Here is a 230,867-nt window from a genome sequence, read left to right as displayed (position 1 = left end):
GGAGCCCACCAGCACAAAGCCAGCCTTGCCTGCTAATCCCCAGGAGGCACAGCATCCTTTAGGACCTACACATTTCCACTTACCCACAGCACATGTCAGCTTTAAGGAGAGTCACATCCGTCTGCTCAGCGGGAAAGAAACATTTCTGGGGGGTGCAGTTGTCCTGCTTGGCCAGGCTAAGCTGGGGACAAGCTCGAGCAATGCAACTTCTCTGCACCCAGCACACATGACCATCCTCCCCAGCTGGGAGAGAGGGCTGGAGGGCAGAATAGCAGAAGCTGCAAAGTGTCAGAGCTGCTTCTGCCTTGAAACTCTTAGTATTTACCATGCAACCCCATGGGACTGATCTGCTGAATAGGGTTGGCACCTCAAAGCTCTCCTTGCTCCAGCAAGCCCACAGGCCAGCCAGCAGAAGCAGAGGTGCCTGTTTTCAGCATGGGTTCACTGTGTACCAGGCAGGGCTGTTACAGCCCACCCAGAGTTTCAGCCTCCCTTGCTTCCCACCATCCTAGAGAGGAGTGCTTGCATGCTCCGCCACATCCCCAAGAAAAGTCACTGCCCTGTCCCTCTCCCACCCTGGGACCCCATTTCCTTCCTGACCTGGTGCAGGGGACACAGCTGCTCTTCTACCAGCCATGCCTGCTACCAAGCCAGGCACAGTACAGGAGGCACCAAGCACACACTGCAGCACACACCTGAGAGCAGGAGGCTGGTGGGTTCACAGGATAGCCCTGCCAGCATACCTGCTTCGAGGTCAGGGCTACCCAGGGCTGGAGCTCTTTGCCAGCATCTCTGGAGCAAACCCACAAGCCCAACACCAAGAGCCACCCTCCTCCACAGCCAGGGCTTAGAAGAAACTTTTGCAGATCAAAGCTGTATTTATTCACCCAAAGGGACCCCATAAACAGAGCTGAGCACCTTGTCACTCTGCCTGACCTTGTTTTATTCCTTCCTTGCTTGTTTTGGAGGAAGTATCTTTCAGCTGAAACACCTCCCTGCTAGCTGGGCAGACTGAGCTGTGCCCTGTCACACCATCGTGCTCCTCCAGCCCTGAGCTCAGGTGCTTTGTGTTGGGTGTCCCCCAGCTCTGCAGAGCCACCCCAGTGGGAGCCAGGCAATGAGGCATTTCCCCCGTTGAAGAGCTCTCTGCCAATTCCCTTAGTGGTGCTGGATGCTTGCAACCTGCCTCCATCACCATTTCCTACAACTCTTCCTCACAGCCTCTGATTTAATGTCACAGTGCCCTGGGGGCACCCTGCTCCCTCTTTAATTTCCCCCAGATTGACTGAATATGAAACTTTTTATTTCAAGAACAAGAGCATCAGGTGGAAAGAAAAGCCATGCTCTTATGCTTTTGGGAGAAAGATCCCACAAACCTTTAATCCTTTCCCCTTCCCCTCCCCAAAAGACATTTATCACTGGCAGTGGGGGAAGCATGAGTGCAAATGTAATCAGGCAGGGCTGCTAGCAAGCACATTAGCACCACGCTCAGGGAGTAACATGTCTGGAAAGCCCCATATTCACCATCTCACCTGGGCACAGCCAGTGGATTTGCCTGCAGAGGACAGGCCCTGCTGGACCCTTGTCCCCTCCACCCCTCCCTGGCAAGGGTAAGTGGCCCAGCATGCTGGGGCTCTGCCGCATCTGGGAGATGTGAGCTCCCAGCTCTGCTGACACAAATAATTTCTCCCCCTGTTCTTGGCACGGTGTGTTCTGCTCAAACACACTTCAAAGAGGCAGCTCTGCAGCAAGAATGTTTCAAAGAATATAATATTTCCATCTGTTATTCCAATAGTATATGCTGTGGGAGTCTCCTCATGGGCTATTTGCCTTTGCTCCTATTAGATGTACAAAATATTTGACTAGCAAGCCCTCAGGGGTGGCAGGCAATGCCCTAACCCTGCAGTGTCTTACAGCCAAGCCAGCAAGTCTGCCCCATACACCTTAATGCTTCTCCAGAGAGGAAGGTGCAGGCAGGGAAGCGGGTTTGGTTTATTTTTCATAAAGGCAGTAAAGTCCCCTTCATTTACTAACTCTATTTTCACCTTGAGAGCAAACAGCACCTGCATGCCGCTTACAGGAATGCCCCAGGCTGCATTTCACTCAAGGCAGAGCAGCCCAGCATCACTTCCCAGCTTCTAACAGCCAGTAGCACCAGGGGTTGAAACCACAGGGCAGTAGCTTCCAGGCTTTGGTGGTTCATAAACACCAAGTTTTCATGCCAGCCTGTCCTCAGTGGGGACATCCCCAGTGTCTATCTGCTCACCACCTCCTGTTTCTCACAAAGAACATGGAAACCTTAAACCTCTGCCTTGCGTCAGGTAGGTCAAATCTGGAAGCAAATTATGGTGTGGAAAAGGAAAAAACTGCTGTTTGCAAAAGATTTATTTTCTTAGGGAAGCGGACTGGAAACGCAGGATAGGTGCAGTAAACTATGAGTTTACAGCACTAGTATGCACACAAAGACCTGGGATTTTAATGCATCTTGGGTAGGTGAAACCTCTGAGGTAGCAGAGGCTGGATGTTTCTTCCCTGGGATGCGGGCATCCTAAGGACACTGCTGTGCTGGACCTATTCCCCTTTGTCATCATTCAGTTGGTCCAAGAGGTTTTCTTAAAGCTGCAGGCGATGCAGAGATGCCTTCCCATGACAGCAAGGGCTGCTCCTCCATTACCTCCTTGCTGTCCTGAGCTGCCTCTCCATGCAGCCCTTGCCCCCTGCAGCTGGCCAAGGACACCCAAAGCTGGTTAGCACAGCCACCTAAAGAAGCCAACCCTACAGGGAATGTCTTTGCTAGACAAGCGAGTCCTTAGTGCTCCAGGGTCAGGTGGCTTAACGGCACAGAAGCTCACTCCTTACTCTCTATATAGCTTTTGGGCAAGGTGTCCTAATGGACACGATGCTTGGATGGATGGTGCTTGCCTCAGTCCTCTGCTTTATCCCACAGCCAGGAAAACCACAGGGAGAAGTGGCTTTCCCAGGCTCCCCAGCAGAGCAGCCCTGTGCAGCTGCAGAAGTTGTGTCTGAGTTACCTGAAATGGCTGTCCCACCACAGGTCTCTGCGGGTGACTTCAGCAGTGCTCAGGAGACTCTTCCTCAAGACCCATCTTCCCCCAAGAGAGCCAGCAAGGGAGAAAGTTTTTCAAAACAGAGATTGAAGGCTTTCCAGCCCCGCTGTACAAGACCTGAACCCCTCTTGTTTCCCCTCCTGTGACCCAAAGTTTCATGCTGCTAAGACAGCAAAGGCTTCCCAGCCCCTTCAGAGAGCCGGAGAGATGATAACTTCCATTTGTGAGCCATTGCCAGAACAAAATGAGTCTTTATTTTTATATGGCCCATTATAAGTCATTATTTAGTGCTCCCAGGTGCCCTATATCATCAAAGGCACATTCCTTAATAAGCAGCCATCAGAGGCTGTGCTGCTGCCATCTGCATGCAGATGGAGCAGGAGAGATCCCGAGACCAGCTCCAGTCCTCGTATCTCATCTCCCTGTAAGCCTTCATGAGCACAGGAGAAGGTCATGCCCCATCTCTGCACAGACACGCCGGCACACACATCCAAATGAGAGGCACAAGATTATTTTTCCTCCCAGCTCTGCAACCTAAAGTGTAACCCAATCTACTCGGCTGGAAACAGAGCTTTTATTGCATCCTGAGTCATTTTAGAGTTCCCTTTTATAAAACCAATATTCTTCTCCCCTTCCCCAATTTAACAAGCTCCCAAATGTCTGCTCTCCTGACATACCAAACCTTTTCAGCTTCCCTGACCTCCCTCCCCATCAGACCCAATGGAAAGCAGCATCTCTTCAGGGCTGCTCCAGGGGAACCACCACAGAGAAGTACCACACCGCAGCAATCCCCACTTCCACACATTTCACCTCAAGGATTATCCCAACCTTAAAACAGTCCCATGGCAATGGCAGGATGAGGCCATCATGCTCCATGGCATTATCCCCTGTCCATGGCACGTCTCTCTGCCCCCTTGCCATACAGTGGAAAGCTGCCTTGAGAGCTGGACCCCCTTGAGACAGCATCTGCAGACTTGGGCAAAACAAAAGAAACGCCAAAACCACACAATATGGTTGAGTTCAGGCACTGTCAAAGATGTGTTGGCTACTGGGGTTTCTTGATGCTCAAGGTAAGGTGGAAAAAAGGTATTGAGCAGAGCCGACAACCTCGAGAGCACAGTCATTATTTTGAAATAAGAGCTCAGATTTTACAACACATGAATTCCATCGTGCCTTTAGCTACATAAATAGATCAAGGAGTCTGGATACTTGAAGTCCCTTTGCTCAGTTCAGTAAAAGAGAGACGTATTGCACAGTGGCATATATAGGGAGTTTGCAATTTAAAGTGGCCCTTATTCAATAATTATGTCAGCATTTGTTGTAATAGTAATCAGTAACAGTTAATATAACTTACAGTAAATACCAGATTGTCATTTAATAGTGTTAATATGCAACCTATAAAACATATGTTTGTGTAATTAAACTGATAAGTTTCCAATCAGCAATGAACAAAGATAAAATCTGTCCACAAGTCCTTACACAAAACTGAAAGGATCCCAGCAATCAAAACCAAAATTTGCATAGGGTCTCTGGGAGCAGAGAACAGCGTGACTCAGAAGGGAAGATGGTCACAAGCTGCAGAACAGGAGCAATAAGGACTCAACCTACATCCTACTGAACTATCCTTTGCCAGCCCTTACCTCCACTCCACATGCCTTATGCCGACCTCTTGAGTCCACACTCACCCACATAAGCAAAAAGGCAGGCATGATGCTTGGATGGGAAGAGCATCTTGACATGGGAGCTATTCCCACCCCTAGCCAGTGACCTCAGTGCACCTTTGTTCTCAAAGCACTTGCTCTCCTGGTACACACGGGGATCCAGATGGATTTCCCATAGGGCTGGGAAACTCCCCAGTCAAAGGATGGAGAAAGCTGTCTTACACCAAGACACATTTCCCCCAACTTAGTATTGAAATAAAATCACTGAAATACTGAAAATGCCCCACCAGCATTGTGTGCAAGCTTAGGGTGATTTTGGTTGAATACTTGGGGCCCGAAAATGGACAAAACATTTTCCTCAAGGAATTATTTTTATTTTGTTTTGAAATGGCTGTATTTTAAAGGGTAAGAGTTACTCAGAAGGGCCAGCCCTCTCCCTGGCAAGAGCTGAAGTTGCAATGAAATGAGGCAAGTTCACTGACCTACACCAACTGTGCTCAGACAGCAGCAGGTCCTGGACAGTCTGTTCCTGGGGCAAAGAGGGTGGTTAAAGAAGAGCAAACACCAGAAGCATCCTGCAGGACCACTACGGCTCGGAAAGGCTGGCATATCCCAGCATCCTCCTTCCTTTCCAGACAAACTCCCAACCATGTTTCTTCCCAACCATGGCAGACATGCATGGAGTAGCCAGTAAACAAACGGAGCAGAAACCAGCTAGCACTTACAGTCCAATAACCAGCTGCACACTGACACAACTGGAGTAATCTGTGAGTAATTAGAAAATATAAACACTCACAACAGAACTTGGGTTCCTCTACTCAGCAAGACCTTAATGGGCTTTTCTTCAGCCAGAAAATCCTTATTACAGTGGTAAATTATTAGCCTTTTTTCCTAAACCAGCAGGAAACATTACAATGGAAAAACGACAAAAGGAGAAACATGCCCATTTTTGGCAACGCTGGCAGGGAGGAGGATGGGGCAAGGGAGCAAGAGCCAGCTCAGCATGGTGCGGGGACAGGATGGAGCTTGCCCAAGCCTGACTCTTCCCCAGTGCACCTTCACTCATGGCTCCTCAGCCCTGGGCAGCTCACATCGCCCATGGGCACAGCAGGCAGCACGTGCCAGTGCGTGTCCAAGCCTACAGCCAGCCATGCTGCAGCTCAATCGGAGCCCAGCACATCTGTGTGGCTTCTCCACTGGCTAATATAACTGAGCTGGGCTCAGGAGCCCCCTTGCCCTGCACGAAGGCAGCCTCCCACCAGCCCAGAAATTCTCTGGCTCCCACATCTCTGCAAACTGCAGCCCTCTGCTATGGTCAGCTGAAATAAGCCTCAAAAAGCAGACAGCAATCCCATAGTCCTCGGTGTTCTAACCTCTGTTAGGTTAACAAAACTGAAGGCTGCTCTGGCTTAAAAATGTCCCCACTTTGTCATAGGACAGAGCAGGAGAGACTGCAGGTGGGTCTCTGAGCTGTCACAGCCTGGGCAGATGCAACCAGGAGGTGCTGGAGGCTGTTGATGGCTCCATACATATCCTTTCCTGGGCAAACTGGTGACCACCCTGGCATTGCCCCACACGTTTGTATAAGATTGCACATGCATGAGATCGATGGAAACTAGGAAGGAGCCGCTGTGGTTTGGCTCCCAGAGGCATCCAAAGAAGTGTGATTTTCCCTCACCCCAAAACAAGTCAAGGAAATTTATGAGAACAGCCTTTCTTGTGGTTATTCTGGCAGTGGTGGGGCTGGACAGGACCAGGAGTAAGACAACACAGGGTCATAAAACATGTCAGAGCAGCAGCCACACAATGTGAGTCTCTGCACTGGGCACTCAAGCCCAACCACAGCCTGAGTCAGCCCATCACTGCTGACCTGCCTCCAGCACACTCCTAGCTTTGGCCTGGGCAGCCCAGCACCATTAACCATCTCCAGCCTGAAGGAAGGCTCAGCTTCTTCCAGACCAAGCATTGGCACATATGCTGTTTTGAGGGGCACCTCCCTGGTTTGAGGTGCAGGCACCAGCCCTCCTGCCGAGCCACCCCTGGGCCAGCAGCTGGTCCCAGAGCCCACCCCAGCACCCAAAGCAGCAGAGATACAAGAAATCCCCTGCAGCCCAGCCAAACACCAGCCAGCCCCAAAAAAGCACTTGGCAAGCCAAACCTACCCCCTGCCCCATTCCTTTCAGCCTGAGCCCATCCTACAAACCGCTCTCCCACAGAGGCAAGTCTCACCCGGGGTCCGCAATTATCACTGGTCCCATGCGTTAAATGACAGAGCATTTAATGCCTCATCTTTAGGGCTTCACGCAAATGAAGAGAACAAATGACTGCCGGAGGAGATATGGTTTGCATCATTTAATCACCATTTCCAATAAAACGGTACAGCGGCTCTGCGGAGGGTAAGACAGCCGAGTTCAGCAGATTTTATCAATAACATCGCAGGATCCCTACTGTGTGGCTAAGAGAGTTGCCATGGTTATTATGACAGATTTACTATCATTGTAACTTAATGCACCATAATAAGTATCTGCATAGTTATTATTGTTTTACAATGATAACTATAATTCAACCGCAGCTTTATGACTAAATTTGTAGCATTACTACAATGTTCTGGGAAGAATTGGAAGCAGGATAATTCACATGCTTTCTCAGAATATAGAAAGAAGAAGAGATCCTGGTCGGTGCCTTTTTGTTTCCTTTTTGATTGCTTCTTTGAGAACAATTTTTGTGGTTTGGTTACTGTTGTTTTGGGAGAGGGTGCTCTGTCAGAGTCAAGGCACAGAGGTAGCTGAAAAATGGGATTTTTCCACTGCAAAATTGATCCTGGAAAAAAAAATCCCCAAAGTCTTTCAACAGAAAGCTGCTAAAAAATTCCCAAGTGTTGCCAGTTGGGAAGCAGGTACAAAGTGCTGGCAAGATGAACAAAAATGGTCAGGTTTTGTTCAAAAAGAATGACCAGATCATCAAAAAATGTCACTGAAAGTGACCCTAGTAATCACTGGAAACAAATCACTGCTGGGAAAAGTCTCTGGCAGCCCCAGGACAGAGCCAGCTTTGTCTCAGCTGCATACCCCTCCATGCCAGCAGCATGGAGAAGGCTTTCCACCACCTTGGAGCTGGCATGGGCAAATGCTGCAGAGCAAAGCCACACACCTTCTCCCAGCTCTGTGGATGCAGCCCCATAACCTGCCACGTTGCATAGCCCAACCCCAGCCCACCACAGGCTGTCCCATGGTGAGACAGTCCCTGTGCAACAACTTCGCAAGCACAACATAATGCCAAAAACTTTAAAACTGCATTTACTGGTGGATTAGCCTGCTCAAACATGGGATGATTTGAAGAACCAAAGCTTCAGATGAGGACTTTAGCAGTTCCCAGGGCATAGGGCCCACATCAGGGGTCCCCACACCTGCGTGCCTGGCTGTTCCTCCCCACGAGGGTGAACAAGTCCCACCTGGGCTGGAGCCACACAAGCAGCTAGTCCCCAGGAGAAAACAAAAGAGAATCTGAACCTGAAATACAACCAGGGTTTCCAACAGGCTCCCTTGCACCCTCCTCCCAGACCTCTCCCCTGTTTGAGGGCTTAGCTCCTTCTTGGGTTTCATAGCAAGTGCAATGCTGCCAATTACCCCACAAGTTTATAGGGAGGCCTGCGGGTTTACATCCCTCTTTCATTCTGCCCATGCAGCCCATTTCCCCTGGGGGCTCTGGGGATGGTTAATGCTCTCTGCATGCCAGAGGCACCTATGCTGCCTAGGCTGGGCAAATTAAAGCAAAGAAAGGGCATTTTTCCTGCCGCTTCTCATTATCCACTGGAGAAGGATACTGAGTTTTTTCCAAGGAAGGTAAACCAGCCTATGCCACCCATCTGGCTCCCATGGCAGGCCCCCAGCTCACACCTCCTGCAGACACCCCAGACTCAACACATCATCCCATCTTCCCACTATACTTCAGTCTTTTTAAAACCACACTACCACAGCATGGACAAGTCACACCACTTTTGCTGACCAGAAGCCAGCCCTGCTCAGAGAAGGCTTAGCTCAGCAATCTGTGCTCTGGGACTTGGACCCTTTTGGGTTCCCAACTCTATTGCTTTGAGTGATTTATGGTCTTTTCCTGTTTCTCATCCTGATTTGACCTGGGATGAAAGTTTCCGTAGTCCCTCATCCTGCAGGATGGGACACCAGAGAGGACAACCCTCACCCTGTACCATCAAGTGCCCCTTCCCAGGGCTCCTCAGGCAACAAGCTGCTTTTCCTCCACAGGGACTTCAGAAGTGTCTCCTCCTGCACTGGGAGCCCCAAAGCTTCCCTGCATCAGCAGAGAAGGTGGGACGACTGGCAGAGGCAGGGATGATGCTCACATCAAGGCCGGCTGCTCACATGCCCTCCCTTCCAGCAGTGATGTGTCAGAGCAGCCTTACGTCATGCTCCCCTGCTGCCACCACCTCCTGCTCCTGTGGCTGATATATGAGAGTAGATATAGGAAAATCTACTCATAAAATTAATGGAAGCTGCATGAACTCACAGATCATAAACTCAGAGGGGTTTGCAGCTTGCCTTTTGGGGAAGGGGAAAGGGGAGGGCTCAGGGGCAATTTAGCAGAGGGGACTAATTCACAGCAGCTGTCCCATCACATCCCACAGCCCCTCCCCACACTCAGGAGGATTTAGGGGAACACAGCACTGAAGTCTCACAAACACAGCACTAGAGCTGGCATCCGTCAGCTTGAGGTCAGACTCGGCATGGCTGAGACGCTCGGTCTGCTCCCAGCCGAGGGATCATGGCCAAGCAGAGCTCTCAGTGACAGGCCTCCTGCCCAGAGCATAAATCACAGGCACGGAAGGCCAAACCATGAGTAGATCCATCCTGTGCTCTGGGGGGCTGCAGACAACATGACACCTCTCTTGGCTGGGGTGTTGTAGGGCAGTAGGCAGAGAGGGCCTCCTCAGGATGAAGAGGAGGACTGTGGCATGTTACAGCAAGATGGACCCAAGTTCCCCAACACGCCAAGCAGCGGGTACCATGCTGGGGACAAGGCTCATGGTGCTCCTCTCCAGCCTAGTTTGGGAATCTCCATCTGAAGCCCTTTTGGTATAACCAGGGATATTCTGGGACCAACCTTCCACCACTGGCTTCCCAATACATCCTTAAAGCCCACGCAGATGTCCCAGTGCTGATGGCCACCAGGTCTCTCAGAGCAAACACCAGTCCCAGGAGCTGGTTTCTCCCTTCATCCCATCCACAACCAGACCCCAGCACAGAATATCTTTGCCCACTGCTTGGCCCTGAACCACCTTCACACACCTCCACAGCATCAGCCCTGGCACCAGCAAGGCCAGTCCCTGCTTTCAGGTACCATTGCTTTATGCTGGGTTATTCGGTGCATATTGTGTCTTGTGGAGTTACCTGGGCTTCCCACAGCACAGCAAAGAGCTTCAGGCACAGGGAAGAAAATAACCACTGTTGCTGGAAAATCTTCTCCCACATCTTATTTGTCTCCAAAACATTGGCTTACTCTGTCTGGGGAAGGGCCAGCCCCATGGATAGAGCAGGTCCCCATGCATCCATCTGCCCAAGGCAGCAGCTCAGTGGCGAAGAAGAGGAGGAAGCCCTTTCCCACACCAACACCATGCAGGTCAGAACTGTCCAGGCACCAAGACCTCCCTTGGTCATCAGCCTTCAGGGGCTGAACACAACTGTCCCCTCCCATCCCCTAAGCAGCCTCTTGGCCTGGCCAAGTTTTTGCTCTTTTCTGTCAAAAAAGCATCTTGGCGTAGAGCTGCTGCCAGCGGCTCCAGCAGTCATGACTCACAGGCTCTGCCCTAACCTCAAGGCTCCCGCTTGCCTCCTCCACTGACTCAGGCAACGATGAGCACCAGCTCTGGTGCCTTTCAAGTGGTTTGGCAATTCAGCCAAGGCACCAAAGCAAAGGGAATTAGGTATCATGCTTGCTGGAGCACCCAGCCAGCTGCCAGCCTCAGGCTCACCCCTGACTGGCTCGGCAGGCTCAGCTCTGGGGCACCATCCAGTCACCAGGCTGTGCCACAGCTGCTGGCATGGGGGGCAATCACCAAGCACATCACCCCATATACTTTCTGCCTCTAATGCAGCCAGTTGTCTGCTTCAGTGCACTCCCACTTCACATACCTGCATCCTCAAGGCATTGTTGGACCACCCCTGCCATGGGGTGCCCTTTCTGCATCCTCCACAGCTGGTGGAGGGGCACTTGAACAAGACCATCTCTAAACACCATATCCTCTTCCAGAAGGACAAAGCCAACAAGATGACACTGGAAACAATACATACACTCCCTAAATAGGGCGCTCCCCTCCCTGGGGAGGCTAGCTGCAGCCCTTCTCACCCCATCCTCCCACTACCACTGTACTTAAGGGAGGGTAAGCCCTTGCACCCCTCCTTCCCCTCCCTTTTATAGCATCCCTCAGTTGGCTTCATCAGCCTCTCCCTGGTGCCTGGCCCAGGGACCATCCTGCTGCCAACCCTGCCTGCTTCACAGGGAGTTGATTTACTCCCCAGGTGGACTTGATTCTCTGGTGAAGTCCCTGGGGCAAGGGCCTGCCGTGCTGCTGATGGGCTGTAGTCTCAAAAATCTGCGGGTAAAAAGGAACAGGAGAGCAGGGCTAGGTCTGAACCGACACTGGCTCTTGAACAGACAGGCAGACTTGCTCCTTCCCTAGACAGGATCCATAAAGCTCTGAGACATGTCCCCCAAACCCCCACCATCTCTGCTTGCAGGCATCCATGGGAAGGGGAGCCGTGCTGCCTCCCAGCTCTGGACAGCGGTGAAGTCGGTGGAGAGACATCTGTTCCCCATCCAGCGAGCGGTGTCTTCCTGATCTGCCTCTTAAAAATTACAAGGCAATTTGGAGTTTCTATTTTGTACTTTTGATTTGCCCAAACACCTGAAACATGAGCTCTCAATCCAGGATCAAAGTCTTTCTCTGGAGCAACACAGACGGCTATATCCACCGCCGTATTTATGCATGATTAGGAACGCCTGCATTGGAGAGGGGATTTGGCACGGGCGTGTGTGCTGCAAAGCCTGAAACTCCATCTCCTCCTGAGAGGGAGAAGGGAGGGAGCCAGGGTGTGATGTCCTGGCAGGTCAGGATTAGTGCCAGCCCCTTCGATGCAGGGCAGTGATGGAGCAATGCCTTGCAGAGGGGGTGGCTCGCCTGTATCACTTGTCCCCTGTCGCTCCTGCCCAGATCCCGTGTCTGCTTGTAGGACTGAGACCTCTCTGCCAGGTGCAGTCTCTTGTCCTTGCTTTGCTCTGACTCTGGGGGTGGCTGGGTGGGTGGATGCAAAGTATGCAATCCTGGACGCAAAGGGATGTTGCAATGTGGATGCAATGCTGGTGTGGTGGGATGAAAGGCACTGGGGATGCCAGGCCAAGCAAAGGGTTAATGGTAATTAACACAAGTCATTAATGAGCTGGAGGGGAGGGGCTTCCCAAGCTCCTTCTGTCCAACTTGTCCTACTTTGAAAGATCCCAGATCCTGGACCCCAGTGGGCTGGGATTTTACATCATCTAAACCGGAAGAGGTTCAAGCTTGTGAACTGATGTGGCCAAACCCCCGCTCCCATAAATGAGTGTGGCTGCGTTGCTGTCAATAACCAATTTTAACAGCAAAGAATCTGCCTCCTTGACTGATAGCACTGCGGTGAGGGCAGACCTGGTCCCTGGAGGGACCCCAGCTCTGGATCTGTGGCTCAGATGGGTTTTTGCTTCTCACCACTGTAAACTGCTTCAGAAGAGCAGGATGGGGTTCCCAGGGTAAGGCAATAGCAGGGAGGGTACGTTGTTTATGGAAAAGCCAGCAGTAAAATCAGGAGGATGTAAAGAAGCCTGCCCTTACACAGGTAGCAGGCCAGAAAACATCCACACATGTCAGGCAGAGGAGTGCCTTCCCCTTCTTCTCTTCTCCTTTCAAATCAATTCAAAACATAGAGAAATGCAATAAAATGCCAGATGCCTCTGTCTTATGGACACAGTAATTTTTAGAGAATGTGTAATGAATCAGCGTAAGACAAAGTTACCTTAGCCTAAGGCTAAGATACCCTTAACTCGGCCCTTTTAGGTGAAAACCACCCATCTGGGCTACTTACTGTTTCCAATGAGCTTACAGTCAACTTCCATTGTGCTGAGGTGTAAACCAGTGCTAATGAAGTGGGTAATGCATGACAGGGTCATCCTAGAGCCATATCCCCAAATATCATCCTCCCACAGGGATCTGCTCCCTGCTACCACAGGAGAGAGCAGCAAGTCACCCCATCACCCTTAAACATGAACCCCAGGATAGGCAGGGTCACTCAAGACAGCAACATCTCCATGAAGTCTTTAACTTTTAAGCAAGTCAGTCTGATGGAGACAAGTCCCACCTTCCCATTATACCACATCTCCATTTATAACAAATAAACTTGCATTAAATCAGTCTGAAAGTACATGTGACGCAACCCCAGCACTCCTTTATTAGGAAATTTGTTGGTTTGGGGTTTTTTTGCCACAGTTTCTTCACACGTTGAGGGATCTTCAGAGAAGTGCTGGGAAAAGGTGCCCGAGAGCTCTGCAAATCACTGTGTGTTCATGCCCTGTCAGTTCACAGGCATTTTGCACTGGGAATGAGCTGGGAAGAAAATTTGCCACAAATATTTTCAGCAAATTATGAAGTCTTGGAAAAAGCAGATTTTGGTTCTACTGAGAAGTTGCTGTTTTGACAGATGTTTTAAATATTTTTTTAAGAATTTTATTTTTTTTATTGAAACTGAAGGAGGTCCTGAAACCAAAGACTGGGCCAAGAAAAAAACCTCAGAAACATTCTGCTTTGAAAACATCTAAGCAAAAAGTTTCCCTTTTTCCCCTCTTTCCCAGTTCAACAATTTGGGGAATGGAGATGAATTCACAGAATTTCACCTCCTCTGAATCCATCTTTTTTGCCTGGAAAATGTTTTGACCAAGAAATGCCATTTGTGCTCCATTGAGCCTAAGTCCTTTGAGGGCCCTAGAGCAAATGGGTCTTCCGCCTCCATCATCCTGGTGTGGTTTCCGTTTACATAATCTGAAACCAGGAATCTCCAGAAGGACAGAGATTTTGTAAAACCTTCAGGCTACCAGCTTATCACATGCCGAGCAGCACGTGGGGCAATGGGTGCACCCACGCCTGCCATCCCTGGGACAAGGAACCGATGACACGATCCCCCCATGGCCCATCTCAGCCCTGGCTTGGGACTGGGTAGCTCACTGGCCGTATCCTGCACCCCCAGTTTGTCACAGGTTCTTATACACCAGTTCGGGGTTTCAGGGCCCAATAAAAATTCAGAAGTGTCAGGGCTGATGCCCAGCTCCTGAGCATCCTGTGGTGCTGTGGCACCTCCTGTGCTCGCTGCCTGCTCAGCAGTGTGGCACACGTGCTCACGAAAGGAAGTCTTTCCAATCTGCCACTGGAAACTGCGCGGTGTTATTCAGCGGGTAGCTGCTTTCCTTCAATGGGTCATAAAAATCCCATTTGGAAATGCAATTGCCTTACTCCCCTCCTGCATCACACTGCTATTTAAAGAGGGCGCGTCCAACACATTAAAACACATGCACACACGCAAAAAGGACCAGGATCTACTGAACCTTAAAACAATTATTATTCTTTGCAAGCTGTATGCCTTCCAACACTAACATTATTCTAAGATGCAGGTAACATGTGACACATTTTCTTTTTCTCTCCAAAGTACAACACCCTTCCCTTCTTCTATCCCTCCTTCCCAAATATCAATCATCAGCAAAGACAAGGCAAATGAACTTTTAATCAATAACAGCTACTGTTCCTTGTACCGGGACTGTTTATGATTTAAAAGGGGAAAAAAAATTTAAATCAATCCTGATGTGAACAGTTTCCCACTTGGAAAAACAGCCCAATCCTATATCAAAAGGTTGGGGTTTTTATGTGTTTTTAAAAGGTTTAAAAGCTAAATTAATTTTAAATTGTTTTTACATATCTTGCCTATAGACAGAACCACATCATATAATGAGGAAGGGTGGTCCATGGTTTATTAATGTTCCCAGTAAGTACTTTAGCACCAGTCTGTCTGCTTTACACAAATTTAATACCATTGCCATCTAAAAATCAAGACTACTCTAACCACAGTGTGTCTGTCCAGGCGCTCTAGCTGGCAGTCTGTCTCCTTTCCGCCCAGACCAGGTACAGCAGACTGCTTCTGGTATGTCTGCAGTCAAACTCCACTGTCTTCACACCAGCAGGCAGCACCCAGGGAGTACCTGAGACTAAATGATGTTTTTGTCAAGAAAGCACAGAGAAAGGTCCCAGTCCTGCCGGCTGGGTGTTCCCCGGTCAGGACAATGCTGAGTAAATGTCCTAAGCAAACAAAGAAAAGAGGAAGCTGGAGCTCATTCCAGGATCAAGCGAGTCCATAAAGGCTCCCACAGGAGACGGGCTTTAACATACCTTCGGGAGCTGGACCTTGGTACCTAAAAAAAGACTGATAGTTCATGATCATCTTCATATGCCACAGCTTTTGGAGTAGCTCAAATGGCAATGTGATGGCTCCAATCCAGATTGATCTGAACATGAGACACGAACCCAAATGGTATATGAAATGGCATCCACCAAGTTTTATATGAACCCCAGCTGGGTTCATTTTGGCCCCTTGAAGCAATAGATTATCCTGCTGGCCAGTTCCTCCAACCTATTTGTGCATCCATCAACAGAAGCCATGCCCTCTCTATTGCTCCACCTTCCCCAGTCCAGGCAGTTTTGGGGGTCCCATTGCTTCTTGTCTTTAAGTGTTGAGAGACCCCATGGCCACGTGCATATTGCTGTTTCTCCCTAGTCTTTTCCCATGACTGACCCTCCCAGGCCCAGGTTTGGGACAGAGAGAAGAGAAATCTCATTTCATCAGGGTGATGGAGGAGCCCAGCCATGACCAGATCTGTGCAGGACAAGCCAGGAGCTTCAGACACAGCCGTGGGGACAGCAAGCAGAGGGATGCCACATGTAGATGTGCCTGAAGCAGAGCTGCTGAGGTCCACTGATGATGGAGGAAGGGGCAGGCTTCGGCCTCACAAGGATGACTCGTGGAGAGAGGATGCTCCCCAGATGTCCAAGGGGAAGCAGCTCAGACACAGGCCTCTGAGTCACTGGCCGGGGATGTCCCAGATGGAGAAAGCAGGATGTGGCCAGGCTGGCCTGGGGCATGCAGGCAGTCCTGCCAGTGCCAACACTGCATGACTCGCAGCTCTCCTTGCTCACTGTGAGCACACAGCGATGCCCAGACAGAGACACCAGCAGGGGAAATTATTTGGTGCCTCCATCTCCCTGTAGACACCAAACATATTTCCTCCTGGCTTTACTAAGTAGATCCCCTCTGCCACTGCCCCTACACAGTATTTTGCCCCACCTTCCCTTCTTGACATGCTGGAGGACAAGGTGCATAGTCTGCATGGAGACACAGAGGCACATGGGGCTGTGGCCATGCTTGAAGCCCCCTCTTGCTCCAGCTGCCCACTGGCTCTGCAAATCAGCCCCAGGAAGGTAGGAAGGTCCTTTGCCTAGTTCATGCTCAAAGGACAATAAGGAGTGAAGACAGAACGGTGAATTCTGACGTTTCCCTTGGTACCATGGAATCTGTGGCTGAACCAGAGCCGTGACTTTGCGTTTCTTCATTTTCTGCTTCTTCCACAAGGCCTCCAACCCCTGGTGAACATGTCACACTCTTCTGTTCTCCAGGGCACTTGTATCATCATCCCCATGATGAATGAAAACACCTTCCAGTTGCGCACAGAGGTGAGCACCCACCATGTACCTACTCTTTTCTCATAGCAGAGAGGAGACATCAGGCAGCTTTTTAGGATCAGAATAGAACAGAAGAGAATAGAAGTTTCTCCACTTATAATTTTGCCAGACTTTAACCGAGCTCCAATTTTCCATGCTGGGTTTCTGCCTCAGGCTGTGTTTTGTTTTGTATTTTTCAAAAATTTCCATTACTCCATTTCCACCAGCCCTTTGAACAAGGTTTAGGGAGGTCTTTTCTGTCTTTATTTTTTCTTTTCTTTTGCCCATGTTAAAACATTATTACAACCATTTTACTGAGAAGCAGCAATGCCTCCAGGCTTGGCAAGAAGTGTCCCTTGAGTGAGAAGATGGGCCTTTCTCCATCCCCGTGACAGTGCCCGAGGTCGGTCAGATCACGAGCCTCCAAAATAGCAGAGGCTGGTTGGAGTTTGGCAGATGGATGAAGCACAATGCTGAGCGCTCTCCATCTTTTAATGGGCCTCAATCAATGGTTTCACAACAACACATTGGCCAACTGCGTAAACACAGGGTAGGGCTTAAATATAGTCCTTGCCTTGCCGAACAATCAGCACTGAAAGGGAAGAGCATCTTATGCAAATAAACAAAGGTCCCACGCAGCTCAAGTCTTTCGACCAAGGTCAAAGGAGGGAATTCATGATAGTGGAAATTATTGAACCTAAAAGCACATTCATGTTTTCAGGTATGGATTTTGTCTGCTGGAAAGCACTAATTCAAGTGGACTGGACTCCTCTGTGGCTTTGGGTTGAATCCAGCAGATCCTAAGTCCAAACAGTCACAACAGGAGAACGGAGGAGGACATGGCAAAGTGAGGAAGGCCAAACCAAAACGCTTCGTTTGGGGCAGATCGATTAACCTGAAACCTGTTTTTATTTGCTTGACCGGGAAGATGGATGTGTTCTGCGGACTTGGCAGGACCTTTTCGTCTTTAGGGCTTTGGCTCTGCTGGTAAAACAAAAAACCCCCGTGGTTATTCCAGTGGTTGAAGCTGAAGTGGATCCAGGTAGCCTTTATGCCTGCAGTAACTGCGGGGCCCTGGGGAACCATCAGCCAGGTCTCGTGCCTGCAGGTCCCTAAGCATCCTGTGGACCACCAGCAAGAGCCCCATGGGTCCATGGCAGGTCAGATCCCCCAGCATGGCTCCGAGGGGATCGAAAGCCCAGTTTTTGCTGCAGGAACAGGGTCCAAAATTAGACTGCCTGATGATGTGTAACAAAGAGGGAGAAAGAGACAAAAGCAGCAACAGCAGACAAACCAACCCCAAAAAAACCCAGCTTGGGGCTCCAGGAAAATTAAACGGGAAGAAATGTGCCTGCCTTGAGGAAGGCTGAGTGAGAGAGGGAGTGAGAGCTCTGAAAAAGCCAGACCTCTTCTGAGGGGCTTAGTGTTGAACAGAGTGGCTTTGGCGTACCTCTGTGATTGCTGGGCAGGAAAGCCTCAGCATTGGAGAGAGGGTCCTGCTCAGCAGAGACCAGCCAGGTCCCAAGAAGGGACGGCATCCTCTGGCAACAGCTCCCTCCTTGGGGCTGGGTTTCAGTCTGGACGGTCCTAGCTGAAATCCACGTTTGACAGTCGGTGCACAGAAAGGAATGCTTCTCTGCCCCACTGGAGAGGTTGCAAGGTGGCCAGAGAGTAGGAAAAGCCAATGGATAAAACAGCTGCAGCCTTACAGCGCACAGGAACAGGGTCGTGTCTTGCCTTTAGAGCAGATTAAATTTAAGACCTGTCAACCTCAATAGCGTCTAGGTCAGTTTTCTTCCTCTGCATTGATGGGGAACAAATTTGAAGCCCTGAGGTGTCATTTCTGCACGTCATGCTTTGAGTTGTTCCCTTCCTTTAGCATGATAGGCATGTTCCCTTCCTGAGGACGATCATTTTTCAGCCAAACATATGGTCATTCGCATTTCTGAGTTATGGAGCTCACAGCTCACCAAGAGAAAGGGAAATTGGTTTCATGTCCTGCTGACCCCACAAATGTGTCAGAGTTGGATGCTCATGGCCACTGGCCCCCACAAATGACACCACTCCAGACCAGGCCATTCCCTAGGGAAAGGGGGTCACCCACAGGGAGATGCTGTGCTGGACTAGTTGCCTTCTGCCCACCCAACATTCCACTTGCATTTGCTCCTCAGTGCGGACAGCCCAGTGTGAACACCCCAGCCATGCATGGAGCAGTGTTTCTACAATGTCAAACCACTGAAAGCTCCCAGGCTCAATGGTACTGTGTAAAACCTGAGCTGTTTCCTAGCCTGACCTACTCCATGCCCTGCAGGGTCAGAAATTCCCTTTTTAAACCAGGGGTTATGACCTGTGCCCCACCACCTAGTCAAGATAGTGCAAGCTACTCCTACAATGAATAAGGAATGAAAATTCCTATATTCTCAGCAATGATATATGGATTAGAAATTTCTAAAGGAGGTCTTTAACACTCAAGAAAAATATTTAGGACACCAAAAACCACAGCAGGTTGAAAGCAACGTAGCTGGAATAATTGGGCTCTCAGCTTCCATGAGTGTTCGTTCCGGCATTTCACCCTATACCCCTGGGTGCAAGCATTTGACTGTAAACACCGCTGTTGTGGAAACTTGGCTGGAGGGAATAGTCAGACTGTCACACACACTGAAATGGAGATGATCATTATCATGCCTTGAAAGAATAAATGGGTATGACTGGGAACAGCTGGTTTTGAACTGTGGGCAGCTCTGGGAAGGATGCACAGCGCTTGCTATCACATGCGCCTTTGCTCTGGCAGATAGATCCTGTTGCTCACGAGCCCAAAAGGCTGCAGGGAACTATTATGCTCTGAGGATCTGAACTGACTTGCTGGGGTGCCAAGTGGTCAAACCTTCAAGCTGCAGAAGAACCTGCATGCAGCTGGGTTTAGACACATACTCTTGAGGGGAGTCCTCCTGGCCAAGGGACCCAAGCTGTGTCTAGATGAGGTTATCCCAGAATGCCTCTCAAATCTTAGATCTGGAGGCATGCTTTGGCTGTGTCCCAGCTCCAGATTGGGTATGTACCAGCAACCCCAGAGCCTCAGTTTGCAGACAGAGGAAACCCAGATGGGAATGCTGGCGCATCGCAATAGCTCCCTACCCTGCAGGGGCTTGAGACCAAGACACAAGGACTGGTTAGCACAGACAGAGCTCGAGTGACCTGTCTGGCCACGCAGAGCTTTACCCCTCTCCTGACTGTCTGCCCATTTCTCCAGCAATGATAAATACCTCTTATTAACCTCTTATGGGACCCCTGCAAGGTCCCATAAGGAACAACCCCACCAGACAACATCTCCAAATTTCCAACCGACTTGGTTATAGAGCCATAAAACCAATCCCAACTGCACTGTTTTTGTACAGGGATGATTTTTTTCCCTTTTTTTATTGGGATACCATGCAGATGTAAGCCAAACACCACACGAAAACCTAAGTGGATGATGCTACCTTGTCAGTTAAGGTCGTTATCTCATCACAAAAAGTAAAAAGGCTGTTATTTTCTGCAAACTGCAGCTGACTGATGTTAATTATGCGACATACTGTGAGCCTGTATGGACTGTGTTCCATAATAGTTTTTCTTACAAACAGTCTTTCTGGAATCACTTCCTACCAAACACTGCTTGTTTTCATGGCCCATCTTATTTACTGCCATATTAGTTCAGTGTTAGATTTTTTTCCCCAGTCCTCTGGAACTTCCCCAGAGTTCCCAGATTTGTTTAAAAATCGACCCTAATGGTTCAGAGAGCTCTCAGGCCAATTTGTTTATCCTTTGATGCAAGTTATCTGATCCTGCAAAATGTCTAACTTTAATCACTGCTATTTAACGTTCGGCTTTGTCACTGGTAGAATACGAAGTGTTTCATTATCTCTGTAAAGTATGAATGTGTCATCCTACTTCTTTCCAAAGAGAAAAATAAATTTTGAACAAATAACTTTGTTTCTTCTACACACAGGCTGAATATTTTCCCATTATTATCTGGGATCTCATTATAGGATTTCATTTTTCTTGATATATTGAAACAATTTCTTATTATCATTAACCCTAGTGGCCAGAGACTTTTCACTCCTGCCTTTAGCTTCTCTTTCCAGGTGTCTGCATGTTCTCACTGATTTCTATTCACTGCTGTCAGATTCCTCCTTTCTTATTTACCGTTTACATCAACCGTTAAGATTCACGCATATTAGTGCCATATATTTATGCCCATAGTGCTATTTATCTAAGTATATATGTGTGTGTGTGCGTGTGTGTGTATATATATGTGTGTGTGTGTATATATATGCACTAAATCTACAATACTGCTGCTTCCACCTTCTCTCTTAGCTGGGCTTGCTTATGCAAAACAGTGTTGAGGCTTCCAGAATAGCAGTTATCTTACAGCATCTCGTAAAACAGCCTTAAACACTCCCTGATTATCATCCATTCAATTTTGTTTAAATAATTCCTTCCATTCCTTAATTTTACTCCTAATTATTTTCAGTCCAGTGAAGTTGTTCTTCTCCAGATCCAGGGGCCAGAGCTGGGCACCTCTGTGCTTTTAAAAATCCCATCCCTCATCACATATAAATAGCACTGGTCAGAGCTTTTCTGTGTTTGCACATGGTGTCATGCTCGCTGGCAGGGAGACAGCCTGGGAATAGATTATGGAGTCCTTGCCCATCATGAGACCGAAGAGTTGCATACCTAAAAGGCAGAGGAAGCTGGTTTTAGATTATTTGAAGGGGGAGGATGTATCCTTCCTCTGCTCCCAGGCTCAAGAAGAGGGGGAAAAACCACTGGGGACCAAAGACAGCTTTCATCAATTGAGATGTTTTATTTTGTGTTGGCTTTTTTTCTTAAACATCCTTTGTTTTCTAACAATAAATCATATCCCAAGGCAAAAAGCCTTTAAAAGGACTGGGCATGGTGTCTGCTTCCCTTCCCTGGCTGGTGAGGCAGGCCACCAGCTGACAGCAGTCATCAATCTGCAACTCAGCGATCAATCTATCTTTATCTGTCAGCACAGGGACCGGCGCAGGAGGACCCCGGCTGTGCCAGCCTGCCACCCCCCGCTGGCTCCGGCAGTACCCGGGGGGTTCACCAGCGCCGGACCCAATCTCCCTCACTGCCTGCTCCCCTGGAGCAGGCTCCCACTGCCTCCAGCATAGTCCCCTTGTGCTCCTCGGCACGCTTTGCATTCTGCAGGCTGAGCGCACAGCGGCTGGGCTGAGTCGCCCTCAGAGTCCCCTCCCGTGATCCATCAGAGAATGGGCACCCCACCTCCCACCCTTCAAAAAACCAGCAACACTAAAGAAGGCAAGAGCATCTTTTCCAAGCAGAGGGTACGGCCAACAGCCTACTCATGGGTAAACTCTCCCATGAGGTTTCAGAAATCCCAAGCTATTCTTTTTTTGCCTTCAGTGGCTCTTTCTACCTCCTGTCGTTTACTGCCTGGGCTTCTAGGTTTGCTTTTTAACATTTGTGCTGCCAGGAGTCAGCAGTTTATGGTGGCGCCTACGTCTTCTATTTACCCTCTTAATATTGTTCCCCAAAGATATTCCATTAAAGCCCTCTTAACTGCTCTACCTCGTTCGTTATCCAGAATATTCATTGCTCTCCCAGGGAGATGGAGGTGGTCCAGCTCATAGGCTCCCTCAGAAAGCAGACCCAATGCTCCATGAACTAAAACACCTCCATTTTACCTCCCCTTTACACCTTCTGCCCCTTGGTGGTCTCCCTCCCCTGTCTGCTTTTGCATCCAAGATGAGAGGAGGGATCTTGCCACCAATCGTATGAACTTTCCTCTCCTTCAATTCCCTCCAGAGATCCCTCAAGTTCTTGCTGATCTGAGAAGTATTTTATGAGGCGGTTTCGGTCATGCCAAATGTGTCATAACCAATGGAACCCTGCCTACAGTCATCAGAGCCCTGTTCTGCCTCTCGGTGATGTGTGTTGTGCTGGAGCCAAGGAGACCGCACACAGGCCCGCCGTCTTTCTGTCCCCTCTTCTGCATCTGTCTGGGCAGAAGATTTGTGTCTGCCTGTGTACATTTGCTCTGTTGGCCATCACTTGCTCATACTCCTCTTGAGTCTGTGGGGATTGTGCTCAAAAGGGGCCATCAGGGACTGTTTATGTCTTTCTGATCCTGGTTCAGGGTCAAGAGCCGCTTGTCAAGAGCCACACTTCAGTACCTCATGTCTCTTCACCAGCACAGGCAGTGCCTTGCCCTCTGCTCACAGGTTTCCGTGCAGCAAGCAGAACGTGGTGCTTTTTCCCTGGATCAGGGTCCCTGATCGGGCCCCTTCCAGCAGGAATGGCCTCAAAGCTTTGGGGCACATTCCCCTGCTCCTTTGTACTGCTGGCTGACAACATCTACCCAGCCACAGCGGCCAGGCCCATCAGTTGAGATGGGTTGTCCCCCATCTTGCTGCAGTGAGACTGCAAACATGGTGCCTGCACCTTGAGGCCCTGCAGGGGGAGGCAGGAGAGACTTACTTGCCCAACACGGATGGCCAACCTGGCCACCCCTGCTTCACAGCATGCTTTCTGCCCCTCTCCTTTCTTGGCCCGGAGAAAGCACAGCCCATGGGAAGCATCGATTGTTTTGGGAACTGAACATTGTAGCCACTGCTCTCTCCCTGGGTTTTGTGACTCTGCAGGTCCCTCATGCAACCATGAGGCTGGTGTCCTCTATAACAAGACAGGGACATGCCTTGTGGGATGGGCACGGACTTTTGTTCCCATGGCTGGAGGCCACTTACCTGCCTCACTGCAGAGCAATGACCTGTCAGGCATCACCTAACAAGCAGATATGACATGAAACTCCACCACGAGCACCCCCAACCAGGACTGCATATCCTGGCATGTCCTGGGTGACCAAGGGCAGATGCTGCCCCAGAGAGGGTTACAGCACAAGGCCCCCAGTGACTCTCTGATGCCACTGGTGATTGAGATCTGCCTTTGCCATCCTCAAGGCTTTTCCTCCTCATTGGAGCAGGACCATGTCCCAGAGCAGATGAGGCAAAGAGGTCTGCCCCATCTCACAGCCCAGGGAGAGGGATGGGGCCATGATGAGGTTTCCTCCAGCAATTGCTCCATGCTGGGGTTGTAGAGGATTTCAGTGTTGTAAAAGCACCCAGTCAGGGTGGACATTTCAGGGCTGGGGTGATGGAGCCGAGGCAGCACAGGGATGGGAGGAGGTGGGGGTTCCTCAAGGAAGGGGAGAAACCTCCAGCCTGGAAACCCTTTTGTTCCTCCTGGTGTAGTTTGGGGCAGGGGGAAAGCATGGTGGGGTCTTGACATGGAGCCACCTGGAGCTGATGGCCCAGCCTCTCTTAAAATGTCCTCAAGCACTTGGATTTGCCTCAGATTAAGTCCAGTTGCCTGGGCTGGTGCGTACCCTTACATGGGCTAAATGAGAACCACCCGTAACACCTCCTGTCCTCCCTCCTCCTCTCCCGCGCAGGTTCATTAAGGCCTTCCCCAGCGAAAACAGGCTGTGTTTCGGGGGAATGGCGAAGCTTTTGATATTTTCCACTCTGCGTGTCAAGGGCATTTACAGTCGGCGTCAGGCTGTTCCGTCAGTCTGAGGGAAGCACTTTGAAGTGTTTGTGGTAGAGGCCACATGTGCAGTCAAGATGTGCCGCTTCGCTGGGCTCCCCAGCCTCTCACTCCCTTTGCATTCCCAGCACCATGTGACAATCAACAACATGGCTTAACCCTTTCCCACCACTGGCTCGTCCTTCTCGGAGACGGGGGACGGTGTCCTCATCCCCTCGTGTGTTTTGGTGGCTGTGCCCAGGAAGCCTGCAGCACCCTGCTTTGTTTCAGAGGAGCAGCAGCACAGCTTGGACAAACACAGCCAATGAAGGTGATGGGACGGAGCTGGGAGGCCTTGAAGCTTCTGGTCCAAGCAGAGGATCTGACGCTAATCCCCACACATGCTGCCAGAGGTCCTGCTTTGATGATGAAAGTAGCATTGCTTACCATGAGCAGCTGCGGAGCTGGCTCCCACCCTCACCCATCCTGCAGCGGGACTTGAGAGCTGCATGGAAGGAGTCCCAGTGGCTGTGACACAACAGGGATGTCCACAAAGATGTTACTGCCCATCCCTCCAGCGTGACAGATGGCACGTGATGAAATGGGCAGCAGTTGGGCTGCGCAGCCGCTACCCTGGAACCTCTGGGCACAGAGTGAACAATTGCAGTTGCTTTGCCTCGGAGGCACTGGTGGGAGCCCAGCAATGTTTCAAGGACCTTTCTGCAAGGGCAGTGGTCAGGGATGAATCTAATTTGCGTAGGACTTGCACAGTAGTTGTGTAATGCTTTGCCATAACTACAGGCTTTAGGTTATTTTCACGTGCCCAGAGAGCGCCCTGGAGAGGAACTTGCTTTGAAATGAAGCATGGGGATCAGCAAGCACAGCTGCTCTTTGAGGGAAGGAGAGCAGCAGCCTCCCAGCCATACGCCTCTCCTCAGCTCCCTAAAAAGAGTGCCAGGACAGAGTGGAGAAAGTCAAGACGCAGTGTCACCAAGTGATGTTTCCCTGGTGCCTGAGAGGGACCTTATGTCCTGGCTCTCTGCAGCCCCTCAAGCAGGAGGAGAGTGGGCTTCTCCAGGGAGCCCTCTGCCAAGGCTTCCATCTTTGCGGGTGGATCTTGCACTTTTGGAAGTCCCATAAGATAGAAACTCGAACTTCACTGCTCCACAAGCCTGTCTTTGCTGGGGGCTGAGCTGCAGGCTCCATGGGGTGGTTTTAATTCTGAGCAGATTCCCAGTCTGATCTGTGCATCCTGGACCCACTGCAGTGATAAAAAGGACATGGAAGGCAACAGGGGAGGAAAGAGTGTGGTGGAAAAGGCAGAGGCCTTTCTGTGCAAGCTCAGAGCTCAACAGCTATGAGCTAAGGGGACAGGGATGTGAGCTGCAGAGAAGCAGCTCCCACCCATTGCTGCTGTCTCCAGCACAGCAGTGGTTTTTGGGGGCCAACACGTCATGGCCCTGTTCACTCAACCCTCCACCTCTGGAGCAGGGAGCAGAGCCGGGGCTGCAGGCACGTTCCCCACGATGCTTCTGGTCTGTTGTGGCAGCACGGATCCAGCATGGGAATGCTGCTCTGGCAGCTGCAGCATTAATGCGTGGCACAGAAAAAAAAAAAATCTTCCTTTTTCAATTATTGCATTACAGAGAGTGGAGGCCTGGGGGAAGGGTGTCATTGTACTGGCTTTTGCTTGGCAGGGAGAGGAAGTCTTCTGGGCCACAGCTTCCTTGAGAAGTTGAAGCCAAGGTATTATCCAGTGTAACTGACCTCTCCTCCTTCCATGAAAGCCCTCTCCCTGCAATTGCTTCAAGTCCTGGAAACGCCTGCCTTCCACCCCAATTTCCCAGTTCCCCACAAGGCACCTGACTCAACCCATATCTCTCTTGACACTGCTCTTCTCCTTTACTGAGATGATTGACTCTCACCCAGGGAAGACTGTGCTTTGCTCTCATCAAGAGGGTCGATCAGACAGCCCTGTCCTTTTATGTGTGTGTGTGCTTTTGTGCTTTTGTGCTGAGCTGGCCGCAGGAGGAGAGGTGGCCTGAAGTTACAGTCTGCTCTGATTCATCAGACCACTTCAAAATCCCAAATCCTCTAAATCTGAAAGGTCAAAATTAGACAAGTGACTCCTGGTGCTACCCCTGGGGAACCACCCGTACAAGCTGATGAAAGTGGGACCTGTCCACAGAACTTCAGCCATCCAAACATCACCCACTTAGCCCAAGTTCATCATTGGCTTGGTGGCGAGGGGGGGTGCAGGAAGGCTGCCTCAGGTCGGAATGGCTGCCTGAAACAGTCTTGCAAATGCTAGACAGCTGGAGCAAATGCCAGGCTGGCTGGAGCTAGCAGCCCCGTGCTGGGCTGCCCAGCAGCTCGCGATGGGTGTACACGGTGGAGCTGGTCTCTGCCACTCCTGGGAGCTGCTGCTCACCAAGGGGCTTCAATGCTGAGCCAAAACAAAGCTGAAATGGCATGGGTGGAAGCGGGCTGGATGGGTTTTCAGGCCAGTTTCCGAAGGAAACACCACTGATGCACTAACCCTCTACCTGGGTTTCCTAATCAGTTTTGAACTGGTTGGCAAGTTTTGAAACCCATTTGGTCAAAGGGCCAGACATCTCAGAAGCAGTAAATTAATGACAATAAAATACCCATATCAGAGAGAAACCAAACTGGGGGCCTAAGTGAAGTGAAGATGAATAACCTCACTTTTACTAGACATCAGGAGGTAGACATAGGAAAACTGGCTTCATCAATTTCATAGACCCACTTGCTTTTATAGCTCTGCTTCAGTGCAAGGGGGAGGCTGAGTTTCAAAACTTAACCAAATTAGTAGGTGCGGATTAGGCCTCTCATATAATTCTTATTCCAACCCTAAGCTTGTCAGGGCAGGAGTCAGAGCTTCCTATGGGCCTGCCAAGACTTCCCTGAGTCACGCAGACACGGGATCCTCTCCTGGGCTGCCCTGACAGCAACCCCAGAGCAGTCCGGGAGCAGATGCACAAGCCGCAGATGCACAAGCCACAGATGCAACTCTCCACTCTGGGCAGCTCTTGGTGCTGGGAGCCAGCAGTCCCCCACCCAGGGGTCTATGCTGCTTTCCAAGTTGATGTTGTTGAGTCAGTGAAAGCCTGATGAACTAAACCCAATAAATGGCAGAGACACCACGTGAGCAGGAGCCGGTTATGCCTGCAGTGCATTAGGTTTTTCGGTTTGAGGGATCTTTCTGATTAGAGTTGTTTTCCCTATCTGCTAGAATTGATACCTGGGGTAGAAATCAGTTTCTTTAGAGTTCTTCTTTTTCCTCCCCCATTCTCCAAAGGCCCCTCCGCTCTGCCATCAAACTCACGGCACCAAGGGCAGGCAGATTTCTTTCCACCTTGCAAACCCCAGTGAGACCAATTTCTTAAGACCTGAATGTGCCATGGACCCTAGCTGTTTGTCACCCACCCTGAGATTCATTCCCCTCGGCGTGCCAAGCCAAGCTTCAATGCTGAGGATATGTGAGATAATTCTGGTTTGGGTCATGGTTGGGGAATGAAGACAGCTTCCCCTTTCTGTGCTCATGACACATCATACCTGCTTACAGCCCAAAAGGCTCACACAGCTGCAGTCTGACCTGCTCGCCAGCACAAGGTCTGTTAAGGGCAACATTTCACCCTTGTATAAACCCTTTACTCAGAGGATCACAAAGCACTTTGCACATGCTTGCTTATTAATCCTCACTATGGCCCTGGGAAGAAATAAGACACATGAAGGAATCACCTCATTTGCTATGGAGAGGGGGCACTTTCTGGGGTGAAACAGAGGCATTTAACAGATGAGGACAGTGCTGCTCAACATAACACATCAGCCAGAATGAAATGAAAGGAATTAAAATCGTGGTGAATGAGGGGAACTTTAGGCAGGAATAGTGTGATTAATCACACTGAAAGTTGGCTAAGACAACAGCAAAAGGCGCCATGTGATTTTTATCAGGCTCTGTTAGCGCTCTGTTCGTATGCCAGTGTGACAGGTAACGCAGCATCCCAGGAGAACGACTGGCGTGGCATGGTCAGTACTCAGCTTGGAAAGGAAAGAGCTGGGCAAAACTTCCAAAAGCAACAGCGTGATTGGGGTTGTTGGACATGACCCACTGCTGCCCATCAGGCCTTGGCCAGATGCTTGAGTGCAGCACCTCTTTGGATTCACCAGCTGTGAAGTACTTGCTCCTTGTGACTGCAGGGACATGTGGCTCTCAGCCCATATCCCATGACACCGTTGTTACCTGCTGTTTGTGTTACACATGCACCTACCCCCTGCACCACCATTCCCACTGCTGAATCTGTGCTGTTTCAGGCAGACAAGACAAAGCCATGCCTGGTCTTTACCTGCAGCTTTATTTTCTCACGTAATCTCTGCACCTTGGACTGCCTACCTCTCTTCAAACCTACCATTCCTTTAGAAAGGTTCTCAGCTCAGCCATACCCTCCAATGAGCTGCACTTGCAGCTAATGTGCACAAAATCGGTGCAGGCACAGCTACATAATCCTCACTACTGATGAATCTCAAGGTGGTTTACAAATAATGCAGAAACTATACTCGTCAAAGTGTATTTTTTAATATTTCAGTTATTAGAGATTATCTGAAAAGCAAACTCTACGCAGTTGCAAGATGTACCCTGCCTGGTCCCCAAACCAGAAACATGTCAGATGACAATACTGGCAAGGAAGCAAAGGTCAGTCAGAGCTATTTTTCACTCCAAGATTTCACGAGACATGAATTTGCCAATCCTTCCATTCTAACAACTCATTTCAGAGTAGACTGCACAATGCTGAAGGATACTAACAGGGACAGGGGACACTGTGTAAATGCATTATCATTTTGCAAATGCTACCAAATCAGCTCTAGAGGATGGCAGGAGGTGGAGGATGAGATTGTATAACTTGAATCAAGCAAGCGCTTACAGTCTTTTTTTCTGGGCACTCTAGTAATTATCAGTGCCAGCTCTGCCAGCCCTGTGCCTCTGTCCAGGCCACATACCACTCTGAGGTGGCTTTTTGTATCCTAGTTGCAGTGCAGTATTTTATTCCACTAGGGTTTATTATTCTTTTATAGACTGAAGGGCTTCAGCCTAATCTTTCAACAAACAAAAGGAATCTTTCAACATTTCAATGCTGTTGTAATTGGCTCCAAAAATAGCACCCTCAGAGCCACATTTCTTAAACTTCTCAAGTCCAAGGATTAACCTTTTTTCAGAAAAACAATAATAACCCAAAGACCAACTTGTATATTTTTCATATATCAAATCAAATAAACAAAAGACTAGAATTTGAATGTTAATCTATAGTAGCTTTTATTTTCTCCCATTTTGTTTGTGTGCTTGCTTCTGTGGCTGTTGGAGGGGAGGAGAGAGGGTTTCCTATTGTTTCATGAGCCACCACTGGATGTTTTACAGACCACCAAAAGCCCATGGATCACAGTCTGAGAAACACTGCTTTGGAGATAAATAGGCTCATTACAGGAGGCCCTTGCTCTCTGCTCTGCTTTATGGGTCATGCTGCAGCAGACTGCCACATTTTGTCTTTAACTCCTTTACGTTGCTCACCGAAGGACACTGGTTGTCTCCCCTGGAAACCAGGTGCTCTGCATGGCTCAGTTCATGCCATCCTGTCCTTGCAATTACTGTGCACTTACTTTACACCCATGGATCCATGCCATGCTCCACATAGTCCACCCAGGTCAGCTCCATGGCAAAGTACTATTGCCCAAGGGATGCAGAATAATGCCAGCTTGTTCTGTATCTTAAAAAAGACAGTATGTGTCTTCCTGGAGAGGATGAGTTGTTTCCACTGTTCCTCCGTTATCATAAGTGGATTTTCCTACCAGGAAAACTGGCCTTGGTGCAGCCCTCTCTACAACCCCCATAGCCCTCTCCAAATTTTGCAAGCAGACACCTTGGCACCTCCAGTTGCCTTCAGACTCTGTTAGTGTTGGCTGGCTGGGACTGATTCCATCTTCTTTCTCCTTGTTTCATTAACTGTCACGTTGCGGGTTTTGATCTTCCCTGGAACCAAGCCCTGCCAAAAGATTTACTCTACTGCAGTGCTCTGTTTCACATAATTGCCAGAGAAAGCTGCGCAGTTGGTAACGACCAAGGTACGGAAACACACTAGATGCACTCAGGATATGGCGTTCACATATTGTACTTTCATAAAGGTATAGCAATGGAAACATTCCCTATTTTGATTGTCCTGAAGCCACAGGAAAAAGGGAATTAAGGGAATTGATATGTCTGGGATAGATGCCAGCTCTGATTTACTCACATTTTTACCCTAATCTTAAATACCTTGGTCAGAGATGGAAAACTTTTATAGAAGACATTAACCAAATCAGGCCCTGCAAGTGCTGGTATCCAGCTAAGAGCTATCTCAGCTGGCACAGTCCGAGAAATATAAAAACAAAGGAACTGGGAATCAAACGGGCAACAACAGCTCTGTAAGAAATTTCTTCTCTTCCTACAGAGGGTTTGGACATTCCAGCGTCTCTGCAGCTAATACCCGCATTTGCAGTCTGCCTTCTGACCACAAAGTGCCTAAGGTACCAGAACACCAGTGAGTTAGGATGTAGGGGTTGGCTTGGCTCCTGGAAAGAGGATGTGCTTTATCATCAAATCCCAGCATGATTTGGTATGGAGAGGCATAGAGCGGTCAAGGCAGAGTGGTAAGGCCAAAACAGGGTTGCCTTTGGAAGCAGTATAAAAAGAAAATATCCTTGCTAACATAACCTCACCTTCTAGTTTAACCTCCATGTTCCCTCAGAGAGTGCAAACATGCCTGCACATATTTTAGGCACAGCAACCAACTTAGGAAGACTCAGATGTAGTGTAAGTCCAATTAAAGCAAAATGGAATGAAAGTCCCAAATTATTTCAATGTGTCAGAGTGAGGAGTTTGCAAATCCACTGGTTATTGCAAAGTTGTTCTGGGAAAAATAATTTCTGTACAGATTCCATCCCACTTTGCTGAACTCCATGGGAGTTTTGTCATTAACTTCAATGGGAGAAGAACCAACACAGTTAAGCAAGCTTCAGCCATGCATTAATTAGTTGTGCTTCAGGCCAAATGCATTTGCTCTTATGTTCCAATGCTGCAATGAATTTTCTATAGGAAGATTTGTCCCTGCAGTGGTGTCCACTGAACTCGCACCAGCAAGGCCTAACTGCAACATCCCATCTGACTGTCCAGAAACCCAAAAGAACATATATCTGTATTAATCTTGCCGTGATTAATATGAGTTCAATCAGGATGAAAATATCTCATTGCATATCAAGCTGGAGGGTAGATCAAAGCTTTTTTTTTTTCAGCTCACTAATAAAACAATATAAAAATAGCACTGCAGAGGAAATAGCTTGCTTGTTTGTGATGGCTCCCTTCTTTCGGAAGGTGAGTACAGAAACCACAGAATTATTACTGCTAAAACAATCAAAACAAAACACAAAATTAGGCAAATCTTTAATGCAGGATATCATTCATAATTCTTTCTCTTGTTAAAATTCCCAAACACCAGGCAGTGGGGATGAAGTGTTCTGGCCACATCACTCACCTCCAACCTCTGTTCAGAACAAGGGAAAATAGTGAAGGTCCTTGCTTGATTTATGAGGCACAGGGGATTTTTGCATGTATTTGAATATTAACAGGACCTCAAAATTCTGGTGGCATAAACTAGATTTTCACCAACTCAGTCAGTGTGCCACCCCAAAGATGTGCCCATGGTTCCTCTAAGGTGGTGCTCTGCAGTTGAGCTCTCTGCTCTCTAAGGCTTTCTAATACAGAGTTACCAAAGGGCAGATACTGGCATGTTTTTTTTAAACTTGCTAGAAAGCCATTTGCTCCCTTAAATGTAATTTATGTCTTTCAGCTAGAAAGTTTGTTTTTCAGGACAAAATACTTTTTAATCACCTCTGTTAAGTCTTTCTACTTCATCTCATCTGGTTCCTATGGAAATTGCAAGTCTTCCAGAACTGCAAATTCTGTTTCCCAGCCAATGTTAGGAAAACTGATTTTTTCCACTACCTTCTGAGATAGTATTTGCATATAAATACTGTTCAGATCTCAGAAAATATATTTGAAATTATTCTTATTATTCATTATTCTGGAGACCTTCCATGTTTCCACAAGCAGCCATTTGATTTTTTTTCTCCCTTTCCACATAAGCAAAAAAAAGACCTCCTGTTTGCTTCTTCATTAATCCTCAGCTCCTTTTTACATGCAGTTCTTCATCACAAGAATTCTTGCTATATTCAAACAATCCAAGAGAAAATAATAAAAATTGGCAACTTTGGGGCCAAAACAGCACTTCCCACCCTTGATCCATGGATGGCTGGCGAGGTTATAAAAGTTTGTAGTTGGTCTGGAGAAACAACTATTCTTAAAAATTCTCTATTCAAAGTTGAACAATAAAAGTGTAAGTGCTCCAAAAGACATAAAGAAGGTTGACAGGGATCTTTGCCATGGTTTGGGAACCTCTGTGTTAAGGAAGAAAGAGCATGGAGTTGCATGTCTTTTCTACGTATGACGAACTACAGTGCGCTGAACAAAAAGTGACAGATTTCCTCGCCAGGGTGAACATCTCACATGTTAATGACAGGTAAGAGAGACCTACTGTTCAAGTCAGCCAGAACCAGTAAGGCTGCTTTCTGCTACATATTACACATTTCAAAAGCACTCACTAACTGCTTATGCATTCACTGAGCTCCCTGTTCTTGTTGCTGGTGCTTTTTTACACCTTTCCTTTATCCCTGCTGTCCCTGTCTCCCATGTTGGGGCTCCGCCTCACTGCTGTGTATGCCCTTAGGATAGCACTTTCAGGTGTAAAATGCTGAAACACAGGAAAGGGCAACACTATCCATTAGGCAGTACAACAGCAGGGCACGACTACAGATGGATAACAGAACCGTCAATGCAAGTGATATGCAAGCCTCTGCTTCCAAGTCTTGTGAAGAACCATCCTTCACCTGTACTTGGGAGGAGGACCCAGAAGAGGAGGTGCAGATGGAGCAATCTGTTTAGCCTGGGCAGGGGGAAAACCAGGAATATTCTTGCTCTCCCCTTTACAGATCACTTTTGAAAATCCCACTTGTTCTGAACAATGTCCCAGGCAAGGAGCAGGCAGAACACAGCACCAGATGAGAGCCACATGCTACAATCTAGTGGTGAAAATCTTTCCTGTGTCTCTGCATCTCTCCTGCAGGGCACCTGAATACCAGAGGTTCATGAGCATTTGCAAAGGATTTACTTTCTCAGCATGATCATTCCTGAGATTAGGACAGAAACGTAACAGTAACATAAATTTCGGCTGTCCCCTTGTTACCTCCTCATGCACCTCAGGATTCTTCAGGATCTTCTCAGTTGTTGACACAGAAGTTCTTCCCCTTTAAAAGGGCGGAAAAATATGGTTTGTTACTCTCTTCACCAGGTTGTGAGATATAAAGAACTCTTGAGAGGATCATCTCCTCTATCCCAATAAAGCAGCTATAGCACTAGCCAAGAGCCTGTGTCTTTTAATCTGCTTCATTAGCTGCATTTTGGAAATTTTCAGGGCTTTTGCAGCTGGGAGGTGGCTAAAACAGTGCATGGATTTTGCAGCCGCAGCACCCATGGAAAGAAGACTTGACATAGATGCTGGCAGTCATGGGTGAACCTTCTTTCAGAGGAAATGGAGATGTGCTGGGAAACTCCCAAGAGAGCAAAAGAATTCTTCCAGACAGTCAGGTGGAGCAGCCTGCTGGCTCCATCAACCTGACGGACTTGGCAGCCTCTCCTGCTCCAGCTGGCCAGGATCCTGAAGTCTGCAAAGCCAAAGGCAGAATTACTGAATTATTGGGAGAAAACAGCTGCATAAGCTTATACAGTGATACACACACACACACACACATATATCCACACTCATACATTTATATGTATCATGGAGTAAGAAGCACCTCCTTTAGTAAGCTTGCAGGATATATGAACTCCTAGCAGGACTTAAACCCGGTACCTTATCCTATAATGACTAAGATGGTCTCTGTGTTGGGCATGTTAGCTCTGCAGGAGAGCACCAACATCTTCCTGGAAGAGATTTAAAGATGTACTTTTATTAGCTTTTGTAGAAGCAGCACTGCCTAAAAGCTCCTTTCTGAAGCTTGCCCAACAGAGGAACCCAGGGAATGTGAGGCTAAGTCTGAGTAAAAGTCTTTCTGTAGCAGAGGCCAAATCCCACTTCCAGCTCCAGTCTGGGTGCCAGGCTTGCTTGCTAGGCTCTCGACTTCTTCAGCCCAGAGCAGAGTTCCTGCTTACGTCAGCAGTAGTTGGCCAAGAGGAAAAGAGAACAATACAGCCTTTATAGATTAACAATATTTCAATTTACTATAAATTATGCTGTATATAATATGGCTCAGAGGAGTAATTTGTCATTCTTTGGGATCCTCGCTTTCTTTCCCTTCCTTCTCCACCTTCCCCTTTTCACTTCTTTCCCCTTCCACTTCTATCTTGTTACCTCCTTCTCTCTCCTTTCTGCATTTCCTCCCTTCCAACAGATCCCACTATTGCTCTGATGGCTCCATTCCAATCCTTACCTCTGTATTATCTGCTAAAACCAATAAATCAATGACAGCAGAACATTTAAGTAGAGATGTATTCCAGTGTCCTGGAAAGGGATGCATAGAGCAAAGACAGCAGGACTTGAGGGGCAGGAGGACTGCGATATGCCAGAAGAGTTACAAACAGGAAAGGCCTGAGGTACAGGCGTTTTGAGGCCACACCTTGAATACTGTGTTCAGTTTTGGGCCTCTCGCTACAAGAAGGACATTGAGGTGCTGGAGCGTGTCCAGAGAAGGGCAATGAAGCTGGTGAAGGGTCTGGAGCTCAAGTCTCATGAGGAACAGTTGAGGGAACTGGGGTTGTTTAGACTGGAGAAGAGGAGGCTGAGGGGAGACCTTATCACTCTCTACAACTACCTGAAAGGAGGTTGTAGTGAGGTGGGTGTTGGTCTCTTCTCCCAAGTTACTAGTGATAGGATGAGAGGAAATGGCTGCAAGTTGTATCGGGGAGGCTTAGGTTGGATATTAGGAAAAATTTCTTCACCAAAAGGGTTTTCAAGCATTGTAATGGGCTGCCCAGGGAAGTGGTTGAGTCACTGTCCCTGGAAGTGTTTAAAAGATGTGTAGATGTGGTCCTTAGGGACATGGTTTAGTGGTGGACTTGGCATTGCTAGGTTAATGGTTGGACTCCATGATCTTAAAGGTCTTTTCCAACCCAAATGATTCTATGATTCTATACATACATTTGTACAGGCAAAGGAGAGAACTCACCCCCAGCACTGGCTGAAAGAATTCTCTACGCATTTCTGCTTGGAACTGTCAGTCCAAGAAAAATTATATTTCATAGTCAGAAGGAGAAAAATAGAAAAGTGTTTCATCTTCGGAGTGTTGGATATTTGCTCTTATCTGGAATGAGTGTGTGTGTGTACATGTGTATGTACGTCACTGTTGTTATTTTATTACAGAGTGCTGTTATGAAACTTCCCTTCCCATTTTGCATAAATCTTCCTTTTGAGACATGTGGTCACCAGTTTAGGGAATATTTACTGTTAAGTGCCTCAGTTTTTGCAGACCCAACTTTTCCTTTTCTTGGTTCCATTCTCATGACTACTTAGCATAACCAGAGCCTTTGCCACAGAGGTCCCAGACATTGCTCTTAAAAAAATTATCCTGACCAAAATTGGTGCTTTGGCATCTGTGAACTGCTAAACATCATCACAAAGCAGCAATTAGGCTGTAAGTTATTTGCAATCTTCGACTCTTCAAACCTTAATATTTAGGTCACGTGGAAGAGTGTAGTTATGGGCACAAAAACAGCACTCACAGGTTGTCATATTTGTTCCAACTCATCTTTGGTTCCCTTCCAAAAGCCAGCCTCCCAGCTGATATTGTGTGCTCCTCACCTTACATGGATGCCTGCTCAAGGAAGGAGAAAACCCTTCTCCACAACAAATAAAGGCCTTGCTCAATTCACTCCAGAACTTGAACCTCCAACACTCAGGAGTCAAACAATTCTAGCACTGAAAAGGCCCAAGTTCCCCATGGACTGGCCATATGTGACACCAAGGAGCTGCCTCTCCCAAGCCAGGGCCCAGAAGATACCAAGCAACCTAACTCACAAACCCAGTTACACTCCTGTCTAGGTACCACAAAGTAGCCCTTGTCTTGTTAAGTTCTTGTCAAGTTCTCATCCTTTCAGAAAACTCCCTTGAGCTCATCCCTTGTGTTCTTCTGATCCATGCCAGCCCACGTTCCCCTTTGCTCTTTCCCAGTCACTCAGGGCAATAGTTCTACACCCCTCATCATGCATAAGGACATGCTTCCAGGTCCCAGAGGAAAGCACAAAGACACACGGACTTCCTAGTATTAAAGGTATTCTGCAAAGCATGGGAAACCTTCAGGACAGTCAGAAGAGAGTACGACAGAGAAGATAAAACCCACAGTCTGTATTTCCAGGGCCACGAGTATACCAAAAGGCTCTTCAACATCTCTCCTTTCCTTGGGGTTTGGCCACCTGTGCTACAGGCCAGCTCTGATACAGTGCAACTGCAAGCTGGGATCAGACTGTTGTGAAAAACAATGTGAAATAACTGCAAGAAGCCTCTCCAGGGCATTTCCCCACTTCATGCAGGAGCTGTCTTTAAACTCTCGCCCTTGCCCTTGGTCTTTGCCTCAGATACTTTGTAGGTCTGCCTGTGCTCATACACCTTGTTGATCGTGATGCTGGATGTGGGGGTGAGAGGTGTTCCCTATTGACCCTGAAAGCAATCAGATCCGGGAGCTGGTGCCCAGGTCCTCCTTGCTGTGCACTTACCTTACTTGCTGAACACCAGGATGGGCAATTTAAGCAGCCACACTGGTTGCCATCACAAGTGGGTGAAGATCTTGTCCTTCAGGCCATATTCTCAGGTTGGAATTGACCCCAGACAGAACTGTTCACGACACAAGCCACCTTACAACTTCTCCAGGACAGGGGCAAGCTGAAGATCAGAATGCTGCCATTTAGAAGACAAAAACAGGGAACCAGGTCTAAATAAAATCAAAGGGAACTTAATTTCACCCTTATTCCTCCTAAAATTATTGGGCTTTTTGTGCCAATGTTAAATTTTGACATCATGTTTCCTTTCTTTACAATTTTTTGTTCAGCATAAAGTGATACAAGAGCACAGAAACCTACTATGAGGATTGGAGATAATAAAAGCCTTTCTCAATCATCTGTTTCAGAGCAGGTCTCTATCTATCCCCCAGTTTTCACTTGCTGGAAAGTTACCCAGCCATGTGTTTGCAATTAAAGTCTCAGTTCCTCACAGGCTCATGGCAAATAGTCTGCTTCACCTGGGTCACATCTCTAAAGGGAATTCCCCCAGAATGGATTTGCAGGACATATTCGGTGGCAGCTCTGACATAGGTATTAGCCATAATGGAATCCATGTCAATTATGAGTTCATCCATTCATTTTTCTGTCCAGGCCTCCCACTCAAATTTCAGAGATCTCCTTCTAAAATGCAATTTGACCCATTTTGGAATGGAGAGAGTTCCTTAGTCACTCCATTTGAGACCAATTAGGCTGTTTGATTTGGGATCCTTTATCCCTCAGCGCTCTTAGCCTGTCTGTTCCAATAAATGTTGCAAAAAATCCCAGTGTCTGAAATCCCTGCATGCTTCACGGACCCTGTTTCCTACCCAGTAACTGCACTCCCTTTACTCCTCTTTCACCGACCTGAGTCAATCACAGACTCTGGGTTACTTTGTGCGTACCAGCTCCATCTCCTTGAACTGCCCTTCAACTCTGTGCCTGCAGAGGCCATGAGGAATGAGGAGGCATGATTGACTTGTAATGCTTTCTCCTGGCTTAAAAGCTCGAAGCAATCTCTTTCACGGCTAACCCACAATGCGAACATGCTCTCAGAGTTCACTTTTAATTGACCTCCCTGATTTGCTTGAAATACTGATCAAATCATAACTGCTTCCTTTCCAACCATCCGATGGACAGTCCAGTCAGCCCATGAGTTTGGGGAGAATTCCAGCTTTCAAATCAAGGAGCAATCACAGATTTGCAGTGATTACTGGAGCTCAAGGCTTTTGGTTTATATGTTGTTTCCAGATGTTTCCAGCCCCTCACATCCCTGTAGAACAAGTCAGTGGTACGGATTCAAGGCTGATAACAGAAAGAAGGTCGCAGGTTATGAGAAGACATCTAACTGCTTTAATCCAACAGTTTTTAGAGTTCTCCACAACTCCAAACCAGAACAGCCTGCAAGGTTTGTGAAATAAGGGTGCACCCACAGTACAGAAATAATTTAAACCTAATATAATGTAAACTTTGATTGAGGAATGAGCCTGAGCACATATTTAACTGTCATCACAAAGAAGACGGCTTTCCTCATTAGGGGCCCAGATGAATTGTTACAGTAAGTCCAAGACCTATTAGAGGAGAAGAGCTGGAATTGGCTTTTCCCCCCCGAACCTCCAGGAATGATCCTGAACTTTCGGTGAGAGAGGTTTGTTTCAGAATTCAAACCTGAACCTGACTCTGCAGTTGGCTGCTCGCCCCTCTTCCACGCAGCAGACCTAGCCCAGCTGAAGGCCTCCACGGCCTTCTGCTATACAGGGAGTTCAAAACTCAGATCTGGATTTCGCAGCCTGGGATCATCTCTGACTTTCCCGGCTTCAGAACAGCAATTCCATTTGCTTTACATCACTTGCCTGTTTGCTTGGGGGAAAGAAAAAATACAAAAAAAACCCCCCCAAACAGTAACAATCCAAAAGACAGCAACACTGTCCCAGCAACATTCCTCCTCACAGAGCAAGGAAGAAGACAATTAAGCCCAGCAGTACCCACATCCTTAGCCCTTTGGGCCCCACAGCATTTTCTCTCTTTTTCCTCTGTCTTTGTTTTGGGGTTTTAATTTCAATTTTTATCACTTTGGCTGGTGCTGCCTGAGAGGCAGGGGACCTCGGTGCTGTCCTTGAAGTGTTTACTCAAGATTGGAGCACACCCAAGAGGTGGTTTTCAAGGCTCCTGCAAGCCTCTGAAACCCCACACTCCATGCATGTTTTGCAGAGGAGGGTGGCTGCAGTTGGCTCTGTAGAATTTGCCCTTGGGGACAGGTTTGCCTGCCAGCAATGGAGAGGTGCTGGGAGTAAAACACATCATCTTCATCTTATTCCTTTGTTGGACCCACTCTGGTATTTGGCTGTGGAGAAGTTGTTGTGCTGCAAGCTAGGCTCTGCTGCTATTCTGCATGATGTCCAGGCTCCCAGCAGCACACAGTAACAGCGCTCCTTAGGTTTCCTGAGCCTAAAGCATTGCCTCCTTCAGGGGCTCTCCCTGCACATCCGGAACCCAGGAGCTCTGATACACCCCATGGAAACCAGACCCCCAGGCCTCTGTCTCATGCTCATGCTACTAATCAAAGCACATATATCCCCACCCCTGAAGCCCTGTAGGAGCTCTAAGTTAGAGATCACCTCTGCAGTGACACCTGACAGTCAAAGCTTATGATGTGCAGGCTTTCCAAAACTTTTAGCACTGCTACTTTTCATGGTAGGTTGCATAAAACCTATAGATAGATCTAAATAAAGCAATACAGTGTTCAGCGCATCCCCATACTCCTTGCCATCACCATTCTTGCACAACCTCTTGAACTTGAGTCAAGGCCTGTGGACTATTCAGAGTTGTCCTCCTATGCAGGACTCCTTCACACCAGGGAATTTGTCCTGCAAACAGCTTCATCCTGCTTTTCTTCATTTTAACCTTGGTGGTTCTTCACTGAATGCCCTCTGTTTCCTTCCTAAAGCCTTCTCCTCAGTTTCTCTTCATTACCGCCTGCCTTCCTTTTTTTTCTGGTCCTCCATCTCATGAGATTTTTCCATGATTTTGAATTCCTCTGCTCTTCCAGAGTGTGTAGAAACATTTTATATTGGTGATAAGGTAATACATTGAAAATAAACTTCTCATAGTTAAGCTATATTGATAGATATATAAGCACACATGTTCCATTTTGACACTGATTTTCTGAAATATTAAAAAACATAACCAAATTCATTTCATATTGGAAAATATGAAATTTCAGAATACTAAAAAACTGTGGAAACAGAACTTTCTCGCATTATAAAAATATTTCATTTTTTGAAAGATGGGGTTTTCTTTGCTTTTCTTTTCTCCAGAAAAAATACTCAGAACAGGTACTTTATAATGTTTGCACAAAAAATAACATGTCTTGTTTAAAAATCTTCTAATGAAAAATGTCCAGTAGGTCCTGGAGCTGGGTTCATTCCATGGTCACAATCTCTATTGATGGTGGTGAGGTTAGTTATGCTTGGTAAGAGATACAATGAAGAACTAACAAACATCCTTTCTGTTCTGTGCTTGTCCCAGCTTTCCTCCACTGCAGGCACCCCTCTGCGCTCTGATCTCTTGGTAGGAGGGAACGCAGTATTTGTTATTGGTTTCGCACCGACCATGGAGCCTCATTTCTTACGCAGCCTCCCAGGGCAGAACCGGGTTCTTATGTGCAAATGAAATATGGCTCTGTTGGTGCATGCTGACGGGCCCTCTCCATGGGCAGCTTGCAAGGAAACTCACCCGTGGCATTCTGGCACCATTCTGAGCCCATTACCTCTGCTCCTGCTGCTTCTGCTTCCTCTGGCATTTTCAATGTTACCGTGGAATGAGGAGTGAGCCCCAGAAGAGGCGCATACCTAGAAACACGGCACTTGTCCCACTGCTGCTAATACTTACTGACACTTGGTTTTCCACACCTCCACATAGGTGAATTAAGCTTTCTTTGTTGGGCAGAAGGGCTCAAGCCCAACCATCAGAGTGAATGGAAACCGAATTCTGGTGATATTTGGATACGAGGCTGGAGCTGCACCTTTGATACTGCAGCTTAAACCCGTCTGCAGAACAATCTTGGATCTCTTCCCACTGCAGTTTTCTGTGCTGCCAAACGTCAGCATTAAATCAGGAGGCAGCACGAAAAGGAAGAGAAGAAAGGAAGAGAACAGAACAAGAAGTGTGTTTTTACTGGTTTTCTAGGTTTTGTTAGTCTTTCAGGTGCAGTTGTCTCATTGTGCTAGAAATTTTTCCGTAATCAGAAGGGAATATGATCTTGAAAAATAGAAAATCTGAGAGGCTTGAGTAATCACAATCAATGACTAGTGCCTCATGAATAGCCCCAAACCTGATAATCCATCTCTAGTTAGCAACATCAGGATCTGTAACATTTCCCCATCACATCAGTGAAAAATGTTTCCTGTTTGCAGAGCAAACTTGCATCCCTGAGGTAAGAAGCACATTGTAATGCAAGGGTTGTGAAACATTTGTCAGCAACCTCTCTTTTATATAGAAATCAGCACGTCGCAGCAAAGGTCACATCATCTTGCTGAAAAACAAAGTGATTAATGACACTGATAAGTAATAATTAAAAAATACTCATTGAAGAGGACTGAGAGCTGTTCTTGACTTGGGTAGGCTATTGCCCAGTTGGATCAAAATTATCTCGGATGTTCTTTGGGGATGCAGCAAGGTACAGGGGGGTCCTAGCCTTTGAATGAAGCTCTATGGCTCTATTGTAACAACAAAACATCACAGAAGTAATCATATCTCAGCAAGAGCTCCAGACCTCTGGCCAGAAACACTAAAAATCCTGAGCACCGAGGGTCAAATTTCCACAGTCACCTTGAATCAGCCTGACTCTGCTTCCACTGCAAAATCAGTCACTGGTGGTAGAAAGAACAGCCTGTGCTGAAAATCCCCTCTCTCAGATTTATTTCAGACTGCTATGAAATGCTTCTTCAACTTGCACATCAGCCTAAACATCCATCTTCAGAAATGGCTTTGTTCTCCATTCAAACTTTGCTTCCCAGCCATCAGAGACACAGGAGAAAAGTGGTCTTTGGTCACCCCAGCCAAGAGTTTGGCTCAAAACAGATTCCTTACTCTACCACGAGGCCCAAGAAATGTCAGCGAACGCACCATGCCTGAGTTCCTGATCTCACTTGCTGGTGCAAGTCATTGGGAGCCCACTGCTTTCTTTGGGCCAGGATTTCACACGTTGTATTTAGCTACCACTGACTTCAAAGGCCATTCCTCTCAATGTCAGGACTAAAGCTGTCCTAAAGAAGCCATGAGCAGCGCTTCGGAAACTCAGAAATCTCAGCCTTTGCAAGACTAGCAGAGAAATTTTCCCTCAGTAACAAACCCCTTAGCATCTTTTGTTTTGGAAAGTATGAAAATGTTTCCATATAAATTTTTCCGAAATGCAGCCCTCAGGATTCTCACTTTGCCCTGATGCTAAGAAATCCCTCTGCTCACCCCAGAAAGAGAAAAAAAAAGGATGGCTCATGGAGTATCTGAAAGATGGCAGCATCCTCAGGCATCCTTAGCCTTGGGGTAGAAAGCTAAGCCTTGTTATCCCTGTTTTGATCCCAGGTTCCCAGGGCTTCTTGCCAGGTTGCTGGGGGTCTGGCATCTCTGGGGGGTTTGTCTGGATTCTGGGGCAACACTCCAGGTGTCTGTGGGCTTCCCATCCCACAGCAGGATTGAACACAGCACAGGGGCCCCAAGCCCTGAAAAAGAATGCAGCCAGCTGGCAGGAGAGCAGGCCGCAGTCCCGCAGACTTGTGGCTGAGTCTGGGCTCACCAAAACAGAACCACTCTTCAGAAGGATTTCAGCAATGACGAAGGAAAGCTTTCCATTAGAAATATCCCAGACAGTCCCAACCTGGAGGCAGCATGGTGCTCTGGCAAGGTGGAAAAGTCCTCTGAGCAGCCCAGCAGCTACGCCGTGAAAGCACAAGGCTTTCAGGAGTAGCTCAGGAGCTCAGTGTTGCTGGGCAGATTGGGACCCTTTCCAACCAGCTTGCTGCCTACCAAAGCCCTGGGGTTAGCTATTGAGTTATTCTGGCTCCCTCCATACCTCTCTGCAGAGATGCTCCTGCTTAGGAAATGAGTCACACCTTACAGAGAGGCAGAGAAACCCTCCAGAGGTGCCTGTCTGTGTGTTGACTCAGAAGGAAGGAGATTGCATATGTCTGCCAACACTAAATGTCTTAACCAGGGCCTGCGTTGGGGCAGTGGGCTCACGCTGTGCTGACCCCAGGCGAGCATAGGGTGCCTGGCCCATCCAGCCCACAGCGTAACAGCTTTTTCTCCCTCCAGCGTTTTCACACCTCCCCGTTTGCCTGCACCTCAGCATGTGCTCACACATAAACAGCACGGATGGCGGGTGGGTCCCCCAATTACGAACAGGGACAGACTCACAGTTTGAGCTCATCACAGATGGCCTCCACGCTCTCTTAACAACAAGGAGAGCATGTGGGCGGCAGCCACCATGTAGGGAAGGGAGTTTGCTTCCCAAAACCCATAGCTATCCAACAAAAAATGACAGGCCAGGAACCCCTCCAGGCATCTCGGGTGGGTTTTTAATGCAACATTCGGGCAGAATCTTTGTTCCAGGTTTTGCTTTGAGTTGATTTCTTAAGCACATACACATCCAAGCCTGGGCCTCCAGCCCCCCAGCTTGTGCAAGAGCTCTTTTGTATGTAAAGCCGTAATATCTATGTCGCAGAACTCTTCTGTACCATACAGTGGACTCCGCACAACGCCTGACAGAAAGAAATAGTACAAAATCTGTTGATAGATCATCTGTGGAAGGCCTGAACTCCAGCCAAGACAGATAAAAATAAAAGAAATTAAAATAGTTGTGTGTGTGTGTCTGTGTGTGTGTGTGCGCGCACTTTATGAAGGGAACATTTATATTTTTAAACTAGGAGTAATTGTATTCTGTATCTGAAATGGCATCTGAAAGTGATTTAGTGGAACAATGTGGTTTCTGATTGGTGCTTGAACTAGTTCCAGAACATTTTTTATAATAAGCATCATAAAGATCCCAATTATCTGATCCTTTTTCCTAACACGGTCAGAGAGGATGTTTCCAAAGAAACGGCTTTTGGGTTGTTTTTTTTTTTTTCATTTGTGGCACTGATTCTGCAAACATTTACATACATGCTTAATCTTGTGAGTAGCCCCAGAGAAGTGAACCACGGCAGCCCTCAGCAGCAAAGCTAATCAGAGAGTAAACTACTAATGTACAGATTTGCTAATCAGGGCAATCCATAGACTTTTAGGGAAAGGTCTGCTTGTTATTCCGAGAGCTGTTCAGGATGCATTTACGATTCAATAAAGGAGGCCCCAGCATTACCAAAATAATTACTTACTCAAACAAGCCTGTAAAACTCAAGGACTGCCCCAAGTAAAAGGAGGCTTCCCCCCCTTCAGTTTAATAACATAAATCTAGTGAAATGCATCTTGCTGCCATAAAATCAGTTCTACATGCCTTAGAAACCATTGATTTACTAAGTGGGCAGGGAGGTCAGATCCTGCTAGGAACTCAGAGGCCTGCACATATGGAGAGAAGTTTTAAATCTGAAAGTTTTGTCCACCCACAGAAATGGAAAGCAGTTCATATCTTACTCTGTAACTCCGCTCGCCAAAATAAGACACATAAAAGCAACAGGCAATGCTACAGATTAAAATGGAGCCATTTTGATGATCACTCAGTAAAGGGGATAAATAACAACCCTAAAACCCACTGTCTGTTCCAGGGGAGCTTGTCCCTGCCTGCAAAACTGGCTTTACATTGGCAGCATCCCCCTCGTGCTGGGACCCTGCAGGAGGGCTGGCTGTCACATCCTGGCTGTTGCCTTTCCGAAGCAGCCCTCACCAGACTGCAGGCACAACTCCAGCACCACGCAGCACCCCAGACCTCCCGCCATGAGCGCTGCAGGGCAAGGCCAGGCATGGATCAGGATGGCCGCAGTTATGTAAGGGCAGCAGGCTGGTAGGAGCGGCAAGAGGGCCTGCTATAGGACAGATGATTTCTTCCTGACAGAGACAAGAGTCTCTCCCTTCTTAGAAACACCTTTCACCCTGCAAAAAAAAAGCCCTTCTTTCCTGAACTAATTGGCTTTGGCCAGGTCCTTCCTGCCACACACCACAACAGGGGAACCACAGGTCATCCTGGACACAGGTGACTCTCTCTCCTTTCAAACACCACCTCGATTTCCCTCTGTTTTGACCAACAGAGGGTTTCATGTGCTGCAGAGGACAGTTGGTTGCCACTCCAATACCCACATGTGTTAACTAAGAACCTGAAGAGGTTCTTGTGTTAAATAGGGCTGAGTATGACACCACCTTCAGGGTCCTCTTTCTCCACCTTGTGCTTGACTGGAAGAAGGAAACTGTCCTCTAGGTAGCAAAGAATAACTATCAAAGAAGAAATATCCAAGAAGAGAGGAAGGGAAACCGCTAGGCAGTTGTCCTTGTTCAGACTAGCTATAGTTATGGGAAGGTGTGAGGGATTAAGCAACCTGCTCAGCCTCATGCAGCAGGGCAGCCAGAGCTCCAGCAGTGGGTTTGCATTTGTAGTCAAGAGGAATAGGAAAACAGCTTTAAAAAATGCCAGCTGGCTGCTTGTGTGTATGAGCTGATAGAGACCATAAACCACTCCTCACAACACTGTCCCACACCTCACACTGAAGCCTACTGTGGTTTTGCAGTACTTCCCCCCTACCCTGCACCCACCTCACCTGTAAAATCTTGTCAGAGCAATCCTGGAAGGTGCTCAACCCATGTAGTCCCCAGCACTATGCAAGGGTAATCAGCCTGAGTGTTTGGGTGGACCTGGAAGTGTCACCTAACTGCAGCAGCCACCTCGCTATCAGGCTGCCCCTGGTTCCTTGGATCATATTCTGATGATGTGTGAACACAGAGGTGGCCAAAAATAAATAACAGAAGATGCCTTACTCCCCTGAGCACTGAGGCTCCCATGCCAAGAAACATTCTCTCTTCTTGCTGCCTCTTTTTGTGGTGGTTTTCCTGAGACTGAAAAGGCTCCTCCACTGCAGAAAATGCAAAAAAATTCCTGCTGACCTCAGCATTGAGTTTCATCTTTTTGAAGCTTTGTTGCGCCTCTAAGATAATTTATGAGGTGTCAGGATTTTCCGACCACAAATGTCTTGGACAAAAACCGTTTTTACACTACAGATGCCATGAAAGAGAAGCAATTTCAGCCTGTTTTTTTTACAGCACTGTCTGTGTCCACAAAGAAGCATGGGTTCAGAGCTCCTGGAGATTATTTGTGTAAGAGTTGTCCGGGCCAGCGCTCCACTGAGACTCAGGCTGGGTCTGATTCCCCACCTTTGCCTCATTGCCCTGATCTTCTCTGTTGGGAGGGGAACTCCCATTTCCTGGTGCTGTGCCATGAAAACACGAGCTTGCCAAGTTATTCTCTGTATGTTTGTATGTGTGCGTATGTGTCGAACAAGCCAGAAGTACCAGAAGTAAAAAGATCCATTAACAAACCACATTTTGCAACATCCACAAGGATCCCCAGATTTCTTGTCTGTGGATTTCTCTTCCCCGTGCTTTAGATTTTCGAGGGGAAAAAGGAAACCAACAAAAACCCTGAAGAACCCAGCTTAGCCGCTTCTAATCCAATATGCACCTCAGTCTCCATGAAAGCGTTCTTGGGACGAGAGCAGTATTTCCCTTGGCTGGGATGCCCAGCCTCCTGGCTCCTCCAGAGCTGCAGAGCTGTAGACATTCCGCTGAGTAGTTTGCAGCCCTGCCTGCCAGGAAAACCCAGTGTCTCCATGGAGAACTCTCAGCGGAGGAGTTTGATACTCAATCAGGGATGGAAAAGAAGGGAGTTTATGCCTCCTTGAGACCAATCCCTTCCCTAAACAAAAATTTAAAAGCAAGAGGAAAAAGAAGAAAAGGCATCATATTCTTACAGACATGGGCTCAGACACCCCAGTAGTATTGGTGTATGGTGTATTGCTTTGTGTCAGGATGGGCCCAAGTCACGGAGGCTTGGGCCAAATGTCTGTTTTGGTCAGTGGGAGTCTATCAGTTTTGGATCAGGCCTAATATTTGGATCTGGAGTTGAACTTCCAAAAGTCTGGGCATGCTTGCATCTTCTGGTGAGGGGGGCTCAGCTTGGCCCAGCTTTAAGATAGGAACCAGCTGCAAATGTAGGCCTCCAAACATGTTCTAGGAAAGAGGTTATAAAAGAGCCCCTTCTTGCTCAACACATTTATTCCCTGTGGGCCAGATTCCGACATCTTCATTAACATTGAGCAGAACCTCGCTCCAAGGGCAGTTACGTTGATTTGAATGGGGCTATTCAAGGAGTCAGCAAGTACCTAATGTCAGCAAGGGTAGCACCATCTAAGGGTCACATCTGTTTGCTTCATTGACATAAATGAGTTTTTTCTCCTTCCCGCTATTACCACACACTGCTATAGAAAAAGCACATTGGGTTCCTTTCTTCCTGGCACCTCTTCAGCAAAATGCTGGTTGCAGATTATTCCTTACTGGTAATATTGTGAGAAGCAAAAAGAGCAGGAGCTCAGCTTATAGCTTTGACAGTTAGAAAAACCCTCCTGTGATAAAAGGAAGCTGTGATGAGAAGGTCAGAGTTCCTTCCTGAGCATTGCTCTATTCTCCTTATGTCTGCTTTCCCTCCCAGAGTGAAAAATAGTGCCTGCATGTGAAGGCAGAAGGATGTTACTGCCTACCTATACCTTTTTGTAGCCATCCCTTCCTAGAGGTCATTCTGCTGTGAGCCACAGTCATACTTAGTCACTTCAAATACTAAGTCTGCTGTTTTGTATCACTTTGACAGAAACAGGTAAGGGACCACTCCTGTGATTGCTGATAGAGGCAACTAGCCTTCTAGCATAATGCCTGAGATGGGCAGGATGTATCTGCCTCATGAATTGCCTGTCTCGCTACCTTGAGTTCTGAGAGATCTCTGAAAACTAACTTTGAACTGGGCACTTGGGGTATTAGACAGCTGAATGAATCCCAGATTTAGACAATTAGGTGTACCTGATTCACACGACTTGGAAGTTATGCTCCTAACTCACATTCACACTTTTGAAAACCTCACTTCCAACACCCAACACCTGCACATTTTATTTTCTTCCTTCCAGGACAGTGACCACCTCTTGGCCCTACCTGTTTCAGAGATGACTAATTGCAGAAGTGCAAAGCAAAGCAAAATTTACCTCCTCTGGATTTTCACACCATTTTCTCCATAACCACATCAGGTCACCTCCCCATCACGTAACTAAGGTTTATCACTGGCAGATTTTCTTTTCCTTTTCCTTCCTCCAAGGAGGTAACAGTATTTGCACTGTGATGTTAATATGAATCAGCATAATCATTTGCATTACACTTCCTAAGAAACAAGGCTTCTTAAACAGAGTACCTGTGTCTGTAAGGACAGGCCAGCCAGTGTTAAGAGTCTCTTTCCAGTTATGAAGAATGCTAAATGTGCAGCTCCTGCAGGCTAGCATTTGCAGAATAAATGCACATCATTCTGCTAGTGTCAACAATAATCTGGTACGTGATAGTTGTGTGCAGTGCTGCAGTGAGCCCAAGCAATCCATGTTCTCCTTACTGAAAAGGAGGGGAAAAGCTTCCACACTTACAATAGTCAGCTTTCCTCACTACTTCCAGCAGTTAGCATGATTTTTTTAACTTGTTTTGTATAAAACTCCTCCTTTCCTGCCATTTTTCCTTGGACTTATTCTACACAGTGTTCTCAGATATTACAAACAGGTAACAGGTACAAGCAGGCACTTCAGGATTTTATGTGGACAGCAAATCCTCCATTCCCCTGGTTTCCCTCAGAAAACTAACTCGACAGTGTAATAAAAGTAAGTGATAGACTGTTGTTTGTCAAGAAAGACCTTCTAGGAGAGGTTAAGAAGAGGATAACCTCTGCTCTTTTAGGTTCTACTCTGAATGGTCAGATGAGCAGAAAACAGTTGCCAGTCCATGGAAGTACAAGGTCTGAAAGGGAACAGCTGAGTTCTGGAAAACTGCTGGCAGCAAAACTGGGATTATTGGTCATTTATAGGTGGGAGAGAAATAGTAGCAGGACACAGAAGTTGGTGAAATAGTTTGTTTGCATACATTTCACATGCAGGAATGATTTTTATATGAGCAAAACATCCTCAGGAGATGGCTCCTGCTTAAGACTTGAGATCTGTCCCCCCCTTTAGAGGATGTGGAGGGATGGGATTCTGGTATTAAGTCCTGGCCTGATGCTTCCAGAGCCCAAAGGCTTTGCAAGGCAAGTTCCAAGTGAGCTGGAGACTAATATATGTAAACACAGGCAGTACTGAAGCACTTTTTGGAGATGGAGAGCAGGTTAAGCTGTTTTGTAAGATACAGCTAATGAAAGACCATTGTTGCCCTGAGAAGAAAGGAAGGGAATTGTATTATTTATGTATTACAAATGTAGTCACTGAGGCATAAACAAAGCAAGTTGCACAAAACCAGACAAAGAAGGTTGCCGCAGAGTCAGCAGTTTCAACTAAGGTTTCCTGTGTCCCAAACTAGCACTTTAATCATCTTCCTTCTTTGCGAGAGAAACGAGTATCAGAGAACAGAGTGAGTCTCCGCATTTTTCTAGCCCACGACAGAACTGTGTCCATTGTTGGGACTAGCCCCCTAGGAGGAATTATTTCTATTCAATTTGTGTGTGTCACAGCCAGATAATGCACCGGGTGGTATTTCCCTCTCTTCCCCCAATCTTTCTCTTTTATGGCCACATGACTTCACCCCCTCGTGTGAGTGACAGTACCCATTAGACTAGACTCTGATGCAAAACAGCTGTGTGGAAAGAAGGGGAGGAAGGGAGTGGGGAACAGCAATTTAGAAAACAATTAAGAACATCAATTCCAATTCATTTGCTTGGCCAGGATAAGTAATTTCTAAGAGGTAACATGATCTGTAGCGGACTGAGATTAAAGGCGAACTCCATTATCTCTAGTTTACAGTCTGGAGGAATTTGTTTTAACTGGTTACCAAGGAGGCTGCATGAAAAAAAAGAAAAAAAGAAAAAAAAAGAACCTTTGCCTAAAAATGTCTAAAAAATCCTCCTGATTTATTCTTTTAAAGGGCACGCATGGATTTATTAACTCTCTGAGAGTATGGTTGCATTGCATTGCAGGAGGAACAGTTCAGGTTTTGAAAACAGAATCCCAGCCTGTGAGAGCTTAGGATACATTTTATCATAACCAACTATACCAGCTTTAAACTGCTGTTAAGATTTTGATGTAAAGATAGACTAGAAACATGAGACACGGGGTTCAGAAGCAGATTCAGCATTCCACAGAGGAGAACACAATGAACTGAGCACCAGGCAGCCCCAAGTTTTCTCCTATTGGCTTTGACACTGCCACACTCCCTGGTTGTGAAAGGTGATCCCACACACTGCTTTACCACTGCTATGAGCGAAATGGTGGTAAAGTACTCGGACACCTCTCAGAAGTGCTGTGAGGCTCCATGAGTAAATACCCCAACATCCCTTTGAATACTTAGAGTCTGAACTCTGGCATAGCATAGCAAGGGGTTGTGACCCAGCAGACACCAAATTTTCTCCTATATTCACGCTAGCTTGCGGGATGACACAAAAAAGTGAGTATGTGGTGGGAGAGCCACTGATTCTCTACCGTGGAAACTCCACACTCTAGGGCTCTCCCCTTCTACCTTCCCCAGCTCTCAGCACTTTGCCACAACCCTGTGTCTCAGTCATTGCCCCAACTCCTGCAGGCCTTGATCCCTCATCCTTGTTTTGCAAAATACAGTGCTGTCAAGAAGCCAAGATGCTCTGCAACTCCAGACCATCAAAATGCTCCTCAGAACACTGAAGTTATCACTTGGAAAGCCCTGGTACTCATCCTGGGCATTTCTCCCGGGAACCCAGAAACAGCAGCCGTTGTGTTTACAGAAACATAGAGGCCACATGTGTCTCTGGGTCTGATGTGAGGAGTTCAAGGGTGGGGTAAAAGCAGACATGGAAAAAACCATCCGTGAGCTGGCCTGAAGTTCAGAGTTGGCGTTGGATCTGCATTTCCCTGGCTGGATCCAGACTTCTACTTCTCCTGTGCAACTTTGTCTTAGGGACAAGCCACATCACTGCCATCATGAAATGGTCAGCCTGCGCTTTATACAGCTGCATCCCTGTTAGCTAGCTAAGACTCCAGGGTGATGTAATCGCCTCGGTGGAAATAGGAGCTGAAGAATGTGATGTGACGAATTTTCCCGGACCACCAAATAAATTAAAAAGTAGGCTCCCAGCCCAGAAAGGTTACCCTCCCAAATAAACATGTCCCAGCCTCCCTTCCTCACACACACTTACCTTCTTCCACACCAGGAAGCTGAGCTCCTCACAGACTCCATTACAGACCCAGAACGAACAGGTTCTTCCAGCCAGTTGGCATCTCCTGTACAGTAATTGCTTTGGTATGGGCATCTGAGAACAAGACAGAACTGTATATACTAGAAATATTCTCCTTGCATAAACTTCTCAGTAGACTTACTTTTTGTCTTGTTGCCAGGAAATATATTTGGGGCCTCTCGCTAACTTCACATTTCTTTGATTAGAGGGGCATGGGCAATTTGTTCCGATAGTTACAGGGAAAACAGTGATGAGAGGAACTGAGAAACTGTAAAGCCCTCTCTAAGAACATCAGCTCTGCAACAGTGCATGAGATCACCCTAGATCACCCTACTCCAACATCCTTCTTGTGACAGCCACACTTCCAAGGGATGGAAAGGAAGGGGAGGGAACTCATCTTGCAAACATGCTTCTCCAGAACAGGGAATGTCATGGTAGATAACCTTACAACCTGAGATCATTTATGCAACAGAATTCAGTGAGCTGCACTGCAGGGTGAAAGAGGGGCCATTCCACAACCAACAGCAACAAGCACTTGGGGGAATCAGCAAACAGTCAAAACCGGTTGGTTGGGTGGGGCAGGAATTTAAGAAAGCAAGGATATACTCAGCCAAATTGGAGTGTGGCCAGGAAACGTGAGTTAACACCTTTCCTCTGCCAAAGAACACCACTAGGTCTGTAGTGACAGTGAATGGCAGGGCCTCGGCCTCACAATCTGCTCAAAAACCTGCAAGGTGTGACATGGAGATTCTGTGCCTCTCTCGGCCCCAACTCATCTGTGTGCACAGCTCCCTGGGTACACTCACCTCCCTCCTGAGGCTCAGTAACAGCTTATTAAATACCTCATTCTCTTAAGAGGCAAGGTGATCCAGAGAGTGCAAAGGACTTTATTTTTTGTCCTGGAGAAACCAGCTTCCTTTGGAGTCTCACTCATTAAGACAGCAGCCGATATAATCCAAGCTCCTTTGATGGAAGGGGTAAGTGGGGAGATTGCCAAAGGGAGGATTAGCTGATGGATATCTTGAGCTGCAAGGGTGTCTCATATGGATTTGTGCAGGATTTTCACCTCAGCTGTCCTGGCTGGAACTCCTGTCCTACCATACCAAGACACTCTCCTTGCAGGCCCTGCTCTGTCTCTAGTAGCACTGAGGCCCTGGAAGAGGGCTGGTTGCTAGCTGTCATTCTCAGCTTGCTCGTGAAAGAAAGGTACATGGCATGCCAAAGGAAAACTAGCCCCAGCCTGTGAAAAACTTACCTGTTGTACTCATAGGTAAGTGGCAGCTTTGTCCAGAGACAGGATTGATTCAGGTGGGATTCCCAGCTTGGCTTCTCAGTGATATGATGCTCCAGGCCATTGTTTTCCCTTCTGTAGTAGGGATTACCATAGGCTACTCTCTGCACTGCACCCTTTGAGACCTATGAATAAAAGTGCTGTAAGTTGCTTTGTGCTTTTAGGTCTAACCTTAAGTAAAGACATTTAGAAGGCACAGTTCCAACACATACTCCTAGACTATGTGATAGGCAGCAAGTTTATTGCCATTCCCCAGTCAAAAGGAGTAGCACAATCCCTGTTTTTCCTCTGTCTGTGACTGCCTCCTCCTTATTCATCACCTTTGTCTTAATCTTTCATTTCTGCCACTGTGTTTCTATGGATACATTAGGCTGTTTGTGTGCACTCATTGTTATGGGACAGAAAAGGACACAATCTGCAAAGGCATGTTAGACCCACTTTTACATTCTCTAGTTATGTGAGAATTTTCATTTTGAAAGAACTTTCCAACCTTCACAGTGCAGTTAAGCCTTAAAGGGTGTTAACTACAATCACAAGATTATTATTTCCTAAAATGTCATTATCCGAAAGCCATTCTCACAATGGGGTGTTAGAGGATGAAAATACTCCAGCCCGTCAAGTCTCCTGCTTTCTATGTCAAACATTCTGCTCCTTTCCCGCCACCACCTTTGTACCTCACACATGCCCAGCATGAGGCCGCAGCTTCTTTCTGGCTACTGATCTCAAGTGCTAGATGCTGCTCTGTCCGCTTTTGTCTGACAAGCAAGGCACAAAGCTGGAGGGGAGTGAAGCACGCTATGCCGCTCGCTGTGTGCTGCCAGCTGCCCTAGCACTTCTTTATCACACAGGATTACAAACTCATCCATGGGTGGGTGTCCACTCTTCTGTCATAGGACCCAGTGGAGCAGGGTATAAGACTTGTAATGTTATTGTTAAGAGGTTCCCTTGGGTTGTTCTTAGCAGAAATTTGAGATGCTTGTTTTCCAACCGAGGATCAGTTACAAAAATAACACCAAGCAGAAAGGGTTTTTTGAAAGCCAGGACTCTGTCTACCATGTTAATTTCAGGGAAAGTTATTTGGGAGGAGGGAGGAAGTAGTTAAATCCTTGTTTACCATGCTGGAAACCTAAATCCCCTCAATTTACACAAGTAAGGGAGAATATGGCTCAGTGGTATGAGCATGTGGCTGTGACTGAGGAGAGCAGAGTTCTGTTCCGTGCTCTAATGCGTACAACTCTCTAAGGCCCTTCTTCCCTCAAGGTGAAATCCAACTCATTTAGCATTAGGTATGTGGTCCCAGATGAAGACATCATCACTAATTAGCACAGATAGACAGGATATTCCTAATGTCAGATTTATCCCCTAGCATCGGATGGACTGAAAAGTCTTGCAGAGGTACTGGCCTTGCTTCCCTGATTATTAGGCAGTTGTAATAACCAGTTGGACTAAACAGCTGAAGTAAAATAACATGAATGTAACTCTGCTTTCTGGGGTTCTCATACATGCAATAAAGCTAACTAGTCCTTCCCCACCTGACGGTGGGGTGGAAAAGATCAATGTACTAATTATTATAGCATGCTCTGATGTTGAGATCCTGGACGCCATAAAAGCCTGACTGTAAGTAGATCTGTCTATGTGAGAAGGCAGTGACGGAAAGTAGTCCACTGGTTCCTTTCTGTTTCGGGACGTGTACCTGTCCTACCTGTTGCATGGCTGGTATGGATCACCGCAATGATGTGCTCAGCCATCTTTTGTGAGGTGGTGTTTCTCTCCTTGCAGTCTGTTGGGGGAGACAGGACAAAGCTGCCCATTCTGAAAAAGCCCAGAAAAAGAGATCATTAGTTACTGATCTCAGCTATGTTAGGGCAAAGGCAGGGTTTGCTCTGCCCCTTGAAATCAGAATTACTGCATGCTGCAAACTGAAGATGCTATCAGACATCAGTTTGGGGATCTGCAAGATCTAGGAGAACTGAAAGACAGAGACTGAATCCTACCTGAGCAGTGAAATGACTTAGTGTAGGGTGAGAAAGTACCCCCTTGCTCTGGGTCCCTCTGCCTTGGCATCTAGACAGCTACAGATGATACATAGACTAATCATAGGCAGGAAGGAAGTCAGATAGCAGAGTGGCTCTGCAGACACTCTCTGAACAGGAGCCTCTTTGATGGCCTACATTTTGCCTTCAGTAGTGGTCAGGTCTGCCTCTCTCACCAAATCAAGGCAGCCCAAATATGGCTCCTCTGGGAACATTAATGTTTTACTGAATCACTTAGTTTCTCTTGATGACTGCTGCTTCAGAGTCTCAGCTGCTGGATCCCAGTGGGGACTTCCTTGATGGGGGTTTATTGACTTCTTGTTATCCTTGAAGTTACTGCAGTGGTGGGAGTCACAGGTAACTCCTGGAATCTGTTTATTTTATAGATTGGATTTTTAAGAGTTTGCCAACGGTACCCTGATTTTAGGAGAAGCCACTTGTTTATTTAGCAATGCACACATGTACTGATCCATAAATAAAACTAGTGTGTTATTTAATAAGACCCAACAGAGGGTCAGCCTGGCTTATTGGTAAACCAATCAATCCAGAGTGCAAAAAGCACCCCTCAGGAAAATCATCATGTCTACTTGGGTGAGGTACAAGCCAAACATCCATCTAATTTTGTACTCCGCTGAGTTTTCAGGAGTATCCATGCCCGTACCTTCTGAAAGGAAAATGCCATGGTATGGTCCAAGATGGAGTAATTTCTGACAACATTCACTTTGGTCCTCAGTAGAAGCTGTAAGATTCTACTGAGTTGTAAGAGTTTTACAGCTGGGGCTGCAGATCCAAGTTTCACATCTGTGGGAGAAGGAACAGTCTTGAATGTACTGAAGACTGGTCTCACAGTGGGGTCCATGAATTCATATACACTCAAGCTGAAATTCATCTCACGTCCCTTAAACACCCAAGAATGACACATATGAACCTAAGACAGTCCTGTAGGCTCCTTCTACAGTTGAGTATATGGCATAACCATTGCAGGAGGGAAGCAGCTTTCTGGTAGGAGCTTATCTCTCCCCAGTGACAATCATGTGAAGTCATGACAATTACCTTAACCTCAGACAAGCGTCTCTTAGATGTCCAAATTCGGTGAGGAGCATCTCATGCCTGGTGTGCTCTGTGATTACATGCAGCCATTGAGAAGGGAGCCACAAGGTCATTAGGTCATCCTAGCTGATCCTATGTACTGCATTACAAAATCCTCACATGACTGAGAGGCTTAAGATACAAACAACATAATTCAAAAAGGCTAGGGCAGATCTGAGTGGGTTTACAAGTGAGACATGCCAGGTGTCACCCAAGGGATCCTGCCATGAAGTACTGGGATGGAGCCAGGTTGAGCAGATGGCATCCAATGCTGATCCAGCAACAGTTGCCTTGGCAAATGATGCTAGACCACTTCTTTGTGTGGCTGGGGATCCACATTACATAGTGGCTCCTGTTCCACTGCAGCGGATGCCTTGTGAAAAGCCGGAAAGCCACACATACTCCAAGGACCACAGGTCACCTTGGCTAATACAAAATGTGTATATACCACATGTAGGCATATACATCTGTAAAATGGTTAACTGTGTGTGTACACACACAGAGAAATCTTCCAAACAAAGATTTCAAAGCTACATCTGTGATTTTTTCTTTCTGGAGTTGATGATGCTGTTTGTTATTCTGTAATTGGAGGAGTGTGGGAGGATTTCCACGCTCAAGTACTGGCCCAGCAGCAGTGGAAGAAGGAACTGAAGCTGCTCATAGCAGCATCAGGCTGCACGTGCACATAGAAGGCGGCTCAGAAAGTGTTGTGTACCGCTTTGTAGAGGGTCGACAGCACTTATGACACGTGTGCCACTGTTTGGGAATCTCTGCTGCAGATCTGGAAAAGACAGTCTCTGAATCAGGATTTTACATTTTTGGGACATTGTCAGCGTTTAGGGAGAGGGGAACAATCAGGCATAATGCACCTACAAATCAGTTCAAGTCACTGCAAAGAGGTACAGTTGAACGGAGCTGTCAGAAGGACTTTGCTATTGCTTGGATCTTTAATACATCTATCCAGAATGCGATGAATGCATGGGCCTGCCATGAATGTCTCCTGCATGGGCCAGTTTTTCTCCACGGACTGCAAAGAGAGTCTAGACATTTATCTTAGATGAGACATCTATATTTAGGTGTCTCAAATCAAGTGAGACTATTTGTACTTAAGATGCCTACACCTCCCTGAGATGTTTTCGAAGACATTCTGATGCTAAACTTTAATTGAATTGGCCAAACGCTTTAGAAATCCTTCTAGACACCTACCTCCAGTGATAGGTACTTAAACGCTTTCAAATCTGGTCTCCTAGATAATTCTGAAAATGTAGTCTTGTGTGAAGCTGAGGTTCCTACAAGCCAAATCTTCAGAGACTTACAGGCATTCAAAGACACCAATAGGTATCCTCTAAGCCATGGTGCACTTATAGGACTTCTGCATCTTCAAATGCCTCTAAAAACCTTAGTCTCAGGAGCCTGAAAATACCACAACAGGTTGAAATGCCTGCAAATTCAACACTTTTGAAAGAAAGATACAGGGAAGAGAGACTTTCCACCAATTTTCTGACTTTATTTTTGCTGCAGGCATACACCAGTTTGTTCTTCCAATGCTCTGAAAGGAACAGAAGCTTTTTATGTTCATGAGCACAATGTTCAGCCTGAGTCTTCTCTTTGCAAGACATATCAGGTTGGCCTAATAAGCAGGCTAACCACAACCATGCTGTTTCAATCTGCTCCAAGCACAACCAGAATAAGTTTATGTCTGCCTGCAAAAATACTCTGTAGTTCCTGTAGTGGCCTGATTTGTGCAGGTGTTAAATACTCACAGCTACCACTTAGGTAAAGCTGTAATGTGGCCCAGATCACCCTTCTGCGCCTCAGTTTCCTTATCCCAAGCACAATGATAATGCATGCTTCAAGGTCTAGGGGTGTATAGTGTCATACAAATATTGTTATTTATGGTGATGAGAACGTGAGCTTTGTTTTGTACAAAGGTCTGGGAGTGCCTACTTGACATCAATCGAAACAGACAGGTACTAACCTGTATGTTTGAAATACAGCGTGTTGTTATTGCTCTCAGATAAACAGAATTACCTCCTCTTAAAATCAAAGGCAATCTGTTTTACTTCAGTGAGATGTGCTGATGTCCATGGAGAACAAATCATTTTTGGCAAGTGGAGGAGGGATTTTCTTGGCAAGTTGGAAGAAGCATCAAAGGAAGAGAAGAGGGATGGGATGCAACACAACTGGTTTTAATCACACATAACAGTCAAGTTCCTCTGGACAGGCCTACTGTCTGATATGCCATTGTAAACACTCTGGGGAACCTGGATTAAGAGAATGGAAAAAACAAGTGAATGGCATAAAGGTACTCAGGGCACTCTGTGGAATAACTGGCAAAGCTTGTGTCAGCTGGCATTATGCAGTGATATATTGCTCCCATTAATGTAGTGCCCCAGTATTGTGACTTTGATTTTTAATGGGTATTTGGTTATCCAAGTCCATGCCTTTTTCTAGTTTTGACAGCTCCTCAGGTCACACAGCACTTCTGTTAGACATTAACAATGAAGATGCTGAATTGGTTATAACAAGGATGCACTTTCATTCCCACTGTACAACCACCAGGGAGAGGGGAGGCTCTCTTATTTCAAGTTGGTTCAGCTCTGAGGTGGTCTGAATTGCTCTGGATGTGCCAGTGTCTTCTTTTTGCCTGTCAAAAGAGCCTAGGGTGGCTGCTCCCTAGACCAGGCACACTGCAAGCTGCCTGAATCGATGGGATACATCTGGAGAAAAAGAGCCTGGGCAAATACTTCTTGACAGGACTGTTCCTCTTGAAATGGCTGTTTCCTCTGGAAGTTGCTGACTTGTTTCACTAAATCTGGGGGCAGGGAATGTACTGATTTTATTAGTGTATTATGTAGGGTACTAATGTTTCACTTTGACTATTACAGTACTACATAATGTATTATATTATCATCTCACATAACATGTCAGTTTAGACTAGATTATATAAACATCCAAACAAGAAAGTCAAACTAAAAATATTTGATATGATCATTTCAGTATTTCTGAAACAAAATATTTTAGAACATCCACTCAGTGGTATGTTTCAAAATGATGGCTCTCTCTTCCAATTAGGAATGAAAGGACATTTGTAATGTTTGAGTTGCCTTTGGAACATGAACAGCTTGATCTTTGATGGTTGCTGGAGCTGCACAGTTGGGATTGCTGTTCAGACTGCTGTAATAATTGCTTCCTTACATTTTCTTTGGGTTGCAGTAGCACTTGGGGGCTACTGTCAGGGCTTGAGGATCTTTTGCAAGGAACCTCACATTCATATAATAAAGATAATACTTGGCCTTCAGTCACACAGAATAGAAGCACTGGACCTGATATAGGGAAACCAAGCATCACCAAGAGTTTTGGTGGTGACATGGCAGAAGTGGGCTTTACTGCACTTTGGCTAAGCGTTTACCTGAGTAGGGGTCACCTGGGAGAAACATCTGATTCAAGGACTATTTGGGTATTTCACTAAGTACCCGTTGATGGTGAATGAGGGCTTGAGCTTGAAGGACCCTGAATGTTCCGTGAACCTTGCCTCAGCCAGGGTCTTGATCTTGGATTAAATTTCTGGTAATGTCAAGATCGGGAACAAGTCTTAAATGAGTAAGACACAGATGAAATATAAACTCCCACCGCAATCTGATGAGCTAAAGACTTCTTTAAATGCATGGTTTAAATAACCTTAAAGTTGAGGCAGAGAAACTGATTTGATTATCCAGTCTTTGAATACCAAAGAGCAACAGATACATAGATGATTTTTGAGCAAGATCTTCTGTTTGAAACTTGTGATTCATTGTTATTATTATATACTATGGTAAAGTCCAGAGTGCCCTGAATTTTTCAGCCAAGAATGGCCCTTACCTAAATTCATGAACATTTAAGGGTGGCGTACACTAACTGAGTGGGAGTTCTTGAATTAAAATATACCTTGGAAAGGAGGAAACCAAAACATTATTCAGTCTGCAGCAACCTCATGCATTTAAGCCCCTGGAGGGCTTGTGTTTCTTTATTATTGAGGTTCATTATGTCATCAGAAAAGCTTTAATATTTTACTGTGGAAGCAATATAGCCATGAAACATTAATTTCCAGGAATGTGGGAACCATGAAATATGGGGTTTTCTAATAAATTAAGATTTTTACTTGTCTCTGTTCTCACATAGTTAAGGGAATCAAGTTTCATTATATGTTTATGTATATGTATTCTGGACATTCAAACAGGAAAGATGTACAAAATATGGGGAGAACATTTTTACCTTGAAAAATGTATTTCACTGAAAACTATACCAGTCATTTATATTCTGCCTTTCATCCTAAACCCAACTATCATTCTACATCCATTTTGGAACTGCATCTCTCATTACGGAACTGCACCTGCTCTGGTGCGTAAATGAACAGCCGATACATTCTACCCTGTGAGATGTGGCAGCTGTTTGGACTTGTATAAAATTGTTTACTTCCCTATTTCCACAATGCTGTTCTCTCACCATTGTAGTGATCAATACCGTTCAGATATGCCTGGCACATACATGATTGTTCTAGGATCTCCAGCAGTTCCCAAGTATTCTGCACCATGGCAGACGTCTCTGGCTGGAAGAAAAAATGGTGAAGGACAAATTAATTTGTAATCATGTAAAGGCCTTTAAAATATTCTCCTGTTATTGCTGACCAGTGTTACTAACTATAGGACTGATGACTCTTTCCTGTAAAACAAATGACTGGGTTTCCTGCAGATACCTGCACATACTCGCACGCAAAGACCACACCACCTTTTAGCAGCCTTGGCAGAATGAAAGCATTGTAGAAGCTTAAAGACAATTTGAAGCACCTAGTTCTGGGGAGTTCCAGAATGTATGTGTTCACCTAGGGTTTTTAACAGTGTTATGTACTAAATTTACGTCCATTACCAGCTGATTAGAATGGAAGAATTAGCCAAAACATTCCAGCAGCATCTGTGTCATGGGAACTATAGGTTAATAGGTTAAATGACATGCCAGAGTATTCACCAAATCACGAGTGTTGTTTTCCTTATTGCTACAATTAGCGATGGCACATTAGGAGAACAATTACTTGATAAGATTTGATGGCAGGAAGCCCTCTGCCATAAATTGGAAATTCTCAACATACGCAACCATATTGCTAGAGAAGATGGCTTATGCAGTTAAAACCAAAACTGGAGATTTGTCATCAAAGAATGGCAAAGTATACTAAAATCCAGCTGAGAGGTTCCCTGATCTTGTTATTTTCAGGCTTCTATATGAGTTAATCTAACACAGATGACAATATTTGACACAGACAATTGTGCCTAAAGTCACATGGAGGGTGTTTTATAGAATTCCCTTCCATCAGAAGATGGAGGTTTGTCATAATGCAACTCTTTAAAAAGTCTGATGTGTTGCCAGAATTGCATTTCAGGGGAATAAAACATGGTAAAAATTCTGAAAGAATCAGAACAGTTCATTCTAATATTATCATTAATTTCTAAAATTTGGAACAAGTCATATTTAACTTGCTTTTTACTGCATGGGGTAATACTTTAAGTGCAAATTATTTTAAAAGTCGAATTCAAAAGAAACATTTGATTTTGTCTGAATGAGAAATTTTAATCAACTCGGAGAAGTCTGTGGTTGTGTGGTTTTCCTTCATAAAGAATTTCAAAATTCTCCCTTCTTGTCCTCATTCAGAATGAAGCAGAATTTCAAATTCTGAATTTTTTTGCAAAATGAGCTTCTGTCCTCTCACAGCACTTTCTGTGCCTATATGAAGAGGACAAGAAGCAAAATGTGTAATTTCTGTGAGCCTTAAGGAGAGGGTATGTGTGTTAGTATTTTCAAATCCAGGCTTATGCAGCTGCTGTTTGAATATAAATCATACATGCTTTTGGGTTACACTAACACCCTCTGCAGTTTAGTAGAGTTGTTAATTAATACAATACTGTATTAGTTCTTCTTACAGTCTTACTATTAACACCCCATGAAATCCCATTAGCTCTGCATATGGTGCCAGACTTGTTCTGAATGTGGGAAAGAAAGAAATTTACAGTGGTATGAATAATAAAGAGAAGCTTTCAAGTGGTTTCCACTGTGAACATTTTGAAAAAATATTTTCCAGAATGTAATTTGTGGGGCAATCTTTTAACAAAATTTCAATGCAAACATGCATATATTTGTCATCTAAGTATTGCCCTTGAGTGCGAAAACCCTTACACACCACTATTGTTCTATGGCAGAAACATCAGGAAGACAAAGCAGGTCCTAAAAATGGAAAATTAACCAGGTTGTCTTATTGTCCAAACTGACAGAATGCAAAAAAAAAAAAAAAAAAAGAAAACCAAAACCAACCAGACTTCACAGCTGATGCCAACAAATGGATAAAACTTTCCTTACATTTTTGGTTTAAATATTTTAAAGTACAGATAGTGATGACAGAATTTGGGTTAGGTTTTCCAGAAGTTATTTCAACTTCCTGCTTCAGTGATCTGACAGATCCTTTTTAAATTCCAAGAAGATTTAAGTGCCATAGTGAAAACTAGGCTTATTTGTTAACACCTCATACAGAACACTCCAAAAATGTCTTAACCACTACAGAAACTTCAGACCTAATTACTTTCTATTAATTAGTTTAGTTTTGTCCAGTATTGACTCCTTAATGAAAGAGAGATCTGACAAGGAGCTGTTAGAAAGCCTTTTAAAAATTGAGAGAATGATGAAGCAGGCAGGATTTAGAAGCAGACTATTCCCTGGAGAAGCCGAGTTAATTGTAGTTCTCCCCTGATCCTTTAGGAGTTGCTGCCCTAGAGTTGTAGTAGTAGCAGTGCATGGTTAGGAGGGTTCTAGCAGATGCTTCTCTCCTTCCCAGTCCTGCAGTTCATCCATAGTCCAGTCTCTGCAGTCTCAGTGTACAATCAGGAATGGCCAGGGCGTTTCTGCATGGCCAACATCCAGACAGGGACACACTGCTCAGGGAATCCCTCCTGCCTCTCCTCTCGTAGGATGGTGAGTCCACTCATTTCAATAAGGCTGTGGAGGATGTTCAGGTCTCGAATCACACTACTGTCCAGACAATCCAGGATACAGCCCTCCCTGGCTACATTGTCCTTGAGAATGATAACACCATTATCCTTCAAGCCATTCTGGCACCGGATGAGAAACTCCAGGAGGTCTTTATCTGTCAGATATCCTACAGATGAAGAGATGGAAAAGAGATCACTATTAACCATTCACACAGACTCACCCTGTACACATCAGAATGGTGCCTTGATCTGAGTCTCCATACCCTATTTATTGCAGGAGTTCTAGTCCTGCCAGATTTGATTATGAAATCTTGGGCAAATCAACAAGATCAACAGTTACAAACTCAAATCAATATTTAGGATCCATATTAGCAGTAGCAACAGATGTGGACACAAGTCAATGGGAATAGTGGAGAAAATACTGGGTGCTGAAGGGTTCTTTAATCTGGTGGTTAAAGTCATAATAAGAATCAGTGGCAGAAAGCTGGAGCCAAACAAATTCATATTGGAAGTAAGTGACAACTGTTTAACAGTGTAAGTAATTACCCATTGGAACTACCAACAGAAGTGGTGTTTACCACCTCTTGAAGTCCTCAAATCAAGCATGATTGAATTTCTCAAGATATGTTTTAATTGAATACAAACTACTGGCTCAGTACAAGGGTAAAGGAATTAATATAACAGCTTGTGATACAGAGTAGGTCAAACTAGATAATCTCAGCCTCTTCTGTATTTTAATCCTACAAATCTCTGCAATTTTGTGTAACTTTATGTATCCATCAAAGGAGTTCTGGATCAAAGATCCAGTGAGGAATGCAAGACGTTCCAAACTGCCAAATAAACTCTTTATATTACCCAATACTGTTGCGATTTCTGCATATACCATATACATTTAAAAATAGTACTTTTTTCAATATGCTATTGACAGTGTGTTTTTTATCCTTCCTTCTCAAAGATTAATACTTCAGTTACATTGAGATCAGTAGTGCAGGGCTCAGAGAAGAGCAAAATGATAACTCTCAAATGTGAAACATAAAAAAATTAGCAAGGACAGGTGGTCAGAAACGGAATGAAAAACTTGAAAAAAATAATCGCTTGTATTTTCTAGTCAAAATATTTAGTTTTCTTGATGGAAGATTTAAACTTTTATAAATGGAAGTTGTCATTTCAAAACCACATTTTGACAGAGCATGTCAGGTTTCTTTAACCACCCCCCCAAAAAAAAAAGAAAAAAGCCCCAAAGCCTAAACCTGAATACCTTTCAAGTTGAAAGAAAATGGTAATTTCTACATGAAATGTAAACTTGCATTTTTATTTTTTCATAAAATAACAGCGTGGGCTCATATACTTATGTATACATAAGACAAATCAAGATTGCATCAGCAAGATTCACTGAAGCTTTTGAACACCTAATCTGGAACATAATGTTCCCTTAACTTAGCTTTTAGCCTGGTTTCCTAAGAAAATGAGATCTACACGGTGTTGCTCTCTACCAGACAGTCCTGCTCTCGCTCCACCAAAAAGCATTGAGCTTGTTGGCATATATCAACCAAATTCAAGATAAGGGTAGAAGTTTGATTAATGCATAAGACCACTACATATGTCTTTGAAATTGATGGAAGGAGGAGATTCAGATCAGCGTCTATGCTAAAGAAAAGGCATATGCTCCCTTTGTTAGCAGCCACATAACTGATTGCCACAGCCTTAGAGTCTTAGCTCATTCAGTCTCATGTTGACTCAGCTTTGCCCAAAAGATGAGGCAAGAGCTACATTTACTGCAATGACTGGTTATTCAAGAAAAGCAAAAAATACAAAGGAAAATGATACTGTTCTGAAGGAATTCGCTTGTACAGCTATAAAGACCTGTTCTAAGAAGCACAGTTTCATTACTTTTTAAGGCTATCTGTAAAGGACAAATATGTGTTCCTGAATAAAACCATCTCTTGTGCTATTCTCTCAACCTTTATTTTTGCCTAGCAAGAAACTATCTCCAGGGTTTTGTAGAGAAGGTGTTGTTCAGGCCTCCTCTTGTGCTCTAGAATAATGACTTCTGCCAGCTGAAACTGCACCATGGACACTTAGGTTCACAGATTAGGAGACCTCCTTTCTGGAGGGACAGTTAGGCACTGCAGCAGGTTTTCTAGAAAAAATTTAAAACTTTTTTTTTGTGAGGAACACAGCCCACATGATCTGATTGCCAGACTCTTAATGCTGGAGGGCATTCATTGGGGTGGCTGCAGGAGAAGCAGATACTTCCTATATGAGGGGGCACTCTGGGACATAGCTAAGTGAACCTGTATGATAAGCATCAGTGCACATATAAGACTTGATAAGGTTTATGGGTATTGGTGATTTCACTATGGCTTTTTTCAGATTGTTTCCTGAAATACTCCCAAGTCTGGATGATCATCAGATTCAGAAATCCCTGCTCACAGGTGAGGCCAAACCTGTGTATCTCTCTGCAGTGCTGGCAACTAAGAAGGAGGATTCCTGCTAAAGAAAACTCATACATAAGGCCTACTCTTCAGCTGCACCTTAGCATGCAGACTACTCTCCAAGAACATGTACCTCCCTTCAGTAAGTGACCTGAAAAAACCCAACTTGATTTGTACCCATTGTGCATGTGGCTGGGGAGAACTCTCAGAAGTCTCTTGTGAGATTTTGGGAAGCAGTCCTAAGGATTTGAGAACCTCCTTTTACAGCTGCACCATTATTTTAACATAAACTTTAGCCCAGGCTGTATAGTTCTCAGATGCTGGGCTGGATAAATCATGCTCAACTAACCTGAAACCCACTGAATCCAGATGACATCATATCTTTGTGGGGCTGGAGTGAATTCCTGGAGGCTTTTGCAATAATACATCTCTACTCTGTCCTCCTTGTCCTGCAGATAGTTTGGGACCTCAGCCAGGAAATTCTCCATCATATCCACCAGTTCCACGCTCTTGAAAACTGGTAGCAGGACATGCTTGCTGATACGACCTATCCCAGAGCCGCAGTCCAGGGCACGGTTGGTGCCAGCTTTCCCCACCCCCTGTGGGATACAAGAAGATAATTTGAAATCTGAAAAATACCACCTGAAGATCATAGCAACTGTGTTACCCACTAGGGCCTTTAGTCTACCAAGCTGTGTCTTGTCTTCTTATCTGTGCAGGGCTGTTGCAAGACTGATAAGGACCTAGGACAGTATCAATACAGCTTTGGGTACTTATGCATGAGGTGAGCTGGGCTGCTATGTTGCCAGGCTGCTGTTGATGGGACTTCCTCATTGCGGCCCTGCATTTATTGCTGTACAATAAGTTTTTGCTTGGTGTAAGAAGAGACATAATCTTTTACAAGCTCTTAGCTTTCTCAGAAGATCCACTGGTCTTTGTAAAGTCCTTGCAACTTCATCTGTCAAATATTCATACCTCACAGCCAGCTATGTGGCTAGATAAGCCTCATTCTGAGCCCTGTAAAGGCCTAACAAAAAAGTAAGCATATGCCAAATACCGCATGCAAGAAGTAACTTCTGCGGCACAGAACCTCCAAGGAGGCCATGGACATCTCTGCAGATACACGGCACCCTTGGGATCAGAGTTCAGTTTTCAAAACAAGCCGTGTTTGAACGAAGATCGTGGAGTTGTAGGTAACTTACGACAGCTCAAAAAATTTGGACTGGAGGATATACAGAATTTCTTTTTTAGGCATAGAAACAAGAAAGATGATTAAGTAGATTTTGCTTAACTGTCCTTCTTTTCTCCATAAATATCATCAATGGACAGAGATCAGACATGAAAAAATGTGGCACAAAGGCTACGTCTATGAGAAACTAATGAGTCACTGTAAAAGGAGCTTTATAGTGAAAGCTGTATTTCACGCCAAAAGCTTCCATTCTAGCTATAAAAAGGCTCTTAAGAGCTTGCTGCTGTTCTGTAAAACAGAAATTTTAAGTCTGTACATGCCCTGGCTGTGGAACTGGAGCTCCCCTGGCCAAAGTTATCTGTTAAACAAAGATATTAAAAGCAAATGTAAACACCTTTTCCCTGTTTCCCTGTAACTGAGTGTTGAGGTGAAAGGTATAGGCCAAAGTCCCTGCTGCAACTTCACTGCTCTTCAGGGAGATAAGCCCAGGAAGAGTCTTGCTCTTCCTGCTTATTGGGAGACCCCCTTTGTAATGACCAAGCATAAATCACGTAACTCAACACTTTTTTGGCCTTGCTTCAGTAGGTAATTCAGTAGATTATTAAGGTCAAAGGACAGTACCGTCCATGACATGACTATGAATAGCCCGGCTGAGCATCTGGTTACATAGAGTAACTGTAGAAAGAGCACAAGGACCTCAAAGGCTCCCACCAGTCTCCAGGGATGCTGGTCCCAATTTGTATACCTAGGAAGATTAATCTCCCGATGTGAGCAAGAGTCCACAAGCCTTCAACCCTATTGGACTCTGGAGACTACCTGTCTGTAGTTAGCCAGAAAATGATAGCCATTCTTCATTCACAGGCTGCACTTAGAAGCATGTGGCTTTTACTGAAGACCAGACTAAGCTCTAACAAGGAGTCCATGAAAGGAGAAGGAGCTGCGTCTTGGATCTTTACAAGGTGGATTTCCATGTTGTTTGCTGGCAGATACATACAGGCCTACACTGATGTGATTAAGTAAAAATCTTTGAGAAAGTTGGTGAGAAAACTGGGATGATTTACCAAAACAACTAAGAGAACTTGACAAAAAGCCATGTAACTTAACTTCTTTGACATTTGTGTTTCAGAGAACCTATAGTCACAGTACCTCATTCAAAACAGGGAATTCATCTCCCATGATGCGTCATGGCAAGGACCTCTGATGACACATCTCCATTTGCCATTGAGAAGAAGAAAAGGTAACAATCATGGGAGATGAAGCTTGATCCCACACTTCGCTGAAAAGGTGCAAGAGCATCAGGCAGTCAGCTGAGAAGCCCTGTGAAGCCCCACGGCTCCATCTGTAATGAAAATGTTGACATAATTCCATGTTCAGCTAATATATTTTCAGTTTGGAAGTGCTCAGAGCTTTGACAGGGCATTAACATTTTCTTTGGAAGGCAATAATTTTCCCAAAAGCCTAATTGAGTTGAAAATCAGACTCCATATTTTAAAAAATACTGTAAGTGAAAATTTTAAGCCAGAACAGTCTTCAGAATTTAAGATTGAGTGCTCCTCTGACTACCTGCTTCCCATTACTCAGAATCACTATCATTTAGGACACATACATACCCAAAAATTCTTCTGTAAAGCTAAATAGGGCACTCACAAATTTCCTTAGGGATAAAGAGCTGTGGAACATGTTCCTGACGCTACTTCAGGTCTTGGAAGGGCAGGAAGGCAGCGTAGGTATGTAGGATGGAAAGAAAATCAGAGTTCAAGAAATAGATGAAAATCACAGTGGTTTTTTCTCTAAATTAAAAAAAAAATCAGGTTTTCAACAACATCTTTTCCATCCCCCTGATCAAACAGGAGAAAAATCACTTTCGAGAAGCTTTTCATTCAGCAATTAATTCACCAGGCAGGTGAACTGAGGGCAAGAAAGGGAGAAAGGGTTTAGGGCAGAAAGGGAGCTATAAAGTTAATATAGTCTCCATCTGTATTATTTCACACACCTAGAGCTCACAACTGTTCCTGAGTTAATGGTTTCTTTATTTTATTTCCTTTTTTACACATTACCTCTGGATTAGGCACTTCAAAACACAGTGTCTATGTGGACATCAAGACTTTAACTGGCATTAATACATTGCCATAAATGTGCAGTGCTATAGCACTACCAGTAACCCTTCAAGTATGACTGTACCTAGGACAGCCTATAGCTTGTCTGTACAGCACTGTTGGCTCAAGTAATGTTGCTCTTGGTTTGAGTTCTGCCCACACACACATAAAACCTCTTAACTTGAGCACAGTGGCACTTTTAACTCAGTTTGACTTGCCTGGGAAGGTGACAGGCTAAAATATAAGTGAAGTCCTTAGTCCCTTCTGTAATTCCTTCCATGTGCCCAGGCAAGATAAATTCTCCAATAGTAAAGAAATCTGTAGCTCAGCTTACAGTGGTGCTAAGAATCGTGCTAAGAATCATGCTAAGAAATGCCACACGTGAAGGTATGCAACATCAGTCATGTAAGGGAAATGTCATTGTGTGGCATTTCCACACCAGCCAAACTAACTCAGGAGGGGTAATTTGAGTGGAACTGGGCAAATGTTTTTTAAGGAGCACTGGTTTTGCCAGAAAATAAAGTTTTTGAAGAATAAAACCCCCTGTGAAATTGATATTTCAAAGCTAGAGAATAGTTATAGCCAAAAAACATGGGAAAGAATGTTGAAAATGTCAGGATACTACTTCTTCACGAATTTCAAGGGAAAAAAAAAAACTTGTCAACCTTACATTTCTAAACAGCATTTTTCATTTTGGAACTGATTTGTACCTTGAAAACAAAGGAAAAAGTTTTTCAGAGGATAAAACAACTAAAAAAATTAAGTTAAATATGTTAAGTTGATCTGAAACCAATTTTCCTGTTTTCTGATTTTGTTAAACTTCTCTTTAAAAAAGGAAGTATAGTTTATATTAGGGTGAAGCTTTTTTCTACCTTGATCACCTTATTGGACAAAAAAAGTATTCATAGACCCATAAACTTGGGAAGACATAACTCAAAATTAGCTTTACAATAAAGTCACTACTACAGAAAGCCAGTAAATATCTCTATCTGGTTAGGTAGGATTCAAATTGCAGTAGTAAGAAAGGGAAATAAACAATAAGTAACATAACCAATTGTCTGTATCTCAACAGAGGACAGGTTTTAACAAATTAAATCAGGACTAAGCAAAATGTACAGAGTCCTTTCTGTTCCTTTTTTTTTTTCTTGTTTGATCTTGGCCATTCAGAGTATCCTTTCTACCCCTGGCTAATCATAGGAGTAGGAACTCTGCTCTGGAGTATTCTGTATCTGTCATCACACCTGATGCATTGGGTATGATTTCTCTTTGGCATGTGAAACTCTGCTATGGAGTGTACTTCTTTCCTTTTTGGGTCTTGGAGATGAGAAAGCGTAATAGTGTGATATAAATGTGCCATTCAGGAAACTGGATCTATATGATGTCTAGGAAGTGTGAAATCTTTCCTTGAGTACACACTTATGCACCACTTGAATTCCACAAATGTCCTTAAAACAAGACTTAAGTAAAATTTAAGGAATATGCCTTGAGCTGGCTCTAGGCTTATAAATTGCATTTCATTTTTTCTGAAAATGCCATTTTACTGTCAGGTTCAGCTGCCTTGCTGATCTTCCTTTGTATTTTCTTATTTTGCCTTTGTAGAAAGCCTGATATGGTGAGACTTTGAAATGTTGTGAAGCCTTTTTGCATTAGCATTAATACAAATGACTGTTAATAAAAAAAGTGTAGCTGTTCACTTGTGTTTTGCTGGCTTGCTGCCCCAAAAGCCTCCCTCTGCCAGGCACAGCAAACTTTGCCATTGGTTGCCCTTCACTGCTATACAGGATTTCTATCTGTTATTATGCCACGTTCATTTTCCATCCCAATCCATTTAAACTGTGCCTTTTTTTAAACACAACATCTAGTTAACCTTTGGGGTTTTTTTTCCACAGTAGATCATTAAGACTAAAAAAAGGTCATCTGGCTATCCCAAATTTGTACATTTGAGCAGAAAATGAAAGATCTATGGTAGCATTATATAGAACTAGTAATTTTGTGAGCAGGAGAACTTAGAAAATTTGGTTTCCTGTAGCTTTGTGGATTCTTTAGCATCTAATACTGTTGTTGAGCTAATTTAGTGGGCTTCTCCCCTGAGAAGAGGGAAGGGCAGTCAGAAAACCATCAGGCCACTTTTAAAGATTTGCAGATTCCCAAAGACACTTTCAGGCACCAACAGGATTTTCAGAAACCTAAGTGCCAAAGTGATATTGCTATTGTAGGTGCTTTTAAAATCCCAGTCAGCATCTCTTTGCATCTCAGGTCAAAGCAGACCTTTGAAGATGTTTACAGACCTTTAGGAATCTGCCTGCAAAGGGCCCTAGTGACACTGGAATGTTCAAGAAAAAAAAAATTTCCTAATGGGTAGATTATTCTATACACTCCAAATGTTTGGGGGGGGCTGGGGGTGGTGGTGGTGGTTGGGGAAGTGGCCTGGGAAGGGCTGGGTTCTGTTGCAGCATTCTCAGAAATATCTATAAATAGGCAAAACAGAAACTTGGCATTTAGTCTCAGCTACTTTCCCAAATGGACTGCAGGAATTTGCACAGACAAATCTCCCACTGAAGCCAGCAAGGATTTTATCATGAAAGGTCCCAGTCCTGCACTGAGCATTAATCTCCCACCCAAACACAGCTATAAGAGCTCCTTGCACAATCCTCTTTGAAGCTCTGGAACATAACAAAAGGATGCAAACCAGCTAAATAATGACATATGTCCAGGCAAAATGTGTATTCATGATGATACATGACCTAGCAGAATACCTTACTAAACCCAGTGACAGTCAGTTATGACCTGTGACAGCATATCAAATGCAACATATGGTGCCATTTAAAATATATGTGACCGGGCACGGTGCATATCATCTATGACACATCACCCCTGTTTCTTGCAGAAGATGGGATTAAATGACTCACCCCAACAAACTTCCTGAGAAACTCCCTGGAGGATTCAATGTCTGTATTGGAGAGCTCAATGTAGTCTCCCATCATGCCCTCTTCTGTGGCTGGCACCTCCTGGTAGAAGTGTTTGGCCCTGGCGTAGAACTGCATCTCCCCATTGATAACTTGACTTGTCAAAGCGTAAAGTTTCACTGAAAGCAGATAAATCACTATTTTATTGTTTATGACAGATATTTCTGGTTTAGTTTATTCCTTTGGAGGCATGATGGCCAAGATCCATAAACCTAAGATGACCCTTCAAATCACCAAACCTGTTTCTAAAGCAAAGGTGGAAGGAAAGGTGTTGGATTTAATCCTGCAAGACCCTGAAGGACACAGCCCCCCTTGTGCAAATTCGGTGCCTCCCAGGCTCAGACATCGTTTTTGTCATCACATTATGTTCTCATGTCAGTGAAAAATCATTTCAAATTTGAAGTGAACATGCATGTCAAAGAGAGCAAGGGGCTTGATTTGCTCCCAGAAAAGCTATGGGTGGCATTTATTGCTATGCAGGGTCACAATTTCTGCTACCACAAACCTAACTGTTCTGCAGATTTCCATATATGCTTTCTAGACATCAACAGCTGCATGTGGAGTGCACCAAGAAGAGAGTGGATGAATGAGGCACTTGCTTTCGTTTATTTTTAGTGATACTGCACAGTCTGTGGCACTGCAAGTAAGCTGAACCAAAGAGCAGATGGTAGTCTCAGGCCTAAATGAATATACAGGGTGGGGAGAAAATTTAGAAGACAGTCCTAAATTTTCATGTGTGATCAAGGAGTGAGATAATCAGTGAGTGATATACCGGAAAGTTCCTGTGTGCCAGAGGCTTGGATGTTTCTTTTCGTTGCTTGGCTATTTCGCTGGTAATATAGAGCAATTGTAAGTTTGAAGCTGTTTTATTAAAACCTGTGAGCTTTGCTGGGTAAAGGGCTATATTTCCCTATTCTTTAAAAAAACGAGGTCTATCTTTGGCATACCGGGTTCTTCTATACTCGGATGTACATCGGCATATCAAAAGTAGTTATGTTTTGCAGCTCAAAAGTTTGGATTGAGGCATGCCATAAACCGTTGTCTCAGAAAACAGCACCTCTTACTATCCCATGCACACATACAGGTGTCCACGCATTTTCCTATGTGTACGACACACAGCTATTCCCAGCCAGACCTTTCAACGAAAACACAACTACAAGCCTATCTCTGAAAGCTAAGCAATAAGGAGGGATGGAGTCACACCGGGAACAAACCTTTGCAAACACCACCTTGCAGCGTGAGACCAGCTCTGCTGCAGATTCCCAGCATGCTTGAGGAACTGGAAATGATCCAGCAGCAAACACCTTTTGGGTTAATAACAGAAGGGGAGTGCTCCCTGCCAGCTGCGTGCACAGAAGGACCAGGGAGCAGTCCTTTGTCGCTGCATCTTTAAACTTCCATGGTAGCACTGCCAGTCACTGCTGGGAAGAGTCTGAACAGGCCATGGTTTGCTTACACCAGCTGGGGAACAGGAATCATGCCCTCCACGCACAAATGAGAGCTAGACCAGAGGCCCTGAATATAAGCCTGGAATGTATTTATTAAGGGCAAGCAAGCTCAGCAGGGAATGATAAGTGTGCGTCTGCCCATCCTCAGCAGGAGAATGACATTTTGGAGGCAAATGAGGGGGGGACAAAGGAAGTAGGATGGGGAATAATTACCACCAAGGACCACTCGGAATAGAATAGTGCTATTGGGTTACACATAAGCAGCATGCCCAGCATATCCTTCATCCAGCAAAAGCAGCATTACTAGCCCCTCCTGTCATCACCTGCTTAAGTCAACTGCTGAACGGATACTATTAAAGCTTTAATCCATTACACATTTATGTTATGCCTGAGAAATTTATACCACAAGAAGCACTGAGCCCAGAAAGGGTCAAACCTGGGAGTTTTACACACTCCACTGATTATATTCACATACTCAAAAAAAAATACATTTAGCTGAAGAAATTAATATGAAAGTGGCAGCAGCTAGTCCCCAGCACAACTTGGCCAGGGTGGCTCCCAGAGCCTGGGAAAAATTCTCCATCAGTGGCTGTGATTCCTCCAGTAAACAAACTCCATCTTCCCCTGGGAGTGGCACCATCTTCTTTTTCTCTGTGTCTCTTTTTTCTCCATTTCAGATGCCAGCCTGTCTGGTGAACAGAACTGAATCCCTGCATGTTGGCTTTGCAAGATCTTCCACTTAAGAGCCCAGTGATGATTTCTAGGGCTTGTTTAATGGGCCTATCAAGGGACAGTGATTTATTCCGTTCTGCTAGATTGAAGGGAAAGGCATTTAAAGGCTGTCTGCACACTAGAACAGGGTGTTGCAGGCAGCTGGCAGCATGAACAACAAATATTCAGAGTCCTATTCAAAACATGAGCCTGGCCCGAGGCAACACATGGGGACGATATGGTGTTCAGGATATCAGATCTGTAGTGTGTGCTCTCAGATTTCTCACTCAGAACCAGTATCAGGCTCACAGAATGCCTGCTGGGACTTGCATACATACACCAGCTGACTGGGCTCCTCCTGGACCAGCTGGGGCCCCAGTACCCCGCCTTACATGCTGGCATCTGAAACCAACTCTGGTCTCAATATCCATCGGATTTTCTCCACCCATCAGACTTTGCAAAGATCTTTTTACGCCAGTCCCCCAGCTGAGGCCATGCAAAGACACTGGCTTACTAAAGGTAAAGAGTGGGACTGTACCCTGAGTCTTCTGCGGACCCACAGAGTGTCACTCGTGCAGTGAGAGATGATTTCCACCTCTTGCTCCCTCAATGTTACTCCTCCCCCTCATGAATTTGCAACACTGCCAACTCTCCTGATCCACAACCCAATCTTCCAGACATAGCCAGTCAACCTCACCTCTGATCTGCCTCGCAGCTGTGCCTGGCATGCAGGCTCCAGCAGCAGGACCAGAGGGAGAGGGAGGTTTGCCAGCTTGCAGGAATCTACCCCAAAAAAGAAGTGCGAGGAGACACACAGGTCCTTGGTGGCAGTTAGTGTTGAGCTCTGCTTCAGCATGCCTTCCCGTCATCACAGGACTTGCCTAGCCAGAGGCATGTCTCTTTCCATGACCCATGTGGGACTATCTCATGCATCAGGAAATGAAATACTTGTGAGGTCTGTTACAGATATACAGCCTGATTTCAATGAACTTTGTAAAGTAGGGCATAGGCAGGATAGGATGATGGGGTTGCAAGTCTCTCAGAGATTGGGGTGCAGGGAACAGCTGTCTTTCACAGACAAGGTTTTCAGTGTTAAGGCAGGTGACTTGTAAGGTTTAAGGTCAGAAATGTGTTTCTATTAAAGTAAGAAAAAACTTTTTCCATGGCATACTTGGTCTCTCAGCTGAATCTGCTGGCAAGTGCCCCAAGTGTAGATGGCTAAAACAAACCCACTGCAAAAGCAGGCTGAGAACAGGAACTGGCTCCCTGAAGGTCACTCCACAGTCAGATGTTAATGATTTTCAGTTGCTGCAAACACAGCCGGGATGCAGAGTGGTGACCTACAGCTGAATGCCAACCCTTGGACTAGACAGAGTATCCACCTAAGCCCTTTTGCCCTGCAAAGTCCAAAACATTCTCTGTAATATTTTCTTATGGATCAGTTCAAAATTTTGTCTCCCAGTGCAGCTGATCTAAACCCCTAGAGATGGACCACTTTATACATAAGAGTGGGTGCAATCCCAGCCTGCAGTAGACTGTCTTACAGTTATTGGTTGCAGGGTTTACTCAGCTAAATTTCCCTGGCAGAAGTAAATGTTGCAAGTAATTTTTCTGAAGTTTTTATTTGTGAACATTATTTTGTGGCTCCAACTGCTCTCTGCAAAATATTGAACTAATTCCAGTTTGGCTGAGTATTCCCTTTTAAATGCAACATCTGCTTTGTGCATCACTGATGCACTGAAAAATAGTATTCTGGGTGCAGGGTAGAATTCACCTTTCTACTGTGGTCCGAGAACCATTTAAATTCTGTTTTATAGAGGATGAACATCAGCCCACCCCCAAAGCAGATTTTACTTACAAACACGTGCCTCACACACGGGAGTATTTGTCTCTATGGATCTATCATCTCAATTTTTGCACTGCAGATCTCACCCCACTGGCACCAAGTCCCACAGCCCATGTAAACACACGTGTAATTTCCAGCATCTGAATAGCTCCATTAAAGTCCACTGGGCTTAAGAGCATTCACACACATTTAAGTACATTGTTGGATCAGGGCCTAAAGTTACTCATGTGTTTTATTTATAAATGTTACCCTGGTCTGTAAAAGTGACATGTTTCTCTTAACAGGCTGTGATACCAGATATGCTCAGCTCATAGGTAAACATGCCTAAGTGCTCTACCACTGAACCTAGCAATGGACTGGGGGAGTGTGGAGTTAGCATAGCCTGAAGCAAACTTTCTACCTTGCTGACCCTGGGCTGCACTGCAAGTTTCAATGTGAGGTTTGATTTCAGTGTCATTATTCATGCTTAGGGTTAAGCACACGCTTAAACACCCTGCCAGGTCACAGTCTTAGTGTTGCTTTAGTTGTTGAATACTGTTTACACAGAGATATCTGGATCTGGTCTTGAAGCCTGAGAAGTTCAGTTCATTTCTGGTCAGTTCCACTCTGAACTGAACTGGAAAACATCATTCTGCAGAGATGTTCAGACCCGCCACATTCTGTCCTGTCCATCAGAGAGCACTGGATCATAAGACAATCCAGGTTGGAAGGGACCTAAGGAGGTCTCCAGTCCAAACTTCCACTCAAAGCAGGAACAGACATGAGGTAAGATGAGGTTCATCAGGAGTTTATTCAGTTTTGAAAGCCTGCAGTGATGGAGAATTGTACAACCTTGGCGGGCAACCTGTTCCAATGCCTGACTGTCCTCACGGGGAAAGAGTTTTTCTTTATAGCCAGTCTGAACTTCTTTTGTTTCCATTTATGGCCACTGTTTCTTGTCCTCCCACCTCACACAACTGTGCAGAGCTCAGCTCCATCTTCTTCATGATTTTCTTGTAGGTACTGGCAGGCTGATATTTGGTCTCCCTGAAGCTGTCTTTTCTGGCTGAACATGCCCCATTCCCTTAGTCTCTCTTCATAGGGCATGTGCTCCAGTTCCCTCACTACCTTGGAGGTCATCCAAATCACTCCATGTCATTTCTTGCATTGGGAGTTCAAGGCTCCATGCATATGCTCTACTGACTGCTGCATAAAAGGGGATAATCACTTCCCTCGATCAGCTAATAATGCTTTTATCAATACAGCCCAGGATACTGTTGGCCGTCTTTGCTTCCAGGACACACTGCTGGTTCATGTTCAGTTGCTTTCTACCAAAATCCTATCAGCAGGGCTGCTCCCTGGGCAGCCACTGCCCAACCCATGTTGTTGTTGCCAAATGTTCTTCCTTTCCAGGTACAAGACTTGGCATTTGCCTTTAAATTTCAGTGAATTTGAATTTCACTAGGTTTCCACTGTCTCCTTCTTCCAGCCTCTTTAGGTGTCTCTAGATGGCAGTCCAGACGAGTCCTGCCAGTTGGCCAAAATCTGCAAATGTGATGAGCAAGCAGTCCTTCACCTCCTCCAGGTCATTGATAAAGATGTTAAACAAGATAGGTTCCAGGACAGACGCCTGCAGTACTCCACTGACCTCGAAATTTGACTACGACTTTGAGCCCCATCACCCAACCACTTTTTACCCATCTAATGTTCCACCCATCCAGACCATGACATCCTAGCATGCTGTGAAGTTTCTTAGATGTGTATTCACAGCACATAAGCTACCCCTCAGCACCAGTCCTTACGCACACTTTTACTTTGTGACAATAACCATGGAGTAACAGACATACTGCATGTTCACATCAAGGCTGGACTCACAGTACCTTTTCTGTGGAGTCAAGCTAATTTGGATAGGCTGGCAATAAGCTTGTAAGCTCTTTTGCAAAGTTTTAATGACTCAGGTCATGAAAAGCCTGGCAGTGGGGATCTTTAATCTGATAGGAATGTTTTACAAAGCTTCTTGGCTGGGAATGAAAAGTCAAATAAAAATCAGACAAGAAATAAAATACAGTTTTACAAGAGAGAAGCAATTAGGCCTTGAAACAGCTTAATGATGGACTGATGGATTCTCAGTCATTTTCAGCCCATAAACCAAGATATTTTTGTCTTCATAAATATATACGGTGACCCAGTCATAAGTTGCAAGCATGATGCAGGAACTTTTATGTGAAATTCTACGCTAGATGTTCATAATGATACCTTCTTGCCCTAAAATGATCTATTAGTACTTACACTAACAGTTAACACTGTAGGAAATCCTGCTCAAAATCTAATATGTTGTGTTTATTTTCAAAACAAATGAAGTAACATTTTCATAGACTTCTTGAGATTCCATCCACGTATAACTGACTTCCCTTCTTTTCCATCTTCCCCTCTTTTCTACCGTTCCCAGCTACCTACCACTAGAGATAGGAGTATTTACCTTCCATGTTTCATTTTAAATAGCTGCAGATATTGCTGCATTTGAAAAGCCACATCAAAATACTAGGATAACATGGAAATGCTTTTCCTCTTTACAGGACTCTTGAATTCTACCATCTTGAGCAGAGTTCTCACTGAGTTCTGTATAGTTTCACACAATCAGGTAAGATAATGCACTCACCTAAATGGATCATTTGATTAAGAAAAGGCCCTTAAGAATTCATGGTGAAGAGTAGTTCAACAGGTTGCAGAGACACATCCTTTCCCTCTTAAATTCCTACAGTTCTAACATCGAGTGGAGGCTGAATAATTCCGCTTAAAAAGTGACATGCTAACATAATACAGGCCTAAGTCAAATCTACTTTTTTGCTATATTGTCCTGGGGAAATCTCTCTCTCATTCAGGGTCAAATTTTCATAAGAAATGAACATTAATTTCCTGCATCTAAAAAAAAATAATATATAAATTCTTGGCGCACTGTACCAGAGACTTTCACTGAAATTTGGCTATAAACAAATATCTTGGAAGCATTTTCTTCCTAGATAACAAACAGTAGGTTAGACAGCCTGCTGCAGAGATTGGGATTACAAAGACTCTTGAAAAAAAATTTTAAATCATTACCTTTCAAGCACCTGTCCAAAACAATACAAATGCCAAGGCTAAGGACACACTGAATTACAACAGAACAGGTATCAGGCACAGAAAGTAAGGCCTGTCAGCTCTGCTAGTTTACATTTGTCCTTCCAAGTTCTAAACAGGTCAATGCATGTTTTAAACTGTGACAAAAAAGGAACCAGCAGCCAGAAACCAAACTTCCTTTCACTCTTGTGGTGTTTCCCTTGCCCCCCTCTAGCAATCTGTGGAGTATTTAGGTAAAACAACAGGGTACTGAATTACAGGGAGCTAATACAGAGAGTACTGAAGAGTTTAGCTAGCACTCTAGTCTCTCTAGCCAGGCTTCTCAAAATTATTAATTATTGCCATTAATGAGTCTGCATTCTACCATCTAACATAATACATCTTTCCAGAGCACAGTCACACGCTTACATAGACACTCCTGCCCACCAGCTACTCACCCAGAGGAAGCTTTTCCAGCAGATAAAGGTAACTCTGAAAGAAGTCATTTCGGATTGCCTTATGCAAGATGAAGGACATACTGTGTCGACAGAGTTCTTCGTCTGTCTTGTGCCAGCGTGACTTAAAGGCCAAATGTGCTGCTTTATATGCCATAATGAAGACGTTTTGTGCAAGGGTGGACAGTTGCTGTGGCTGGTGCTCTCTGGAGGACCTGTCCTTCCAAAGAGGCAGAGGCAGTGTATTTAAATTGTGGCAATGTGCTGTCATTCTATATTGGGGTGTGTGTCTAGAGCAGTGCAGGGGGTGGAGGCGGGTGAGAGGGGAATGAGAAATACTGGCTGTTGGCACTGGCTCAGAGTAGTCTCTGGAGTGTCGCCCTCTGAAACAAGCAGGTGCTGGAAAGTGACTAAAAACTCAACCAGGAAATTGCTTAGCCAGTGTAAAAGTATATCTACTCCAAAAAAGAGTGGCTTAAATTCAATTACACTTTCCCTAATCTATACAGCCTTCACTTCAAAGGAACTCAGATATTATCCAGGATCTCCCATCTCCCTCTTTTATGTCTCACAGGGTGATTTTGGTTCTCTGTCTCTCCCTGGCTATTTATTTTTCAGTCCGGGGCACCCAAGAGGAAGGCCAGAAGACAGAACATGGACATACCTCTACACAGACTTGTGTGTCCTAATAAACTGTGATTATAGCAAGCAAAGAGAAAGCAACAGATTCAACTTCATGCTTTGCCACTGTGTCTGGCAGAGCAAGCCATTCTCTATGCACTACAGGCTGCCCGCGTTCATTCGATCTGTTTAAATGGTACAGACTATCTCATCAGCAAAGGCTATCTGGAAGAAATTGCTGCCTGGGAACACAGGAATGTTGAAGCCAGGGAGCTTTTTGCTTTAGCTAACAAAACACACAGAAGAACAAAAGGAGGTAAACTGCCCGTTAAAAAACTTAGACAAATATATTGGCTGGAAAAGAGAAGGAGGTTCAGGCCACTACAGCTGGGAGAATTCTAGAAGAGGGGGAGTAGGGTGAGAAGCTGAAGTCCTTCTGGTATGGAGAATGCTAAGCTGCTGAAGGGGACTGTAACTCATAAGTATGTCCCATCCCAGAGAAGGATCAGGCCCTCAAGGGACAGGTAGCGCTTCAAAACCTTGTCTGATCCTTGGTAGTTCAGGCACTTGGTGCGGTACAGCTTCAAGCCTCCTGAATTGCAAAGGTACCCAGCAAGGGGATGGGGCTTTGTACTGACTACACTGACCTCCACGCATTGTTGCCCATGAGCATTTCCCCTTTTCAAGCTGTTTATTCCAGCTTTCAGCAGAGTAAGCACACTATAACACAGCAACACACAGTCAGAAAGTAGAATGTTTTCAATACAAAAGGGCTGCCCTATGTCCTGAGCAGTACTGTGACTCCCGCCAAACATCTGATTAAGCTTCTGAGAGCAGAACAAAGAAGACATAGCCTCCACCAAGGAAAATTGCTAGTAATTCAGCTACAGATGATGCTAAGCAGCATTTAGCAATGCATCAATGTCATGGTCTAACCCCAGTTGTCAACTAAGTACCACACAGCTGCTCACTCACCCTCCCCCCACCCTGCTCAGTGGGATGGGGGGGAGAACTGTTAAAAAAAAAAAAAAAGTAGAACCCATGGGTTGAGATAAAGACGGTTTAATAGGACAGCAAAGGAAGAGATAATAATAATAATAACAATAATAATAGAATATACAAACCAAGTGATGCACAGTGCAATTGGCTCACCACCCGCCGACCGATGCCCAGTCCATCCCCAAGCAGCAATCGCTGCCCCCTGACCAACTGCTCCCAGTTTATATACTGAGCATGATGTCATATGATATGGAATATCCCTTTGGTCAGTTTGGGTCAGCTGTCCTGGCTGTGTCCCCTCCCAGCCTCTAGTGCACCTGGCAGAGCATGGGAAGCTGAAAAGTCCTTGACTAGTGTTAAGCACTACTTAGCAACAACTAAAACATCAGTGTATTATCAACATTATTCTCATACTAAATCGAAAGCACAGCACTATACCAGCTACTAGGAAGAAAATTAACTCTACCCCAGCTGAAACTATGACAATCAATTAAAGCATCTTTTCCAACATGACTTGCTTCTCCATCTTTATCCTTCAATATTACTTATTAAAAGTATTTACGGGCAAAATCATCCCTGGGTATTACTGCCTTTCTTGTTTCCCCAACTGCCATCCTGTACTACTCATTCTCACCTAACTGCATTGGCACGCTGTTCCCCCAGCTGTTCCAGTCTACATGATCATCCAAACATGTTGGTGAACAGAACAGTGAATAAATGTTATTCAGAAAAATATACTTATTTTTCTTTCAAGTGGGATCAGTTCCCCAGTCCAGCCCACAGCTGACACAACAGAATTTGTCATGTGCTATGATATGGGGGCTGGAACAGCCACTTGGGATGGCAGTGTAGAGGAGGTAGCCATACAGCCACAATACACAGCGGCCTTACCAATAATGCAGGCATACTCTTCCCTGTATCCTGTCAGAGAGGTGTGTTGGAGGTGGTTCCATATCCACCAAAGGTAATCTAAGTACTGGAAGATATGTTTCTATGCTCCCTCTCTGCTCATGCATTCCTTTTGTTGGGGTCTCTGGTGAGCCATTTCAGCTTGCTTCATCAGTTGGCTCTTTCTGTCTGGTCAGCACTGTGAACCAGCTCAGTGTAAAGCTTACAACTGCCAGAAAAGTGCAAGAAGGAAGGCAGAAGTCTGCAGTTGAGGATGGGGTAGGGAGGGTGGGATCATAGCAGTGGTTAGATCAGCTCTGATGCCACTGCACTAAAACCTGAGCCCTTCCTTGGGCAGAGGGCAATGTTCTTCACACAGCCTTAGAAATTTCTGCCATCCCTTGAAATAACTCAGTCTCAAATTTCTTCCTGGTTATGTATCTATCAGAGAAGCACCAGGCTCTCTCTGACTAATTTTGCAATATCTGGGCCCAGACACAATCCTGATGTATCTCTTTGTTTTCTCACAGCTCCGGCCCTTTCTCTTTGCTTATCTATTTTCAGCCACTTGCCAGTTAGTGCGCCAGGAACGGATGTGTCAAGACGGCATATTAATGCTTTGGAAAGATGATGCACATGCTCATTTTGTCACCGACAAAAGACACCCCGAGGAACGGAGCCCACCTGTTCCACATTTGACACCACATTTCACATTTGTCATGGCTGTACTTTTGGCAACGCCCATTGTGTAGCAAAGTGACCCCTCTGCTTTGAAACAGCAGTGACTCCAAACATGAAACCTAAGCCTTGATGTGTCCTAGTGGAGTCAGTCCCTGGGACAGCACTGTGGAAGGTGCTGGGACCACAGCCCCAGGGCTCCCCATAGCTTTGACACTCATGAGGTCCACAGGGGCCTGGGCTTTTACATTTGCTAGGAGGATGTGAAGAGCAAAGGCAGTAAAGGGCACTGTTTCTCTGGCCTTCTGTGCACAAGTGGGGCTTAACTCTCTCTTTGGAGCAGCACATTTGGGTTCCCCAGTGCCTGAACTGCCCCAGCGACTGTGACTCCAGTGAAGCTCTCTTGATTTACACCCTCTGAGAATCTTACCAATTACGTCAGTGAATACATACACATGGGAAACGGCATATTTCAGGGTCGCTCCCTATCATTTTAATGCCCTGCTAGTGATCTTCTCATAACATACTCCTAGCCCACTTTCCTTAGGACAAAAGATACATGCAATCATGTTGTGTATGTCTCTATGACTTTCATTACCTCATCACCAAACAACATTTAAACCTATCTCAAACAAATCTTAGAACTATTTCAAAGCTACCATCAAAATAGCAGATGGGGTAGAGAGTCAGATCTCATCTTGGTGTCACTCAGCACAGTGAGTTTTGCTCTCCTGAGATGCCACAAAACCTCTAAGCAGGGATGGGCACTGGCACATCTGCACCTCTCTTTCCAACCTACCATTCTCAACCATCCAACACAGCTCTGTCAGAAACAACAGTTCACAGGATTAGTTTTTCAGGCTGAATGCTGGTTGTAACTGTTTCTGATAAATTGGTGGTAGTTTTGACTCAGTACTCCTGCCCCACATAAAAAGAGTGAAGATCTGCAGAAGGCTGCATAAACACTGATTCTGTTTATTCTATTTGCATGGGATCAAGACTAACTCACTGTTCCAAACAGATCTATAATCTAAGAATTACTGTGAATGCACACTCAGTCCTCAGATCACAACAGCATCAAGCCTTTAAAAGCGCTTTCAAAGCACTTCCTATTGCTGTCAAAGGCTAGGGAGAAACACAGATATGTGCCCAGAAGTGCCTGAAAAAGGCCACAGAAAGTGCAGGGTTTTTTTCAAAATGTGCACGCTATATTATTCCCTGCCTATTTGTCAACAGCAGCATCACAATGTCACCTACTAAGAACAACTCACAACTCTGCTTCATGCTATCTCCTAAGCCCATGTTCTGAGCAGGATCTACCCAGAAGCTGCAAACAATTAATCCACTAATATACCCTATATCTCCATTAACAAGAAGAGCAGGACTTGAGTTTGGGCACTATGGCACCCATAGTACTTGTAGGGTCACTGCTGAAATGTGAGTAAACCCACTCTTCTCAACTTTAGTTTCCTTTCCCAAATGGCCATTTGACTCTTTCTGAAGATGAGGCAGAAAACCAGCCTTTTTGTTGCTAGAAGGACACTAGAGAATCTGGTACACTGGATAAACTGAAGCCCTACACTAAAGCAACAGTAGACACAGCTTTAATGTATGACAGTCATTGCTTTGAACAGCTTCTGGTCTAAAAGAAGAGTGTGTATTTCAGTGGGTAAACAAATAGTTCCTCCATCCGTCTTCTTCTTCCTCCCCATGAGATTAGGCAGTTCTAGGACACCGCATTTATCACAGATGAAAAGGAAGGATCAGCTAGGGTGGCTTCTTGTTAAAATACCTGCAGCTGATCTCTCCTTGAGTAAGCTGCAGGTTTAAAATAAGGTATCAGATGGCTTATGATGAGTCACTGCAAGATCCAAGGAAGATCTGTTTGTTGGAGCATCAGGGTATTTAAGGAGAAGTTGGACTTACTTTTATATTAGTAGGTAACTACCTGTCTCTGCAGATCTGAGCTGTACATGCTACTTCTGAAACACATCAGCTGCACAGAAGAGAAAAAGATAAACATGTGCACTAGCTCCACATATCGTGCAGGTCACAGAGGGTCAATTTTGCCTTTACATTACTGTGTTCTGCTTACAAAACACCTGGCATGCAATCTGATTTCCACACGGATAAGCCATCAGGATTGCTGTTAGATGTCTCTTTATCTTAAAAAGGCCTCTATATTAATTCTCCCTCATGCTCATGCCTGGCATACGCTGTCAGGAATAGATGTGGTTAAAGCAAGTAATTTTTGTTTTATCTTTGACAACAAGTTTTTTAAAATTCCTGAAAACCACAGGATCATGTTGATAGAAGAGGCCCAGGGAGAGACCACATGTGCAGTTATGAGGGCAGTGAAGAACAGCTGCAGGTTGGATGGCAGGTGGTAACCTTTACAACTGGCTTTGCTGCAGCCAGAAAAGCAACTGCTTGTATTGTTCTGACTGCAGCTTTGGTGGCTTATTCAGAGCAACAGTGTACACCAGCATCTGGGTGTCAAGCTGGGAAATAAGTAACATGACAATGGATGCACTAATTGTCCGACTTGTTGAAGTCCAGAACTCTTAGTCACAATCCTCAGCCACCTAAACTCCACTCATGGGTCCAATAAGACTCAGCAGTCTTCAGAAGTTTTACTGTGAAAATAATTTGGTTTTGAGTTTGTGGAATTGAGAAAAAACTGTGTTTCGGGTTGACAAGATACTGAAATATTTCTCTTTTCTCACCCAAAAAAATATCTCTGTGTCAGGCCAAACAAAATGTTTTGTTTTGTTTGCACAGTTATTCCCCTTCTTCCACTTCTTTATTTGTAATTAAATTTAGGTAAATTTGGTTTCAGTGTATCATTTACAAGTACAAACAATAATAATGTTGTCACCAGCAGACTAGTCAGTCTTGCAAAATCACTCTGTGGCAAAAGAACCCAAGGAAATGCAGAGCAAAACAGGTCCTTGGGCAAAGACCCAACCTTGGGATAGAACTTCTGATCTCTCATGAGAAACCCTCCCTTTGAACCACTTTTCCAAAGCAGAGTTCACTGCCTGTAGGTCAGAATGACTCACACCCTTTGGGGCATATCCTGCACAGTTCCTGTGCGCTTTCATGGGTGCAGCCACAGCAGCAATCTGTTATCATTTATACAATTGGAATTTAGCAATCTGGAATTCCATCTAAAGCAACAAAACACAGCATGTGAGCCCTATGGGTAAATACATTATAATTCATGTAAATGAAATTGGCCAGAGCTTTATCCCTATGGAGGGAATACACAGTTCTTTCCCTCTAATCTTTCTTGCTCTGGAGCCAACACTGAATTACATTTTTAAGGGAATGAGTGAAGCCACTCTTAGGTAGGAGTAAGAGCCTGTCTCATCATGTCTCAAGCACGGCGACAGTCACAGCGGGACCCTGATTTGGAAATCCATAAACAGTATGCTAACGTAAATAGCGATATTTGGGGAGGACTGCTGCATGCTTTGGCCGTGAGGATTTTATTTGATTCTGGTTAGGGACTCTCAGTAGTGCTGGGGCTGAAGGGAAGGAAGGGCAGGGTTCCTGATGAAACTGCAGCAGGGGCTGCTCTGTTGTTCTTGATAAGAAGCATGACAGCTGTGCCCACAACATCTGGTTTTCATTGAACCCTAGTGAGAGTTCCTTGCTGAGTCTCTTCCACCCCATATGTGGTGGTTTAATTGATGGAGCCTGAGAAGGTTTTAGGTCCAGCATGGAATGCTGCCTTTCACTGTGATATGTGACTCCAGATACAGTAAGGTCTGGGCTGCTTAGAGTCGTCTTTTAAAAGCATTTCTTCTCAATATTGAATTTTGTGTATATTGCCCTCTGTTGGCTCAAGTGCATGATAAAGCTCCTTTTCTAGGTGAAAGCTAACAAAAATCTCCTTCTGGCTGAGTGGCAGAGTTTGTGGGTTTTGGAAAATGCAAGATTAGGTTAGCTGTAGCCTTGTGTGTGCGTGTGTGCATAGTTCATATCCCCTCACAGCTTGGTGTTTAAGAATGCAGGCACAGTTCTTTAACCAAGGAGGAATGGGGTCTGGAGACTGGCTGTCTCAGCCATTGTGGACTGCATGTAAGAAGAGAGTTTTAAGGATTGACTGGAGGGGATAGTGGTTTGGTGAGCCACCATAAAGAGAATGCTGCACACTCAGGAAACAGCACAAAAAGCAATACAGAAAAGCCTGTGGGAGAACTGGGCAAGTGGGAGATAAGTTAGTCTTAATCTCTTTCAGCACTGGCATGCAACTGCCTGGTTACAATGCTTTGGTAAGAAGTCTCTCAAGGTTTTATTTTCAATTCCAAAGCAAAAGAAAGATGACAACCCACACCATCAAAGCTCATTCTGTACACAATACTGCCAGAAAAACATGCCTTTCCACTTCCTCTCAGCTGGATCCTTCCTACCTAAGGCATATGACTGAACCATCTGCTCAGACCAAAAAGCATCCAGCCCAGTTATCCTGTCTTTGACAGCAAACAGTAGCAATGCCTCGGGAAACAGTCTAAACCCATTAGCTAGGAAGTGTGCTTTGGCTGGTTCTTAGCATTTACATGCTGCTCCTACACAGAGCCAGAGCAGGTATTTTCCTGAACTCTTAGAAGGCCCAGGCATGAAGGCACCCATCCTGGGCATACCAGGGCACACACTAGGAATGTAATGGGACACAAGGGTGGTGATGCCAGGAAGGACAGCTTTCTCAGGAGCATGAGCATGATAAAACAGCAACTCCAACCTGAAGAAGCATAGAGTGCAATGGATAACAACATATCTGTAGAAAGAAGTGATGGGGGCAGACCATAGGTTAGAGAGATCATTTAACTTTCTCCAATATGCCTCTCTTGTTAGAGAAACTGAGATGCAAAGCTCCAGGCTTTCAGATCTGGAGCTCTGTGGACCCGTCCCTACTGTTGGCTACGACGGCAAACATCAGATCGGCATTTTCCTGATCTGGTACAGCAGCACACTTCACAGCAGTGGTGGAGAACATTTTTTTTAGTTCTTGTTTCTGCCCGTTTTGTTAGGGCAGTTAAAACTAGACTAGAAAATGTGTTGTTCTGTAAGCTATAGAGCAACATGACACTTAGTTTCTTTGAGATTTGTGTCTTACTGCTTCTACCTGAAATAACCGCCATGCCTCCTCTGGCTTGCCATCTGTCATAAAAGATCCAGCCTGGACAAGAAACTGCCTGTGCCGCAGCCAGTCTGGAGCTGCTCTAGGACAGCTTGGCCAGCCCATTCATCTGTACTGTCTGGCTGGCTGACTGGCTAGTGTGCACAGAGTGCTTGACCCCTCACTGCTGCCAAAGAGCTGAACTCTGCTTAACTCTCCCTCAGTGCAGTCCCTATCATGGGTCTCTCTCATTTACCTGGCAGCCAGAGTGCACGAATCTCTAGAAACTTAATTAACTTTCAAACTCTGCACATATGTTTCAATGGTGATTGCACTTGGCCAACGTGTCATGAAGTTATTAGAGGGAGGAAGAAGAGACCTGATGAATGCATGGATAGGTAAGGCAAGATAAAACTAATTTCCTGAGAAAGCCAAAGGAAAACAAGCTGAAAAGAATAAAGAAAAGCTGACTGTCGGGAACAAATCTGACAAGTGACCTTGGAAGGCCTCTTCTACCTTTAGCTCCTGAGAAAAAATGGTCTGGCAGAAGCTGGGGGAGGGGTTGCACACCAGGGAAATTAGAGGGGGTCAGGAGCTGTAACCAGGATTTTTGCTGGATCAGTAAAAGTATCACAAGTATACTACCCCTGCATTTCAGATATAGTGTATCTGTGACATCGCTGGCTTGGACAGCCTTCATCCTTAACTCATCTCAGAGTTGTGTGGAGTTTCACAATACCGGGAACTATGCAGTTAAATCCGGTGCATGCCTTGGAACATTAAAGCCAGTTTCTGAAAAACTAAGTGATAAGTATCAAGGGGCAAGAAAACTAGATTAAACTCAACTCCTGGACAGCATAAACACATGGGAACATGGACTGCAGAGACTATAAACACACCTCTTCTTGTGAAATCCTGCCCTTACACAGAGGAGTGGCTCAAATTTTGCAAAAAAGCCTTTGTTCAGAACTGAAAGTAGAAACCTAAATGATCAAAACTGGAAACTATTTGCTCTGCATGAACATTTTCTATCTGCGCTCTCAGACTAGAACCATTCAAACGCCAAAGGCATGTGTGTTGTCCTTTGGAACCAAAAAATAATCAAGACATGAAAAGTTCAAGATGGTTAAATGTTTCCTCCAGAGGCTGGGGATTAGAAGTCTGCGCAAGTAGCAGAGGATGAAAAAAAAAAAAAAAACCTAAAATAAAAGAAGAAACTCTTAAGTGACCTGACAAGGGAAACCTAAATCTTATTTTTAAGGGGTTAGGTTGTACTAAAGCTTGAAAAATTAAATCCACAGCTGTCTCCAGAGGACTATATCTCACTAAGAAAGCTTCAAGTAAGTTTATCATGTATCCAACACCTAGACATTGGACCTCAGGGACCACTAGGATAGTATTTCCTCTGGATTAGCAAGAAAGCTAGCAAGTGAAATCTGTATGAGACTAACTTTAAGGGGTTTTCTTATTATAAGATGATAAATGAAGAATGAGCATATTGGGAAGGAAAGTTCTTACAGTTTGTAAATCTAAAACATCCCCACTTTTTCTTTAAAAATGCACTGTTATCTCCTAAATTGGTTTTATTTGGTGACATCAGTAATTTGATGTTTTTATGAATATCATCCTCCCAGTGAGGATCAACATGTTCTTTATGAGCAATATTTTTAATATCATAATCCCCTTTATGAGGAATGCTTTTAATTTCAGAGATCATGAGCACTGGCATCGAGACAATATATATATATGAAAAAAATTCAAGAACGAAACTATAGGAAACACACAATGGATCTGGCACAATTACAGTGCTTTCCTCCTTCTGGGATTCTTCACTACTAGCCAATAAAGCCCAGGATATGTTGGAATGCTATTAATTAACTCACCTCGCTGTGCCTTGCCACGACAACTGATATGTCCCTGAGTTCCAGGGAAATCTTATGAATCATATGAGATGCAATACTTAGCCAGAGCTGGGTGAACTAAGGACAACTTTAATAGGTTAACTTTGAAATCTGAAATCCAACAGCAAATTGAGTTTTGTACAGAAGGCACAAAATAAAACTCAGACATCTATACAAATGCCGATGTTGGAGTTTTGTAGGATAAAGCACTTTTTAGTTATGTATGTCATGTTTTCTGTGTCTATCTAAATTACACTGGTGTGAGGAACAGACCACAAGACCCCACAGCAAAATGCCTACAGTCTGTGGATGGGCTACAGTAATCCAGTGTTATGCCATTCTGCCCACAAAGCACATCAGTGACAATGGGGTTTTCAAGTTCTACTGAAAATCCTGAGTTACACACCTATGTGCTACTCTGTGTCCATATAGATGTAGGAGGTGTAATGAAGAAAAGGCATACATAGCAAAATTAAATGGGGAAAGTTAAATGAGGGGAATTACCTAAACAGCTTACAGATGGTAACTAAATTAGTTGAAAGCTGAAGGATTGTTTTTTCAACACACAGCTCAACAGCATTGTAAAATTTCCATTATTGTAACCCAGAAGCTCACGAGAAATAGTAATTACCACAGCTGAACTCCTGGGCTCTCATATTTTCTTACTCACAGGCTGGCCAGACCAGCCCCCAATCCTTCCTTCCCACAGTCTGAGGTTTCCAGACTCCTGGAAAGTACAGCTGGGAGGGTGAAGAAATATTCTTCACCCCATGTTCCCTTCCACCTCTCAGGTCTCCTGTGCCCCTCATACACCTGGTTTTGAACACCACCACCTTCCTCTCCTGGCACAGTCTCTTCCAGGTGCCCCATACACCCTCCTGCAGTTCCTTCACTGTGTGTTTCACAGCCAGCAATCCCTTTGGCTGTTTCTGTGCTGAGCTGGCTAGGACAGCACCTGGAACACATGCTGCTTGCAAGTCACATTCACTCTTTCAGAGCCATTTTGGGAAGTTCCTCAGGAAAAGATACCTTGCCTGATATCATTCCACCCAGTACTGATGTCCTGGTGGAGTACGAGGTGGGGTCTAGGCAGCAAGCAGGTGCAGCCTTAAGACTCTCCTAACTGTGAAGGAAACGCAGCCACAGCCCCCACAATGAGCCTTTACGCTCTGCATCCTGCTTGTCATCGGCTCCCAGCTGACTGTCACATAACTTATATTTTTTCTCACAACTGTCTCTATTGTATACATTCTTCCAGTTTCCACCCCAGCCACACTGCCACGGATTGTTCTGAGAAGACCGAGTAGGGTGAAGGGGCAAATGTACTAAATCAAACAGAAGTACAGCATCTGCTTGCATTCCTGATGAGTCTCAAACTGACTCATCACACCCCCCACCCAGCAGGCTACTTTCTCTGTTATTATCAACCACAACATAGATTTAAAAATTACCATAAGAACAGAACCCGTGAAAGAATTTTACTGTACACTCATTATCCACATTCTCTTAGATTTAAAACCAGGAGGGACTTCCATGACCATCTAGTTGGTCCTTCAGTATAATACACACCAGAGATCCTCATCCATTGATCCCTGCATCAAGACCAGCCTTATCACTACCAAGTGGAAAGATTGCCTCATCCCCATAAACAGTATGAAGTCATCCTTCTTACCTACTGAGCACTGGAAAGACTTCAGCTGAAGTACTGTACCCAGGTTTGGGCATGGCTCTTCAAGAAAAACATGAGCTGAATGAGTAGCTTTGATACAAAAAAGAAATTGTTTTCTTGCAATAACAGCAGTTCAGTCCTGGATCAGATTCCCCAGGAAGGCTATAATGCACACCACTGAGGATTATATTAGTGATAGGAATAAGATGGATACAAATTACTTAGCTTGAGGCACAGGGATAGACTGAAAGATGTTGCTTCAGCACAATTTGCTATGAACCCATGAGTCTGTTTAAGTTGTAGCATTTGTTTCACAAAGGCATCTACTCCTGACATAAAGACTGGTAATAATGGGGAAGCATCCAGTCATAAATTCTAAGGGAAGTTATTCCACTGGTTAAGTGCTATCCCACTAAAATTTTACGCTTGATTTCAGGCCTGAATTTATCTAGCTTAAATGCCTCTCCTTGTGCTTCCACTCTGCTATGCTTCTCATGTGCTTTGGTTAAAATTAAGTGGAAGCAAGTACACAAATGCTGCTAGCTGCAGAAGGAGCAGGATTTGCCCTGATAAGAACAACAAGGCTAATTTTGTCCAGGATAGTTCAAAACTTAATGAAGAAGATTTTGGCTCTAAACTGTTGTGCAAAATCTTCCACTTTTTCTAAGGAAATAGCCATTGTCTGAGATATTTGTAATAAATGGTTGGAAACAGAAATTTCCCTTTTGAATCTGTTTGAAATTAGTAACTTTTTTAAAGTCAAATGTCACCTAAGTAACACCACTTCAGCTGAGGTACTCATTCCTTACTCTCCCTTTGCTTTTTTTTGACAAAAACTGAAAAAAAGGGCAATTATTTTTGAGCAAAGTAGAAAGAATTTGATGATGACACGCAGAATCCTTTTGTTTCGGAAAGGAGGGATGAGGAAGAGGGGGAATTCCTGATTTATGATCAAATATAGACTTGTTCAAGTGTAAAGGAGACCCCTTCTTGAAAACATTTATGCTGGCACTTTATTACTGTGGCAAAATTAAGCATGTGCTTGAGTGGTTGCAGAGTCAGAACCATAAAATGTCATAGCCTTTATAGCCATGAGTCTGCTTTCTGCCTGCTGCATCTAATAAACATTAAGAGGTGAAATTCTGTCCCCGTTGGGGTCAATGGTAAAACTCTCATTGACTTCAGGAGAACCAGGATTTTGCACAAGAAACCATCATTGTCACTGGGGCCCACAAGATGATACTAGCGGAGAGAGGCCATCTGCTCACTCTTGTATGGACACTTTTATATTTAATCTATGTCTTCCTTAGTCCAATTAAAATTAACCCACACTGAAAACACACCTTTGGCTCTTTGGATAGGGATACTGCATTTCAGGTTGTCTGTCACAAAATAAGCAGAAATGAAATACACAGATTCTAGCATACCATACATACTGAACATAAACACAGAAAACATACTGATGTATAGATGTGGTCCTTAGGGACATGTTTTAGTGGTGGACTTGGCATTGATAGGTTAATGGTTGGACTCGATGATCTTAAAGGTCTTTTCCAACCAAAATGATTCTACGAAAATACACAACATGCTGTTCTGCGTTACTCACAGCAAAATTTCATCTTGAAGGGTTCATCCCTTCAAGAAAAAAAAAGGTAGTGTAGCACCATTACAGTACATTTTATATCTTCCAACACTTCTTAGATCAGACTTGCTTAGGCCACGAGCAAACTGGTATTTTTCCCATAAGTAGCAACCCTCAAGTCAGGCGCTGGAAGTCTATGTAGATGGTTGCTTTGCCACATCACCAGCTGAAGCTGAGCTTGGGTACTGTATTCCTGCCTTGGAGGCTTGCGCAAGTCTGCACAAGCAGTTTGTAACACTCCAGCTGCTGAGGAGTACTGAGGCACAAGATGGCAGGGGTCAGTTTACCACCAGCTGGATATACTCACTCAGCCAAGTGAACGAGCGTACAAGGCCATCAAACAAGATCACTTTCATGGAAGTGAGCAATTTTGATCTGAATAAGCCAAGGGAGAAAACAGTATACCCTTTGCTCTATAATGTCTAGTTAAAAAAAGCTTGGCTTCTCTATGAAGAGGTCTGCTTCTTTGAAATTTTTCTTTCTACATCTGAAACAATGAAAACCTACAGCTAATTTTCTTCACTGGTTTAAATGAGCCTCAAATTGATGCATCTACTTAGGTCAATGTTGAATTAGGTACAGTATAAAATACAAATCAAGTTCTCCATAGAGACTCTTGTTTTCATTTTTGTGAAGTCTCATGTTTGAAGATAACAAGAGCACCTAGTATTTACCAGCATAATCATGTGTCATATTGAAAATTCCATTCTCTTGCACAGATGTCCCTGTCACTGCTGATCAGAAAGGTATTCAAGAATCACCTTGATCTGTGTCCCAAGATTAATTTCATTCAGAAGAGTTATGCCAGACTTTCCCTTTGCATATCAGATTTTGCTTTGCCTCGTCTCACTTCTTCCTTCCAATATAAACTTTTAAGCCCAGAGTTTATTATCTCCATACCTCAATCACTTACTATGTGACAGCACATCAGAACATCATCGTCACCATCCCCTGCTGAGCAGCCAGTCTAATCACTTAAAATGTTTCTCTGAAAGACATCCTTTCAGATTGATGTACTTTATTTTAGCTAATAAAAGGCCTTAAGGAGTTTTATACATAGAACTTGTAAAAATGAACTAGGAAAATATCTGGTAATCACTATTTTTCCCTTGAAATCCACCCATGTTCTTTTTTCCTGAGAGCAAGATGCAATCTCCAGTGGACAGATTACAAATCACAGGGTTGCTGTGGTGTTTTAATTCCACAAGAGAGAAATTAACCTATTACATTTTAACAATTCCATTTGCTATAGAAAAGCAGTGTTGGGGTTTTTTTTTTTTCACAATAATGTAAAAAAATCTCTGTAGGATTCAATGAAACTTGGAAGAAATCAGACCCCAAGGCATTTTCAACATGCAGTCTCATGATTATATACCAAAGGCCCAGATAAAGCTCACTGAAGCCAAAGAAAACATCTTTTTTGACTTCAAAATCAGGCTTAGCATCAGTACTTTTCAGTCGTAATGAATTTGTTTTATACTATGAGAAAAAATAGTAAGAAATAAAACTAAGTTACCATGAGACAGTATGGTGGGTCTTGCTCTGATATCACTAAGTGTATTCTCTCTACCTCGTTAAGAGCATCTGGCCACACCTTGAGAAAAAAAAAAGAGAATCTCAATATTTTGCATAAAAGTGTGCTTCTTCAATGACATGCAAACAAAGAAAATGTTAATTTCTTCATCTGCACTTACTCTACAAAAATGTTGCTATCCATTTCTTCTACACTTATTCTACCATATATTTGAGAACACTCCAGTTCTGCCTTTCCTCTTGTTCTGTTTACCCACCTGCTTCACTCCTCTCTCACTTCTTTCAATGCAACTTCCTCCACTGTTCTCTGGCTGTTCTGCTTTTCTCTGCAGCTCCTATGCTCTTTTCCACCCTTCTTTATATTCCCTCACTGAAAAAATCTTTTCTTCTACCTGACTGTAGAACAGTATCTTACAACTGCTCTAAGAAAAAAACCAAAACCCAAAACCACCCAACCAAAGCAAAAAGGAGAAACACAGAAATACTGCACATTCCAGCTTCTCTTCGCAACTCGACCACCCTTCTGCCTCAAGTACCACTCCCTCTTTCTCCTGCATATGCTTCTAACATGCAGGTGAAGGGAATCTCCAGGGTCCTGTGGTAATGCCATAAACCTTATCACATTACAACAAAAGGGATATAAAAAATTTTGTAAAGCCATGTCAACAGCTCAGGGAAAGGCTGCAGAACCAGACCTCAGCCGGCATTTGTTTTACAATTTAATTTTAAAGGAATCTACCATGCAATGCAAGGTTTTTAGCATTTGCCCCATGTGGTTTTCTAAACCCAGCATCAACTGGTTGTCACTGACACACAAAATTATCTGATCTTGGCGCTGCTTGTGGCTCAATTGCTACAAAGCTAAGGTATTTCAATTTGGATTTTGTCAGGCTGAGACAGGCTCTGCTGTCCTTTCAGGCCCTGACAAACAGCCAATTTTAGCCCAAACATCGTGGTACTCTTAACTGCAATAAATGTTCCTTTTCTCACATTTTTCAAGTCTCACGTTCTTTTGTATCATTCTCATCTTGTAATATTTGACCTACTTTTTCATAGGTGTCTACAACTGTTCTCCATTTGTAGGCATATGTGACCAGACTAAGAAAAGAAATTCTCAGCAAAATAGATGGAGATTCTCATGTCCTTAGTATTCAGGAAATATCAGACTATTTATTTATATGACTTCAGAGTTTAACATTTGGCTCATGCTTATCTGAGGAGCTGCTGAAATCCCTGAAGAACCGTTGCTCTGATCATATATACATTTTTCTTTATGACAGTCATTAACAGAAAATATTGCTGTGATAAAAAAAGGAATAAGGATAGTAACAAAAGTGTTAAGTTCTAGCAATGTTTTGTAAATTCATTGCTCTAAGGTAGCACTTGATATTTCACAGGGTACTTTATTTTTCCATTTTCTGTTAAAACAATGGCAGGGCACAGTATGGACACTGCAAAATATTTTTTGCTGCTCTGTTACAGATTATGAAAATATAAAAATTCTTGGCTTTCAATAGGATCAGTAGACATTAAGTATTTATTCTTAATATTTTGCTACAATAAAACCAGAAGCTTATCTACCTGACTATTATTTATTTCTGTATTACCCCTATAACTCTGGGTATACAGCCACTTCGGGTGTATGCAATGCAGCTGTAGTCCAGCAAAGACCACTCCAGAAAACAACACATGCATGATCTGCCCTGCATCTTACATGCAACTGCTATTAATTGCTACAGAGTGGTATTGTCCTTTTGTTCTGAAACTCAAACAACAATCCACGCTCCTCAAATAACTCTTGAAATAAATAATCTCTGCAAATCCCATGCAACATTTTTATTGAATTTTACCAAAACAAGCAGAAATGAAAAGCCTATTTTGAGAAAATACAGAGTTCAAAAAGCCAACAAGACACTGCTGCCTCTAGTTCTATGTGTTAGCCGTTTACTTTCTAACCAGACAAACAGCAAGACTCTTACGCAGCTGGGAATGGGCCTGGTTTACCTCTATTGTGGATATTAGAACAGAATGCTCAGAAGAGTCTCCATTCAGGACAGGACGCTGCTCTGATACAAACTTTAGTTAAACTCCAGCCCATTAAGATGGTTTTTTATACCTCTTGGATATGATGTCATTTGGTTGTTCTTTACAGTGGCTGGGAAACAAGGTAAAGTGACAGAGTATTCAGGTGCTGGCTGTGCGATATAACATATCCCAACACAATGGTGGCTTCCCAGACACCTGGCTGAGGCTGGAGCAACACCAGTATCACCCCCACGTCTCCTGCCAAGTCAGTGGATGAGCAACAATGCTGCTGACCCAAGAGGAAGATTATATTTGAAAACACCTTGCTGACTAAGGCTGCCTTAAGGCTGAGCTCAGCTAAGAGGTGGTGCTGAGGAAAAGTGACAGCTCAGATGGCCATAATGGGGCAGCGCACAACAGTCCCTCTTCAGTCCTTCCTTAAATACTGCAAGCAGAGACATCAAGTCTCTTTATTCCTGCTATTTGCAGCTTCCTGAAGAACCATGTATGAAACAGGTGGATCTCTCTGTAAGGGCAGGCCTGTTTCTTGACTCCCTCAGGGCTCAAGGACCTGTGGCCCTGCCCTACGTGGACCCCTGCTTTCCTCAGCACCATTAACTCTGCTGGAGGACCAGCCTCGACTGGCCTGCCCTGTGTGGGTCCTGCAGGCCGCCACGTCCCACTGGCCCTCCGGTGAAGGAGCAGGCAAACCCTGAGCCAGCAGGGGTCTGGCGACAGCCCCACGGTGGTGCTGAGGCTTGCAGGGCCTCGAGGGGGTTCAGCTACGCGCTGTGTTCTGCGACTGCCCTCACACCGGGGAGCTTACCTAGTGCGGCGGGCAGAGGCCGTTGCCCGTCATTGTGCCCAGAAGGGGCCCGGGCACAGTGCGGCTCCTCTATGGGTGTCAGCAGGGTTCGTGCCCCGGCCTCGGAGGAAGTGAGGAACGGGGCGGGGAGGCCGCCTCACGCCTCGGGCCGCGTCCGGCAGGGCAGCGCCTCCCCCATGCCTGCAGGGGGCGCCGCACCCGCCCCGCCGCACCCGGCCGGTACCCGGCGCAGGCGGGCTCGCCTGGGCGGACCAGCGCGCATGCGCGCTGCTCGCAGCAGAGCTGTGGCGGCGGCGCGTGCGCGCTGAGAACGGCGGGGCGGGGCGGGGTGGGGCCGGTGCTCACCCTGGTAACAGCAGCGCTGCGGGGCCGCGCCCAGTCGAGGCCTCTTCCCCCCCACCTCCCACCCATCTTTCCCTTCCCCGCCCGCCGCCATGCAGGGCGAGGATGCACGGTACCTCAAGAGGTAACCGGGGAGGCTGGCCAGGGCGTGAGGGGGTTGGGGGAGAGACGGCTGTTGTGGGGCCGAGGCGTGGTGGGGGCTGGGCGTGGGGCTGTGGGATTGAGGTGTGGCAGGTTGTCCTGAGGGGTGGGCGAGGCTGTGGGGTGGGAGACAGGTGTTGCGCGCTGTTGCTGGGGGGGGGAGGAAACGGAGATGGGGAGGTTATGGCTTGGGGGTGTACGAGGGAGCTGAGGCTGTGGGGCTGAGGTGTTTTGGTCTGTGGTGGGGGCTGAGTGGGAAGTTGTGGGGTAGGGGGGCCAGAAAGAGTTGTGGCGAGGTGGTGGGCGTGGGGCTGAGGTGCTGCAGGCTGTAGTGGGGACTGGCTTGGGATGGGTGGGAGGTTATGGGCGGAGAGATGAGAATGGAGAGTGTTTTGAGAGGGGAGGTCATGAGGTGGGTGGAGAGGTTGGGGTTAAGGAGTGACTGGTTTGGAAAATGGCTGGAGGTGGGGAGGTAGATGGGTGGGAGGTTTTGGGATGAGTGATTTGGGAATGGGAGATTTATCTGAGGCAGGCTGAGGGGTGGCTGTCTAGTCTGGTGGGCAGGAGCTTTGGGGACTGAGAGGCTGATTTAAGGTTGAGTGAGGGTGTTGAAGTGGGTTTAGGGTAGGCTGAGAGATGGGATGGTGGTATGCTGGTGGTAACTGGTTGGGGAAGGGTGGTAGTTTGGAGGGATGTGCTGTTTGGGGGATGGCTGTGGTGGCATTTTATGATGTGGATTTGGGATGAGGCACTGAGGTGGCAGCAAGGTCAGAGGAGAATAGATACTATTAGGAGATGAGTGGAGAGTGTTGTGTGGGTATTAGGGGTTGGGATGGGGCAGGTTGTTGCTTTGGGGAGCAGGCAGGTTTGGGGAGGGGATATTTGGCAGTAAGGGCAGGTTCAGGGTGCAGCTGTGAGAGATGAACTGATTTGGAGGAGGTGTTAGAGCATGGCATGGCAGATTGGGGGGTGGACAGGTGATGAGGTCAGATGAATGGAAGAGTTTGGGAGTTGGGATGGATCTGAGAGGTAACTGTGCTGTATGAAGTGCGAGATCTGGGTTTGATGTTAGGTATGTGATGAATGAATGGTGCCCTTATCTGTCTATTTGGCAGTGAGACCAGTCAGCCTAAGGAATAGGGTCTGAGTAGGGAACTACTGGAGCTTCATCAGTTGTTTCAGAACAAAAGTGTCACAAAAGATGTCAGGCCATCTAGGCCTCTCTTAAGATCTGATGTGTGAACAGTGTCGCTTTGTCTGACCATGCGGGTGACTTTATCTGTCAGGTCTTGAATCCTGTGGAGTTCCTGGTCTCTTTTTTTTTTTTTTTTTAACTTCCTTTCCAGTTATTAGCATTTGCAGAATTTGCTGTTTAGGCTGTCTGCGCTTTCCTTCTTTTGTTTCTTCGTCTCCTCATATGCCATGCATTAAGACCCATAATTAGAAACAGTGGGGGGGGGGAATTTTTGATAATGTTTGAACTGTTATCTGTATATAAATGTGATAACAGGTAAAAATCAAATGGGCACCTGTAATTAAAGAAACAGCTATTATTTTAGAGCAGTGCCTATTTTTAGCCTTGCATGTTCTGTTTGTACCATCTTATGTGATTTTTGGAGGAGTCTTCTTTATTTTGTAGTCACCCCTGCCACAAGTGTAGTTTTCTCTCATTAGGGAGCACAAACTGAAAAAAATATGCTGTGCTGTTCAACATGTCTAGGCTTGTGTGCAAGTCTGGTACTCCTCTGATCCCTATTTCCCTTTGTACTCCTACATGGACAGTCCCCCCTCCCATCAAGTCTGACTTGCTAGGATTTGTTATTGGATTTTCATGTTATCCACGTGGGCAATTTGTGCCACTTGTAGTTAGGATAGTTTGGTTTTGTGTTTTCCCCCTGAAGGAATTAGTTAATAAAGGGTATTCACACACCAGCTTTGGTTATGTGAGCTCAGCTAGCACAGCTTTTGTCTGTAGGAAAGGTCTTCCTTTTTAAACCTTTAATAGAGCAGGATTCTTGTCGACAAAGCAGGCTGTGAAATGAAAGGACAGGCTGATCTGTGTGAGAACTCCCCAGTGCATTGCTGCTTCCACCAGTTATAAGAACGTCTTATATGAACGTTTTATGAAGTAACTTACAAACTCAAGATGGATAGAAAATCAGTAAAGTAGATGTTTGTTGATTCGAGGGGGGATTGTTTCCTCTAAATAAAGGTGGTTGTTGTTGTTGATGTGGTTGGTTGGTGTTTTTTTGTGATGCTGGCAATCTGAATGCAGTGTTTTTCAAATGCAAAACAACTTTAGTGGTGGGGTAGTGCATTTTAGTGTAGGACCTTGTGAACTGCTTGAGGAAAGGGTTTTCAGGGAGGTAACTTGAATGTGAATTGATTGGTGATTCTGTTAGCTAGGAAATAGCTCAAGTAGTGAAGGTAGTTATCAGTGTGAGAGGGCAGAAAGTCTCTGCAGCTCTAAGTTCTTCAGCTTACCCATCTGTCCCTCTTGAGGAAAAAATTAAATATGGGAAATGCTAAAACTGTTTAAGCAGGCTTAGGCTGAGGTTCTGCTGGTTGCTAAGCTTGTCAGTGGTTTACTGCTGCCAAAAGGAGGAGGTCTCACTCCTTCATCACTGCTCATAGATAGGAAGTGTTATTCCCTTTCTATAGAGCACTTGAATTCACTTGCACCCTGAAAAACCTCCCTCTGCCCAAAACACGAAGAGCTTTCTGTTGGATTGCTGGAAGTGGCTGTTGAGAGGGTTTGATAAGCCCTCATGCTGAACCAAGGTGACTACCAGGAGCAGGGAAAACATGGGAATATTTAATCCTTTCGGCAATGATGAGCTGTTAGTTCAGCTTAGTTCTTGTAAAACCATACCAAATTCCTTCAAGCCCACTTGTTCTCTACCTATCCTTTTCTTTGTAACTGTAAATATTAGCAAGCTGTCGCTTAACAGAGGTTTGACTGTCAGGAGGAGTGTTTGCAGATGGGACCTCCTGGTAGGTCTGAATATGGGAGAAATATATTTGGGGGTGAGAAGTGAGAGACAGCTTTTTTTTTTTGAAATAGATTTGCCACAAGCTTTCTACCCTGCAGGGCTGGACCTTGTGAGAACAGAGAACAGGCTACTTTGAAGCAGATGCTTCATTACACTGCTAAAGAAAAAAAACATAATTCTCTTTTAAAAAAAAAATCTTAAGCAGTAATTGGAGTTCTGCTAGAGACTCACCAAGGAAGATGTTGCTCTTTGGCAGTGAGCTACATTTGTTTGCCCTATAGCTTTATGTCTTTGTAAGGCTGGTAGTTGAAATACACTCTTCCCACAGCAAACCTTTTTGTGGTTTCTGGGTGGTTTTGGGCAGCTGTATCTCAAGGAAAAGGTATTTTTTGCAGTTGTATTATATAGAAGGGAAAGCAGCCACCATAGTTGCTGGGTAGATGGAGACACACATTTCAAACATTCTCTGAAGAGAGTGGTTACACTGAAGGTTGCATCTAGATTTGCTAATATTTTCAGCTCTGTGAGGTTGAAGTAGTTTTCCCTGGTCTAACTGACCCAATGCCATAGCTAGCTGCTATCTCATTTATGCTGATACAACTACTGGTGAAGCCATCTGTAAATCTGTTTATTGACATGATCCGTCTTTAAAAACAAACAAACAAGACCAAAAAACCCCAAACAAAAAAACAACCAACAAAAAAAACCCCCAAAAAACCAAACACCCCAACACCCCCAAAACCCCACCCTTGCACCAAAAACCAAAACCACATTAGAGAGTTGTTTTTAATCTGCAGTGGTTTAGCAGCCTGGTTTATGGCATGGCTGTACATATTCTATTGGCAGTGCCAAGACAAAAAGGGGCAAGGCTTTACCACCAAACACAGAAATGTGTAACTGTATTCCCTGGAATCACTTAAAAAATCACTTAAAACCAGAAATGATGTATAGCTTAATGGCCTTTTATCTATGGCCTACCCTCATGGCCCTTGTATTTCTGCATGGACACAGAGGAGGAGAGAGCAGGGCAGGCCCTTTTGGCAGCGACATACCCAGAGTGCTTTCCTGGACAACACTTTTCCAAAATATCTGTAGCTGTAGTAAAGCACACAGACATGCTTGGTTTATACCTGTTGATGGCAGCTGTTGATCTGGTAATCCCTTGAGCCTGGCAACAAACACAATGAGGTGAAGCACGGTAGCAAAGAGCCTTGTGCTTCAGGAGGCAGTAGTAAATTTGAAATTCAATTTTTTTTTTGTCATTCACTCTTGGTAGATTTTTAACTGTTAAGATTGAGCTAAGCCTACCGAGAGAGTCTTTGAGGAAAAAATTCCTTTGTAAATGACCGTACTCATACCACTAGGTCAATGCCACTAGCGGAAGATTTTACAATGCTGACAATGTAAAGGGGAATCAACTGGGAAATTCATCTTCTGTACAAAATGCATCTTTTCCCTGATTGTAGTTCCTTAAGAGAGCCGGGAGACTTAGGAATCAAAACATTTATCCTGTTTCTTCCTTACTTGACTTCTGTGACTAAGACTTAACCGGTGGCTTGGGTGTTTCTGTACGTACTAGAGGCAATAGTCAAGAATATGCCACTAGCACTAAGCTTTAGTGCAGCTGTGTGAAATGAAGAAATATGGTGTGGAAGGAGGGCGATGCTTGGGTGTAGGGTCTGGATAAAACTGGAGACAGGTTGTTGTTACTTACTTATGTACTGGTATGTTTTCCAAGCTTTTAATTTAATCAGTAATTCTTTTTTTTTTTTTTCTCTTCATGGCAGGAAGGTAAAAGGAGGCAACATAGATGTGCATCCATCTGAGAAAGCCCTCATTGTCCACTATGAAGTGGAAGCAACGATTCTGGGAGAGATGGGAGACCCCATGCTGGGGGAGCGCAAGGAATGTCAGAAAATGTAAAGTCATAGCAAGTTCTGATAGCTTTTTCTGTTTTTCAGAGTCATAAATTCAATAACTCAAAGCATCAACAGCTTGTAAGAAATAATATGTTCTAATCATTACAAAACTTAATGCTAGATTAGCAGAAGGTTTAGAGGCCAGGAAATAACATGTGCCTAGGAAAGTTAACATCTAAAACACATGTAAACTGCTTTTCATCGATGTACTTTAAGGTGTTTTGTAACGAAAAGTGATTATTCCCATTTTATGTGATGGGAACTTGAGGTAGAGAAAAGAAGTGATTGGTTCCTACTCAAATGATGGTTAATGTTGGAGCAAGTATCTAACCTTCTGAGAGCCTTATGCTCTAGCTGTTGGCTCTCTTGTTTTGACCTGTCACGCCTAATAGTGATTTCACTACAGTATCTGCATTTTAGTTTTGTCTGGTATTTTTCTTTTAAGAGCATTAAAACGTTCCCATTGGAAAAGTCCAGAGAGCTATCATAACTTCGGTTTCCAAGCTGCAAGTTTGGACCTTTCCTAGGCTTGTTTTATCTCTATACTGAAGTCTCTTTGAAAATTTGAGCTCAAGTGGCTATGTGTGTGAGTGCATGTAAGAAGGATAATTGAGGAAGAAAGAGAATCCTTAAATTGTTTCAAATTTTTGAAGATACCAAAAATGTTCATCTGTTTAAGGATCAGCATAACTTGCATCTGCAATGTGGTGGAACTCCTTTTTGATCCATCCTATTATTAATGCCCACAGAAATTTCTTACTGCTTGTTGTTCATGGACCTGGCTGCAGGTCTGCCAGAACTATTGCAGACTCCTGACACTGCACCTGCGGGCACGGCAAAAGAAGTTTCCTGTGTAGTCAACACCCATAGCTGTTTCTAATTTTGGAATTTTTTTTTGTGTATGTGGTGGTACTTTGCCGTCCTGTGCACTTTTTTTGGGTGTATTGCAAATAAATTACTGGCTGCTGTGTCTAAGACAGTTATAAGGGATCTGTTCGTACAGCTGCATTTAGTGTTGCTGCTTGTGCTGGTGGACAGTTACGCTCCATCAAATCTGCTTGACAGTTACTTGCCATTTGGAGTTGTAGAGAACCACTGCTCTGACATTACCTCTGTAAGCCATGGCACAGGCATTGGGGCTGTTGGGATCATTTCTGCTTCAAGAAATTCCTGACTCTGTGAACATAAAACTGAAGAGACCTGTCTGTGTTGCAGCATTCGGCTAAAGAGTCTTAATGCAAATACAGACATAGCTTCCCTGGCTCGAAAGGTGGTTGAAGAATGCAAGCTCATTCACCCCTCCAAACTTGCAGAAGTAGAACAGCTGTTGTACTACCTTCAGAATCGCAGAGATGCCTCAGCGGGAAAAGGTAAATAATACAGGAACAAAGTAGCTTGGGTCTGGGGTGCTTCAACATTGAACAACTATGTGAGGGGTTTCTAGCTGAGACCCTAACATGCTTGATGTAGAAGTTTGGAGATAGTGGGAGTGAGGAAGATGTATAGTTAAATCACACTTGGAAAAAATTACAATCTTGGAGTAAGGTAAGAGGGAATTAGCATTTTAACAACCAAAGTTTATCTTTTAGGTTAGTTAAACTTAGTATTGATGCTTCTTACCAGCTGCCTTGTGCTTTACAGCAGGACTTTAGAGGTATGTATTCTGCTGTTTGGTGCAGTGTCTTCATATTGCATCTGCCCTTGCAGTGACATCAGAAGACTGTATGAGGATCTTGCTAGAAAGATCTGTCATCACCTGTTGCAAGGGTAGATAGTGTTCCTAGGCTGAGTTCATGCTGTCTGTAAAACTGGAGTGAGGAGTTTCAGTCTGACAAGCTTTAGTACAGTGTAGTAGACAGCTTGGGGTAATTCTCTTGTCTTGTGTTGTCAAGTTCCTGGTGAACAAGTTACTGAGAACAGTAATTCTCTGCTCTAATGCCCAGGCATTTTGGTGGTCCTACTTATATCTTAAACTTTCTGCTCAGTGGACAACTTCATATTTAGCATCTGATCCTGCATTACCTTGTGGTTAGCAAGGTTTCTTGCAGTCGTGAAATGGTAAGTGTTGTTCTCAGGTTGGATTCTTACCTTAATGGGATGAGTTGAAAACAAAGATTAATATTATTTATATGCTTTGATTTGTAACTGATTTGGGTGTTGTACCCTCTTTTATTCTGTATATATGTGTCTTGGTGTATCAAAGGGCAGCTTTGCAACAGTGTACAAGCAGAATCAAAGCTGCTAAGGTATCTCACCGTGGAAGTGAGTTTTCCCAGTCTGGACTTGCACCAAGATGACTGGCCTGTAACTGATCATTTCTACTGAGGAGTCAAAAGGCATCTGAGGGTTTTTGCTCCCTGTGGGCTGTTCAGCTTCAGAAACCTGGCATACCTTAGCTGTGTTAGTCTGAGAGGTCAGCTGGACACAAAGACTTTGACCTCAATTTAGCCAGAATGTTTACTATGAGAATACTGGATATGGTTTGGTTTTTTTTGTTTGTGAATATGCATACATAACTTAACTACAACAACGTTGTCTTCTCTACAGAAAAAAAAGAGAAATCCAGTAAGCCAAAAGATCCACCCCCATTTGAAGGCATGGAGGTAAATATTGGTGTTAGAAGAGAAATGTAAAACCCTTTTACTTCGTAAGTAAGCAGTTATATAAGCAGGGAGTGGGGGAGAGGAAATGCTGAATTCTAGGGGGTTTTTGCTTCTTGTTTCTTAAACAAAGAACTTGGTTTGGAAATATTGCACAATGGAATAAAAATCATCTCCATAAAGGGTAAAATATTTGAGTTGCATTCTTCCCTCTCCAACTATAGCACGCAGCAGGACAGCAAGTGAGGTCTGGAACATTGGACAGGACACAGGGAGTCATGTCTGAGCATCCTTTGTTTTTTGTAATTAAATCTTCTCAGATTTCCTGGTGTTCATTGGCAGTGATTCTAGATATGTTGAAGTTTTTTTCCTTATATTTTATTTTTTTGTAAGATCTTAACTCAAAGCTGTGCACTCTGTTGTGATTGATTGCCTTGAATTGACATTGCTCTTTGTGAAACCCCTACTCATGACTGCTTTCAGATTGATGAAGTTGCCAATATCAATGACATGGATGAGTACATTGAGTTACTGTATGAGGACATTCCTGACAAGGTGCGTGGCTCTGCCCTGATCCTGCAGCTGGCTAGGAATCCTGATAATTTGGAAGAACTGCTTATCAATGGTAACTTTAAAACCCAGTAACTTCTCTTAATGTTGTGCTCTTTATTTGTGCTGCTTTCTTCTCAAGGGAAAAGTAATTCACAAAGGTCAACTTGAGGTTTTCTGTAGTTTGCTAGGCTTTGCTTCTCAGTATATCATAAGCGGGCTGTCAAAGCCCAGTTGGATCTCTCTACAAATGGATGCTTCTTAGGCTGTTCTTAGGTGGGTCTGACACAGAAGTCTTCCTGGCCTCAGTAGACTTCAATCATTTTTTCTCATCCTAGTTATTTTGATGCTAAATGAACTTCAGTTGGCATTGCTGCTGGAGACAAGAGAATGTAGAGTTGTATCCTGAAATTAGGAAACTTGCTTTGAAAATGAGATTTCCAGGCTGACGTAAGAATAGGTGTCCAGTTTCCAAGGGAAATAATAAATGGAATGTGGATGCATCACTGAAGTATTCCACTGCATACCATACTCTTTTTTTTTTTTTTTTTGCTTATAGATCCATTTAAAAATCTTATCAGAATCCATGATGTTCACATTGTTGTAATTTTGTGTCTGCATATATATGTGCTGTGCCACGTGCATTTTGAGAGCTACATCAGTGTGGAATAGTGTGTGCTTGTAAATACATATGTGTATGTGTATACACTTTCTCACTTCCCATTGCCCCCTTTTTTCTGGGAGAAAAAAGGACCTTATAGCCTGTAAAGGTGTTGGACAAACAAACAGTAAAGGCAATCCAAAGCAGACTTCCAAAGTGATGGTAGGTTCATGTCTCGTTAATTTAGTAATTTTTTTTCTTGCCACCTTTCTCCTTTACTGAGCCCTTATACCCCCACGTTCCTCGAGTAAACGATGACTACAATATGTACGCTCCCCATCCTGCAATGTCAGCAAGCACAATTATTTTAAGAATTGGAATGGGAGGGAAATGGTAAGCCACCAGATAATGGCTTGTCCCCATGAGTTGTTGCGAATATTCTCGTGCTTGAAATTGCCAGTTACTGCTTTTCCTCATTCTGGGCATGTAATGTGGTGTATGTGAAGAGGGACTAGACAGGGGAAAGTGAAGGGAAGAGAAGTTTTTCAGAGAGGAAAAGTAAGCTTAAGTAACACAAGAAGAAATGTAAACCAAATTATTAAATAATACAAAGTTGCTGGGGTGGGGCGGGGGGAATAAATAGCATGGATGAAAAATGATAGTTGTCAAGGTAGAATTTAAAGGGGATTTGGAAGTGAACGTGGTTATGTTTTAGGTAGAGACCACACTGTAATATGGAACATACAGATGGGAGAAGTCATGAGATCGTAAGGTCAGTGGTAGTTTTAAGGTGACCTTAGTGTTTGATTGCAGTTTCTTGCATGCCATCTCTTCTTATGGTTTGTGACTGGATGACCACCCAGGGTACTGTATTTTAATTTTGTCTCCAAACAGAACTTGTGAGCAGTGCACCATGTTAAAGTGAGATGCTTCTGAAAATCTTCAGTTAGAAAACTGATAGATGTAGAATAAGGTGTATTAAAATTCTGAGTCTCTCAGGTTGAAAGGAGAGAGGTGAAATGCTGATGCTTATCTAAATTTTGTTTCCCTTTAGAAACTGCCCTTGGTGCATTGGCTAGAGTGCTGAGGGAAGACTGGAAACAGAGTGTGGAACTTGCTACCAATATAATTTATATTTTCTTTTGCTTTTCAAGGTAAGTGTGGAGTCCCTGTGTATGGGGACATAAGGAACTTCTCTCTGCTTTATGCCTTTTCATTTTTCTGCACTGCATTACAAAATGACGCTGAAACAAGAAAAAAATTTGCTGAGATGGAAACATGCTTGTTATGAATGACAAAATTGAGACATTGAAAGAACCCCCACAATGAGGTAATGTGTAGTAGAGCTGGGAAGAAACTAATAAGGATTCTGACCCATAGCTTATAGGCTGAGCTGCCACCTTTTATTTCCCTCAGCACTCCTACAGGGAAGAAACAGTATTCAAAATCGGAGTGAGTGTTTGCTCTGGTTAGGTATGCCAGTGTTTCAGCATACCCTGCCTAGAAATAATTCAAATGGAGTTTGCATTGCAACTTGATTTTAGACCTCTCTTGTATTTCTGGTGTATAGAGGGTCTTCTGAGGCACTTGTAATATGAAAAGTGGGACTGATTGGAAACCATTTTCCTTTACACATGAAAACTGGAATGTGTTTTTATTTTGACTTGGAACAAGACATTGTTGCTTGTCCTTCTACAAGTTTGGACAAAACATTCATCTTCTCAGGAGTTGTTTTTTTGTTTTGAAATAATTTTCCAATAGAGAAATGTTATAATGGGGCACAGAGTAAATACCTTTTTTAATACTTCATGTGGTGCAGTGTTGGGACATTGCTAGCATAGATGTCAAAACAGATTTGGGTTGCTTGCATTTATTTTTTTCCTCACAGGTGTTTTTTCTTCAATGTAGCTTTTCTCAGTTTCATGGAATAATCACACACTACAAAATTGGAGCTCTGTGTATGAGTATCATAGACCATGAACTGAAGAGACATGAGCTTTGGCAGGAGGAACTTGCTAAAAAGAAGAAAGCTGATATCCTTTTGATATGCTGGGGGCAGTCTGATGGCTTCTGACTTGTCTTGATAGCTGTTGTTAAGAGATGAGCATACAGCAGTAAAATTTTCTAGGAAGTGCAAACCATAACTGCAGATACGAAGAGGACCAAGAGCAAGAAGTTTGGGCTGCTGAAGAGATTAAGGTGAAGTTATAAAACAACACAAGAAACAAAAGTTTTATTTTGCCAGCAGTATGTCTTAGGAACACTTTTGCTGACTATTAGGATGTATTACAGCCAGGACTAGGAGGAGAAAAAGAAATCGTGCTGTAGGTTACAGGTGTAGCAAGCTGTTGCTGAGGTAGCATCTTTACACTGGCTATTCCATAGATCTCTTGCTTTTCACTAGTGGTTGAATAACACCTTTGAGGACAATAGTCATCTAGACTGTATAGCTTTTATCCAAACTCCTTAACTTCTGCAATTTACTTGATGAAGATCCTGAAAATCAAACCCTGAAAAAGGACTATGAGAAAACTTATAAGAAATATCAAGGGCTGGTTGTCAAGCAGGAACAGCTACTCAGAGGTACCAAATCCAAAGAGCAAATTATTTCCTTGTTGGTGAATGTCAGTAGAGGGTTCTATTAGATACTTGTTATAACGAGGATGTCTTAAGCATACTGAATGTGTGGATGAATATGGAAGAGCATTGCCAAATAACAGGGAAGATGCGTACTTAATTGAACTGTTTGACAGTATGCTGACAATTTTTAAAGTGATCTGTCAGTCTTAGTGGAAAAATAGCAGAAGTGATTCACTTCACTTTTCTTTGCTCACGATCTTGGTTTGGGAGGAGTTGGGTATTTTGGTTTTGTACATCTGTTTTGGTTTTTTTTTAACTTAGACTACCTTAGACTGTATCTGACTCAAGGTGAATAGCTTTCACTTTATCTCAGTTTTTGTACTAAAATACACTTCATGTTAGATTAACATGATCTGAGTGGCAAAACTTTCCTGTGAAGGGCTTTTTAATGGTTCCCACTGGAATTGAAAGAAAAAAAATATAAAAAGCTTCTAGTGATCATATTTTATCTTTCAAAGCCACTATTAGAATTCACCTTCTTAACGCATTCTAAATAGGAATAAAAAGCATTCATGGTCAGTTTCCTTCAAAATGCATTGGGAAGGGAGTGGAATGCTTCTGAATGTCTTTCCTTAAGCACTTAATGTTATGTAGAGACTTGTTTAGTTCTATTGTCTTTGATCTGTTGGTATGATTTGTATTGGACTTTGCTAGTTGCACTTTACCTGCTCCTAAATCTTGCTGAGGATACTCGCACTGAGTTGAAGATGAGAAACAAGAACATTGTCCATATGTTAGTGAAAGCACTGGACCGAGATAATTTTGAGCTGCTTATCCTGGTTGTATCTTTCTTGAAGAAACTCAGCATTTTTATGGAAAACAAAAATGATATGGTAAGGCTCGTAGCACTCTACTGCAATATTGTAAAGGTATGGACTCTGAAAACTTTGTGTGGTTGGAGGGAAGAGGGAGACATCTCTGTCCCCACCCTAAATATCTGTAGTGCTGGTTATCCTCTTTTGTTCCTAGTAAAATGAGTAAAAGGTAGTACAACATCCAGCCATAACATACTGCAAAAATTTTTTAAGAACTGTCATCCCAAACAGTGAAGCTACCTCAAAATATGATATGTGAAATTCCAAATTTTGAAGTCAGTACCCCAAGGGCTTGTCATACTCCCACTTCTGGAGATGCCTGTGACCCTTCCCCCAAACTAGACTCTTTTGACAACACATTGTCTCTGCCATGTATTGTCTTGGAAAGAGAGGTAGTTATCTGTTTGCACTTTGCTCGACTAGTTTACTTGTTTTATAGGTCAGCTTGGTCTTCAAAGGCACCTCACAACTGTTCCTTCACGCTTCCAGTAGCTCCCAGGAACTGGAGGCAGGTTATTCTTCAAAAGCTTTTTTAGGTGAAGTCTCAAACTTCTGAAATTGTAGCTTTTTTTTTTTTTCATGACTTTAAGCTTTAGGTAGCTCCTTCACTGATTTCCCAATGGCTTTTAGTTTATAGGTGCCTTCACTTCTGTGCCTTTATGCCAGTTCATTAAATAAAAACGAAAAATTTTACTTAACCAAGAGGTAATCTGAGATTACTGTCACACTTAGATTGTGAAGTAAAGAGATCTGTGTAAATGCAATAGAAAATTAATTGCATCTTTGTTACTGGAACTGTCATTTGCATGCATATGCACTGAAGACCACAGACAAGAGATATCTCCCGTATTTATATATGGGTATCCTATTTCTTAACAAAAGTCAGACACCAAGCATGCTTTTTGGGGGGAATGTAGACTCTTTATCAGGTGATTGGTCATTGATTTAGTTTATACTTGTGTTAGTACCCTGAAGGACTTCGTTAGGAAAATAAGAATTAACTCTCTAGCCCACTGATATGCTGGCATACTTTCCGCATTCCATTTGATTTAGTAGAAAGACAAATGAAACAAAATTCTTTAATTTCTTTTATGGCAGAGTGTTTTAACAGTTCTGAAAATACTATTGAAAAGGTTTATATGCTTCATGTCAGCTGTCTGTTCTAGCATTTCTTACTGATAGTAAAGATAATACTCTTTTCTCCACAGTATTATTAAGGAAAGCTACTAGTGAAGGAGGTGTTCTAATATTTATATTGGGCAATAATGCAAAAATGTTGAAGGCAAAATGAACCAAGACTAGTTGTACAATGCCTGATTCTAAGTAAAACTGAATAATCCATGTATATTTATAACACATTCTTCCCTTTGGCATTCAAGTGCTGTATTAAATTCAAAGCAGTGAAGTAGGAGTTCTTACTATCTGATCGGTTTTGATCAAAGGTATCCAGTCAGTTGTTTGATCACTGCACTATGCCATGTGGGAAGAGCTGTAGTTTCCTTTCTTAATGTTTGTTCTGTGTGTATTTATAACTGGAAGGCTAGTTATACATATACAAAAGTTTGAAGAATACAGCATAATTTTATATGCCTCCTCCTGTCCAAAGAAGATTCTGGGAAACAATCTTTTAAATGCATTCATTCTTTATGTCAAATAAATGCTGCTTAAAAGATAAAACTTTCTGAAATCTTGCCAGTCAATGCTCAGATGTCTTTTCTGGCTGGTGAAGTGAACATGATCTCAGGAACTGATACAACTTCTCAGTTCCTAGATTCCACTTTTTAATTTGAAAGTGATACATGTTTCAGGATGACTTTCATACTTTTATTAAATTAACGTGCAGGATGGCATGCCTCTTGTGAGAGCACATGCAAAGTTCTTTCTGGGGGTTCATTTGAAATTCATAATGAAAGGTCTCGGATTCTTTTTGGATGCCAATTTTCTGTCTGTCTTGGTTGGGTATCTCTTTGACTGTACTGTCAGTTGCTCCAGTGTTGCCTGTGTTTAAGTTTGTCTCCCCTCCTCCCCCCAGGCTAGTCTTGCAAGTGATGTCTTTACCGCATTCTTGCAGTATTCCAACTGTGAGGAATATTTCCAAGACATCTGAACTGTTTGGTTCAAAAACTTTTTAAATCAACATTATCCAGTAACCCAACCTAGAATACTTCAACCGCAAAGACATAAGAAAAACTGCTTCACGTGAAAATGCATTGACAGCCACTATTATGGGTACAAATTGGATGTGTATTTGCATACGCATACATGTGAATATACAACATGCTAAGAGGGCTTTTACATTGAAGACAAAGCTAAGTTTGGATGGATGATGGCTTTTTCTTTCTCTTGATGTACAGGTTGAAATGGATATTGTTGAAAAACTTGTGAAAATGGTACCCTGTGAACATGAAGACCTGCTGAACATCACTCTTCGTCTCTTACTAAATCTTTCCTTTGACACAGGCCTGAGGAATAAAATGGTACAAGTTGGTCTGCTTCCCAAACTCACTGCACTTCTAGGTATGTTCTCTTTTATTCTAATGTAGACTTCTCAACAGGGACAGTAAAGCTGTTTGCGTCATGATATAGTGTGCCTAAAGGTTGCTACATAACTTTTCTCTTTGCCAAAGAACTTTCTCACTACTCCCAACTCTTTATCATTTAAATGATCTTTTCAGATGCAGGCTTAAACGGAAATTTAAAATGATGTGGATCCCTGTAGATTTATTCCTAGGTTCTCTGAAACTGTTGAATGAGTCTTCTGGTCTTTAAAAATTAACTTTCAGAGCTACCTGAAAACTGTGTGAGTGACACATGGGTGATGCTTGTAATTTTGGGGAACACAGAGGAAACATAGCTAGCAAATTCATCGTGGAGTTTAGCTGATGGAGGATACCAACTTCCTCTCTTTTTTTATGGAGCTTGATATACCTGCTGCCTGTTGTTACCTTAATGGTCCAGAGATATCAGAAATTTTCCAGCTTTGTCAGTGTCATGGTTTTAGCTGGGATAGAGTTAATTTTCTTCACTGCAGCTGACACAGTGCTGTGCTTTGGACTTAGTATGAAAACAATGTTGATAACACTGATGTTTTGTTTGTTGCTGGGTAGTGCTTGTACTAGTCAAGGACTTCTCTAGCTTCCCATGCTCTGCCAGGTGCACAAGAAGCCAGGAGGGGAGGGGGCACAGCTAAGAGCGAATTCAAACTGGCCAAAGGGATATTCCATATCATGTAACATCATGCCCAGTATGTTAACTAGGAGGAGCTGGCCAGGGGAGGGAGGCAGCAATCGTGGCTGGGGGACGGGCAGCATCGGTCGGTGGATGGTGAGCAGTTGTATCGTTTGCTGTTCTGGTTTTTTTCCATTTTTCCCTTTTCCTTTTTAGTATATTATCATTATTATTGTCAATATCATAATCATTGTTATTACTGTTTTAATTATTAAACTGTTCTTACCTCAACCCACAAGTTTTCTTGCTTTTGCTCTTCCAATTCTCTCCCTATCCCACAGGGGTGGGGGGAGCGAGCGAGGGGCTGCGTGGTGTTCAGTTGCCGACTGGGGCTGAGCTATGACAGTCAGCTTCAACTCGAGGCAGTACTGGTTTTTAGACTTTTGGCCTGATGGTCTGTAATTTGTGTTAAGATCATGTAAGTACTTCAGATACAAGTGAAACTTTTTTGTCCATAGGGGGAAGCTGTGGAGACAATGAGAAGTTTGGAAAAAGCAGAGGATTGTCCGATTTGATCGTTGTACACTGGAGTTCTCAGGAGGGAGTTTTTATTCCTCCGTGTGTGTTCTTTGGCTGATACTATCTAGAAGCCACTTTGGTAGATATATTAAATGTTTAGCAGGATTTGGCCATAAGAACTGCTGAGTGCTCATTTTCAAGTGGGAGTTGAGGATCTTGTATTGTGGAGCCCTAAATGTGTGCAACGCTGATGTGAGACATGGTTAAGCTTTCTAAGATATGTTGGGTTTGGGATGTACTAACTCCAGTGCAGCTGGTGTATGCAGATGCAAGGAACAAGTGGAATGCAGTGGTGACCCTATGAGCTTTCTCCTCTAGCTTTGTATAGTCTGTATTGTATATTTTGCATAGCTTCATATAGTTGCATTGTTTGCCTTCTGAATTTTACATTCAACCTCAACATGGCCTTATTGCTGTTAAGTATACAAGTTAATACCATGAAAATGTACACTGCTTTGGAAGCCTTAATTCTGTCAATGTTTAATGTAACAGCTACTGATGTATCCTAAAATGTCTCAGATCTTTTTATGCTTTCTGCCCCACAATGATGATGATGCTTGATATCCTCCCCTGGGCTGAGCTAGGAGGAAGAAGAAAAATAGCATTTGGAGTCCCTCTTCTTTGTATTTGTTTTCCTCAAGGCAATGTTAGTTGACAGTAAACTGAGAAGTGAAAGCTGGTCAGGAAATATATTTCTGTCATTTGAGAGGATCGTGCTAGGTACTCTGGTTCAGGTTGGATTGTAGGCCTTTTGAAGCAGGACCTTGCCTCTTCCTTTTGTTTTGTACAGCAGCCAGAGGTGTGGTCTAAGGCTAGGGCTTCTGGGTGCTTGTCACCCTAAGCAATGGCATGACACAAATGACTGAGAAGTCCCTGCTCCCAGAAATTCCCCCGTAATATTAGAGTCACTTAACGGATGAGTTTAGGCTATCTGCTTTCTAGTGTCTGATCCTAATGTGGAGAGGAGAATTTCCTGTCAAATGCCATTTTCTCGGACTCACAGGTAGGCCTGTGCGGAAGGCTGTTTAGCTTGGAAGAACTGGCTGCTAAAATTGTATTCTGTTCCTTGAAGTGGCTGTTAAGGTCATCTACGGCAAGTTCGACTAGTACTTCCAGAAGCTTCACTGTCTGTTTGGCTCTTGGTGATTCTTTCCTTTACTTGGATGAGATCAATCCTTTTTCTTTTTTTCCCTTGTTTTTAGTAGAGGCATGTGCTGTTTACCCTAGCTCCTCCCTGTAGAATTGCTTGATAATTACTTTGCAGTGTGCTGGTTAGAAAATGAGGGTAGAAATATTGTCTATTTACTTGTTTGTTAAGCTAGCTCTGTGATTTGTGAGACTCTTCTGATAAGGTGATTCAAATAATTCTCAAATACATCACTGTGTATCTTGTCTCAGGGAAGCCTGCAACCTTAATAATAAAATAATCATGTGCCAGATGCCCCTCTTACACAGGTTACTTGGGTATTAAACACACATTATTCAAGTCAGTACCCTTCGGCTTACATTTGCAGGTCACCTTAAAGTGCTAACACATCTCAACAGCTGTTGACAAGTTACCATACAGCTCCTAATGCCAAGAGGTCAAGTTTGTTGACTCAGCCTACTGAAATTTAACATTTGTGCATGCTGTGCCTTTGAGACTTTAGCACTGGGTTTGAGATGAGTATAAATTAAGTGTACTAGGTGTTTAAAGGGAGAGTTGATATTGCAAAGAATTAAAGGACAGGATTTGTCAGGCAGCAGTTTAGGGCTGAGCACTGAGGTGGCTGCAGTCTGCAGTTCTGGAAGACGTGCAGCTTTCCCAAAGGACACTTAGTGGCTTGGGAGCAGGAAGGCTCTAAATGTAGGTGAAGACTGGAAGCAGAGGGGATGGACTGGCTTCAGCTGAGCTATCAAAAGAATGGACTAAGTATTGCATGGATATATTGGAGAAGGACCATCTTCTTTCTTTCCCTCTCACTCCAGAGTGTTGAGGCTGCTGTTGAAAGCATGGGCATTAGAAATTCTGCTTAGTCTTGGTTTCCATTTTAATTATCCTTTTCTTTTTAATAGTGCTAATGCCTGCTTCCCCACGTAGCTCTGCCAGTCAGTGCCACTCACTAGTTTTCATGGCTTCTCTTCGCAAGTCTGAAGTATTGTATGTGACAAGACTCCTCTTGCTCGCTCCAGGCACCCAAGTTAATCAACTACAGCTGATCTTTGTTATGCTCTGAACCTTAAAGAGCTGGGTGCAGTTGAGGGAGCTTTGGCTTCAGACTTGAGATCAGAAGTGGAGCAGAGCTGTGGAGGCCTCTGAGAGACAGCCTGCTGTATTCAGGTTTTTCCATACACAAGCTGCTTAAAGAGGTATGAAAAGAGATTTTGTTCATTTGTGTGACTTCAGTTCTTCAAGAAAACCTTGTAACTGAGTCACTAGGGCCTTGCAGAGAACTTTCTTTGTACTGGTAGCTTTGTTTTAGTACTTAAAAATTATATTTACGGAGTGATCTTTTTTCTTTGTACATTCTCTGTGTGAATGCTTTGTGTGCCAGTATATGTGAAGTATGGCTTCAGTGGATTACAGTGAGGATTCATGTGAATTCACCAAGTCGTTTAAACTAGATGTTTGCCTGAAATGCAGAAGACACTGGTTCAGTGCCCTCTAGTCATCACCTCAGAAGGAGACACCAAAGTAGCATGATATAGAATGTTCTGTGGAGGTTTGCTTTGCTCTTACAGTGCTCTTATTTTGCTTTGCATGGCATAATTCAAGTGAAGCAGAGTAGAGGAGTGACTTGCTGCAAATATAGTAGAGTTTGGTGGTTAGCGTTTTTACTTGGGGAAAGTATTCTCATTGAAAGGGGCAAACGTAGAGCTGAATTTTAAGAAAACAAATTCAGTTCCTTCCTTTATCCCTGTGAATGCCCTTCCACTGTTAGAAGGGAAATGTTATCCTCTTTCATAATCCTTCCCTTGGATGTGTGATTGGTTTCTAAAATAAATGCCCTCCCAGCAAACCGAAGAAAACATTGTCTACAAAGAAGAATAAAAAGCCCTCACTTCTTGTTTGGACCAGATCCACTTTGTTTTTCAGTTAACGGGCCAAACCAAATACAAAATTTTTAGTACAGCTCTCTTAAATATACGCACAGCTTGTGATTCACATTCTTCTAATAAGGGTGCTATTTTGTGCTGTGTCTGAGTGGTTTCTTAGCCTTTGTGGAGTGAGACAAATCTCCATGAGAACAACAGGCCGTTTGTACAGTAGAACCAGTTGAGTGCTGCCGTGTATGTTATGGCAGGCTTCTCGGTCGACCCCCATTCCAAGGGAGCTTCTGGCAGAATGTGGGTGTGGCAGGCATTACTAGGGTTTCTGTGTCCACCCATGAGTGAGTTACTCCTCTCAAAAGGATATAAATGATAGGGAATGGCGCGTAAGCTGTTAAAGGGGAACAGTGTTGCCGCTCAAAGGGTAGAAGCGGTAGGTCTGGCTGCATGCAGGGAGAAAACTTTTTTTTTTGATGATGTGTGCATTCATCCCTTTATGCTGTTGGACAGTTCTTAGGTGTACTGAATGCGTATTGTCTTGAAATGCCACTTCCTTTTTCCAGCACAGGCCACACTTAAAGAATGAAAACTCATTTATGCTTGGAAGTCAGAGTAAAGTGTCTCTTCTTTGCTCAAAACCACTAACTGCTTTTAAAAATCGAGGGCTGGTTGAGCACAGGTATTGGTGAGCTGAAAAGTGGGTGGGCCACAAAACAGTACCAATGGCAAATCAAGCCCAAATTAGATCATGGAGTGCAGAAAGGTTGTGCGTATGGCTGTGAAACTGTTACACAGCGCCAAGGTGTTCTGTCTTAAAAAAGACTTTAGGTGGTGATGAATGCCTTGGCTTATGTTTTCCAGTATGGATTACAGTGACTGAAAGTTGGCTTCATGGATTTGTATTCAGCCAAGTAGATGAGTATTTGTTGTACTACACTCTGAAATACAGTATGATCAGTCTGAAGTAACAATAGTGTAGTTTTGCTAGTCATGGTATGTATAGAGCCTATATGACTTATTAATGTGAGTATCCTGGCCTGATGTTCTTCATTCTTGGTGTTCCAAGTCTTAGTATCAGTTCACAGAGAAGTAGTAGCCACCTGATCTTACACAAAAGATTAAGGTCTGTGCAATAGTTAGCAATGCCAAAGTAGGTCAACATTTCCTATTATGAGTTCTTTATTTAAGCTGGAGGTAGCCAGAGCAGAGGGTGACTTTGACAGTCTGATTTAGTCCTCGCTGAAGAGCCTGTCTTCACTAGGTTCGTTGATAGAATTTTTGAGAGTTTTATTATCTAAAAATCTTTTCTGGAAACTGCTGAAATTTCTCTAATATTTTTCCATTCTTTACAAGTTAAGTTTAATGAGCAATCAAAGAATTGCCAAACAGTTGTATGTTGGGTTTCTTAACAATCAAGTCTTGATATGGTATGCAGCCAAGATGGATTATATGTCAACTGCTGTTTAAAAACCCAAGAAGTACTTTGCTCTCTAATTAACGGAGTGCTGTGGGGTTTTAATGTTCTATTCCTTTTATGAAAGTTTCTTTTAAGAAGGCTTAAAGTAGATGTGTTCTCTTTATGAGTTCACTTGGCCTTTTTGTAATGAACTTATTATGGAGCTTCACACATCTGTTGAAAAATGGAGCTTCTTATAGGCTACTGCAGTGTTTTTTTCTGACTTTAATAGGCCTCGTTTATCCTATAAAGAAACATACATTTTCTTACCCGATCAAGTGAGCAAACAATAGGGGTCAGATGTGGCAAAGACCCTAACAAAAAGCACATGTCCAGCCATCAGGGTGAGGTGAAGTCATATCGGGATTGCTTGAAGTTATTAATGGCAGTAAAATTTATGCTTCCTCCTGTTTTCCCAATTAAATTGAGAAACCTTTTTTCCTAAGGTGGCTCTGCAGCAGCTGGTTCCAATACTTGTTGTGTGAATATTGCCTGGGGTGTCTCCATTCCTTTATAGTAGAGGCTGACTGAAGCACATTAAGTAACAGTTCAACTACAGGGACCAGTCTGTTGGAAAGCAGTAATTATTGTGGGATTTATTTTAATGGTAGTTTTTTCATCATTTATGGTGAGTATGGCCATGGCTTAAAAAAAATAACAACCCAACAACAACAGCCCAACAAAAAAATCCACAAAAGAAACACAAAATAAAAACATCTCTTAAGGATTCAGAAGTTGAATGTTATTAGAAGTGCAAAAAAATGTAGCATGTCAAACTTAAGGGTAGCGTTGGGTGCACAATGTGTCTTAGAATCCAGCACTTATTTAGATACCATAACTATGGATTGGACAGCAAACTTTAGTATTATTGAAGAAAAATTGACTTCTGATGTTGAGAAATGTAGAACTCAAAGTAGAGAGACATCATTACTGCTAGTATTGTGTTTGAAGCAGAAATAGAATCCCAGCTAACTTTAAGGTAAATCATTCACCATATCCCTGCTTCATGCTGCTGGTAAATTGTATTGAATTATCAGGAAAGAATAACTGAAATTAATAACATCATATTTTTATATAAGCTAACAAGCTTTTGAAGTGTATTGTCTAAGATTTTTCTGACTCCTTTGACACTGTCAAGTTGGAAACTGTTTTTTTTGCATTTTGTATCTACTACAGGCAGATCCTTGCTAAACCGAGCACGCAGCCTTTTGACTGAGGTGAGTGAAAGCTCATTTCTGCGGTGCGTTGCTCACAAGTGCACATGTGTATGTACTGTGCTATTAGCTTTGTTCAACAAAGAGTATAACTTTGGTATAATTCTAGGAAGTAACTTCGTGAGTGTTGATGAAAAATAGAAATACTTTTGGCAGCAGCAAGGACAGGATTGGAGAGATGGCAGCAATCTAAAGATGAGGGAGCTGAGCTGCTGGAAATTCACTAAACTGTTGAATGGGAAGGATCCCCCTGAACCTGTATTTCTACTGTGGAGCTTACAATATGTGACTGTGAAACAATTAAAAGAATTCAATTAATTACTTTGCATATTGCAAGAGCAAATTAATACTTAGAAGACTAGATTTACTTTTTATTTCTATGTCAGCTGTTGACATCTGAAAGCTTTCAGGGCATTACTTGGATGCCTAAAGCGTGACTGAACAGAAACCACCAGCTCTAGTTTCTTGGAAAATCTCAGTAAAGAAGAGGTGGGGCACTGCTACTAGTCTTCCTAATCTTTACAAAGCCTGTATGAGGACCAAGGTAGAAAAAAGAGGAGGACCTTTTCCAGAGCCCTTGTGAAGCGTGCAGGCAGAGGGATAGTCTCAAAGGATCATGAGGAACAATTTTGCAGGTGTAGTAGTCCCATAGATCTTGAGGTTTTTACAAGTCAGACATAAGCGGGAAGGTTGTAATCTGCTTTCCTTTTTGGAAATGTGGAAACATCTTAACTCACACGTTTCTGCTAAGAGTTTCTCAGACGATCTGCTCTAGTGCAGGAGGCCAACTGCAGATGATCCATGTCTGCAATTGCTGAGAAGTCCTTTGTCAGTTGATAGTATTATCTTCAGACCCTTTGAGCTGAAGGGGGAAGACATATGCTAATGTAAAAATTCATTGCACTATACTAAGTATAGTGCTAGTATCTCTATATAATCATTCTGTTCCTTTGGTCTCTGACATACAGATGCTTTGCAGGATGGGTTATAATTTTATGTATTTGAGTAGTCTTGTTGCGTAAAGAACTTCATTTGTGAGGCTGGGGCCTCAAATATCTTTTTATTCTTTTTGGAAAAGCTATCAGATCTGTGAGAAACTTGTAGATAATCAGTGAATGACCTTTTAAATAATAAAACTGTGATGTTTTCACAATAGGAAGAATACAATTTAATTGTTTATCTTCCAAGACTTTGCCAGTAAGGGTATGCTTGCACAGGAACAGTATCTCTTGAATAATATGGAACTTAATTCTTGTTATCTGGAAGACTCAAAAGCTCAGCCAACGTTTAACTCAAGTTTTTGTTCTTAGTAGATTTGATCCTCAGCTTTGTGCTTCAGCAATGTTGGAACATGGGGGAAACCAGTTTCCATTTCAATGCAGTAAATCATCACTTTCTCAAAGTGCAAGGTAGCATCCTGCGTTAGGTTTTTTCCACCGTTGAGCAGGAGTATTTTGAAATACAGCTGCACCTTCCATTCAGAACTAAGGCTGCTCTGCTATGGAGCTGTGCACCCGCAGAGCCAGGAGCATGGAAAATCTCCACCTATTTCCATTCCCGTTGAATTCCAAACCGGAAGACTGGAAGGGTGGTTTTAGAGCAGAGAAGACTGAATATTTTCTAGTAATTGTAATTGGAGCAGTTGATGTAGTTTAATGGAATAGAGTGCAGCTATGGCATGTCCTTCTGTAAATTTCCATTTAATTGTATAGCATTTAAGTTATGTAGCTTGATGGAAACATCTAAAGGAAGAGCTTTGCATGGAATTTTCTCCATCTACTTTGGAAGTAGATGTTTTCTTAGTTTGAGTCAAACTAAGAACTACCTCCTCTAATTTCCTGTTTCTTGTAATAATGGTAGTTAATTCTTTTTCTCTCTTGCTTTCTTCCTTGATCATAGCTTGACCCCAGACTTATTTCTTTTGTGGAGAAAAGAGAAGTAGCTCTATCTTCTTCCTTCAGGAATAATCCTATTGCCTCCTGTTTTCTCTCTAATCTGAACTTCTAATTGATTTATCTCCAGTTTGTGCAGTATGGGATGTTAAAACCAATCATGTTCCAACTTAGGTGTGAATTCACATACATTCAAGTTCAAGTACGATTGTAAGACATTCTGAATAACATTTTTTTTCTGTAGGAAGATCAAGCCTCAAAAAAGGACATATCTAAATGTAGCAGTATGTTGTCTACCCAGTGGCTATGCTTTGTCTTTTGAGTAGCAATACTGCAGTGAGGTGTTGACTATATATTTTTCAGTCTTTGTGTGTCTTGCATAGAGTTCCAAGCAAAGAAATGGAGCTGAGGGCTCCTCCAGATGTGCAGCTTCATTTTTGTCCGTAGCTGTAACATTAAATAACTCAATCTAAATTAGTCATTTATTAGTCCTTTGGCTTAGAAGTCATAATTATACTTATTTGTTTCCTAGAAAAAAAAATTGTATCCATGTTTCAGATGTGGCATGTACTTAGTTCTTTTGGGGACGGAAAAAAAAACCCAACCATGGTGAAATCAAGATTTTAAATTAGGCTTATGCTACGAAGCCAGTTTCAAATAACATAAAGGTGGCACAAGAGGGGTGGTTAGTATGTAATTAATATCATAATATATTATTTACAATGCCTAGTCTCCTTGAGTATGAGCAGATTTGAAAATTCTTTCAGGTTCTCTTGATAAAATAAGCTGATATATCCAATACGATTTATATTTACATATGTAAATCAAACCAATATGTGTCTAACCCACACATGGAATGACTTACTCCAACTGTTTCAGAGCTGGTTGCAAGGAATAATGTGGGAGAGGTAAGCAGAGATATCTTTCTGCCACTTTTTTCTTAAGATCACTGCTAATTATGATACGTGTGAATAAACCCCTTGATTTCAGTGTTTTCTGATAGCAGGGTGAGACAGTGTATAGATTTGATATTCAGTTTGTGACATTCTTACCCATCTATATTCTTATTTGCCTAATTTTACAGCAGATTTGACTTCAGAGTATCAGAGCTTGAAACTGAAATAAAGATTCACTCTGCCATTTTAATAGGTATTTACCTTTGAGTTCTGGCTTTGATTTGTATAGTTAATGTTTTACACATGAGTTGGATAGGGTATATTTCATATCTAATGTGGAGACATTGATGATTCCATTACAAATGATGGCTACTTGAATTACTGATAATGTTACATTTAAATAATTTAGTCCATAATCTATATTCTCATTTTTACTTTAGGATTTGAAAGCTAAATGCTGCTACTGCAATTCAAATTGGCATTTCAGTTTTACAGCTTTAGGGTTTCTCTCTTGTTGTCGTGGTGTTAATGGCGTGGGGTGTTTTTTCATTTTAAGCTCACAAACTCAACCAAAATGAAGGACCTGATCTTGTGATCAAGAAATTTTTTTTTTCTTTTGCTCCTGCTGCTAGTACCATTTTGATCATTAACCTTAGTAAGAATTAGGCATGGAATTCAGGCGTTGGTCCACAGAACTGGCTTATGGCTTATTAATGTTCAAAGGCTAAAAATCTGAAGCCATTTTGAACTCGGAACCCATCATGTATTTATTTCCCTCTCTAATTTGCAGAAAACTAGTTGTGAAAACAGCCCGAGGGACCTGATATTTTTCCATCCCAGCTGCTCCAGCTGAACTACAGCTGCAAAAAAAAAAAAATCTAAGTATTGTTTCTATAAACTGTTGAGTGTATTTTATAACACAGTAATTCCCACAAAATCAGTAACTGCAGTTAATGACCGGTTTGTTAAGGCATTAACTGCACTCAGCTGGGAATGACCAATTTCTCTGGAATGGCTATATAAGAACTAAGGATAATTCAGTAACACTTTCAAATAATTATTTGGTTAATTAATGGTAAATTCTTGTGGAAATCCTATCAAAGTACTTGTGACCCCCATATTTAATATCCAATGAGTTCATTATGATTCATGTTTTATTGCCATAAATACCAGAAGAATCCATAATGACTAGGCCATTATTTTCCAGGGCTGCCCTTACTGCTTTAGGCCATTTGGCTATTCCACCTTCAGTCATAAAAAGCTTGATGCTCAAACCTACCAGCAATTGTAGGCCGCAACTTTCTGGCACCCCACCAAAACTTTGGTGATTTTTATTAAAATGGCAGAGATCTGTGTTTTCTGTTCTTTTCTTGCTTTTTCTAGTTAGGGGAATAATTGATGCCTACTGTACCAAGTCATAAGGAAGTCTTTCTTGCAATGTCTGCTTTTTCATGTGTGGCATTCAGTAGTGGTCAAAAATAGCAGAAAAGGTATCACTTCCATGCTTTGGAAGGCTGTTCTCCAGCCACGTACTGGGCAGGGTTTGAAATTTTTACAGCCAGTTGCTAAACAATGACTGACTTAGGGCTTCATTTATTAGCATTCAGATAAGCATTCCAAGTATAAAATAATTAAAAAGTGATCTTGGTACTGGCACGTTCAAGTAATAGTTAATAGCTGCCAGTTTATTCCCAGAAATATAAAGTCCAAGTGTAAAAGGATGGCATTTCGCCTGTTGGTGGATTTTTTCCAGTTTGTTGCTTCTTACCCTTTTATACAACCTTCAGCCTGCAAGATGATGCTTAGTGTTTGAAATGTTGTAGCTGTTTAATCTGTTGTCTTCCTAATCTTAGACAAACTAGTTAGGCATGGTTTCTGATAATTTCCAGTAGGCTGTACGCTTCTTAATTGTGTGTGAGTGTGCCAGTCGTTAAGAGCCAACTCATTAAGAGTTCATTCAGAGAAAATGGTTTTGAATTCTAGGTATTTTCAGATTTTTAGCTTGTGTGTCTAGGTCTTTTTGATTATTTTTGGCTGTTTAGAAACCAAGACAGTGCAGTCATTCAGCACTGGTACCTAAGGTGTTCTTCAGGCATCAGAAAAGGATTGGACCTATGAAAAATGGGGAGAGAAAATTATGCAAAGAGTTTCTTCTAAAAAAACAGGAAGCCTTTGCTGCTACAGTAGGCTATTTTATTTGAAAATAAGCTACCAGTACTGCCAAATACCAGGAAATAAACTGCTATTGTGACCAAATGTAAGGCTTTATCTTAACTGAAGCTTTGCTAAAATGAGGAGGAGGGGGGAACCATCAAGGACAGAGGTTAAACAGATAAAGTAGCATCATTCTTGTGGACTGCCTGCCAGTTCATACCTGCTGGCAGACCTGAAGGTCTGGTCCAACTTCACTCTGGTTTGTTTTTCCTGTTACTGTTCTTTCCTCTCTTCTATACTGGTGTGCCTTTTACTTCACATACTGTTTCCTGCATTATCCAGCAAAGTGTAATTTTAATTTGAGTCTTGATGTTTGAGTCTTAAATGGAGGCATGGAAAGAAGTGTTAAGAGCAGTGTAAACAGGCTGGGTTTTTCTTTTCCTAGCTCCATGAAATTTGAAGGCATAATTTACTCTTTAAATTTTTATATTTACTTAGGAGAAGCCTTTAGCAAGCCTATGGCAAGTTTTTTTTTTTCATGTAATTGTTGGATTCAGAATGTCACTACAAGTGAATATGTAGGTAGGATGATGGGTCACAAGAGAAACACAAAGATGATAAACGCTTTGGTTGAAACAGGATGGGTATGCTCTAGCAGCTATACTACTGTCTGGGCTTTTATTTTAATAGCCAGAGTAGCTTTCAAAGTTGGGTATTATTCTTTCTCCAGCTGTTAAATGCGTGGAAGGTTGTAATACAAGTCAGTTTTTTCAAACAGGTAAGAATTCAGAGGGATCTGAAAGATCAACTATGTTTTTAGGCTCGGCATGGGAAAGAATACTTCACTGTTGTATGACAACTGCCAGACGGGTTTCATGGGGCTTTTCTGGTAATTCAGTTTTGAAAAGGCACAAATTTGCATTCTCAGGATAAAGGCATCATAACTTTGCTGCTTAAAGGAAATTCCAGCTCCCAATGATGTATGCAGAAGAAAAATTTAACTGTTGGTTGCTGTTTGAGGTCTTGATGTTTTGCCAAATTGTTAAACAGATATGTTCTAACTTAGCTTAAATAGAAGTGGGAGGTAGGGTATTTCTGATCAGCTGTATAAGAACTGTGAATGCATTCTGAGTTGATGACCTTATCACATCCTGGTCTAACTAATATAAATATTCAGACAAGTATTTTATTCCATATATAGCTAGTATCCTGCTAATGTAGGGCTAGAGGACAACCCAAGAGAATGCTCAGCACAGATTCAGAAGTGAGTCAGGATCAAACATGTTTGTGCTGTTCTTAAACACTTGTATGCTTCTCTAAGTTGGTGTTACAGAACCTTTCAGTTAAATACTTCACAACCTACTCACATTAATTGCTCCAGTTTTTCTTGGAGAATCTTTTTCTCTTTAAGTATTAATGTGACAATACACTATTGTCTTTTGAAACATACAAAGCACAAAGGGCACCCACAGGATAATATTATCGTTTAGGCTAATGAAATTGTGTGATTTAGGTGAAAGTACTGAATGCCTTCTACAACACTTTTTAGTGGTAGTTCCTATTTTTCTCTCTAGCATTGGTGCATTCTTTATTGTTTCACTTGGAGACAAGCTTGTTGTTTTCAACAGGGTTTTCTACAGCTAATTCAGCATGACATTTGATATTTAATTTCCTAGCTGGAAACTGATGAAGGCTTTCTCTGGATGCCTTGTCATTGTTAAGTGTTCCTTTCACAAAATAATTTCTTACAGAGTGGAGTTAAGGAAGTGTTTTGAGGTGCTGGAGAGAGGGGGAGAAGTTAGTGTTGCCTTTGTTCCCTCTTTGCACAAATACATTGCTTGGATGGGCCAGGCGAAACCCTTTAATTAATGTTGCCTTTCTGTTTTAAATTTCTTCTTTATTAGGATTTTTGTACTTTTTGTTCTCCCCCTTTAAATGTTTACAATATGTAAAATACTAGACTTCTATTAATACAGATTTTTTTTTCTCCTTCTAGCAAATGAAAACTACAAACAAGTAGCAATGTGTATTCTGTATCACATAAGCATGGATGATCGCTTTAAATCAATGTTTGCATACACTGACTGTATCCCACAGGTATGTGCTTTCATATATGATGAGGTGGTAAAAGGCATCTCTCCCTGTGCATGTCTTATAGCAGAGCTCGCACTGACACCCACAGGTGAAAGTGGGAACAGCCACAACGCTGCCGAGCCGGTAGTGAACCTACTCCTTGGGCATTCTTGACTGTTCTTGCTGTCTTTTAATGGTCCCTAAAAAAGGGATAGGTGACACATTCCCTGTCAGTGCTGCCAACACTTGCTGCATCAACGAATTGGTAGACATGCAGGTGACCTGACGAATTTCTACAGATGATCAGGAATGCTTGAAAGATTAAAGCTTGAGCACAGCAGGTTCTTGGGGAATCTCATGGGAAGTATTTCCTTTACCGTTGTAGACAGCATTCTTTTCTGATCCCATTGGGTATCAAAATTTCAACGTCTCCAGTGTTACAGGATATGAACTGGAAACCAGCCAAGCAGTGTTACGTTGCTGCATGACAATTCCTTTTCCAACTACAGGCATGCACAACGGGGGAGACTTGAAGACTATGCAAGACTCTTCACTGGTCATTTGGGCTACAGTTTGTTGTGTAACTTTTTGTCTTTGGTCATAGTCTTTCATCTGAGCACAGACACAGTACCACTGGGTTTTGGGATTTGTTTTGGATTTGTATGTATGTGTTTTGTGTTTTGTTTTGTTCTTTTTTTAATAGAAGTACTAAATCCTCTCACTGATCTCTATCTCAGTCCTGATGAGGCTGGAGTTGAGAGAGCCTGCATTGCATAAGTGTAGAAGCTCACTGGTAGCTTTTTCAGAGTTGCACCATGATATATTCTTTCCTGCCAAACATGTTTTTAACATCAAACACATGCAGAATGGGAAGTTGCCGTGGAAAGTTTTCAGAATGTTTCTGGTCATTATCTCATGACAAAAATGGTGATGTTTTTCTAAATACAGGAGGATTTTGGAGAATAGAGAGGGGAGAACTGGTGGGAATACCTAGTATATGTTACAAAATGGTCTTGTAAACGTCCTGCTGTCTTTTCTGCCACAAGAAGCAACTACATGTTAAGGCTTTTTTGTGATAAGGGACCTGCTTTGTTCAGAGAAGCAGAACTTGTGAGTGAAACACAGTGCATGACATGCTTTCAGGGAATCTTGGCAAGGCTTTTAGAATACCCAGTGCCAAATCTAAAGGGCTGTGGAAACTTCAGTGATATCATACTCTGAGCTTTGGTGAACATCATTGTTCAGATAGGCAGTGGCTGCTCAAAGTCACTTGATAATAGCTGTATCCAAAGACTGATGGAGCAGGAAACAAGTCCACTCTCCTAGCTGGACTTTGGCTATAACTATAAAATTTGAAGATACCTATGGCTATTGATGCTTCAGCGGTCAACGTAATTACTCACAGATCGCATCTGCTGACTGTTCAAAAAGGACAAGCTGGACAACCAGAGCTTAAATTTTATTAATGAATGTTCAAAATTAGGACAGTCATTAAAGATGACAAAGGTAGCAGAAAACATAGGAAAGTGGATAAGAGATCGGGAGACCAAAATGACCTTTGTTAAAGGACTCCCTGCCATCTGCTTCTACCCTGGAAAACCAAATTCTCTTTTCAGTAGTAGTATGTGCCCTTTTGTGGGCTCATTTCCTTTTGAGGAAAGGTGTACATCCAAACTGGCAAGTACTAAATAATGAATGTTTAGTTGTTTTAGAAAGTGATTGGAAAATCCATCCCCTGTTGTCATTGTGAGGGGGAGAAGTGCTTGTCAAAGGGCTTGCACATGCTGTCCCCGGTAAACATCATTGTGGATTGTAGGAGTTAGTGGGTGCTATTCTAGTAACAGTTAAAAGTGAGTATTAACAGTTCATTCTTGTTTAGACCTCAGCAATGCGTGTTTTGTTTAAATAGGTGCAAATGCCATCCAGATGCTTATAAAAGCCTTTATTGGTAATAACCTGGCCAATCAAAGGGCATGGTTAGGCAGTGATGTCATGGTGATATTTAATATTTTACCGCAGAGCAGTGTGCAAGGTTCTCCACAGCTACCCACATGTTTTCCACCACCGTTGTCCTGCTTGGCCTCTCTTTGATCTGTAAACTTCTTTTCAGCTTAATGCTGGTAAACGTCCTCTCTTGACAGCACCCTTTGCTCCTGTCCACCATTATCTGCTGAAGTTCAGAAACCAGAGCATCACTTCAAACAGCAGAGTTAGGGAGTAGCCGGTCAGGAGAGATTCCTGAGGCATGCAGTTCTGGCATAATCATTCAAAGATGTTTGAGCTGGGCTTGGGGAGGGGGTTGGACAGAGGTGTATGTGAACGGAGAGCTGTGGGGGTTGGCCTCTGGTCACTGGTAAATAAGTGAAGGCAGGTGCCAGAGAGTCTAGACACAGTGATTTCAGTCCTGGTCTGTGGTATCTGATACTCAATATGGGACTTGTCTGATTGAACACTACTGCCTCTTCATTGCACATGCTGCAGTCTTTTTACTGCCTTCCTGTTAAATCAGTAAAAGATGACAATGGACATAGTAAAAGCAGAACAAATTTAATTTTAATATTTCCTATTTGGCAGCAATTACTATTCCTTTTGAAGTGGCACAAGAAGCAATCAAATTAAATGAAGACATAATGGGAAACATGGAACTTGTACGAAACTATTATTTTAAAATTTGAAAGGGTTTAATTGAAACTAGATATATTTTTTCTTTTTATAGAGAAGTAGTTCAGTAATTAACAGTGTAATCCCATCTTGTTAAACATCTAATTTCCACAGATTTTGTATTGTGTAAGTAATGAGAATGTTTCCCTTCAAATTATTTGAAGGGTTTTAAAAATCTGTTTTTAAAGGTTTTGTAACAGAAGAGTTGCAGGGGGTGATTTTTTGAATGCTCATGTTATACTTGTTAAGTGGCAACTTTCTTCTCTGGTTAATTCACTCTTATGTGACTGTCAGGCTTATGGTTTTAATAAACTGGGGATTTTATAAGTTCTTAAAACAACCTAGGGAAACCCGATTCTACCTTTTTAAGAAAAGGGGGAAGAAATCAGTGATAGCTTTTAAATTAGTACCTGAAAGTCCCAGAAAAAGAGATTAGTAACTATGTTGTAACCTAAATATGTTGGGGCTTAGGGGTTGGTGTTTTGGGTGGTGTGTTTTTGTTTTGTTTTGTTATTTGGGGTCCATTTGGAATGACAGCCTGCTATCTGGTAATAGAGAAACATAAAGAATTGCTGTAGTAAAATACTTTGGAGTGAAATTCCTGCAATCCTATTGCTTCTTCTTTCCCCTCCCTCTAAATGGATTGTTTACGTGCTTGCTCTAGTGTTTAATGCATTACAAACTGTCTTACCACCAGGGGGCAAGCATACAAATATTTAATGATCACTTGTTGCTTTCTTCTCCCCCACACCTTCCTGACAAAAACTGAGCTACTTTTTTTTGTATTTTATGTCCTGCTTATATTCAGGTTCAGTTGTTTCTATTTCCAGATCTCAGTCTTGTCATCACGCTGCTTTGCATTATAGTGTTGATGTGTCTTACAAACTGAGCAGGTTTTAGGAGCAAATAGGGTGATATCCTGCAGCCCCTGATTGAGGAAGCCGTGCAACTTGTCTGCCGTGGTTAGAAACAGAGCAAAAGAAACTGACGTATTTGAGTCGTGTTTGTATATTCAGTGTGCCATTACAAAAAATGTTCCTATTGAACAAAATGAGACTAGATATATAGCCTGTGATGTAATGGACAATACAGGTGCCAGGTCTGTAAAATGATGGCAGTCCATAGGTTATTTGCCTAAGGAGTCATCAGGGAATTCACTGATGGCTAGTGAATGGTTGGAACAGTATTCCAGGTGATTGCTTATGTGAAACCAGGTTGTTCTGTCCCGTTAGCAAAAGAATAGAGCTAGTACCGAGAAGTCTTTGGTATACAGCAGTGTTCAACTCTAGCAATGGATGCTGCAAAGATAAAGCACGTCGTTGCAGATACAGTACAGCTAATCTACTTATCAACAGAGTAATCTCAAAGCAAAAGTGTAGTGGAATTATTCTGCAATTAAGTATCTGTTTACAGAGTCAAAATTTTATTAAAAAACTGGGTATTAATCCAACTATCTGTGGAACTGAGTTTGGGTTTTTTCTATACTAAATCTACCTAAACTTTCAAAACAAATTTATCCATTCACAAGTTTAAAAAACAGGAAAAATAAAGAATTCAGTGGTAGCAATAAAATGTAACTAACCGAAGTTACTTTAAGATGATGAGTGACTGCCATTTTTGGCACTTTATAAGCATTGTTATCCCCAAATAATGGAACTATACATCTCGTGCCCTCGACCTTTTATAAATTTACTGTGCCTTTAGAAATGCTGAATATTAATTTAAGAAAAAAAGCTACTGTAGCTGACATCATAATGTTGCTCTTCTAATGCTTTGGCAAGATTAATGACTTAAGCATGTTTGTGTTTTTGGCAGTTAATGAAGATGCTTTTTGAATGTCCTGATGAACGAGTTGACCTGGAACTTATTTCTTTCTGTATTAACCTTGCTGCTAACAAAAGAAATGTGCAACTTATCTGTGAAGGTAAGCATACTGAAATTTTACTGTGTTCTTGGAGATAAAACCACTTTATATATATTTATTTTTAATATACTTTTATATAAAATTATGTATATTTGAGTTACTTATGCATTTATATATGTATCTGTAATTTTAACAAATAAAATGCACCTGTTTGGGTAATGTTTGCAGCATATGCCCATATCCTCCCCAAAATTTGTCTTGGTGGCAGACATGACACTGAGTAGCCACGTATGCCCACATCTCTCATGTGCATATAGTACTGTAAAACACACAGATGACACTACTCTGGGGAAACTATGACTGTATGGAAAGATCAAGGTTTTTTTCTACTTGGTGCCTAAAATCCATCTTCAGCTAATCAGTATTTCACCTGCCAGTTCCAAATTGATAGCACAGTACTGTTGTTTGGTTGCATCTTTCCTTTCCATCTTCTTTTTTTTTTTTTTTTTTAAATTGAGCATCTTCTGGGTTCCAGAGTTTTGTTACGTGGTATAGATGGGTTCTGCGTTTCATTCAGTAGCTCTCTAGGTTGCTTTTTCAAGTTTCATCATTTTCATACTAGCGGCTTTTAGTGGAACATTATTATTCAGTAGCTCTAATTTTAACTTGTGCTCAAAACTCACTCTGAACCACTATAATGAATTGCTAGTCTTTAAAAGGGTCAGTTGCAATCAGTGGATTCTATGGCCAGCAATTCCAGTTTAAATTGTCTGCATAGCTATGTAGAAGGGGGAACCGGGAGATACAATTTTATATTAAAGGTAGAAATTAAATTCAAGCTAGTAGAACTTATTAGATAGACAAGGTGATCTTTTTGGAACATTATGGTAACAGTGGGACTTGCCCTGTGCAATCAAGTACTTCAAATCCGAGTATGTCTTGTATTCTCAGGTAATGGTCTATGTGACTGGTAAATGATCTTGTTTAACTGTAACAATGTATTTATTCCATGGAGTGGGGAGAGAAGTACCTGAGCTAGTACCAACAGCTGTGCTGCATCTCCACCAACTGCACTGATAGGATAATGGTTCAGGTCTAGAACCTTTCTTAGTCTGAATAAATAACTAAGCACACCTGAAGCATTGTCCTGGTTTCAGCTGGGATAGAGTTTAGTTATATTTATAATTTAATTAAATTATTATTAAATAATCCATATTCTATTTAGTTAGACTTTTGTTATATATATAAAATATATAATTAACATTTATTTATCTGACTTTAAGTATCCCACCATTACATATGGTTATAGGAGTTGTTTTTAGAGAAGATACAGAATTTAAACAGAGCAGGTCTTGTCATGTCTTTTCACCTTTAACTTGGAAGAAGAAATAGTTCCTGTCTAGATTCTTCATTTTTTCCTTTTAAGTTATTAAAAGTTAAAGGTGTGGCTTTTTTGTGTGTGGTGGTGTTTTTCTGATTGTATAGTACTTTCCTAATTATTTTTTTATTTGGAGGATTTCCAAGGTGTGTTTTCCTTTTCAGGAAACGGTTTGAAAATGTTAATGAAGCGTGCTTTGAAATTTAAGGACCCATTGTTAATGAAAATGATCAGGAATATTTCGCAGCATGATGGGCCAACTAAAAGCCTGTTTATTGTAAGTCCTATCTATTACCTAATGTGCTCTCTGATTCTCCCTACTGGAAAAGGCTTTGGAGAGCTGCTGTGTTTTGTCTTTACAGGGTGTCCAGTTTAAATTTTCTTGGCTGTCGTGGGTTCATTTATGTTTTGTTTTATAAGGCTATCTCAGTTGGTAAATCAGGGTTTGGAACCCTCACAACCGGGAAAACAAGTCTTAAGCTGTATCCAGTAAGTCCCAGTTCCAAAAGAAAACAAAAAAACCCCAACCAAGTAAACAAAAAAAAATCCAGCTGCTGGAGTGCACATCATAACAATTAATTATCCTAAATCTCTGCTTTTAGAGCTAGAGAACAAAAGAAAGTGGGTTTCTTTCACTGTAACAAGTGGCTTGTATAATTAGATAGTCTAAAATTTTGAATACTTAATATGCAGTTAACCATGTAAAGCTGCCCTTTCAAAAGAAGGGGGGAAACACAACATCCAAATTGTGGAAATTTTAAACTTACTGTTAAAATCAAGATTGAATATCAGATTGTCTTAAAGCAGTATGGAATTAGTAAGTAGAATCCATGACTCCCCTGTTAATGTCCCCTAAAAATCTTGTAGTTCTTCCTCAAAATCTTTAGGAAGAGCACTCCATTACTGTTGCTAGTGCAGCATGGTGTTCACTATCTTCTCTGCCTTCTTTTCTATCAGTTTTCTCAAACTTTGTGTAATAGCTACTCTTGGAACATGTGAACAAATTATGTACATCTCTTAAAAGTGAAAGGATGGAGAAGGAGAATGCTGAAATGTTTTCTTGGATCATTCCTCAACTGAAAATGAGAACTGCCTTATTAGCCCTCATTTCAGGAGAAAAGGCTACCTAGCATTCTTTTGAGAACTAGTTTTGATTCCAAGTGTGAGTTCTTCAGAACTCCAGATTGTTCACCTGCAATGTTTGTTGCTGTATTTTCTTTAGGATTATGTTGGTGATTTAGCAGCTCAAATATCAAATGATGAAGAAGAAGAATTTGTGATTGAATGCCTGGGAACACTTGCAAATTTAACCTTACCAGATCTGGACTGGGAACTTGTGCTGAAAGAGTACAAACTGGTTCCATACCTGAAGGATAAACTAAAACCAGGTCTGTTCAGAGTTTGGTTAGTCTTTCAAAGTAGCGTGTCTCGACATACTTAGAATGCTCTTTCAGAGTAGAGTCTCTTTACTTCTATAATTTGTGATTATTTGAGGAAGCATAACATTGATCATCAGAATCATATCTGCAGATAAATACACTACTGCAGCAAGATGAGGAATTTCTAAGAGGTAATACTTTCTGCCTTCTGACTTACCAGGTTCTGCAGAAGATGACCTCGTTTTAGAAGTGGTGATAATGATTGGAACAGTTTCTATGGATGACTCTTGTGCTGCTCTGCTGGCTAAATCTGGAATCATTCCTGCGCTCATTGAGCTTCTAAATGGTAAATTGCCATGTCTGACTTTAGGTCTTGTTTTTCAGAGAAATTTAGTTGATGTAGCTGTGCTGTAACTGAATGCACCATTCATTTTCTCTTGCAAGGCAGGGGTAGGTGTTTTGTATATGAAAGGAGGAGGTATTACTCTGTTACTGATAGAGATACTGACTGGTGTGGTCTAAGATTTGATTTTTAATTTTTTTTTATCCCCACAACTCTTGCTGCAATCTGCTCTTTCTGCTTGAGCTGGGGAAAAAAACACTCAGTTTGCATTGTCAGGAGATGACATCTCATGCATACCACTGAACTGTTTAGCTGACATGTAAGAGCTGGACTTTCTCTAAGCATCAAGAGCTTCTGGTGGTAAGATCTGAAACTGTGGTTTATCTTTTTTCTTGCAGCTCAGCAGGAAGATGATGAGTTCGTCTGCCAGATCATCTATGTATTTTATCAGATGGTCTTCCACCAAGCCACCAGAGATGTCATTATCAAGGAAACCCGTATCTTCTTAAAGATTAAACATCTAGAATTACAGTGCTTAAGTTGCCATCATTGATGTTTGGCCAATATTTCTCTTGCATAAACCTTCTGATCGGAGAGGTTTCTTTGTAAATGGTTTATTTCAGCTGAAGAAAAAATCCAAGTGTGGAGGCATGTAGAGAGGCTGCAAGATTAATAGTAGAGATTAAAAGTTAGTTGGCTTTATTACAGGGAGGGGGGTAGGAGAGGGATCAGAGAACCAGCTGACCCCTTAGTTCCTATCCAGTCTGAATTACTGTATGAATTTGTTTTGCAAATCATGGTCCATAGAAAAACTTACACAGAGCATAGACAAACTTCTTGCACTGCACCATTATACGTGTGCCTGCTCTGTATTTTTTGTCCACCTAATTATTCTCTGAATTTTATGTTTGGCATAAGTTTCCTGACTTCTTCCTACTCTGGAGACTTTGATTTCTGTTCCTGGCTTTTCCTTGTTCTCCTTTTTTCGCCTGTCTGTTGATCACTGAATCTGTTCTTCAGTTTCCTCGTGCTGTGGATCTATTCAGGTTTTTTGTATGGTGCTTACAACTCTTATTCAATACTTTTAATGATTGCTGATGTTAAGCTTATTCAGGTGATCTGAAGACTGTGGAAAGAGACACTAGCTGTCTTTGTGGGCCCCAACTGCATGTTAAATTTTATTGAAAGATAAAGAGTAGGTGGAATGGGGCCCATGTAGGGATAGCAGATTAGTGATTACTTTGCTAACAACAGAAATAGCTGCTACTTAATGTCCTTTTTCCTTTGAGCTCTGTGGAATATCTGAGCAACCGTTTGGGATGTTGTTCTTTGTTTCTTGCTTAGACTCCTAGGTGGCTAGCTTTAAAAATAAAAAATTTTTTTTGCGTGCCTTCTTATATCTATAATGATAAAGCACCAACATTTGAACAACACTTTTCTCATTCAAACTGAATGAGACTAGTATTGATGGTATCATTTGCACACTGGGTTATCTTCAATAGTTTTGAAACACATGCATTGGAAACCTTTTTAAAAAAAAAACCTGTCTAATGATTACAAAAGTAACAGTCTCAAAAGATAAAACCATTCAACAGAATATATGCCTTTTGGACTAACACATTAAGTGCATGGATTTCCTGTGACAGATCAGAATGTATTTTCTTTGTAAGGGACATGTGATTTTTCTTCAGCAATTTTGAAGAATACTTGGGTATCTTAAAATGTGATTTAAAAAAAAAATGGTTGGGGGAAGGCTGCTGAACTTCACATGTGTTGAAAAATTCCTGACTACATTTCTTAATGAAATCTGCAGTTGGAAGATCCCCAGGATGTGAAAAAAAAAAAAGCTTTTATCCTTAACAGTTTCTTCCCAGAGGCTCCAGCATATCTTATAGACCTGATGCATGATAAAAACGCTGAGATTCGCAAAGTTTGTGACAACACTCTGGATATTATAGCGGTAGGTCTGATTTTTTTATCATCTGTCCTTTAAGAACCTCTTTGCATTAGATAATTCTAAAATAACTGATAGCAGTAACCTGCAAATTGAGACTATTTTTCATCTGCAACTTCCTAATCACATAGGTAAAAGGTGAATTTTTGGGGGACAATGACAATTGTTAATCTAGACTGTGTACCATACTTCCAAAAAGTACATATATACTTTGAAAATTCATACCAATTACCTGTATGCTACAGACACTTTTAAAGAATGCTTTTATACTGAATCACATCATGTAATTATGTTAAGCGTTCGTTATTTCTGAATTCTCCAGACAAATGGCTTTTGTTACCAAGTAGCTTTTGATTCAGCTTTTCTTCATTGCCCGATGCCGATACTTTTTTTCAAAAAGAAAACGTGGGAGCCAATCCTAAAGCTGTCTGTCTTCTGCTGGGGAAACAGTCAGTATAACACTGAACTTTTTAATATCATCTTCACCTCTTGGATAGGTTTCCTTTAGCTACATGACTTAATTTGTCCAGCAATGCATTGATCACAATAAACTCTTGGGATGTTGTTTTGGATTAAACTGCTAACTTGGAAAAAAAATACTAAATTATGAAGTGCTATTGCTTTATCAGCTCATATAACATGTATAATCTGCTTTTGGGGATCCCTGACTCTAGAATCATTAATATTTTCTATGGTGTTCTTCACTGAAGACATTATGAAACTGATTCCACATAAAAGCTGCATTTCATTGTTAAAATTCTTCCTGGCCTGTTGTCCTGATCCACTGCTGGGTTGAACAGTTTGGCAGAGGTTAAACCCCCTTGCTTTCCAACTGACCTCAGATAATTATGGGAGGTTGGGGGCGGCTGGGCTTAACTTCTGATTAACTCCAATGTGTTATTGTGACTAGGTTCCTTTTACATTCTCGGAAACAGAATTAAGACTCAAAACAGAGTCAAGTGCCAAGTCACTTTATTTTGCCAAAAATATATATGGGAGAGAAAAGCAAAGAAAGAAGGAAAAAAATGAAAAAGGGAATGAGAGGGAGGGAGAGAGTTGGGACTGTTGTGATAGCTATAGCTATCACTGCAGATCTGTGGCAGTCCGTCCGTTCTGGGCGGGGGGAGTCTGGGTGTCCTGTGCATCTTTGAAGCCGGTGGAAGGGCGGATGTTCCAGAACACCTCCCACGTCTCTGCTGGTTTCCCCTTTTATAAGGTTGCTCTCTTGCACAGTCAGTAGCTGTTCTGCATACCCACGCCTCCCACTCGCGGTGGGGTGCATGCCCAGTACTGTCACTAGAGGGTGCTTGAAAGTTCTAGAGGGTCTGAGGGCCCCCCCGCGTATGCTGCCAGTCGGCCTTAAGCCCGGGCGTTAGGCACGGAGGATGAGTACTCCGAGATAGTGGGGCGCACGTTCCCGTCAGGTCGACCTTGCTGATTAAACTGTTCCGCTCTGCTGCTGTAGTGATCAGGCTTTGTTAGAGGAACTTGCCTGCCAACAATGTTGAGACAAGTTTCTAGTCCCTGACACCTGTTTAATTGGATTGACTTCTATTGACAAAAAATTTCAGCACTTCATAGTGTTTTAGGATTGTACAGACTGTGCATCCTTTTGTATGTAGAGCAGCTATCATGAAATTAAATATTACAGCTGAGGAGAACTTAACTGTGATACAATACTGGTGTCTCTGACTACCTTAATGCTTTTCCTGTCATCTACTTAGTTCCTTCTTCAGCTGAATTACAGATATTGTAGCTTGTTCTCTGAAAGGTTTAATATAATGTAAGACCAAAGTTATGCTGCACAATACGATAGTCTATTTTGTCTTTTTCTGTTATATTCATTAATAATGCCTTCTAACTTAATATTCATCTAAAAAGTAAAATGACATAACATTTTCTGTGTTGGAAATCTTTTTATCTAACTCCGGTTTTGCTTCATGGAGGTATGGAATGAAAATCGTGCTCCACATCAAGAGTTGCTGTTGACATTCATTAAGGGCAAGATTTCAACACAGATGATTTGCATTTAGTGCTTATTTATGGTGGGCATTTTTTTCAGCTTACCAAGATCAGTTATTTCCAGGGATGAGTCCAGTGGAAACAGTAGAAAGACTTTTATCTTCCGGGTGAGCCTGGACAAGCCGAGTGCTTCCAATGCTTGTTTTATCATGGGGCCAGTGCAATTCCCAGGTGTCTCAGGCGTTGATTTGCTCATATGAGGGAGCTTTACGACATGGTACATAATTTTTCAGTTACTAGATACTATGTTAGTAACATTTTTAAGCAACTTTTATTTTATAGAATCTAGGAGAATGACTATAAAGATGTAGCTTCATAATCAATATTAAGATGTACTTGGCTTTTTCTTCCTTTTTTGCTAGCCATGAATAATTGAGGAATGCTATGATAATGGATGGGAAAGGTTTTTCAACCTGCAGGAAGCACTGGACAAGACTTCTAGGGCCTTGAGGAAGAATAAAGGGAGGAAATGAAGTGGTACTGCTGTTGTTGGGGACAGGGAAGAAGATATCAAGCACAAGAGTAGTTTGGCGGTGAACTATTTGTTTTTCCTTTGGTTGTAGAGCAATGCCACACTTAGAAAGATAGTTCCCTTTCTGAGAAGGCCTTTTTAGCTTTATTAGCTAGCTGTTGTGTTATAAGTTGCATAAACCGTAACTAACACCATGACCCTGTGGGGAAGGGGAAGCACAGTATGCCCTCTTCTCTGGAGCACAGAGAGAACCACTAGTTGATTGCTTTCTTGGCAATGTTGTAAGCTGGTCGCACATTGTCTTGCAGTAGCAAAAATCAAAACACATTTTAGATAATGATGGGCAAAAATATGAAACAGGAAGTTTTCATAACCTCAGATCTTGATAGGTGTTCTTCCATTCAGCTCAGAGGATATGGCAAAGCAGCCTGTAAACACAGAGGTGTTTGGTTGTGTGGCCATTTTACACAATCAGTGCCTTCTGAGGTGTCTGAACAGACAGTCTCTAAGATTGGTGAAACTTCTTATCTGTGCTAAATCCCCAACAAGAAAAGCTTAAGTTTTCAGTCTTGTTGCTCCATACATGCTGACAGGATTAATTCCTCTGATGATCGAAATCAGAAACTAGATGTTGGAGAAAAGAGATTTGAAAGTAATTTCTTCTCAGGGAGGCAAATGTTCCTTTCACTCGTCAATAAGCTCTCTATATAGAATGATTGAAATAACACTGAAGAAAATCAGATGCCTTATAAGCCTTGAGGGAGATATGCCTTCTGTAGTAAAGTAATTGTCACAAAAATTATGGAAATGTTACACTAGTGATGATTTGTTTAATATAGCTTGGCTGGACTCTGCCATTGATGAACTGAAACAGATGTGCTGCTTCAGCATAGTATGTACTGGGGAGTCCCAGCTTTGCACTGGAAGATGCGAAAAATCCCTTTTGTTGAAAAGAGTCTGCGTTGATAACTTGGGAATGCTTCAGTCGCATGTCATGTGCTGACTCTTGACACCAAGCAGCTAGTTTAGTGTACTTGTACACCTAAAGCAGGACAGGTCATATGGCTCATCTGAAAGCCTGGAATCAACAGCTAGTATAAGTCTTAAGCAAATGAAGTTCCTTTTTCCTCTGACTCAGAAGCCTGGGCACCTGTACCTCAAAGCTTGTGGAAAGAAATGTCAGCTTACTCAAGGTGGTTTTATTCTGTTCACCTCAGACAATATTATCAAGAGCTGATGGGTTTATTTTTCTCTCAGGTTTCTCATCCTTTTTCTGTTCCTAGCTCGGTCTTACGGCAGTTAAATTTTTTCCTCATTTCTTCAAAGGATATTTAATAAGGCATAACCAGATCCTTGGACTGGGTAGTCCGAGCCTTCCCCCTCCCCCCTTTTTCCCCACTTTCTTATTCAGTGTTTTTACAGGTTTGAATCCAGGCCTGCTGTACCATATTGTTCCCCTTACGACCGAGTGGATTATTATGCTTCCTGCAGAAGCAGAACTTCTAGACAGCTACAGCATTGTCCCTGTGATTTAGGAAGGGCCTTATGCCTAAGGTGTCTTTCCAGCACTTGTTCTTTGCCCCATTTTTAATGAATGCCAGACAGCATTTGCCATATATGGAAAGCTGTGTTAATGAATGGCTTGCATCTTTCCCTGTTGAATGCCTTGACCTAAATCCGCCATGTTGGGAATGCTGGAATTCCACATAAGAAGCAGGAATGTCCTTTGAAGCCTCGGTGTGCTGGGGTTTGGGGCCAGCTGTGGAAGATGTTGGCCAGCTCCCTTAAAATCAAGGAAGATCAGACCACGGGGATTTGGTGGGAGCTTTATTTGAATAGGCAGCATGCTCTGAAAATAGATAACCTTTGACTCCAGCCTGGTGTCCTCTTTCCATGAATAGTGTTGTAGTCACTCCAGGAAAAAAGGTTCTCCCTTCACTTGTCAAGACTTTCCCCTCCTGTGCTGTCTCTTGTTCCCCCATTTTCCTCTAACAATCATCAATACAGAGAGGTGGGGAGAAGAGCAGCTAGGGTGTGGGGCTGCAGGCTGAACTGTTGACATGTTTTCACTGAATTTCTGCATTGTTAAGTTTCCAGTCAGTCTACATTGGTGCTGGTAGCTTTTTGTGGCAAAGAGTATACACCCAGCAGGAAAGGGTCTACCTGGACTGGAAGAATAACCACGCTGCAGGAAGAATAACCACGCTGCAGGAAGTGTTAAATAGGGTAGGCATGTCCTGATTGGTTTTGTCTTCATGGAAACTGATCTTGGACGGATTTTCTTCTGGCATTGGTGCTTGTTCTTTGGAGTTGTAAGACTAGGGAGGTGAGCCAAACCACCGATGTCTATTACTTTCATAACAGCTTGCCAATGGGATACCTTACATTTCTCCAAAGGGTGGTGTAAGTTTCTCTTTAGCTATTGACAACATAGGAACCCTGTGGTCAACGTGCATTTTATGTAGGCCCCTAAATTTAGGGGTATGAATGTTTAGTCTTTTTTTCTGCCTTGCCATTAGTTTTGTATCACAGGTTTCTCTTAGCTTGCTATCAGAATATATTCAGTGATGAACCTGGTTGTGAAGAATTGCCTGTGGGTTGCACAGGTGTAAGTGGTAGAAGGGTTTACTTTTTTTGCTCTCCGGTGGTACTTACGTAAGGTGTAGTTGTCATAGACACCTGCAGAAGTTGATCCATAACATCTGTTTCTCTCCTTGGTTTGTAGAAGCACATAGTTCAAATGACATGCCTAACTTTTGGATAGCTAGACAAGATAAATTCTTTCTTTCTTAATAAAGGATTAATTTAACCTTTCATGTAAACTGTGTTCTAGGGGTGGCTAAATAATGAAGAATGTAACATATCACCAACTACAGCCTAATGAGCATTCTACTTACTGTATAGCAGTTTTAGTATGAGGAATCACATAAAATGAACCCCTTTTACAGACCCAATTAAAGGGCAACCACATTAAAGTGAAAAGGAAAATCTGTTTTTCATCAGCTGTGAGAGAACACAAAGCAGATCTGTGTAACTCTATGTTATCCTATAGTGTGTTAATCAGATACAAGGTGTGACGGAAGCCAGTGACAAAGGGGACCCCTGATAGGGAACAGACACGCTCTGATAATAGGCCAGTTAACGCTTCATAATATTTCAATGGTTCAGTAGTAAACAAAGTTGGAAGTAGAACTTCAAAAAGGATGGCACATTCCTCGCAGAGTCAAACCATACGTCTTCTATGATGCTTCTGGATTTATGGAAACCGAATGTTAAAAACAGTGATGTCAGGGAGCTCCAAAGAGAATAAAATCAACCTTCAGGATTCCTCCTTTTATGTTTCTGAACGTGCAGTATTGGGGGGGGTGGGGGGTGGGGGTGCAGGGCGTTGGAGAATAGGCACATTCTGTCCACCTTCTCGTTCCTCCACCCACTGCTTTTTGAGTAGCCTACCGTTTAAAAGGACTGGATGGCACAAAGCTATGTCTGTGTCTCCATGATGTTTTAGTTTTCTGGTTTCATTTTTGCAGGAATTCCTTAGAAAAGGTGTGCTTCATGTGTTTAAAAAACAAAACCCAAGCAAAACCAAAAAAACCTACACAAAATAAAGAAGAAGAAAAAAGGTTTTCAGTAGCTCAAAATGTAATTACTGGAAGACTTGCTGTGTTTTAGGGAACTGGTTTGCTCTAAACTTCTTTAATTTGGTTTCTTTGTGCCTTTTGGCTGTAGTCCTGCATTTACAGCTTTTCTTCCATTCTTCCATTAATCATTTACCCAGTGGTGTTTCTGCATATTTCTGTGGAAAAATCTACAGACATATTTCTGATCTAGCAGTACTTAACCTCAGCACAAAAATGTTCATTTATGTAAATCATTCTAGATTATTGCAAATAATCCTTTTCTATGATTGCTGCCAGAATGAAACTCATGGCAAAACTGATCATTGATCTGATTCTGGTATGGTCACTTCTTTGTTCTTGTTACTCTTTCATAGCGGAACGCAAGGTACAAATGTAACAATGTAGCCAAACTGCTTGATTGGATAACTTGTGATTTTTAAGTAATGTGTGGATATACTCAATCTTACAGCTGCTAATTTGCCATTCAGTTGCTAGTCGTCTTTTCCAAAATTTAGATGAATGATTGAGGTAAAATACCTGTAAGCTTTAAGCTTCTTAATATAGGATGGGAAATGTAGAATACATAGGAATATTCTACCCTGTTGTCATTGTCTAAAGAGAAAATCAGTTAGGATCTGAGGAGTGTTAACTGATTTTTTTTTTTTTTTAGGATATAAGTTGTTCATGTCTCTTTGTGACAGATATTCAGTGTGTTCAAACAGTGATGTGGAATGGAACAGCGATGTTGGGCGAGTGGGATTCATTTGGGGTTGTAATTTAGGAAGATTAAAATATTTTCAAAGTGCATTTCTGGTACATGCAAATTAGGTGATTTACCTGCTGGCCTTTCTGCTTTTGAGAATGTTTAAAGGTAAACAAGGTAATATAAAAGGAATTCAGCTTTCCCACAGATTAGTCTAATTTGCTGTTTATTAAAGTTGTTTGTTTTCCCCCACTTCTTTACAATCATGATTTGTGGGAATAGTTTCCTTAAAACTGCAGTATGATTTCTGGCAGTTACAAGGTGTTTCTCTAAATAATTCACAACTGCTGGAGGCTGACATCTGCCAGAGCTAAACTGGGGGCTAAGGAGATGTTTCCAAGATGCTGGTCAGATGTCATCATTGGAAGTCATGCCCCTTCATTTTTTTTTAATGGGTCATTTTATAAATCCCAGTGATGAGCTTGCTTTTTCCAGGGAAGCTCTTGTTTTGCACTGTTACTTCTAGTCTTTGTTTTTAATTGAGAGTTGAAGTGGGGGGGGGAAAGATCAAGAGGCAGAAATAGCATGAGATGGTTTTTCCAAACAGTATGAGACATAGGTGTGTGTTTGGGTTTTTGGTGTTTTGGGTGTGGTGTTTTACTTTCTTCCTTCCTCCCTGAGGTTGCTGTGTTACTGTGTGGCTAACAGAAATCTGGAATTTTGCTTGAGGTCACCAGGCACTGAGATATGTACAGATCCCACAGGTGATACCTGCCCTGTGTGTGGAAGTTACGCAGGAGACGAGGTTTTGAACAGTACCGCTTGCGTGCCAGGGTGGTGCAGAGGGGAATTAGGAAGGTCTAATAGAGTTGATCAGAGGTAGAGTTGGAGAAATCTAGAATAATCCCACAGACTGATCAGAGTTCCAGATCTGCAAGTACTTGCATGGATGTCCCATCAAAAGGAGTTTATGTTCCGCTTTAGGCCAAGAGAAACAAATTTGTTTGCCATTTCTCCAAGTAAAAGTTTAAAACCCCACTGCCATAGAATAAGGGTTTGTGATTGCACAATGCGACGTGATTCCCCATGAAATCTTGGGTTCTCTAGGTACTTGCTAAAAATGTCAGAGAAGCTTCTGCCAGAATGCCAGGACCAGCTAGTTTTTGTGTTATGAACCAATCAGAAGGGTGGAAAATGCGCAGGGTAGAGTGTGTGTTAACTACGTCAGTTTAATAGCAGTGAAGACAAGGTAGGTTGAATATTAAGTCAGTTTAAAAGCTCCAGTTCAGTCTAGGGGGTTTCAGAATTTAACCTGAGCTACTAAGCCAACTTACTCTGTCTTCACTGCTATTTTTTGACTTCTGGTTATAGACAGATCTGCTTTTCTTTGTCTAGCTGGAGCAGTTTAAGAAACTACCACTTCTGCAGCCAAGGCATTGTTGCTAATTGTGTGAATGCTCTTCATCCCCTTCAGGGCTAAGTAAAACAGATTTTAAAAACCTTAAGCTGCTCCAGCTAGATCTCTAAGGAAAGTCTGTCTAGATTATGTGGGAGTAAAACTATTTTCAATTTTTCTCTCCTCTGTAGTTAAGTTAGAAGACAGTGAAGTGGGACCTGTTTCACGAGGATACTTCTTCCCCCAAGTAGAAACACTTCGGTTAGGAATGTTAGTCTTGTTCACAAGCCTTTGATTACAAAAATACTAACCATGGTGCATTATTTGTGAATCTTCCCAAATTGACAACTTCTGCAGATTTCATATGTTGGTTAGTTTCCTATAGTTAGCTGTGCCCTATCTTTCCAGTAATATTGAGAAAAACTGAGTATTATCCACAGGTCTTTGTTGACCCAGTGGTAATCAACAGCCCACATAGTCTGCTCTGTTTAGAAGAGCCTTCTAAACAGCTGAATGCAGTGACCATAGGCTCTGCCACTTCCTTCTGATGCTCCTTTATATTGAATATCCCATCACTTGACCACAGTTAGGCTGTAATCCAGATTGAAATTTCATGCCTGCATTTTGTTTCCATAGTGGCTAGAACCTATATCCCATTTTTCTCAGCTTTCTGGAGAAGTTCCTCTCAGATGTTAGTTTTTTATCTTGGATTCCCATATCCTCTGTGTTACAAATGTTGTGTACCATTTTTGTGGGTATTCAATACTAAACATAGAAAGCCATTATAAAATTCAACAAGAAGTTTGAAATCAAATCCTGTCTTACTAGAGCTTATGAAGCAAAATAAAGATTTAGTGATTATTTTTTAATCACTTTTTTTGGTTGTTTTCTAGTAACTAGTCATCTTAGTGAATGGTCATCTAATGAGGACGTACAGGGTATTTGGCCAGTGTTAGTAATTACTGACATCCCTCTGAAAATTGGCAGTAATTGGCACTTCTTGATAAAGCAAACGAGGAGTCTGTGATGATGGAACTTCCCTGCTCAAAGCAGGAGATTTTTCTGGTGGTGTAAAGTTACAAACCATGAAGGGAAGATTGTACTGCTGCATGTACAAAACCAGAATAATGTCTAGTGCTTGCAAAATCGTTTCCTTGTTTGCTCAAAGTACTCTGTGAACTGAATAGAGGATTTAAGACACTGAGCCCTGAAACTTACATCTTTTGCTGACATTAAATTCCTGCGCCGTTTCCTGTTAAACCGAACAGCTTTCTCTATATGTCATCCTAAAATATTGCATGGTGATTTTTAACAGGAATATGATGAGGAGTGGGCTAAAAAAATCCAGAGCGAGAAATTTCGATGGCACAACTCTCAGTGGCTGGAGATGGTGGAGAGTCGGCAGATGGATGACAGCGAGCAGTATCTCTATGGTGACGATCGTATTGAGCCCTACATCCATGAAGGGGATATTCTGGAAAGACCCGACCTCTACTACAATGCAGGTAAGGCGGCAGCATGTATTACTGTTCAGGACTGAGATTGCTGCCTCTGTGTTTGGAACAGGAGCTTGACTGGGGGCTTTAGAGAGAATCTGCTGACTCAAACCAGCAGGACAGTTACCCTTTTGTGTCACTGGGAGTAGCACTGGTGCATGCTAGCTGGGGATGGGCTTGGTCTTGTTAGGCTGTTAATGACGGATTGCGTACTGGATATCCATGACCTTAAGTGTTACAGGTCTTCAGAAATACAAATAGATCTATCTCAGAGCACTAATGGACCATGATGACTGAGTTGAATAAAGGTGGTCCAGCCTTGTTCTTCACACCTATTTCTTGTGTCCATAGCTTGTTTGCTTTGCAAACACAAACCTTTTCGCATCCCTGTTCGATTTACAGCTATGGGATTTGATGCTGAATTTTGTTCTGCCTTATGTTTTAGTTCTGTAATGGAATTTTTATTGCAGATCTTGATGCAAGACTTCAGTTGAGCCACATCAAACTTCTAGGTTCATTAGCAGAGGCAGTTATTCTGTGGCTTTCAGCTAACCTGTTTGTATGACTTTTGCTGTCGTGTATCCAGGGAAGTGTGTAAATCTCTTAAATACTTTTTTTTTAGTTTCTCATATGAAAAAGATTTATTACTTGACAATTTGAAGATCAGTTAAACAAAAACCCCAAAATTATTATTCAGAAAAGTAATGTTCTTATTTGAGTTTAACCCTAATACATTTTCTAAAGAAAAAAGACATTTCTTATAATTTTGCTTAATCCTATTAGTAGTGTATAATGGCACAGTTCTGGGGGATCTCAAGTGGAATCTGCTCTGTCGCTCTCCTTCTGTAAAGATTTTGTAGTTACTAAGAAAATAGAAGTTGCCATACTGGGTTAGGACATGATGTATCTAGTCCAGTATTGCCAGCTGTTTCAGAGGAAGGTTCAAAAAAACTCTGCAGGAGACAGTCATGAAATAATTTGCCCACCGGATAAGTCTTCATAACTAGGGATTGGCTCATGCTGTCCAACTTGTGGTTTTATATCCTTTTCAAACTCCTAGATGACTGTGTGCACATGGATTTTTTTTTTTGTTTTTGTTTTAATTGCTGGGTTTGAGTCTGTGGGTTTTTTATTTTCCACTTAAGTGTCCAGTCCTTTGCTATGAAGCATGAGTCACAAAACTCTATGACGCTGGATGAATTTGCAGGAATAGTAATAAGAAAAACAAAACCACTAAACCCCATAAGCTTTACTTGTAGTTCCTGTGAGAAAATAGTTGTGCAAGATCTCAGTAGCATTTAAAAAATTATTTTCAAAGGATATCAGAACTTAAGGATTCTTGTTCTTCTGCTTTTGATTACATATGTCAGCCATAGCAACTCGCCTTTTTAGGGGTATGTTTTCCCCTTTTGAATCCTGTAGCTTTATCTTGCTCTACTAGATCTACAAGGTTAGCAGTGTGTGCCATGTGTGGTATGGTACCAGGGACTCTTATTACATCAAATCTTTCAGGCTTCCTAATTTAAAGATGTGCCAGCATGCCTGTTGTAGTCTCCCCTTTACGGGTCTTACTTACAAGCCTTTGCTTATTTCACTGGGCCATTTCTTTTCCCAATAGTGTGAGCTAGAGATGGAGTGGCACCAGTAATGCTGCACTTCCTGGCTTTTAATCATTTACGTTAGAGGCTTAATGTTATTTGAATAAAGATTTTTGTGTTGGAATTGGTATTTGACCAGGAAGGAGAGGCAGATTTCCAGTGATATGTTCTGCAGATGTTAGAAAAGTGCTTTTGTTTTTAAAGGTGTAAAAGTAGGTGATTATATTCAAAATACAGATTCACTTCTTGGGTTCCTTCCGACAAGTGCCAGTAATGGTATGCTACTGAAGTCTGCTAGATTTATAATTTTGAGATGTGGCCAGAAGGGACATTATATTCCTCTGAAAAGAGTATGGATTATTGTACCAATTGGAGTAGGCATGTGGTTTTCTGAAGGATAGAGCATTACTTAGTCAAAAACCAACAAAAATACAAATCTTTGTGCAATCAGAAATTAAATGCTTGTATTTCAATTTGATAATTTTAGACATAACCTGCACTGATGGCTGATGTTCAGCACAAGTCCCCCTGCAGACATAATAGTTCTGGATTTCACTGATGGCAAGATGAGTTCCTTATTGCAATGATATACCAATATCTCTCTTGCATGGTAATTTAAACCTGCATGGAAAAACTTGGTAGAATCTTTGAAATTACCTTCGTGAACTTGGTGTCTCTCTTGCTCTGAAAGTACATAACCCTAATTTATGTTGAAATGTACATAACATCAGATGTCCTTTAACTGCATAATCATATTATATGCAGCTGATGCTATCCATGTGCTTTCATTTTCCTATAAATTCATGTGAACCATAACCCTGAGTGTTATGGTTTGAATGTTGGCACTCTTTACCGAAGACGCTTTGAGCACTCGTAGCTCTAGCCTCAGAGTTCAAATGTAGTGCTTTCTTTATTAGTATAGACGGTTTTAAGTCTGCTTTCAAATAAGTTTTAAACAAACCTGACTGTTTAAAATACATAGTCACTTATATTGATTGGTATTGATTTGAAACACTGCAGGAATAAAAGTGCTAATGTTCCTCCTCATTTCTTTTCTGTGAAAAATACAGAATAGGTGGTGAGATAGGAAAACTTGGCAGATGTGTTAATAACAGCCATTTCAACTTTCCTTCCTCTTCTTTGGTCATTTTATATCCATATGATGTCACAGAGCACTCATGTCTTGCTGAACATGCTGAAAGACAGTAATATCGATCTGTGCCAGACTTCTTGCTTGTCAAGCGATACTCCCTCACATACTGTATACACATGTATACAATTAGATTGTAGCCTTGTACAGCTATCTTATGCTGCTAAAATACAGTCTGATCATGGCTAGCAGTTTTCATTTGCAATCTGTTGCGTTGTATTCAGTCACTTTCCCATGAGGTATTATCTTCTAAATGAATCTCTGTAGCACCTCATCAGATGTCTGTTAGAAATCGAGATGTGTCAATTCTATTCCTTTTATCATTTGTCACTATATTATCTTCAAAAAACATCAGGTAAATTCATAAAGCACAGGGAGATTTGTTTGAATGCCTGAGTCGTCATCTCTAAACCCATGTGTCTGTAAGTAACTTTCCACTGCTTCCTGCACAGGCAATTTTAGTAGTTTTGAAACCACAGAGGTTAAGCTAAGTGGCCTGTGGCTCCCTGGATCTTATCTCTCTTTCTTTAAAGTGGAATGGCATTTGTAACTTCCTAGTCATTAAGAATATCTCTCTCTCTCTCTCCCCCCGTGTTAAACTATTAAAGTATCAGTCTGAATGTACCTGTTTCTGCCCTAATTTTATTGGGATGCTTTCCACACTGTGAGTCTGGGATTGTTTTCATAGAGTAATGGAGACAAACTGATGTAGGGTCTGTTTTAATGAAATAACTCGTTTTATCTATTAGAGCCTAATACTGATTACCAGGTAAGAACTGTGTCCTTTAATATTAACAAGAAATGTGTTTTGTGAATGGGGGCAGGAAAGAGTTAAGCTGGGCTCTTGTTCAGCTGGGATCCATTCACTGACTTTACTTCAAAGACACTCTGGATTTACACTGATGTAACAGAGGGAAAATGTTAGCCCCTGATTTTCTTTTCTTCCTTATAAAGCAAGCAGAGGCCATGAAGCCTTTAAGGAATACTGCTGGCTTTACAAATGTCTGCATCTTCATGTGCCAGTGTTTTAATATAAAGGAAGCAAAAGAAAACTGTAATCTATGTTCTTGAGGGGATATCGTGAAAAAAATGACTTTTTTAGGTAATAGCTAGAAGACATTAAAATATGGCGGAGAATGAAAGAAGCAGGTTTGAAATTGCTTTCCTGTCTGTCTTAACCAGTTTTAAGAGATACAGTGGTAAAGGGCAGAATCTGAACAATTAGGACCTTTGCTGCTTTGCTGCATTTCTGCTGCTGGCCCAGATTAATGTTTGACCCTTCTCATTACTTTTTCTTGGGGTTCACTCTCATGATGAAGACAAGATGGGTCTTGATATAACCTCTACAAGCCTGAGGAAGAAAGGGTAAGAGAATGTTTCTTAGGTAGAGCTTTTTTCAGGGCAGTAGACTACACTACTTGGAGTCCCATAAGGTTTTTTTTTTGTAACTGAAGCTGCTGTTTTCCAGTATTATTGTTGCTTGATGTTCCTCCCAGAAATATTGCAAGTCGCTAACAAATTCCTAAGACAAACCAGCACAGGTCGTGTTGTCACTCGCCCTGAAGTCATGCTCCTTCGTACAGTCACTATGCCTTTCTTGATTTTATAGATGGCCTAATAGCCCCCGATGGAGCGGTGAGTCCGGATTTCTTCAGTGATTACCATCTTCAGAATGGAGACCTTGTTGGGCAGCATCCCTTCTCTAGCAGGTAAATTACTCTTTGTGAAGAACATGTATAATCCAACAATGGCTATTCAAGATTCTTTATAGGGCTTAATTTGTGTTGCTCAACAGTTGCCCTCACTTCAGTGTAAAACGTTCCTACTGCTAAAGCAGTTCTAGTTTGTCTTCTGAATCACATTTCTTTCAGCATATTAACCTTCGCATTGTAATAACATTGTAGCTTTCCAAAAGCTGTAGAATAGAAAAGTAAAACTAGAACACACAACGAACTGCATGTTATAATTACTCAGATACTATTTGGACATTGTTGGGCAATATCTAGAGAGGCTTGAGATGCTGATTACCTAGAAGACTTTTGTTTTCAATGTTCTTAAATTGTTAAAGATGAGTTTCTCAGCTGCCAGAACTATTTCTGTGGGTTTGGTTTTTTGCTTTTTTTTCCCTTAACCTAAGTCTTCCCAAGGTATCCTCAGTTAGATTACTGATGGCACTTGCTTTGAAAATTTGCTAGATGAGCAAAAGATGTCAGCTTAACTTTTGGGAGACATTTCTCTGAATTCCCGCTCTGGTCAATGACCTTTCCTCTGAATGTTAGCAAGCTGTTCTAGTTTGAATTTCTGAGTAGACTTCTCCCACGAGTTCAAAAAAGAAAAGACTCATTTCAAAGAAAGAAATCTTCATAGATGCTGTAGCATTTAGGAAATGCATTTTATAGAGCATGAATTACATGCACTCATTAGCAGGAAATATTTTAGACACTTTACAGTCAAGGTACAGAATTCACTTTAACAGGATGCTATCTGGACATGGCCAGCTCTGTGGTTGAGTTGTTTCTTTCTGAAAGAGGAATGTTATTTTCACCACTTACAAACGGTGACTAAAGTTTTAACATATGAGTAACTACCAATATGTACAGCTGAAGCAAAAAAGACTTTTCTCCCTTACTTTGGCTTCTTGTAATTGTTGAAGGGCAGTAGATGGTTACATTTGTTTGTTTATTCTACCTGTGATGCACCAGAAAGCTGAACATTCAGCAAGGGTGTGGAATGGTGGTAACATTTTTAAGAAAAAAATTAAAATGCTTAGATTAGTAAAAAAGGTAGGACTTAAGAGATGGATCCTTTTGGAAAAAAGGAAGTGTTTATACTCAGTAAGGATCAACTTCAGACTAGCGTGTAACCCTTTGTATGGAGCCTATGTTTGGGAAGGGGATACTGGCACTGATTGTTTCCAAATGTGCAACCTTCATTTCAGAGCATGCAGATGATAAAGAAACTGAGGGAAGTATGAGCTGTGTGCTACTCTTGGAGTCTTACTATGTGACTTACCATTTTCATCTTTAAAATAGACACATAACCCAGGAGATCAGATTTCTGTATTAACCAGAACGTTGTATGGGTATGTGGTCCCAACAGTCTTCACGCCCCCCTGGAGGTGGGGGAAAAGGTGTGTATGATGAAATTTGCAGACTTCTTTGTTTCCAGTAAACTCTAGATATAGCCCCAGTCAAGATGCTCTTGTTTTCCCAGAAAGCTTTCAGCTGGGAGAAAAAAAAATAATCTTGAGTGTCCTTGGGTAAAAGTTAAGGTCACTCAACCTCAAATTTCAGTCCCTTATGAGGGAGCTACCTTAGTAAGCTGCTTTTTAATCTGATTGTATTCCAACTAAAATGAGTAGCAAAATACATCTGGTGTATACCTTATTAAATTAAGTATTTGTAGAATTTTCTTGTAATGTCTCAAGGCATTTTGGAGGCTCACCTCAAGAAAGAAAACATAAAAACTGCAGTTTGGCTAATGACAAACTTGGTAGTTGCCTGTTGATGATAGCCTCTGTAAATATTCAGATTTCTCATTAGAATTCTGTTTTCTAGGAAGACTTTTTTTTCAATATGATTGCTCCATGGATTTATCTGCAGTCCAGACACACAGTCTAATTGGAAACAGTGTGGACTGCTGCAAATGTTCTGTCCTATTTGTAACAAAGCAGGACTGAATTGTTTGATAGAATAGATATTGGCAGTCAAACGGCGAATCCTAGTTTTCAGATGTGTGTCATTATCGTTTTGAACTTCTTGGCGCCAGAAGCCAGGATTTCCTGATGCTTAGAGGTAATGTAAAATGCATTAGTGCTCCAAGGCATGAGCCATGGAATTGCCAGTCCCATGAGTTTGGAGATTCAGACCCTCCCTTCCCCAAATTTGAATTGGTGTTGGAAGGTAAAACCATACGTGCTAGAGAACCTAATTAAAAATAATAGCAACAAGTCAAGGCTCTTTATGTGTTATATAGTGTACATTTCATCCATACCAAAACATAATTCTAGGGTATTTTTATGCTTATAGTTTAAAGCTAACAAGAACCTTATGTTAAGGATTTATTTTTAACCAGTTCCAGCTTTTAATAAATCAAGATTTTTGTTATAAAAATGGCTCATTTTTCTATTATTAATATTTGAATGTGGTTTTAGAAACTTTTTAAAGAAAGCTGAATTATGATTTGCATAGACAACTAGCAAGTCAGTTACTATTAAACATTTTTTGTGAGTTCAAGGAGAAACGGCCTGATAATGAGTAGATGCTTATTTCTGGTCTTTTCATTTATTATACTTTTTTATTTGTTATACATTTATTTGTTGTGCCTGTGTCTTCTAGTCTTGGCCTCTTATATTAGACTTCTTAATTCTGTAATAAAATGGTTGTTTGCTAAGCAATGCGGTGAGTTCTGAAGGAGCCTTTTCTGTCATTTAAGACCACCCTGTGAAATTTTGAGGTAGGTGACAACCATGAGCTGACTTCATGCTACTTAACTTTGAATAATCTAATCTTTTGTTCTCCTTTCTGCATTCCTGCAAGGAAGACTTAGGATTATGTTAGCTGTTTAATTTCTCTGAGGTTATTTTCTATCCTTGCAATATGCTCAGAGTAGATCAGGACTTCCCCTTGCCTCCAGGACAGCCTAACAGGTCAGCCAGGAAAATTCACCCTTTTAGTGCCTGCGTGTCACTGAGAAGCTGAGCTAGTGTTGAATAGTGTTGGTGTCCCCAGTGCCCTACCAGGGCTTAAGTGTGTTCTGATTGCCAACCTCATTTTTGGGGGCCAAAGAAATGGGTCCATGAGGAGGGGTTTTCAAGGACCACAATGAAACTCAAGTCACCTTGAAGATTTTCCTTGTAAGCAATGTTTAATACTACCTGTGCAAAAGAGCTCAGCTCACAGCAGCTGCTGTATATCAGATTGTTATACCAGTTATACTGCAATGACCATATAGTGAAAACCACATGCTTCCTTGGTTGTAGGATGCTAGTTCTAGCAGATGTCCAGGGCAGCCTCTGCCATTGCAGTTCCACCATGTTACATTCAGGAAAATTCAGGGAATTGGAGCAGCAGCTGTATCCAGATGTGCAATTGATGAAGTGGTCGACTTTCCTGTAACCCAGCAGGGATATCACAGCCATCTCCTGGAGAGTCCTTGTCCCAGGAGGCACTGGACCTACATACTTAGACCTGCTGCACAGTCTTAGGCAGGTAGGGAAGCCCTTTTTTGAAGTCAAGAGTAAAACAGGAATTTAAAGAAGTTAAGGTATTTATAGGCACCTGTGCTCCTTGGGTTAGCACATAGGGGGATATTTTTCCCCGCATAATTTTTTAAGAGGGAAGCACAAAGTAATAATATTAGCAGTTAGAACATCTACAGAATTGGCAAATTAGGTGGAGTGTCTTAGGGGCTGCATTTTTTTAAAGACATTGCCTTCCCTTCACAGGGTTTCTTGGACTTTCCTTTGAAACCTAGAGCACTGACTACTGTCAAGAGTTGAGAATGATGCCTTGTATGGTTGGTTCTGGCATCAGGATGTACAGAACAACTTTGAAGGGAATTGTAAAAGTATCTAGCCCTAAATTCAGTTTGTAGATTTGCTTGCATGCTTGCTATTCTGGACACATCTTGAAGCAAGCAGGGCTAATTGATGTTTCTGGTACTTGTCAGCATAAAGAGAATCAGCACATAAGCGAAGACCTGGAAAGTTGGCTTTTTTCTAATACTGCCACCCTCACTTTAAGGGCCCAAGGCATTGTAAGAAATAGAAATGCTTTGTTTCTGGTAATCTAGCTTGTGTGTTTTGCAGCTTTAGTTTACAGCTCTTATTTCTTTACTATATTCTTAGTGGAGTTGTACTGTTGTGTATGGTGCCTATAAATAGAATGATTTCAGAATATAATACACAGAAGCAGTGATAAAATACATAAACAGCATCTCTTGTTTTCCTCAAAGGTTTGGAGCAGAATGCAACAGATCATAAGGTATGTTTTCCATTCAGCAGAAAATACATGGCTGAGGAAGTTGTTCTGACAGCTTGTATCCAGGTTTTTTTCATTGGCTAGGAAAAGATTTTTGTGATTAGATTACAAGCTTTGAATCATCTTACTGTCTTTCAGAAGCAGCTGGGCATTAGGCAGAGATTTGAAATTTTCATCTGTTATTAAAATCTGTATTCAAGGCTCCTGGTTCTGATAACTCTTAATATAGAGTGAAAGTTTTATGATTGTAGCAAACAAAAATCCCTCACCTTTAGCTAATGTGATGACAGCTTAGTGTCTGAGCTGCAAGGGAGAAAGACCAGCTGAAAGACATCTTCAAGAATCTATAGTCATTTATCAAATTTTAAGCACCTTCTAGAGACTAATTACTTTCTTAAGAAGCAAAGATAATAGTGATGGCAAAGTATTTTATAATAGAGATCAACAGTATTTTTCTTACCTGTTGGGGAAGAGACCACTCTCTAACCTTTCCCAGCTCTAACTAGATAATGGTACAAACTTTAAGTGCAAAAGCCTATCTTTTGTTAATATCTTCACCAGAGTTCCCAAATCCTTTCTGTGTAGCTTTAGACAGATTAATAGCTAGGAGTGCTGGAGCTAGCCAAAATGTTTTTCTTACTTCCCGAGGAAGTTTTCTCCAGTACAGAATCCTTTAACCTCATTGTAAAATGTAGCAGAGCTGCAATTGCAGAATCTTCATTTTTGCTAAGACAAGGCCTTTCCATGTGTGTGCTGTTCCCAGCGCATGCGTTCGCATCTCCTCTCAACAGAGATCTGATTGAAGCTTCTTCAGGAAGCAGTGAGGTTTGGCACGTCAGACAAAACCAGTTTTATGGGGTGACTGTCTGTCTCTGTCCTTGGTGGAACAACTTTCCTCTTGCCTGGATTTACAACCTAAAACTGTAGCTGTGTTTCTTCTTCTTGCTGTGGCAGGTCATTGTGATATTTTGTGAGCTAAGTATATGGAGCCAGGGCCTTGCAGGCTGCTCTGCGTTGGCTTCAGTTAAGCTGTGTCTGTGTCTGTTGTTGGCAAGCACAGGCATGCATAACCAAGCTGTTGTGTCTTGAGCTGACAGAAACTGCAGTGATGTGGGCTTCAGTAACTTAATACATGGTCATAGGTCCTGGTGGAAGCACAAGGAAGACTGTTACTGTGACTTAGTTTATCCCTAGCTAAGCTACCCACATGTAATGTCTGCATGTGCTAAAACTCCACATTGAATGGCAATAGTCATATCCATAGGCTTTTTTGCTTGGGTACTCTGATGAAAATCAGATGTGAATTTTCATGAGGGAAAGACTTAAGTATGCAGCCTTCCATTCCTGTTGACTCCTGCGATATGGTGTGAGCTCCCAGTCGTGAGTCACAGCTGAATAGCTCCAGGTCAGGTACAGGAACTGCATCGGGTGCTAGCAAATGCTCACTTTGTGAATGTTTATCAAAACATTTTTAAATGGTTGTACCTTTAACTTATATGCTACATCAACACTTATAGCTGTCTTCCATATAGATCCTCATCTTCAGTTAGATTTGCTAAAAGCAGTCACATGTTGTACTTCTCAAGCATTCAAGTTAGGATTTTGTCTCTTTCTTGCTTTAGTTTCTAAGCCCTGCAGGACATATTGCTGATAGAAAGAACATTCTTCCTAAGGAAAGGACTGAAGGAGTTGGTGACCCTGCCATGGAGTATTTCGCACCCATGTTGTATTTGAGTAATGTGCACAGTTTATTTAGATGTTTGAATGTTCCCTTCCTGGCCTTTCAGTAGCTAAGTGCCATCTTGCAGGCTATGCCTGACGGTGAAAAACTAATACATTAGTAGACAGCGAAAGTGAGCTGCCTCAGGCAACCCTTTACAGCCATCAGTGGCAGAAAAAACTTTGTTTCATGGTTCTTGGAAAGATTAACTTAGATAAAAAACATGTTCTCATGTGGGGTCTGTGCAACAGAAGAATTGAAAGTACCCACATCTCTCTCTCATCATCATTTGAATAGAGGCAGTAATGCTTTCCTGTCTTAGAGGTGGACATATAGTGAGTATAAAATCTTTTAATTAATAGAAAGAAAAGCTAAGAGAGTACAAATTATTACAATATGATTCTACTTTCAAACATTTTACCATAGTCATATTTCTCAGTCCCATGCATTACTTTTTCTTTTCCATACTTAAACTCTATTTTAAAAACAGAACCAAACACTTTTGCCTTTGCACTGTGTTCAGCAGAGTTGTACTCAGCTTCTACCATTTGGACACTATTTAATTTGCATTTCCCAAGAGAATCAAATTAGATTTTATTAGTAAATTGGGCCTATAACCTTGTAGGCAGGTTTTATTAGTTTATCACACATCAGTATTAGCAAATTGTAAATCCCACTGAAACGAATTTGAAAAGGCCTTAAAGAGAAGCCCAGAACCAATGAAGTTTCTGGAGACAAATAAGGGGGGGTTTTGGTTGTTTTGGGTTTTTTTGGTGTTTTTTTTTTAATCCCACAAAAACATTATTAGTGGTAGCAGAGTCATAGCTTGTTTTTATCATATTCTGTTGTCCTAACTGCCTACATGTTAAGTTTTAAAAAGCTGAACTGAATATGGTCAGGAGGACTTCACTGAATTCCTGATATGGCTCTATATGGCTTGACCTAACAGAGCTAAAGCACACTTCTCATGTGGACAATACAGCATTTACTGACCATTCATGTGAAACAGGTAAGTTTCTTTTTGTTCATCAGCAGCTGTTCAGGTAGTACATGTGCCTGGAATGAGAATCTTGCATCTAGACGATAGTTATAAGGAAGCAGGAACTGCTGCCTTTTGGAGGGGTTTGATCCACAGTCTGAGACAAGCTTATTGAAAGACTTGATTTCTTCAGAGCCTGGATTATGGCCTAAATAAAAATTCAGTGTATAGTTGTTTTCCTTCAGTACTTAAATCTGGGAGTGGTGCTTCCAGAACATGCATGCTTCATCGCTAAGCTTTTGAATGAAAGTTTGAATTTCTTCATGTCTAGTTTGTAATAATTTGTTTCTGCACTACTACTAAACTAGAGCTTTCTTTTTCCTGTTTTTTTAGGTAGTGGGTCATATTCCCTGCTAGCTGTCACTTTATCAGTGTTTTCATACTGTCTTCTCAAAGCCACATTTAGAAATTAAATACTGCAACCTGATCATATCATCAGTTTAGGTGTCACTAATATGTATTTGACCAAATTATGCTGTTATGATGTGGACAGGTTTTTTAGCATTTCTGAAGACCAGGAGTTTAATTATTCAAGGGGAAGAAGATTTTTCTCTGACCCATATTAATCAGTGAGATTTTCCCAGTGTTTGGATATCCGTGCATACTGTACTACGAAAGGATTAGGGCCCAGCACTGCCTGTAATTTGGGAAAATCCAGGTGAGGACTATATTCTTCATATCTAGTATTCTATATACAGCAACTTTTTTTGTGTGCTTGAGTGCTTATTATTATTATTATGTTCTTAGACTGTATCAGGAGAAGCTTCCAAGCAGCTTTCCTCATATCCCCCAGCATTAAGATGATGTCCACAGTGCAACACACAGTCCTTGCCCCAAAGAGCTGGTAGTCAAGACAGGCAGGGAGCCAAAGGCAAGGAGAAGTGAAGTTACTCATCCGAAGTCAGGTGCCAGAGCCTGGAGTTAGAGCGGTGCTCTCCCAACTGCTCTCGCAGTGCCCCAGCGACAGGACCACACCACCTCTCCCCAAGGTGTGTGGTCTGTAATCATGAAGGATCACATTGCACTTGTTTCATTTACTATAAGAGCTGTTTAACTGCTCTGAACAGTTACATTAATATGCTAAGAGATGAAATAGCTTGCTTGAATATTTTAAAGGTGCCATTTTTTCAGCAAGTTGCAGATGCCATTTGGGAAGACAGTGAGCATTGAGGTTTTAATGCATTTCAGCTCTTTTGGAATATAGGATACTTGAGCCTCTTTCACTTGCAGTCACTTCTCTTTATATTTTTTTAGTTGCTTTTTTACTGTATTCCACCTGCAGTTGGCCTCATTTAACTGACGTGGTTTAGGTGTCTATTAAGAATTTTAAAAGAATACCAAAATGCTGTAGCAGTTAGCTCAAGTCCTTTGGAATGTCTTACCAAAAAAATCCCCCAAACCTGTGTCCGTCTCTTCTGAAATGTAACGTTAATTAATTCCCACGTTCTGTCTGCTGCTCTTAGTCCCTCCAGATGTGCTACTAGGAGTAGACTGGCTCCCTGGTTACAAGCCATCTGGGCTCTGTAAACTGATTTGCACTTATATTAAACAATAAGTGAACAGAATGCGGAAGAGTTATTAAAGCAAATGTACATTGCTTATAAATCTCAAAGTAAAATATTAAAACATAGTAAACGGGAATGGAATGTGCAAATGAAGACCTGCTTGTTTTTAATGAGTTTAGCTGTGACCTTCTCGATTTCAACCAAAAGAAAAGAATTTTATTTTTCTCTTAAAAAAAAAAAAAAATAGAAACTATAAAACTGCTTACAGAAGTATCTGAGACAAAAACAAGGAAATATAATGTTCTAAACTTGACTGGTCCAAACCACTCAAGCTGCTGTGACAGCTCATAAAACTGAGAGTAGTTTTTAACTGGACTCTGTTTTACATTGCCAGAGTGAATTTTCCTTGCAGGAAGTAGCCAGAAGGTTTATTTAGTTTCCAGACTGCTGCTTTGATCTTTCCATTCTGTCACTTCTCAGGTTACATAGCCCTTTTTCACTGCAGTAAATCTGCAACAGTTAATGAGAATAAAATTTCCTCCTTCTCACTGATCGCATGCTGTTAAATGCCAAACCACAGCCAGCAGCATATTTGCAGAATTCAGCTGCACTGTACAAAAACAGCACAATCAGTTTAATCTTGTTGTTTCTGTAATTCATTTTATTGAGCTTTCCTTTTTCAAGTGACCTATTTTATCAAGACAAGTGGTTGCAAGGCCAGACCTGGAAGAAAGATTTAAAACTGTAATAAAGTGAAGGGTGTTTTGTATGCTACGTATAAGCATGCTCACAGGATTCAAAATTAAACCTATAATGAATAGTTTTTAAAAGTCCCATGTATCAATAGAATATTTCTTATGGTTACTATCTGAACTGAACATGTGCTGTGAACAACAAGTCTTTAGTATAAAAATTAATGTAACACATTAATTTCTTTGCCAAATAGTTAAAATTGTTTTGATTCTAAAATTTCTCAATCTGTGCTTATCAGCTTCAGCTATTCAAGAATGATGACTGAACCACCCTTCTCTCTTCCTTCTGAAAAAGTTGTTTGTTTGTTTTTTTAAATGTCATGGTTTTAACCTCTCTAAATTACAAGGTTTTTTTATTTGCCTTCTGGGGTTTGAGCTTTTTAAGTTTTATTTTTTTCCAAGACTCCCTGCCCAACCTTTGGCCTGGAAACATTTTAATTTTTTGTTCATTTAATTGAAATTGAAATTCTTGCATAATAATGCTGCTCTGAGGTAGGGATCTCCAAGAAAATGCTCCACATCTGTATTTGTATCTGGCTTGTTCCCTAATATATCCAGTGTTAGCCCTAAGAAAGCAAGCAGTGAGAGACACTGAGATTTACTTCCTCCTTAGTTTACAGTAAAATCACGACTGATTTGGGATAGATTTTGACAAGATTTCACTAGGGCCCTGTGTTGATCTATCAAAGTGATTGAAATCTGGACACTCAGCTATGGTGGTAAAAAAATTTAAAGTTTATTCATCAGTTATAACACTCCAACTGCATTTGCTGTGTGCGCTCTGGTGAACACTGCAAATCCCCTAGTAATGTTAACTTTCAGAAAAGACTTTGAAAGCTTTTATTGGCTGCAGCTGTAAGTCAAAGCAGAACAGATTTTTTTGACTCTCCCTCCTTCATTGCCTCTAGCATCTGGATTATCATCCACACTGAGTTGCCTGGTTCTTGGTGCTGAGCCCTGGAGACAGCACGACTCAGCCAGTAACCTGTTGGCACAGCTTTTCTGGGTATTTGTGCACAAGAGGGAACTTTTCCCCTCTATTTTTATTGAAGCAGAGAGCTGAGTGGCAGTTCTTGGGCTTGAGGAGCTTATATAAATATGGAAAGGAATAATTCTTCAGCTACAAGTGCTTCACTGCAGGGCACTGAAAACTTGCATTTCCACTTGGGCTGTTTATCTCAGAGTACATTTTCACAGTGACCCTGCTCTTTAATCTAGCACAGAAAGTAAGAAATGCTTCCCATCTGGAAATGGACAGGCTAGTCAGAAGCCTGTGGAAGGCAGGGACCAGATCCTGAGCTGATCTAGTCAGTGATGCCAGTCACATCTATGAAGTTGCCACTTCAGGATCTTGCTCTGCTCGGGCTGTTGGGTGAAGCTTCTGTACCCAACATAACACTGACATTGCTGGAGCTCAGTAAGAGATGCTTGAAGCCTTCCCAAGCCAAATTACTAGTTATATTACTAAGGCAGTGTACTCATCAGTTTATGGAGTTGCCACAATACTTTGGACTGCAAGGAGAGAGGGGGAGCGAAGGACATCATCTTTACTTTTTATTGCCTGTTCCTCAGGGCTTTTTAATTTTAGTTCTTAATTAATTTTTAAGAAAGTGATTTATCTAATCGGTGAGTTTGGCCAGTTGTTGAGCCAGAAGCACAGGAGATGTTTCTGTCAGGCTTATCATGGAAAGTCAGAACTCTTGGTTTCCATTCCAGCTCTGACTGTGCACTTGACCTTTTAACAAATCCTGTGCAGAATAGCTGAGAAACTCCCTTCCGCGTGGTAGAGCTGTGAGCCTGGGCGAGGGAATGCTGGTGAAGTTGTCCCGATGCCCTTCAAAGAAACACGACAGCTACATGAAACAACTTGAGTTCTGGAGTTGCTATTTTGTCTGCTGGCTGTATTCTTGGTTGTTGCCTTTCTAGCAGATCAGAAATACTCTTTTTTTTTTTTCCTTCTTTGAGTGGTGTTACAGAATAAGCAAGTCTTTTCTGTCTACAGTCTAATCTGAGTCTTCTCATCACTGCAGTTTGTCACTTGATGTCTTTAATGTTTGGGGTGTTTCTTCTCTCAATACTCCATCTGGGAAACTGAGGTCATGGAGAAAAGGAGCAATTTGCCCAGGATTGCACAGCAGGTAATTGACAGAGCAAGAAACTGAGCCCAAGTCCCAGGCTGCTTTCACAGATCTGGGATGGCAAGCACTATGGCTTTCAAGCAAGGCTCTTACTGAATTTGGCTAAGCAAGGTCATTTGTTTTTACTTCAGTGCTTTCTTACTATCCAGTTGGGAAATATATATTTCTTTTTTTTTAAACACTGCCTCCCCACCAGTGAATTTTGGCATGCTTATTGGCTGGTGCATAGCTGGAGCCTGACACAGAAGACACACTGCTCATTTCTCCACAATTGTCAGTTTTGCATTTGCTTATAATTAAATGGCAGAAACAGCAGTATTGTGCTGAGATACAACTGGGCACCAAGTCCAGAAGCAACTGGAAACTTTAAGTCATTAAGTGCACTGAAGAAAGCTGGATCACATGGAAGGAGAGACACGATCATTTCCATAAAAGCTGTATCACGATGCACAAGGGAGCTAAAGTATTATTGCTCAGGTTCATTCTGACATTTTCTATTCTTTGAGCAGTATTACTATTTAAATTACTATTTAAGGAACATTAATTTTCAGCGCTAATGTAGAGATGGACTTGGTATTTGATGCAGTGCCCACAGTCACAGTCCCTGCCACAACTCTCTTCCCACTCCCAATAGAAAGCATGGGGGGGTGGGAAAAAGCTTCACAGATAAGGGAGAAAAAAGTTGGGGCCACGAGAGGCAGAATTTGAGAGATTTGTGGTTTATAGTTTAACGTCATTGCCAGTAGTGGGAGAATCTACAGTTACAGGATATTATATAAAGAAACATTGTTTTGTTGAAGGCTTCTCAGTTGTATGCTGTTTCTCCATAACCCACGGTTTGTGCTCTTACTCTGAAGGACAGAGAATTTATGGTCGGTGAAGCAAAGCCAGAGATAGCTGGCATGTAGAAGTAAATAGGATCATCTTAATCACTAGACTCTAAGCAAGGGGAAAAAAAACAACCAGCTTTATGCCACTTCCTGGTGCCTTCCACTCTTTCATGACTGGTGTTATGAAAATGGTATTCCATTCAGTGTTGAGCTGCCTGGGTACCAGCAGAATGGCCAGAGAGTCCATGGGTCTCACAGGCTTTGAGCCTTGGTTAAAGTGTGGTGGTTAGCTGGTACTTGCAAAGGATTAGCTACCTATTTCTTACTTGTAGGTCACTTAAGAAGCTGGAGGCCTGTGTTTTTTCTGTGGAATTAAAAACATTTCCCACCCCCTGTGCTTGGATGCATACTGTGCCTCAATCCTCACTGTACAATGGGTCAAGGCCTGGATGCCCTCAGCTCCTCCTGCCTTTTGTACCCTGGTCTCTATGCAGAGGAACCTCACTGAGGGGCGGAGCTGCAGCATTCACTAACCAGTCTCCTCATCTGGCTAGCAGGACTGCAGCCTCTGCTGCATCCCATAGATGATTATACTGCCCTGCACTGCCATCGTTGTCTTTGACCTGCAGTCCAGTACCTTTCATCAACACTTGAAAAAAAGCCACTGAGAGGAGGAGAAAAAATATGGACTTTGCTGCTAGCACACTCCTGTGTCTCTTGTTGGCAAGGATAAACAATAAACTGCATCTCATTGTACAGGTTATAACGCTGTCTTTGTCTCAAGACTAGAGAATGGTGCACTATTTCTATGGCTTAGGTACCTCCTGAGGGAAAAATACAGCTTTCAGTGTTCATCTGAACATAGCTTGTTTTGTCTGTTACATGTAGGAACTTGATAGAGCATTATAGTTTACAGGGGTTTATGGCATGGAACTTTATAAGGCATTATAGGATGGTAACTGTACCGTAGGTTATCAACAGTGCTGTCACACACAAGTAGATTCACAGAAGGGAAACATTAGGACTTCAAGGATGCGCTGCATGAAATTCTGAATGCCTGCCTCGGATGAGGTGGGGGATGTTTGTAGAGTGAAGACAGTGTTTTTTAGAAACAGTAATATTCAGTGTATTAGGGTGTATTAGGTGTATAAAGGGAGAAGGTACAGAGGAAGTAGAGGGGTTGCTATGAACTGTACTGCTGTCAGGCTTCTGAAGGGTGCTCAAAAACCTCCTTGTTCAAGCCCCATTCTCTGATATTCAAGGAGTTTTGCAAAGCTGCAGGCGTGATCAGTGGCAGCAAGATAAAGGTGCCTTGGGTGTAAACAGGGGCTGCATATTTATGCCCGCAAATAAACCCTCTTGGCAGCTCACCTGAGCACGTGGAGAACTTTTGAGTGTGATTCCTTCTTTAAGGAGTTGGTAGGGTTGCTGATGAGTTGGGAAGTAGTGTTTGCTTGGTCTTACGAAGGTCAGAGGACCTAGTGAATTATAAATTTGTAGGTGGGGTTGTTTGGGTTTTTTTAGTAAAATAGATACTGTTTTAATAAAACTATAAAACTTATATCCACAGTGCGTAGCTGAGAACCTCTCAGACTTGAGGCTGGTATAAACCTTGTTGCTGCAGAATGAAGAAGGAGGATTGACAGGGTTTTAGAACAGGTTTAGGATGAAAAGAAATGTAGCAGAAATCGTGGCTGTGGTGGAAGCACTGCATGTGTTTAGCTTGGCTTTCATTTTCAGTGGGCAGTGTTTTCAGGATGCTTTAATTTTGGGCTTCCAGCAATGAAACTGATAAGCTGAAAAGGCTGAAATTTGGGCCCTAAAGCCTGCAAGCTTCTAAACTGGTATTTCACCCTCTGAGGTGAAGAGACTTTTCCTGGGCCACCTTCACCTGCACAGGCAGTCAGTCTTTTACAGTTCAGTCTGGTACAATTCTTGCCATACTGCTTCACGCCTCTTTCATGAGTGTGCAGGTCTGTTTCCCAAGCGGTGTTTCTTGCTGGGATCACTCTGAGATCTGTGCATCCTACCGGGGATTTCCAGTTGAACTTCAAGGGGTTAGTTTTGACCAAGAAGTTCCCCGGTGACCTGGGACTTGCCTTTCTGAGGCCCTGCTTATGCTGGTGGAGTTAGTACCTGTTTTAGAGCAGCTTGTCAGCACCAGTGCTAGTAACAGTGTGAACTCTAGCGTGGACAGGCTCAGGTGTCTATCGCATCAGGAAAATGTAAAGCAGCCTTGCTCCGTGGTCAGTCTGCACCCAGGTGCTAATTACCCCAGCTCAGACTAAGCTCAAGAGCAGAGGTACCTGAACAGGAACCCCAGCAGAGGGTCGCTGGCAGAGCGCTCCCTGTCTGAGGCTGCCAAGTCTTCCAGACATACCACAAAGCCTATCTGGTCTCTGAGGCACTGGGCGCAGGAGGGAGTTAAGGAAAGTAAGTATTTTGTGGACACAGTGGGATGCTGGCTGGCATTTCCTGCTGTGAGGGGGGACGTGACTGGTCTTTACATTTTAAATTATGTCAGGGCACCCAGGATCCTAGATGGGCATATTAATTTGGATGTCATGAATCAGAGTAAGTATCAATAAGCAGAGCTGTTAAGAAATCTCTCCTCACTCATGCACATCAGGAACGTTTTCCTCTTCGGCATGTGTTCTTCAGTTCCCCAGCAGTACAAGCAAATTGGAAAGTTCAGCTGTCATTTGGGGAAGGTCATAGATCACACTAGCAGCCTGGGTAATCCAAGAGGTTTTAAGTATCATAGCATTTAGTTTAAAGTGAAATTTGCTCTGACAGGGGCTGGCAGACCAATAGGAAAAAGAAATATTTGTGCTTGGAGAAGTGCATGTGTAGAGACCGCGAGTATAACTGATGGCTGGAAGTGATTTCAGTCTAAAAAAAACAAATCATTAAGAGAGTGCATAGGGGTAAAATACACAGTTCATATTTTAAAGGGTCTCAAAGTGAACCAGCAACTGAGGTTAGCAGTACATAGTAATTAGCTGTGCTGTTCACTGTTTAACTCCATCAGTTCCAGGCGTGGTGGTAAACTTTGCACAGGAAAACAGTTGTGCTTTGATGACAGGGTTAGTAAGCACCGATCTCTTGTGTGCATGCGTGCAATTTTGTGAGATAAAACTGCCTTCACCTGCAGGTGAAGGCAATGGCAAAAGTAATTTATTGGAGGAGTTGGTTGTGGTGGTGTTATCTGTATCTGCTACACAACTGCAGGGGTTGCATGCACTTCTGCTAGGTACCCAGTTGAACAGGCTGGCTAATGAGAGCAAAAAAGACCAATTTGGGGATGAGTATTGTTGTGTCAATGGCATAATGATATGTCCCTAAGTTTTTTGGGAAGAGAGGCTGATGCTTGGTCTGCTGTGCACTGAGTTTCCCTGTAGATGCTGTATAAGTAAGGCCAACAACATGTTTTTCCTAGGAGCAAGTTTTGAAGTTGCTGGTATAAATCTAAGAACACATGGTACAAATCATGGTCTCGGGAGGGAAATATTGTTACCCAACAAGTGTTTACAGCCAAAAAGCTACCATCTTTCCTGGCTCTGCCCTTCTGCTGTTCTTGGCAGAAGTGGCAAGGATTCATCAGGACTTGGTTTTTAAGCCCGTCTCCACCTCTGTAGGTTATGCTTGCAGAGTCATTGCTCTTGGCCTGCCAGCCTCATGAGTAAGCCAGACTTCAGTCTCCAGATGCGTGTTTGCTGTTTGGTGGCCCTACCCCTCCATTACCTCCTGGGTTCAATAGCCTTTCCCTCAACTAAGAGGACAAGCTTTTTGCTATAGGCTGCCAGCACAAACAATCCAACATAGGCAAAGCTGGTACGTTTCAAGAGCACTAACATGTAAAAATGAAGCCAACTTTTTCTTGAAGCATGGACAAGCCTTCATTTACTTAAGAGAAATATTTAGATAGGAGAGAGTGATGATTTGATCAAGGTGTTTTAATGCGGTTTCTGTTCCTTTCTTTTTTTTTTTAACTGTCTGAAGCAGTTATCAGCTGATCCATCTCTTCCAGTTTTCTTCAGGACACTAACATATGTCTAAACCATTTGGAAATAACTGATACTCCTCAAAGTTTAAACTCTAGGGATCTTTACCTAATTACTTACACATTTATAAAAAAAAACCTATTTGCTGAGAATGTGATTGAAACCATATTTCCCCTGCTCTTATTATCAATTTAAATACATTTAAGAGTTCTTTGAATAAGGATTACTGAACGGGAACCAGCGGGGAAAGTGCTGCCTGCAGCGATGGAGACCCATTGCCACCTCGTGGCTCGGTGTCATTATTACACTTCACCCCACAAAAACCCAATGTTATTTTAGTTTAGTAGTATATAATGGAGTGACCAAAACAAGTTCTTGAAGCTCTGCAACACCAAGAGAAGCTACACTTACATTTAAGAAGAAAGTCCTGCTTTAGGACATGGCTCAGGCTGCTGTATTTGTTGTGTCTCTCTCTGCCACAGGAGACCTGAGGATGGCTACTGTTGTCTCCCCTGTGAGCCAAGGCACGGCCCCTACTAGCTTGACTCACAGCCCACTCGCTCACCTGCAACCTCTTTCCTGAATGAAGTTTTCAGTAGTTAGCAGAAGTGCAAAGAGCTCCTATTCTACCATACTAGTGATAAGAAAAACTTATCCACAACTAATGTTATAGTCACAGAAAAAAGAACACTGACAGATAAACCCAGAAAAGCATTTTTTGTTAAAATATCTTTTAATTTAAAATCAACTGTAGATGATTTAAGGATCTTTGGAAGAAAATAATGGAATTCCTGAGTTTAAAGGTGGCTTTGAGGGGCCCAGCTTCTCTGCAGTGTTACACATGTGTGGCATCACTGGGAACTTGTAGTAGTACAACAAAACTGGACTCTGCACTTCCAGATTGCAGTACGCCTTCTTTTGGTATGTTATTAACTCCTTGTACCAACAGTACTGAAAGAACTCTTTTAACGAATCGGCATTGTTTTACAGTAGTTATTCAACTTGTTTCCTGAACTGCCAAACAAATTGGTCAGCTTCGTGCTAGGTCCTCGCTAGGTTGTTTGGAAAAGCTTTGTGGCCTGTAGTCAGAAAGCTATACCATAACGGCAGCCCATGTGAGGTCTGTCTGTCTAATCCCTTTGCAAGTCAGTAACAGTGGCAGAAGCAGGGACCATCCTCTGACTAAGGTGAGTGCAGGGTTTGGTGTTTCTGAAGATGAGAGTTAGATACAAACAGGATTTCTCTTAATCCCTTTTTCCAGGAGCCTTCTAAAGCTTCAAGCCCACTAATGAGAAAGCTGTTGTTTGCCAGGTACAAAGGAGGGACCTGGAGAGGGTGCCTCAGAGGTCACCAGCTGATTTTGTAATGGGCTTGGAAAAGAGTAATAGGACTTTGGAGTGGATACAGGAAGGAATGGGTGGCCAGAGGTGGGTGTGGAACCAGAGGCATGTGTTCACGTAGCTTTGCACCACTACAGGGTACATTGCTCCACCGCTTCTCCTTGCAGTGCTGAAGGGACTGATCAGCCTTTAAGGTCAGACTGATAACTCTGTGTACGAGTTATGAGCCAGGGCGTTGCCAATTCAAATACAGAGAGATGTGGGAATAGCAAAGCACTTCCAGGGCGCTGCATTTCTCAAGATACATCCAGGTGAAACAGAAATTTCTTTGCAGTTTGGCTTGTTGGCTGTGTCCCCTTCCTCTCAGAGGACAAATCTCAGCCTCAGACCTTCCACCTTCACGTGATTATCAGAACATCCCATGAGTGAACTAGCTTCCTGAGAAACCAGACACCAAGGATCCTTTTCCAGGACCTTGTGGAGGCACAATCCGAGGAAAGTATCTTCGCAAGGACAGAATGATGGACATGGTTCCCCGCCACTTCAGCTGAGCCCATTCAGTCCAACCAGTTCAGCAATTCCAGCCTTTTGCTGAGCCAGGGCCTGGAGCCCACCCATTGTATATCTACTGGATGGGTCATTCTTTCCCAGCCTTGACTGTTGCATAACCCATGTTCCATATATGTAATTGGCAGTAATGAGGTTCAGCTTTTCCCCACTCCAAAAGCACTTTGGTTCTTTGTTTTGACAGTCTTCAGAGGGAAGTTCAACTCCTTTCAATGCATCTTTAGTCAGACAATAAATCAGAATCCTTTTCCATTTGTCCTTTTACTGAAGTGGAAGTTAAAAAGTGACATAACTATGAACAGGCAGTAATCCAGTATCTTAGGCAATGTTCATTTTTCCTCTACCTCCTGCACGAGAGTTATTCTTGAGCATGAAATATGTGCCACTTTTCCCTACGCAGTTCTTGTGCTTTGGTATCTAATTCATTGCTGTGGGATGTTTTAGGTGTAAAAGATACTGTTTTAATTGAAAAATGAATAATTCTGTCTCGTTAGTGCATAGCCTTTTAGGATATGACGAATTCTTTCTGCCATTTGGCTGTCAGTCTTGTATCGCACCAGAAACACTGTCCTTTACTGAACTATGTTGCTGTGCCAGATATTCTCTTTCTCATTTCTAGCTCATATTTTCCCAGGGGCTTCAGAAATGTACTGAAGGAAGGAAATCAGATTATTCAGATGTGCTGTGTAGGGCAGGGTTACCAGTGGGCTTGGCCAGAAGCATGCTTGAAGCCTTTCCTGAAAGACACGTTAACTTTAACGTACAGATCCGAGTCACAGAAGTGAAGTCCTTTGCCAGTAAATCCATAAAAGGATAGAAGAGACAACTTCTGTCTCTTCTGGGATTTCTATTTGACCTCAAAGCCCTTCCTTGACAGGACTTGTGTTGATTTCTCTGCAGCATTTATTTTCCCACCACGGGAGGAGGAGACAGGACAGTGCCGGCTAGAAGGGGAAGATGGCTTGCAAAGTTGCCTCACAAAATTACCTCCATGGCAGGAAGAGCTTGCCACACCAGCACTAGTGCGCCTTCCCTACCATACAAAAACCTACAGTTTCTCTCTCCTCTTTTATTGCAGCATCGGAGTTGATGGATTTGGTCAATCACCAGGGGTCCCTGGCCGCCCAGCGACTGCTTACGGTTACCGCCCGGATGAACCTTACTACTACAGCTATGGAGCACGATAAAACAGCCCGCTCTGCAGTCCAGGATGCTGCCACCTGCCCTGGAGGAACTAGCGTGTGTGAGGCCAGCAGTATATCTACCCATTGGTAATGCATGGTTGTACCATGATGGATCCCTCGTTATGTATCCTTTGGCATGTGTAGCTCCAGATAAACCTAGCCTTTCTGGGTCCAGTGTTTTAGTGACAGTGTTTATTCTTTGGTTGCTCTTTATCATTTTTGTACAGTATTTGCTCTGTGACTTAAAAGCAAGAATTGGAAGAAAGCTACTGGACTGGAAAGTGTCACATTATGTATATTAAGCTACTAATTTAATTTCTATTAAATATAAAAACTAGTGTGGTCAGCAGTGGTGAATGTGTTTCTAACCAATGCTTTGTTTGCTTTACAAGGCACTTAAGAATGCTTTGTGTGAAGTGTGTTTAACATGGACTGTTTCCCTCTCACACTTAAGTAACAGGAACAGCTTTAAGCCCCAGCATCTCCTGGCACTGCCTTGACATGTAGTCCAGTCTTGGGTCTGAAGACTTTAATGATGGAAAGATGGCACAGATTCACTCCCCTGAGCTTCAAACATTTACAATCTAGTTTAAATGTTTGAAAACATTTAAAACTAGAAAATACACTACAAAAGAATACCTTTACCATGGTGTTCAAACAGAGTTCTGTGGGCTGTGAGAAGACAGCCCACATCCTGAGGAGTAGCAAGAGAGAAAAAAAAAACCACTGTAATTTGGCTCAGAATCCAGATGCAGAGCCTTCCTCCCAGCTTCTCCATCCTGAAATGCAAATGCATCCTGTCCTTTGTGTTCACAGAGTATAAGCTGGATCTAAGCACGAGTCATTGCCTGATCAGCAGACACAGCCTGAGACACGTTCATGCTGCTGGACTTATAGTGTGGTGACTGCACTAAGCCATGTTGTGAAACATGCTGTGTGCAAACAGAGTTTAGGCTAAGCTGTTCTTAAGTTGTGTACCCCCACCCATAACAGACACAAGAAAGCGTATGGAAATGCCCTCTCTGCCACAGCCGTCAGGACAGCAGTTCAAATTTTCACTTTTTTTTTTTTTTAAAAAAAGCTACCTCTACTTTTTTTTTAATGGCTATTGGCTGTGGGAGCTGGGGTTGTTTAGCCTGGAGAAGAGGAGGCTGAGGGGAGACCTTATCGCTCTCTGCAACTACCTGAAAGGAGGTTATAGTGAGGTGGGGGTTGGTCTCTTCTCCCACATTATTAGAGATAGGATGAGAGGAAATGGCCTCAAGCTGTGTCAGGGGAGGTTTAGATTGGGTATTAGGAAAAATGTCTTCACTGAAAGAATGGTCAGGCATTGGAACAGGCTGCCCAGAGAGATCATGGAATCACCATCCCTGGAGGTGTTCAAAAAACATGTAGATGTGGCACTTCAGGGCATGGTTTAGGAGGCATGGGGGTGTTGGGCTGGCGGCTGGACTTGAGGATCCTAAAGGTCTTTTCCAAACTTAATGATTCTGTGATTCTATGATTTGTAGAATTGTTCCTCTTCTCTTCTCCCTCATTTCTGGCTTAAACAGAAAACAGACTTACATCAGAGCCTGATATGACTAAAACGGTAGCTAGTAATCCCGTACGACTGGTGTATGTGCTAGGAAGGTGATCCTCAAAGGCATGGGGTGGTTTAGGAAGTTGACAGGCTATTAGCCTTATATTTTAAAAATATCTTTGAAATCAAGATTGTTTTGAAACCTTGCTTTAACTTTTAAAATTGTTGCAGGTACTTTTATTGCACTGTTACTCACTATGTTTCATACTGCATGACTGGAAACAGTTCTAAAATTAGTCACAGTATTTCCTACCAGTTTTCAGCCTCCTCCTTGTGCTGGCTTCATGCTCATGGCCTCGCTTACTGGAGGTAGGTGGAAGAACAGCATTGCCAAGATTAACTAGTATTATCTTAAATAATTTTCTATACAAATTTGAATTCATTCTTACGCAGTTTCTTAGAAAATGTAAGATCTTACTAGAAACACTGCAGAAAACTTGAATAAAACTAGTGGGTTTCCAGTGTCATTGGTCTGAGGCCACACTTCATCTGCCTGGCAGTTGTGCCACATTTAGTCAAAAGCTTTCAGATATTTTTATAGTTACAGCTGTGAGAGAAATTACCCAAACTGTGTATTCACACACAGGCTTTTCTTCTGAGACTGGCACTTGCTCATCAGGCTTTTCCAGAAAATTGTGTGAAGATATTTAAAGCAGTTCCCCCTCTCATGGAATGCATTTTGGGGGGGGGGGGGGATGGAGTGAAGTGGATCCTTGGAGTATATGCAAACTATCAGTGAAACTGAAGGAGCCTTTACTTAGAAGCTTCAGGTTAATGAGGAACTACGGTTGAGCTTCAGTGAAGGGGTGGGTGTCTGTAATTGCAATGCAGTTGTGACCGTGCTGAGAAAAAATGGCAGTGGAAAAATCTCTGGCTGCATTTTTAGTATTCAGTGTTAGGAGTTTATGAGAAAAAAATAAAAGATCAAGTATTTGTAGCTTTGCCTGGCAGCAGCTAAGAGAAGAACATCATTTATCTGCAAGCAGAGCTTGGTAAAAATTACTCAGCACTTAGTAGCCTGAGGACAGAGCCTGCTAGCCAAGATGAAAACCAGCTGCGCCACTATATTCTCCATGGCAGGAGAGAGGCTGATTTTCCCTTTAATTATAGTTCCTGAGCCAGAAAAGGAGGGGGGGGGGAATATCAGCACATAGACTTTTCAATCTATATCACATTTCCTGTGGGTGTCAGAAGGAGACTGGAGAGTCTGACCTGTAGGGTAACTTTTTAATTATCTGTATTTATGGATTCAGTCCCTGAGTACTGTATCCTGCATAAAATGAGGCGAGGAGGGATCTGCTTTCTTTTAGCAACTTCTACAGCTTTTGTCTTTTCCTCCTTTTCCTGGTTTCTCTCCCTGACATTGTATAGCTTCTCTTTTCTTCCCCTACAGCAGCAATCCCTAACCATCCCAGGAGTATCCTCTTTCCCAGTCTGCTGCTAATTAATTCATTAATTTGGTTAGGCAGGTGTGTTAGATCTAATTAGGCTGCACAGTTAATAGCACCATGAAATAAGCATAGGCTGAGAAGTTCATATGTCTGTTAGCTATTATTCAGGCCTTCTGCAGATGTACAGTATAGTTTCAGTGAGCAATCTACTTAATGCAGCAGCCTAAGATCTTGTTTTAAATTATTATTTGTACCACACTGGTATTTAGGAGCCTACTAGGGCAACAGAGGGTGGGGAGAAGCAAAAGTAAACAACCTTGGCCTAGAGAGCTGACAAAGGACCTGATTCAAAGTCTTCTAAATGTTGGTGTGAGCATGGAGCTGTCTGATAACAATTTAACATGTGCATTTCATTCTGAAATAAAACTACTGTGATTCTGTTTGATTTAATTACTCTGGATTAAATGAAACAGTAACAAGATGTATCTTCTGGAATAAGCAGGGCAAGCTCTGCTTAGATACAAGAAATTTCAAGCCACTCTGGCAGGTTCTTTAATGGAATTCCTGTAATATGCCACTGGTAAGCTCTGCTGCCCACTCTTCATGGGAGAAGGCTGAGAATAGTTACAACCTTCACTCCTTCTGTGACCATCCTCAAGAAAAATAAAATACAGTGAAGCTGACTTACTGATGCAACTGATGTTGCAGCTGTCAGCCCTTGAATTTGTTGTGATCTGCTCATTTTTCCTTAATGAAGTTCAGGAGAGAGCGCCCAGGCAACAGGAGGTGCTGGAGCTGCCTGCATGTGCGGGCCGTGGGAGACGGTGCTGCGTTGCATGTGGGTCATGGGCAGAAAGTGACGTTTGCAAGCGGTCACTCTAGAAACCCACTTGAATGAGAACACAGACTTTTCTGGAGTTGGTATGTTGGGGTCCCTGCCCCCTAAAAAAAGGAACCCACTTCTGATTATTAAGAAAATGAGTACTTGAGAAATATCCTTAGCTGCAAAAAGCTACTGTAATGTAGCTGTAAGTAACACGACTATGCGGCAGGAGGACATCATTGGAGAAGACACCGGCTGCAGTTCCGGTTGGTGCTGGGAGCACCACCCCAGCCCTATTTCTTCCCTCTGCCTTTTCCAGAGGTGCTGTGGCCTGAAAGAGGAAGAGCTGGGGAACATTTCTGCAGCGCAGATAGCGGCTGCACCAGAGTCTGCTGGACAATGCTCCCCAGCTGTCCTTTTAGCCTTACATGCTCTGCTCCACAGATGGGCTTTTTGCTCCATCCTCTTCTACAGTTACCAGCTGTCTTCTCCCTTCACTGTACCAATCTTTTCTTGCCCAATTGACTTAAATAACCAGTTACAAACCTAACGAGGCACTAAGAGCTCCATAATCCTGCTAGATCCCTGTCTACTCTTCCTTCTTTTGCCCCGGAAAGAGAAGGAAGGGGGTTCACACCTGTCTCACAAGGTCCTGAGTTATTCTCTGGAGAAGCCTACGTTGGATGTTCTTAGGAAGGGCAAGTGGCAAAGTGTGAAGGACAGAAGCCCAGCTCGTGTGTCTGTACCCAGTGCAACAGGGCCCTAAGCAGGGCACACGCCTCGGGACCTCTTCAGTTTGAATGAAATGATGGACTCACATAGGAAAAGTGGATAAAGGGAAGGAGAGCTGCTCCACAGAGGCCGCCCAGCAAAGTAAATATGCCATAAATGGATGCAGGGCAGCCAAGACTTGCTTTTTTCCCCGAGCGCCATGTGATTTACGCCACAGCCTGAAGCCTGTGGCCGGAGCCAAGTGCTGTGAGTAACTATCTGTTGGTGCTTATTAAGAATTCTTTTGTCTTTACCTGCAGTTTTTCAGGTCTTGTCTCCTGCCTTTCCTCTGCCACAAATGCACACACACACAGAGGACACATAAATCCACACTTAGGCCCTTGAATAAACTGGGGCAAGGAATGCCCACAGTTCCCTGTTTTGCACTTTGGGGCCTGGACTGTTTGTCCCATTTAGGCCAAAGTCTTCAGATCTTTCCTACCTCTGAAAGATGGAGGTGGTGTGCCTGAACTTCATTTTAGTCTCTGTTCCTGTATGTGTTATGTCACCCCATACTCTATGACAGATTTTGTCTCACGCACGATGTACGACCCATTCTACTTTCCTGCACCCTCTTCCTCCCATCATCTCTCTGCTTCATTTTAAAAGACCCAGGTCATCTGGCTGCCAGTACACACCTCTGCCCGAGGAGCAGACTCTTCCTAGCACTCTGCCCCTTTGTTAACCCTGGTGGGCCAGCTTCTAGTGCACAGCAGTGGAAGAAAGCCTTCCTCTTTGCTTGCCTAAACACATCATGAAGCTCAACTGAATGGAGTTTGGGTGTGGATCTGAGGGGATCCCTGTGGCTTTGTTGTGCTGAAGGGACTCCAGCATAAATGAGCAACTGACTAGCAGACCTGTGTCTCTGGGAGTATCTGCACTGTCACAGAATCATTAAGGTTGGAAAAGACCTCTAGGATCATCAAGTCCAACTGTCACCCCAACACACCCGTGCCTCTTAAACCCATGCCCTGAAGTGCCATGTCTGCATGTTTTTTCAACACCTCCAGGGATGGTGATTCCATGACCTCTCTGGGCAGCCTGTTCCAATGCCTGACCATTCTTTCAGTGAAGACGTTTTTCCTAATACCCAATCTAAACCTCCCCTGACACAGCTTGAGGCCATTTCCTCTCATCCCATCTCTAATAATGTGGGAGAAGAGACCAACCCCCACCTCACTACAACCTCCCTTCAGGTAGTTGCAGAGAGCGATAAGGTCTCCCCTCAGCCTCCTCTTCTCCAGGCTAAACAACCCCAGCTCCTTCAGCTGCTCCTTACAGGACTTGTTCTCCAGGCCTTTCACCAGCTTCATTGCCCTTCTCTGGACACACTCCAGCAGCCCAGTGGACTGGAAGGCTCACTGGGGAGGTGGGGGAAGGGTATTTCTAAAGAATACGCTCTGCAAAGTTAATGCCAGATTTGACAGTACCAAATTTAATGCAGGCTAAACTGGTGAGGTTTAGTTACTAAAGAAAGCCAAGGAGTTAGCGCAGCTTAGACCACCTTTGTTAAACACGCGGCCATTGCCATTAAATCTTTGTCTAGACAAGGCTGCGGGTACGGGGTCTGCTGCTGGGCCCTGCTCACTGTAAGCGTTGGGTTCAAAACGATTGAACAAACCACATCCTAATGCCCTGGCGCTGCATGAAACTGGAATAACATTGGCGATATGAAAATAGCGTGTGAAAAGTCCAGACCTCCCACTGCACTATAGTAATTCCTTTCAACGTTCGTTCTGCCGTCCAAAATACTCACGTGAAATCTCTCCCCGGAGCCACTTTACCCTGCAGCATAGAGAGCAATTAGTTTTAATGGCATTAAATAGATCTCCTTATGATGCACGAGTTACACCTCCAAAGCAAACACGCTGGGCTCGGGGTGACGGTGTGGGGAGATCTGTTAGACAGACCACCTGCCTCGCGTGCGTGGTTTTGGCCGTCGCCCGCCCTGTATTGAGCCTGGTGGGGAAGGTATTGCTGCATTCCCTGTAGCAGCGGTGTGGGGGCTGAGCTGGGCAAACTGGAAGGAAAGGAGGGCAGTAAATGCAGCCGGGGGACGGGAGGCCCCTATTCCCCGAGCGCCCCAGAGCCACAGGTCGGAGGCAGCACGGCTCGTCCCCACGCGGCACAGTGGGCTCGGGCGGAGGGGCCGCCTCGCCCGAGGCGCCGAGCAGCAGAAATGGCGGGTGGGCCCGGCGGGGGCGCGGACCGAGCACAGGCTGCACGCAGGGGCGGGCTGCGCTCCGCGCCGGTGTTCGGTTATGCCACGGTTCCTGCGGGGCCGGGGGTGCGGGGAGCGGGGTACGGAGCGGCTCCAGGGCGGGCTTGCCCACAACCAAAATGGCCGTCGCCACTTCGCGGGCATCGCGTAAGATGACAGACGGCCCCGCCCACTTCGTTTCATCCGCCCGCCGCCAGAGGGCGCGCACGCCCTCTGGCGGCGCTCCGTCCCTCCGCCCGACTCGACTGTGCACCGCTGCCGGAAGAGCGAGTAGGCGGCGGCGCTGTGAGGGAGGGAGCGGCCGGCGGGGCCCAGGCGGCGTCCCCCGTCCGTCCCCCTCGTCCGTCCGTCCCCCCGCCCCGGGCTGGCGGAGAGCAGGTGGGGAAGAGGTGTTCGGGGGGGGTGGCCGGGACGGGAGGCAGCGGGGGCTCATGGTGGAGGCCGTCCTTGGAGGGCTGAGGGGGCCGGGGGGCGGCGGTGCGTGGAGGGGGCCGGGGTTCCCTTCCTGGGGCGACAGTGGTCCCGGTGCCGGCGGGCTCGCTGCTGTCGGGGGTCGGGGCTGCTGGGCCGCGGCACGGCCACCTTGTGCCCCCCCGCTCCGGCCCGGGCCTACTCGGGCTGCGGCCGGTTGCTCGGGACGGGCCCGGCTCAGCCAGCGGTGCCGCCGCCCGCCCCGTGGCAGCTCGCAGGGACGGTTGCGGTGGGGGCAAAAAGCTCGCTTTTCCAGGAAAAAAAAAAAAGTCAAATGCCGCACTGGGGCTGTAGCTGAGCGCGGCGTAGGCAGCGGCGTTGCTCCCGGCGCTTCTCGGGGACCCCGCAGCGTGACCACGTCCGCGCTTTCCCAGTGCCTGGTTGTCCAGGGTTGAACCGTCCTTGGGGAGCTGCAGTCAAACCGCGCTTCCTTTCCCGGAGAGGCTGTTGCCTATCGATCGCCCGCCTGTCCGCGCCCGCGGCACCGCCGGCGCAAGGTGCCCGCCGCTTGCTGCGCGTTTGTAGTCGCCGTGCTGGGAAATCTCCGCCTTCGGGAGCGAAGCACCCGCCAGCTCCGACAGCGGCTTCCAGGAGGCTCTGCTGGCGCGGGAGGCGGCGGGCAGGGCGAGCGGGAAGCCGGGCTGTGGAGTGACTGGGCTTAGCGCATGTGTTTCAGGTGGGCACCTCGTACGTGGGGTGTCACCACCCCACAAATAAACTAACGTCACTTACGGTAGCAACCCCCAATTATTCGTAAGTACCAGTCCCTCTGTTGTTGTCTGCTGGGCTCGCCTCCATCTCAAGGTGCGTTTTGTGTTACATCTAATGTTCGTGTTTACAGTTTATTGAAAATAAGATGTTAAAGGGTCATAACGTGGGTGATGCTCTTGACGCACAAAGCATATGTGGTCCTTCCACAGTGTAGCTGCGTGACTGGCGTGTATTTTAGCGTCGGAAGAATTCCTCATGGGTTTTAGCCACACCTAGGCAAACACCTTTGCAGATGCTTTTGCCTGCTGGAGTTTCAATAGCATGTTTTGGAGTGCTGTGAAAAAGAGAAGAAACCAAGCGATAGTTTTTCGAAGCTGCTGCGTTCCGGAAAAGCGTGGCTCGTGGTTCCACAGGCTGCTGTCGCACCTTGGTTGTTCAAAGCCACTTCCTTGAGGGTGGTCGGCGTTTGATACCGAGAGCTGTGGGGCTCCTCCTGAGAGGCGGTTACCTGGAGCAGGGGATGCGTCTTTGGGGCTGGTCATCGCGCAGCAGCACTCGATTAGGTCGCGGTTATTTGAATGACTCTGATGTTACAATATTTCTGAACTGTGGGCGTCCCTGAAGCCAAATTTGTAACCGGTGAGTATGTCCATACATATTTGGAGGAATGCAAGGCACTAGGTCAGTTCAGATACTTTCACCTCTCCTGTGCAAAACATGACTGAGAAATAGTCGCAGAAGAGCTAGCAAACAAAGCAAAGCTGAAGGCAGTGGAGAATGCAGATAAATTCTGCACCAGGAGGAGCAGCAGTGCCACGGCACGCAGGTGTGGAAGGTTGACCTGGGGCAAACCAGAGCCAAGCTCCCAGGGACCGGCTGGAGAGAAAGCCCTTCCACCTCGGGGCAGCCCGAATCCTTTTATGCCAAGGAGTTCACAGGAAAAGTCCTTTTTAGAAATATGTGTAACTGCTGCATGCTGCTTCCCTTTCACCTCTTAGCTCCTCTGAGTAGTGCTGGGAAGCTGCAGTTTCAACTTCTATGGCTTTCCCTTTATTTATTGAAGGTCACATTAAAGGAATTGGCACTGAAGTGGTGCAGATCTATCCCTGACACTAGCGGGAAGAGAATGGCAGCAAGTTGCATTTTCTGAAGGTAATTTAGTGTTAGATTTTAGGTGGGGGCAGGACACACGAGCTCAAAAAAAAAACCAACGCAATTTCAGACTGTGGTGGTTGTTGTAGATGCACTTGGTATGTTCTGAAGGGTTGAGGTCTGTTCACATCAAACCGTAAAGAGCTGTAATGTGTTCATATCTATATCCGTATATATATATGGATATATAGATATCCATATCTAACATGTTCGTAGTGTTCATTCCTCCCAGCAAGAAGCACATCTAGGGTTGTAGCTACCTGTTTGTTACAGAACAGTTAGATGACAAAGGTGATTAAATGACCCATGACGCAGGATTTGTATGAAGTCTATTAAAAAGGCAACATTCTACTCCTTCCCAAAGCTCATGCTGTCTAGTGGGCTGTGAAATTGGCATATTTACATTTAATAAAAACATCAGATCATAACATGTTTAAATATAGGGCACTTTGGGGAAGGGGGCGTTATCATTTAGATAACTCATTCTTAACAGAAACAGTGAAAAGCCAGGGAACTATAACAGACCAGCTCTCCAAAAGGCCCCCAGCACCACTGACCTTACAGCTCCTGGGAGGGCTTAAATGAGAGGCAGGGGAGAGGGGCCAGAAGAGCAGCTTTGCTGGAACGGCTCTGTCGGGGAGCTGAGACACCCCCATGCTGCTGCCCTCCTAAAGCCTCAGGTCACGGCTGGAAACAGCCACTGTAAAGTGATTCTCCAGTTGCAAAAAATGCTTGGGCGTGGGCAATTTTTTTCCCCCCACTTTTCCTGCAAACTGTGGTTTTGCTCTCTCCTTCTCTCATTACTGAAGATCATTTGCTAACTTCTGTAGCCAGACTGGTATTCGGGGTCTCGCCTGCTGCCTGCAACCACAAGCCTGATTACAGAGCATATGCGCAGTCAGTGTTTTCTAAAAGAGCCTCTGCAATCAGCGTGTTTGTTTTACCAGTTTTGCATGCAAGGAAGCAGCACAAAAATCTGTGTCAGCCTCTTCCTGACAGAGTCTGTGGGAGGAAGGAAGGGTTGGCAGGCAGGTGGAATATTTGTCGGATGGAGAGAAGGTAATGGGCCAGGGGGAAGCATGCTGCTGGAGGAGGTTACCTGACTCTAGCTTCACTGAAGTCCTCTGAGGCTTGGAGAATGGAGCAATGCCCACTTTTAAGAAGGCTGGGGGCTCCTTATGCCCTACAGCGGTGGCAGTCACAATTCCTAACTGCTGACTGGGCTTAATCTGCATTAAACCTCTGGAGTAGGTGTCTGCGTGACCGGGGGGTATTGGTGGATTACTGGTTTGGTAGCCAGGTGAAGGACTAGTTGTGGGCACCATGCTGTCCGTTCATCTGTGCAGCAGAGCTGGTGACGTCTGGTGGCAGTGCTGACACAGGTGCCAGCACAGTCCCAGCTCCACAGCTAGAGAGCTGCTTGCCTGCTGATCTGAACCGTTTCATGGACACTTGGTTTCCATTGCAATGGACGGGGCTTTTATTCTTGTCCTTAAACTGAAGGAGAGGATGCTGGCAGGAGGAGGTTCTTCATGGCTGTCTCATGCTTTTCAGAAAATGCTCTGAAGGTGAACTGGATGGTACCTGCCAGAACTGAATCTGTCAGAAAAAAAATCTTCCTTCACCCAAAGGTCTGTTTGTCATCAAAAGGGAACCTCTACAACGGCTGAACTCTGCAAGCAATGGGCTCGGAGAACAGTGCTTTAAAGAGCTATGCACTGGAAGAGCCGCCGTTCACACTGCCAACTGGACACACGATTTATCCAGCTGTGCTACAAGATGGCAGACTTGCTTCAGTCTTTGTGTACAAGCGAGAGAATGAAGATAAGGTTAATAAAGCTGCCAAGGTACTGTAGAGTGTGCCTGGGACAGACTTGTCAGAGCTGTCCCTCCTTTTCCTTGGAGGGGTGGGAATCAGTTAATGGGGGTCAAGCCCTTGGGGGGAGTAAGGGCAGGAGAAAAGGTCGAAGTGGACCCTGGCCGCAAACAGCTGCCGGGCAGGGAGGAAGAAGATGGTGGGCAGCTGGCAAAGTTCACCGTGCACTGAACAACGTGAGCGGTGGTGGGAAGCAACGTTCAGATAGCAATACCTGCATCCATTTGCAGAGTAGTGGCCACCTCCTGCAGAACTAAGTCAGAGAGTCTTTCTTAGGTGGCCCCTACCCAAAATACTGTGTTTGTTCTGTGTGAGGCTTTATCTCGATGTGTTACAAAGGGTGCTGCAATGAGTGAGCGAGTGTGCCGAGCACGTGGTGAGGAGCAGGGATGGGCTATCTAAATGTAAGCAGAAAAGAACAAGGCTAAGCTCTGCAGCCAGAAGAGTTGCCTTGGGTGAGATTTAACAGATGTCTTTGTTTCTGGAAGCACCTGAAAACCTTGCGCCACCCTTGCCTTCTGCGCTTCCTCTCTTGTACTGTGGAAGCAAATGGGATCCACCTGGTTACAGAACGTGTGAAGCCTTTGGAGGCGGTCCTGGAGTCACTCTCTTCTGCGGAAATCTGCGCAGGGATCTATGACGTATTGCTGGCACTCATCTTCCTCCATGACAGGGTAGGTACCACCAGCAGCAGTCGTCAGGCTTTGGTGGGAGCCAGATGAAACGTGACAGGAGAGCATTGTACCGGGGCTTGCTGGGATGACTCTCTCATTCCTGGTTCCTCACAATAAAACAGATCTACACCCCATAGCTCTTTTAGGCTGAAACCACTAAAAACATCAGCTGCTTTGTAGGAGGAAGGGTAGTGGAAAACGCTGCGGGTTTTGGAAGCAAGGGAGCAGATCTCAGTTCATGAATTGATACCTGCTCTCAGTGCTTCTTACTTCAGGGAATTGGGGTTGCTCGGCTTTGGCATTTATTTACAGCTGTTGCCATGTGTCAGAGATTGGTGTCATCCCTTCCGCTGTTCTGGCACAGTGTGTTAGTCCAGGACTGCAGTTGAATCCCAGCTCAGACTATAGCTTTTGGGCTTTGTGTTCATAGTTGGAGCTCTTCTCTGGAATTACAGTTGCATTGCAAGGGCTGTGACAATTAGAGCTCTGTCTGCCCCAAAACCCCAGCCCTTCAGCCTGATACTTGCTAGTCATCTGCAAAATCCCGAAGGACCTTCAGAATTATGTGCTTTTTGGCAGCCTTTCCTCAGCTCCTTGCAGCACCTAATTAGTGCTGATTAAGATTTTAGGTCTTCATCTATCCCCAAGTCTGTGATCTTGGTTTTTTTTTAATGTTTTAGGGAAACCTAACGCATAACAATGTCTGTTTATCATCTGTGTTTGTAAGTGAGGATGGGCACTGGAAACTGGGAGGAATGGAAACAGTCTGTAACTTCAATGAAGCCACCCCAGAGGTAAGAGCCAAGCAAAGCACACCCTCCGATGCCTGGGGGGCAGCTTCTGGCCTGCCAGAGCTGGCCATCTATGGATGTGAAGGCCCAAGTCCCTGCAGTTACTTGAATTTACTGTTAAGTGTGCTGGCTCACTTCCAGCTCTGACCTGAATCTTTGCTCTAAGAACACCGTAGCTATAAACTACAATGTCTATGCAAACAGAAATTAACTCCCCACTAGCCAAAAAGCAGCTGCTTTTCTAAAGGAGACTGCTGGCTGGAGGGTAGGCTAAGACTGGGGAGAATGAGAAATATTGGCTTCTCTGGGCTGATTTAAAAACAAACTGGGGGAAGAAAAAAGCTTTAGTGCGAAGCAGGAAGATCCAGGTTGAAATTAATCAGTAAGAAAAATACTCAAATGACTCCTTAGCTTTTGCTGCTGGCATCTTCATTGCTTGTTTACTGGCCTTAGCAGAAAAATTCCTGGTTTGATTCCTGCTGCATGCTATGCAGAGTCATTGCTGCAGCCTGGCGCTCTGTCATAAATGTATATTGCCTTTTCTCCCAGAGGATCCACAAATCCTTCACAATCATATTGGGTGTCCCTGGCATGTATCACCTTTCAGAAGGGATCAGGCAGACACACAACTGGTGTGCGTGGTGGTGCACAACAATGTAAAGAGCACGGCAGTAAAACCTGACTGCTAAAGCTCATAAAATCTTCTCCCTGTCCAGATGGATCAGGTGGGATGATAGGACCGAGGACTAAAGGGGCGAGTTGGCTGTGATGCCCTGAAGTTGCTTTCTGTCAGCTTGGTGCTTCACACCTGGTGCATTTGTGCTTCCCCTCTGGCAGGGGAGGCGCAGCCTGCCCCGGGTGCCAGCTGAAGGGGCAGGGGCAGACCTCCCGCCAGATGCTCAGCTCTGGCCCTCGGAGCCAGCCTGCTCCTGCCGCTTCTGAGAGAAGTGATCGAGGCAGCTCATGTCTCCCCTTTTCTCCTTCCAGTTCCTCTGTCATGTCAAGTCGGTACGAGACCAGTCGTGCATCCCTTGCGAGGAGCTGGTGAGTAACATTGCCTGCTGGATGATCTTGCTGGCAACAAATAAAAGTGCGATGTTTGAGAAATAGTTTTCATTCACATATTTTATTTCCTTATGCCTGAATGGGAGGAATTGGCTGTTGGATAAAGCCAGGGTTTACTTTCTTCCTTTTTTTCCGCCTTCCCTCCCATCCTTGGTTTGGGGATGGTGTCAGACACAGGGAAGTGAAATTCTGAATGAGGAGTGGTGGGACAGCAGGTTGTCGTAATATTTTTTCAAACACTTTGTGTTGCAACTTTAATGCTTCTAAATCACCAAAGCCTGGCAAAAATTAGAGTAGTTGCTGAGTTTGCCCAGGTCACTGTGGTCACATGATCATGTAACTCTCACGTGCAACAACCTATTTTCTTCACTTGTTAGTCACCCTCTATTTATAAGTTGCTTATCTTAAAGGAGCACTCGCTTTCTCTCTGATTACACCTGTTTCCGTAGAAATGCTGAAAGTTGTTGCCTTGCAGTTGCTGCGTGCATTCAGGGGGGAATTGTTTCATCGTGATGTGGTTGCTCCTGTGGGTTATAAATTCCCCAATGGAGGTTTTCTTGACATCATATTCTACTTGTAGAGTACTTAGTATGGCTTTGGTGCTGTAAGAAGAATTGGAGAGTGTATATGGCAGGGGGTGGGAATAGAGATTTGTGAAAATTACCAAGTATTTCATAACTCCTGCTTTGATGATATTTTTGGGTTTGGGGACTTTTTTCAGTCTGCAGATTTCAAAATTCTGCCCAACAGCTATGGGCACGCGAGGGATGCCTACGCATTTGGAACAATGGCTGAAAATCTCCTGACAGTCCTAAAAGATCAGGGTGAGGAATGACACGTGTTTGTTTTGCTATTGATCAGCTTCTCTTGCTTATTCCTTGCCCATGTCAACTGAGCCATTTGCCTTTTGTTGCAGCTGGCAGATGTGCTGTAGGTTGGGTGGCCACTGCTGTTCTTCATGTTTGCTAGGTTAAAATACAGGTTTCAGCTTCTCCTGTGTTCCCCACTTCCCGCATTTGAGCGTGGTCAGGTGTGGCTGGAGGTCACCAGCCCACATAATATGAGCACTCCCACAACTGCTCTGACACGGTCGAAGGTTCACTTGCTCCTGCCCCACTGGCCACTTCTTGAGGGTTATGGACACGGGTGCGTGGATGCTGCATACCACAGTGGAGCAGGGTCTGCTGCCTTCTAGCAGGGAGGGAGCAGGAAGCTTCTCAGGGAACAGTAGCACCCCTCGGTGCCCCAGTAGCCAAGAAGCCTAGGGAGAGAAATGGAAATGCTATTTTTCCTTCATTTAGGGACATTTATGAGCAATTTTGCTATCAAATAGAGCTTCTAAAAATAAGTTTTTGGGAGGGTGGAGGACTCCTCAACATAGCTTGTTCAGGGTTGAGAGAGAAATCTAACTGCAGGTGCTCTGGATTTCAGTTTCAGCAGATATTCTCTCCAGCTTTCAGCAAACCTTGCACTGTACGCTGCTGAATCCAGATCCAAAGTGTCGTCCGCCACTGTCCAGCTTATTGTGTCACGAGTTCTTCAGGTAGGGAAAGGAATATCCTGCCCCTCTTGGTATGTCTTGATACTGCAAACATGTTAATTTTGTGAAGGTGTGTTACTTATCAGATGGGAAGTGAAGACTTAATCCCTACCTCTTACAGGGATCTCTGGCAAAGAGGCTCCTTAAGCTGAAAGCATTTTCAGCCTTCCAAATGAGGTGCTGAACTAGCAGTGGCGACAGATGTGTGTCCCTCAGTCACATGCAGTCAGTTGGATCTCCCCAAGCTCATGGGAGGTGGTGGGAAACGCTCTAGCAAATAAAACGCTGAGCGATACTGCTGGAGCAAAGCAGGCTCCAAGGTAATCTGCACAGAGCTGCATCTGCTGGCACCTGAGTGCTTCTCTGGGTGGTGGCATTTGTGTAGGGTGGCACTTCATTCTGCTAACTGCCCCAGGAAGGTGGCCAGAGGTGGCCGATGCCACGTTGCCCAGGTCTCCCTGTGAATTGCTGACGTCAAACTGCAGCGCTGTGCAGGCGCAGCTGTCAGGTAACTGGTCACACCTCCATGCTGGCGTTCTTGGTGCACCAGCGTTTGACTTGTACCCCTCTGTCAAGTTTTCTCTGCTAAATGAAGGACGGGGATTTGCAGTCCCCGTTGTGGGTTGTTCAAGCATTGGTAAGGATCACACTCAACAGCCTACGTTTTTGTGCTTAGGAATGATTTTCTGGAAGTTGTGAATTTTCTGAAGACCTTAACACTAAAGTCTGAGGAGGAAAAAACTGAATTTTTCAAGTAAGTGAAGGAACTATAATCTGGAAGCTTCTTATTTCAGAAATACTTCTGCTGAATGGGATGTGGGGGCACCTGGGAAGGCTAGGGGCTGGAGAGGTTGTTCCTCAGGTGCCAGATTTTGATTGCTTCGGCCGAACGTTGTTTGCTCTGTAATATTTTGGGTACTCCAGCCAAAGTAACAATCACATCAGAGAGGAAACTCCTCACTCCCTCCTTTCCCAGTTGCTTGTTGTGAATGGTTTAGTGGTTGGGAGGAGCGGTACATGCTGGGCTCTGCATTGTTCTGATACTCACCAGACTCCGCAGTGAGGCTGCGCACAGCCGTACGGACAGCAGTGTTTTTAACCTGCTACAGAGCAATTGCTGTCACTGGAGAATCAGTCAGAAAACACTGTAGTGACACGCGTCACTTCAGGGGTGCTTTTCTGAATGCCATCAGCTTGTAGGCAGCTGAGTCAAACTCCTGCAGGGGCAAGTACAGAAGCTTTCCCAGGAGTACAGGGATATGAAAAGGAAATAATTTTTCCATTGTCCATGTTCTAATTGAGTTAATGCACTTCATGGAGCGTAATGCTGATGTTATTAGCAGTAGTTAAATTTTTCAGGTCCTCTTCCACCCACTTTAGCACTGTCCTGTCTCCCGCTGCACCACAGTCAGGCAGGGATCATTTGTAAAGCCTGTTTGTGTGCTGTAGAGGGGCAAGTGTGGCCGAACAGCTCATCCACTCAAGCTCTGGTGAACAGTTCCTCACTGGAGCTGCCCCGGGGTCCTGCTGCTTTACACACAGGCTGTCCACTTGCCCAGTTTCAAAATACTGTAAAACACAAGAGGACATCTTGTAATGTGCTAGCAAAAAAGAAACTTTCCCTCGCTTTGTTCTTAGAATTAGCTTTATTTTAGATGTGACTTTGCAAAAAAGTGAAACCCTAGCACCAGGCTCCTCTTGAGGCTGAAAATTTCTCCCATTTAGGCAGATCTTGTAAACTGCTAATGAGACAGCTCTCAATAAGGCATGTTGGGTGAATTAATCTTGTGGTGCCCGCCCTTTCTGGGTAAAGCTGTTGTCTATAATGGATGTCTCAGCTGCAGTTGTGCAGCATCTGCAGGAAATCCTATTGTCATGGTCCCCAAGTTTTCTCTAAGGGAAGCTTCCATGCAGTCATGGCATTGTCTGGGCCTGAAAAAGCGAGAAGCTGAATTTTGATTTCTTTTTCCATATAAAGGAGCCTGGCTGTTCTTACAGAGCTATCCTCCTGCCTGGTTTATACTTCTGTGGTCACTGTCAGTTGCAACACTGGTTTGATTTCACTAGTTTGAGACTAAGTAGAGCAAAGAGGAGCAGAAAGGGGATCTTAGCAGGAACATTCAGAATGGTTCCCACCATCTGTGTAACAGCAGTGTTTACTGGGGGAGGGAACAAATACCATGTTTAAAGATATGGCAGTGTCGCTCCTTTATCAGGCAGAGGGGCTTTCACTGCATGTGCACTATTGCTCCTACATCTCCAAACCTAGAGAAAAGCAGTAATTGTTACTGGTATTTTAAAAATTAAAATCTTATGAAGAGCAGCTGCACAGAGTAAAACTTTGTGACTTAAAGAAATAAACCCAACCCATGCTCTCTTGGCCACCTCTAAACGTATTAGATGGAAGTGGTTTCAAAATGCAAGGGAAGCTTCCCTTGCATAGTGGGTAGAGCAGCCAACAGAGTGTGGCATTTCATGGGAGGAACCAGCTGTGAGGCAGTTTGATGCCACAGCAATGGGCAGCTTCTCAGAGGGGGAAGCCTTCATGAGCCAGCTGCAGGCACAGCACTGCTTCTGGAGGTGCTCGTGACAGCCTGTGATCCAGGTGTGGGGTTTTATAGGATGTGTCTCTGGCTCCTGCTTTGTGTTATTGCTGCCTGAAAGCCTCAGGCAGGGGCAGAGCCTTGTCCTAGGTTAGTGTGCACGCAGAGTGACAGGCTGTGATGGGACTTTGTCTCTAGGCAATGAGTCAGGCACCAAAAAGGGGGAAAGCAATATTAAGGGAAACAGTTGTAAATGCATGGAAGGCTGCCTTGCTATTAATTGCTCTGTCTTGGAACACAGATTCCTGCTGGACAGGGTGGCCGGCTTGTCAGAGGAGCTGATAGCATCACGGCTGGTGCCTCTTCTACTCAATCAGCTTGTGTTTGCAGAACCTGTAGCTGTCAAGAGTTTTCTTCCTCATCTGCTGGGTCCAAAGAAAGGTGACCTTTAAGTACTTTCTCACTTCAGAATTATTACTGACAAGTTTGGAATGAATTCAGAGCAGTTGTTCCATTGAATCAAGGGAATAGCGGTGTTTGTTTAACCAGAGCGAATACTGTATCATACAGAATTGGAAAGGACAGTTATGTGTGGTTCCCCATTTGCAGTACTTCCCACTGCTCTGCTGATGCTGGGAAGAGAATTAGGAATTGCCTGGGGCCTTTCCCAGGTTTACATGTTATTCCACCGGCCCACTTCCGGCTTTCTCAGTGGCTCACTGCAGATCCCTCTTCTCACCTTTCCCCTACCCTCCCTGCCCTTTTTTCTTCTGCCGCTGCACTCGCTCTCCTGTAAGGGTGCTCAGTCTCTTCTCCTTTCCTCTGCAAGAGGTGTGCAGCATGTCTTGCTGGATCCCCAGCTACCTCTGTCCCCGCTGTTTGCCTTCCCTCTCTTACAAGTTTTTCCTAAATAGCTACTGGTGTTTCAGCCAAGCAATAGCTGTCTTGTGAGTGTTTGACCTTCCGTGTTCAGAGCCATTGCTGTTGACCAACGGACACTGGCACTGCTGCCTCTCCTCTCTCCCGTCTCTGACATCCCAAGCAAGCTGTGTTGGCAGCTGATGACGAATCAGACCTGGCAGTGGGGTGTCACTGTCATCATCGGCTATGATGGTTTCTCAGGGAGTAGCTTTTGGGTGGGCTGTCTCTCGTTGCTGAAGCAGCCTTTTCCCATCTTCACCTCCCTTCCTTAGAGCAAACTGGAGAAAGCCAGACCAGCTGCCTCCTGTCACCAGCCTTGTTCCAGACACACGTCATCCCCGTGCTGCTGAAGCTATTTGAGGTTCACGAGGAGCACGTTCGAATGGTGTTGCTGTCTCACATTCATGCCTACGCAGAGCTGTTCTCTCGGGAGGAGTTGAAAAACATCATATTGCCGCAGGTTAAGGAGAGCAAAACAACATGCGCTATACCCTAGAATATGGGATTTCTACTGCTCGGGTTGGTTCTTAGCTTAAAGTTAGGGTCTCATAGTGCTGGCTGCAAAGAGACAGTTTACAACCTCCTTTCTACGCAAGCCCTAACCCTTACACCCCCACCCTGATCTAGAGTGCTGGTTTTGTTAAACCTGATGCCCTCTGTCACACACGCTGCTTGTGCTGATACCTGTTGGCCCTGACTGACAGCCTCACAAGAAGAGACTGTTTCACACCAGAGCTGTCAAGAGCAGAGCTATGACCGGTCTAAGCCCAGGGTGCCATGGCGTTAGGGTCCAGCGCTCACCAGGATCACCCACCCTTGTAACACAAAGTGGAAGGCTGATTGCATGCTACAGAGTAACATCCAGTATCTGCTGAGAGCTGTGGGAGATTGTAGAAATTAAATGAGCTGCAAATATAACATTTAAAGGAGAGAAAGTGAAAAAGCAGAGTTTTCTGTTCTCGGTAATGTTATCGTGTTCTTGGTGTAGGTATTGCTGGGCCTTCGAGATACCAGTGACTCTATTGTTGCAATAACACTGCACAGCTTGGCAGTTCTCGTCTCCCTGCTTGGACCCGAAGTAGTTGTAGGTGGAGAAAGAACGAAGATTTTCAAAAGCTCCGCACCAAGTTTCATGAAAACTGCTGATCTCTCCCCAGAAGGTAAAAGATACGGTCAGAGTGCTCTCAGGGTTCTTGCCTGTTCTGTCCAAGCAACATGGGCAGAATTTCTTGGATGATTAATCTGTTGCTGTTGACAGGTTAACTGGAAAAAAAGCTAATTTGCAGCTAAACTTCAATTCTAAAGCAGGTGCTGTTTGCAGACACAGAATTGATTTCAGAAGAAGAGTTATATAAAAGTATTTTAAATATAGGAAATATATAGAAAAAAATTAAATCTTTAAGATTATCTAAGTAAAGGAGATTAAGTGTGTGTATTTGTCTTTGGTGGAAGACTTGTACTGCCCTTCTAAAGGACTTATGCACTTATCCAGATAGTTGTTTAATATTGCCTCTGTCCTTCACGTTTTTAAAAACAGTAAGTCTCATCCTCTTCCCCTAATTTCTATTAATAGATTGGAAAAGGAATACGAACTTCCATTTTTTCTCAGCTATCTGGCGGCTTTTCAGCTAATCCAAATGAAGACAATAGTCCCTGCACCTGCTAGTAACTTGGAATTGTACTGAGGGAAAGCTTTTCTGGATATTCAAACTAAGAATGCTTATAACTGGAGGGAGGAATCAGCATTTGTTCTACTTTAGACATAGAGATACCAAATGAAATGCAATAGAGAGATCAATTTAAGTATAAATGTTTTCTTCCTGACTTGTGTGTACTGACAGCTACCACCCTTTATTAAAATCTGTGGATGGCTCATTGCATTATTTTGTTTTACATTATTTTAGTAGATTATAGTAAATAAACTCCTTTGGATTGCATGCTAAAAACAGGCTTATTTTTCAGAATACATTCAAAATTAGACCTGATTTAACTACTGACAAACAACAAACAACACTGTTGTCCTCAACAGTGAGTGATGACCTGCAAAAACCAGTACTAGAGGCAGAACATGTGAGGCTTAATAAGCTGTTTGCTTTAAGTCCCTGAAAGGGTGTACCTTTTAACAAGGGCATTTCTAGGGAGGGTGGGTTCTGTATGCTAATTGCAGTCCTTCCCAGTGCCACAGGCTGTGCCTCTCTGGCTGTGCTGGTAAGCCTGGGCTAGGCTGGCACAGCTGGCTGGGAGCACGGGTGAGCTGTGTGGAAGCAGCTACAGCACTGGCCCCAAGCCATGATGTTCTGGGATGGCAGCAACAGGGCCTCGCACAGCTGAGGCCAGAGCTGGGGATTCACCACCGCTGCTGGGGGTATACTGCAGCTCCCAAAATTGAGCTGGAACTAGGTGCTTGCCAAGCTACTGTCACTGGCCCAGGGAAACAAACCTGCCTTGTGCAGCTTCAAAGCATGGCCTGTACTGCCTGCCACCCCATGTCACCTCAGGTGTGATACAAGGGAGACTGTCATGCAGCCTTCAGGGGAGAGCCTCTTGTCGCTGTGAGCTGCTTTGCTCGTACCGAGGCATAAAGGAGGCTTGTGTAGTCACGTGGGTTTGGTTATGCTTTGAATTGTTGTGACTATCAGTGTTGTGCTTTTTCATTGAGAGGCAGATAACAGAGGATTGGTGATGCTGTGCAGCACAGAACCTGGCATTTTGGATCCAGCCAGGTGGCAGACAGCATTATTTTTTTTTAAGCACCTGTTCTGATCGTAATCAGTTTGTTCATTGTGTCTTTCTCAAAAGAACATAGAAAAAAACTGACCATTTACAGTTGCCCAAACTGTATCGGCAAGAGCTGCAGATGGCAGGAACAGAGGAGCACTGTGTAACGGACAGCTGAAGATGTGCAGCTGTTGCGTTGCTGCCCCAGCCTTCATTCAGTATCACTTGTCAGTGTTGTAAATAAGAACGTTCCAATGCTGTGGGCAGGTTCAACTAAGACTGACAACATACCTTGTGGACCTGGTGTCCTTTCTTTTCTTTTATCCCTGCAGACTCCCCCAGTCATGCTGTAAGCAGTCAGAGAAATCAAACCTCTCGGCCTTTGAAGAACAATTCTAGTGTGTTTCCCATCGCTGGAAATGTACCTGTCAAGAACCTTTCTGTGCGACAAGACAATCCACTGGCTTTAAAGACAGGTAAAACTTTGCCCTAGCTCTTCCTTTTTAGCAATCAAGTGTCCTACAACGGCAATGTTGCTGGAAAAGATATTAATTTTTCCCATGTGCTGGTCTGAAAGAGATTGAGTGAACCAAGGAAGGTAACAGTGAAGGAATGAGAGTACGACCCTTGACTTCCTACGCAGTAGTTATTTGGGAATCTGATATGCAGAGACTCCTGCCCAGCCAGCCTTGAATTTCTGTTTCCCTGCACAGGTTGTCTGCTGTGCTTTTTCACCCCTCCCACTGCTTGGCAGATACACTAGACTTAGGTCAGCTCATTCTCTGACCTCAGAAGCTGACTCAGTTTACCTTCAAGGCCTTTTTTCAGTCATGTATTGCTTATCAGCAGTCAGCTTTTATTGCCCCAGGGCTTTGAAATGAATACCCCCTCCTTTGCAAGCAAGAAGGTGTCTGTGCTTTCTAATATGAGAAGAGCTTAGCACTGAAGCAGCTTTCCACTCAGCATTACTGCCTTATTTCAGTGCCAGTTGCTGCCTGTGATGTCAAGGAGTTTTAGGCACAACTCTGTTCTCTTGAAATGCGCACATGACGCCTTTGTCTTCCACAGGTGAGCAAGACACTCAGTCCCCACCAAACGGAATTCCTGGAAGCATTAATATGCCAGGGAACAGCAGGAGCTCTCTGACTACCTCTGAAAAGCCAGCAGAGGAGTGGCCAGACTGGAGTGAGCCAGAGGAGACAGACACTGAGAAAACTGTGAACATTCAAATTCAGCCCCGAGTGCCACAGGACAGCATGGGACCTTACTTTGCTGAGCATGATGTAGATGAGAAGCCTTGGGATGACTTTGAGCCCAGCAGCCCTAGTCCTGAACTGCCCTCAGGAAACTGCCTCACTGTGACACAAGCTGATGCAGTTGAAATGCCAAGGCCTCTGCCAGGTGCCCATCAACTGAGCAAAGAATTCAAAAGCCTCAGATCGAGCCCCCCCACAAAGTCCTGTCATGGGAACAGCTGGAGCAAGGACAAGTGGGACCATCAGGAACAACTGGGAGAAACTGTGCTGCCAAAAATGATGTTTCAGGAAAGGTTGAAGTCTTCATCAGAGTCTGGCCTAGGAGACGAATTCACGATAAAAGTGAAGAGGAAACCTGTGCAAGACCCTGAGCTGGACTGGTTTGCTGACATGATCCCAGACATTAAACCTTCTTCTGCTATCTTGATTTTACCTGAAGCGAGGACAGATGCAGTTGTTCCCAGTCATGCTGGTGTAGTGTCCAGCAGAGATGGTGCCTCCCAGAATGTGCTGTTTTCATCCAAATTTGCAGCAGCTGATGTTGTTGAGGTAAGAGGCTAGAGGCAGTGGGGTTTAAATGATTGCACACTTGAGAGGACCCTAACACATATACATAGCACAACACACTGTTGTAGCACCAGCTGGCTCCTTAATCAGGTGGTGGATAACATGAGGAAGCATCAACAGCATATGACTGCACAGTGCAGTCTTTACCTCTGAATCCAAGATGCTGAACTCTGAATGATGCATCTTATCGGTGGGCTGTCACTGCAGCAGCAGGGCAGCTCTGGTAAGAAACAGGGAATGGACCTAGCTTGTATGCTACTAAAGGCACTAAGGAGTTCTAACTCCTTTTAATTTGTGCTGCTGTCTCCTGGATACAAAGACCCCAGACTACCTTAGGGAGGGTCTTGATTTGTTGGAGGTGAAACAAGGCTGGATCAAACCTGCTGAACAGGCACAGCCCCAAGCACAAAGATAGGGGCTTTCAAGCACAGAGGGTGTTCAGGACTCAATGTTGCTCCTGGCTCTCCTAGGAAAACCTAACAGCATTGTAAATAAAGGGCCAGGAAACCAGAACCTCTGAATTAGAGCACAACTTTTTAGGTGCTTTGTTTTCATGAAAGAATGGCTGAGATGTTTCTCCATTTCGGAGAACCAGGGAGTTAGTTATAAAACTGTCAAAGCAAGCAGGTAAATCCCCTGAGCCCCATCACAGAGACTCCAGAGACTGCTCCTGTTTCCTAGGAGGGGATGTAGCACTCCCACCTGAACTCATAACTGCTAGGGAAGAGGTGTTGATTTGAAGTTGTTTCATTAATTCAGCCTCAGGAGAGCTACCACAGGGGTAGCAGGCAGCATGGGGAGAAGAGCCTTGGATGTAAACTGAAGTTGCTTACAACATTTGAAAATGGCACACTTCATTTTTGAGAAGCACTGTCTTGGTGTCAACCCCATTTTGGGAGGGCATCACTCACTGTAGTGCAGTAGTAGAAGAGCTGTGTCAGTGGACAGGCAAGATCAAACTCAGTGTTAGAAAACAGCAGGACAACAGCTGTTTCCTAAGGCAAAAGACATAATCTAGTTTATAGCATGCTGTTCTTGAGGGGAAGTGGTATTGCTACAAACAGTTCTTGCTTTAATTTTAAGGAAAAAAATACAAGAATCTCCCTGTTACTTTGCTCTTTGTCTTTAAGGTGTTTGCTTTTGTAGTTAAAAGTTCATTAAGATAGAAAGCTGCAACTACTGGCACTTCACGTTTGGTCTTAAGAGGGGCATTTGACATTCTGGATGAATGTCTTGCTCTGCCATGGCAAGCCACAAAGGCTACTGCAGCTGTGCCAAGTACAGAAGTACAGCACACACACCTTAACATTGATAATTTTACATGATTCTAGGCTGAACCTGCAGGCTGGGGTGAAGAAGAGGAGTTGAACTGGGAAGATGATACTAACTGGTAATGGGACTGAAAGAGACAAAGGCAATTTATGGTGTGTTGGATTCTGTAAGAGAAGTTGCTGCTTCCCCAATACAGTGGATAAGTACCTCAGCACTGCTTTTGCCCAAAGGCAGGCACTTGCTGCAGCAGCCAGCAAGATCCTATGGGGCCTGATCTCTTGCAAAGGATACTCCTTTCCAGTCTGTGCCAAAAACTGCAGGGGTGAGGCCTGCATGCTCAAGCAATATGCCCAGCTGTGGTGCATGCTGCTGCTACCAGAAAGAGGAACAGCCTGATGGGTGTGTTGGTGCTGACATGCCACTGGAGGCCAAGAGGGGTGTAAGCAATTGTTCTAGAACTCATCCCTGCTCTGAAAAACTGATGAAAATAAATGAAAGTCACACTGAGTTCCTTGGTTAATGTGCCTTTTTTTCCCTTTTTTTTTTTTTTGAAAACAACTCTGTAGAAAGGGCTTCTTCAGCTAAGAAGTTAAAAGACAGATGACTTGAAGATGAATGTAGTTTATTCAACTTATTTATTTCTGTTTATATAGTTCTGTCAGTAGATGGCACGAAAGGTGCTACAAACTGTGCAGTGAAGGACCACTGAACACAAACTGCTTAAGCACCACATTGTTTCTGCTGTTAACTGCCAATAAAAGATTATTTTTAAAAGATGACCCTAGTGTGGAGTGGAACTAGTAGCAGAGGTATGTTCAGAGAACAGTACAGATCCTCAAACTGCTACCCCTGAGTGTATTTTTAAAATTAAGATAAAAACACCTACTGCCTGGTCACCTGTACATGACAAGAACAAAGGTAACTTACTTTTACAATAGATTCAAACATCTTAGTATTCAAAATACAATCTCATGAAAAGTTCATCATCCAACAGTAGCTTAGGAGAACAAGCTATACACTGGCACTATACAAAAATGACAGCTCAGATACACAACAGCATCCATTAAAATACATCAGTCCTTCAGGCAGTTATGAAAGACAGGCCAACGTCTCCTACCTCAGATCATTGTGGCACATTAACTGAGACCCAGCAGCACCAGAGAGCATCACCCTATGTCAGTTTTCTTTCTTCTCCAGCAATCATAGTACTAAGGCATCCCTTCCCTCAGAAGAGGGAGCGAGCTGTTTCATTGTCTCTCAAACCTGCTGAGCACCTTACCGTACACTGTCTCTGAGGATGGCTATAGCTGTATGTAGAGCCTCCAGTTTCACTGCAAGCCAAGCAGGGGGTGACCCTTTCCCAAGCAGCAGCTTCACAGCCTCCACTGCCTCCTCCATCGTGCCTACTGCTGCCTTGTACTGCTCCTCAGAGGGTGGGTGACATGCTCTTTTTGCCAGAGGCTGCAGATTTAAGCAAACATGAGACATCATTTATAATGCTCTGTGTGAGTGATCAGTTTTCATCCAAATGCAAGAAAACTCTGATGGAGGGGAGCTGTAAGAGACTCCCCTACCTTGTGCAAGTTCTTGCCAGCTGGCTGGCAGTGCAGAGCATTCAGGTATAACATTACAGGCCAGGAGTGCATGTGACCTTTTTGCTTAGAATATGGAGGGCAGCAAGAACATCTTGAGCCTCTTTAGATACTTCCCAGAACTGACAGAAATTGACAACAGACCCCAGGTAAAGAAGTGCACATACCTCTCCTGTTGACTCCAGTTCTCTTGTTGTTTTCATAAACTGTGCACTGCAAGTAATCCTTTCTTGTTTCATGCGTTCTGTTCGTGCTTCTGTTGTCTCTTCTACTTGCCTCGTCTAGGGAGAAAGCCACAGGAGAGGTAATAAAACCAAGGCACACTATGAGCCTTTCCAAGTTCGATTTGTATGGCAGTACATGGGGGAAGGAGGGAGAGATCTTAACGTGCAGTTCCAATTGAGTCTATTTTCTCACACACTCTTCTGAGCAGGAGATTGAAGTTATCTACAACTGTGGTGTAGCACCACTGGCAGCTATCAGTTGTGTTGCTAATTATCTGTTTGTCAGAAACTGCTCATCCAGAGAGCCCTGCCTTAGGTTACAGCATGATAACCACCCCCTCTTGCCCACTGTGTTCTGAATGAATAGCCATCTGCTCTTAAGAAATTTCTTTCTGACATGGGAAAGGACTAAGATGTTTCATATATGTTCAATTAACTTTCAGAAACTGATCCAAGAACCACAGGAAAAGGAAATCACACGAATGGAATGATGAAATGCTTGTCTTTTCAATAGATAACCTTTCTGCTTACAACAAAACTGTGCAGTTTAATAATTTTTTTGTTCAAGGAGGGAAAGGCAAAGTATTTAAGTCTAAGTCGGGAGGTACTGGAAGAGCAGAGTGCATAGGAATAGCAGTTGTTAATTCTGCTGATTAAAGCAAGTAGAAAAGTTCAACCAGATCTCAGTTAACGGAACAATTTATTTCAAACGTACTTATTTAATTGCCATGTGGATGATGCAAGTATAGACACAGGCAGCATACAGCTTATTATGGAAACGTACAACATCAGCTAAGAAAGCAGTAAAATGATTCAACAACATACCTTAGCCAGAAAGCTAACAACTTTGTTCTTAGTTTCTTCAGAATTAAGGCACTGAGGAACAACATCTTCATGGCTTGTTTCCTGTCAAAAATGTTGACTAATAGTTGCTTAGTACAGTCATATTAGCAAAGGAATAGACAGAGAAAAATGTTTCTGTGACAATCCCTTCCTTGTTGCAACCTATGCTTAATTTTCCTTCACTTCCAGCTCCTGAAATCACTTAAAATTGCATTAGCCCTTGTTACTATTGATGCACAATAGCATCTGTAATACTAAGATCCAAATAGATCAGTGAAAAGCAGCAAACATTTAAGATGGAAGAATTTCTGTACAATAAAATTTAATACAGCCAAATACTTGCATCCAGAGTTCTGCCATGCTTACCTCTGCAAAATGTGTGAATGCCTCCAATGCATGCTGATGAATCAGCCAGGTCTGGTCAGCCAGCAGAAAAGCAAACACACACGATAACTGGGGTACAACTTGCCTCTGAAAGAGCAAACAACACATCTATCAGTTCCAAGGAGTTAGTTGTGCATTGTGATTCGTTATTAAAGAATCGCTCTAAGGTCAAGGGCCAGGTTTGTGAAGTGCAAAAGCGCTACTGCCCTGCCCGACACAAAAACACTGCAAGGGAGGTGACATGTTCTGTTCTTTCTTTGTGGAAGTTCAAATATCCGTCCTTTCTAACTGTTGGGAAGCAGCAAGCAAATGAATAAACCAAGCATCTCACATGCACTCAGCAAGCCTTGATGAAAAAGAAAACTGCCACAGACCATTAATAAGTCTCCAGGATGACTACATCATGGCGCTCCTGGATGTATTCTATTAACTTGATTCTTTAACTTTTCATTTAAATAAATAGCATATTTTTTCATCAAAAGACTGAAGATTATCTGAATAAGGCCACAGTTACACTTACCTGTGCTTCTTGTGGTATAAACACCTTTCCCATAGAAGAGAGAAAATCCACCATCGCTAGACGAACATGATCGGGGGGACCCAGCTGGAAAAGGGAAGACTGCAGCGCGAACACCTGCAGAAAACAAATCCCAGCGAAGCACCATCAAACAGATTGCAGGTGAAAACTGTTGTGACTGATCTTTAAATCTGAGGACATTGATTTTGGAAAACTGGACTGAAACCTACAGTAGGTGTGCTACACCTTGAATGAAACTGGCTAGGATAAAGCAGCTGCAGCATACGTTTTAGAAAGAGATAAGCATGCTCTATAGCATAACCATACATCTCAGTTATCTTACAGAGTAATGGGATTCTCAAAAGCCATGTTAACCAAAGTGCCATATATTCAGTTTAAAGACCAAGAATGTAATCAAGGAAGAAATAAAATTAGGAACCTCCACATGTTAAGAGAAGGTCAGACCATGAAATAACTAACTTGAGATTTCAGTAAATCACAGAGAACTTGGTTTTAATGAAGTAAATTATTCATAAGAAGGTGGTGGTGTTTTTGTTTGTTTGTTTTATTTTGTTTTTTACCTGAGTAATCAGTTGAGAGTCTAATGCTTGGATGAAAAATTCTAAAAGGTGAAGTAATAAACACAGTGTTTGCTGGAGACATGGCTCATCTGAGACCTTCAACAGAACACAAGATATTAGTAACATTGCATTTTAGCTTGTGGAATAACTACTTAAGAAAGAATTTAAAGTTACAGTAGTTCTCCAGAATTCTTCACCTAACTTCACATGCGTAAAACACCACAGCGTAAGCAGCAGCAGAAAATATTAAAACAGTAATACCAATATTTCTAGGTAGTCATATTTTACAAGACCCTTTTCTTTGATTTTTTTTTTTTTTTAATTAAGAGTATGTCTTACCCTCCATTTCCTTCCTCCACTCACTAGTATGAGCAGCTGAAGATTATCTGCAGTATTTCTTTTCACTTATTAGTTGCCAAATACCTTCACAGAATGGCTGACATTGGAAGAGACCTCTGAAGGGGCACATTGTTGCCTCTTTTTCACCCTCACTCTCAAGCTTGCTTTTGGTTTTTTCCCCCAGAGCATGATCCATGACAATCCTTTTTTCTTTACTGCAGTTGCAGAGAGGGACAGGTATTCAGTCGCAAGGGAACTGCCTTACCCCCTTGCTCTCAAATACAGGAGGAAGGTTACCAGCTCTGTAGGTTTTCATGTGCTAAGCTATCTACTAATTAAATCACCATGAGTTTCACTCACATTCCAATGAGCATTTAAAATAGGCCAAATGTGTAACTGGTACAAATCAGAATGAGGTATTTCAGACTTCTCATTAAGCAAGTCTGAATCTGACACTGAGTAACAGACAGAGCAGCAAGGAGCCATATGTGTATGGAAAATTCAGGAAAACTCAGGAAAATTCAAGCTCTGCTTCCCAGAGCATGCGCCTGCCTAATACATAAATCAGGTGACAGTGGGTGGGCAGCACAGTTCCACCGTGCTCTAGAGAGATGGTCAAATCCAAGTAAAACATACTAGTAACAAAGACATGATGAAACAGCACCAGCCTCTCAAAGACATCATGCTTTCACCATTGGAGCAGCAAATTCTTTTACCTGCTTAGCCTGGAGGAAAGTCCAGAACTGACCAAGCACTCCCAGGATAGATGCCTGAAGTTCCGCCTCCAGAGTGTCACCAGCAAAATTGCAGGCAGCCAGCAGGACAGAAAGGGCAGTATTCTAGTAGGAAAAAAATGTGTAAGACAGACCAAAATAACCTACACATAAAACAAACCAAAACCCCAGGCTCATATTAAACATCTAAAGTGATACAACATGGCCAGAAGCCCAATGTGCTGTGTCAGCAGTACAGTACAGCTAATCCACCAGGCCACCTGCCAATAACACTTCCAAAGTGAGGAAACCATCCATTACTTCTGTGAGTTTCACATGGCGCTGCAGTCATTAGCTGCATTGGCAGGCAAAAGCTGGCAGCAGATGCTTCACGTGGAAGCCTCTGGTTTCTCACACTCCTTTGCCAGGAGACCAGTAAGCATCTTTCAGATTTGATGCTGCACAAAAACAGCCAGGACTTCAAAACTTAAAAATAATTGTATGACATAGTATAAATCAGAAATTCTGAAGAAAAATACATCTGCTCACCCAGAGAGCAAACAAATAGAATAACTAATAAACCACATGGCCTCCCCTATCATCACTCAGAGCAGAGTGTCCTAAGGTGCTATGTACTACAAGAAAGTATTGAAATAAGAATTCTTGGTCATGCATTTGCCAGTTAGGCATGGAAAAAAGCTGTGTGACACACCGAAGAACAGAACTGAGGTGACAGCAACAGAATCCTTTTAGTTTGGAAATCCAGAGTTCACACACATTTTTATGAAGAGAACTAAGGACGCTTTACCACAGGTCGGAGCTCTCCCAAAGCATGCCTGCTGTTCAGCCACCACCTGCACCGGGCAAGCCCTGCCACACAGAGCTGACACGCCACTTGTTTCCTAAGATCAGGATTCAGGGCCTTGAGGGATATGTGCTGCCACACAGCTAAGTTCTCCTCCTCTTCTGGAAGAAACTTATGAGTAAATTCTACCTGCAAACAAATTTAACAGGAACTAAACAGACCAGAAGAAAATTTGATAACCTGTCAGAAAGCTGAGAAAACAAAATGCACTACTAGTTTGCTTTAGAAATATGACATGAAAAAAATGGTGTAAAACCTTTCGTTTAAATATAATCCAACTTTTTTATATAAAACCTTATAAAACTGCCACCTCCCTTGTGGCACCAGACAAGGGCATCAGAATGATTAAGCAGCTTCAGCTGCTTGAAGCAACAGCCCTAGCAAGCAGAAGAAAGAGCTTTAGCCTCTCCAAGGTATACAGAGAAGCACTGACAGGAAAGGATACTATTCTTATATCTGATGACATGAGAACACTTATGAACACCAGTTGCAGATGCAATAACAGGACATACAGTTTCAGCAAACCTGGAAGACGTGCCACTTTTCGTACTTAGTCAAAAACAGGACTCCATTGCCACCCAGTAAGGCCACATTGTTACCCAGTAAGGTATACGTGCCTTTGTTGTTTTTATTAAAGAGCTCATCTGTACAAATTAGGATCCGCTACGACAAAATAATATCAAGGACAGCAAGTGGGCACTTAGCATCCTGCCATTTCTGAGGAACCAGAAGAGCGTATTTTAACACAGGCTCTTTACTTAAATCTCTTATATTTAAGAAGGTGCTGGTGCTATACTTGCCTGATGATCTGGAGCCATCAAGAACAGCATACGCCTCAGCAGAACACCCAAGGCAGACACCTGGTAGCAGTCACTGGGCCAAGACTTTATCTGAATTGGGAAACAGGGAACAATCAAAATAAGGAAGAAAAATCACCACTTGGCAAATGAATTCTGTACAGAATGTCCTGAGAGTTATGTGGGATCACAGCAGTAACACTAAATAAAACAATGCAGGACATGTTGGAAATACTAGGCATATTGCTTTATATTTTCAAAGTACTGCCTTTGCTAATTATTAACACAATTGAGGAATTAAAACAATCTCAATTTTAGATTTGGAAGAAAGATGAAACTCCTGGCTTCGGACATTTAGAAAGTTTGCCAGTAGAACTAGGATTAAAACTGGCACCGAACTGCAAACATCTCTGTGCTTCTTACCAAGTGGGCAATCACAATGACATGGTGAGCACACAGTTCAGCTGTTCCGTACCTGGAATATGAGAGAGAGAGAGAGGCTTGAGAGTCTGTACTTCCTACATTTTACAGGCTAAATATAATAAATCTTGTCTGAGAGACGGCCATTTCCTCTAACATATTTAAACTTGATATACACAGACACAATTTACTTGAGAGAACCATTCCAAAAACCAATTATTGAATAATAGGAAAGATATGTTCCCCATACTTGCATGAATGTAAAAACAACTAAGCCATTTCCGCTCCTAATTTTCAAAATATGCTTTGTATCTGAAAATCTAATTCCGGGACAGTTTTTTCTTAAAAAAAAATCTCTCTCAAGAAATTAAGTACAACAACAGAACCAGGATTTCCTGGATCTGTGGAAATCCTGCTTGACCTGGAATAAGAACATCTTACCGGGCAAGGAAGCACCACGAGTCCATTGCTAGCAGAGACGTGATCATGCTGGAACCGAGCACAGCATCCAGCAGAGCATACTCCTGAGGAGAAGACAAATATGTCAATTCAACACAGAAACAGACTGCAGGCCTACTATTATTTTTTCTCCACTAATTAGCATAAAACCTAATAAGATTTTCAGCTTATTGAATTTAAATCGTTTTAAGAACTCGTTTTCATACTCTATGTTCAGCTACACCATCAAGCAAGCAGCTACACCTTTAGTTTTGCATACTTTGTACCTGTACGTTCACTTCAACAGGCCGAGGATCCTTCGCTTTTCAGAATATTTCCTCACATGCATCCCTTCTTTGCAAAGCAACTTTTATGATTTAAAAAAAAAAAAACAAACCCAACATATTGCCAATTTTCTTCCCAGCTTTATTGGTATCAAATAAAGTCTTTTCCTCTTTTAGGAACACCAATTTTATCTGAAAGAGGTATGTAGCATTCAGGAAAAAACCCTAAATGAAGGCTACAATTTTTGTGACTACTCTTAGCTTTATAAAGCTTTACATTGATCTAGAGGTTCTTTTGCCTATGTGGAGGAAAAACTGAAAAACTTTTTAAACATTATATAACATTAATCAAAGCCCAGAATACTACTGTGAAGTAGAAAAATTTGCTCCTTGCATTTTATGGTATGTTCTTAGCTGGAATCACAATATAATCTCTAAACATTAAATGCTACTTTATTACTTCACGGTATAGACTAACAAAATCAGGTAAATTTAATACAAGTTGAATACTGCATAAAAGGCAGTTCCAAACCTTTAGAACAACTTGACCTCCCCCCCTCCCAAAGTGAGAGGAAGTTTCCAACACCACTGAGGTTCTCGAGAACTTGTATGAAGCTTTGTTTTCCCCTTTCCCACAACTGGCATCTGCTGTACACCAAACTCCAGTCATGTAACTATCACGGCTGCCTTCTACAGAACCATTCATACCTAAGCATCCCTTTAGAGCTAGATTGTTAGAAAGAACTCATTCTTTTTTAAATAGTACCTATGCGTCACAACAGCTGAAGAGATAAACAAAAAACAATCTTACCAGCTGAGGAAAGTGAGATGGGAGTGTGGAAGCAATGAAGGAGCACAGGTGGACACAGACATAGTGATACAGGGTGATGGGAACTGCTGGCTGTCCTGTACTGATCACCTCTGGCAAAAAAACAGGGAGAGAAAGCTCTCCAGAACATTGCTGGAAACTGAAGAAGAGAGCTGAAAACAAAGACAGGCTGCAAGGATTTAAAAAAAAAAAAAAAGGAAGAAAAACAGTTGGGTTACAGGTATGCAAATCCGAAATCCTGCAAACAACATCTGTACTACAGAATGTGTCTCTGACCGGAAATGGTGGCAACAACTTCAGTGCTTTTACGCCAGATTTACGCTCCTGACTACCTTCCTCTTTTACAAATTCAGGTGATTATTAGAGGGTTCAGGCATAAAAATGCAAGATTTTAACTTAGTGAAAGATCAACAAATTATACACACATCTTTTTATCCTGGAAGCAGTATAAATACCATTCCTTTCCTAGGAAAACAAAGACATCTCTGGCTCTGTATCCTTCACTCCTGAACATCAGATCCTGTTTTTCTCCACACAAGGATGTACATCTATAGAGTCTGACAAATTTTGCTATTTGGTTGTGAGGGAAAACCCAACAACAGAGCCCCTGTTTGCCCATACAGGCCAATTGTTGTGGTGAAGAGTCAGAGTGAAAACCTTTTTAGTACCTTTTTCCTGTGTTCCAGAGAGTTTGCACTTCTTCAGGCTGAGAGGACAGCTTGTCCATTATGGTAATCAAGATGAGACACTGGGGCAGCTGCTGCTCAGGAGGGAGACCTGTGGAAGTTAGGGGTTTTTTGGGTGTGGGTTTTTTGTTTGTTTGTTTTAAATATGATGTTAGTTGCCCTGGTAAATATACTGTGTATGCAACCTGGCTTTTAAGCAAGTCACAAATAATGAACGACTGATGAAATATAAAAGATCCTAGTAAAACAATTGGAAAAAAAAAAATCACTTATAGACAGAGCTGGGGTGGGAGGGAGGGAAAAGTTTCATCATGAACATTATGTTTGAAGTGGAAAAAAATGCAATATCCTATTTCAGGTAAAAGCTAAATAAAAAGTCCCCGTTCTGAACTGTCACTGCAACATGATGCAAAGGAGTTACTATCTGGGTGCCTCACACTTCCAGTCTCCTTGAAAGCAGTGGATGCCCCAAACACTGAAAACAGAAAGTTTTCTTCTAAGTATGTAAGGATCATCACAAGGCCAGACTGCACATGTGGGAGAGGTGTCAGCCTACAGAGAGAAAAGGAGCACTGATGCTCACACCATATCTGCCATGAGGTAGCACAGCTATTGGGATTATGACATGCTGGTCAGGGCAGAAATGACAGAAAGCTAACCATTTTCAGTTTCAAGGCATTCTACTTTCCACAGAGAATAAGTAATTTAGAAAAATAGCTGTCTCTCTCCACCAACAGAACAGCAGAAAAATTTCAGCCTACTTTGAAAGTTTGTGACAAACATGGAATGAAATTATGCAAAACAGCAGAACTGATAGAATTTCTGTTAACCACATTAATATTGAAGTTACTGTAAGTACTTTGGAGAAGATGCATTCAACAGCAACATGAATTATCTGTTATAAAACCCATCTGAGTTAGCGTGCAACTGACTACACCACAGCACTTACGAAAGAATTAGAGGCAAGCAAACTAGCACAGAATATGGCTTGTGGCCCAGAAAGTCAAAATATCAATCCTGATCCCTTAGAGGTGCTTATATAGTACTATAGCAGTGGTAGCTGTATTGTAAACCCACCTAACTTTTCACTTAACACTTGCTCCACAAAAGGGCTAAAGGGAAGAAGTTGGTTGATGAGAGGGTCCAGAGCTACAAGGAAAACCTGGGATATTTCATCTCGATGAACTTCTGAGATCTCTGGAGCATAAAGACTAGGAGGAAATTTGCTGAGGGGGGGACAAAAAAAAAAGTTAAATAGTCTCAGTAGCATTTTCAGTAACATTACTTTTCAAAAGAACTACAAAAAGGCAAATTCATGACTTCCTTGTTATTGGGAAATAAAAGACAGGAAAGGCTCCCCATTATAGAATATCTATTATAGCTGAGAGTTACAACTCTGCATTCAGCCTTTAAACTAGGCAGCACAATCCAATATTTTACTAAACATTGAAAGAAAACCTGACAAGCTCACAAAAAATGCATGTAAAATACATATAAGAAATATACTGAATCACAAAAAAGAAAAAAGAGTCAAGCAACAAAAAGCCAGAAACACACCTGTATGCACAATTTGACAGTCATAAACGTGACGGCACTAACTTAACACATAGCACTAGTAAAAGGGTACCACAAATTCTTTGAAGAGAAAAAAACATGGGACAATAAGAGAAAAAAAGGAAGCAATAAGAGAATAAAGCAAAAGAGATCATGAAATGAAAACCATCTACTCTTAGAGCTTATAAAGTAACTGTAAAAATGCTACCTTCCTACCCAAAAATCCTGCTCAGTTTTGCTGAGTGAATAAAAGTTTACAACCTTCCACTTGAGAAAGATCTACAAGGCAAGTTAGAAGAGGAAACTTGTAAAAAAGTATCCACCCAATCTTGCAGTGAAACATGCAGCGAACTCATGAGCACATCTCACTGCAGAACTTGGTTTCAATTCCAAAAGAACTACTGACACCCGCCCTCTATTATTATAAAGCCCACTTTCCCCTATTCTTCCCCACTATTGGAGCAAATAGACCAACACTTTTGAAAGAAAAATAACGAGCTGCTTGCAGACTGTGATGCTTTATGAGCATAACATTAAAAAAAGCATTTTCTTCCGGGAGAACCAGAGTGTGCTTTTGTGAGATTTCACAAGATCCTAACAGAACAGTGAAGCTATGAGAAGTTTCAGGATACTTGGTTTCTGATACTCTCTGCCTTGAGGACAAGTGTTTCCATACTTTGTCTTAACACTGAAACAATCTGTCAAATTGTTGCTGCTGACACCTGCATTTAGTCTTGGTTTTTGTCCTTCACTAGAATTTAAGATAGGAAAAAAAAAAAGTAACATACATATATGAAACAGAAAGGAATTAGGATTACCAGGGAACGGTAATTCTAAATTGCCTTGACTTTGCACTATTTGACTAACATCACACTACCATTTGTTTCAAAGAGGAAGGCACACTGCTGGGCTGCTGTTTTAGCTCTGCCTAACTGCTTCATTGCAAGGTGACCAAAGGGCAAATCCTACCTTCACCTTTAGGAACAAGAATTTTCAAATGACATTGTATAAATAGACCCAGTGCCCAAGACAATCAATCTGCACGTTCTACTCATAATGTCAACATTTTCTAACAAGTTATCAATTGCAACAAAGGTAATGTCTTGTCAATATCAGACACACAGAGCCCTGATCAAGAATGGGTTTAAGGTACCTAACACCACACAAAAACGTCCAATTTATTAAAAACATTTTTTTAGGTTTCTGTAAATGAAGAAAGAAAGTAACAACTCTGGAACAAGACTGTATTTTTATATCTTAAACTACCTGCAACTTTAAGAACGTAATATTGGAGATGTTATTAAGATACTATCCATAATCACTTATTTATACGTCACTTACCTGTATATCTGAAGAAAGAGCTGATGTAACTGACAGCACAAATTGGAGAAGAAAGAAAGAAATTCCTGCAAAAGCCATTAATTTTGAATGGTACTTTTAATATAAAAATATGTGATTAAATACACTTTCTGTTCTGCTATATTGGTGTGTAAAGTACTACACTGTAAAAATTGGTTAAGTTCTAATAATCCAGGCCAAATGCAAAGCAAAAAAAAAATTCCTAAGATTGATTACACTTCATGTGTGTATACATAGTAAGTAAACCAATTAAATTTATAGGCTTCTTTAAAAAATTAGTAAGTACAGTTGTAATAGCCAGAGAGCGCTACAAAAATCTGAAGCGCTCTCATACATGCTGTAAGGCTGTTTTACCCTGTTGCAGTGCTACCTACTTTGGTTGTTGCTCTGCTCTGGTTGGTTCTTGTGTCGACACAACCAGAGCAGACCGTCGACACAACCAGAGCAGACCGTCGACACAACCAGAGCAGACCGTCGACACAACCAGAGCAGACCGTCGACACAACCAGAGCAGACCGTCGACACAACCAGAGCAGACCGTCGACACAACCAGAGCAATAACCAAGCCCCTGCTTTTACCCCATGGGACAAAACAGTTGCAGCATGCACCTTCACTACTGTTCCTCAAGAGCAAAGATTTTTCACATACATTCTTAAAATGGGTAGATTTATAGCATGCCTTCTAATAATGAGAAAAATAAAGCACAGCAACAAAGTGTGAGGGCCATAGAAAGAGCAGGAAGTTAGTGTCAGAGCTAACAAGAGTATGTGGGTGTTTCTTCTAAGGCCACATCGTTTTCAATTGTTGAAATCAGGAACAATTCTGAAAACTTAGCAACAGGTTTCATCTGCTTAATTCTTCCAGCTAAATTACTACTGCATTGACTCAAGGCTGCCTGTAAAGACCAGACATCTCCTACCAACTCCTCAGTGACATGGCTTGTAACAGCTTATTATTCTTGTTTGTTTTCTGTTAAATCACAGCAGTAATCCCGCTTAGGCTTCTGAGTATATACAGGTGGAAAAACTCCAAGCAGGTTATGCACAGATGTTAATTATACCACCCACGTGGTGGTCATAAATTGTTAAGATACTATGCAGTACAAAATCATTCTATTTGCAGACCAGTGGCTTAAATTTAATACTAATACAGAATTCAAGTATTAAAACCTACCTTGGTGTAGTGTACCAGGGAATTAGCAAAGAACCTGCACAGCTTGACAGTCTTCTGGAACAGCCTGAGGTCAGTGCCCTCCTGTTCAAAGAAAAGACATTCTAAAACTTAATATACAGAGTAATAAAATAAAAAAGGAAGTTAAATAGGTTTTGAACATTGTTAGCAATCTCAGAATCCACAGCTATATGGGAAAAACTAGAAATATTCAGTAAGCCTCAACATTTTTATAGCAATATTCAGAATTGAAATATATCTTTTGATTGACCTTGGGATATCATCAGTTTAGGAAATAAAAAAATTCCCATAGAGTATGGTGGAAACTTATTTTCAGCACCCCACTAAAACATCCCCAATCTAAACAAAGCTATGGGCCTCATTTTCACATGGTTTCAAAAGAACAAGGTATTCTGCCTGCCACGTGAAGTAAGAAAACCCAAACAAACCCCAACAAAAAAAACACACAACACCCAAACGCAAACCACTCCAAGCCATAATACAGCACAAAGAATTTACTCTCCTCAAGCTCAACGGCAGCTTTGGGAGTTTTGTAATTAACCTGTATCTCTGACATCTTCATTTGCTCAGCCAGTTGCAAACAGGAGTGAAAAGAAAGAAGAGTGTCCTTGCACAGCCCACTGAGGATGTCGCTGTGTTTCAGATGGCACTGCAGCAGAGAATGGTGTTTCAGGCTTTGCCTAAAAGATAGGAGTATAATCAGATATTTAAGTGTCAGAAGCAATCACGCAATGAGTTAGGACAAATCCAAAGAACTAATTCTGCTGTTTAGGCTTTTATACAACACCAATTGGTGCAATATATGTGTACACCGAAATCAGAAATTTAGAGAGAACAACCCTCTCCTCATTGTAGCCATGACCGAAACACAGAGGAGAGGCAGGATGAAAGTACAAGAAAACAAGCACAACTCAAGCCAAAAAGGCCTACAAAATTGCAGGTCAGACCTCTTAAGATTGTTTATTCAGACAATGGTGTTTCAAGTTTTCTTCTGTATTGTAATACAAAAAGTTAAGCTTCTGTTAGTTTTTCACATACAATTCCTAACTACCTTCACTGGCAGTGCCTTTAATACTACTTACTAGCTAAATTTTTTAATTTTCGTAAGAGCTAAATTGAATTCTCTAATTCCAATTTTATTTGAAACTCTGCATATAAAGCTATTGGAATGCTGGTTATTTAAAATCAGCCTGTTCGTATTACAATCAAACCCAAAGAGTTCAATGACATACTTGATTATGAACTTCCACGTATTGGCATGAAGAGCATGATCCATGTTGGAAATGACAGAGCATATCTCCAGCACAGTGTGGATTACTAAGGAGAAAACAACAACAACTACTGAGTTAAATCAGGTTCATGAGTTCACAGCTATGCTCCTCCCCTAGGAAACAGCAGCAATCACAAGCACTAAGAGAATACCACCATATTGGTACTGAATCAGGAAAATGGCTCAGCACTTAGGTGCTGCCCCATCCTACAAACCTACACAACATGCTCCATCCCATAGAGAAAGTTTTAGAAGAAAAATGGAAATATTTCAAGCTTCGAAATGCTGCTTTCTGAAAGGCTGGTCAGGACAGCAGGAACTGACCATGCTCAGAACCCTGTTTTAAAAATTCAGACATACTCTCTATAGAAAAAAAGACCGAGCAGGACTGAAAAAAACATTAGGCCCACATATACCTGACACCATATCTGTGATGTTATCTTCCGCACAGCCCATGGAAATCATATCAAGCAGTTCCATCAGCTGCTTCTGAAGAGAGTAAGTTTCCTTGAACATAGCTTGTAGGAGGTCAGAAATCAAGTGCAGATGCCCGCAGTACACTGATTCACTGTCCTGTAGGAAACAGGGAAGAAGAGGTTTAAAAAACAAAGTTCAGGATTCACAGCCTGATTTTCCACATGCTGAAAACACTGAGAGCTTTGTCATACATTTCACTGGAAATAAGAACAAGGCAGAGATGTACGTACTTTTAACTCAATACGCAGCTAGATCGGCAGCTTCTGGTACCAGCCCCTGTTCACTAAATATAAAATGCTATTCATCTGCAGCCTCATCAACAACTAATGAAGTCTGCCTGGCTCTCGTGAGTTTAGTGGGCTTTGGATTAGGCCTTGATGCATGAACCTGAGATCATATTTCTGAACAAAACAGTACAAGATTAGCAAGAAAGGAAGTAGCATTCAAAAGATACCCCAATAGTGTCAAATAAGAATTGTTAAATAAAGGCACCGCACTTGAGTTCAACACGGAAAGCTTCTGTAAATATTCCATAAGAAAGAAAAATTGAAAAGTGAGAACGAAGGCCAACCAAAAGCTATTGTGTCCTTATGACAACCTTGTTTTATTTTCACTGCCGTAGAGGAATTTACAGTTGCATCTGAAAATGCAGATCTGAAACTGGTATACGTTACTCATTGCAACTAACACAAAGGTCCCAGTTGTAACTTTCAATCCACTCTGGAACTTGCATAGAAATAAGGTCAGCAGCACCATTTGGTAACCATTTGTAGCTCGCAAAATACTGCAGCGCTCAGAAGCACACAGATGTCACAGAGAGCCTGCGTTCATAGCAAAACGTTCAACTGACACTGACGCAAAATATGGAAATTGCAGTCTGTGCCTTCCACTACCAGGCCAGATTTGCTGGGCAGGCAGCTGAAAAATCATCTTTGTACTTGTGCACTAAGTACATCATATAAACTATTTAACAACTAAATTTAAATTAAAAACACACAAACAATTCGACAACAGTATTATTTCAAAATAGGATCTTCTTGCAAAGTGAGCATTTCCTAAAAGCCAACCAACGTAAGAATTTTCCTCCTTCTAACACAGACCTACCTTGCAGTGTGTAAATGTGTTCTTTATTACATAAAGAACCGAGGATGGAAGGGTGCGTATACTCTCCAGAGGCACACACTCTTGCAGTGTGCATACATATCGTACACAGCCAGTCAGAGTTTCCAACAGTTGCACCATAGTCTTAAAGCAAGAATAAACAGCAACAGTCAGTGCTTTTTCCTTCCTGCCGTAATTCCAAAAGCATCTTTTCTTAGCTGAATCACACCTAGATTATTACAGCATTTAAAGTTCACTGCTATGGCATAAATAAGTAGCTTGTTAAAGATGAATGAAGCTCCATAAAATAATATCAAGCATTTCCAGACCTTTTCTCTGATACCATATACTCTTTGAAAGTTTCATCTTTCTTTTGACTACTGTTCTCAATGCACCAAAATTTTAAAACCCTGAATTAAGTGACTGCATAAATAGGTGCCAGATTCACTCTTTAAACATGGAGAATCACATACCATTTGTACTAGACAATTTGAGATTTTTTTAAAAAATTCTGATTAGCATCACACAATAAACGTAATCAAATAATTCACAAAATTTTAATTGAACTTCAACTGCAAAGTTAGTTCAAATTCCATTTTAACCAGCTGGTTAGTAGCTAACAAAAACAACCCAGAAACCTCTTAACTGTGTAGGTAAAATCAAAGAATAATGTAAACACTCCTTTGACAACTTATTTCATGGGACTTGCCTGTAAAAGATTCCTCACAGTACTGCATAACTCTGTATTCTGGCTGGTTAATCCTTTGGCCTCACTGGATAATTCATACATCAAGTTATCAAATAACTGTAGAGTCTGTCAGAACAATATAGAACTTCAACATTTTATTTCTAAACATACACACACAAATACTAACACCATTCCATATCTGCTTGCTTACTTTGCATGGAGTCCTGGGCTACTGAGGTAACTCACAAGGGAAAACGCTTTCTAGCATTTGAATCATAAAGCATGATATACCCAGACACAAAAACTGTCTTACATTTTCCCAGATTATAGACAAAAGCTATATTAGCTATTACTTTTTATACAAATCTGTTAGTAAAACAGACTTCCTAGCTAATTCAGTTGAAATATATACCTCATTCTATCAATGATTTCTTACTTAGTTAAAACCACACCATTTTAAATGGAACTGCATTTTGTCTGAGAAAAATTAGGGGTTTTTTTTGTTGAGAATGCTCATTAACAGTTTAAATACATAAAGAAATAGCTCTGTGACCTACAAACAACAATTTCTACTCTAGTTGAGGTCCTTGGATATTTTACAGGTGTAACTGTTGAGGCCACAAAGACAGCGTGCACGATATTACCTAAACTGGTATGGTAGAGTAAGCCTTGTTCAGGACATGCCTGTTATCAGCCCTTTTTCTTGTAACCTCCCAAATCTGCTACAGGACATAAAATAAGGTAAATGGAAGTCAAGCAGCCAGTTTTACAGGCTTCTTAAAATATATAAGCTGAGGCCTGAAACTTAAAGGAGTAATTCGGCACTGCTTTACTTCAGTTAAAATGTAATACAACTACAGCACAAAATTCTCCATCATTTAATCCAAAAAGAGAACACATGTTAGGCCAGTATGATCTAAAAGTTTATTTACTGTATTATTCACAAATATCACAATGCTTATTCATGATATATGACTGTCAGGTTCTTCAGTTCTTTTGTCCCGAGAGGCTACCCCACATAAAAATTGTCCACCTTGGTTATTTTATAAAAAGCCCAATCTTCTTCAAAAGAAATAAAACTCAATTCTGTTACGGAACATAGGAAGTAGAACACCATATATCTGATCCTCTTCCCACTGTAAATAACGGTAACAATCACAGAAACAATCCAACAACACAAAATCGTTAAACTCTTAAAGGGTAAAATTTTAATTTCAAGTTTTGTATCCAAAGCAATAATTATATCATGGGACCTCAAAAAAGAATCGCTGCAGTTTATGTTGGTTTTTAGCACTGGACTGACTGACAATTCCACATTTAATTGAAGCCTTCATACCTTAGGTAATACTTTTGAGAAAAAAGTTTGTTCCAAATCTGCAAGGCTGATATGAGGCAAAAACATTTCAGTCAGGATCCTCAAAACACCTGCAAAGCAAAAAATTGATATAAACTTAGAGAAAAACATGTGATTTATCAGAAATACATAGCAACCTACCAGATAAAACAAAAAACTGCATCAAGTAGAAACAGATCAGATATGTGGCAACGTAACATTGGCCACATATGTTAGCTAAAAAAAAAAATAATCAAGTAACAATAAGAGCTCCAACCTGCATAAACACATCAATAAGAGCATTGCACCTGGGTATGCTTAGTTGAAGGCTGAGCATAATTGCCCATCCAACTAGAATTTTCCATATCCCAAACTGTAAATAGTTGCACATTTAACATGCTGGTTAGCACTAATATGCAACAGTGAATATTAACAAGACTCCTAAACAGTTATGTATCAGCCACATTTTCTTATCACTATCAGGTATTACCAGACTTCTGCCACCTGTGAGATAGCCGCCAAAAGACAATAAAATACAAGATAAAACGCACCCTTCTTTCAAGCATCTAAAAATCTTAAGTAGTGGGAAGGAAAAAGCAGCCTTATATGCATAGCTTCTTTATGAGCTTCTATAAAGCTTATTCAGCATGCAGTTAGGGTAACATACAAGGTCCTGTAGGATTGCTGATGACCGTGAAAGTCACTCGCTATAGCATAAGTACTTTTAAGTAGTGCAGAATTTATCATGCAATTGCAATACAAAGATCCTTAGGAAGAGAAGGCACTTCTTGGTCACTACTTACGAATATGCTCAGCCCAGTCTTCAGACTCTTCGTACATTGAGTAAAAACGTTAAAGAAACTCAAACTTGTTCTGCCATAAAGGTAATCTTTAAAGCCTCTGCAGAAGTCACAATAACTTCTCTCATGCTGTCCCACGTACACTTCATCCATCATATGAAATTAGTGGGGGATGCCGCAATGCAGCCAGACACACCTCTGGCTGGGAGGGAGGGCAGTTACCTACAGTGCTAAATGAGACCACACGCTATTTTCTACCGTGAATCTTCTTATTTCAGTAAAGGGCTGTACTCACTCCCAGTGAAATACTGCACCCCGCTTTACTATCCTGTGTCAACCCCTTAACAAAGGTTGCACCATATTCCCTCCCACGGATTTATTTACCTGAGCTGTGCAATGCTGAAGGGGGAGCACCCCCACGCCCCCCCACCCCGCCATTTCGGGGCAGCTCCCTGCAGTCACCCAACAACCGAACCATCCTCCCAGGAAGGATATAAGGAGCCGGGGCAAGACAGTAGGAAGCTCTCGGCGGCAGAGACCCCAGTCCCAGCCTCCCAGCTCTTGCAGGAGCAGCTCAGGATCTGTCTGGGACATGGCGCCCACTCCATTTACCTCAGGATGGGGCAACGGCGGGAAAAACTTTCCGCCGCTATCCCAGCAGCCTCCGCGCGCCCCCCCTTTTCCCCGGCGGTCGCGCATGCGCTTTGCGGAGGGGCGGTAGCTGCATGTGGTAGCCGCGGAGGACAATTGTGTCCGGAGGTCGGTACCGCAGCAGGGAAGGAAACGGGGTGGGTAAACCGAGACCGGGGTCCCCTTTCCCAGCCTTGCATGCTTCAGCCGGGGTGGAGGGAGGGGAACCTGGGCCTTAACAGCCTCCGGGAGGGGGGGGAGGAGGTATTTTTTGCGTGGCTTGAAACGCTGGTTTTACCGGAATAACACAAGCTACCCACGTATATTCCGACATCGCGTGAGAGGTCTGGTCACCTGTAGCGCTCCTTTCAGCGATTTAAACGTTCCGAGGATTTTTCTTAAATGAAAATTAGGCTGCTACAATTCAACGGTTTGATTGAGCAAATATTTGGCTGTTTAATGATGTGTAAAACTATTCACTCTATTTCCAGAAGTAATTCACCGGATTCATCAGCAAAACATTAGATAGTCTACCTGCAAAGCACTGTTCACCACAGAGATAACTACATAAAAACATCCTCCATTGCATCCAGAAGAAAAACATCTTTGTATCAGCACTGCTCTTGGGTGGGTGTTTCCTGCTGTAATAAATTAAGCTGACTTTTTTTTTTTTATTCCTGAAAATGGCTTTTCGATTTAATTTTAATATTGATGAAAGTGAGAACAATGAACCAGCTGCTCGCGACAAGACAGACTTACAGCTGTGCTCTCCGAAACACAAGCAGGAATCCATGGAAAAGAGCAAGCAAACAGCCAATAGCGCGGCAGGCTCCAGCCCAAGGCTGGGTGCCGATAAACAGCGAGATGAGACACCATCAACGAAAAAGCTCTGCTTTAAAGCTGCCAAGGAACACGACATTCCTGAAGATCTCAATAAAATACTGGAAAATAAAGTCATGGAAACAGTATCAGACCTGTATTACGTAAATATGTCCGTAGTGGAAATGAAGTGTTTGGATGGCGCCGATGGAGAAGGCATTGTCTCTAAAAGTGTTTCTTCTCATTCTGATCTCATCCCAGGGGTCTATGAGGGAGGACTGAAAATCTGGGAGTGCACCTTCGATCTCATAGACTACTTCTCAGAGGCTGAAATACAGTTTACCAACAAGACTGTATTGGATCTGGGCTGTGGGGCTGGGCTGCTGGGAATAGTGGCTTTAAGGGGTAAAGCTGAAAAAGTCCATTTTCAGGACTACAACAGCACAGTGATTGATGAAATAACCTTACCTAATGCAGTGGCTAACTGCATAAACGGAGGCGACAGAACGGGCAGTGGAGACAACAGAAAAACTAGTGAGCCTCCTTTGAAGAGGCCCAAGCAAGCAGGATGTGTAGCTGACATGCTTGCCAAATGCAGGTTTTTTTCCGGAGAGTGGTCTCAAGTCAGCCAGCTCCTGTTAAGCGGCAACAAACCCCTTCTGAAGTACGATGTAATTCTCACATCTGAGACCATCTATAATCCTGACTACTACGGTGCTTTGCATGATACACTGGCTCAGCTCTTGGATAAAAATGGCCGTGTGTATTTGGCAGGCAAAGCGTATTATTTTGGGGTTGGCGGTGGTATCTACCTCTTTGAGAAATTCATTGCAGAGAGAAATGTGTTTAGGAGCAGCATAGTTAAAATAATTGATAAAGGACTACAGCGATGTATTATGGAAATAGCCTTTAAAGATTCCAGTTAAAATTTAACCACTGGTCCTTCAAAAATATCTTAAATGAAATGTTTTAATCCTCACATCTCTGCTTTTTCCTCTCTTGAGTTCTTCTGGTTTGACAAAATAAGAATGCTCATTATTGAAATATTTGACAAATTCTGATGTCTGACTGGAAGGGAAGGACTGATTCTCTTTTTCCATAGAAAATGGAGTTCTGCTTAAACCACCATCTGTGTATGCCAATTAAGGGTCATTTATATGCATTTAAAATTGAAGCGGGTGACTGGCCCCAGTCCCCCTCATATTCTTTGGCAGTGCCGGAGCTGTCTGGCACAGAACTGCTTGCTGAGCACAGCCTGAACCAGACCATGCAGCATCTGAGTATGGCGCAGGAGTTGTTCTCAAGAGTTGGGCTTCCAACTCAGATACAATTAAACCACAGCAACAGATTTCAGAACCGACTGCACACCTGCGTGCTCTGCTGCTTTGCCAGCAGAGGGGGATGTGATTGTATTTATCACTGGTGTTCTACTCTGCTAGCAATCTCGCTAATTGTTGTAATGTTTCCATATGTAATGCATACATGACTTCTATTCAAGCCTTTGAAAAAGTGTACCAGAGAATATTTACTAGCGTGGTTTGTAAATTTTCACATTTAGATTTTGACATGTTACTCGAGAAAATTTCATCAAGTAATTGGAAATAGCCATACTGTTTTTAAAAATGAATAAAACTGATTTCTATTTTAGAAGATGAGTTGAAAGAAGTTTCTACACAAGAGAAGTTCCTTAAAACAACCAACCACTAAACCTACAGATGCAATCCAGGAAACTGGAGGATGACAGAACTGAGTTTAGGTGACAAGTGGGAAAGGAGATAAACTGCACTGTTACAGCAGATTGCTAACTAGAGTGCTGTACTGTGTTGGTTTCTTTTTTTAAAAAAATTCTTTCAGAAATTAAACAGCCCATACACTATCACTCACTTTCAGAACTTGCAGGGGGGTGCTGCTGGGGGCAGTACTGAACACTCTTCACACCTCTTCAATCTTTTCAACAGTTTGGCAGGGCAGCAAGCATTCAGAAAAGGCTGCGTACAAGTCACTCCTGTGTCTGAGGCTGAAGGTAGTGATGTTGCTGAAGAAATTAACTTACCAAAAACTCAAAGAAACCCAAAGAACTATAAAACTTGGTCTCTAGTGCTTCGTGTCACCAACAATTCATGCAAAAAAAAAGTCCATTGTACATTTTGTCTTAACCAAAACTGGACAAAAATCTATTACATAACACGTACATCAAAAGTACTGCTTATGTGCGGCTTTATTGGGCACCGCTGCAGAAATATGAACTTAAGAGACAGTCAACCACTGCAGTAAGCTGGATGCAAGGATACTCCTTGTAGGGGGAAAAGGACAATAGCCTGAGGGGATGGAAAGAAATTTACTACAGCAGTGCCCTAAATCTCATTAATTATTGCATAGAGTTCCCATCATTGAAGGCTGTGAAAGTCCACTGCAAGATCCCTATTTTGACCATGTTGCTACTAAAATAGAATCATACCGGATTTCCTGTACTTTACAGAAGAGCCTTAACAACTACTGTTTCAAAAAGAATTTTAAGTAGACTAATTGAAAAGGATGCTTTGGAAACTACTGGAGTTGCTGTTTTATTGGAGAGGGGGAAAAAAAAGCAGTCAGCCGCACCACGGCTGTGATTGCACTTTGGAATTAAGGCTGTCTTTTACCAGCTAAATCACCACCGCCCCAATGACCAGTTTCCTGCTTCTCTTCATATCTGGAACAAAAATCTTACCCTCACTTGTAATACTTGTAGATATTACTTAATAGCTAGGGAAATAAGCCTTTCCCCAAATGACATTGCACTAGAAAAATAACAGAATTGTTAGATTAGACCCTTGAAGTATTTTTTTTTTAATGACACAAACCCTTACATCAGGCCCAGTTTCTTTTACAAAGAAACAAAGGTAGATGTCAGCTGGTAACTCTATTTATCAGCTCATTCCAAATCATCACCCCTTTTCTCCCCTCACCCCATCCCTTTGCTTTTTGAGTCATCACAATAAGAAATCCGGTCTAAGTTATCTCTTTCCCGTAAGTTGTGGAGAGAAATACTACAATCAATTGTAAAAAGTCTCAGAGAACTAAATTAAAAAGCTTGTTTGTTTTAACAGGTGTTATCCTAACTGATGACTTCCTTTTAAAGACTATTTGCTAGTTTTGGGAAATGAGGCTATTGAAAAAAACCAGTTTTGTGTACTGGCACCAATTAAATGGTATCCGTTACAGTTATTTTCCTAAACCTTAGGGGAAAAAACCCATGAGGAATATCAAAGTGGGAAGTGGCCAATTTTCAAGTTATTGACTTGTATGCTCTTCTTGGTTACTAGGTACACAGGCATTTAATCATGTTCTGAAACCAAAATCTTAAGAAAAAAAAAATAAAACCTGCAATCAAGGTTATCACAGCATTTGAAGCAGTGCAGCCAAGACTTGCACAAGAATGCCAAGAGAAGCAAAAACAACCGATGCAAAAGCACATAGAGGCACTGGGGGGTAAGTCTAGGCTGTGTGTGTTGGGAAGCAGGTGCCAGCCATGAAAGCTGCAGCACCTGGTTCAAAGGATCCTGCTCCCAGGTGATTACTGAGATGGATATACCTAGAACTCTTCTAATGAGGAATGGACTAAAAGGTTTGAGGACAAGAACAGAAATCCCTCTCTGCCCAACCGATCAAAACAAAGATACAGAAGGGTGATAAAAGACAGATAATTAGTGTAATAAGGCAGTAACAGCAGGATGTTTTTGTGTGTAATAGAAACTGGACTAATGCCTCTCAAACTTCACAGTTCGTACTTTAAGTCACATGTCCATTGAAAAGAAAAAGCCACTCTGTGCCACCAGATACTGGCAGATAAGTGCAGTAGGAACCACAGCAAAGGGAAGAACCAGGATTTATATACAAATACCTCTCGAAGACTGCAAGTCAACAATGCAAGCATAAGAGCAAAAGGTACTCCCTTGAAATCCTCAACAGCATTAAAGGAGGACTGGCAGGAAACGAAGTGGAAACTGTTGCAATTAACTTCACCAAAAAATGAAGGGCAACAAGGAGGAAGCAGGTACTGTAAGTTAGTTCAGATACTGCCTAGGTGTACTGGGTCTGGCCGGGACGTAGTTAACTATAAGATAATTATTGTGATTAAAAAAAAAAGAAGAAAGCATCATTGTACTCATGGGGAATAAAAGAAGTACAGAGGAATCAAAATGAAACAAGTATCAACAGAATGTGACATTGCCATCAGTCTGCTATAGGGAAGGATCTTACAGGAACACAAGAGATCTTGACCATTACTTGTGTTCCACCCAAGTATTGAATTTTCAAAACCATGGAGTAAATCAAAGTTTTTGATCATTGGTGAAGAACTGTAATAGCCAACCCGCCCCTTCCCCCACCTCAATTTTTGTGAATGTGGATAGGAAAGTTGAAAAGCCTAAAGAGCAATTGAAAATAAAGGAAACTGAAAACACTGTGGTCAAAAGACCAGGGAACAGCTTTGGTCCCGTAGTGTTTAAGTTGACAGCAAAATCCTGATGTATCCTACAAATATCAGTGACACAGGATTGGGTGAAAACACTGGAGATAAGATGGAGTGTTTAATTAGAGGGCACATCAAAAGGAGAGGCAAGAAGCTTAGAACTGCAGATTCTGCAAAGGAATGATCTGAAAAATGCGATATATCTGGGGATCACTAACCATATAATAAGTTACAGCAGGGCCCAGATTTATGGTAACATACAGAGCAGAGACATTCAACTTTATTTATCACAGTACAGCTCAGAGTTACCAGTTTTGAACTGCTTTTTGTGTTCGTAAGTAGCCGATTTATTTCTTGTCATCTGACCATGTAATTTCATAATCTGTATACACTTTTTTCAGTATCTCCGCAGTCACTGAATGATCTGCTTTTCCATAGCCCTGTAAGAAAAAACAAATGCTTATTAGACACACACAGAAAGTAAGTCCATAGAACCATTCAGTTCTTGTTGATACAAATTACCCAGTTATGATTTGATATTTCAAGTAGTTCATATACACATCAAATACAGATTCTAAGAGAGTTATTCTTGCACTATCATCTTTTATTTTCCTGTTGTCCTCTCCAATTCCCCTCCCAGCCTGAGTTGTAGAAAATAAATGAAATGGGGTCAATCTCAAGTAATAGCAGATGCATTTTTCATATCATGATTTCTCAACAGAAAGCTTGTTTTAAAAATGTTCCCAACCCCTCAGCCACCATATTTATTGAACATTCTTTTAAACCACAGAGAGCACGTTGACCTACTTTAATGTATAAGCATACAAACATCTGATCTGGCTCAGCTGAAGGAAAAAGGAATAAGCCACATGTGTGAACATTTGAGTACTATTCTAGCCACTAAAGAAATCACAGTCTTCATGTTTTATTTATTTGCAATCTTGCCTTAGCTGGTAATGGCATAATTTTAAATATCCGTGCTCTTCAGCCACTGCAACTCCAAACTAAGGCAAAGTCAGATGACCCATGTGATTTTTTGATTTTTAACCCTCATTTAAATCATTGGTGATAGTGTCCTTCACTGAAATTTAAGACAGTTGTGGTAGAAGGTGCCTTTCCATTATTACCTTGATTTCTTATTTCAGAACTACAAGTAAGTTTTTCCCTGTCAAAAAGCCTTTACTGCACAACAGTGCAGTCTACTGATAAAAACCTGTAATTTACAGGTTACTTTTTTTTCCCCAGTAACATTTCATATGAAACTTAACTTGGAAGACTGAAAAAAGAGCTCAAGATTGCATTATCAAACAAAGCATGCACTCTTATTCCTCACTGATTCTGCCCCAAGTGGACCAGCTTAAGTAAACCAGCATTTAAACTGCGCAGGTTAAAATAACTGATTGATTACAAAATGCAAACTTTTCAAAAATACCAGATAATACCGTTAAGTCAGAAGTACTGCAGGTTTATACTGTTAGTTGTAAAGCAACAGACCTACAGATCACTCTTGCCTTGGTAATCATTTTGAAGACCCCATCCAGCTTTGCAAATAATAGCACAGCACCTACTTCATAAGAAGTCAATGACTCTTTCTCTAGTTTTTACAAAATACCAAGATAGGTCTGTTTTAGAGTCTGAAAACAAATCTCCACATAATGAGAATCATTAAACCAATGTAATTAATATACTAACTTGTGACCTGCTGCTAAGGTCTTCTGAACCCCCAGTGTCTCTGCCTGACAGAAGCCCTCATGGTAATAAAATTCTGCTTTTACATGGGGCTCATCTGGAAGTGTCAAGGTCCAAAAGCAGAGAAACAAGGTATCTTCCATAGCAATTGCATTACAAAAGCAAGAGTTGACCACTGCCTCTGACACTAAATTGGCAACTGAATTAATAATACAGGTGTCAACTCTCATCTAAAAACACAGTTATAGCATGGACCTACAATCACAAGAATTTAGTTGAATGAGCATTATACTCTGCCTTCCCACCCATACAAATCCTAAACAGTTAATTTTTTTTTCTTATGATTCCAGGTGGCAAGAGTCATCTTGGAACAAAAGCAGCACTAACATTTAAAAATGCTTAACACATTTAAGGCCCAACTTTCATCTAAGGTAATCAGATTTGAAGTAACCATCACTTTCTATAAAAGTTAAATCATCTTAACTGTTTTCTTTGTCTACATTAGAAGCCTAAAACCTTTACTCACAGATTACTACACAAGCACCTACACTTCATCACAGAGCCACATCAGAAACAGAGTACGGCATGTTCCCTAAATTCAAGAAAGTCATTATTACTTGCTGAGCCTTTCACAAAGAAACTGAACATACACAGAACAGGTAACAAATATGCTCTGGTTCCTATACTCTTGGAAGTTACTTTTATTCGCACAAACCAAACTTACGTGAAACTACATCTTCACCTATTAAAAATTCACCACACCTAAACTGGGTCTACTTTTCTCACCCCACACGTACACAGAACAACGTTCACTATTTAGCTAGTCACTACCAACCAACGTTTTTATTGGCAGATAAAGATCATACAATAGCTGGATCAAGACCCTGTGGCTACAAATGGGCTATTCCTCCTCCAGCAGTAAGACTACATTTTGAGTCAAGAGATGCTAACTTCCGTTTTTAGCCTTAATTATGACTTAATGTTGGTATTACTCAGCATTAAGTTATCTGCTATTTTTGTTTTGCTCTCCTCCCCTTAAAATTGCTGTTTTTCTAACCTATCTCACAAATGAGCCAGGCAAGTTTTCCACTGAACGTTTACACCACAATTCAAATTGCCAAAAGCCACTATAGTATAAAAAACCCCAGAACATCAGAGACGAAAGGATTTCAAGGAATACAAAAGGTGCACTTACTGTAGAGAGCCCAAATACCCTAATTTTCTTGTCTTTGCTATTATGATCAATTTTCCCTCCTCCAAGGCACTTGCACTCATATCCCAGCTTTTGCATTTCAGGATTTACTTTTTCAAATATGTGATCTGCACAAGAAGAACGGTTAGAGCCATTAGAATATGCACTCGGCATCAAATACTCTAGAACTCTTTTTTTTCAGCTATTTTTCTCCCGGTCCCCTCCTTCACCTGCAAGAAAGGGAGCCTTCCCTTGACACATTGAAAAGCTGTAATTAAGGTTCTCTATTTCACGTTTTTTTACTTAGTTAACACGTCACACTCTCCTAAATAAGGTTTATCAGGTTTGGAAATTACATCCGACAGAGATATTGACCCGCTTGACATACTCTCGTGAGAGAATTCTTCCTATAAAGGGGGAAAAAACCTGGGGTTTCAGAGCTACTCCCGCTAACACCGGCCACCGCAGGCCAGGGGCTCCGCCTCAGCCTCGCCTGGGAGCCGGCGGCCGACTCACACGTCCTGAGGGACGCTGCTGGGGGGGACGGACGGGGACACGGACGGGGACACCCCGCTAACGACCGCTTCCCCAGCCCCAGCCTGTAACCCACTGTGGAACTCGGCCGCTTTGGTGCCGCGGACGACGTCGCGCTGCTCCCCGCCGCCCGGGCGCTGTAGGCGCACCAGGATGTACTTGAACGTGCCCTCGGGGTCGATCTCCACATCCCGCACGGCCGCCATGGCGGCGCCTCCGGCCCGTGAGGTGACCAGGCCGCGCCGCCGTTCCTCGGCGGGAAGGCGTCGCTCCCGCCCCGGGGGCGGGGCAGCCGCTGCCGGCGCCACTCCATCGTGAGGCGAAGGGGTGCCTGGCCCGGGAGGCCGTCGGTCGGCGCGGCCGGCTGGGAGGGGGCGCGTTATGCCTTCGGGCCGGCCGCCGAGGCCGGGGGGGGGGGGTGTGTGGGGTGTGTCTCTCCATGCACCCCTTTCTCCTCTCCCTCGGCTCCCAGGTCCGGGGCCCTGCGGCGGGTAGCTGCCATCACGGGCCCGTGGCCGGGCGAGGCATTTACAGCGCGGGGCGGCGGGCCGTGGACAGAGCGAGCTTAATGCCCTGAGAAGCCCTCGGTTACTGTTTACATACGTTAAAGAGATATACATCTACCTCCTGCTCACCTTCCATTATGGATGGGTTCCCCTTGATGAGTTAGACAAGCTCCACACAGATTCATCACGAAGTCATAGATGCCTAGAATGAATAATGTACACCAACTTACTGAAAATTTTGTCTGTTGAAAGAAAGAGAATCGGTTCCTTGTAGTGTTGAAGTAAGAACATGGTCTTGTATCAAGTGCTTACTCCAAAAAAGAGGGAATAATCACTTTTTAAAGATTAGAAGTTTTTAAAGAAGTTTCAGAATATGTCCACAAATGAGTTTCTGCATAGCCACATCTTTTAAGGGCTGTATTATAGGTCACTTTGAACTGAGCTAATCTATTAATACAAATAGTCATTGTAAACATTAATTTCTAAAATTCTTAAACTTAAAAGAGTAAACGTACACTATAATGTACATATACAACACTCAGACAGTGTACTATATAAGATAAGATGTAATGCATGAAAACATCAGTAAAATACAAGCATGCGTATCTAAATACAGCATTTAGAGGTGCTTAACAGAAATGGAATTTTTATTAGAATTTGGTTTGTGATTTATCACTTAATAATTAAAGTTGCTTGCTGAACTACTTTAAGCTGCTCTAAATATTAACAAAAAAAATTCTAACACTTTATTACTTCAGATGCTATTGTTAGTTACGTTTTCAGGCACAGACTAATATCATCACTATGAGGAAAATTACTAGAGCCCAAGTAAGGTAAACCAAATTCTTATCAGCTGTATCTTAGAAGATGAAAAGTTGAGAAGGGCTTTAAGTAGGAAAACAAGCCTACCATCTCAGTTGTTCTGGATTTGCCAGGGAAAGTGATAAAATATGTGTCTGGGTAAACTGCCCTTTAGGATCATAAGACTGAGAGAGTCTTGTGGAGATGAGGTGGTTGCTTAAGGCAGTTCAGTAGTAAAGGCCTGTAGGATTATTGGAGTGTTAGTTCTTTAAGTTTCTTTCAAGAGTCTAGAAGATCTACTTTTGTTTTGATAACTTTTGTGTGTAGTTTCTTCTTTGATTACTTTGTCTACTAATTTAGCATAGTATCTGATGTTCTTATTCATCTTTTTTGAAGCTTTAGCATTAAGAAGGTTTTATAGAGCTTGCTTGTTTGAATGAACCCTGCCTTTTTATTTTTAACTAGAACAGGATACTTCATTCCCTTGAGTACAGAAGCCTGTTGTGTGGCCGTAGCTGTTGAAAGCTTTATTGTCCCGTTTCAGTTATGATGCTTGGAAGGAACTAGCAACAAACAATGGTAACGCTGATGAGCAAGGGCAAGGATGGCAAAGGAAGTATTTATGGCAAACCTAAGATAGAAGCTAAACTTCAAATCAATTTGTCCTCAATGAGGAGAGCAGGCACCTGGCTTGACCTGGCATGGCTTGAGAAAATAAGTTTGTGACTTTGTAATAGGCAAAGTAGAACTTTATCCTGTTCTCCTTAATGCTTTTGTCTTCCCAAGCACCCACCTTATTCATAAGTAGTTTCTTATGCCATGCTGAGGTATAGGAGTCTTCCTGTTGTCTTTTAGGCCAAAGACAGAAATCCCCCGCTGTTGGCGGTAATTGTTAGTGCGTCACTTTGTGGGCCTCAGGGGTGCAAAGAGGATGGCATGGGGCAACGGGTCTCAAACCAGAGACAGCCTGCCTCCAATAAAACTGCATGGAGGGACTTTCCTTTTTAATGGGATTACTCATATCTAACCATGGCAGTGAGTTAGTTTGGCACTATTTCCCAAGAAATTAAGATTTTTTTATTTATTTGGCCAAGTAACATCTCGTCTCTTCACAGTGATGTCCTAAAAACCATTGTTCCGAGGAAAAGCCTTGTAAATATCTCAAATTAGGTAACAGTGAACCAATGTAATGATAATTAAGATAGGATAGTAGATATTTTTCTTGAGTAGTTGTAGCCAGACCATAAGGGTAAGCATTGACATAATTTTTTTCTCTTCTATATTACCTATGGAGCTTGATTTCCATTGTGGTTTGTAGGCTTTGGACTGGACCCAAATGACTATAAAGTCGCACTGTTGTTGTTTATGCCCTTTCTATCATCAGATTGTTTGAGCCACATGGCCTTGTAAAAATTCACCTACCCTTACATTGACTTGGGTTGTGCCGGTATTGCAGTGTGTGTTGCAGTGGATTAAAATGTTGGTGTAACAGCATTTGTTTGTTGGGGGAGATAAAATCACAGAATCATTAAGGTTGGAAAAGACCTCTAGGATCATCAAGTCCAACTGCCAACTCAGCACCCCCATGCCTCCTAAATCATGCCCTGAAATCCCACGTCTACATGTTTTTTGAACACCTCCAGGGATGGTGACTCTACCACCTCTCTGGGCAGCCTGTTCCAATGCCCGACCACTCTTTCAGTGAAGAAATTTTTCCTAATATCCGATCTAAACCTCCTCTGATGCAGCTTGAGTCTGTCTCCTCTCATCCTATCTCTAGTAACTTGGGAGAAGAGACCAACAGCCACCTCACTACAATCTCCTTTCAGGTAGTTGTAGAGATCCATAAGGTCTCCCCTCAGCCTCCTCTTCTCCAGGCTAAACAACTCCAGCTCCCTCAGCCACTCCTTGTAAGGGTCTGGAGGAAAAGTCTTCACCAGCTTTGTTGCCCTTCTCTGGACACACACCAGCAGCTCAATATCCTTCTTGTAGTGAGGGGACCAAAACTGAACACCGTGTTCGAGGTGCGGCCTCACCAGTGCCAAGTACAGGGGCACGATCGCTTCCCTGCTCCTGCTGGCCACGCTATTTCTGATAAAAGCCAGGATGCTGTTGGCCTTCTTGGCCACCTGGGCACACTGCTGGCTCATGTTCAGCAGGCTGTCAGCCAGCACCCCCAGGTCCTGCTCTGCCAAGCACCATTCTAGCCACTCTTCCCCAAGCCTGTAGCGTTGCATGGGGTTGTTGTGACAAAAGGGCGCGACATGGCACTTGGCCTTGTTGAATCTCATACAATTGACCTCAGCCCATTGATCCAGCCTGCCCAGATGCCTCTGCAAAGCCTTCCTACCCTCAAGCAGATCAACACTCCTGCCCAATTTATAGCCTTTGTTCTCTATTGCATCCATTATGAGAGGCTCCTGTGACTATGCTTTTTCTGTTCAATAACTCTTGAAGGTGGTAATAAATGTCAACTCAAATTGAGATCATGACATGGACATCAGTGCTACTATACTCCTCCAGGTTTGATGAAAACAGGTGGAGAAGAGAGGCACTGTGAGTGTTCCTGATGAGGGAATGGCTTCATGTGCGTTGAGTGAAATAGTTGGGTGATGGAAACTGCTGATAGGGGACAAATACATTCTTCTTGTCACACTTAACTGCACTTCTGTGGGGCCTTGTGGTGGTATTAAGGCTGTGATATTTGTGTCTTCTTATAGTAACTTTGTAGAAATATTTTTCTTCCTTATTATGTGTCACCACCACCCCCCAAGAAAAATTCCTCTGTTCAGGAAGTGTGTATGGATACTGAGCATTCTTTCTGAATGTTTTTCCCAGGGTTTCTTTGTTGGTTTTTTTTTTGGCTGCTGAGGTGGACAAACAGTCTTCAAATAATCTTGGAGGAGGTTTCCACTTGTGAGTGCAGTGCCCTTAAAAATTAGCTCTGGAGTGTCTACTAGATGTAAGCAGTAGCTTGACATGTCAAAATACAGCTACTTTATCTTAAGTCTTCATATCCTCTAGCCTTATACCACTCTGTAGCTCTAGCTACAATTCACATTAGGGTCGTCTTCTGAAAAAAATTGGAAACTGTGGCTTTAAATACATGGAGTATGTTAAATGCTATTTTTTTAACAAATACGGATTCTGAATGTAGTTTAAGGAATCCAGTTATGTGCCGGTATTGAAGCTAACAGCAGAATAATATGCTAAAAGGCACACTAAAAAAAATTTAAAATAATCAAATGGGTAGCTTAAATGTGTTATGAGCAAAGCACAGGTGGGTAATATGAATGCAGCTGCATTTTCTTCCTCTATTGGCAGTCCAGCTAGAGCAGCTCAGAGTATCTGCAATGAAACAGACACAATGCTGTAGTTATACCAAGTGATAGGTCTGTAGCAGTTTCTGAGGCATAGGTGCTAGCAGAGGAAGGTGGGTGTTTTGTCTTATTAAGGATTTCTAGAGCAGTTCTGCCCAGTTTTCTGTTTTTTTACGTTTGACTGTCTCTTTCCCTTCTCTTCTTGCTGTGAGTATACCTGAGGCTGTTGTAGGACTTCCATCTGCAAACTGGATTCCTAAAGTCTTTGCCATAAAAGCAGAAAGGTTGAGTATCTTACTAGCCTTCCCTTTAGATATCACTGAAAAAGCTGTGCCAGATAAAAGTAGGGCAGATCGCTGGAGGTTCTCGAGATATGATTGGACAGGGTGCTAGATCATCTCATCTAGGCTTCGTTCCCCACAAAAGGTTGGACCAGGTGGTCTTTTGAGGTCCCTTCCGATGTGGGCTATTCTATGAAATTCAAGTGCTAAGATTACTACAAAAGCAGTGAAAAACAATTGAGTGGGGTTATGTTAGGTGTGCATGCTTATGAAAGTGTAAATGGACTTCCCACTTAAACGTCCTCATGCCTGCAAAGATTAGATCCTCACAAAAGAGAACCCTTGCAAATAGAAGGTTCATAGCTTCTCCTTTTTCTCCAGATCAATTCTGCATCGTCAGTAACAGTATTTTTCGACCAGACTTGAGTCAAGAACCTACTTCTAAAATTCAAGCAAAGCACTGCGTAGAGCATTTCAGCTCCTCTCCTGGGCTGAATGAATGTCAGGAGTCCAGCTCTAAGGCTAAATTACATTTTGATGCACACTGCAACATTCAGATAGGTTGAGTATCTGAAATGTCTCCTTTCCCCTGCATTATGTTCTGTGTTTTACTGCCTTCAGCTGAAGTCACTGAGTGGCAAAGTTTAGTACGCAGTAACTGATGGTTACAAAGGAAATGCACTGGCTTTCCTTTCTGAGTAACTCGGTAACAGAAAGGATCCCTGAAAAAGCCGGGTTGAAAGCCCAGATGGGTTAACCCTCATGCATGAAGGCTTGTGAGATTTTCTGATCTGTAGTTAAAAGCTAATTTGTCTCCAGTGGAATTTTTGAGAAACTGTTACTGACTACTGACAACTGTCACTTGTTTTGTCAATTTGGATTGAAATGAGGAACGGGGAAGAGAAGGTGCGGTTGTACTGCAGCTGTATGTGGAGATATCAAAGCCAGATGTAATTGAACAAGGTCAGGTAGCAGAAGTCATCTGGCTGTAGAAACACAGTTCAGATCAGATTGGCTTATCATGCCAAAACCCTGGATCAATTTACTGTGCGGGTCTCTGACCTGCTTTTTCAAGCTTGCTTTCAGTGCCCAGACTATGCTAGTTAACTTGCATGACAATTTAAAAGGAAGAAACTGGATTGCAGTTCAATATCAAATGTAACATTTCATTTGAGAATAGGCAAAAAAACCTGTGAGCCAGGAATATCTTCATGTCAAAACAACCTTATATTTATTTTGCTATTTAGCCTCTGAACAGCATGTGACTAGAAAAGGAATATTAATATTACATAAATGTGTTAAGTATGCATTGTGCTGCAGTGAAGCTCACCATGGGATCCTCTCAAGCCATTAGGCCAATCCAGGTTGCCAGAGTCAGGAAAAGGGAAACAATCAGTTTGGACTTCAGCTATATAAATTTTTCCTTTTATTGAGCTTTTTGACAGCAGGGCACAAGGTGTAAGGGTATGTTTAGCCCATTGTTGTATTACAGGAAAATATTAAGAATAGAATTTTTAAGTAGGTAATTTCCATCGCATGTAACTCTCAAACAAGAGAGAAAATAAAATAAGGGTTAACTTTCAGCTGCACTTGCAATTATTTTTAATCCAGAGTGAGAATACACCCTTGTTGAACAGAAGAATGCCTAAGACACTGATGCAAATGAAATATACTGTTGTAAATTATTACTGTCGTGGACATCAAAGATCACAGGCCTGCTCTGCTGCTTGACCCACTCATTTTAATAAGCTTTGAATGAAGATTTTTCTTCAACATCTGTTGGTTAGCAGCTCCTCATATTAACAATGAAGACAGAACAAATGCAGGATAATAATGTTATCTGTCTTGGTGTTCACATCTTTTGGATCTGTGGATGTATAGTCAGTCAGTTCAGAATCCAGAGACTTGCTTTTGCACTGAAGGCTAACAATACAAGCCAACTTTCAGCATACAGGAGTCTAAAGGGCCTCTGCTGTGTCCTTTATACCTTGCTTTCATGAATAATGCTCTCATATGAGCCCTTTCAGAAACTAAACAAGATCTGTATGAAAACCAGGTTGTTTGTTCTGCTACTCATGGAAGGCTGTTTTATAACCTCGTTGCTCTGCTGGCTAGAAACTGCCTCCTAATTTCCAGTCTACATTTACTCACAGATGGTTTGTTTCCATTTGGGTTTTTGTACCAACTTTATTCCTTTATATACAGAAAGCTTCTGATCACCTTCTTTACTTCCTTGATACTTACAAAGAGCCCATCACATCCTTTCTGAGCCTTCCTAGCTGCTTCCTCTTCCCCAGACTTAAACACAAATTTCTAATAGGCACCTGGGAAGGTATTTCTTTAGAGTGGACTTCACAGAATATTTCTACTGTTCAGACAGTCTAGAGTTCCCTGCTAGGAAGTGTCATTCTCCTAGCTCTCCTTCTGAATGACTGTAAATATCACCTGCCTGTCCCAGGATTGCTACTCTAACCCACTTTGAAGTACTGAACACATGCTTCCTACCACAGGATCCCCTTGGTCAGTGAAAACAGTCTGCTGAGTTTATTTTTCAGGGCTCTGCTGTCCTTTAGTCGTCCTTCCCTGCCCTTAGTGTCCGTGCCTTACAGCATATGTTGGGGGCACAACGAAAGCATGGTGTGCAGGTGATCATTTCAGAGTCCCAGCTGTTACTTTGTGGTCTGTAGAGATGAACAGTGTGAATGAATTGTTTAATTGATGAGACTTAATTTCCGTGGGATCTATGACATGCTGGCTATAAGGTTCTTTCAGCTGCAGCTGCTTTTCTTCAAGATGCATTTGCATTCATGGAGCAAAGATATGAGGAAACTGTGTGTCCCTCCTTAGTCACGGTGTTGGGAATGCAGTTCCCTAGGATAAAATCAGAATGAAGAAGAAAAGATGGATGGGAAATGTAATTGTATGAAGTCTTACTTGCAGAATTCTGGACATAGATTGACAGACAAAAGTAGATTATTTTTATTTCTTGTGCTGATCTACTAATATTTTTGTCTCTGGGCTGGTTTAGCTATAATAATAATTCTGCTCTGAGAAAAGGGATATCTCACCTGCTCAGCCTGTGGGATTATGGAACAGACCTGGGCAGTAAAATCAACAGTGCTGGGTCTATGCATGGGTTGTACAATTATTCTTTCTTACATGTGCATGAAGAGCGGCATGGCCCCAGGAGCTTCTCTGCCATATTTTCCGATGCTAGTATTAGAAATAATAAAGTTCTGCATGGGATCAGTTTCACCTGCAACTTCAGGCAACTGGGTACTTGGTGTTAAGACCAGCCCTCCTTTTACCTTCACTCAAGGTGTGAGTTGTTTCCTTTGCTCCTTTGTTCAGTTTCATGTTTCAGTGCCAGTGCAAGTGATCCTTGGCCTTAGGTTAGATTCTTGAATGTGTATTTTTGCCTGTTTGGAGGAAATTGAGCAGAGTGAGTCACATCAGAGAGTTCCTGAAATGAGAAGTGGAGATAAGATTTTCTGGCTCCTGGGTTTTCACTCCAGACAGAGTGGAGACTGTCTTAGGCAGCCTGAGAAATTCCAGCTTCTTTGTGGTGGTTGTATTGCCTATCTTACTCACACTTAATGAGATACAGAGGCTGAGAGATGAGTAAGTTTTTGGAAATTATCTTTTGTTCCCATCTAGACTTCGGAGAAAGCTTCTGCCTTAGACCTTTTGTCTCTGAATTTTTTAAGAATTAGTGTTTCAAACTGTCTCCAAACAGGAAAACACCTTCACTACTGGCACCAGAATTACTTTTCCCCTCAAGGCTGGCTGAAACTGTCACTCTTCCTCTTCTACTAAGTGTTACTGTGGGTGAAGCTGGAGGTTTTTTTAGTATTTCAAAATTTCAAGTACTTTTACTGTTCTTTGCTATGGGATGTCTGTTATACAAACTG

The 230,867-nt window shown here is 43.0% G+C and overlaps 6 protein-coding genes across 22 annotated transcripts; 3 read left to right on the top strand and 3 right to left on the bottom strand.

Moving 5' to 3' along the window:
- Positions 1-57,977: 57,977 nt before the first annotated feature.
- On the bottom strand, positions 57,978-97,194 carry NTMT2 (N-terminal Xaa-Pro-Lys N-methyltransferase 2). 9 transcript variants are annotated; one of them, XR_010373402.1, is made up of 7 exons: positions 96,943-97,194; positions 94,075-94,152; positions 71,444-71,619; positions 65,599-65,848; positions 62,189-62,981; positions 60,332-60,392; positions 57,978-58,068 (listed from the first exon to the last, which is right to left on the bottom strand). XR_010373402.1 is itself a non-coding variant. In XM_064454592.1 (5 exons), the coding sequence occupies exons 3-5, from the start codon at positions 71,576-71,578 to the stop codon at positions 62,707-62,709; spliced, it is 660 nt and encodes a 219-aa protein (XP_064310662.1). In that variant the 5' UTR covers positions 71,579-71,619; positions 94,075-94,152; positions 96,943-97,194; the 3' UTR covers positions 61,875-62,706. The 9 variants fall into 9 exon arrangements, 7 of the variants coding, with proteins under 7 accessions (XP_064310662.1, XP_064310665.1, XP_064310666.1 ...); XR_010373401.1 differs by having other exon boundaries at positions 57,978-60,392; XM_064454592.1 differs by lacking the exons at positions 57,978-58,068; positions 60,332-60,392 and having other exon boundaries at positions 61,875-62,981.
- A 60-nt stretch (positions 97,195-97,254) lies between these two features.
- Positions 97,255-169,444, top strand: KIFAP3 (kinesin associated protein 3). Of its 2 annotated transcripts, XM_064454589.1 has the most exons (21): positions 97,255-97,408; positions 102,206-102,337; positions 103,553-103,707; positions 104,885-104,940; positions 105,421-105,562; positions 107,142-107,241; positions 107,996-108,120; positions 108,572-108,670; positions 109,382-109,560; positions 111,897-112,059; positions 125,928-126,028; positions 130,481-130,589; positions 132,072-132,184; positions 133,130-133,295; positions 133,507-133,632; positions 134,028-134,126; positions 135,504-135,589; positions 145,112-145,301; positions 149,650-149,749; positions 153,996-154,024; positions 168,995-169,083. In XM_064454589.1, the coding sequence occupies exons 1-20, from the start codon at positions 97,377-97,379 to the stop codon at positions 154,021-154,023; spliced, it is 2,301 nt and encodes a 766-aa protein (XP_064310659.1). In that variant the 5' UTR covers positions 97,255-97,376; the 3' UTR covers position 154,024; positions 168,995-169,083. The 2 variants fall into 2 exon arrangements, with proteins under 2 accessions (XP_064310659.1, XP_064310658.1); XM_064454588.1 differs by lacking the exon at positions 153,996-154,024 and having other exon boundaries at positions 168,995-169,444.
- A 6,684-nt stretch (positions 169,445-176,128) lies between these two features.
- SCYL3 (SCY1 like pseudokinase 3) lies at positions 176,129-194,221 on the top strand. 3 transcript variants are annotated; one of them, XM_064454583.1, is made up of 15 exons: positions 176,424-177,709; positions 178,134-178,222; positions 179,777-180,069; positions 180,587-180,772; positions 181,453-181,566; positions 182,551-182,607; positions 183,350-183,452; positions 184,060-184,171; positions 184,845-184,922; positions 187,013-187,152; positions 187,905-188,092; positions 188,621-188,792; positions 190,683-190,826; positions 191,419-192,155; positions 193,505-194,221. In XM_064454583.1, exons 3-15 carry the CDS (start codon positions 179,905-179,907, stop codon positions 193,565-193,567), a joined length of 2,259 nt encoding a protein of 752 aa, XP_064310653.1. In that variant the 5' UTR covers positions 176,424-177,709; positions 178,134-178,222; positions 179,777-179,904; the 3' UTR covers positions 193,568-194,221. The 3 variants fall into 3 exon arrangements, with proteins under 3 accessions (XP_064310652.1, XP_064310653.1, XP_064310654.1); XM_064454582.1 differs by lacking the exons at positions 176,424-177,709; positions 178,134-178,222 and adding an exon at positions 176,129-176,266; XM_064454584.1 differs by lacking the exons at positions 176,424-177,709; positions 178,134-178,222 and having other exon boundaries at positions 179,947-180,069; positions 180,669-180,772; positions 181,500-181,566.
- Positions 194,051-213,432, bottom strand: FIRRM (FIGNL1 interacting regulator of recombination and mitosis). 4 transcript variants are annotated; one of them, XM_064454578.1, is made up of 24 exons: positions 213,218-213,429; positions 212,735-212,765; positions 211,935-212,023; positions 210,620-210,724; positions 209,914-210,054; positions 208,749-208,905; positions 208,295-208,379; positions 207,604-207,742; positions 207,045-207,125; positions 205,853-205,917; positions 204,035-204,183; positions 202,940-203,048; positions 202,254-202,440; positions 201,162-201,244; positions 200,724-200,775; positions 200,300-200,393; positions 199,447-199,628; positions 198,642-198,764; positions 197,587-197,682; positions 197,009-197,122; positions 196,471-196,575; positions 196,087-196,167; positions 195,205-195,318; positions 194,051-194,906 (listed from the first exon to the last, which is right to left on the bottom strand). In XM_064454578.1, the coding sequence occupies exons 1-24, from the start codon at positions 213,323-213,325 to the stop codon at positions 194,721-194,723; spliced, it is 2,676 nt and encodes an 891-aa protein (XP_064310648.1). In that variant the 5' UTR covers positions 213,326-213,429; the 3' UTR covers positions 194,051-194,720. The 4 variants fall into 4 exon arrangements, with proteins under 4 accessions (XP_064310648.1, XP_064310649.1, XP_064310650.1 ...); XM_064454579.1 differs by lacking the exons at positions 212,735-212,765; positions 213,218-213,429 and adding an exon at positions 213,116-213,180; XM_064454580.1 differs by lacking the exons at positions 212,735-212,765; positions 213,218-213,429 and adding an exon at positions 212,599-212,655.
- A 12-nt stretch (positions 213,433-213,444) lies between these two features.
- On the top strand, positions 213,445-215,830 carry METTL18 (methyltransferase 18, RPL3 N3(tau)-histidine). 2 transcript variants are annotated; one of them, XM_064454585.1, is made up of 2 exons: positions 213,445-213,490; positions 213,853-215,830. In XM_064454585.1, the coding sequence occupies exon 2, from the start codon at positions 214,045-214,047 to the stop codon at positions 215,104-215,106; it is 1,062 nt and encodes a 353-aa protein (XP_064310655.1). In that variant the 5' UTR covers positions 213,445-213,490; positions 213,853-214,044; the 3' UTR covers positions 215,107-215,830. The 2 variants fall into 2 exon arrangements, with proteins under 2 accessions (XP_064310655.1, XP_009512151.2); XM_009513856.2 differs by having other exon boundaries at positions 213,461-213,519.
- Positions 215,831-218,032: 2,202 nt separating this feature from the next.
- Positions 218,033-222,574, bottom strand: LOC104040487 (14 kDa phosphohistidine phosphatase). 2 transcript variants are annotated; one of them, XM_064454587.1, is made up of 3 exons: positions 222,125-222,343; positions 221,518-221,642; positions 218,033-219,073 (listed from the first exon to the last, which is right to left on the bottom strand). In XM_064454587.1, exons 1-3 carry the CDS (start codon positions 222,252-222,254, stop codon positions 218,981-218,983), a joined length of 348 nt encoding a protein of 115 aa, XP_064310657.1. In that variant the 5' UTR covers positions 222,255-222,343; the 3' UTR covers positions 218,033-218,980. The 2 variants fall into 2 exon arrangements, with proteins under 2 accessions (XP_064310657.1, XP_064310656.1); XM_064454586.1 differs by having other exon boundaries at positions 218,733-219,073; positions 222,198-222,574.
- Between the last annotated feature and the right edge of the window lie 8,293 nt (positions 222,575-230,867).

Source organism: Phalacrocorax carbo, chromosome 6, assembly GCF_963921805.1.
Source record: "Phalacrocorax carbo chromosome 6, bPhaCar2.1, whole genome shotgun sequence".
Taxonomy (NCBI): domain Eukaryota; kingdom Metazoa; phylum Chordata; class Aves; order Suliformes; family Phalacrocoracidae; genus Phalacrocorax; species Phalacrocorax carbo.
Note: the sequence above shows the minus strand (reverse complement) of the source record. Positions and strands in the feature narration are given on the sequence as shown.

Bases quoted from the DNA above. Each gene is read 5' to 3' on its own strand.
- FIRRM (XM_064454578.1), bottom strand. From the start codon at position 213,325: ATGTCCCAGACAGATCCTGAGCTGCTCCTGCAAGAGCTGGGAGGCTGG. The intron at 212,024-212,734 runs GTAAGTAGTGAC...TTTGCTTTGCAG, and splicing joins AGACTGGGCTGAGCATATTC to GTGTTTTGAGGATCCTGACT. The intron at 207,126-207,603 runs GTTAATTACAAA...TTCTTTGAACAG, and splicing joins TGAAGATGTCAGAGATACAG to GAGGGCACTGACCTCAGGCT.
- METTL18 (XM_064454585.1), top strand. From the start codon at position 214,045: ATGGCTTTTCGATTTAATTTTAATATTGATGAAAGTGAGAACAATGAA.
- LOC104040487 (XM_064454586.1), bottom strand. From the start codon at position 222,489: ATGGAGAGACACACCCCACACACCCCCCCCCCCCGGCCTCGGCGGCCG. The intron at 221,643-222,197 runs GTGCGCCTACAG...CTTCTTGTGCAG, and splicing joins GCACGTTCAAGTACATCCTG to ATCACATATTTGAAAAAGTA. The intron at 219,074-221,517 runs GTAAGTGCACCT...TTTTTCTTACAG, and splicing joins GGGTATTTGGGCTCTCTACA to GGCTATGGAAAAGCAGATCA.
- SCYL3 (XM_064454582.1), top strand. From the start codon at position 179,905: ATGGGCTCGGAGAACAGTGCTTTAAAGAGCTATGCACTGGAAGAGCCG. The intron at 181,567-182,550 runs GTAAGAGCCAAG...TTCTCCTTCCAG, and splicing joins TCAATGAAGCCACCCCAGAG to TTCCTCTGTCATGTCAAGTC. The intron at 183,453-184,059 runs GTGAGGAATGAC...TCTGGATTTCAG, and splicing joins GACAGTCCTAAAAGATCAGG to TTTCAGCAGATATTCTCTCC.
- KIFAP3 (XM_064454588.1), top strand. From the start codon at position 97,377: ATGCAGGGCGAGGATGCACGGTACCTCAAGAG. The intron at 109,561-111,896 runs GTAAGGCTCGTA...CTTGATGTACAG, and splicing joins TGGAAAACAAAAATGATATG to GTTGAAATGGATATTGTTGA. The intron at 145,302-149,649 runs GTAAGGCGGCAG...TTGATTTTATAG, and splicing joins CGACCTCTACTACAATGCAG to ATGGCCTAATAGCCCCCGAT.
- NTMT2 (XM_009505511.2), bottom strand. From the start codon at position 79,192: ATGGCATATAAAGCAGCACATTTGGCCTTTAAGTCACGCTGGCACAAG. The intron at 71,620-79,038 runs GTGAGTAGCTGG...ATCTGCTTTCAG, and splicing joins GCTGGAAAAGCTTCCTCTGG to TGAAACTTTACGCTTTGACA. The intron at 62,982-65,598 runs GTTAGTTGAGCA...CTTCATCTGTAG, and splicing joins CTGGATTCAGTGGGTTTCAG to GATATCTGACAGATAAAGAC.